The sequence below is a fragment of the Talpa europaea genome (assembly GCF_964194135.1).
Source record: "Talpa europaea genome assembly, chromosome: 2".
NCBI classification, from domain to species: domain Eukaryota; kingdom Metazoa; phylum Chordata; class Mammalia; order Eulipotyphla; family Talpidae; genus Talpa; species Talpa europaea.
Window position 1 is genome coordinate 80,594,284 of NC_140068.1, and position 288,358 is coordinate 80,882,641.

Below are 288,358 nucleotides of genomic sequence, written 5' to 3' on the forward strand. Positions count from 1 at the left end.
TACTGGCACCACTCACTCTCTCTTTCCGTCCCTCAGTATTCTCTGTCTTAGACTGTCTGCTCCTCTCTGTCATTTAAGGATGCGCCTGTAACTTTCTCTACCTGCCAAATTTATTCTTTCTATCTATTTGCCTTTCTCATCTGCCGATGTCTCTTATTTTTCTTTCTTTCTAAAATAGAAAGTTCTCACTGCTCCAGAAAGGGCTAAAATGTTCACAAGTACTGCACATCCATATGTTTCTCGGTAAACAGTTTATTAGGCTAGGAGGAGAAACCTTGAAGGAAGGGAAAATTAGAGAAAAAGGAAGCATTGATGGGACAGCTGGGGTGTAGCCCTGTGGATAAGGGGTCATATAAGTAAAAAAACTACACAGCACATGTGTGCACACACACTTCAAGTCACAAACCACCCTCAAGCAGGCGCTGAGCTTCTTCATCATAGTTACCATTGGATTTGGTTGAAGTTTCATTTTTCCTAGCTTATTTTTCTTAACTGAATTGTTGCTTTCTGGATTGCTAAGCAGTTTGGATATCTGTAATGGATACTTCAGTGCCCCAGCCTACTAACAGGGGCAGTGAATGAACTGCCATAGGATGTCTCATGAGGTCCACTCAGTGGGCAGCTTGGCTCTGTTTGCTTTGCAGTAGTCACCCATATCCTGCTCCTCAATGGTTAAACACACTTCTCTAATGCCCAGCTCAGTAAGGGCTGACTCTTGACCCTTCTTAACATTAACCTGAAATTTCCTGTTCAATAAGAGACATTGCTGACTTTTGGAAAATAGAATGTGGCATTTAGAAGGAAATTTCTATCTAATAGGCATTGCACCCAGATTTTATTGTCATACAGATTTCAAAACTTGCTTCTCATTGCATCCCAAGGCCTGTGATTCTAATCTTCAGCAGAATTAGCCTTCATTAAACTGTGCCTTCACTCTCAATGGTCCATAACTGCAGTTGTTTTTGCAGTCACTAGCATATCCTTTAATTCCTGAATGTATGTGGCAAAAGATTTAAGGCCATAGAACTTTTTTTTTCTTTCCAATTTTAACACTTCACTGCTCTGTGACAGCAAATAACCTCTGTGCCCTGATTTCCATGTTAGTAAAATTAAGGATTCTAGGTACCTAGTGCAGTGCCTGGTACTTGGTAGGTGCTAATGAAATGTGTTTGTTCATGTAAGATGGTGATGCTCAGCTTTGGTTGCCTGTTATAATCTCCTAGGAAACTTTTAAAAAGCACGAATCTTGGCATATAGATTAGACCAATTTTCATAGGAATTTCTGGGTCTGAGACCTAACAGCAGCATTTCTTAAAAATTGTACCACATATCCCACCCCTGGTGACTCTGGTGTGCATCCAAGCCTGATAAATCGGTTTAGGAAGAGATTTATATTAGCTCTGTGTTTGTTTTGCACTTAATAAAGGGTTAAAAGCCCATTTTTAAGAAGTGTACTAGAAGAAACAAAATTCAAACTTGAATTCCAGTACCCACAAATATTCTCCTCGTTTCCAAAGATTGTATATTCCTATAACTCAACTAAATGAAAAATGACCTATAAAATATTCTTTATTTGGCCAAAGGGATGTACATGTTAAACATCCAGTTCAACAATATGTATTGAATATTTTTCTAGGTGCTGAGAACTGTGCTAAGCCAAAATATTTGTCTTCAAAAAATAATCCATAACTTCAAAAGGCACATTATAAGTAAAAAAGCATTGCTTTGTAAAACAAAGCAAAACCAAACAAAATAAAAACTTCCTTCCCTTGGAAGCTGATTCCTTTAAGCACACACCCTGCCAAGTTAATTCTGCTGAATATCAGCTCTCTTGCTGCCTGTAATGAGGGGCTAAGAAGAGGAACAGCAATTGGAAGCAGGAAGTTTGCAATGATGTGGGAGGTTTACTGGAAAATTTCTGCTAAGAAAATAATTTCAGCGGTCAACATTGCTAACAAAATACATTGGGCTGACTAAAAAAAAAAAAATTGAACAAGCTTTGTACTAGGTGGGAACAGTGTTTTTAGCCTCAAAATTCTGTGTACATACAGCAATTTCTTCCTCATTTTGATGATCCTCTTGTTACACTCTGGAAATGATGTGTTTCTGTTTTTTCTTTGTCACACTTCATTGGTTGGTCACAACCTGGAAAAGAGATGTTAATTCACAAAGGAGATGTGTGAAAGGGAGTCCAATTCAAGAGCATCCACCTCAGGCACCTTGCAAGCAATTGCTGTGATGTTCATGTGCTATGTATCCTCTCTGCTTTGTACACCTTCACCTTTCCTCCTAACTCTCTGGATCTCCACTATTTACTACTAACCCCAAGTATAGTAGTATTTTTAAAAGAATTAAAACCAGCATCCAACTTTGATGTCCCATCTACCAGAAGTTTTGGAGTTAGGAGCGCAGGGCTTAAGACCAAATTGTATTCCTACCCGTCTGTCCGATATTAAGTATGCACATAGCCTCTCTGAGATTTCCTTTCCTCATTTATAAAATGAAGGACACTAGGGGCCCCTCTGGTGGTGCGGGGTTAAAGACAGCACTATCAAGTGATCAACAGCCACTGCAGCTAGTTTGAGCCCCTGCCAGGGAGCAACCCACATGGCGCAGCAGACCTCTCCTGCCTCACCCGCTGCTCCCCTCAGCAGTGTGTTTCATTTGATCAGCCTGTTCTGCTCCCCATTCTGTCTCTGGTGAATCCTTTCACCCTCCACACTTCTGGCCTGTGCCCCAGTTCTTGTATGCATAAATAAATAAATCTTAAAAAAAAAGGACACTAGTGTTTTATATATATATCACAGAATCACTGTAAAGATTTAGTCAACTCTACACTTCTATCATGTTGTTCAAATGCCCCAATACTCTGAACCTATTTTATTTTTGCTTTTTTTAAGTTTGAAAATTTGTCACCCTTAATATGATAAACTTGTAAATGTTGGCTTAAAGAAACCAAACTTTTTCTACAGACTTGAGCTTGCAAACCTCCCAGCACATACCTTAGTGCAAACCTGCTCCTTCTGAATAAGTAACCTCCAATACTCCAGGAAGAATGTCAGAAATCCAAACATTTTTCCATGATCTTTTTTCTTTTCCCATCCTTGGCCTCCTAGGTAACTTATTATAAAGATCTGGTTGGGCTTCACCTTGTAGGGGTAATAAAAGCAGAAATGAATCTTGTCTTTAAACAAAGCCTAAGGAAGTACAAAGAGCTGGGCATTTGGCTGCATGAGAGGTCACCATATGCTGGCCCTCTCTGACCACACACTGGGGACCATTGTTCAGTGCTGGAGTCATCATTGCAGCCTGTGTTAACAAGAAGCTCCACCACCAGCTAATGGGAAAGTTGGCCTCCCATTCAGCAGCCAAGTCCCAGATCAGTGCTTCCCAGAGCAGAATAAGAAAACAAACAAACCGCCACAAGAAATGACTTTCTAGTACTCTTTCATAGAGAAGAATAGAATCTGCAAATAATAAGTCATCGTTAGTCATTATAAAATGTGCACGGTGTTCTAGAGAAATAAGAGGAGAGGTTCTTTCAGCCCTCCCACCCATACCCACCTTGATCTGCCATCCCCACTTTACCGGTAAAATAGTTAAAATCAGGCTTATGTAAATTTCCCCCAAAATGCCCATATTTCAGAGTTTAGCTACCTCTGAAATATGGGGACGCAATGTTCTCCTTTCCCACCTTTTCTTAGGGGGTTCAGAGAAGACATTATTTACTGAGCTCTGGCACATGCCAAGGCATTTTTATAGACAATATTTAATCTTCAGTATGATACTTTGAGGTAGGTAGAAATTCTTCTGTTTATTGATATAGAAGGTGAGATTCAAAATGATTACTAAATGTGTTCAAGATCACATAGCAAATAATTGGTTAAAAAAACAGCATTCTAACTCCACTCTAGCCCATTCCTTCCATTTCCTTATTTACAAAAAACAAGAATGGAGAGAGATGTATGGTATTGATCATCACTATAATTCTTCAGTTGGTGAGACAGAAAAAATATTCAGCCTGTTTTAAAATCATCAGTCAATCCTGATTATTTTCTCCTAAAAGCACTAAGAAAAAGAAGTCCTGCTGGTATCTGGAAATGACCACATTTTTTCCATAGGTGTCAATGGGCCAAGTTCTGACATTCCACTGAAATCCTTAGGAAGGCTACAGAATACTACAGTTTCTCAAAGCATGTGACCTGTCAAGGGGGAGAGGAAGTCTTTCATTGGAAAATACACTTCCTGGGCATCAGTTGTGATGTGTGTCTTGCGCAATTTATTGCCAGTAACTGACATTACCAAATGATTGCTCAAATATGATGGTGTGATAGTTATTTTCTCCTTTTTTTAAAAAAGAGATTTATTTAGTCATGGGTACAAGAATCGGGGTACAGGCCAGATGTGCAGAAGGGTGAGACAGATTCACCAGAGACAGAGTGGGGAACAGAACAGCAGACTGACTGAAATACACTGCTGAGGGGAGCAGCAGGCAAGACAAGAGAGGTCTGCCACACCATGTGGGTATCTCCGCCACTGGCCGGGATCGAACCCGCACTACAGAGGCTGCAGACAGCTTCACAGCACTGCACTCAACTGCTTGCACCACCATGGAGGCCCTTATTTTCTACTTTTTGGGGTAAGTTTGAAAATTTACATTCACAAAAAGATTTCTGTTTGTCTTTATTTTTCTTTTTTTTTAATTTAAGTACAATTTATATACAGTGAAATGATGGGTCTTAAATATACAGTTCATGAGTTTCAGCAGTTCCCTATACCTCTAAAAACCATAACCCATTACAATATAGAATTCTGAATTGGTGGTGGAGATTCTATGGGGACTACACCTGAGACAAAAAAGCAAGAATTATTTAAAAATGAACAATGAAGGGCCTCCCCGGTGGCGCAGTGGTTGAGTGCTGGGTTGCGAGGCTGCCCGCAGCCTCTGCAGCGCCAGTTCAATCCCCGGCTGCTCCCGGCCACCGGAGGAGGGTCCCACATGGCAGGCAGACCTCTCCTGCCACCCGCTGCTCCCCTCAGTAGTGTACTTCGGTCCTTCTGCCTGCTCTGCTCCCCACTCTGGCTCTGGTGAATTCTCTCACCCTCCCACACTTCTGACTATACCCAGTGCTTGCATAAATAAATAAATAAATGTTTTAAAAAAATAAAAAAATAAAAATGAACAATGATATAAAACATATACATAAATAAATTATTTTTTTCTTTATTTTATTTTAATACCCCCCCCCCATAATGTGTGTCTGGTTTTTTTCTTTCTTATAGTTTTTTCTTTCTTATGGTTATTCTTTTTCCTGGTCCCTTATTCAGGTTTTCTAGATTCCTGCTATGAGTGAGACCACCTGGTATTTTTCTTTTTCTTTCTGGCTTATTTCACTGAGCATGATCCCTTCCAGCTCCATCCATGTTGCTGCAAATTGCATGTGTTTATCTTTTTTGATTGCAGAGTAATATTCCATGGTGTATATGTACCACATCTTCTTGATCCAGTCATCTATTTTTGGGCATTTGGGTTGTTTCCATAACTTAGCTATTGTAAATAGTGCTGCTGTAAACATAGGGGTGCAGGTGCCCTTTGGAATTAATGTTTCTGTGTCCTTTGGGTAAATACCTAGGAGTGGAATTGCTGGATCATATGGAAGCTCCATCTTTAGTAGGTTGAGGAATCTCCATACAGCTTTCCATAGTGGTTGGGTCAGTTTGCATTCTCACCAGCAGTGCAGGAGAGTTCCTTTTTCTCCACATCCTCGCCAGCATTTGTTGTTGCTAGTTTTTTTAATATGTGCCATTCTCACTGGTGTAAGATGGTATCTCATTGTAATTTTGATGTGCATTTCCCTGATTACAAGTGATGTTGAACATTTTTTCATATGCTTGTTGGCCATTTGCCTTTCCTCTTTGGAGAAGTTTTTTTTTAGCTCTTCTGCCCATTTTTTGACTGGATTATTTTCTTTGTTTTTGTTGAGTCTCGTCAGCTCTTTGTAGATTTTTGTGATCAGTCCTTTATCATTAGTGTTGTATGAAAAATTTTCTCCCACTCAGTGGGGTTTCTCTTTGTTTTGGTTATTGTCTCTTTTGCTGTGCAGATGTGCAGAAGCTCTTTAATTTGATGTAGTCCCAGCTGTTTATCTTTGCCTTCGCTATCACTGCTTTGGGTGATGTGTCTGTAAAGATGTCTTTGAGGTGCATGTTATGTAGTGTTTTGCCTATATTTCCTTCTATATATTTTATGATTTCAGGTCTTATGTCTATTTTTTTTGTTTTTTTGTCTTAAAGATTTATTTATTTATTTGTACAAGCACTGGGTACAGTCAGAAGAGCGGGAGGGTGAGAGAATTCACCAGAGCCAGAGCTGAGAGCAGAACAGGCAGACTGACGAAGTACACTGCTGAGGGGAGCAGCGGGCGGCAGGAGAGGTCTGCTCGCCAAGTGGGACCCTCGCCTAGTGGCCGGGGATCGAACCGGCGCTGCAGAGGCTGTGGGCAGCTTTGCAACCCAGTGCTGAACCGCTGCGCCACCGGGAAGGCCCTTATGTCTAATTCTTTAATCCATTTTGAGTTGTTTTTTGTGCATGTTGTGAGGTAGTAGTCAAGTTTCATTCTTTTGCTTGTAGCAACCCAGTGTTCCCAGCACCATTTAAATAAAGAAATTAAAAAAGAAATTAACATAGTTGAAAAAATGAATTCTGCCATAACCCCCAAAATATCAATCATGCCCCATCCCAGTCAATCCCTGCTCACCCCTGCTTCCACACAAAACCACTGTCTTGATTTCTTTTGCCATAGATTGGTTTTGCCTATTTTAAAACTCCATATAAATGAAATCATACAGTATTTACCTTTTATATCTGACTTCTTTCATTCACTATAATGATTGAGGCACATCCACATATTGTGTGTACCAGATGTTGGGTGATTTGTTTTTTATTATTACTGAGTAGCATTCCTTTGTGTGGCTGTACCCATGTTGTTTATTCGTTCTCCTCCTGATGGACATTTGAGTTGCTTCCAGTTTGCTGCTATTTTAAGTGGTGGAGTTGAGTCTGGGAAAACAAAAAACAAGCTAAAATTTTTTGAAATTTGATTTTCTTCCCAGAATATTCAGTGTTACCACAAAGCTGCTGTGAGCATTCATGCACAGGTCTTTTTTGGTGTCAATGTTTTCCATATCTCATGGGTCAAAACCTAGAAGTGTATTTTCTGGGCCATAGGACAGGGTTCATGTTTAACTTTACAAGACTAATTTGCAAAGTGGTTGTACAGTTTTCATTACCGTCAGAGCCATATGTGAGCTCTCCATCCTTGCCAATATTTGGCATCATCACTAGTGGCATCTCATTGTGCCTTTCATTTTAATTTCTTTGATGACTAATGTTGTTGAGCATTGCAATGTCTTTCTTGGTGAAGTTTTTTACTTTTCCCAGGTTTTTGACCACTTTGCTTTTTAACTTAAAACTTATTTCAATACCCAGAGGTACCCTTCATTAATATTTTGGACTATGTTACTATGCATTTACTTATTTTCACAAATACATTTTTAGAAAAGTGGGGTCATATTATATAAACTATTTTGTAACCTATTTTATGTCATTGACAATGGTCTTGAATTTCTTTTCCTATCAATAAATATACTTCTATGCCCTCATTTTTAAAATATGAATGCTCACTGCAGCTTTCTTCATAATAGCACAATCAGGATACAACCCTAATAACTTTCACTTGGTGAGTAGATAACAAAATATGGTGTAGATTTGTACAATGGAATAGTACTCAGCAATAAAAAGGAACAAATTACAGATAAATGATGTATATGCAAAACTATTATGCTGAAGCACTATTTACAATAGGTAAGCTATGGAAACAACCTAAATGCCCCAAAATAGATGACTGGATCAAGAAGATGTGGTACATATATACAGAGGAATCCAAAAAGATAAACTCATGTAATCTGCAGCAACATGGATGGAGCTGGAAGGGATAATGCTCAGCGAAATAAGCCAGAAAGAAAGAAAAATACTGGATGTCTCACTCATAGCAGGAATTTAGAAAACCTAAATAAGGGAGTAGGAAAAAGATTAATTACAATAAAGTAAAAATCAAAATCAACAAGCAACACTAAACCAGAGACATACTACAGGGGAAGGGGAAGGGAGTAGGATTAAAACAAGGGGGGGGGGTGGGAATTGTATGGGGACTATAAACAAGATGCATTGTGCAAAAATGAAAAATGTTGTAAAAAATATATAAAATAAAATAAAATATTAAAAAAAAACATTATGCTGAGTGAAAGAAGCCAGACACTAAAGCATAAATACAAACTATACTGAAAATGCATATTTAATGTTCAAAAAACCCTTAAACTGATATTGCATCCCTGGAATGAGAAACTCCATTTGGTTGTGATGACTATTCTTTATGTTGTTGGCTCAATTTGCTAAAATTTTTTGAAGGACTTAATATCTATATTTATGACAATATTGGTCAGTAGGTTTCTTTTTTGTAATGTCTGTTTATGGTTTTAGTATCAGAGTAATTCTGGTCTCAGAAAATGGGTTGGTAAGTGCACCCCCCTCCTCAGTGTTCTAAAATGATTTGATTGTTATTATTTCTTCCTTGTTTGAGATCATTCATCAGTAAAGCCTGTGTGTGTGTGTGTGTGTGTGTATGTGTAACTTCCCTTGTTAGACACACTTCTTTCAGAATTAGCCCTCCCTGACTGCTGTTCGGTGGTTGAAAACAGCTATTTTATAAATTATATCTTGTTTTATGGTTGTTTACAGTAGGAGAGTTGTTTGGTACAAGTTATTCCAGCATAGAATAATAGGACAGAAATATCTAATGAAAAATTTAAATTGATGTTAAATTAGGTGTTGACTTTTTTTTAATCATTAATGGAAAAGCATTAATTTTATGTTGTAGTAAACATTGTTGGCATATCTGCTTAATACTCCTTGTTAGCAATTGCCCTTTCCTCTATCCTCCTGGCTGGAGCAGGGCAACATACTTTTACAGTGAATCTTTGACCCCCCCATCTGCATCTCAGTCATAGTGAGTCACCCTGGGGTCGGCATCATCAGTCCAGACTATTCACACATCCAGCTCTTGGTAATCTTGACATCAGATCACCACATTTAAATATAAGCATTATATTTGTCACTTATTCCTCAGTAAAGTTTGGGGGGAAACAAAGGACATAAAAAATTAGCAATAGTCTAAGTGGCCTTTATAAGTAAATAGATTATAATGTATCCACTTGGTGAAATATTTTGAAGTCACTGAAAAGTAGATTCTTGAAAAATTTGTAACATGAAAAAATACTCATAATGGTTAGGGATTAGTTAATAAAGATGAAATAAAATGGAAATTCAGTATCATCCTAAATTTGAAAATGTCTTTTTTGGAAAGAAATACTAGCTTGGTATTATTTATAGTTAATAGGAATGTAGGTAATTTTAATTTCTTCCTTTTGCTTTTTCAAAAAGTCTTTATAATCGCATGTAGTTCTTTGATAGTAGAAAACCTTGTTTTAAAAAAGCAAACAGATAATGTCAATGAGCTGTCACTGGTTCAGTTTCTTTGAGGATAACATGAAAGCTTTCCCATGGTTGACTGCAATTTTCATACAATTTACACTGGAGACTGGCATAATGGAAACAATACAACATATAATAGTTAAAAAATCAGATGGATGATTCTATGAAGAATTTCATAACATACCTTCTATTGCAGACAGTTGATAAAGGCACACCATTTCAATGTTTTGTCAAAAGGAAAAGACCGTGAAAGCTGTGTAAAAGTCTGTGCTAATCCTTCAATGGCACTAAATGGGGAAATGAAAGAAAAAAGACCCTCTCTGCAAGGCCTTATATTCATCTTTTTCCCAGAGTTCACAGGAGATCAAACAATCTGGAAGCTCTGGAGGGACTCCAAGTCCTCCAAACACCCATATAACATAGAGTACATGAACAAGCAAAAACACCTGGTTTCTAGTAGCTCCAGGGTTCTTTATCAAAGAGCAAAATACGAGGTCAGAAACTGTGTTCCCTGATGGCCCCTGCTTTATTTTTGTTGGAAGTTAGAGGGAAAAGTCAACTTGTCAAGGTCTGTGCAGCAAAATCAATGTGGGCAGAGTAAGAAGATATTAGAGCTTAATTTATATTTATGTTACCTCAATAATTTCTATTCTCTCTGCATACTTAATATACATACATGTATAAAATTTTAAAATAAATGTAATACATATATTGGAGTTTGCACTCTCATGCTTTTTTAAATGGTGGTAGAGGTGCATGCAAAAAAAAAAATATTGGAGACCTCAGTCTATACAATATAGACAGAGAAAGTTTTAGCCTCAATTAATTGTGAAGCATATTGGAATGAATGTTTTATAGATTTTAAAAATCAACAAATTCAAGATTGCCACTCTCAGTTCTTTCATTGCTAGTGTGCTTAAAAGTCTTTTTTAATTTTAAAGTATTTTTTTAGGAGCAGGTTTTGGGTCATGGCAAAATTAAGATGAAAGCAGAAAGATTTTTCATCTACCCTCTGCCACCACATATTCACAGTTTCCCTCATTATCAACATCCCTCAGTAATTGGATTGGTACATTTATTACAATGATGAACCTACATCATAGTGACCCCTAGTCCAATCTTTCCACTAGTTTGCTCTTGAAGTTGTACAATCTGTGGGTTTGGACAAATATATACTGACATGTATCGATCATTATGGTATCATACAGAGTATCATATACCTTTTCACTGCCCTGAAAATTCTCTGTGCTCTGTCTTTTCATCCCTCCCACTGCCCTCCAAATCCTGTTGACCACTCCTGTTTTTTGCTGTCTCTATTATTTTGCCTTTTCCAGAATGTCATATAGTTGGACTCACATGGTATGTGGTCTCTTTAGATGTTCTTCTTTCACTTGGAGGAAGCTTAAATGCCTATCACTATATATTTTCATATCTTGATATCTCATTTCTTTTTAATGCTGAATAATATTCAATATCTGAATATACCACTGTTTATTAATCTGTTCACTGACTCAAGGACATCTTTGTTACTTCCAAGTTTGAATAATTATGAATAAAATTGCTATAAACTTCTGTGTGCAGTTTTGTTTGGTATAATTTTTCTACTCCTTTGGGTAAATAAAAAGTAGTATGATCCCTTTCCCTCCTCCTCCCCTGCAAAGGGAGGGAGGGAGGAGCACAGGGGACTGAGGTGATGGTGCACAGGTGCATTGGTGAAGGAAATTCTATGGGGACTACACCTGAGGGGGGGAAGCAAACATTGTTTAAAAATGAACAATAATGTAAAATATATATAAATAAAAAGAAAAAGTAAAATAAAAATATTTGCAACAATTAAAAAAATAGCAAGTAGTATGATTGCCGAATCATATGATAAGCATCTATGTCGTTTCCTAAGAAACTGCCAAACTGTCTTCCAAAGTGGGTATGCATTTTGCATCTCTACTGGCAATGAATAAGAGTTCCTGGTGCTCCACACCTTCACTGGGATTTATTGTAGCCAGTGCTTCTGGTGCTGGACTTTCTGATAAATGTGTAATCGTATTGTGCTGTCTTAATTTGCATTCCCTGATGACATGTGATGTAAAATCTTTTCATCTGCTTATTTTCAATCTGCAGATCTTCTTCATGAGGTATCTGTTAAGACCCTTGGTTCATTTTTTAATCAGGTTTTAAGAGTTCTTTGTGTATTTTGGATAACTTTCCTTTACAAGATGCGTCCTTTGTAAATATCTTATCCCAGTCTATAGTTTGTCTTTCTTGTTCTCTTGACATGGTCTTTTTCATAGCAGAGCTTTTTAATTTTAATGAAGTCCAGCTTATCAATTATTTCTTTCATGGATCATGTATTTGGTGTTGGCGGTGTAGTATTTTTTTCCCAGTGGAAAGACAGTCATACAGCTTGCCTCATTTCTCCACAACTCCAAATTAGGCCTCATTACTGAGGCACTATTAGTGATTAAAAATTTGAAAATTATTATAATGCATTACTTTCTCATAAGAAAATTGCTTATTTTCTTCTAAGTGAGAAAAAAGAGTAGATGTATAGTAGAAAAAGAGAGAATAAGCAAAGTATGCATCAGTAGTTTATGAACAAGAATGGTTCTATGAACATTTCTATTATAATAACATGTATCTATATTGCTGAACCAAAGCAACAAAGTGGATGAAATTCTTCATGAACGTTATTTATGGTAATGCTAATAGAAAAAGTCAACAGATGGCATGTTAAAATAACAAAATAAGTTTTATCTAAGCTTATTCTTAAGTTATAATGCTTTCTTGCCCTGTTAATATACCTGTGGAGAAATGTGCTAAAAATCAACTTGTCTTAGATTTTGAATGAAATTTAGAAATTAGACTAGCCGTGTGTTTTCCAATGCATTATAATATTTGAAATTCCAAATGGTTGACTTACCAGCTGGATAAAATGATTTTATCAATATCAAATCAAGAATAAAATCTCTAGTTCCATTTCTCTATTAGTTCTGTAGAATATTTCCAGAGTTTTCCAATATCTGGATAGATCATCAATGACTACAATGGTTGTGAACATTATCTATCACTTGTGCTATAGTAAGAAAATATGAGAAACTTGAGCCTTCATATCAGTCCCTCCTGAAGAAATCATTTCTCCATTGGTATTTCAGAAATCCAGACCCCTCAATCTCCAGAGTTTGTATGGACTAAAATTTCAGAGGTGCGAATGGTCCTCAGATCTAGAGAAGGGAAGGGGCAAGATGTAGAATTGGGAACAGACTACTGCCACAAGTGGTTTAATGTTTTGACCTTATTCCAAAGTTGCTTCAGAGATAAACTATTTGTCTGGATGACCTATGCAATTCATGGTCTGTCTTACCCACTGATGTGATCACAAAACAGTATTGAAGTGAGAAGTCATTTCATTCCCTTTAGATATCATAGTGATTTTGCCAAACAGACAAGGCAATAATCAAGAGTCAAAAGGAAAACAGAACAAAACAACTAAACCAAACCAACAGTAATAGCAAACACCAAGGGCTCTCCAGTGATTGAAACTGACACTGTGAGTAGCTGTTTCTCCAATACACTGAGGAATGGCTTTAGTTGTGACAGTCAGAATCTAGACATATAATTGTGGTACAGATAGGATGAAGAGTCTAGGGAGCTAAAGATCTAGTCATAATTAGGAAAGGAGAGGGAGTGGTGAGGATATTTCAAAGGAGTTAGTGAATATGGGAATGGGTTGGTTATTGATGACTGGCTCAAAGAACATTCACCCTTAGGATAGAATTTAAAGTAGGATAGAATTTCACTGCTCTAAGCCAGCACAAAGAATCCTCAGGCTTCTCAAGATTTTGTAATTCTTGGATTCTCTGTGGGGTGTAATTAAATTTTGCTACCAAATTTGTCCTATGAGATGGACTTCTGTCTCAGAAGTGAGTCATCCGGGTCAGGGTAAACCCCACTTCCCTTTTGCAGGGCCACGCAGAGACAAATAACCTAAGATTTGTAATTTGGGAACTCAGGGAACGATTTTCAGAACATTAAGCAATCATCCTCAATATTGGCTATGCATTATAATTATGTGAAGAGTTTTATGAAAATATCGATGTTGCAAGCCTTATACAAAGAAAACTGTAAACATCATTGAGAGAAATTAAGGAAGACCCAAATCAATAGAACCATCTCATGTTAATGGGTTTCTAACCCTTCTCGGGCTTAATATTGTTAAAATGGCACACTTTTCAAATTTATACACAAATTCAATATCAAAATTCAAGATGACTTTTTTTAAATCAGTAAACTAATCTGAACATTCATATGGAAATGCAGGGGACCCAGTCAAAACAATCTTTACAAAGAACAACAAAGTGATAGGTTCATGTTCCTCAATTTTAAATTTACTACAAAGCTACACTAAGCAAGACAGTTTGATACTGGCATAAAGGATAGATATATAGATCAATGGAATAGAATTGAGAGCCCAGAAATAAACCCATATCATCTCTGATAAAGGAAAAAAATAATTTTTTCAGCAAATGGTATTAGGAAAATGAATGTCCACTTGAAAAAGAATGAAGTTGTATTCCTTCTTAATTTCGCATATAAAAATTAACCCAAAATACATCAAAGACAAATGTAAGAGGTAACATATAAAGCTATAGGTATAAATCTATAGATGTAACATAGGTCCATATCTTCATATGAGGCAGTAGTTTCTTAGATTATATATTAAGAGCACAAGCAATAAGGAAAAACTACATAAACTGTATTTCATCAAAATTAAAAACTTTAATTATTAAAAATAGGAAGCTACAAAAGCCAATATTATGGAAACCATAAAATGTTTAATTTTCTTCCCATTAAGGTTAAAATGAAATGTTTTAAGAGATGAACATTTCAAAACATACCCACTATATATATTTAAAATTTTCCTGTTTGGTATTTTTATTATTTCTATAAATATATTGGGAATATCTCTTTTGAAATCCCATTGAATAAATATATCAATAGTTTACCAAATTTTAAATAAGCTATAAACTTGTGTGCATCAAGAAGTTATATAAAAAAGTAAAAAAATAACCCATGAATGGGAGAAAATTTTTTATGTCATGTATCAATATATCTATAGCTTAGCATCCAAAATATATAACTACTTATAACTCAACAACAAAAACTCAAATACACTCCTTTAAAAATAGAAAAAGAATATTAATCGACAGTTGTCCAAAAAAGTTATCAATGGACAGTAAACACATAAAAAGATGTTAATATTAGTAGTCATTAGGGGAAGGCAAATCAAACCCATCATGAGATACCACTTTTTCATACCCACCGGAATGGCTATACTCAAAAAGGTAGATAATATTGGGGCGGAAGTAGGGAAATTGGAACCTCATACATTGCTGGTGAAAATGTCAAGTGGTACAGCCACTTTGGCAGTTTGACCGTTCTTAAAAAGTTAAACCTAGAGTCACCATATGGCACAGCAATTCAACTCCTAAACATATCACCATGAGAATTGAAAACACATCTGCACAAAAACTTCTTGTGCATTGCAGCAGCATTTATAATATTCAAAATGGAAATAATCCAAATGTCCGTTTGAATGAACAAAATGTGGTATAACTAATCAATGGATTATTATTTGGTCATGAAAAGAAAGGATGTACCAAAAAATGTACAGTGCCTATGGCCTTGAAAACATTATACTAATTAAAAGAAGTTAGTTACAAAAGGACATGTACTGTATGATTCCATTCCAATCAGGCCATTCCCTCTCCATTATCATGAAATGTCCAGAATAGGCAAATTAGAAAAACAAGGTAAAGTGGTGACTACCGGGAGCTGGAAGGAGGAAGGAATGGGAGTAACTGTTAAAGGGGGTAGTTTCATTTTGGGAAGATGAAAATATTAGGTGGTAGAGGTGGTTGTACCACTTTGTTAATATACTGAACTGTATGACTTTAGAAGTTTAATTTTATGGCATATGAATTACATCTCAATTTTAAAATTCTATGAGAAAGTTCTGATGACTGGCTTTACTCAGATCAATCAAATCCAAGTATCTGGGGATGAGTCCTGGGTATTTGAATTTTTGAAAGCTCCCTGGTGACTTTCAAGCACCATCGGTTTGTAACCTGCTGCATTAAAGTAGACCATCAATCTTTTTTATTGTAAATTCATTGACAAGATTAACAAGATTCTTTGATCTCTGTTGCTCTAATGGTTAATTTTGATGAGGACAGATGGTTGGAAAAGGTCTAGCATATAACTAAAATCCACCAGTGTCAGAATTCACTAGTGTAATAAACAAGTGAATATATTAATTGCTTCATTACATTATAATGTGTTTTTTAAAGAGTTTTTCCCAGTGCTATTCAGTTAGCCTCTCTTACCTGTACTCCACGATCATTTAAAAATTTTCAAAGAATGTAACATAACCATTAACTATGGTGTCAGTCTAACAATCTGTAATGCCAGTTGTTTTTTTAATCTCTTCTTCAAAGGTCACACCAGCATAGGGATGGTAATCCCTAGTCCTAGGAATTTCTCCCTTTGGATCCAGGAGTAAGATGAAGCCTTGAAATTTGGACACAACCAACAGAAGCAGGCCATTCTCTCTCTAAGTTGCTGGACCAGTTATAGTAAAACATGAGTGCTTCTAGGTTCTATTTGCCTACCATGTACTCTGGAAGAAAATGGTAGGGTTCTGGAAAGAGAGAAATATGAAGCAGAGAAAAGAGACAGGAAAAGGAGGAGGGAGAGGACTCTCAAATCCAGATTAAGTTCTAGCCCTGGTTCTGGTAACAGAGGTGCAGTTCCCTCCCCACCCACTGTCAATTTTAACTTAATTTGGTTCATGGGGCCTCCCCGGTGGCGCAGCGGTTGAGCACTGGGTTGCGAACATGCCCGCAGCCTCTGCAGCGCAGCCTCTGCAGCGCCGGTTCGATCCTCAGCTGCTCCCCGGCCACCGGAGGAGGGTCCCACATGGTGCGGAGACCTCTCCTGCCGCCCGCTGCTCCCCTCAGCAGTGTACTTCGGTCCTTCTGCCTGCTCTGCTCCCTGCTCTGGCTCTGGTGAATTCTCTTACCCTCCTGCGCTTCTGACTGTACCCAGTGCTTGTATAAATAAATAAATAAATCTTTTAAAAAAAAAAACAAAAAAAAAAAACAAATGGCTCATTGTTATTTATAATTAGAAAGCACTAATTAATAAGTATATTTACTTATTAAGTATATTTATTTAATCATTTAACAAACAAGCACTGGATACTATATGTGAGTACTACTCCAGATGCTGGAAACACAGGCGAGATCAAAGTAGACACAGCTCGTGACCTCATGCAGCTTTCATTCAAGAGGCAGAAAGACAGAAAACAGAGAAACAAATGAATATATAGAATGCCAGTGGGGATTATACCATGGAGGAAAATCAGGCTAGCCTTCTGGGAGAGGCAGCCCTAACAGAAAGTGGCATGAAGTCTGAAGAAAGTGAGTAAGAGCAAACATTGAGGCACAGAGAAGAGTATGAACAAGGCCTGAGAGGGCCTCCCTCATGGCACAAGCATTAAGATGCAACCTGTGAAGCTATCCACAGCCACTGCAGCACGAGTTCGATTCCCGGCCAGCCAGGGAACAACCTACATGGTGCAGCAGACTTCTCCTGACTCACCTGCTGCTCCCCTCAGCAGTGTACTTTGGTCAGTCAGCCTGTTCTGTTCCCTGCTCTGTCTCTGGTGAATCCTCTCACCCGCTGTGCCTCTGGCCTATACCCCAGCTCTTGTATGCATAAATTAAATCTTAAAAAAAAAAAAAGGGCCTTCTTGGTGGCGCAAGGGGTTAAGCATCATACTATGAAGCAATCTGCAGCCTCTGAGAAACCACATGGCGAGGCAGACCTCTCCTGTCTCGCCCACTGCTCCCCTCAACAGTGTATTTCAGTCAATCTGCCTGTTCTGTTCCCCACTCTGTTTCTGGTGGATCCTCCCAGCACCCCCCCATCTCTGGCCTGTACCCCAGCTCTTGTATGCATAAATAAATAAATCTTTAAAAAAAAAAAAAAAAAGAATAAGGCCTAAGAATGAGAGTAGGCTTGTGGGTTTAAGGTCCAAAATGGCCAGTGTGGCTGGAGTTGAGTGATAGAGGGAATGGGTAAATGGAAATAAGATCAGACTGGTGGCCGTGGGACCCTTATTCTTATATATAAGAATTCATATATGAGATTTTTTAAGATTATTTATATTCTCAAATTAATTTGAGAAGAATTTCTTCATCCTTGATAACAGTTTTTCATCCAGAAATTTTACCTACTTCTCTATTTATTTCAGTCTACTTACATATTTCAATAAAGTTTTAATCATATTGTTCCTATACATCCTAGGATGTTTCATGCTTCTCTACTGCTATTATGGACATATGTTTTCCTTTAGCATCTTTTAGTCAACAGTTGCTCACACATTGGAAAACTAAGCATAACTCTAGTTTTATTCAATTACACTTTATTCATGGGAGTTTCCTTTTTTTCTCCTAAGTTTGTTCATTAAGTAAAATGATAATAATTTTTAGTAAGAAAGCCTAGTGATAATAAATTTTTAGTAAGAAAGCCTTCAGAGTTTCATTTGGTTATCTGTTTCATTGTCTCAAGACAACGACTAGTGGAAAACATACTTTTCGTAGTCCCAATACACTAACACTAATGAAAGTTCTCTCTCAAGAAGTCTAAATTTCTTTAAGAATTTTTTTGTTTTTCTTACAAGAAATTGGCAGATATCTAAGTGAGACCCTCAGTGACCTTAAAGTCTCTTCTTTTTCAAGTTAAATTATAATGATTTAGTTGATAAATTTTACTAATTTATAATTATACAGTTAATGGATAAGTATGTCTGCTTATAAAAATGTAAATATTACAAATAAAACTTAACTCCATCCATCCCATCCTCTTCTCTAGAACTTACCACTCATCAATGTGCTATGTTTATTTCCAGAACTTTCCCCAATGCATTTATTCTTAGAAAAGATATAGTTGTTCAAGTCTAGTTTTACTTTCTATATTTGAATTCATGAGTATTGTCAAACTATATATTTTGTTCTATAATTTACTTTTTCACTCAATTAGATGACAAAGACAGGGAACCTGAGTACTTGCTATGACCCATTGGTATGCCCTTCTTCCTTGTTGCATAATATTCCACAACATGGTTACATGTTTATTAGCAATCTTCTATTAATGGGCATGTATGTTATTTTCTGGGGATTTTTTTTTTTGTAATCACAAGCAATGTTTCAATAAGCATCTGTGTGCTTGCTTCCTAGGGTAGCTAGCAAGTATTGGAATATCAGCTGAAGTATTTTGATTTCTCATTAAGTTTCTAACCTCTTTTCAAGATTTTACATCATTTTCTTGATTTTTTTCCACTATGAAATAGTAAAACAATATTGAGACCCAGAGTTATACTCTCAGACTAGAATTGGTTAACAAGCAAATTTTGGTCGTTGTTTTCTTTGTTGGGCAGGGTGATTCTTGGAAACCTCGTGCGTGCAAGCTGCTGCTGTTTGTTTTTTACCCTGTGCCATTTGACTTGGAACATTTCTGTAGTCGTTCAGTTCCTGTACATCTAAATGAATGACTGTTTCTGGGTACAGGTTGGTTGGTGGTTTTTAAAACCTGGACATGGGCCTGTGTTTTTGGAGGAGTCAATTCTATGTACTTGTGTTCCCTCATACAAGGGAGCCTTATGTAAAGAAACATTTATTACATCTTTCAAATGGACCATAGGAGAGAAGCAATTTCACTCCAACCCACTAGTTATTACTATAAAGTGTGAGGTGAAGTCAGTGAGAAAAACAGTGGTCTTACTCATTTTGCATGCTCTCCCATATTTTATCAGCACAAATAACCCTAAAGCCCCCTCACCCTCTTCTCTCATATATCCCTTCTTTGCTCCTCATTTCTGAATCCAATGCTATATGTGTTTGTTTCATACCTACCACTCTAGGCAAAGGACAGAGTAATCTGTATACCTAGACTTATGACAAAGAAATGTTCTAAGATATCTTTGATTAATACAGAATAAATTTCAACTAAAAACCTTAACATTACCTGTACTTTGGAGTCAGATAGTTCTAGGTTCAGCTTCCAGTTTTATTAGTTCACAATAAGGAAATATTTATAATTAACCTTAAGACAAATTATTTGAGTTTCCGTTTTCTTATCTCTAAAGTGGGTATAATGTGTATCTCACACAAAGGCATGAGTATATGAGCACATAGAGAACACACAATCAGTGGTAAGTAGCTATTATCTTTATGGCAAGTGTTTGATAGGAAATACCATCTGGTGATATACTTGTCTCTGTATTGATTTTGGCAAATATCCTGTATCTTTCTTCTAAGGTCATATAAGAACCTCAATTCTGTAGGAATGATTCACCTGGATTTCTCATACTTTTAGGGCTAATACAGGAAACTGATGAAACATTGTAGCAAGAATAGTAATAATAATCCTGGAAGGAAAGGTAACTGAACTCTCCCAAACACGCCATTCTAATTTATAGGACTAGAATATCGTATTCTCTGGATGTCAACCAAATCTGGACATGACACTCTGCAACTCCAAACCTGTTTAGGCTAAATCTATTAACCTATGTATGAAATCTCAAATCATCTAGACTTGCATGCCTCTTCAACCTCTCTTGCAATTTCCCTGAATTCATCACACACACACACACACACACATACACACACACACACACACTTATATTCCACTTTCATTCTGATTCATGTTTTCTCAGTTTTTCAAACCCCACATGTTCTCATCACCAGCACTATTTGTTCTGTCTGGTAAACACTTCCTCTCTTTAGCTTATTGTCTAACTTCTACTCCATCATTGTGTCTCACTTTATTTTTTTACAGTATTTAATTGATTTCTTATCAAGAGAAATTATTCCTTAGCCCAGATATTCATGTTTCATAGTTAGGAACATAAGTCAGTGAGAAACTTCCGTGGAAGTCAAGCCAAAGAAATCCTCTATGTTTCAAGATCACTTTGCACTCTGAAAGATACCAGCCTTTCTGATCTCCTCAGAATCTTCCATGGAATCATAATCTCTGTAGAAATCTATGTGTGCTTTCTTTCTTAGTTCAGTCACAGCAAATTTATAGAAAACTGCAACCCCCAGGGATGCAATGATGCTCCAACAATAGGAACTCGAAGATGCTTGGGCAGAAGGCCTTGCATCTGAGTTTCAATTAAAGCACTGGCAGTCATGGTAGTTATTCTCCTCAACAGGGACATCTTTCCACACTCTTTTAGTGTCTCACTTTAGATGTCATTTTCTCTGAGTAATGTTCCTTTATTTCTCCAAGGTGGAACTTTGTGTGGTTCTGCGGCTGCCATCGCTTCCAGTGCTCCATTATGTTCGTTGCCACAGTCAATTCATTTGTCTGTGTCCTCGACTAAACAGTAAGCTCTTTGGGGGCAGAAATTGTGCACCATCATAGCATGCCACAGAAAAGACATCCAAAACATTTCTTGAGTAAATGAATAAATGTGTTGGAGTGGTATAAAGATGTGTACTGTCAATATAGTGATTGGAACAATTTGTCAAAGAAGAAAATTTATAATGAGGAGTTGTGGAAAGTATCATCAGATAATATTCTAGATGTTAAATGCTCTTGAACTTGATTTAAATTGAGAGTTGGATCTAAGGAATATAGGGGAACCAAATAAGACATCAGGGGAAAAAATAATAACAGTACAAAACACCACAAAACAAAAACAGACAATTATAAATCAGAGACATACTGCAGGGGAGGAAGAGGGAGAGGGATCAGAGGAGACTGAGGTGATGGTGCACGGGTGCACTGGGAAGGAAATTCTATGGGGACTACACCTGGGGGGTGGAGCAAACATTGTTTAAAAATGAACAATGATGTAAAAATATAAAGAGTTGGATCTATAGCCTGTGAGCATTGAAGAGCCATTGAAAGTTTTAGCCCTCTGGAAATGATGTAATTAAAATGTATATTTAGGAATATTTATTTTGGCAGTGGAAAGCTTGATAGAGAGATTGTAGATAGGAGGTTAGATTTATAACATCAACTTCTCATGTGTGAGGAAAAACCTGAGAAATAATTGATAATTCTGACAGGTAAGAAGCTTTGTAAGCTTCTAAAGGGTGAGGACCATGTCTTATTTCTCACATTCATCCATTTCTTACTCTTTTTATCAGTTGCAACCAACTCAGTGGCTTGTATTTCACTAATGCTCACTAATAGCCAGGAAGTGAATGAATAAGGTATATAAAAAAGGGCACAGGATTTGGAAAGGAAGACTTGTTAGACCTGACTGGTTATCTCTGGAAAAAGTGTTAAATAGAAAATGAATTTACTGATAAACATTGGGGAGACAGGAAGAGAATCCTGTTATGGAAAAGGTGTCTAGGAATCTGTACTTTTTGTATCTTTTTTAAAAAAGATTTATTTATGCATACAAGAGCTGGGGTACAGGCCAGAGGTGTGGGGGGTGAGAAGATTCACCAGAGACAGAGTAGAGAATAGATCAGGCAGATTTACCAAAGTATACTGCTGAGGGGAGCAGCGAATGAGCCAGGAGAGGTCTGCTGCACCATGTGGGTTGCGGCCAGGGGATCGAACTCGTGCTGTAGAGGCTGTGGAAGGCTGCATAGGTTGTGTCTTAACCCCTTGTGCCACCAGGGAGGCCCCTGTATATCTTTTTCCAAGAAGGGATGGACAAAAACCAATTCATTCTTATAATATCCTTAAGCCTGAGAAGCAATTCATAATATCTCTGCTCTCCTTCTCACCTTCAGTGGAATGAAAATTGCCAGATGGTTCAATTAGTCGCCCTCAGTCATAAAGTCAGGAGGGACTGTACTAAGAACCGAAGCGTAACCTCTTCCTGACATGATTTGTTAAAAAGTAAATCCCATCTTTGACACTGGTTGTATTGTCTGCTCTTCAGCTCTTCATCTAGGTTGAAGGAGACTGTTAGTGCATACCAGGGGTAACCAAGGACCCCAACTGTTAAGAGGTGCACACTATAAAAAGGAATTCTGTCATCCACAATCACAAAGGCAAAGGAAGCATATTCTTAGTGTGATGCATTTTTAATAGAATTTGTGTGCAGAAGAGAGAGAGAGAGATACACAAAGACTTTCTAATAGTAGCAAATTCTGAAAATTACCCATCCCATAGTGGGTAAATACCCAGCCAAACATGCTTAGCCTGAAATGGGATCACTGAGACACACAAGATTGCCGCAAGAAAGCACAAGGGGTTAGGCAGGTTCTAGAGAGCTGGGCTAGAAAGAGAGACTCAAAATTCAAAGTATACCACATAATCCAACCTTTATCTTGACATTAAGTCAAGATAACAGCTACCACTGTCTCTGCCAGGAGCTAGGAAAAACCTCCCCACATGTCTGTCATGCGCATGTCTTTTCTAAATATCTCTTGCAAGTATTTCTCTCTGTCTCTCCTCCACATTTCTTCTTCTAGGAGAACCAGGGTACAATTCGAAGCCAGAAAAGCAAGCGAGTCCAAGCATACATGTGTTCAATTATAAAAAAAAGCAAAGTCACTTAATTCCACCCCTAGTTCCCAGCAGCCTCTTTTCCTGATCAGGAAGTCAGGTTCATGGCATGATGGGAAGTTGTAGTTCTGGGTTCCTGAGGTTTCTTCAGCCTGGAGATGAAGGTAGAGTCCGTAAAAATGTCAGGAGTAGATTGTTCCTCTAACAAGATGCCACTAGTCGCCTGTAGTCTGGGTAAAAGCAATAGAGACAGGGAATAAAAACCATGCTGCTCTTAGCAGAATCTTGGCTTGGTTTTTGTTTATGGAATGCTCTCTTGGGTAAAGAAGTGAAATGTGATATAAATGGTTCAAAAAATGGTTTACCTACTAGAAAGGGTACAGTTGAGGCCTAGTGTAACCCAAGTTGAGGTTAAATAAGAAGTAACCATCCTGCTTGCCACACTTTTTATCTTCCATTAAACCTATCATTTGAGATAACTGTAGATTCACATGCAGTTGTAAGAAAAAATAGCTAGCTAGCTATCCAGTTTCCCCTACTGCTAATATCATGCAAAAGTCTAGTATAATCTCACAACCAGGACTGGCATTGATATAATCAAGATACAGAATATTCCACCCTGATAAGATCCCTCCGGATGTCTTTATCACCACACCTCTTCCCTCCTCCCTGGCAATCACTATTCTGTTGCCTATGTTTAAAATTTTGCTATTTCAAGAATGTTACATAAATGGGATCATACAGTTATAACCTTTTGAGATCGGCTTTTTTTCACTCAGCATAATTCCCTGGATCTAGTCAGCCTAGAGCCTGGATTTTTTTTTTTTTTTTAAATAGGACTTCTTTTTTTTTTAAACTTTTTTTTTTTTTTAAATAGAGGCATGTTTTATTTATTTATTTGTTTGTTTGTTTGTTTTGTTTATACATGCACTGGGTACAGTCAGAAGCACTGGAGGGTGAGAGAATTCACCAGAGCCAGAGCGGGGAGCAGAGCAGGCAGAAGGACCAAAGTACCCTGCTGAGGGGAGCAGCGGGCGGCAGGAGAGGTCTGCGCGCCATGTGGGACCCTCCTCCGGTGGCCGGGAGCAGCCGGGGATTGAACCGGCGCCGCAGAGGCTGCGGGCAGCTTCGCAACCCAGCGCTCAACCGCTGCGCCACCGGGGAGGCCCAGGACTTGTTTTTTTTAAGGCATGATGATGTTAACTTTCACAAGTACTTGATCTGGGGGTCTGTGGATGTTGCCTGCCATCTGTGAGCCATATGTAGCCCACTTGCCTGCCTCCGGAACTCCTTTCTCTCCCAGATTCCTGAGATAGGTCAACCTCTTGTCAATGACATTGGCTGCATAATACGAGGGGTGAGCCATGGTTATCCATTCACACAGAAATATTTATTGAATGCCTATACTTTCTATGACACTGTGCTAAGTCTACCGAGCTAAGTCTACCTGAGAGGATCGTAAATACAACAATGGATAAAACATTGCTTGACCTTGAAAGGAGCGTACAGTCTACTCTGGTTCATAAAGTGCATTACCTGAAAAGACAAAAAGTATAGCATTTCAATAAAATGTTATCTTTTTACTACCATTTTACTCCATAATGTGTGGGAATATCAAGAAGTGATCTAAGTGCAGTACTAATGTAGAGCAAACAGTCCTGCAGAACTAGTGCGCTTATGGTGACCAACGCAAGGAATGTTACTTTGGGCTGGTCAACCGCGGGTGTAACTTGGAAACCACGTTGGGTGCCAAACTGTTATAGAGCAACCTCGATACAAAATGGGGTGCCTGACTGTGGGTCCTCACTCGTGTGCTTAAAAGGATTTATCAATGCTCTACTGCAGGCACACGCGAAAGGTTAATGAAAGGTTTATTTACAAAGGAAGGGGAAATGAGGAAATGTACAGCTCAGGGAGAAAAGTGGGAGACAAAGTTTTAAATGAGTCCTACCCGATCTGCCAATTAGGAATCCCAAATGGCACTCTGAGAGCTGGCTGCAAGCCAGGAGCCGTGAAACCAGGAGGCGAGTGACAGCGAGCCCCCCAAGGCCCACATGTTTTGTTTTTATACCCAACCTGGCTGCTTAACTCCACCCTCAGGTCCCAGCCACCTTCCCTTTGGTGGTGATGGGATTTGTCTTTCCCAATGTCTTGATGGCTTTAGTCTGGACTGAGAGTGGAGTCCACAAAGCCTGTATGGGATTAGCTCAGAACATCATTTCTCCCTAACACTAACACCAAGAGAGGGCTCACATTTTGTGGGAGGGGGGAGGATCTTATGGAGGAAGCTATTATTAGCCAAACCTGGCCTGAGGCTAAGCTTAATATTGCAGAATGAGTCATCAAGAGACAAAACAATTAAACTACAGACTGCCAGCCATCCCACATCATCTGAAACCTTTTCCTCTGAATGGCTTGGTGTTTTGATAACTCATAGCCTCATCCTAAACTATTGCATCCTTTACTGCTTGAAGACTTGAAATTTACTTAACTTACTGTTTAGGACTGGTATAGACTTTTAGTTGTCATTATTAAAGATTTATGAAATCCCTGATTAATTAACAAGCAAGTAGAAACCTTCTCACTCTAGAATTCTGAAACATCAAGGCACATCAGGGAGATTCCTGAGACCATCAGAACATCGGTGAGTGATCCCAGTACTAAGACTGAAACTAGAGAGACGCCTGCCTCTTCTGTGGAGAATGTTGGTAGAAGTAAGAGCCTTCTCTGCTCAATCCCTCCTTCTACATGCAGGGAAAGTTTGGGGTATGGAACTGTATAAGGATACTCATCTCTTAGACCACCACAGAAACCATGAGAAATTAAAAATCCAAGACAAGCTTTCTAACACCATGGTTGTTACAGAACCTAGGAGACCAATACAGACCTTTTCTACTTAAAACCTAGGGCAGTTGTTTTTAGTATAAGTGAGAAAGGGTGTCCCATGTAGACAATGAAGTCTGAGTTGGGCAAAGTAAAAGGAATAACTTCACATTTAAGGACAAATCCTCCAAGACAGATACTATCAGTCCTCTTATTTACCTCTAAGCGCCTCTTCACTCAACCTCATCTTCTCTCCAGGGCTTTCCTAACTAGTTCCCCTTTAAACCACCATCATTCCTGCCCAAACCTCCATGATTTTACACCTTATGATAATGCTGTGAGTGAGTCACCATGTGCATGGCAGTGAATTCATCGAGGGTGATCCCATGTGGCCCTTCTCCTGTAACTGTCTTTGATCCAAGTGGTGCTGCTTTTGTCTGTTTTACGTTTAGAGATTCACATCTGGTTTTGTTTGAAAACTGCTAGAAAAATCCTATAGGTGGAAGAAGAGCCTTTGGAACTACACCATACACTATCTGCAGGATATTTTTATAAGATAAAGAGGGGTTGGGCCACTAAGGAGCATGATCACAGCCTCAAGCCTCATTGGAGTCCAGAAAAGACTTGCAGGAGAAAGAGCCAAAGGGATCCTCTGAGTCACTTCTCAAGGGCTTTCCTTTGGTTTTTGACTTGGGACCAAATTCCATAACAGAGTATTCAAGGCCCCTCTTCTTTCCTCTTTCTACTTCTTCACTCTGTGCTCTACCTGCTCATCCCTCCAATATATATGATCGCTTGTGCTTTGGGATCTAAGCATAGGCTTCCCTCTGCCTAGAAAATATCCTTCTTCCTCCTTACATGTCCTGCTTTAAGTCTCCATTAAAATGTCCCTGCTGGACATCCTACCTCCTTCAACTTAGACCAGGTTGGCTCCTTTATTCCTTGTATTTCTAATTTAGTGTGCTTATCACAATTGCAATTATCTGTTTAATGTTGGTTTTGTTCCCCCCAGAAAAGTTCTGAGTTCTGTCAAGAAAATGTTAATCACTATAGTCCCTGTATTTAGTACAGCATCAAACCACCAGGAGGTGTTCAATCAATTCTTTTTTTTTAAAGATTTAATTATTTATGCATACAAGAACTGGGGTACAGGCCAGAGGTGTGTGTGGGGGGGGTGAGAGGATTCGCCAGAGACAGAGTGGGGAACAGAACAGGCAGATCTACTGAAATACACTGCTGAGGGGAGTAGCAGGCCAGTCAGGAGAGGTCTGCTGCACCATATGGGTAGCTCCCTGGCTGGGGATTGAACTTGTGGTGCAGTGGCTGCAGATAGCTTCATAGGTTGCGTCTTAACCCCTTGCACCACCAGGGAGGCCTGTTCAATCAATTCTTAATGAATGTAATTGGCAACCTTTAAAATGGACCCCAGTAATCCCGCCTGCTAGTGTGCACAGTCTGTGTAATCTCCCTACCTTGAGTAATTTGCTTCTAAACCACAGGATATAGCAACTTTGAAGGTGTGCCAGTTCTGTTATTAGATTATAAAAATGTATAATTTCCTTCTTGCTAGTTACCTTTTTCACTCACATGCTTTGATGAAATCAGCTACCATGTTGCAGAAGCTGTTGTAGGAAGGAGCTCAGGAGGAGTTGGGTTGTAGTCTAACAACCTACAAGGAACTGAATCTTTTTTTTGTTTAAGATTTATTTATTTATGCATATAAGAACTGGGGTACAGGCCAGAGGTGCGAGGATTCACCAGAGTGGGGAGCAGAATAGGCAGACTGAAATACACTGCTCAGGGGAGCAGCAGGTGAGACAGGAAAGGTCTCCTGCACCATGTGGGTATCTCCCTGGCTGGCCAGGGATCAAACTTGTGCTGCAGAGGCTGCGGCTAGCTTCACAGTGCTATGCTCAACCCTTTGTGCCACCCGGGAGGCCCAAGGAACTGAGTCTGCATGAGCTTGCAAGTGGTTACCTCCCCAGTTAACCTTCAGATGAGACCCTAGCAAAAGATCAATACCTGGATTACAGCCTTATGAGAAATCCCAAAGCAGGGGACCCAACTAAGCCATGCTCAGACCTCTGACCCACAGAAACTGTGAGATAATAAATGTGTGTAGTTTAACCCAGTTAGTCTTGGGAGCAATTTGTTACACAGCAATAAATATTAAGACAAATAAGTCAAAAGAATGAATGAACAAAAAAGATTTCACCAAAGGAAGGGAAACTTTAGACTTGGGAGAAGTGGATTATAATTCTAAGACAAAGACAATTGTTAATGTTTCCTGTTTGATTATATTTCTCCCAGCTATAGAACCTGAAGGTGGAATTTTGGAAAACTCTGGGTTTTCAGAATCGGAAATTCACCAGGTGAGAGGACAATTTTAGATAGCGTCCTCTGCTCAGGCACAATCTGATATCACTCACGAGAATCTGTGTCTGTAGATAAAAACCACAAATAGATCCTTGGTGATGCTAAGTATTTGGATCTGATTTATATCAACATGTAGAGCCTCACTTGGGAGGTCTATATTTTAAATCTCGACCCAAGTGACTCGTGAAGTGTCTCTGTCTTATGTGTATTTGGTTGTAATAGAATGGAAGAATTACCTTTGAAAATGGACCTTTGAAAATGGAAATAGCATTAATAAATTGAAATGGGTTAGTGGACTTTCATCTGTTCTATAGTGCAGATGTAAATATTATGAAATCCTTGGTACAGCTAGAAATTTCAGATTTATCAATAGCTTTCATAATTTATAATTTCCCAATACATTTCAAAATGCCAACTCTATCACATTTTTCACTAGATTGATCTCCTTGCTTCAGAGTGATAAAAGGGTACAAAAAATAATGATAAACTTCAGAGTACATTCGTATTCCAACATCAGTTTTAATGGAGATCAGCAAAGAAGTTCCTTTTCTACCTTCATGACTCTCATACTTCCCCTGCCCAGTTACACATGGGAAATATAATTGCTTATGGACTTTCATTGCAGTGAGCTTGTTTCAATAGGCATTCCTACTTACTTTATCATGGTGACATTGAAACGTGCCCTAACATTTAAAGTTTACTTGATTTCAAACAAAGTATACTTGTTCTTCCTGGTATATATAATCATTTTCTTAATCTCCTTGCAGCCATTCCAATTGTTCATTATAAAAAGCTCATATATGCTGTATGGAGCAGCATAAATTCCTCTATTGGCATCATGTACCTTTGTGTGTATCCAAAAAGAAAGGGAGAAGGTCCATTTGAAGAAATCTGAAAGGTGAAATGAGGACTTAAAGATGAGTTACGGAGTACCAATTGAGTTAGAAATGTGTAAAATACATTATTTGCAGAGGGATGAGTTGCACTATTCTTTTAAAATGGCTAACTTCAGCAGAACTTGCAAGACCAAGACTTTGAAAGCTGTAGTACTAGGGACCATAGTCAAATTAAAATTAAGTGACTGTGAAATTGTAATGGGAATGCACTGGGGCTGCAGATTTACATACACAATGCTCAGGTGGGCTGAATAAAACAGCTTTTGACTTTCTCAGAAGCCTTTGCCCACTGAGTTTCCTTAGTCTGCTGCAATAATTCAAACAATACCTGTGCAAAAATTTCCAGTCTTTTCTATTGCATTTGCCCTCTCCTCCACAAGATGGGATTGGAGAAGGGATGTATTAAACTGAACCACCATGGGACTAGAGTAGAGGGGTCCCCTAAACCCCTCTAGTATAGGTGCTCCCACCCATGTCACTGCCTACTGCCCTCCCTGCTGACCCAGTCAATTATGTTGACTGTAGGTGTTCTTCAACATTTGGCTTCTTGAACCAGGATTTGGGGCTGCCTAGATTCTCCAGCCTCTTGCCAGTGTTAGACCCTTCTAAGTCACAATCTTTAGCTCCTAGATAGAGGTTGTCTAGGTGATTAGCCCATGCTCTCTGCTGTGGGGCCATCTCTCTTTTCAGAGTAAGCCACTACTAACTCAGCTACTTTCTCTCCTTTCACTCCCTGAGGGAATGTCAGGTGCCCCTCCATACCATATAGGAAACTGAGATAGTCATTGGGTGTCCAGGTTCACTTAGGAGTGGCCATCTCCTAAATCTTGTGCAGAACAGGCTGCAAGGCAACGCAGAGTCCTGGAGACCAAGCCATAAACTGAAAACAAAACAAAACAAACGAACAAAAAGCCAAGTGCCCTTGCCCTTGGCATTCCTCTCCACAGCGCCAAAAACTTCCCCTAAAATGGAGAGATGGTGAATCCTGTAATTCACTTCCCACTTTACGTAACTGTATCTCTCTTCCCATTATCCATACAGATGAGAAGGGGAACTTTTCTTGACCCTTCCTGAATACCTGAGACTTCCCTTATGTTATAACTGTTTTCTTGCCACTTACAGCCTCAAGGTTGAGATGTGATGACACACAGATAGCATATGAGGAAGGTTCACATACCCATAAAGGCAGTAATTCAGGAGACATTTCAAAAATATTATAACTCTTTTATAAGTCAATAGGAAATATATAATTTAATGTGGAATGAAATTGTAATGTGACTCTTTAAATGCACGTAGAAATTTACTGGATTCCAAATTTTAAAATGATGAGTCTTTAAAAATGACGAGCTTTCGTGCTTCTCTTGTAGCATAGGAGTCAAGTATCAATGGTATTACCACTATGGCCTGAGTTCAATCCCCAGCCAGGTAGCTAACCCACATTCTCCTGTCTCACCCGCTGCTCCCCTTAGCAGTGTATTTCAGTAAATCCTCCTTATTCTGCACCCCACTCTGTCTCTGGTGAATCACCCCTTGCACCTCTGGCCTCCACCCCTGTTCTTCTATTCAAAACTAAAATAAGTATTTAAAAAATAAAATAAAAGTGATGTGCTTTCAACTATGAACTGTATATCCAGTCATATGACATTCAGAAAAAGTCAAAACTATAGGGGCAGAAAACAGATTGGTGGGTGTCTGGTGCTAGAAGTAGAGAGTGGGTGTGATAAACAGCAGGTTTCCAACAACCTTTTTGGGATGATGGAGCTGTTTTTCATCTTAATTGTAATGATGGTTACATGACTGTATGTATCTGTTAAAACTCATAGGGATAATCCACCCAAAAGGGAGAATTTTATTGTACAAAAGTTAGAACTCAAAGAAACCTGACTTTAACTAAAAAAACAGTATGAGCTTTCAACATTGCCAAAACTATAAATGACACTTATTTAGCACTTATGTACTGTTCTACTGCTTTGATTGCATTAGCTCATAATTATTCTATTTGGAAGGAACTATTATTATATCATTTCCATTTTATGGATAAGGGAACTGAGACCAAGACTAGCTAAGTGACTTGTCTGAGACCATGCAATGAGTATAGCTGGAATTTGAGCACAGATATGTTTGATGCCAAAATCTGTGCGTTTTGCCACTGCTGTATGGCCTTTTAGGATAAGTAAAACAGTGTAGGCTGATAAATATTTAAGAGGTAAACAGGTAACATTTATGTTTGCATCTAACTTACCCTTCCTAGAGTCTTTTGCTGGTTCAATTACATTTTTGCCAGATCAGAAAGTAAATGGTGTACCCTGCCCCACATACACACCTCACCCCCCCCCAATCCAATTACCTTAATTCAACATCCTCACTTAGATTGAGAGGAACCATTCCTGTAAGTAGCCTTTGGTGAACTAAAAGTAAGTCAGAACTGGATAATTGTTCATTAGGAGGACCCCCTAGTGGGGTATGTGGCCCACTCTAGCTCCAACTCCTTATCAGGCTTCCAACGTAGCCTCTGACCTCAAGATCTTGCAGTTCCAGCCTGGATCCCACCATAGCCTGCCACAACAAAGATGGCCAATTTCCTGCCAGCTTACAGAGACTTCCTTTCTCAAGTTTGTACTGGTTTGACCTGGGTCTGAGAATTCATGCTACATCTGACAGCAAATGAATGAAGCTCTGTTTTCATTTGCTGCTGATGCTGGCACCTCCCAGAAGCCAGGAGGTCCGGGAGTCTCCCCAGCTGCTTTTCTCTATGATGGACTACTTTCAATTATGGAGCTCGGTATAAGACAGTGGTATGATATGGCAAACTTATAGGAGCCCAGGGCCAGTACTTGCCAAGGGAAAGGTCTTCCCAGATCCCCCATCTGCTCTTCTGGTTCTCCCAAGGTGGTTTGTATGCTGCAGAACCCACTTACCATTAGTAAGGCAATCAGGGAGTGTACTTCATTATGACAGAAGTTTTGGGCATGTGCTGAATTCACTACAGGGAAAATTAAATTGGTCAAGTCTCAGTTTGCTCAGCTAGGAACCTTAGATAGAAGTACACCATGCAAACATGCCCAGAGGCCATTGATCCATCCCAGAAAATACCACCTTATGTTTTTATCTTATCTGCTCTATTAATGGAGCAATTTGGTCTTTCAACACTGCTGCGAGTCATACAAGCCCATAGAGCTAGACAAGGGTGCTTTGGGATCTAGTGAAGACCATTTAGGCCACAACCCAACTCATCTGTTAGCCTTTATTTTGGGGCCCTGGACCAAAGGACAGAGTTTGTTACACTGGGTGATGTGAAAATCTATCATGTCAAAAATGCATTGGGGGGGCCTCCTTGGTGGTGCAAGGTGTTAAGCACTGAACTATGAAGCAATCCGCAGCCTCTGCAGCACAAATTCGATCCCCGGCCGGCCAGGGAGCAACCCACATGGCACAGCAGACCTCTCCTGTCTCGCCCGCTGCTCCCTTCAGCAGTGTACTTTGGTCAATCTGCCTGTTCTGTTCCCCACTCTGTCTCTAGTGAATCCTCTCACCCCCTCATCTCTGGCCTGTGCCCCAGCTCCCCGTATGCATAAATAAATAAATCTTTTTTAAAAATGCATTTGCCCCTAATTCTCACTAGTAAGGGGACCTAATGCTACATTTGGTCACTTTATGATAAAGATCCCTTAGACTGGGACAAGGATGGGGAAGTTTTGATGAGATGGTGAGAGGGGAAGAAATATAAGAGTTAGGACAAGATTGCCAAAAGGGAGGAATGAACACTGGAGATAGAAAGAACAAATGTTGCTTATATTTACCTTTGTAGCCCAGAGCATGAAGGATAAAGGTTATTCAGAACTGAGGGGACTAGCAAATAAAGCAGCAGAGAGCTCAGCCAAGATAGTCACTGAAGGTCAGTCTTCATTCCTCAACAGAGGGTAGGGCACCTAAGAAGGGGGGCCCTCTTGTACTTCCATTTCCTCAAACACTGGGAACCACATGCTTGAAACCTATAAAACCATCATATGAATAAATATAAAAGATGTTGCTATCTTTAGTTATTCCTTTACTTGTTTCTTTGTAATTTGTTTGCTGTTTCGGTTCTTCTTAATCTTGTTGCTTCGATATTCTGTTTTATTAACAAATAGGTATTGGGTGACTGCATATGCCAAGCTTATTGCTATCAGTGAGAAAAGATGGCAATTTCCTAAAATTGCTCTGTGCTCGGAATACTGTGACAAAATAGTGCATTAAAAAAAAAAATGAGGACCTTCTGTGTGCAAAGCAGGTGCTAACAGGAGAGGACTGAGATTCTCCAAAGCCATGCTGCACTAGTCCAAAGATAGGGGTTGGTTGAGTTAAAGGTGATGTTGTGGCATGGAAAGCTGAGTTATGAAGCATCCAGTTCCATGATAACTTCAACCCTTTCTAACTTCTTTCCCCTAACTTGCTTTTTCTCATTTATAAAAGGAACAAGGTGATATTTCGTCAGTCAATTTGATCATCTGCTCATTGATTTGTAAACAGCGATCAAGAGGCCAGACCATCATGTATGCAAACTGACCTTGCTCACAGACAAAGAAACCAAAAGAAATCAGACCTTGGGCCAGCAAGGGGTCAGCATGACCTCAAGGGGCAGAGACTGGGGGGATCCTCAGAAAGCTCTGTTTTCTTCAGTGCCAAATAGTGATTCAACTAGACCTACCCCGTTGGCTGGTCTCCTTAATATCAGAAGATTCTGTCCCCAAAGATTCAGTTATCTGTATAGTATCTGTGTATACTCAGTATCAAGTCCTTAGCTGTTAAAAAGTCCTTTCTTATTCCTGGTATCAGGGAAAAGGCATGTGTAATTCTGACAATATGAGATGTTTCAAGGTTAGCTTTAAAAAAAATAGCAACAGGTTCACTTTTAGAAATTTGGGGGGAAAATCAGAGAACAAATAAAAATTGACTTTGACTATGCTTTCTAGTAATTTTTATGTATATATGCCAAAGCCATCTTTAAGAATATGTTAGAGAAAAAAGTTTGTTTTAATACTGTTGTTTCTGCTTGTTCTATAAGATTTCCCAAGGTCCTTTATCCTTTAACCCAAGGAATCTTTATCCTTTATCCTACCCTTTGAGCTGATCAACTATAAGACCATTCTTGGTGGGGGAAGAGAAGCAGATTAAAATTATGAATACAGTATTGCTGTCCCTTCCCAATAATTTGGGGGTATCAAAAACATTTCGAGGAGATGTCATTTCTGTTTCAGCTTTATTTTGTTTCTAACATAGGGGTATTTCTTAGTTCAGAGTTACCAGCCACCCAACAATGGGACATGTTGGAAACCAGATGTTAGGGGCCATCCCCTGACCACTGGTTGAGACTCTGCATTTTCATGGGATTTCCAGGTGTTTCCAAACTGTATGCCTTAAGTTGAAGAAGCACTGGTGGTGGAACCCCTTTCTGGCCTTCCTCAGGTGGTATTGATTGTCAAGGGTTTGTACATAACTTTCACACCGCCTTGATGTTGAAACCAGCAATAAAAATTCCACCTCCATGGGAGTAAACACCTTTTGCTCAAGCCACAACCTGCGTTCTTTTGGGACAACTCTAAACGTGTTACCTTTTGAATGCCCTGAGAGTTGTGAGGAGCTCCAAGTAGAAGTCGAGGGGAGAGGCCGACCCTTTAGTTTGCCTTTCTCTACCCACAAAATTGATTCCATGGTCAGAGCTGTCATGTTGGCAGTCCCTTAAGTCATAAGAAATCATTTACCCATTGGGGATAGGAGAGAGATTTCTAGCAAAGCTCTTTAAATTCTGTTGGGGAAGAAAATAGTCTTCTACCCCACTCCCTCTACCACCAATACTGGCCTTCATTTCCTGCCTCAAATGACTCATTTAACCTTAGCTTGTCCACCAGGGGGCCCCCACTGAGGACACCCCTAATCAGGCAAGCTGGCATCAAGGACTTTGAGTGCAGTGCTGCCGGTAGAGGGAGAAAAAGAAATGACAGCAGCCAAAACAGTCTTGCCTGTCTGGGCTGCCAGCCACAACCTTATGTGCACATTAGAATGTATGTCAGGCCAGCCTGGGCAGAGCCCCCAAAGGGTTGCTTCAATTAAGTCTTTGCTTGAAATCTCAAACCAGAAGGTGTTCCCAGGCAGCCATCTGAAGCCAGCTGGGAAAAGCGGCATCCCCCACTCCAGGACTGGCTGCCCTTGGGTGAAGTGTCACTCTTCCGTCTCTCCCTTTCACTAGTTTGATAGGTGTTGCAAGGCCTCTGTGCCCAGGCACTGTGGCTCCCTCTGGATTCTGGCACTGGGTCCTCTCCCATGTCTTCACATCAGACAATCCTGCTGGCACCCAGCTCCGACTTGGCCACCAAGCCTCCAGCTGGTGCTGCTTTACCCCTGAACATGGAGACTGAGCTGCAAATCCTTATATGGGAGCATATGGGACACCTGCAGGGTGCTCGGTGCAACAGGAGGAGGGTGAAGAATGACTTCTTTCTGACCCTGGGTGGATTTATAAACATCACTCCATTTGTTATTAAACATAAGTGGTAGAAAACTCTGGCTCTGAAGTTGCAGAGACTTGCATTCAAATCCTGGCTCTTTGGTCACTAGCTGGGTGATCCAGCTTTGCCTTCGGAACGGTTAGGCCACAGTTTGTGCTTCTCTAAAATGGGGAAGATAATTCCTTCCTCATAGGTTATTGTGAAGATTAAGTGAGATGCTGTATACAAAGGACTTCGCACAGTACCTGGTGCTTTGTAGCTGCTGCTGTTACATGATTCCATAAGAATGGCCCTCAAATCAAAAGTGAGAGGCAGAAGGCACACTTTCAGTTTTAGATCTGCCTTGAATTAGCCTTTGATAGCTTTGTGAGTCTTTACTTCTCTACCTGTAAAATGAGTCACACAATCTGATGGTTCTCTTTTAGCTCATGTTATCAAATGCTAAGTGTGCCTCACAAGGTTGTAAGCACTTTCTTGTGCTAATTCAATTGCTCATCATCACATCTCTGTTGACAGATGGGGAAGCTGAGGCACAGAGGAAATGTCTGGCCACAGAACCTGCTGACTTACCTTTCTTTTTTCTTTTTTTAAAAGATTTATTTATTTATGCATACAAGAACTGGGGTACAAGAATGGGGTGTGTGTGTGTGTGTGTGCGTGTGTGTGTGTGTGTGTGTGTGTGTGAGAGAGAGAGAGAGAGAGAGAGAGAGAGAGAGAGAGAGAGAGAGAGGATTACCAGAGACAGAACAGGGAACAGAACAGGCGGATCTACTGTAATACACTGCTGAGGGGAGCAGTGGGCGAGATAGGAGAGGTCTGCTGTGCCATGTGGTAGCTCCCTGGCTGCTGGGGATTGAACTTGTGCTGCAGTGGCTGGCGAGAGCTTGATAATGCTGTCTTTAACCCCTGTGCCACCATGGAGGCCCCCTGACTTACCTTTCCTATTGTGCAGAAACAGATGTTATGATGAATAGGAAAGTGCTCTGGAGGTGGAAAGCACTTTATAAGCATAGGCAACCATTGGTATTTATCCAAGTCTCTTGGTGTTTGGTCTTCAACTAGTATTGCTAACCTTTCCTGGCAGGGCATGAAGTGGGAATTCTACTTTAGGCTTCCTGATAACTTTTAATCACTGGCTGTTATGAGTTGAATTGTGTCCCACAAAGGATAGATGTTGAAATCCTAACACCTCCGAATGTGACCTTATTTGGAAATAGGGTGTTACAGAGACCATCCAGTTAAAATGAGGTCATCTATCCAAGCCAATCTAATGTAATTGGTGTCCTTATAAAAAGTGAAAATTTGGACTCAGGCACACACAGAAGGAAAAGCCCAGGAAGTCACAGGGGGTGGTTGTGGGGGACACCCCAGTGAAAACTGAAGATGGAGCTTTGGCGGGGTCATCTCCAAACCAACGAACACCTGAGGCTGCTTTTCTAGAAGAGAAGCATGGAAAAGACCTTCCCCAGCGCCTGCAGAGGCGCATGGCCACACAGATTTTGGACTTGTCACCTTCAGACTTGTGAGACAAAATTTTCTCTTGTCCTGTTATCCAGTTTGTGGTCCTTTGTGTCACAGCCCCAAGGAACCAAATACACCAAGATCAATGAAGTTAGAGATCAGGGTGAAGAAAAAGAACATATGGGAAGGTGAAGGCTGATGATGGGTGACAAGAGGATGCTGATGCTAAGTGTGTCTGAGTGTGTGTGTGTGTGTGCGCGCGCGCAGCTGTGCATTTTGACAGTGTTAAAACTGATCCATGACTCACCAAGCCTGGAACACTTTCCTCTATAGAAGAGTTTTCCTTTATAAGAAAATCACAGGAGAGGCAAAATGAACATTAAATCATACTCTGTTTCCACTGAAACAGGTAGAAAAGAGGACTCTTCTCTCTGACATCACTGAATTGAATCCAACCCCTTTGTTCTGCAGCAGAGGAAGTGAGAAGCAGGGAGCTATGAATTGAAGACCCTTCACCAGTGAGTAACAGAAATGGGATTGGAAACAAGATTTTCTGACTCTGAACTTTGTGGTAGGGCTGTTCTGTCGCACCTACTCCCAGAGGCTTGTTTCCGGCTGGCAGGCAGGGATTTCCTCTATCACCACTTATTTCACAAGATTACATTCTGATTCCTTTTCTTTCTTTCTTTTTAAAGAAAACTTCTGATGGAAATGTAACATATATACTGAAATGTACCCAGGTCATATTAGACAGCTCAGCGTGTCTATACCCATACAAGCAGCACCAGAAAAAGAGCGATAACATCACTGGCACTCCTGAAGCCCTCCTGCTGCCCCCCCGCCCCCCAGGGGCTAGCACCAACAAAGGAACCACTATCCTGACTTCTAACATCACAGATTGGTTTTGCTCGTTTTTGAGCTTGATATAAATGGGATTTCACAGTGCTCTTTTGTATCCGCCTTCTTTCGTTCCACATTATGTCTGTGAGATTGGTCTGTGTTTTGCATATGGAGCAGTTCATTCTCACTGTGATAGAGTAGTGCATGATTCTGACCTTTGGAACCAAATCAAGAGGTATCCAGTGAGAGAAATGTTCTGAAACAATTCAAGTTCCGTCCTTAAAGAAAAAAAAGTTAAAGCAACCAAATTGCTAAAACAGACAAAAAGTTGGTTAATCTTTACAAATTAAATAAATCAGCCATTTATTAAAAGTCTCTTTCCCAGACCACTTTCCAACTCCCCCTTCCTTTCCTGTTTCTCTGGATTCCCACAGCACCAGCTGGATCCTACTGGGCTGACCATGTCTGCTATGGACTCCTAGAATGGGAGCTGGACCTTAACTAGCTGTGCTCCACCTGGGTCATCCCGCAGTAACCTCAGAATATCTCAGAGCTTGGACTACCCCTGGCTTGGCCAGAAGGCCTCCTGCACCTTCAGCAGCGCCAAAGCTACCTTCATCCACATTCAGAGAAGCTTTCTCTCGCTTCTTAAATTTTGGATTTATTCCCTTTGTCTGAATAGATCTCAGGAGAAAGTTCCTGCAGCCCCAGGCCAGCTAGAGACAGAATGAAGTAGGCAGAAGAGGGCTGGTCCTCTGCCCAGTCCCTCCCCTTGAAACCAGTGCTAAGGAAGGGTCACTCCCACAGTTTTCTCAGGCTCTGGCCTTCATTCCTGAGAGCAGCTCGACTAGAAAGGGGCTGCTTTCTCTCCTCTCATCTTTTGTCTTTCCAGACCAAAATTGGTCCCAATTTCTTTATGCTGAACCAACCTTTCTGGGGTCTCCTTTTTTTTGGTAACTATGACCTAACTCCCAAAAGCAATGTTAGGGGAGCCCCAATGCAAATTAGCAGGCTGTCGTGAGCCTGAGTCCATATATGGTACAATCAGGGAGCGCCACAGAGTGTAATGCAACACAGCTGATTCACCAGCTGTCCTTCTCCCGCCCTGAGCTGTGCCTGCCCACTCCAATTTCCAATGACATCAGCACTGCACCCATAACAAAAGGTTAAGATAGCTGAAGTGCAGAGTTCTTTGTGCCTTTGGAACACTTCAGTTCAGTTTTTGCTTCTTTCTGAGCTCCCCAGTTCCTGGGAGACTATCCTTTCTGGAATGTAATAGAATATCATGATTGGTGCTTTTTCTTCTGTACTTCTCTCTTGTGGGTGTAGTTGGGGGAGGGAGGAGAGAAGACAATTATAGCTCAGAGGCTTGCTCAAGTCCAATCGCAAGGACCTTTTTGAACTGGAAGCAGTCATAGGGCCCCACCCTGACACTGAACAGAGTTCAGTGTTCACAGCCCTTAACTGGGACTTTGGTTATTCTTTGGTCTCCACCCTCAATTACTTTTTCAGTCGTTTGGTCTTCTGCTAAGTATGAGGGATGGAACTAAGAAATTTTCAGATGCAGGAAAGAATACTGAGGTCTGGGTTGCCAGACTTAGTCAAAGCTCACTAGGGATAGTCTTGCTCTTTTTATTCCCATCCTCACTCTCACCTCAGGGCCTATTAAGAGCAAAATACTACAGGGCCTCCTTGGTGGCACAAAGGTTAAAGACAGTGCTACCAAGCTCTTGCCAGCCACTGCAGCACAAGTTCGATCCCCGGCGGCCAGGGAGCGGCCCACCTCTCTCAGCAGATCTCTCCTGTCTCGCCTGCTGCTCCCCTCAGCAGTGTATTTCAGTAGATCTCCCTGTTCTGCTCCCTGCTCTGTCTCTGGTGAATCCTCTCACCTGTCCCCCCACCCCTCACCTCTGGCCTGCACCCCAGTTCTGGTATGCATAAATAAATAAATCTTTAAAAAAAAAAAAGAGCAAAATACTACTAGGCCATAGCAGTGGTGTTCTGAAGCCGGTTCACACCAGTCATGAGCCTCATTGTAAACTTTTCATGAGATTTGCAAGTCTGTTAAACGCAACCATTGTTAAAGATTACTTAAAATTGAACACACCAAACTGTAGATAATACTTAAAGTTCCTTCACTTCCATTTCACTATTTCCTTTCTAAAGAAAATTGGTTTACAATGCTATCTAAGTTTTGAAAGTATAGCTCTATTGTTGAATTTGTATAGACACCACACTATACCCTCCACGATTCACCATGATCGCCTAAAGCCAATAAAGCAAAGAAAATTGGGATAATCATTCCTGGCTTAGTCCCCTGGGACTGGGTGACAGGTCCCCTGGGTTTGCTGGCAAGTGTTCATTAAATAAGGAGGGAGGGACCATAGGAAATTTAAAAATTGGCTGAAGAGGTTAAAGCCAATGGGTAGGGGATCCCGGAACCTCCAGGACAGCCATGCTAGTTGTTTTCAGCCATCTTCTGATTGCTCTGGTCATAGAACATATTAAATATCACCCATGGCTACCACTGCAGGGCTGCCCAGCCCCCAGAGATCAGGCCAATTCTAACACCAGGCCTGATTGGGAGGAAAAGACTCAGAGAATGGCCTGCATATGGCCAGCCTCTGACTGTGCTTCTAGAGCTCAAATCTTAGAAATGTAACTTTGTTCCAACCTCCATCATCACCTCCTGAGACACCTTCAGTTGTAAAATATACCACTAGTTCATGAACCACTATGAAAAAATAGTGCTGCCAGATAACCAGTGACATGCCATTGATCTTGAGGTCAGGTTTAAATGAATAAGATGTTAAAATGAAAAAAAGGTTGCAGTTTAGAATCAACCTAATATGATGCCACAAATCTTCCTCAAAAGACATAGTATTCGTTCTTAAGATGCTGTCAGCCCAGTCAAGAGTGGCAGTGGAGCTGCCCGAGGCCGAGGTGGGGGGGTGGCAGTGTGCTCTTTGAAGCCAAGGATACAGACTGACACCTGCAGGCAGTGGGCAGTCCCTGAGAGTTTCCTCACAAGGGAGTGCATCTCTGATCATAGGGCCCCTGGTCTCTAAAACAGGATTTATGGCTCCATCTCATATCAAAGCGTGAATATCACTGCCGCCCGGTCTAAGGGGGTTGGAGTGGACCAAGGGCTGGACTCACCTTTAACTAGCACTGGTCAGTGCTTTTCCCCATTAAAAAGGATGCACTCAAAGGATAGCTTGCTTTTAAGAAGCTGCCCATATTTGCCCATCCTGATGTGCAGGGTCTTTGTGGCCTCTGAGAAATTAGATGATGGACAAACCCTCTTTGTACCTACCCAGGGACTCTGCAACCGGAACTGCACCAAAGACTTCATATGAGTTGACAAGTGGAGGAGAATTTAGGGTTGAAGATCCATTTTGCCACCTGCTTCATCCCTTTACCTGAGGTTGGTGCCAAGTCCAGAAAATTTTGAGATCCTTCTGAGTACTTTTAAAATTTTTTTTTTTTTAAATAGAGGCATGTTTTATTTATTTATTTATTTGTTTGTTTCTAGGGTTTTTTTTTTTGTTTATACAAGCACTGGGTACAGTCAGAAGCGCGGGAGGGTGAGAGAATTCACCAGAGCCAGAGCGGGGAGCAGAGCAGGCAGAAGGACCAAAGTACACTGCTGAGGGGAGCAGCGGGCAGCAGGAGAGGTCTGCGCGCCATGTGGGACCCTCCTCCGGTGGCCGGGGAGCAGCCGGGGATCGAACCGGCGCCGCAGAGGCCGCAGGCAGCTTCGCAACCCAGCGCTCAACCGCTGCACCACCGGGGTCTTCTGAGTACTTTTATAATTGTGGAGGTGGGGGGAAGGCGAGAAGCACATCATGATTGGATGAAAGAAACCACCTCAATCCCATAATTTTTCTGATTAGAAAATGGAGACTCGGGAAATGCACATGGTGAGTCTAAAGGAATCCATCTAAGGAGTGAGAGCTGGGTTGGAATCCAAGTCTCCTGCCATCCCCAAAGCATGCCAGGAGAGGCAGTCTTTTGGGTGCAAGGGTGCCAGTACCCGCCTTGATCTGCCTCTTCCTAGCCTAGGCAGACTTTAAGCAAGTTCCTTAACATCTCTGGGCTTCTGGTTTCTTGTCTGTTTATGTGGCTGATGATAGTACCTACTGCAGAGGGTTGTCGTGAAGATTAAAAGGTGCACAAGTGGCCAAAGATCGTTGCCTGCCAGCTAGTAATTGCTCCATAAAGAGGGACTGTTGTCATTATTCTTTCATGCAATCTCAGGTTGCCTCCATCACCCTATTCCCGCTATCAGGCTGGAGGTCTGGACTTTGAGACTTAGGGACACAGAGACATCTGTAGAATTTGCTGCCCTCGCTAACCTGGCCAAGTCAACACATCATTTCTGTTTGACCCAAGAGGAGCCTCTAGAGATGTTAGGTCATGACATGGAACAGTTTCCAGAGACGGCACCGAAGGCTGGATGGAGGGAGAGTCGGCAGCCTAAGTGGGGAAAGGGGGAGTCTTTACAAGGGCTGGGGAGCCAGCTGCATGTGGAGGGGTGCTAGAGTCATGAGGTGCCTGGGTGGGAGCACTTGGCATGTGAATGGAGGGTAGAAGGCCAGGACGGGGGATGTGATGTGGGCCTTTGCACTAAAAAGGAAGGGACTCAGAGCTGATGAAAAGAAGCATTTTCTGTGGAGCTCAGGAAGGGCCTCTCACAGGGGATTTCCTACCCAGGGCTCCAGGCCTTGGCTGCCTTCCCAGGGAAAGGTGGTGTTTGTCGTGGGGAGCTTGCACACTGCATGGCTTTAGCTCAGTGATGAACGGTGCCCACTCCCATCTCTGGCACTGCCGCCTCCCGAGCCTTGTTCAGCTGGGAACAAAATGCTCTTTGCTTGAACTGCACACTTCAGAAGGCTTAATGCAAGTCAGGGACACTGAGGTCAGGGCAGAAGTAGAAGAGAGGGGAATGGAAGTTATGAAGAGCTGAAGGAAGGGGAGGTGAGAGCCACACAGGACATGCTCTGAAGCTGGACAGAGGGGGTGATTTCAAAGGACTGGGGTTTTAGTCTGCCCCCAAGACAGCTGGCCAGCCCCAGACATTGTCACACTGATGAGCTAATTGATGGAGCTCAATGTGTGTAAGGCACAACCAGCTTAGAGAAAAGAATTTCAAGATTTAAAAAAAAATAATAAGTACAATCAACTTCCTTTTCCACCTTTTTACGGCCCCAATCAAAAAAGTACAGTATACTGTACTTGAAAAATCATGTATCAGAAAGTACGCAGTCTCTGACAGCATCTGCCAAGATTTCTGATGAGGCTGATGGAAATGTGTTCCATTTTCATGTTGTATAGTGAGTAGACAGAGCCCTTATACACCTGTTCAGGCAAGACAATGATGATGTTATTACTAGAGATACTTCCCTGCAAATATAATCTATTTTTGATATCTCCAACTCCCTCCCCTCTTTTTTTTTTCTTCTCTTCTCTCTTTACTACCCTGTCTCTTTTGTCTCATGTTTACATTCTTGCTCTCACATTTCCTCTTCTCTCTTCGTTTCTTTCATCAGCTCAGCATCCTGCCCAGCTTGCAGAAACCTTTGGGACAAAGTGAGAAAGTCCCATCATATCAGGGGGAGGGCTGCTGAGAAGGCACTGTGGTCAGGGGCTGGATGCCTGGTCATGAGAGAGGAGACTGGTTCCCCCTCACAGCCTTGACACAGCCTCTGTAAAGGGTGTAAAGGGTTGTCTTCTACTTGTCAGCAAGCATGATCAGTCAGTCAGAGAAGCCTCTGGACCTGCCCATACCCAACGTCACCAGCAAAGAATCAGGAAAGGCTGCAATGTGACCAGCTAATAGATGCCAAAGACACAACAGATGGAAAGGACTTAATGTATTTAACATCTGTGAATACTTTGCACCATAAGTGGATACTTTCTAGATACATAACTAATTTATAAGTGAAATTTTTTAGGTAATTAATATAATTTTATTATAGAATATTGAAAGTTCCAAAACGTATCATGTTTTCTTTTTTTTTAAATAATAAATTTTATTTTTATATTCCCCATACAATTGCAACCCCCCCATTCTGACCCCAATCCCTCCCCTCCCGCCCCCCACCCCCCAAAAAGTGTCTCTGGTTCATAGTTTTTTGTTGATTTTGATTTTCACTTTCTATAAGTGAATTTTTAATGCTGGAATATAAGCACAAAGAATCAGAATAAATGGGCGAATTTCAGGGTCAGATGTAGCCTTCCTGTGTTCCTAAATCATTGATTCACTCACTCATTCATTTGTTCAACAAATAAACACCCAGCATCTATGTGGCAGGGAGTGAGCAGGGAAAGTTATGATTCCTGCCCTTCAGGGCTTTTATGTCCATCACAAGATAAAGCTCTACCTGACTTCAATATAGTTTTGAGTATATCTTGAACATACCTTCTGTGTGGAAGCAAAATCTCAATGAGAACCCAGGAGGTAAGGTATAATTACCTTGAACACCAATTTAAAAAAGAAAGGGTATAGATTCCTGCATATTGACTATTAATCCATCTACCCTGCTACATATCTAACCTTCCCCCTTTATAATCATCCACTCACCCATTCATCTACATATCCATTGATCTATCCACTCCTCTATCTACATACCCACCCATCCACCCATCCATCCACCCACCCATTCATTCTTTCACCCACCCACCCATCCCTCTATCTAGTCATCCATCCACCCACCTATGACTCCACCTATCCACTGTCTTTCCAACATGCAGTAAGAGGTCAATTATTAACTCAATTAGGAGCACGGCATACTTAACCAATTATTGTGGTAGAGAGCTGTGCAAGACAGAACCCAATAGTTGCATGTAATGATCATACCTGACACTTTACAAGTGAATGATTCCTGAATTTAGAAATGGGCTATCTCAAGAACTGGTAACAAAGGCTCATAAGAAGGTGCTTAAATTTAATGAAGATAGTGTGTTTCTCCCCAGTGTACAGAGAGCTGCTCAGGGAAGGCAGGCATGAAAGTCAAGGACAGCAGTTTGTTAAAACCTTTTCAGAATTCTTCCTATTGAACTTCTGCAATGTGATGGTCATGGCATCAGAGTGCACATCTATTTCTCCTTGAACATAGAAAACCTAAAGATAAGCATATTTGTGGACAGCTTACATTCCCAACATACTTTCCTTTAAAAGTTGCCCCCCATATTAGAGAACCCTGAAATTATTCCCTTGCTCCCCAAATTTTGTCTTCCAGTATTTTACGGTTGTGGGAATACTTACTGAAAAAATTACTCATTTCTAATGTCAATTTGAGTGTGAATCTTTTTTTTTTTAAAAGCACCCCTCTTCCCATCTGAATATCATTATTAGCTGTCTGGAATTAATCTGTCTCCCAGATGAATGAGAGCTGGAAAGAGGAAATAGGGGGCAGTGGTTAGAGCCCTGAGCTGTCAGGAGTCCTGGTTCCCACGCCTCACTCTGCCACTGAGTCACTAGCTGAAACTGACTTGGTTTTTCTGAGTTACTGCCTGTCTGCTAAGGAGAGCGTGCGTGGGATACAGACACAGTGTTGGGCTACCAGGTCAGGAGACAGAGACCCTTGCCCAACTCAACAATCCTTATTTAGTGTAGCAAGATTCTGGGCTTTCCTTTCTTTGTTTCTAAAGTGAGGGAAGTAGATACATGATCTAAGGACATTGCTAATACCTAAAATCTTAATTGCACTCACTCTTATACTTAGTGTATTTACTACCTAGAATCAATTGTTTTTAAAATAGAAAATAGCTTTTAATGTATATTCATTATGGGCCATGTATTAAGCTCTTTACATGCTTGATTTAATTATCTTACTTTCACTTAATCTAATTTTCATTACATTAATCCTCCCCCATCCCTTTTATACCCTTATCCCTTCCCTCCCACTCCCTTAACCCCCACTCCTCTTAACCTCAGAGCCCTTAGGATGGTCATTGACACTCACTGGTTTTTGAAGTGTTTTACTTTATCAAATTGTCTGGTATGGAAATCTCCAGTATTTGTTTTTATCATTCTGGCTACTTTGCTACACATATTTTCTCAAATTCCCTTTATTTCCTTGAAAATGGCTGCATTTCATCCTTCCTTATGTCTATATAATACTCCATTGTGTGGATATACCACATCTTCTTAATCCAGTCATCTGCCAGTGGACATATAGGCTGCTTCCATGTACTACATGTGATTACAGTGGCAAAAAAGAAAAAAAAAAAAGCAAAACAAAACAAATGGGACTATATCAAACTAAAACATTTCTGCACCAAAAAAAACTATAATTAAAATGAAAAGATTTTACTGAATGGGAGAAAATATTTGCACATCATACATCCAAGATCTATAATGAATCCATACAACAACAAAAAAACAAATAGCCCAAACAAAAAATAGGCAGAAGAGCTAGACACTTTTCCAATCAAGATATACAAATGGCAAATAGGCACATGAAAAAATATTCATCATCATTTTTTATCAGAGAAATGCAAATCAAAACCACAATGAGATCCTACCTCATACCGGTGAAAATGGCTCATATCAAAAAGACCAGAAACATATATGAATGGGGGTGTGGGGAAATAGGAACCCTCATACATTAGTCCAGCCTCTATGGGAAACAAAATGGAGGTTTCTCAAGATATTAAAAAAAAAAAATCTACCATATGACCCAGCAACTCCATTTCTAGGTCTCTATCCAGAGAATGCAAAAACACTAATTTGAAGGGATATATTCACTCCTAGATTCATTGTGGTTCTACTTACAATAATCAAGTTATGGGGGAAAAAAATCTAAGTGCCCTATGACAGATGAGTGCCTGAAAGATGTGTAGTGTATATACCAATGGAATACTACTCAGCTATAAAAAAGATGAAATCTTGTCATTTGCAACAACCTTGTTGGAACTGGATGGGATTTATCCAAGCAAACTAAATCACAAGGTGAAACAGAAATACTCAATAATTTCACTCATATGTGGACTATAAAGAAAAATAACCAGGGGATAACAAAACTAAATAAATACAAACCCTGGAAAACTGGGTGTAGAATTGAAGCTACTGGCGGGAATAGGAAAGCTCAATGGACCACAGTAGAACATTACGGATGCTTTGGTGGTAGGTGTTGTGCAGTAACATACATCTGAAGAGATGTGAACCTATATCCTTAAATCTATTATAATGTTATAAACCAATATTATCACAATAAAAAATTAATACAATTTTAAAAAAAAAGATTTGTAGAGGGAGGCAAGTATATTTACCACTGACACTGTTTAGAGTTGCCATGGTGATAATACCATTTTTTTAGTGAGTTTCATCATTTTTATTTCACTTTGAAATAACTTTAGATTTATAGAAGAATTTGCAAAAATACTATAGAGTCCTTATGAACCTCTCCAGCTTATATAATCATAGTACATTTATCAAAACACAGAAATTAACAGTGATACAATACTGTGAATTAAACTAAACTTTATTTTGATTTCAGTAGTGTTTCTACTAATGTCGTTTTTCTATCCTGGGGCTCAGTCCAGGATCCCAGACTGCATTTAGAGGTTTATCACTGTTTTAAAATTCTTTACAGACCACACATCTCCTTTGTGCTGACTGAACCCACCACCCTGCCTGGCACACCAATGATTCCTCTAATCTGCTGTGATATTGCAGTTAAGATTTGGCACTGTAGTGTCTTCCTTTAGTGAATGGTGCTGTTGAGGCTGAGATAAAACACTGGACTGTCAGAGGACAAACAACACGATTTGTCAAGTTGGAAGTCTTTCAACCAGACAGTCTAACAAGGTCCATGTGCCTAGCGTACAGAAGCCAGAAAGTAAGGCTTATTGTGTGCAAAAATATGAATAAAAGAGCCCTGCAAAAACATCACTGTGCAGATACTTCTGGGTGCCTGCTTCACAGCAATTCTCCCCCTTTTTCTTGCTACTGGACCTTTAATTTTGTACAGGTAGGGGAAGACAGCATCTTGAAAGGAAACTAGACATCGCCTGTGTTCTGCTAAGGATGCCTTCCTCATGAAGTTAATCCAGTGATGTCAGTTCCACTCAGCTTGTCAATGGCTGGTTTAGGAATGGGCACGTGAGGCAATTCTGACCAATAAGGCATAGAGGAAGCCTGGGGTTTCTGCAAAAGTTTTCTTTACTCTTCAAAATACCCCTTCCGGGCCTCCCTGGTGGCACAGCGGGTTGAGCACTGCGCTGTGAAGCTGTCCACAGCCTCTGCAGCACAGGTTCGATTCCTGGCTAGTCAGGGAGAAACCCACATGGAGCTACAGACCTCTCCTGCCTCGCCCGCTGCTCCCCTCAGCAGTCTTTGATCCATCTGCCTGTTCTGCTCCCGGCTCTGTCTCTGGTGAATTCTCTCACCCTCCTGCGCCTCTGACCTGTATCCCAGTTCTGTATAAATAAATAAATCTTAAAGAAAAAAAAAATGCCCCTTCCCCTTCTGCCTGAATGTGGAATCTTGTTTTATGGACAGAATGCCTGGAGCTGTTGTAGCTACTTTGTAACCACGGAGGGCAAGTCTGAGACAAAAGCAAACACAGCATAGCAAAATGGGAGGGGAGTGAGACATTAGTCTTCAATAAATCACTTATCCCTTGGAATGAATTAACTCAGGACTTCTTATTATTTATGAAAAGACATTTTTTCACTTGTTGGGGTTAGTGAGCACATTTATACTGGACACAGCAACAGCATCTCTCATTAACCAATACTTGGTAAGCACACTTGTGCCTGGGGCTTGGTGCTATTGGACTATGACAGTGAATGGCAGAATTCCTTTCTTGAAAGTTCATACCATCCAAAATGGGGTAAAACTCATAGAAAAATACGACAATTGCAGGAGACCTGAGCTGCAGCTACCTGAGAATGTACACAAGTGTTTTGTGTATGCCTTCAGCCTAGAGCCCTGTAGACAGCTTTGTGAAGGAAGTTTATGGTCTTTCACTTGGACAGTTACCTTTTTAGGCAAAGGGATGAGGAACACTGAGATTAGAAACTACAAGGTCTGTTTTGGAAAGAATAGTCAACTTTAATTAAGCGTTGGTGTAGCAGAATTATCAGCAGCCACAGCTGGACATGCAGAGAAGGGCAGATGGTGCCCTCCTGGTCAGTCCATGTTTTAGGATGACTGCAAGGCTAAGTGTGGTCCTGTAAGGGACTCTGCTGACCTGCAGGTCTAAGTCCTGGTCCATCTACCCAGTAATTATGTGGCCTTTGGTCATGCTTGTGTCTCAGGACAGCTATAAGAAGGGATTGATAATAACTGTCTTGCTTTCCCCACAGGGTGACTATAAAGTGTAATATAAACGTGAGAGGTTATTTCCTCCGCCTCCAGACATAACTATATACCTGCCCAATTTGAGGTCCTTGCCCCAGCTCAGTTTTCCTTCTTCCTCCTGTTGTTAAGGCTGACCTTTTGTTCTCCCTGGTCTCATCAATGATCTTCCATATTTCTAGTATTTTCAGTAGTTTCCTCTCTCTCGTGTGTTTCTTCCATTGCCAAACACACTCCAATCTTAAAAAAAAAAAATAAAGATCCTTCCTGAGATCCTTTCTATACCCCAAACACCACCCATCTCTCACCAAATTTCTTAAAATAGTCTTTTTTTTTCTCATCTTCTACCCACTGTTAAGCCCACTCCAGTGTGTTCAATGTGGGCTCTCAAAGGCTATCATGTCTGCGTGATTCCCACCCTCCCTGATTCAACTGCACGTGTGAAATGCTTATGCTGTGGCTTCCTCCCGCCCACTCTCTCCCTTTCTCCCCATTTCAGAGTTGGGGTTGCCTAGGATTCTGCCACTCAGACTTTAGATCAATCAGCAATCCCTCTCCAAAGAATACTTAACCTATGATTTCAATGGTCCCATGGCAGATGAACCCCAAACACCTTTAATTCTGGTTTTCCTTTTCCTAAATCCAATCCAACAGCTTCCAACTAACCTGAGTATTGACTTGGATGTCCTTTGCCTCCTCAAGTCCAACTTGTTCAAAGTTGAGGCCATCTTTTCCTCTCTTATGCCTACCCATTCTCTATTGCTCTCTCTATATTTTAATGTTCCCACCATCATTTACATCATTCTACTCTAGAGTTTGACTTTTTCAACTCTTGTACATCTGCAAAGCGGTCAATTATTTACCCTTGAAATGTTTCTGAAATAATTCATCTCTTTTTTATACACATCACACTATATTCTCTGAGAAGTGTTCATTTCCTTAGTGAACTGTTAAAAGTTTCCCAAGTCTTCCTGACCCCACTCTGTTTAAATTAAAATGATCTTTTCTATTCCTGATAGTTCTCTCTCTAAAGATAGATTTGGCCATGCTTAAAAAATTTCCACTACTTCCCATAGTTTGCTTAATAAAGTTACAGTTCCTTACATTTTTCTCCAGCTTTACTGAAGTATAACTGACAAAATGCAAAGATATTTAAAGTATACCTGATTTGATACACATACACATGAAAGTCAGAATTGTCGTATCATTCAAAACCCATCTCTGAACTCTAAAATTCATTTCCCATCCCTCTCCTGCTTTCTGTCAGTACAATTCTACAATACTAAAGTTCCAGTTGAAATGTCTTCTTCCCTATGCCCCAAATAGAGTTAACTTTTCTTTGTACTCATAGCTGTATACTTCAAGTTGTTTCTAGAGTCACATCATCATAATTATAATGATACTGAATTGTAACAATGTCTCTTCTGAAAGACTGTTAGGTTCATCTAGGCTGTTAGTTAACTCTTGTTGAGTAACAAATGACAACACCATTAAGTGGCTTAAAACAGCAAGCTTTATTATCTGTTGATGTCTGGAATTACAGAGTGTACCCCGTAGGTTCTGAGACCACAGGGTCTTTCCTGAGGTTGCAGGCCAAGAGGTCAGCTGGGGCTAGTCACCCGAGGATTTGATAGCAGCTGGAGGATCTGCTTCCAACGTGACTCACAAGTATTTTAAAACTACCACACGCTGGGTGTCTTATCTTTTGTCTCCAATAATTAGTACAGTGTGACACTTAGTATGTGCTCAAGATGTTTCCAATGTGTTGGAGGAGATATGAAGGCAATGAGACCTATGGGTGATTAGTGTGGGCCAGGTGAAGAATGGTGGAGGTGGGCATTGGTGGGAGAGATCCTGAGGTAAGAATTCATGACTGATTGGATCAGAGGGGCTGGAAAGAGATTTATTTGGCCTCCCTCCCTGGTAGCGCAGGCAGTTGAGCGCAGCGCTGTGGGGCTGTCCACAGCCTCTGCAGTGAGGGTTTCGATCCAGGCTGGCTGGGGAGATATTCACATGGCGTGGCAGACCTCTCCTGTCTTGCCCGCTGCTCTCTTCAGCAGTGTATTTCGATCAGTCTGCCTATTCTGCTCCCCACTATGCCTCTGGTGAGTCCTCTCACCCTCCTGCACATCTGGCCCATACCCCAGTTCTTGTATAAATAAATAAATCTTAAAAAAATATTTATTTGGAGGTGAAGATGGTTTAGAAATTAGGACTTATGAGTTGGCTGTCATGGCTGAAGTAAGCATAGAGTACTTCCTCCGTGGTGTTTCAAAGTGGTGAAATATCAAACTATGCATCTAAGAATCCTATGTCTAGTTATTCAATCATATGTGAAAGTTTTAAGGGCTGGCAATCCGCAGTATGAGCACTGTGTGACCCATCCCCTTTATTTTAGATTTCTCATTTATAAATATGGAGGTTATAATACCTGAATCTATCTCCCAGGACTTTCAGCTAAACACTCAATGTTAAGAGTTTAACACCCACTTTTTGCAAGAAATTCCCATAACACCACCCTCTACAAATGGTAATGGGAAAGATGAGGGAACTGGGGGTTATTAAGTTAAACCATCTGAAATGCTGACATTCCAATTTTTGCCAATAAGAAATCCAGTTTTATAGGGTTCAGCCGAACAGGTGTGGCTACAGTTTGAAATTCTGAACACCTTTTCACAAATGGAAAATTGAGATGACCACAGTTCTTGATCTTTCTATTCTCAAGACTAAGATCCAACCTTAAGAGAAGTCAATCTTGAAAGTTCAGTGAAGTTTAGTACAATATAGGGTTGCTTTCCAATTTCCTTGAGTCAGATAAAGGAATTAAAGACCAAGACTGTATTCAAAATACTGAAAAGCCAAGAAATTTAAGATGTAAAATTCATCTAGGAACTTAACTTCAATCACTGTCACACACTCTGCATTTTACATAAATTGTCTGCTTAACAGTGAAATAACTGTGGCCCTAATAAAAAAAGGAACTAGGAATGAAATACTTCTTTGTTCATTTTGTATTTGTGTGCCTCTAGAAAAGTGACTGCCTCCTTTAGACTGGTAAGAATAAATCTAATATTTATTCTTACCAGTATAAAGTATTACTTTTAATCAATCTAATAATTGATCAAAAATAACTTTGTCCTTTCCAGGAGTGCTGTGAAAATGTACTAGTTACTAGCAACTCAAACATCAGAAAGGAAAAGTGTACCCATGCACCACCACTCCCCCTATTGGAACGCAGCTCCCCAGAGGGCTGGGTCTTTTTGCCTTTGCCACTAATTCCCGGCCAGCCGAGCCGTGCCTAGCCCGTTGCAAGCCCTCGACAAATACCTGATTAACCGTCCATTCATTCAGATCCGTGCAGGGCGCCGTGGCCAGCGCGCAGGCCGGCCAGCAGCTTCCCTGCCTCCACCCACCCGGCGCGGCTCTCAGTCCCCGAGGGCCACGGTCCGCAGCCCCGGGAATATCCGGCTGCTCGGCCCATCCCTCCACTGGCCTGCGGCCTCCCCGGCCTTCCCCTTCCCGGGAGGAAGGAGCGGGCGCCGAGTGGTGGGAAACCCGGGCCCACTTCCTGTGCGGGCAGCGCGGGCCCCCGCAGCCCCCGCGGCCTCCTCCCTGTGCGCGCGGGCGCCCGGGGCGCAGCGCCGGGAGCGCAGCGGGGCGCGGGAGCCGGGCGACCCGGACCCGGGCGGGGCGCGCGCCTCCCCGGCCCGCCCCCCCGCATCCCCGGCGGCGAGAGGGTTAAGCGCGCGGGGGGCGGGGCCGGAGCGAGCCGGGCGCGCGGGGTGCGGGCCGCGGTGGGGAGGGGGCTGCGGCCGGGGGCGGTTCCGGGCGGCGGGGGCGGGGGCGGGGGCGGGCGGAGGAAGGGGGCGGGCCCCAGAAGTTGCTCGGCGCTGGGCCGGCGGGCGGGAGCGCTAGCGGGCTGCGGGCCGGCGGGCGGACCGGGCCGGGGCTGGAGAAGTTTGCGCCGCGGCTCGTGAGCGCAGGGTGCGGGCCCCGCCGGCCGCTGTGCGCCCGCTGCCATGGCTTTCCGCAGGAGGACGAAAAGTTACCCGCTCTTCAGCCAGGAGTTCGTCATCCACAACCATGCGGACATCGGCTTCTGCTTGGTGCTCTGCGTCCTCATCGGACTTATGTTCGAGGTGAGCGAGATTGCCCGGGAGGGCAGTGCCCCCTCTTGTGCGCCGCCGTTGGACCCCTGCGGGGCCCCGGGGTCCTCATCTGAACTGGGGCGCCCGACTGCCATGTACGTTATCTGCATCCCCCCACCCCTGGCTTTGTGCACTTTCCCGGCTTTGTGCACTTTACCTCCCTCCCCACCCCCCCTTGGCCTCTTAGTCCAGACACCACCACCCTCTCCAGCTCCGCGCCTTGCCAGCCCTGCCCTGATCTGCCGCCCCCTTGGGCACCCACCGTGTCCTGCAGTTCTCTCTGCAGCCCCGAATCCCCAGCCTGGCCTCGAACCAACTGCCGCGCTGCCACTCTGGCCCGATGAGTGGGGTTTCCTTTTTGGTGTCCGGGAGCCGAGCCCAGAGACTCCCAGCCCCGCAGTCATTGCACAACTCCCCCTCCCAAGCGGTGACTGCCAGCTTTCCGGGCTTTTCCAGTGGGAGGGACCCCAACCCTTGTCCATCTCCCCACTGATTTTCTGGGTCTTTTGCATCCTCAACTCTGGAGCGTGCTTGGGGTGTTCACATGTGGCCCCTGCCCTGTGCCTGCCGTGCCCTTCCGCTGTGTTCCCAACCCCTCCCTCACTTTCCTTTTTCTTTTCTTTTTTCTTTTTCTTCTTCTTTTTCTTCTTCTTCTTCTTCTTCTTTTTTTGCCTTAATTATCCTTTATCATTCTCTGAGCTGTCCCTTTAGATCCATCTGTGGTAGACCCAAAACTTCTTCCCCTCTATCAAGGTAAGGAGAGGGACAGGGATACTCTCTGCTTTGAGGGGAAAGAGGATTCTCATAGCTGTGGGTTTCCAAGCCAGAAGAGGTTCCTTTCCCTGCAGCAGCTGCTGGCACAGGCCTTATAAAACTGGGAGTTTTAGTAAGCCCCCTGGCCACTCCCCCCCCACCCCCCAAGAAACATAGGCGGCTAATGGAAGGACTCCCTATTCTGGAGCGAGGAAAATGTGACTGAGTTTAGGGCTTGCTGTAGTATATCTTGTCTCAAAAGTGAGATTCATGACTGACACCCCCGCTCACCGTGGTCTCCTGTGAGGCAGCACATTGTCCTCCCTTCTGGACAGGGTTCCTTATCTGCCTTCCCTGGGATGCCTTAGGAAGCTGTAACCTTTTATAAACTGCCTGGTAGATGAGGGATTCCTGACCTGGCTAATTTCTCCTCCCCTGTCTCTGGGTTTTCTGTCTCCTCTCTAAGGATGACAAGCGTCTTCCTTGTCCGGGGAAGATGCCCTCATGCTGGGTACATACTTGTGGTGGTGGAGTCAGGATGGGATATGTGAATGTTTCCTTGGCTGGGCTAAGTGACATAAACCTGAGACTAGGATTGGAGTCTGCATTCTAGTTTTTGGTAGTGCTCTTTTATTTAAGTCCTCCTCTGCTTCCTCCCACCCCCTACACTCATGGTATATTGGAAGGGGCTGTGTCAAATCAGGGTTGCCCCTGTGTCCCACACTTCCCTCTGCTCTGCCCCTAGTCTAGTAGAAAACTCACTGCAGCCTCAGTTTCCCCATCCAGAAAGAGGTTAGTAAATCCCTTCTCCCTGAGAGTTACTGTAAGGTTTAATAGAGATCACGTAAGCAAGGAAATTCACAACAGAGTCTATGAATGTGAAACCAAAGTCTCTTTGCTCCTGAAACCCTATTATTATTTACTATAATAATAGCTTAAGGAAATAACACAGAATGGTTTTGTCCAGCCAATACACTCACTATCTATTTGCTGTCCTCCCTTCTAAGAAGCCTCCTGGTGCCGTGTCACCAGTCTTGGAGGGTGTGGTTGGAAAGACACACGTGATAGCTGTAGACCTCATAGCCACACGCTCTGCAGCTGGCAAAGTCTCTTGCCTAGCCTTATGGCTCTCTCTGCTGCTTCTGGCATTTGTTAGGGTTTGTGACTCTACCTGCTTTATTTGTGCTCAAAAAGAGCAGCCTAGTGGGTACACTTGGCACCTCTTTCTCACCATGCTTCTACTGTCGTGGAAAGTCCTGTGCATTAAGCCAATCACTCTGTGGGAGTTGCAAGTGCTGGGAGCCTAACTCCCAATACCTGACAGTAGACCTAGGCTCAAGGTGGGAAAATAAAATAACAAAATAATTGTGCTTTCCCCTCCTGAAATTGGATTGGGGCAGTGTAGAAGGGGCCCTGGCTGAAATGCCTGAAGGCTTCTTTCTGACACTCACTTCTAGAAAATTAGACCTACAGCCATATGGCTGGGCATATAGACAGGTGTCTTCTCTCAAAGGTGTGTTGTGGGATTGTGGGCCTGTGCTGGTGAGCTGTGAAGCTGCATTCCAACTTCTTTTATGAAGCCTGGGTGTTCTGATGTGCCAGGCCCATAGTAGCTCCTCATCCCCCACTGACTGACTCTAAACAGTGATAGGTATATTGGGGGGCCCTGGGAACTCAGCTTTCCTTATAGGAACCAGCTTAATCGCTTTTCGGCTCTTTGGAGAAGCACAGGTGGGCATCTTCACATTTGGAGTAAAATGGGTGAGGAGAGATTAGCACTGGATTTACTAGGTATTACTCAAGTCTTCTGCATTCTCTCCTAGAGGTGTGGTGCATATGTAGGGATGGATGCACATGGCCAGGAGGTCAGTCTAGCACTTAGCATACCTTTTCCTAGAAGCGAGGAAAGAAGGAAGTGGAGAGGGAAAGGAGAGCCAGAGAGAAAGATTTCAGGCTCTTGGGTTCTAACTTGGCAGAACTTAGAAGAACTTAGGCTTCATTTAGAAGCTGAATCAAGAAAACTTAGTCCTGTTCTTCCCACAAAGAGCAACTCTCCTGGCCACTCTTCCCTCTCGGGGTCCCCTGCCTGACCTCTGCCCATGAGGGGGGCCCCTGTTAGCCCAGGCCACGGCCCTTGCATCATCACTGGTCTCCATCCTTCCCTGCCTTGCTCCTTCCTCAATTCACTGGTTAGGTCACAAGTTCTAGAGGTGCTTACATTCCCCCCTGGGAACCCCAAGACTTCAGTTCTGTCCCCTGGGAGATGATGATTCCAGATTCCTCCCCTTGGGATCACTTCCTTCCACATGATAGAGGGTTCCCCTCCCTCCACCTTTTGACTTGGTTCCTGCCTATCCTGAGATTCCTTCTCCCATTTCCCAGGCAGGGGGGCATGTTCTTCCCCCTGAACCCAGGTTTTCTTTCCATCCTACAGGCTGTTTGGAATAGAGCTGTTCTGTGCAGCCACAGCACTTGGCTAAAAAATGTCAGGAATGTGGAGCTTTATTTCCTCCCTCGTTCCCTTCAGCTTTCTTTTTCTTAACTCTGCTTTCTGGAGAGGGGGAGCTGACTACTCCTCAGCGTGGCCCTTCAGCCCTGCCTTAGGTGGATTCTGGTCTGACCATCATTCAGGGTGTGGGCGGCCAGTTGGGGTGAGTGTGTATGTGTAGATTTGAAAGCAGCCTTCCCCTCCCCTTTGCCTTTGCTTTCCAGTGTCCCATTCAGTGCCACGTTTCAAACTGAAACAGGCAGGGGAAAAGGAAAACTCTCTCATGAGCAAGAGGAGAATGAGAAAAAGGGGGTATGAGGAAACAGAGGAAGCAATTTATTCATTACCTCCAAAATGGCATTTTGAGACAGAAACTTTGTTTGTTTGCTTTAAGGATCATTAGTAGTCTATGCAGCAAGGAAATATTTCTAAAATCCTGGGCCTGATGTTTGTAGGTTGGGTTTCTGTTTGGTCTGTGATGACTTAAGGGTCCAGAGAAAGTATTTGGGTAGTGACTGCTTTTTGCTTTTCAGTGGTTTGGCGGGAGGCAGATGTGATTGAACTACCTTTGCTCCAGAAGAGCTCTTCTTCTCTGTTCCTGACACGACGACAGACTGGTCAGGGTGATGTGTGTGTGGCCTGTACAGTGGCAGCCCATTGGGTCCCTGGCACCAGCTCACGTCCTCCCAGACATACCTGCAGGTGTGGTATGAGGCTGCTGGTCCTGTCTCTTAATACGAGCTTTATAAAACAATCCTGCTGAGACTGTGTTAATAAAAGAGCTATATAAATGCCCACAGACTTGCATCTGTGGACATTTGTCAGCTTTCTTTGATTAACTTCTAGCGCACTTTTAATACATCCCTTTGGCAGCGTTTATAATTCCTGACTTTATGCATCTTCCTCTCCAGCCTCTGACGCAGTCGTAGTCCATCAGTGGCATTTTAGAAAAATTAGTCAGGGGAAACCAAGAAGGCTCACTTATTCTCTTGGGTGCCCTTATCTGTCGTTGGATTTCTACATGCATTACTCAGCGATCTCAGCCACAGAGCAGAAATTTGGATTTTCTCCTAGTCAAGCCTCAAGTATAGCCCCTTCCTAGAGGGTATGGCGACCATCCCTGTTTCTTTTCTTAGCAAAAAATGTGATCAGTTAGTGAGTTTTTAACCCTAACTTCAGGATGAAGACTGAAATACCTGTAAAAACGCCCGGCTCTGTGCCTGGCACACGGCACTTACTCCCTGGTCTCAACCACCACGCTGATGGCTTCCTTGTTGGGTCTGTGAGTACCCCTCCGTCATGCCAGCAGCTCCGAGCGCCCTGCTTGTATTTCATCTTAGAAGTGACATGTTTTGCCGAAGACCTTTCCCCAAGTCCTCCAGTGCTAGCCTTCTGCTCTCCAAAGGGGGCGATCGCTCTCTCTACACGGAGCCCTCCTTTCTCCAGGGAGCCTGTGTGAGCGCCGGAACTGGCAGCTCAAGTGAGAACATCTGTTTTCTCTCTGACATCTATCTTATTAGAGCTCGGCCGTGGGTACTGGAGGGTCTTCGTGCTGTCACTGTTGGCTTTGCGGAGGAGCAGGAACCACGAGGACACCGGCCCACAGGGCCCCACAGAGGCCCACAGGAGCCCACAGGCTAAATAGGTGCTTGCTAGCTCTGGCTCTGTTGTCTAAACCCTCAGCGCTGGTTCCTGGGGGCATTGCTGGGACTGGTCACAACAGAGCGCCTTAGTCCTGACTGTTTGTAGAGTAACATGTGTTGCTATGGTGAAAACTTCACTCTGGCAGGCATGAGCTCTTTTTTTGATCTGCTTCTTCGTGGGCAGGGGCCCCAGAAATCACTCCGTGGCATAGCTGATGGCCCTCCTGTTCCCACTCTGATAAATGTCGAAGCCAGAGGGTTGATAAGACAGGATTAGAGTTCCCGGACTCCACGAGTGCTTTCTAATCAGTGAGAGTGCTATTAGCAGGCTTTGGTGGGAAATTTTTCTGATATTATCTTTTCACCTTTTTATCCAGAGCTTGGTATCTGGTATCCATTGGTACCTAATAGTTAAGGAGGGGGAGATGGGGGGGGGGCGGGCAGGGAAAGAAAACAGTGGAACTACTGACTCCTGACAGCCTTTTTTATTTAATGAGGAGACCTTTATTTTGTGCACAGTCTGTCACTTGCCTTTGTTTACCTCCATTGTCTCAAATGCCCCACAGCCGAAGAGACTGAAACCTAACTTAGTCACAGCTGGTTAATGTAGGGAGTTAACAGTAGTTTAAAGAGCTTTGCAAGCTGCTCCCCTGGCCAGGGGAGGTTCTCACAACTTTCCTTGCTTTTCAGCAGAAAGGAGCCGGATTGTATGGGAGGCTCTTAGACCTCAGGAACCCTCCACTGAGTTTGTAGGAGCCCAGGGTTAGGTGAGGAGCTGCTTCTTGGCTCTCTGCCCGAGCCATGTTGCCTCTTGACGGCTTCCCTCATTTGTCTTGAGGGGTTGGCAGCACTTTACATCTGTGAAATGCTTTACTAGCCTCACCCTGTAATCTGCATGGTTTATGGGGGTTGACATACCCATCCAGAGCCTGGCTTCTTGAGGAGAGTCTTGGCCAAGGACCATCCCCTTCACATTAGAGTTGGAGCCAAAATAAGAATTCAGCCACGTCTGGCTTGCATTTAGAGCTCAGGCCCAATGCGTCTGTGAATGGGACGGCTCCGGAATTTTGCCACAGGCTGCTTTATTTTTCTTTGTCTGAGTGGAATCTGTTTATTACCTGGAAGCTATGTCTGTGGGTCATTGTTCCACTTGGAGGCTTTTCAGCCTGCAACAATCATTGAAATTTGCATCTTCCTGAAAGAGACTGACCCAAGTATGTGTATCACATGTGAACATAGGTGAATGGGCAGAGACCTTATTATTAAGCTTACTGCCTTCTGTTAGCCAATGTCTGTAAGATTAGCTGCCCTGGCTGTTATATTTTCATTGCTCTTATCAAGTTAATGTTGTGGCCATAGCTCAAGGGCACATCTTTTCTTCAAATTTTACAAGTTCAAGGGCTAGAAGGAAACCAGATGTCATTTACTGTGTTTATAGATGAGGAAATAAAGCCCCCAGAGTTTGGGACTGTTGCCCAGGACAATAGAATGAATTTTTGAAAATATGGGACTTGAACCCACATCTTCTGACTCAAGTCTGGCGTATTTTCTGTAATTCTACCCCCTGCAATCTAAGACTCTACCTTTCACTGCTAGTGTATCTGACGAAGCCTTGAAACTGATATATCTTCTTAAGTTTGTTATGTCCATTTATTTAGCTGCTGTTTATTGAGTGTCTGAGTGCCTGCTGTGTGTCTGTGTGGAGCTCTGGGAATGCAGATGAACAAGGCAGGTCCCTGTCCTTAAAGAGGTCACAGTGTGGTCACTTTTAGCAGATACACTACTGGATAGAAGTCAGACCTTGAACTTGATGTTATTAGCAGGTGCAGCTACGGACATACAGACTGCTGGGTGTGCAGGCTGGTGGGCCTTGGCCTCAAGCCATTGCTGTTGGGGTGGGGAGGAGGTTATTGAATCGACACGTCATACCCTGAGCGTGGAGTTGTCAGTAGTCAGGACAAGAGTGGTGGTTGCTCTTAGACATCTTGTGAGGCGCAACCGATACTCTTGAATATTACAGCTTTGCAAGTAAGTGAACTGACCATAGGCAGTGAGTGCATAAGCACATGCACGTGCACAGGTGTGATTTCTAGTGTGAAGAGGCCTGTATGATTATGATTGAAGTCTTGGTTGAGGTTAGGAGAACTCTTGTTTGTGATTTCTGAAGATTTTTAACCTCGAATCGCCGCATAATCTGTACTGTTGCTTTTGGGTCAGTGGAGGTGGCCATCAGACCTGGGGAGAGAAGGAAGGATATAATCCTCCCAGCCTCAGCCTTGGGATATGGCTTCTTAATAAAGCTCCTAAATTTTGCCCTATTGGAGTCTTATTATCTTAATAATTCCCTACACTTTTATTATAAGGGTGTAGATACCCTTACTCTTTATAGAGAACTTTAAAGGGACTTTTTAGTGACCATTATAAAAACTTTTGTGATTTGTGGGGAGGGAGAAGGATGTGCCTACATCAGGACAAAGAATGAAGGTGTACTTTCCAGAGAAGGACCCCACTTTTCTCTTCTAACCTCCGTCCCCTGGCTTTGAAGAATGCCCAGGGCAGGGCTAGTTAGTCAACAAATGTTTACTGTCTGGTCTATATGTCTGCTGTGGTGCTGGAATCTAAGACAAGATAGCCTTGAGAGTCAGTGAGGACAGAGAAAAGTGGCATTAGGTTTGGAGGTGCCAGGAATGTGTTATCAGCGCCTTTCCGGAAGGATAAGAGCAGTCTGGGGGCTCCTGACCCAGAGGAGCCAGTCCTCCTCAGATAAACAGTCCTTCCCTCCAGCAATTCCTGGAGTCCTGCAGGAAGTCGCAGGGCCTGCTTCACAATGCCTGGTTTCCTGCTGAGAAGAATTCCTCAGAACTTGGAGCAGAATTGAACTTTTTAGACCCCTTGGTTCTGGAGTTTAGAGTGTGTGTAGTTTGTAGTCTGACTTTGCACTGGGTCAACTTTTGACCTCAGGGGGCAAGGAATACTTGTTTGCATGGATTTCGTGACTGTTGTTTAGAAGAGGGATGTTAAGGTGGAAGGGAATGAGTAACAGTTTGGTCTCTCTCTGGTTTGGCATGAAGTGTGAGCAAGCACACCTCTCCAGAGTCCTTGAGGCAAGGAGGTGTGAGCTCTGGGACCTGCAGGGACCTGGATTCTGCCCCAGACTCTGCCACTAAATAACCAGAGCCCCTTTACCTCTTTGGTCTGCACTTGCTTCATGTGGGTATCAGTGTCGTGTGGCTTCCCAGGCCTTCCTAACATGTTTATGCAGAACAAGACTGACAAATATGTGACCAGCTTAAGTTGCCACCCAGAAATTGGGAGAAGAAGGAAGGAAACACCTGCCTCCCTCACCCCCCTATGGAGATTTAGGGTTAGTCAGAATGAAATTGTTTCTCCTTTGGGTTAGCGGATTCAACTTCTAATGTTTATTCCATTTCTCATTTTTGTTGAAATCAGCTTCTGGCCTACATATGGGTTGACATGCAATACAATTTAGTGGGATCAGTGGTAGGGAAGGAGAAAACACTGTATATTGGGAAGTAATCAGCAGGGGTGATAGGGGGGTAGGCTTGGCTTTGTGACCTTCTTGTCAAGGTCCTGTGGCCTCTCCAAGGTTGACCAGGGGACTCGGAAAGAGGAAAAAAATAGTCATTGTCCTGGCCCATGCCAGGACTGGGTTTATCACACCAGACCTCTGATTATGTCTGGGGCCCTGAACACTCAGTGATGGGCTCAGCACATATGCTGAGCTTGACTTTTTTTTTTTTAAAGATTTATTTATGTATGCATACAATAACAGGTGTAGGCCAGAGGCATGAGGTGGTGGTGGGAGGGGGGTGCAGAAGAGGATTCACCAGAGACACAGTAGGGAGTGGAGTGGAGCAGGCCAATTGACCGAAATACGCTGTTGAGGGGAGCAGCAGGCGAGACAGGAGGGGTCTGCTGCGCCCTGTGGGTCAGCTCCCTGGCCAGGGATCGAAGTTGTGCCAGTGTCTGGCGGTAGCTTGATAGTGCTGAGATGCACTATCAAGGATTGAGGACCCTGGCTTGACTTCTTTGGTTTTGTTTTTCAGATCAGTAGGGGAACTCATTTTCTGAATTCTACCTTATGATCTGCCTCCACAACCCTAGACCCCAAGCACTCTTAAGGCTTTTGCAAGCCCCTACTTATCTCAAAGATCTCCTCAGTTACTCTGACCAAATAGCTTGCCTTCTTCCTCAAAATTACGAGAACAAATTTTAAGTGGCACAGGGGTGGGGCTGTTGAGGAGATCCATTCAGATTTTATTACATTCTTCTAAAGCTAGATTCAAGTAGGAATTACTCATTATAGTTAATGTGTGAAATGCCATAATTATTGACTCGCCTGTGCCATCTGAGATGGTAGCTACTAGCCACATTTGGCTCTTGAAGTGTAAATTCATTCAAATCAAATGAAACTGAACATCAGTTCCTCAGCCACACTTGGCCACATGGCAGATGTTCAACAGGACATTTCCATCACCGCAGAAGGTACTGGTCTCCACACTGCTATCTGAACTTTTGTTTCTTGTTTTTGTCGTAATAAATAGTGAGGGACCCTTGTGGTGTGCTTCTATTAAGGGGACCCTCAGAGGCCCTGAATTGCAGCAGCTGAGGTCATGGCCCTGAAGCCAGACTGCCTGAGTTTGAATTTTGGTTTTCCAAGTTCTTCATTGTCATCTTGGCAATCTTAACAATCTTAACAATCTTAACAACATCTTGACAATCTTCATTATCATCTTAACCTCTCTGTGCCTCTGTTTCTTCACCAGTAATCTGGGGAGACTGTGTCATGAAGTCATCAAGAGGGTTAGAAACATTAATCCATAAGCACTCAGAAGAAGGTCTGGTCCAGGGTCAGAGCCCCATACAGGTTACCATTGCCCTTAGTATATTTCAGACCAGTTGGAATAACTGAGTCCTCGCCTGTGTGCGACTCCCCTTTGTGGCTGACTCATCCATTTGCTGAGAAGCAGGGTGCAGGAAGAGGTGTGGGAGCAGCCTGACAGTGACCTGAAATCTGTGCCCTGACTCTGCTTCAGACCTTGGCTACTCCGGCAGGCCTCTGCTCAAAGCCGTCCACACTTACTTTACTTACAGATATGTAGAGCAGGGTTGTCTCCTTCCTGAGTTATAGAAGAAAAGAGTGATTTAAAATGGAAAGTGGGGGCTCCTTGGTGGCTCAAGGGTTAAGATGCAACCTTAGAAGCAATCCATAGCCCCTGCAGCACGAGTTCGATTCCTGGCCAGCCAGGGAGCAACCCACATGGCGCAGCAGACCTCTCCTGACTTGCCCGCTGCTCCCCTCAGCAGTGTACTTTGGTCATTCTGCCTGTTCTGTTTCCCACTCTGTCTCTGGTGAATCCTCACACCCCCCGCATCTCTGGCCTGTACCCCAGCTCTTGTATACATAAATAAATAAATCTTTAAAAATAAAATGAAATAAAATGGGAAGTGGCTGGGGTAGTTAACTGGTAGTAGCTGATGGCTGTGAGGCCTAGCCATTATTACATACTTGAACATCCTAAGTATAATGAGATAAAAACCAAAGCACAAAGACCTGGTGTCCTTTAGTACCTGAGCAAACACTTTCGGTAGGTTCTGAGGTTACGATGATAGCCTCGTACAATGCTGTACTTGAACGTAATGATTACCAATTGTTTCATGAAAAAAGAAAGGATATGCAGTATCCTCAGAAAGATTTTGGAAAGATTTTTGTCCTCTTTTCCAATTACTGTTAAGATTTCAATACCTAAATCTTTAGCAATATGAAAAACGTGACTGTCCAGAATGATCTGGCCCCTGAGATTTCTGGGGAGCCACAGTTTTATAGCCCTGAAGTTAAAGGCAAAGTCAGTTTGCTCTACTAGGTATTTTATTACCTAAGACATGTGAGAGAAACATTTTTGACAGTCTTATCATGCAGCCTGGGAGATGTCTTCATTCAACACTCTTTGGCCGCTCAGGCATTTAATTTTCTTTTTCTTTCTTAAATCATTCGGTCAGTATGCTTACTCTGTGTAAGACACTGGAATCTGAAATGCAGCCTATTTCATGTGCTTTCCTTTTTTGGCCTTTTTTGGAGGTACAGAAAGACAAGAATGAGATGTTTTTCAGCTATTGTTCCCTGATCCGCATACTCCAGGCATGACAGGTAAGGGCCTGTCAGATTGTCACTGGCCACTCACCACACCTTTAACTGCAGCTGTTGCCAAGAGTAACTGCACCTCTCAGTCTCCTCCCACTGGCTGGGTTCTCACTCACATGGCCCAGGGGACGTGGGTCTGCATTAAACTGGTTCTGAAATCGCCCCCTCGTTCTATAAGCACCGGTTAACTGTGCATTCATACGAGACATTGTTCTAGATGCTGGGAACACAGGGAAAGGACATGTTCCCCAATTACAGGGAGCAACCTCACCATCTAGTAAGGGAAACAGATAAAGGAAGCAAGTGCGTTGCTGGGCAGTGAGTACTCTAGTTAAGCTAACACTATATCCAGCACACGTTGATGTCCACTAACTCATGGTCTGCCAGAGCGGGGGCTTTGGGAGCACAAAAGAGGGCCTCAAGCCTAGAATCAGCGTGAGTGGATGCCAGGTAGGTCTAGGGGCGAGGGGGAGGGGGATTAGGCAGGGAGCAGCCTGCCGTGGTAAATAGGGGCAGGACTGGCATGGAGCATCAGGGTCCTCAGCAGAGTAGTGCCCATAGGGTGCTCCAGGGATGGGCAGGGACAAAGGGGAAGGAAAGGGAAAGAACTGGGGCCACATCACACAGGGCTTGAGGTCATGCTTAGAAGCTGAGATTTTTTTTTTCCTGGATTTAATAAGCCTTTGAAGACTTGGGCAGGACGGTGACGTGATGAGTTTGCTCTGGAGACCGCGTGGAGGATGAGATAGGTGAGGAGTGTGATCTGGAGTCTGTGGCCCTGATGCACGGGAGAGCTCCCCTCACCTGCACCCCCTTCCTACCAAAATTTCGTTCTCCACCCCCAAGCAGGAAGCGTGCTCCGGGACCCACAGGCCTGTTGATTCAGAAACCCACAGAGCCTCCTCTTTCCCCTACGTTTTATGTGACCCAGGGAAGTAGTGAGGCCGTGGTCTGGGGCTTGTAGGGTAGTTAGAGCTGGGAGCAAGAAACAGCTTTTCTGAGACCTTATTATAACCCTGAGGCCACATAGCCCTTGAGCATGAATATCATTCTTCTGTCTTATGTTGCTTTTGTGACTTTATCACTGAAGTGTCCTTCAGACTTGTTAAAAAGGAATTTTCCTCATCCACCGTGATTTCTAATTTTTTTTTAAAGTAGGGCCTTAGGTAGATCGAACATAATTTTCTACCACCTATAAATTTTTTAGCTAAAGAAGCCAAGAAGGGAAAAAAAATAGCCAAGAAGAGGTTTGCATTTAAGTTCTTAACTAAGGAAGCTGTTTCAGGGCTCACAGAGGTGGAGGGAGGGGAACTTCTCTTGAGGGGACTTATCTGGTGGGAGGGAGATGGTGTGGTTGATTACTGTGCTGAGGATGCAGGCATTGTTTCACTAAGTTATTGGGTATTCACTGTATCCTAGGGTCTACCTATGTTTTGTCAGGAGGCACCTGACAGGGGTGTCAGTTAAATAATTCTTACCAGCATACCTGACAAAATGTGGACTCGCTGGCCTGAACATGGTTTCCATCTCCAGACTTTTGCCAGACCTCTAGAAACAGACGCAGTGAGATTTCCCCCTTGTCTGATTTCTCACATCTTAGTGGAACAGCTGGGGGTCTTCTTACCAAGGCAAGGGTGTTGGTGGTCACCCACCATTCTATTTCACACCTCCTGGGACTTGGCCCCCCACAGGTGACTGTAGTTTACATACTCTCCAAAAGCAGAAATAAAAACAAGTGCGTATGTCAGAACATAAACCCATAGTCTTACTTCTCCTTGTCACATCCCCCATGACTCATCATTAACAGTTTTACCTCCTGAATTGCTGCCAACTCCCCTCTCTCCCTTCCTGCTCAGACCCTTGCTTTTGGCCCCATCAGCCCCCAGCCTCTTGTCTGGTCTCCTCTCATCCCTTTTCCAGAGTGCTAAGACTGATTGTCCTCAAACTCTGAGCATGGTAGCCCCTACTTAGGATCCTTCCATGGTGCTCACCTAAAATAGGGTGCTCAGCATAGCATTGGAGATTGCCATAGCCCCTGTCCTCCTCTGCACTCACTCAGTGCCCTGAGCCTGCACCCCAGAACAATCACCTGTGTTCTCAAACACTCCCCTCCCCCCACATCCCTCTCTGCTTTTGTTCTCACACACACCCTGCCCAAACCCTCTCTTTCCCCTTTTTATCCAGCTGACTCTGGTTTACCCTTAATGCCCACCTCAGATATCCCCCAGGCACCACCTATTCAAAGCACTTCCCCTAATAGAGTCCACCCCTCTGTCCCACCCGCCTCTGGTTTTCCTTGTCTATTCATTCAGCTAGACTTAGACCCAGCATTTTTCCTTTGCCAAGCACTGTTTCTAGGGCTAGGATAAAAGATGAAAAGACGAAGATTCTGCTGTCAGGGAGCCAGGAGTCCTCAGGGAGGTGACATTGTCATTGCTGCTCTTGTGTGTGAGGAACAGGGATAGGGAAGGGAGCATGACCCCCGGAAGGGTTAGGGGCAGTTCATTTTAAAAGGAGAAGTTTGGGCTTGGCCTTGAGGCCTGAGGGGTGTTGGCCAGGCAGACATACTGGGGTGTCCCAGGCAGAGAGAGGACATGTATAAAGGAAGAAGCCTGCAGCTGGGCAGGGGTCCTGGCAGGTCTCCATGCTGCCAGAGTAGAGTGGGGGGTAAGGAAGGAAGTGTTGGAAAATGAGTCTGGACTGGTAGGCAGGGTGTGAGCCGTGGAAGCCCTTGTTCAAAGTTTGGATTTGCTCCACAGCTGGGCTAGTAGGAAATCATTGATGATTCTAAGCACAGGAGCAACTCCATCAGATTTGTGCTAGGATATCACAGGCAGTGGGGCTGGAGCTGCCTGTCTGCACTTGCCGTGAGCCTCCCCCGCAACCCCCTGCCCCCCATAATGAAGGGGCCGCTTGACTTCTGTGTGGAACACGTGGTTGGTGCGAATGGATGGAGGCTGGTGGCAGCACCTGCAGGACTGTGTGTGTGTGTGTGTGTGTGTGTGTGAGGACTGTGTGTGTGTGTGTGTGTGTGTGTGTGTGTGTGAAGCTGCCTTTCTGCTGCTGGTGGTCATTTGCTTTTCTGTGTCCTCTGGGCTCTCAGATCACCAGGAAGAGAAGCTTGTGAGCCCCTTGCGAATGCTGGCTCCTTTAGCCCATGCATCTGGCTATCATCTTAACCTTTGAAAGCTTAAAAAGGAGAGTCTTTTGGTGTATGTATTTGGTGATACATTCACTTGGTTCAAAAATCTTTCATAGATTGATGGACATTTGGGTTGTTTCCACCATACTCATGAATAATGCTTCTGTGAACATTCACACAAGTTTTTGTGTGTACATATTATTTTTAATTTTCTTGGTTATATACCTGGGAATGGAATTGCTGGGTCACCTGATAATTTTAATATGGGAAAGCAGCCAGCATTGAAACTATAGTGAACAGTTTGTCTTTTTGATCTGAGAGTTACATCTCAAGGCTAGATTAATGAATATAGTTCATTATTATCCAGGCTTCACACAGCAGTGCTGGCTATTGAGAGTTATAGTTAATAGACTGCAGGCCAACAATCATCTATGATTCAGATGCAAATATTGTCAGAGTTCCCATAACAGAATTTACTGAATTTGTAGCACGTGAACTGTACTCTTTGGAGAATACCTAGGACAGAATATATTTGCCAGAATACTCAGGACGCAACTCTTGGCCTACGGTCATCACTTACTTGAAACAATCTAAAAATCCATCTATATTGAACTGGTTAATTAAGTTATAGTGTATCCATACAATGGAATGCGCTATAGCTGTTTGAAAGACGATAAGGTTAATCTTTGTGTTGGCACAGACTGATGTCTGAGAAAAGAAAATATGTTATAGGTTAGAATGTATAGGATGAGCCATTTTAATAAAAATTTCATGTTTTTATATATACAGGCAAAATCGGAAAAGATCATAGCTGACTGTCAATATTAGTTATATTTTTAGGAGGTACTTTAGTTTTCAACATTATATGTTTCTCATTAAATATTTTTAATGGTAGGTGTGAATAGCTTTTAAATTCATTTAATTACTCTCAATTCTATTTTGGAATACAAGTAATTTGAGATAAGACTTTCATCAGAAACACTAGATATCATAGGGTGTAATACTGCATATTAGCATATGACTAAATGCCAAAGAAAGTTGTGGTTAATGTAGTAGTCTTCTCACAAACTGTGTGAGCTCAGACTCAGAGGCATGGAGTCTGGCAACCAGGAAAGCCTTATAAAAGAAAAGTGAGATTGGCCTTAAAGGATGGTACCATTTATGTGGCACTTTACAGTTACAGATGTGCTCTGACTGCTTCCTTGGTACTGAGCACTGTAATAAACACTTGACTATATAGTCTTTCAGTCTTTACAATCACCCTGCTGGGTGGATGTTATGATTACTCCCATTTTACAGATGAGGAAACTGAGGTTTAGACAAACTAAGAGACCTGACCAGGCTCCCTTTGGTGATAAATGCTGGAGCCAGAATTCAGAGCCTATCTGTCTGACTTCAGAGTCTGAGTCCCATACTCCATTTTAAATGGAAGGAGACTGTGGTCTGGAGAATTTATGAGAGCACACAGCTAGTAAACTGGGGAGCCAGGATCTGAACTCGGGATGGTCCAAATAATACATCGTGTCTATTACACTGAGTTTGCTGATAAGAGTTCCAGGCTGTTGAAATACCCCAGGGTGGTCATGGGAGGCTAGGAGGCTCTGGATCAGGGCAGCCTGTGAAAGTCTTCTTCTGTGCCCCCTTTCTTAGAGATTCACATACTGCATAAACTTATTAAATTAGTCCAACATTTCTTAGACCTTCTTTTTTTTTTTTTTAAAAAGATTTATTTATTTATTTTATACAAGAACTGGGGCACAGGTCAGAAGTGAGGGAGGGTGAGAGAATTCACCAGAGCCAGAGCAGGGAGCAGAGGAGCAGAGTGACCGAAGACACTGCTGAGGGGAGCAGCAGGCAAGGCAGGAGAGGTCTGCTGCACCATGCAGGCTTCTCCCTGGCTGGCGGGGAATCGAATCGGTGCTGCAGAGGCCGCGGACAGCTTCGCAACGTGGCACTGCGCTCAACCGCTGTGCCACTGGGGAGGCCCTTCTTAGACCTTCTGACCATGTCTTTTCAAGTAATATTTAGTAACTTCCCTTGATCTCATTCTGTGAAAAACTGCCCTCCCATCATAGAAGGGAACGCAGGAGAAGGGGTTCATGAACATCTTTCTCTCCCCCTCTTTCAGTGAATAAATAAGAGTATCAGCTCTAAGGTCTGGGGTTAGAAGTGTGAGTTGGCGTGTATTTGTTGGAATTAGTCAAGTGGAATTTACTGGATGGACTTGGGGCCACGTGGCATCTCTCACCACCTGATTTTTCCTGCTTTAGGACACCAGAACAATCTCCAGAGCATCCCAATTGCCATCTCTTTATGACTTCAATTTCAGTAAATCATTATTCACTGTTGATAAGTTACCTATATAAACGCTCCCCTATACTTCTTCAACTCAAATTGTATAAATATCTCTCTTCCAAATTTCATGCAGAGTGAACATCAGCTGTATCTGAGTCCCCCCCACCACTTCCCCTGTAATACGTTCTGTTGCTTTTTATTTTTTAATTTTGGTAAAACATAAAACACCAATTTAACTGCCTTACCCATTTTTTTTTAAAGATTTATTTACTTATGCATACAAGAGCTGGGGCACAGGCCAGAGGTGTGGGTGGTGAGAGGATTCACCAGAGACAGAGCAGGGAACAGAACAGGCAGACTGACTAACACACACTACTGAGGGGAGCAGCAGGCAAGACAGGAAAGGTCTGCTGCGCCATGTGAATAGCAACCTGGCCGGGGACTGAACTTGTGCTGCAGTGGCTGTGGACAGCCTCATAGGTTGCGTCTTAACCTCTTACATCACCAGGGAGGCACTGCCTTACCCATTTGTAAAAAGTGCACAGTTCAGTAGTGTTAAGTACTTTCAATGTTGTTGTGCAACCAATTCTCCAGAACTCTTTTAAAAACTCATTGCATGACCCTGTATTGAATGCTTCCCTTGAAGCTGCCTGGGATATGGACTTGACTAAGAAGCACTGCCTGCTTAGTCTAAGGAAGGTGGTGAGAAAGCTACTGATTCCAGCCAGAATTGTGAGACCCGGTGATCACCAGTGCTTCAGGTCTCCTCTGTCCTGTCCTCCCATTGGCTTTTGGCTGATAGTTTCTCACCCATCACTCCTTGGAGCAGCTGCCCCAGCTCTCCAGAGCCTGGGGAGTAGTGGGTTTGCTTGTGTGAGATCTGTGTCTATACCTGGGTGCACGTGGCCAGGGGATGGGGTGGGACAGGAGAAGGGGTTGCTGCCAATACCACAGCTTCCCCAAGCCCCAAATCAATAGTTTACCCAAATATAGAGTCCTCGACCTTGTACCCTTCTGTTCAAGCCACTCTCAGTGTATCTTCTGTGTTTGTTCTGTTTGTGCCTACGTGCCTTTTCTCCCCTTTACTTCTAGAAAATGACCATGGTGATGTGACCCAAGTCTCAGAGTAGGGGCACGTGTAAAACTGAACAGACTGGAGAGGGTCATGTTTGGTCTGTGCATTTCCATGGAGACCTCTTGAGAGTAAAAGATGGCCGTGGCATTCTTGTACAGTACACAGACCTCCTCACGGAGAAGGTGGTTTGTTATGAAGATAAACTTGCAGTCTCTTCTTCCTGCAGGCTTGCAGCTCAATGCCTGAGTCATCTGGATAGGTGCCCTGTCTCTGAGTTTCATGTTGCTGGGTGGTGTTGGGCTTGTAAATACCAGGAAGTGTGTAGGGATTGGGAATGCAGACTTTGAATTCAAGTCCCCTGATTCTTTATAGTCACCTTCCTTTTACTGGCTGACTTGAGGAAGTTACTTCACTGCATCCCCCTTTTTCTGGTTAGTAAAATGGGAGTGAGAAGAACTGTGCCTACCTCATTGGGTTTGGGGAAGGATCCAGGGAGCTGATCATGCATGACTAGCACCTTTATAGAGCCTGCTGTCCAGTCAGGACTCATCACTGCTAGTTTACCCAGGAATATAAGTAATTATCTCTGTGACTCTTGCAGCTGTCACTAGGCACCTGCTTTTCTGTGCCTTTCATTTTCATATTACAGTTACGAACAGCCTGACCTCCTATGCATCCATTCCACACCAGATACACCTTTTACAATCAAACATTGCTACTTGGGCCACCAAAACCTTTAGCAAATGTGCAGGTTGAGTCAATTTGCTGAGGCTCTGAGCTCATGGTTCTCCCAGTGAATATCCCCCTCTACCGAACCACCACCCTTAGTGCCTCAGGCTCCAGAATCACCCTCAACCTTTCTGTTTTCTCAAAGATCCTATGGCTTTAGTGCTGCTTTCTGCCTTTTCCACTTGGAGAAAACTATGAGGTTGAATTAAATTGTGATCAGCCATGTGGAGTATTTTATACCTTGGTGACCTAGCTGAGCATTTTTTTTTTTTAATTAGCGGGGATATTACATATTGTGAGTGATTTTTTTAAAATAAGATTTATTTATTTATGCATACGAGAACTAGGGTGCAGGCCAGAGGCACAGGAGGTGAGAGGATTTACCAAAGACAATGGGGAGAAGAACAGGCTGATCTGGGCCTCCCCAGTGGTGCAGCGGGTTGAGTGCAGTGCTGTGAAGCTGTCTTGGCCTGTTCGGTTCCCGGCCGGCCAGGGAGAAATCCACATGGTGCGGCAAACATCTCCTGCCTCACCTGCTGCTCCCCTCAGCAGTGTCATCGATCTGTCTACCTATTCTGCTCCCCGCTCTGTCTCTGGTGAATTCTCTCACACTCCCGTGCCTCTGACTGTACCCCAGTTCTTGTATAAATAAATAAATCTAAAAAAAAAAAAAGAAAAGGTAGATCTACTGAAATATACTGCTGAGGGGAGCAGCAGGCAAGACAGGAGAGGTCTGCTGCGTCATGTGGGTTAGCTCCCTGGCTGGGGGCTCAGAGTCATGCTGCGGTGGCTGGGGATGGCTTCATATCAACGTGTCTTTAACCCCTGCACCACCAGAGAGGCCTTTGAGTGATTTTTGTTGAAGGATTTTCTTTGCTTTTTTTTTTTTAAAGATTTATTTTATTTATACAAGAGCCGGGGTACAGGCTAAATGCGCAGGAGGGTGAGAGGATTCACCAGAGACAGAGCAGGGAACAGAACAGGCAGACTGATGAAATACACTGCTGAGGGGAGCAGCAGGCAAGACAGGAGAGGTCTGCTGCGCCATGTGGGTAGCTCTGAGGCTGGCGGGGACCGAACGGGCACTGCAGAGGCTGTGGACAGCTTCACAGCACTGAGCTCAACCGCCCGCGCCACCAGGGAGGCCCTTTGCTGTTTGAATACTACTTTAATAAATAGATTTCCCCAAGTTCCTCCACTTAACACAATTGATTTAATTTCTACTCTATTCTTATGCCCCGGCACTATGGTTTTTCATGACCGTAATAAAAAGACACAGACCAATTTCTACTGAATGTTGAATCCAAATATTTTGAGATGAATCAGTTTTAAAAGATGAGGTCATTACATATCCTAAATGTCTACTGGCAAAGGATTGGATAGATCTGTAAATGGTAATATAAATTGGTATGTAATGTCATAGAATGATGTGCAAAATATTTGGTTTTGTGTGTGTGTATGTGTGTGTTTTAAAGCACATTATAGAAAGTGATGTTGGTGTGGGCCTTTTCCCCTAACGTTTGGATTTGTTTTATTTTTATAAAAAGATATCTACATGGATAATCACCAAAATATAATTAGTGGTTTTCTCTGTGTAATAATAGAATTTCAAGTAATTTTTATTTTTTTGTCCATGCTTGTGTCTGCTCATATAAATGAATGTATAGTTTCAATGAATGTATGTAATTTTGATGATCAGAAAGGCATATTAAATCTGTTTTCATTGAGGAAATGGAAAGTTTGGATTAGTGACAGAGCCTGTTTCTTGAAGAGCAGGAAAAGTGAATAGAGAGAAGTGGGAGAGACTGGGGTGTGGAGTGAAGGTTTGGTGGGGGTGTTAGAGAGAGAGAGAGGGACACATGCAGGCAGGAGGAGAAAGTTTGGCAGGCGGGTTAGGGTTAGGGGATGCTCTAAAGATAAGCCCATAATCTTGTTGTCATTCCCACCCACTGTAAATGAGAGCTTTGATTTTAGGAAGCCTTTTGGAGGGTGAAATAGGGGTACTTAAAATCATTCAGAGAAGCCTATCCAAAAGCCTCAAGAAAAATGCAAGTCAGGATTGACTTGAAGTAGAAATGAAACTTCTCAGTTCCAGATATTAACTGAACAAGTCACATGCATGAAATGGCCTATGGTGAAAATATAAGCTTTAAAAAACAGCAAATGAAAATGTGAAGTTTAAACCTCAACACAGCAGCCCCTTGTTGTTTGTGGAGCTGTGGAAATGGGCCACCCAGTCTGCTTTTGGGTGAGACCTGTTCATCTTGGTTTCTGAAGGTCCCTCCTTCTAGAGGTGTAGTAAGCAGACAGGTGAAGGGGGAAGGGCAGGATGTGTTATTTAGGGACTTCTGTGAAGGTATGGGACCTAACTAGCTGCCTTGAAGAATCTTTGGACTCACAGCCTCTTCTTTGTGCTATTGGATGAGGTGGATCCCTGCTTCCCTGCCCAAGGTATTCATTACCTGCTAGAAGAAGCTGCGGATGGTGGTGTCTTCTCAACAGCGCTTGGCCCTGGGGCTTCCATTGACTTCCCATGTAGAAGATACATAGAAAATGATAAATGGCAAAGCAGTGATAAAACCTAAGGAGGAAAAAGTGTAATTGTTACTTATTGAATACTTCTGATGCCCTAGGACTTATGTTAGACTTGATCTTCTAATCCCAGTAATCCCCTCAACAATCCTCTCTATCTACACTGAGCAAGCTGAACCAACTCCATCTTAGAGTAAATGAGGGATTTTGACACAGGTCTTTTTGAATTTAGAATCCAGGCTCTTAACCATGATACTCTCTGCGTTTCTGCAGGGGATGTGGGTAGCAGTGGCTTTGTGTGTGAGGGAAGGAAGCAGCACGATAGGAAGGGAAAAAAAAGACTTCCAGAGAAAGTGAAGCCAGAAATGGGCCTCAAAGGATAGCCAAAGCAGACACACAAATATAAGGCAGAAAAGAAGACTGGAGTTCAGGTAAAAAAAAAAAAAAAAAAAAAAAAGGCCTTCAGAGAATCTAGAAAGAGCAGTTAGTAAGTGTAATGCTACAGAAAGTTACTGGGCCAGATGGGCTTGGGAAATGCTAGATATACTGCAGGACTTGTCCGAGCCTTTACCAGCATGGTAATGGGTATTGTGTATCTGCAACAAATATCTGTTGGCCCTGGTGAGTATTTCACTGAATAATAATCTAGAATATGCTTCAGGACACCTGGCACTGTACTCATTTTGTTTTGGGGAGTTGTGATAATCAAAGGGAGAGGGGAGGAGGCTCAGAAATGTCAGATTAAAGAACTAAATGTTATCCTGTAAGCAGTGGGGTTCCATAGGAGGGCTGGCTATTGTTCATATTATATGTAGCCTGTCTGTTCTGGCTAGGATGGGGATGGTGGTGGTGGGGGAGGTTGAACCCTGATGCTGACATCCAGTTAGAAACCTCTTCTGCATTTATAATTGTCTGTTTTTGCTTTGTCGTGTTTTGTACTGTTATTATTTTTTTACACTGATGTCTTATTTGGTTCCCCTATACTCCTGCTATAAGTGAAACCATCCAATATTATTTCTTTTTCCTTCTGGCTTATTTCACTGAGCATAATTCCTTCTAGTACCATCCTGTAGGGGAGGAGGAGGGAGAGGGATCAGAGGGAGGAAGGGAGGAGCACAGGGGCCTGTGGTGATGGTGCACGGGTGCATTGGTGAAGGAAACTCTATGGGGACTACACCTGAGAGGGTGGGGGGAAGCAAATATTGTTTAAAAATGAACAATGATGTAAAAATAAAAAATTAATATAAAAATAATAAAGAAAATTAAAAGAAGAAACGAAACCTCTTCTATAGTCTGGTGAGAGATGAGGGTGTGAAGCTCTTTAGTAGCACTGGAGTGGAAGTAATGGATTTAACAACATAATAAGGGAATAAGCCAACAGGTGGTTGTAAGGGAACTTGGGGAGTGCTTGACTGCAGCCCGGGATGTGGGTAATTACAGGATGTCTCCTGGGCACTACCTTTTGGAACAAAGATGAAAAGTTTGAGTTTTGGCATGCTGAATGGGAATTGATGATGCACTGTTTAGGTAAAGATGCAGGACCATCCCTTGGGGGAAAAGATCTGAGTGAGAAAAATAGATTGGAATGTTGCAGGAATAGAAGTGGCCTCTGGGGCAGGGATTCACTACTAAGGCAGCAAGGAGGGGCTGAAATTTGCACCCTACACCTGGAGGTGAATCTCTGACCCAGAAGCATGTGGAAGAATCCTTGGAAGCTAAGAGATTTCAGAGAGTATCCTTTAAAGGATAAGAACCCTGAGACCTAAGAGGCGGAAGGGAGTAGCCTGAGGTTACACATCTGGTTTGGGGCTGAGCTTCACTAGAGCAGGTCTTCTGCCTCTTCCTAAGCAATTTTTTTCCTTCTGCTCTTCAATGCTGCCTGCTTCCTCTTAGTAATATATATATAGCTGTCTGTGGGGTTTCAGTATTTGCAGGTGTTTCAGGTTGGGTTGCAGGTGGCATTCCTAGCAGGTGTGGCCACCCATGCACACTAGGACTTTTAAACTTCAGTCTGTCTTGTCTCCATCCCTGTCATTCCCCACCCACCCCCATTCCCACCCATACCCTCTGCAGGGCTTGTCCTGAGTGGTGGTTTTGTTCGGTGGACTGTTTCCTGAATCCTTGCCCTCTGAGCCTTGACTGGGGGACCCAAAGCCTCTCTTCCAGACTGGAGGCCGGGATGGCTGCCCGGACTGCTGTGCCCTCCCCCATGCCTGGTCTGGGGCCGACCATGGCCCGGGGCCTGCTTGTCAGCACGTGGCTTGGGTTTCCGTGTTAACGTTCCCAAATTGGGATCTCAGAGGATTGAGTGTCTGTGCTGTCTGATCACGCTGAGCCTTCTCGAACAGCCAGCTGTGAACCTTTCAAAGGGCTGTGTGTAATTGGTTTGGGAGATGGGGGGGTGGGGGCTGGAAGGGAAATAGGGACAATGAAGTCAGTTTCTTGAAAGGAAAGAAAGTTTCTTGAGCCATTTGGGTGGGGCTAGGTGCTTGGGCACATTGGAAGCCCTTTCCTCTGGCTTTATCACTTTCAGAGCCCCCTTTGGCAGGGCCTGCAGACACCCTGCGGACACCCCCCTCCCCCAGTGTAAATATAGCCTCTGTCTCCCACCCCCATGCTCATTACGCATTCCTTTAATCTGACCCATCTTCAGGTCGCCAGCTGGCAGAGACTCAGCAGATTCCAAGCCCCAGCTGGTGCCAGAGTGTTTACACGGGAGGGGTGGCTTGGCAGACAACTTGCCCCCAGGCTACTCAGCTGTAAGAAAAGGTAGAAAGACATCCCAGAGATAAGTGGCCCATTTGTTTGCCGACTTTTCCTCCTCCCTCACTAGCTCTCCCTCTCTGGCCCACCCTCACTCCAGTTTCTGCTCCAGTCAGAAAAAATAAAAGGGAGAAGAATCTCTTTGTGTCCCCGGAGGTCCTAGGTGAGAAACTGCCTGGTTCATCCCTTCTGCCTAAGTAACCCTTTATGTAGGGCTTTGAGCACATACCGGCAAAGCCTTTGATGGTCTGATGGGAGCAGATCAGATATTATTTAAAAGATCTGATTTGTCATATAAAATCAGTCCCCATGCCTAGTGGTTGGGCTTATCCAGAATCCATAAATACTCAGAACTCAGTGATTGAATGGTCATGGATCCATCTGGGCCTGAGGTCCATAGTGTCCTCAGGCCCTGGTTCCCTCTTTCATCCTCAGGAAAGGCCCCCTGAGATACTCAGACAGGTGGCTGTGGATTTACAGTGCTGGTTTGTCTTGAGGGATCCTGGGATTGCATGCCCTCCTCATGCCCTCTAATCTCCTGTAGAGTCAACTGAAGCCAGAGTGCCAGGAAGCCCAGAGATGCACTCCACAAGGGTCATCTGCTCTGTGTTCTGGGACACAGGACACATGGAGGGGCAAATAGAGAATGACCCAGCCCAGTGGCACTTAGAGATTCTGTTCTAGATCCTATTTGAATCCTGCCTCGTTTATCCCCACAGGCAGTTAACTGGAAAGGCTGGCCAAGTGAGCCTGATACTCCTGAAAGACTCGAACTCTGCCCATAGGCATTTTGATTAGACATTTCTTCATTGCGATATACCAATTAGTGTAACACATACACTTGATGGTGAGTCCGACCTTACTTCTTAAAAGTGGCAGTGCATTCAGTACCTCCACTTCCATCTCTTGCAACTAGTTCAGATAACTCAAGAGCCACTTAAACGCATTTCCTTCTCTTACCCCAGTGTTTTTGTCACTCTGGGACCAAGAGGAGTTTCCAGAATGACATTTTAAATGGGATTGTAATCACTGTGTCCAGTTACCACTTGTCTTCAAATATCTGTGTCCAGGAGGAAATGATTTCTTTGACAGTTTCACATGGAAAAGCTCAGACTTACTTGTCTATTAGGTAACTGGTAAAATTTAGTTGGTAAGTTATGAAATATGGGTCAATCTTTAGAGTTTTGTGGCTGGAAATAGAATGAAGGTTTTATGTTGCAATGTTGCCTCGCCCACTTTGAGAGAAGTAATTGCTTTTTAATTTTGACTTGAATCATTTTGGGAAATAAGGTTTTGAAATGTACACAGTGCTGGAATAGATGGCATCCTCATTGATGAAATTGGTAAACATAGATGATCGACCTTGGGGCCCAGTAGCTTTTAAAATAATTGAATGAGGGCCTCCCTGGTGGTGCAAGGGGTTAAGACACAACCTATGAAGCTGTCTGCAGCCTCTGCAACACGAGTTTGATCCCGGCCAGGGAGATACCCACATGTTGCAGCAGACCTCTCCTGTCTCGAGCAGCCCCTATATTGAACGGGTTCCTGGCTGTGGGTCCTCACCCGTGTGCTTAAAAGGGACTTATGAATACTCCACTACAGGCACACACAAAAGGTTAATAAAAGGTTTATTTACAAGGGAAAAGGAAATAAGGAAAATGTACAACTCAGGGAGAAAATAGGGAAATAAAGTCTTTAATGCGTCCTACCCGATCTGACGACCTGGAAACCCAAAGTCATTCTCAGAGCTGGCCGGATGCTGCGAGCTGGTGGAGAGCCCAAAATGGGGATCCCCCCCAAAGCCCACCTGTCTGCCTTTTATATCAGGTTGACAGGTGGGCTTTGGGAGGGATCCCCATTTTGGGATGGGATGGGATTTGGAGTTCCCAGTGTCTTTGGCTTTGGCCTGGGGTGGGGGTGGAGTCCACAAAGCCTGTATGGAATTAGCTTTAGGACATCCTTTCCCCCCTAACAATCTCAGCAGTGTATTTCAGTCAGTCTGCCTGTTCTGCTCCCCACTCTGTCTCTGGTGAATCCTCTCACCCCCCCACACCTCTGGCCTGTACCCCAATTCTTATATGCATAGATGAATAAATCTTTAAAAAAAAAAGAATGAATGAATGAATGAGTGTGTGAATGAATGAATGAAGGTAGAAAGGAAAGATGGAAAGAAAGAAGAAAAAGAGGGGAGGAAGGAACAACCAAAGGGAGGGAAGGAAAGCAAACAAGCTTGAGGGGCTCTGAGGGCTGGATTTCCATTCTTCTTCCCATTTCAGATTAGCAGATTTGAAACAAATGGGAATAGCTGAGCTATAAAGTTGGACCATGTAGTGGATGGTCCCCAAAGCCACTATGACCAATTGTTCCTTCTGCTCCTGATTGAGCTGATTGTTCCTTCTCCTCCTCCCGTACTTTGTCAGCACTGTTATTAATAATTCCTTCTAACCCTCGCCTTTCCCCTCTACTTATCCACTCTCTGTACATCTTTCTAGCTTAGCTCCCTCCCTCCCAGAAGTCTTACCAGAGCAGATCTGTAAATCTCCCAACACAGAGCCCTCACCCATATTTATTGAATCCCTCCTGTGTACCAAGGACCCTGGGGGTGCATAGGCATCTGCCTTGACAGAGAAAGAGAGCCTCCACTTGTCCTTTGCCTAATCTTGCCTTGAGTGGTGATGTCTTTTCTTGTCTAAAAATTCTTTCTGCAACAAACAAAGTCTCTCTTTGATCATTGGTTTTTAGGCACATTGCTCAGGTAACAAGGTGGTTAAGAGTTGAGATATCATAGTCAGATCTTGGGTTCCAGTCCCACTTCTGGGGCTTGTAAGCGGTTGCCTTTGGGCAAGTTTCTTAAGCTTTTGGAGTCTCATTTTTTCTGTACAGTAGGACCTCTGGGAAGATTAAGTGAGATAATGTCTGTAAGTGTTTAGAGCAGTTCCTGGCACACGGGAGGAGGTCAGTAAATAGTAACAGCAGCAATAGTACTAGTTCCTTCCAGAGTTGAAGGTTAAATGAGGTAATTGCAGCTTGGTGTTTAGCAGGGAGACTGGCATTAAGATCTCGTATGTTAGTTAAGATCTCCTACTTAGGTTGTCCTTTTCAGGGTTGTTGAGGCTCACACGAGGCAATCATATGAAGGACCTCAACTTTGCCTGGCTTGTCGTAAATGTTCAGTGAAGGGTGGTCAGTTTTATTATTTCTGAAATAAGGGAGGTAGCCCAGCTCTTGATTTTGGTCTTTGAGCCTTTGAGGGAAAGAAGTGGGTCTTGCTTCTTACAGTTTTTTGTATCTCCTGTAGCATTGTGTCTTGCTCAGACTATGCTCTCAATAAATATTCTGTGATTGAAGGATTAATGTTATATTTTTTAACAGTCTGTTCTTCTAGAGACAGTGCTACACAAAGACACGTTGCAGGTGTATGAATGTGTCTTACCTAAGTTTTGAGCACTGGGTGTGCACACACACACACACATGCACACACACATCTGCTTCTTTCCTTGACACATCTGTTTAGAAAACCCAACCTGGGGCCTCCCTGGTGGCGCACGGGGTTCAGACATAACCTATGAAGCAATTCACAGTCACTGCAGCATGAGTTCGATCCCCCAACCAGCCAGGGAGCTAACCACATGGCGCAGCAGACCTCTCCTGTCTCGCTCACTGCTCCCCTCAGCAGTGTACTTCAGTCCATCTGCCTGTTCTGCTCCCCACTCTGTCTCTGGTGAATCCTCTCACCCCCACACACCTCTGGCCTCTAGCCTAGCTCTTGTATGCATAAATAAATAAATCTTAAAAAAAAACAAAAAGAAAAGAAAACCCAACCTGGCCCTTGTAGTAAGGTCCAGGAGAAGGCCCCAGAATGAACCCTGTGGCTGCGGTGGCGGTCACAGCAGGCCATAGAACAGGGACCCTGGCCTAGAGCCAGGCACTTGTCTGCTTGTCTGTGAGTTCCCCCAGGCACAGTAACGCTGATAGACTGATAGGAAGCTGAGGCCTGCTGATGACCCTCCAACTGGCACCATAACAATTGTCTGCCTTCAACCCCTCTTCTGGTCAAACCACCATGTGACCTTCTCCCTTTTGAGAAGTCAGTGGAAGTAAAGTCCTCGTGGCCAAGCCATGTAGCACTCATGTCAAAGAATTGATTCAATTGATAGCAGAAACACTTTGTCATTCTGTTGTGAATATGATGGCAGTGGAGCATGTTAATCTTATCTGTGCCTTTCTCCCCATGGGTCCCCCATATTCCTCTTCAACTTCCTGTTCTCCCCCTCCTCTGAATGACTTAAATTCAGGGTGTATGGGTCGAGCATCTTCTCTAAATCTAGTGTTTGTATCTAGACAAATGTTAGTCCTTGGGGAGCCCGGAGGTGGTAGGGTCTCCCTGTGGCATCCCGCTCTTGCCGTTCCAGATCCTGTTTCCTAAGGAAGCACCCCGTGGATTGATGTGTTCCCCCATCTCTGCATCCCCAACCACTTTTCTTTCCATGGTCTTTCTGCTCCCACCCATCGGTGATTGTTTTCCCCCTGCTCCTCTGACCTCTCACCACAGCAGTCTACTGTCTCCACCCTCCTACTTTGTGTTCACCAGCTTCTGCCTCCTCCTTTCCTCCATTGACTCAGCAAGGTACCTAGTAGCCTTCTGGTCCCCAAATCTGGTTATGGACTTGATGCGTGCACGCATTCATGCATTCATTCATTCATTCTTCCTTTCATTCCACAAGTACTTACTGAAGTCCCACCATGTCCTGAGCACTGTTCCCTTGCGGCCCTCAGGCCAGTCCTGTGTGACTTGACCTCCCTGGAGGTCTGTCACATCCACTCCTGACAACCCTCCGCCTGGGCCTCCTGGATTTCCTGGGGCCCATGCCTTCTACATCTCCTCCCCTTTCTCCCTTTAGTCCTGATTGCTGTTGTTTTCTGTCTCTTGGCTGGTGAGGCCATGACCCACACTACTCTGTGGATAACTGTCGTACACTTAGACCATCCTGTTTGAACTATACTTGCTTCATGAACAAGACTGGAGCTCCACTCTTGATCACCCCCTCACCTTCATTCATTGTGCCATCGAGTCTTCTAAAAATTCCTCAGCGTTGTTCTGTCCCTGTTGCTGTGGCCTTCATCCTGGCCTGCCGTGTCCCTTCTTGCAGCAACCTCCATCCTGTCTGGTCTCCAGGCTGCCTGGCTTCTCTCACCTTCCCCTTTGCATCCTCTACCTGCAAGCAGAGTGGGCTCTCTGCAGTGGAAATCTCGTTTTGGCCCCTGCTTACAGATCATTAAGTGGTATCGCCTGAAAAAATCCCATTTTTGTATCTGTCTTAAAGGGCCCTTTATAGGGCCTGGCTCCTGCCAGCCTCCCTGTTCCTCACTACTTTTCCTCATTATATGCAAACCATTCATTTTCCCAGGAGGTCATTTTTCTCCTCTCCCATAGTTCATGCAGGCCCCTTCTTGCCTCCTGTTGGCCTGTCCATCCCTTAGGGTGCAGGTCATGCAGCACCTCCCTGGTGGAGTTCTCCATGGAAGGTGCCTCTGTCCCTCCCAGTGACAGGTCCCTCTGGTCTCCTGCCCCCCTCCCATGTGCCTCCTAGTAGTGATGATTCTGTCGGTTGTAAACAAGCTTTTATAAATTGATTTATCTGATTGGGCTCCGAATTTGAACGGTGTCTTTCTCCCTGGGATGGTTTGGGGTGGGGGTATGGGAGGACTCCTATGTCCAGGAGTTGATGAGGCAAAGTTGGAAAGGTGAGGGGAGAACGTGTGGCATCCTGGGATGCCAGGATTTGTCTCTGCCCTAGGCTCTGAGGCGTGGAGAACTGTGGACCAGGTCCCGTGACATTTTAGGAAGATGGATCTGCTGTCTTCGCCTTGTCGGGAGATGACACAGCCAACACTTGAGGATCATGTTTTAATCTGCCCTCTGCAGGTCATGGCTACGTTTCCTGCCTCAGTGTTGCCCCCACAGTGTGGGGACAGGACAGTGATTGAAGAACGAAAAGACAGAACCACTTCCCTTCCCTTCTCCTGCCAGACCTTGGCAAGGGAGAGTGTTCCTTCCCACCGTGTGTGTGTGTGTGTGTGTGTTCTGTGTGCTCCCCTGCTTCAACTTTCACTGTGTGATTGTCTCGCATAAAGATTTTCTGTGCTTTTTGGCCAGAGCTTGAGATCACTGGTGTCCTAGGCAGTTCCTGTTCCTTCTTTTATTCTCCTGAAATAGAGTTGTTAAATGGGCCTGGAGTGGGGATAACTGGCACCCTCCTCTTGCTCTGAGGCTTGGATTTATCAGCAAGTGGGGTGTTGCACGTTCACCTTGAAAGAGAGTGCCTGTAACCCCCGTCAACCTCTGAGGACCAGCTGTGAGTTCAGACGTGGGTCCAGCCTTTCTCCCTGACTTTTGCTTTCCTTCCTGGGCTGCTTTTATCCTGTGTGAGGTCACAGTCAGCTTCCTGGGGTGTTGAGAGGCTCTGATGGAGAGTGACTTCCTGGGCTGAGAAATAGTGCAGCCCAATAACAGTAGATGTTATTGAAAGTAACACTTTCAACTAGTAAAGTGAAAATTTGTAGTGATGTGTGTAGCTCTGTGTGTGTGTGTGTGTGTGTGAAAGAGAGAGAGAGAGAGAAAGAGAGAGAGAGAGAGAGAGAGAGAGAGAGAGAGAGAGAGAGAGAAATTAACTAAATATCAGTGTCTGTCCAGACTTTGTTTATTCAGTTTAGGGGTATGGAGTGACTGGTTTGTAGCAATGTATGGGCAGTGTTTACTTCAGGTCATACTTCTGGAGTTGGGTTGTGTTTTCTTGTTCATCTATGGCTCATTTTTCTGGGACATGTGTCTTTCATGTTGTTATTTTCCATCTCTCTCCACTTTGAAGACAATTCAGAATATCCCCTTGTGAATATTATTTGCTAATGAAGAGGGGTATATGAGTTCTGGATGTTTTTCATTAACCTTCTTGGCCTTGATTTAATTTGCTTGAATCAAGTCATCATTGAGTTCTACTTTCAGGTGTCCTCTGCAGATGTTCCTTGGATGGACTTTGTAGACTCATGACAAATGGACCAGATGCCGGCCCAGAGTGGGGTGATGAGGCATGCCCCATAGCACACGCATTGCAATGACAGAGTGGCAGGATATCTAGGTGATTCTGCATCAAGATGCCCAGAACAGAGCTCCCACCCTGACCTCGACTTTTTGCCATGACCATCCCGCTGCATCCATCGCTTCATCTCCTTCATCCCTTAGTGAAGTAGGAGTGTATAGAAGTTGGGACAACAGAGATCACGTATCTAAAATTCCTAAAACCTATTTCTTTGCCTTCCAGTCCTGGTTCACTCAGTTTAAATATGGGCAGAGGTGGAGACCCTGGGTAGGGCCTCTCTTTATATGTCCTGCACAGATACCTAGAAGGTCAGGAAGCTTCCTGGGCCAGTCCATGTATGGCCGCTGGAGAGAACTTCACTTTGCTCCATCCCTGTGAACTTGTAGTTCATTATTCTAGTGGGCTATAGTCATGCTGATGTTTTGAGGGAACTTTCCAGATGGTAGAAAATATTTAAAAATGGCCATTGTAGATCACTGTCTGCTGTCTGTTTCCTTCAGTATGAACAAGCAATACACCTGAGCTTGGCCTGGTCCAGCTACACTGAATAATCCCTTCATTTCCCCAAATGCCAGCAAATGCCAGCAGTATCGTGGGGACAATTCTCCCTGTCATCTACTCTTGATGGTTGCCAATGATTAGTGACTGCCTGTGGCACACACATGTGTGACCATTAGAATTACCCCTCTGTTTGCGCTTCCTGCCTTACGGAGCTAAAGCCTCCTAAACCCTGCAGCTCTTAAGAGTACACTGGATGCTCTGGTGTAGTGGTGATTTTTCTGCTACCAGGACCAAAATGTCACCTGTTCTTATTTCTCCCCATCCTACTCACAACCTAAAATTCTATACTCCAGAACTCTTTCTCTCTTTTTTGTTTTGATTTTTAATTAAATGTTCCAGATAATATTGCATCTGAACAGGTGACTTTTGATCAAAAGTTAGAATTTTTTGTCATGACCAATTTTTTTTTTTTAATTTCTACAACATAGACTGAGCTCTGCCATGTGGTACAGCAGAAAAACTTTTTAGAACTCTGATATTCTTAAAGATTATTTTGTGTAAGCTCTTCTTTATTTGGTTTTTCACTTCCAGGAGGAATGGTTTATGAGTATGCTATCCAAATAGGGGGAAAGCAATTGGGGAGGGGGCGATTGCGAAGGAGAGTGAAGGATAGAATCAAGTAAAAGTGTTAGAGATACTGATTCAGGGCTCTTTTTGAAGGGAGATGATGAGGGTATGTATATAAACACCTTCAAAGAAGAAATGCATTTCATACAATCGTATATATTTTGTCTAAGGCTATCCATAAGGCACATAATAGAGCAATTCAATCTATGAAAGCACAGATTGTATGAACATGCAGTCTCCTTCAAGTTGTAATTAAGTTGTGGGTATAGAGGAAGTGGGAGGGGCTGTGCCTCGGTCACCTCCTATTGATATGCTGATGAATTTCCCAAATTAGGGATGTGCAGCCGGCCTTTTCAATCTTTGGATGTGTCTTTATTTTTTAAAGACCAACTTCAAAGATTTTTAAAACTCTAGAATTTATCCTTTCTGAACCCCTCTTTATCTCAATATAAATTTAGACTTTGGAGTAAGTGAATTAATAAAGCAAGTAATACAATTTTGTTGCCACTACTTCCATTATTTTTTATTTCCATGAATTTCTCATTGTTACTTTTTTATTGTTTTTGTTTTTTTTTTTTTTTTTGAGGTAACATTGGTTTACAACTCTGTATATGATTCAGAGGTACAGGCTCACACCTCTTTAGATGTGTGTTACCACACCTATCATTTTGTTGTGGTTTTTTTAATCTAATGTAAAACTGTGATGATGGCTGTTAATAGTGACTCTATTCAGCATTGTGAACACGGCTTTGTAAGGAATCTGTTGTGTGTGTGTTTGTTTAGCTTTGCTTAATTCTTATATCAAGGCAGTTTTTCAAATAAGAAAACCAGAAGCCCCAGATATTGCTAAAAGCCAGACAGAGAGATACTGTCAGAACTCTGCCCCCAGGTTTTGGGCGCTCAGCCCTCCCAGGCAGCCTCTGGTCATCTAAAACGGAGAAATTCAGAAAGCAAGGGTGAAAAGCATCTTTGTTTCAGCTGTATCTGCCTTTTATTCGGCCACAGCCCCACATCCATGGAGTTCTGCCCTGAGGAATGCGCAGGTGATCCCCGGCTCAGGGCTTCTCAAGAAGCAGGAACCTGGGAGCAAACGTTCCAGGAAAGAAGGGCTGAAAGACTCTTTTATTAGAAAAAGATGCTTCCCCACCAATTGGGCGTGACTTTCAAATGTTTTCCTGTCTGACTGAAATTTTCCTTCCACTGCCTCAGCAGAAAGATGCAAAATCAATTTTGGGAAAGTCTGACTTTCCCAAGTCTAGAGACCGTTTGACTTCCTGAGAGCAGGCTGAAGTGGAGGAGGCTTCATGGGGTTTACCTATGCTTCTAGGAAGAAGGGATGTCAGTCTTGGGAGTTCTGGTTTGGCCACATGCTGCTCTTGTATTCCAGCCCTTGGTGGCCATGGTGGTTTCCTGGGACAGGAGTGGTGTGGGGCAGAGCTGCTTCTGGGAACACAGAGCCTCATCCCCTCTGCTGTCCTCATTGGGGCGTCTGCCAGCCTGACCCCGTCCAAGTGCCAGTGTGTGGATGTGTCTGCCAAGAGTTAAATAGAATAAACTAAACCAGAGGATTGAGTGCTGCCTGAAAGGAATGCAGGACTGCTTTCATCATGGTTCTTGGCTTTTGTATCTGGTGCCCAGATATCAACTTGCGGTAAAAAGAGTACAGAGTGGGGTGTGCTACACTGGTGGCTTAGCCAGTCTAAAAAGCAAGGCCTTGGGCCTCCCTGGTGGCGCAGGTGTTAAAGACACAGCACTATTAAGCTATCGCCAGTCACTTTAGCATGAGTTCGATCCCCGGCCAGGGAGGTGACCCACATGGTGCAGCAGACCTCTCCTGTCTCGCCCGCTGCTCCCCTCAGCAGTGTATTTTGGTAGATCCGCCTGTTCTGTTCCCTGCTCTGTCTCTGGTGAATCCTCTCATTCCCTCACCTCTGGCCTGCACCCCAGTTCTTGTATGCATAAATAAATAAATCCTTAAAAAAAAAAAAAAAAAGCAAGGCCTTGCTTCTGCTCTGTTAGAGACACAGGTGGAACCCTGACCTGGCCAGCTCAAGGTAGAGCCATGGCAACACGAGTTATGAATTGGGGACCCCTCAGAAGTTGTCAGTTGGAAATGATAGCCTTTTGGAACTGAGGGTGGGCAGGACAGCCTCAATTGAACCTTATCCCTTCCATGCTTATCCATAAATGGAGATATTATTAGTAAGTATCTACCTTGTCGGGTAGCTATGAAAATGACATAAGGTAATTTAAGCACGTAGAACCCTGCCTGGCTCTTAATTAACACTTGATAAGATTAACTGCTATTTGTTGTTCATAGATGAGAAAACGGGTTCAGAGAGGTTAAATGTCTTTCCTGAGGTCACCCAGCTCCTGCACAGCAGAACTGGGATTGCAATCCAAGTTCACTAGGCTGTGCTGGAAGCAGCTTTTTCACCAGCATCTTTGGTCTAATTGCAACCAAGAACTCAGGTTCATGGGCCCCTAATAGATCATGGCATGTGGTTTTGTTATGGCTACACAGCACGTTCAATGTCACTGCCTTTGTGCATGATGCCCTGCTTTAGTTAAAAGTTCAGTGAAGCTACATTTCTCTCTCTCTAACTCACACAGAAGAGACGAGACAAGGGGCCCCTGCTACATAATTTAGTGTCCTCCCTTTCCATTAATGTATGAGCACCTTGTCACTTTTAACCTTTCACCCACTGAGCCTGGCATTTAAAATGCTATTAAACTCAATAATGTTTTCTATAAGCAGCTGTAGAGGGATGGGAAATAATTGGAATGACATTTTTAGTAGGGTCCTGTTTCTCAGCCCCTTGTGTTACGCCAGCCAAACCAGCACTTGTAGAGTGGAGCTTGTTAGTTGTTTTGTCTCTGGTCTGAGGCTGGGAGAGGGTATGGACTAAGTTTGGGGTGCCAACGCACTTTTTAAAGTACAGAGGGTGGTTTTTATGCTGGCGAAATAGGGATGCTTCTTTTGAGTGGCCTTTTTGTTTTTTAATTAACAGACATAGTGCTGCTAAGAGCTGATGCTTCTTTCTCCTTCAGGTGGCTTTGAGAAAGCTTAGAGCCAAATTTTGGCCACCATTGGCCAACAAGCAGGACTTCATTGGGATGCATTTTTGTGGGTCAACTTCCTCCCGTGTTTCTTTTTTGTTTTTGTTTTACGTATTTATTTGTTTATTTTTGGTCTCCTCTTGCCTGCATTCTATGTTCCCACCCTATTTTATGTGCCCTACTGTGTGTATCCTAAATTTGCTCCGGGAACAAAATTTTTAAAAATCAAGTTGAATGTTACTTTTTCTGCTTGTCAAACTGTGAGATCTTAGGAGGTCACTTTATTTGTCTGTGCCCCATGTTTAGCTTCTTCATCTGTAAAACAGGGAAACGGACATCTTGCTGAGACATGACAAAGTGGGAGCAAGCATGACTGCCTGCAGAGAAACGTTAATGTTTTTGGAATGAACTGCTGCTTCTACCCAGGGTGTAGAATGGAAAAATACTGGAATTTAGTATTTTTGCCTTATTCAGAGTGCTAGATCCTAGTCTCTTAAAATCATGTTCAGAAAATACTTGTTGAGCACTCATCTGTGCTTGCTAAATATTACAGAAACTTGCAGTATTAGTTCATCAAATAGGTATTTATGAGATGCCTTCCAGGTGCCTATCAATAGGATGGACCCCAGGGAGGGTGGGGCATATGCCCAGGAGTATACATGTGGGCAGATGGCAGGCTGAGGGCTAGTTAACTGAGTAGCACTGGCTCCCTAACCTAATCGCTGTAGTCGTTTTAACAGGTGTTTGCTGAGTGCAGGCTTGCCAGAGTGTTCTGGGTTCTGTTCCAAGTTATGGATTGAGGATGTTCAAGGCAAATAAGACCCCCACTTTCTAAGAATTTATATAGAAAAGAGAGTTTAAAAGCAAGTAAAGATAAACCCCACAAAGTTGTATACCTACAATGGGTGCATTTCATGGTGTGTAAGTAATATCTCAATAAAGGTGTTAACAATGAAAAAATCGTGGCTGTCCTGCAGCTGGCACTCAGGTTTGTCCCAACCCAGTGGCTCCTCATTCCTCAGGGATTGCATATCTGCCAGTATCCTTCCTCGCTTGAACTTAGTTGTAACCCCCAAAATCAGCACGCAGCACTTTTGCAGCCACCTGTGGACATGCATGGAATATTGGAAAATTTGAGTCTTCCGTGATCATGTGCCCAGCTGAGGTCGAACAAGATGATGCTCTGCCTCCTCCTCACCTCAGCTCCTGTTGCAGTCTGCTTAGCACCATGCTTTTTGCATGCTTGTTGATGATTGTTCTGTTTAAAATGTCCCTCCAGCATGGTGTGGAAGTCCTACAAGCAGGAGGCTGTGCTGTGCCCTTCTGAGCACAGACGGTTAGATAAGCTTCCTTCAGGCGGGAGCTCTCAGCCATGTGTTCAGTGGTCCTGCTCACATATAGTAAATGCAGCATCTCCAAAACAAAAACAAGGTTATACATTGATGGGTTGGTGCACAGTTGTACCCAGAGGCGTGTAGGAACTCCCAACCTCCCCTGGGAGCAACGATGCCCTAATTCAGTGTTCACAGGGACTTCACAGAACAGGAATGCTGTGCATAACAAGGACTGACTATGCATGCAGGAGAAGCCAAGTATATATGTACAGCCTATGTACCAAATAGCTATCTTCCTTCAAAAAGACCTCCTTTCAGTAGGTAAGCAGGCAGACTCTGCAGTTACATACATGCTCAGCGAGTGCCTGTTTTACTTGGCTGAGCTTTTAGTGTTTAACATTAGGAGTAACCCTATAGGAAGCAGGCATGAAAAGCTCAAGTATGTATAAGGGCGATTTCATTAGATAAGCACGCATTGATAGGTTGGCATAAGTAAACCTAGGTTGACCTATGCCTTTTACATGTGACTGTACTTTGAATACTTTCATGTGTGTCGAATACAGTTGTGCCTCGGTGTATGTGTTACTGCGACAGCCACTGATGAACAGAGCTTCATAAGCCAGTTAAATAATATTTAATAAGTTGCAGCTCTTTAAAAGAATTTTTTCATTCCTGCTTTCCTTAGTCAAGTTGTATATTATATATGCCATCGAAGTATAATGTTAAAATAAAATAAATCCCACATGGGTAAATGCATAGGAAAACGCTCAGGATTGGCACCAGCCATGCAGAAGGAACCAGAAATGTAGGCTGGGGAAAGGGAGGAAAGCAAAGAAGTGGAGTGACTATTAGGTTCTTACTTTATGTATTTCTCAGTTGTTTCTGTTTCTTAAGCTGTGTCTTTCCTTTTGAAGTTAAAATAAAAAGTTATTTAAAAATGTAAGTTAAATAGATTCTACGAAGGATACACAAGAGGTTATGAGACAGACTGGTCAGAGAAGCTTCCTTAGAGAGGATGATGAGCACAGTCTCTGCAAAAGTGGCTCAGACTCAGCTGTATAACAAAATGCCCTGGGGAGCTTCATGATAGGCTGGTGCCCTGCGGGGTCAGGTTTAATTGGCTGGGGGTGACCTGGGCATAGAGAGTTTAAAAGCTGCCCTAGGGATTCTAATGTGCAGCCAGGGTTGAGCACTAGTGCTATACACACTGAATAATAATGTATCTTAGAAGTGTACTCTGGCCAACTTAAGGATGTTCTCTGGGGGTTCATGTGGTTGATGGGGGCTCCAGAGGTAGGCCGTGGGAACCATGGTAGCGAAAGCTGGGTAGGCACAAGATACTGACCCATGCTTCCTCCATTCTCGCCCAAGATTCAGAGCCCAGGAGAGGGTGTCCAATTTGGCTGGTCTGTCCTGAGGAGAGGGTCTCACCCCTCTGTCTTTCTAGGAGGAAGGGGGTCACCGAAGCATCTCCTCACTCACTGCAGGGGAGAGGTGCTTCTCAGGAAGCCCCGGCACTGTTAGTAAGTGGGGTGAATGCTGGGCAGCCGGACTCTCATGGTGGCTCACTCCACTCCATGGCCTGAAAATCTCAGTTTCCTGAACGAAGCAGAACGAGAGTTTGTACCTAGGGCGTGGTATAGTGTTTCGTAAATGTTTCTTCTCCCCTGCCTTTCCCCACCCTTTCTCCCATGTTTTCTAGTTTTCTCTGATCCTCCCTTGCAGAGTCCTCAGTCTGAGCTGACCGGTTAGGTGGTTGGGTCAAGGATGACCATAGCGAGGGGAGTTCAGGCAGAGAGACCACCAGGGTTGGAGTTCCTGTGGTGGGGCGAACCTCATGATGGAAGTGGGGCTCAGGTGGCTTAGCGGCTGTCTTTGTGGTGACAGAGAGAGGACTGAGGGAGTGGGAACAATTGCAGTTGATGAAGCCTGCAGCACAGGCTCAGCTTTTGATTGTCCTCTTCGCCCGTGAGCAGTTCCTGAGCACTCACTGTAAGCATCTGGGTTAGTGACGTGAGAGAGTATGAAAATACAAGACAGCCCTTCTCCGGAGAGCTTGCCCAGCAGGACAGCAGATGGGCATGTGGACATGATGATGCCGTGGGCATGGTCAGCGCTTCAGCAGGAGAGCCCACAACCTGGGGCCAGTGAGGAAGGGCTTCTCAGCTTGCAGTTGAGCTGGACTATGACGGGAGATTCTGATCAATTGCAAGCGTTTTCTGGGAGGGAATATAGAAGTAGCCTACAGAATGAGAGGGGCCAAAACCCCCCAAAGGAAGGAGTGAGTAGCTTATTTTGGGAGAAACAAAGTCCTTCTAATTTAGAGAAATATAGGCAGTTGAACTGGAAAGAGGTCAGAAACACACTGAAAAAGATCTTGAGGACCAAAGTCTTGGTGATCCGGATTTGGGGTGGCCATAGGGAAGACCAGCCTTTTTGCTTAGGGCTTGATGTTTACCACAGCCCTTTCTCATTCCTAGTCTCATTTGGCTTTTCCCCTGTGGGCTTGAGAGGATGCGGCTAAGGCAACAGCATCACGGATGAGAGGGCTCGTGGGTGCTGTGTACAGAGAGCAAAGGACAGCCCTGCAGAGCCATGGGTCTGTAGATGGGGAGCTGCGCTGTCGATGGCTGGAGTAGCTGAGGACAGTGACCTCTCTGATGCGTCTAGTACCCCAGTGACCTGTCTCCAGGCTGCTTTTGCCACACACAGTATGTGTCCTGCACGCCGATAGTGCAGCCCTCGAACTTGTGTAGAGGAGAAGCAGAAGCTCTGTTGATGACGTTTCTCCAGAGGCCTCTGCTACAGGCCTAAACCTGGGCCTCCCCCTCACCTGGCGTCTGCTCATGTTCTAGAAACTGTGGGTGTGGTTCTCAGATCCAGCTGTGTGTCAGAAACATCTGGGGAGATTTAAAAAAACACTAACAGATGGGCCAGTGCCACCCAAACCAGCTGGGGGCACTATACAAATGCCTGATTTTACTGGCAGAGAAACTGAGGCTCAAGGTGTAAGATTTTCTGCTCATGGTTACACAGCTGACAAATGGCAGAGGTAGCATTTGAACCGGACAGTCGATTCTTGTGTCCCAGCTTCAAGTCTCCTCACATTTTGTAATTGCTCCCCTGCAAGCTGGATGATCAGAGACTGAGTTGGCTGTTAAAAACCAAGTGCCAGCCCTTCCCCACTTTTTTTCTTTTTTTCACAGAGCAGCTACAGTTTTACAGGCAGCTTTCAAAATAAGCAAACCAAATGTGGGTGCCTCCTGCCCTGCAGTAGAGTAGATGTGAAACCAGCAGCTGGAACTCTGTTTCTGAAGCTCAGGTTCAGAATTTCAGGGTTGCTATCCAGTGTGGACGTAACCTGCCTGCTACGGAGACCTCAGCGAGGGCCTCAGCTCCTGCAGGCTTGTGTTCTTGTCTTCTGGTAGCTTCTGCTTTCCACAGTGCTGGGTACCTGGGTCAGACTTAATAAGCACTTGAATAAATGGATGATGCTTGAATGGAGATGTGTCCCCCGACATGTGAGCGCTCAGTCTGTCACACAGGTGGTTTCAATCCATCTGTAGTGGCTGTAAGTCTAGAAACCTTCCAGGACCCAGGATTGTTTTGTTTGTTTTTAATGTAGGTGTTGGGATGGATATCACTACTGAAAAGTGGGACAAAAACTGTTGTTCATGCTGTATTAGGTAGACCTGTCCGGGGCTGGTAGCAGCTCCACTTGTTTCTTTTGATGTGACTGAGAAGCTAAATTGGAACTTTTTTCCTTTATTTTACAGGTCACCGCCAAGACTGCCTTCTTATTTATTTTACCTCAGTATAATGTTAGCGTGCCTACAGCAGGTAAGGAGAACACTTGTCTGTGTCATCCCTGGCTCTATTAACTGGGAAGGATTGGAACACTTCCTCTTCCTGTGTATATGTATGATCTTTCTAGTTACTTAAACTCAGCATCCAGCATCCTACTACTGTTAAGATATACAGTGTTATGCTGTAAACCATGTCCAGCCCTGCTTCAGGGCTCTGCAACTGGGGGCTTCTCAGGTTGCATCACCCAAAAGGCCATTCCTCTGTCTCCATGGCAAAGTGCTGGTGTCTGCTTGTGTTGAGTCTGGGCCTCTGCTCTTCATTTGGCAGAAGAGGGGTGAATTGTCTGGACTTTAGGGTAAGATTCCTTTCTTTGCCTAGCTCCACCAACAGCTAACAGGCTTGAGGCAAATCCTATGGAGGAAATAGTCTCAAATCTTTTCAAGACTCATCTGCTCCTGGCAGTCCCTGTAGCCAGGCTCTGGGGGAAGTCCTACTTTTCGGGCAGCCAACTCAGTTCCCTCAACTGAGACTCAAACTGAGGGACACTGCTGAGAGAGAAGGAAAACTCTGTGAATGGAGGGATGGGCAAGTCAGATGCCTGCTCTTCTCAGCGGCCCTGGTGGACACAGTGGCTTGCCTTACTGAGCGCCATGCATTCGAATTCAAATTCAGCCTTCTCTATTCCTGTCTCTTGAAAATCTTTGTAACTGAGATGCTACTAAACCCAGCTGTATTTCGGATTTACTGATACACTTTTATTTTTAAATTTTAATACAGTGCACGTAACATAAAATTTGCCATCTTGACCTTTTTTTTTTTATTGAATCTTAAACCCAGTTTTCTCACTGTGGAATCATCTTTTTTTTTTTTTAAGATTTATTTGTTTATTTATTTATACAAGCACTGGGTACACTCAGAAGCACGGAAGGGTGAGAGAATTCACCAGAGCCAGAGCGGGGAGCAGAGCAGGCAGAAGGACTGAAGTACACTGCTGAGGGGAGCAGCAGGCGGCAGGAGAGGTCTGCGCACCATGTGGGACCCTCCTCCGGTGGCCAGGGAGCAGCTGGGGATCGAACCAGTGCTGCAGAGGCTGCGGGCAGCTTCACAACCCAGCGCTCAACCGCTGCGCCACCGGGGAGGCCCCATCTTGACCATTTTAAATGTACGGTGTGTGTGTGTTTTGGGGGCAGAGGCAGTAAATGCATTCCCATTGCTGTGCTGCTGTCTCCATCTTTCTTCAGAGTCTTCAGCTTGTAGAACTGAAACCCTTTGCTTCTGAACACTCACTTCCCATCCCCCTCAGCAACCACCATTCCACTCTCTGTCTCTGAGTTTGACGATGCTGGAACCTCATAAGTGGAATCACACAGTATTTGTCTTTTTGCAACTGATTCAAGTTTATTTTTAAGTAAATATTTTTCAAAATGTTTAATTGGCGTATGACAATCAGAGGAAATTTATAAAAATCAGAGGAAATTTATAAAAGACCGGTAAATATAAGGAGATAATAATCGCACATCATCTTACCACCCAGCAAGAGCTACCGCTAACATTTTGGAGTATTCTTAACCCACTGTTTTTGCTTTTAGTGTGTGATGAACCTTTTTTCCATGCCATTAATTACTCCATTCAAAGACATTTTGAAAATCTGCAGGGTATGTTTGAGTAGGGATGGTCACAATTTACTTATTCAATACCTTATTTATCTTCCCAGTTTTTATTGTGCTACAGTAAACATTTTTGTAACTAAATTTTTACATGAATTCATTGTTCTTTTCTTAGAATAAATTCCTATTACTGGAGTTTCTGAGTCAAGTAGTATATACACTTAAAAGACTGTATATGTGTATTGCCTAAATACTCCCTTGTCATCTAATTTCTGTGACCCATAGATCTTAAATTTAAAAAAAAAATATGAAATGCATACACTTCTCTTAAATGTCAGAATGCCAATTATTAATTTATAAAGTGATGTCTAGCTGTCAGTTGTTATGCTGGTATTTCCATTACATTTCTCCCTAAGGCCTATTGATGTAGGATGCCAGATCATTACCCAGCTTTGCTTTATTAATTTCAGTGAGTTGTGGTGTCCTGGATACCACAATAGTTGATGAGCATGAAGCCAGGTGTATCTTCATTGTAGGATGAACTTGTAAAATGAGTCCATCATCAGAAGGTTGATTCAGCCCACAAGTGAGATCTTAAAAGCTTCCATCTCAGGGTCAGTGGGAGAAGCGACTTCATGCAACATGGCTGACTTGGAATCTCTAGTGTCAGAGCTCCCTCCTCACTGTGCTCTGGAGGCTCACACAGTTCATCATATTGTGCCTTTATTTGTTTGTTTTGAATAATTAATTTATCAATCAATTCAGACAAATATTTGTGTGCCCGCTGTGCTGAAGTGTAATTTCTAAAACACATCTGAGCTTACCACATGGCAAGCGAATAGTAACACATGGAGCTTACCATTATGGAGGTGGGATAGAGAATAAGCAAGTACACAATAAATAATTATAGTGGTGGAAAGAGAAGGAAAAGGACAAGACTGTGCTATGAGGAAATTTTTTTTATAGATTTATTTATTCATGCATACAAGAACTGGGGTACAGGCCAGACGTGCTGGAGGGTGAGAGGATTCATCAGAGACAGAGTGGGGAACAGAACAGGCAGGCTGACTGAAATACACTGCTGAGGGGAGCAGTGGGTGAGACAGGAGAGGTCTGCTGTTCCATGTGGGTATCTCCCTGGCTGGCCGGGATCGAACCTGCACTGCAGAGGTGCAGACAGCTTCACAGTGCTGCGCTCAACTTCCTGTGCCACCAGTGAGGCCCCGATAAGGAAATTTAAATGAGGTTGACAGATGTTGGAGAAGCTGATGTTTGAACCCAGCTGGTGTGGGAAGTTGTGTGGGGTGATAGGGAGGGGTTGTGGGCAGAAGAAAGAACAATCTAGGTAGGCACAGGGGAAGATCTCAAGTGAAAACCAAACAATTTGGCATCTTCTAGTAACTGAACGCTGGCCATTGTGAATGGGGCCAGCTAGGATTGGCATTTTTCTAGGGTGGAGCTATTGAGCTCTTCCCCTCCAGGCCAGAATAAGGCCTGTGTAAAGGTGAAGGTACATTATATTCCATACTGAATCAAGAGGTTGGAGTTACTTTAGAAAGAGAGGATAAAGTATTGTTAAGTCGCCTATCTTGTCTTTAAATTTTGCCATTTGGGGCTATTCAAAATATGACTAGCAAATAAGTAATCAAGAGAGACAATGAAATGAGAATAGCCGGCTTAATTTTGTTTTGAGTGCCTTAATCACCAACCTCATAAGGGTAAGGTTTGGTTTGTGAGCACCCAGGAAAGCAAACCTCTCATGGGAAAAAACAGTTCACAATAATGGGTCTGTTGAGGTTGAGATTTTTAAAATAAAACCCTTCCCCAAATTTCTTTTAAGGCTGGAGGTGCTTGAGAATGTGTCCTCTTTGTAAAACCTGATTGCCAAGCTTTCTTCTTTATTCTTTTAATTTTTATTTATTTATTTATTTTTTAAAAAATTTTGCAAATTTATTTATTTATTTATTTACACAAGCACTGGGTACAGTCAGAAGCACGGGAGGGTGAGAGAATTCACCAGAGCCAGAGCAGGGAGCAGAGCAGGCAGAAGGACCGAAGTACACTGCTGAGGGGAGCAGCGGGCGGCAGGAGAGGTCTGCGCACCATGTGGGACCCTCCTCCAGTGGCTGGGGAGCAGCCGGGGATCGAACCGGCGCTGCAGAGGCTTCGGGCAGCTTCACAACCCAGCGCTCAACCGCTGCGCCACCGGGGAGGCCCAAGCCTTCTTCTTTAAATAGCATGTAACTTCCTCAACTCGGTTTCTAAAATTTAAATTTTACTAGAGCAGTTTGCTGTTCATACAAGTGGCCTACCATTTGTAAAACCCCGTGTCTTCCCTCAGCAGAGGTCTTCAAGTCCTGTGGAGTGTAACCAGTGGTAATATTGGTGAGTGCCCTACTTGCTTTGTTTTGCTCCCTCTCCTTCTCTAATCTCTCCTTCCCAGTTCCTAATATTTGTTTATAGGGTTGTGGCAATAAAAGTACCACAATCTGAGTGACTTAAACAACAGAGGTTTATTGTCTCACCGTTCTGGAGGTGAGAAGTCCAGGATGAAGGTGTCTGCGGGCCTGGCCCCTTTTGTCCCCCTCTGCCGGCTGTAGGGAGGGCCCTTGTAAGGCCTCTACACTGCTGCTGCCTTGGCTGGTGGCAGGGGATCACTAGTCTTCACACGGCATTCACTCAGTGTGCCTGTCAATCTCCCGATCTAAACCTCTCCTGTTTATAAGGACATCAATCCTATTGGATTAGCGGCCCATTCTACTCTATTATGGCCTCTTCATCTTGCATCTGCAAAGACCCTGTTTCCAAATAAGGTCACGTTCTGAGGTCTGGGGATTAGAACTTCAACATGTGAATTTTGCGGAGACATAGTTTAACTCATAATGCCCGCTATAAATGTTTGCTTTTGTCACATTATGAAGAGCTAGTTAAGAAAATGAAGCTCCATCAGAGAGATGAACTGGAAGAGGGGTTGTGCATCCTAGTGGAGGCCTGCCACGCTGGCATCCTTGTGGTTTTAAGGTCAGCAGTGATTAAGCAGGAAATGTTCCCTGGTAGCAAATCCCTACTCTCTGTGTTCCTGCTTACTACCCTGTTAGGGTTGTCCAACGTGGCAAATAAAAATCCAGGACCACCAATTAAATTTGAAAGCTTTAGGGCCTCCCTGGTGGCACAAGGGGTTAAAACGCAACCTGTGAAGCCGTCCTCAGCCTCTGCAGTGCAAGTTCGATCCCCAGCCGGCCAGGGAGCTACCCACACGGCGCAGCAGACCTCTCCTGACTCACCCCCTGCTCTCCTCAGAAGTGTATTTCAGTAGATCTGCCTGTTCTGCTCCCCACTCTGTGTCTGGTGAATCCTCTTACCCCCCTCCCACACCTCTGGTCTGTGCCCTGGCTCTCGTATGCATAAATAAATAAATCTTTTTTAAAAAAATTTTGAAAACTTTATAAGGCTAAACAGCTTTATAAAGTACGAGTATATTGCAAAGTATGCTTGAGATATAATTGTACTAGGAGGTTATTTCTTGTGTCTCTGAAATGCAAGTTTAACTGCCTATCCTATATTTTATCTGGCAACCATACACCCTGCCCAGTTCTGGCAATGAGTAAAATGTCAGGTTTCTGGTCTTACCACTAGACACTGTGAGTCTTCTTTCTGTTTAAAATACCATAAAGCATCTGGTATTATGGCCAGAAATATAAAGACACTGAAAGGTCAGAAAAGAATAGAGGTTTGATTCTTTCCACAGACTGAAGGCCTGTGGCTTCCTTTCTGATCTATAACAAGTGACCCCTAAATGGGCTAAGCATTTCAAGGTTGTTTTGAGTGCTGCCACTAATTTGCGGAATTGTCCTGAGCAAACCACTTAACCCTCATCTGCAAAATTGAGAGTGATGGTCCCTCCTGAAGACAGGAACACCTGAGAGTCATCGTAAGTGCTGGCCACTCAAATTGTCCCCATTGGCTCCACTTGGGAACTCATTAGAAGCATGGCTTCTCAGGCCCGCAGCAGACCTACTGCATTAGAACCTGCTTTTTAACAAGATTCTCAGGTGATTCCTAGGTCCATTAAAGACCAGAGGCCCTGCTCTAAGCGCCCTGTGTGAAAAGCCCCAGGTAGGCTTTCAGGTGACCTTGAGTTTCTAATCTCAAAGTAAAGTTGGGGAAACCCACTAAGTCCAGTAACTCTTTTCTGTTCTCTACCCATTTTGTTTTTTTCTGTAACTCTTTGGTCTGAGGGGTGGAAGAAAGTGAGGAATAGCATTATAGCATTGAGTGGATTTGGTTGCCAGCTGGGCTGCAGCTCCCTGGGAAGTCACAAACACACTTGTAAGGCAGAGTGGGAAGGGTGGGAGTTGTAGTAGTGTTGACATTGATACCTCAAGGATCACATATTAAGAAAAAAAAATCTAAGATGAAAGCTTTTTGGAAAAAAATTTGGGTAGAAACAAAAATGTCAACAAGGCCATTGTTGAATTAGAGACAAAAATTATTTCAGGGGCCTCCCCAGTGGTGCAGCGGTTGAACGCTGGGTTGCGAGGCTGCCCGAAGCCTCTGCAGCGCCGGTTCGATCCCCGGCTGCTCCCCGGCCACCAGAGGAGGGTCCCACATGGTGCGCAGACCTCTCCTGCCGCCCGCTGCTCCCCTCAGCAGTGTACTTCATCAGTCTGCCGTTCTGCTCCCTGCTCTGGCTCTGGTGAATTCTCTCACCCTCCTGCGCTTCTGACTGTACCTTGTAGAAATAAATAAATAAATCTTAAAAAAAATTTATTTCAGTAAGAACAATTGCATACAACAAAAAATTATACTCATTAGGAGAAAAGATTTGATCAGGAGAGATGAGAATATGAAGAGGTAAAAATGTGGGGTGGGGGATCCCCACATGTATCCAAGGATCCATGGGGAGAAGGGGAAGAACAGAATAAGGTGCTCCAGGAGAACAGACCAGGAGACAGGGCTGCGGGACTGCAGGGCTCAGATGCCAGACCAGGCTTTGTGGCAGCTTTGATCCCGAGTCCCCTGTCACTGCACCCCTAGAATGAGAAGACCTGCAGATGTGGGACCTCTTCAAGAGAAGGGTTTGTTTTGCAGAAACCAAAGATGAGCAGGCTTCATCCCCTGGCTCTGTTGGCCCCAGTTGGCTTTAGCGCCTCCAGCTGCTGGGTGGCATTTTGCAGCCAGAGATGCGGTGGCTGGAAACCTCCCACACCATAGCCTGGCCATTGTCTCACAGTCCCCTCTAGGATGAGACACAGTGCCTCGTAAAAACAACTGCGGACAGATGGTTTTAAAGCCTCATTCAGCCGAAGGCCTTTGTTCAGAGCTCAGAGTGTGTTTTTGTTTCCAGTCCTGGCTGGCAGGAATTGCTCTTCATCTCCTGCTTCTATCATGTACTTGAAAGACTGGCATCACATATCACACTGAGCCCCCTCTTTGTAAGATGAGCTTGTGGGGGACAAAAAAGGGAAGAGACAGGTGGGCAACAGTGGCTCTGGAGTTGGAAACCTTACTTGATTACTGACAAAGGCTACCCAGCCTGGGCTTATGGCCTTCCCGCTAGAGGACAGTGAGACTCATCTAGCCTGGGCCAATCCTTTAAATGTGAGGCACAGAGCACTGACTGACCTTCTCAAGGATAAACCAGTAAAGGGCAGAAGACGGGCTGGGCCCTTCATATCCCACGAGGCACTAAAGCCCAGGGAACCTGTGCGAAGATTGGGTTTGTCAAATGGGACAGCAGGCAGAAAGGGGACCCCACCACCAGGCAGAGACCTGGCTCTGCCCCGGGCCCTGGGCCAAACAGCCAGTAAGAGCCTCTTTGGCACCAGCCTCCTGTCTGTACAAATAAGAGAAGAAAAATTGGAGTCTGCAGTATCCCTGGTCCCATTTGTTGGCCATCTAGAAAATTGTGGGGAGCATCTAAGCCAGGAAATATAGTCAGCCCTGGACTTCATTTTTTTTTTTTTTCCCAGTAAACTGAAACTTATGATTAAATTCACATCATGGTCCATTTGGTCTACACTCACAAAATACCACATACTGGGAGGCTTATTTATAAGAGAACATATCTCTCATAGTTCTGGAAGCTGGAAGTCCGAGATCAGGGTTAGATGAGGGCCTCTTCCAGGCTGAAGACTTCTTATTATATCCTCACATGTACCAGGGGTGAGGGAGCTCTGTGGGTCTCTATCAGGCTCCCTCCTCGTGGGCTGAGCTTCTCTCCCGAGCACCATTACATTAGGCTCACAGGATTCCAACATGTGAATGGGCAGGATGGAGGGTAGGTACAAAAAATTCAGACCGTGGCACTTATTATTTAAATATAACAATTGGGCCTCCCCTGGTGGCACAGGCGGTTTAGCGCCGCTCTGTGAAGCTGTCTGCAGCCTCTGCAGCGCCGGTTCGATCCTGGCTGGCCAGGAGGGCCCCACATGGTACGCAGACCTCCCGTCTCGCCCGCTGTTCTCCTCAGCAGTGTATTTCATCAGTCTGCCTGTTCTGTTCCCCACTCTGTCTCTGGTGAATCCTCTCACCCTCCCGCACATCTGGCCTGTACCCCAGCTCTTGTATAAAAATAAATAAATAATTCTTAAATAAACAAACAAACAAACAAATAAATAAATAAAACAATCATGCAGAAAAGTGCCCAAACTGTAGCAGTCAGCTCAGTGAATTTTGAGTTCAGGGTAACCAGCACCTGAGAAGTGACTCCTTGCGCCTAGACTCACTTCTACCCAGTTTCCGGTTACAGCCCAGAGATTGCACCCCATTGGATGTGGAGCTTCCAGGGCTTTAAGTAAGTAGAGCCTCTGAGTTGCTGTGGCTGATTGTTAACCAGCCTGGGGCGTGGGAACAGTGGCCTGAAGCCAGGTCTGTCATCTGAGCCCTAGGTCCCTAGGGCCCTGTCTCCTGGTCTTTTCTGGGGATCCTTGTCCATTCTCCCTCTCCCCATGCACCCTTGGACCCAGACCCCACCCCACGTTTTTACTATTTCACATTCTCATCTCTCCTGATCACATCTTTTCTCCTAACCAGCTAGGATAATTTTTTTCATATGCAATCGTTTTTACTGAAATAATTGTTGACTCTAATTCAATAGTGGCCTTGTTGGTATTCTCATATTTATCCCAGTTTTTTTTTTTTAAACAGCTGTGATTTTAGATTTTCATTTATTTGTTTGTGACCTTTGAAGAATTATTCTTCCTTTATGGCTCACAGTGAATTTTGATTTTAAAGTTCATGCTTCCCCCTGCCACAGGCCTTCTTCACGGGCCTCATGGTGTGTGTCCAAGTGGGTTGTGAGTAAGGTCTCAGGTCTGTAAGCTGCAGGGGGACCTGAGTGTGTGTTTGGCACCTAGCAGTTAGTGTGATGTCTTTCTTGTTATATAAGGGGGTTAGTACAGCCAGAAAATTCTTTAGAAGGTAGGCCCCCTTATTTCCAAATTCTCTTTAATGCATCTCTCTTTTTTTTTTTTGCTACATCTTTTTACAGCATGAAATTATCTTTTCCTTATCTTCTTGACTTGCTAGAAACTAGTGAATATATATTCATATATTCCAAATCATGCAATATGAGGATACAATGGTAACTTTGAAGATTCCTCAGCTAGATCTTTAATTTCTGGGCAGGCTGGCAGGGAAGAGAGGGAGGATTGTGTGTTAGTTTTCTTGGGTTGCCATGACAGAGTACCACAGACTGGGTGGCTCAGACAACAGAAATGTGTTGTTTCACGCTCCTGAAGACCAGAAGTCTGAGGTCAAGGTATCTGCAGAGTAGGTTCCTTTGAGGCCTTTGAAGGACAGACCTGGTCCAGGCCTCTGCCCTTGGCTTGTAGGGGGCTGTCTTGTCTTCTCCTTGTGTCCTTACAGCCTCTCCCCTCCAGTCTTGTGTGTAAATTTCCCCTCTTGATAAGGAAATTTGGACACCAGTCACATTGGATTAAGATTCACCCTAATGGCTGTGTTTTTCACTTGATGACCTCTGTAAGCAAAATAAGTCAGGAGAAAGACAAATACTGGATTATCTCACTTGCATGTGGAATGCAGAAACATGACAAAGCAGCTGTTAAAACCAAGCCAATAATGAACTTTTAACATCTGACTGCAAAATTGAGGCCACCTGTTGGGAAGGCTGGTGGGATGGGAGTTAGGAAGGGAGGAGGCCCAGTGGAACATGGTGGAGGCTTCTTGGGGCCCTGGTGGTGGTCAGGGCGTGAAAATATACATTTGTAGAGGTTGGAACCTACAGCCCCTGGAGTGGTTACAAAGATATAAACCTGCGATACATCTAACCCTTGAGCGAAACCTCAATAGACATAATTTGGGAAAAAACAAAAATATCCTATCTTCCAGTAGGCGATGCTCTGAAGTACTGGTGATTTTCATTCCAGCATACCTTTTTTGTTGTTGGAGGAGAGAAGGGGGAGCCACAGTTGAGCCCATAATAGCTTGTGTGCATGAGCATGTGAGACCTGTGATGGTGCTTGCCGTTCACACCCTGGGGTTGCAGCCTGCCGGTTGGGAGGCCTGATGCAGCGTCCTCAGTCCCGCCCTCTCTTTTCCTTGAAACTTCAGAGTCTGGGCAAGCCTTTGGAGTTCATGCGCCTCTGTGTGATTTGATGGACAGTCATGAATCAGTGAGACCTGGTGGGGAGACTGTGGTCTTGACCCCTGATATTTGCAGAATGATTAGGGTGCTGGTTCAACTCTCCCCCGGGGGCTGCAGCTCCTGGGGGCACAGTTACTATTGACCTCTGAGCCTCAGCTGCCATGTCTGTATCTGAGGATACTCAGGATTCTCATGAGGAGTAAATGGGGTCACTTATGAGATGCGCTCACCACTCTGCCTGGCAGGGAGCAAGTCCATGGCGTATAGTCATTGTTAGTATCTGTTTATTCTAAATTAGCACCGTGTGTACTGCACCGTGACTATCTTCTTTTCCCTTAGCTTCTGATTCTTTCTGTTAGAAACAGTTATAATGATCACATATATTTGTGTGGCACTCTACAGTTTATAAATAAGTCAGTTACCTATTTCATCTTTATAGCTTTGTGAGTAAGGGCACTGTAGAGCCCGCCTTGTCCTTAGGGGATGCATTCCATCCCCCCAGTGGATGCCTGAAACCACAAATACCAATGAAAGCTGATATACACTTTGTTTTTTTCTGTACATACATTCCTATGATAAAGTTTGATTTGTAAATTAGGCACAGTAAGAGATTAGCAACAGTAGCCAATAATAAAATAGAACAATTATAATAAACTGTAGCAGAAGTTATGTGAATGTGCCTGTCTGTCTCAAAATATCCTGTTGTGCATAGTATGTTTGCACTGCAGTTAACAGAGGGTAACTGAAACATGAAAGTGAAACTGTGGTTCAGGTAGGGGGGACAATTGTAGATGGTGTCCATCCCTTTGTCGGAGAGGTACCCTGAAACATGGAGAGAGACCTTGGATCACATGATAGATGATGATAGCTCCAGAAATGAATTTTAGATCTTTCCAGGCCTGGTCTAGGACCTTATGAAAAAAAATACGGCGTCGTGGTAGGAAAGACACCCTGAAGAAAAGTAAGAAGAATTCAAAGATTTATGTGCTTAAAGATCCTTTTTTGAGTAGACTATGAACTCCATGGTTCAGACACAAATCTGTACAAAAAGCCACAGACTGAAAGTCATGTTTGCACCAGTCCTCCCTGCAGTTGACACCCTTGGCCCTGTGGACAGTCACTGTTGTTTCCTATGTTCCCTTCCAGAATTTCTCATTTCACCTTTCAGTGCTCTTTACCCAAATGCAAATGCACATTTTTCTTTTCTTCCATCTCACAAAATAGTCAGAGTGCTATATATTCTGCTCTGTACCTTGCTTTTTTCCCCACTAAAAAAATGTATCCTGTATATCATTTCATATCAGCATGTAGAGAGCATCATCTGCTACGTGTGGGAGCATACCTATTCTCAGGATAGCTCTTTACATAGGTGCACGCCAGGGGAGCAACACCTCGATCAGGACTCAGCACCCCCTGCTTCCTCTTGCCCCTTCTAGTCAGAACCCCTCCCCACACCCACTGTCCTCATCAATTTTTCTGGTTTTTGCTCTTCATCTCTCTGATTTTTTGAAAAACAGCTCCATTGTTTACATCAGTACTTCTTAAATTTTAGAGTGCATCAGAACCTTCTGGAGATGTTGTTAACCCCAGATTTCTGGACCATACTCTAAGTTTCTGATCCCATAGACCTGAGGTAGCCAGGTAAGCCAAGTTCATGGCTAAACTCACAGATGAGGCTGATGCTCAGTTCCACAGCCACACTTCCAGCAGCCCCCTAAGTCACAACTAAGGCTTATTTAATCAGTTCCCTATAAGTGAAAACAACTTACATTGTTTCCATCAGTTTATTGAACACAGGGTCCCAGGACTTGCCTGACAAGGCACGCGTGTCATTTTGAATATGGCAGGTATTGGCTGTAAGATAAATGCCCAGAAGTGGAATTGCTTCATATAAGGGTCAGTGCATTTCTAATCTTGATAGAAACTGCCAGATTGCCCTTCCAAAGAGGTGGTACTTTTTACATTCCCACCAGCAGTGTGTGAAAGAGAACCTTTTTCCCTACTGCCTCAGCAAGAGTGTATTGTCAAGCTTTGGAGTCTTGCCAATCTGATAGGTATAAAATGGTGGCTCATTGTAGTTTTAATTTGCATTTCTCTTCTGTGTAAGGTTGAGCATCTCTTTCATGTAGAAGGGCCATTTGTGTTTCTTCTGTCTGTGCATTGTTTGTTCATATCCTTTGCACATTTTTCTGTGGAATTTTCTTTATTTTTTTATCCTTGAGTTCTAGAAGCTTTTTCCATATTAACAAGGTTGGTCCTTTGTTTATGATCTGAATGGTATTTTCCCTTCAGTGATCATTTGCCTTTTGATTTTGCTTATGGTGTTCCTTCTTCTAAATTCTAGATTTATGTATTTTGCAAAAGTTTGGAAATAATGTTAAAGCAGACTTGGCTGTAAGCACAGAAACCAAGTAGAAAGTAGATTTTTTACAAATCCAGGTTTACAGGGCTTAGGGAAGGAACCAGGCAGGAATGAAGCATCCATGTCGGGCAGTATGGCTCTTTAAAACTCCTTTCGGGGCCTCCCCTGGTGGCACAGCCCTTGAGCACTGGGCTGCGAAGCTGCCTGCAGCCTCTGCAGCGCTTCTTCAATCCCCGCCGCCGGCGAGGGTCTCACATGGCGTGACAGATCTCTCCTGCCGTGCCCGCTGCTCCCTTCAGCAGTGTATTTCGTCAGTCTGCCTGTTCTGTTCCCTGCTGTGGCTCTGGTGAATTCTCTCACCCTCCCGCACTTCTGACTGTACCCAGTGCTTGTAGAAATAAATAAATAAATCTTTTTAAAAAAATAAAATAAAACTCCTTTCGGACAAAGGCAGATGCCTGGACTTTAAGGGGATCTGAAAAGTGGATAGGACAGCAATGGCAACTAGCGCAGGTGACAGGAGGAAGTCAGGGACACAGAGTAGCACCAGGACAAGATCAGAACATGTAAAGACGAAGGGAGAAGCTGCTTACAGATGACACCAAAGGAAACAGGAAAACACCTATTACTCATAGGAAGGAAAACAGGATGTCAATAAGAATGTTACTCCCAAAAAGGAACAGCTAATAACAGAGGCTGTCAGAATTGCCAGGAATCTTATTGATTATTTTAGCTGTCTTTCTAAACTATGATGCAAGATAAGAAAAGCAAATGTGACTTTTGATGGGACATAGGTAGCTCATCCGGAGTGGGAGGAGCTTTATCAAAGGTGCTTTCTTCCAAAGCTGGATTAATTTCTACAGAGGGTAAATGGACATACTCCAGGGGTTGCATGGCAGAAGCAGGCTCAGATATTGGTGCTGGCAAGGCGTCAGGGGATGGCTAGGCTGGAGATTGCAAATTGGTGGCTTATGGTTGGAGTTGGCCCACAGACGTGTTTTCTTTGGCCAATTTGGTATTGGCCCAAAAAGTGTTTTTTAAAATTTTGAATTAGTCACCACCATTTTAAAATCAGATGATTTCATGTAAAAATGTCTTGGCTTTTGAAATATTGGCAATCTGGCTACATTCTGCTGCACCCTTCCCTTGGGCACAGTGGCTGAGATGCACCTTCTCCATTTCCTCCTCCACCTCTTGGGCCATGTGCTCCCTAGTGTTCTGCAGTTGGCACTCCTCTCTAATATGTCCCTGACACTGAGGCTACCTGTCAGTTGCCATTTATCCTAGCATAACTGTTGTTTTTCCTTTGCTAAGGTTAAAAGGGAAGTGGATATTTCTTAACTTCCTCCCTGAAAGTAGAAATGTGAAAGATAGACCGAGAGGATAATGTGTTTAAAGAAGAACAGTAAGAAACATGTTGTGGAAGTTAGGAGTGTTATCTGTCTAGCACAGCAGACCTGTGCTTGCTCTTAAGACCCCTGCACCGCTTTGCTTGCTCCTCTTTGTTACCCACCTGGTCCCCGTAGCTGTGTGACCAGTCACTGACCTAATGGCTGAGAGAAGTGCTGAAGCTTCTGCTTCTGAAAAATATTGCCATTCCTTTTGAGAGCTCATGCTGGGTAGGGGCAGTCCTTACAGAGCTCTCACTTGTAGGGAGAGGATTTTTTTTTTTATATAAGAATTAGTGAGCAATTAAATATTTAAAAAGAAAAAAAATTCAAAGACATTACTTTGTTTATAGCCTCCTAGAAGAACATGTAATTTCAGCCTCCATAGCTCCATGGAAAGCAGAAGACAGCACACCAGTTTACTTTCCTAGTGTGATCGAAATTAGGAAGATAGCAGGTAAGGGGAAAGCAGTAGAGATAATTCATGAATCAGAGAACAGCTTCCAAAAAAATATGTATTTTTTTAATTGCGGTAACTTGGGTTTACATCACTGTATATGATTTAGGGGGTGCAGGTTCACATCTCTTTAGATGTATGTTACCACACCACACCTACCACCAAGGCATAATAGTGCTCCACCATAGTCCTTTGAGCCCTCTACTCCCATTTCTCCCCACTCCCCACCCCTCCCCTCTGGTAGCCTCAGTTGTGCAATCAGATTTCTAGAGTTTGTTTTGATTTCATTTTGACTCTTCCCTTGTTTTGTTTCTCTGTAGTTCACATGTGAGTGAAATCATTTGCTATTTATTTTTCTCCTTCTGACTTATTTCACTTAGCATTACCCCCTCCAGTTCCATTTACATTGCCACAAAAGGCAAGATCTCATTTTTTAACAGCCGCATAGTATTCCATCAGGTACATTTACCACATTTTCCTAACCCATTCATCTGTCCTTAGGCACTTAGGTTGTTTCCATAGCTTGGCTATTGTAAATAGGTTGCAGTGAACATAGGAGTGCATTTGTCCCTTCTAAGTAGTGCTTTGCATTCTTCAGGGAGATATCTAGGAGTGGAATTGCTGGGTCATGTGGTAGATCTATTTTTAATATTTTGAGGAACCTCCATACTATTTTCCATAGAAGCTGGACCAGTGTAATCCTCTCCCTCCCAACAGTGTGCAAGCATTCCTTTTTTCAAAGAATAGCTTTCGAATATTGTGTTTGATGCTGCTTGTTATGACTGTAGGAGAAAGAGATCGAAGGAGTGGCTTATTGACAGTAAGGATAAGAGGCAAGGGAAGGGAAAAAGGGAAGAAGTTGTATTGACCTTGAGATGGCTTTGGTAGCTGACTGGGCCAGTGGTTCCTGGGAGCCCCGAGAAAGGGCCCATGGCCCTTAACTCTGAGCCCTCTTTCCTTGTCTGCCCATCTTATGATATGACTGTGGGGAACAAAAGGGATAACATACACTGAATAAAGCTGACACCGTGAAGGAAGGTTAAAGAATACAGATGAGATTCCAGAAGGAACTTTAGAATCATTCCCCACAGCTGGTCTTTCAGCTGGTTCTTTGAATTCTGTCCCCCACGTGTATCCAAATTTGTCTTCTCCCTATGGCTCTGCCAAAGCTAGTTCAGGGACCCACCAACTTCCCCCTTGGCCTGAAATACCCAGAGGCACCTCCAAACTGCCCTCCCGACTTCCACACTTGCTCCTCTAACCCATTCTCCACATGGCAGGATATTTATGAATATGGGACAGAAATCCTCAGCTTTCCATTGCCATTTGGATGCAGATGACCTATAGGGGGTCCTTTGTGACATCCTCTCATCTCTGGAGCCTGCCCACCTCTCTTCTTCAACTTGGTGCCAATGTCCCCCTGGATGTTCCCCAAGGGGTTATGCCCTTACCAATCCCTCCCCCTGCATACCTGGTCTCCTCTGCCCTCTCTGCCAGCCAAACCAGCCTCTGTTGGCACCTGTAAATGAGGCCTCTGTTCCTTATTCCCTTCAGTTTTCCGTCCACTTCAGAACACTTTGCACAGCCCCTGGTGTGTTGTTCTTTTAAATTAAGTACATAGAACATAAAACTCCTCATCTTAACCATATATGAACTTATAATTCAGTCGTGTTAAGTACATTCTCGTTGTGCAACCAGTCTCCAGAAATCGTTTCATCTTGCAAAACTGAAACTTTGTACCCATTCAACAGAAACTCCCCTTCCCCTCTGTGCCAGTTCATTCTATTTTCTGTTTCTAGGAATTTGATTGCTTCAGGCCTCTCACATGAAGCAGTCATGCTTTTTTATGGCTGGTTTGTAGGATCATCTATACCAAGACCTGTGCCAAGATTTCCTTCCTGTTTAAGGCTGAATAATCTCCTCTTGTATGCATGGACCACATTTCGCTTCTCTATCCTTCTATCCATGGATACGTGGGTCGTGTCTACCTTTTGACTATTGTAAAAAATGCTGCTGGGAACATGGTTGTACCCGTATTTCTACAAGATCCCACTTTCAGTTGTTTTGATAATGTACAGAGTGAAATTGCTGCATCACCTGGTAATTTTGGTTTTACTCTCTTGTTTTCTATAGTAGCTGCTTCATTTTACATTTCCACAAACAATGCTCAAAAGTTCCAGTTTACCCACATTCCTCTTGCAAATACTTGTTATTTTTTTGTTTCTAGTTATAGTCATCCTAATGGGTATGAGGTGGCGTCTCATTGTGATTTTGAAATCATCATTTTCCTAATGAGTGTGATGTTGAGCTCCTTTTTGGCCATTTGTATGTCTTGGACAAATGTATATCCTAGTCCTTTGCCCATGTTTTAATCGGGTGTTGTCATTGTCATTATTGAGTTGTAGTTCTTTGGCCTCTGGGTTTCAAATAGATGAGAATTCGGCACCTGCTAAGCTTCATGAAGGCAGGGCCGTGCCCACCTTGTTCACGCCTCTTGCTCTTGGTCTAGTGGTTGATGAATCAAGTGTGTAGCTCTCAACAGTGAAGGAAAGAAAGGATGTATGAAGTCATACATTCCTTTTTGTTTCAAGGAAGATTCAAGGGCCTGGGCATATCTTTTGGAACCATAGTATTTGGAGTGAAGAGTGGTAGGAAACCCAGACTAGTTCATAAAATGGGTAAGCCAATGTCTTGTCAGTATTATTACACTGTCTGCACTGTGTTTGGTTGAGCGTAAGTCCCATTTTATCTAAAAATGCTGGTCTTTATGATAAAACATTACATGTTTAGTATTTTACTGTTTCAGAATATGATGCATGATCTTTCCTTGTAAAGCAAGTAGGAAAAATGTAATTCCATTTTCACAGATGGCAGAGCAGAAACGAGCACCTGAGTCTCTCTTCTCCCCTTCAGTGTCTTCTCCTGACCTTGGTGCCTGGTGCCCCTGCCAGCTCCCAGCCCCTTGCGTGGGTCAGTCACTTCATCATACAGTTGTCTGCCCTGCCAGCCTTCCTCTGCATCTCCTCTAGCCAGGCCCCTCTGTTCCTTGCTGGGTTGTGATGGCAGCGGCCTAACTGGTGTCTGTACCTCCAGGCGTATCACTCTTCATGGCTGCCAGAGTAAACTTTCTAAAACACAGATTTCATCATTTTCTGTTGAATTTGAATTTTCGATGTTTCCTTGTTGCCTGCAGGATAAAGTCCATACTTTATCCTGAAATTCCCACATGGCTCACAGACCTCATTACTCACCACCAGGACTACCCACTGCCCCCAGCCCTCTAGCCTCTGTCCTTAAACCCTCTGAAGATGCTGCTCCTCAGCCAAGGATCTGCACACCTGCCTCCTCTAGTTACTCCTGAGTTTCCATGTCCTCCCTCACCCTCATCTGTCACCTCACCTCCTTTGCTCGGCCCTCACTGCATCTGCTGCTTGTTTGCCTCCGATCTGTGCGGTGGTTGTACATTTTTCTGTCATATCCTCACTAGTCTGTGGACTCTGAAGTCAGAGGCAGTGCCTTTCTCTCCATTTTATCAGTTAGCCAGGCCTCTCACAGAGTGGACACGGGGGTGGGGGGGGTGAGGAAAAAGGAAAGTTTTTTTGATTTCAAAGTTCATGTGCTTGCTGTCTTGCCACCTGTCATCTCCCCATCCCATCACCCCTCACCCCTACTCCCCCATCACACCCTCCCACAGTGTGGTAGAGGTGCTGGGCTGACTCTCAGAGTGACCCAGTCTGTTCTGTGTGGTTCGGCTCTGAGACTCACTGACCCTGGCCAGTGCATCAGCAAAGAGAGATGACTCATGTGTGTGACTCAGGACGATGGCGGTGGGAAGGGCAGTCCTGTGTCTGCATGGGGAGGAGGCTGCAGAACAGCAGGGAGCTGGCTGCGTCAGGAACTCTGGCAGCCCCTCAGCCCACAAATGGAATGAGGGCATCTATCGTCTCCTGTCCTTGAAGAAAGAGGCTGCCATGGCAGAGCATTACAAACCTATAGCAGGGATTCTGCTTAATTTATTACTACTAAATAATATTTCCATAAACAACCACTTACTCCACGCTCACCATGGCTATAGGCACTGTGATAAGCATCTTCTATACAAATTAGCTCTCTTAATCTTCACAATAACCCAATAATAACAAAAATGGTAGCAAATATGTATAGAGCGCTTACTAGTGCCAGATACTGTTCTAGGCACTGCATTTATTAAGTCATCTAATTCTCATAATCATTCGACAGTGCATTTTACGGTTAGGGGAAGAAGACACCAAAAGTTTACACGTAGAGTGTCCCAAAGTCACATGGGAACTAAATGACAGAACTCGATACAAACTCTGGCTTCTGAGTCCACACCATTAACCCCCATGCTATCATCCCATTTTACAGGGAGGAAACTGCAGCTCAGAGAAGTTGATCACTTGCCTGTGCTCACACAGCAAGGGAGTGGTGGAGAGTGGGTGTCTCCAGTGCCTGGCTCCTAACCACTGTGCTCTTCTCCCCAGATTTGGGAGATGGAACCATTGGGATATGTGGTGTGTTTGGTTTTCTTGGCACTTCCTTTGGGCCAGGTCCAGAGGTTGAGGGGATTCTCAGGCAAAATTTCTTTCTTCTGAGTGTAGGGTTGCAGCAGAAAGGAAGCACTTGATGCACATTCTCCTTCAGGTCTCTTCAGTTAGGGTCTCAAAGCATCTCCACGCCGCAGGATGCTGATGTGGCTCTGGTTACCCCCACAGACAGCGAGACCATGCACTACCACTACGGCCCGAAGGACCTGGTCACGATCTTGTTCTACATCTTCATCACTATCATCTTGCACGCTGTGGTTCAGGAGTACATTTTAGATGTAAGTGACGTGTCTGGAGTATGAGGTCCAAGCCTGGGGAGGTGCTGTGCATTGGAGGAGCTCGCTTTGGGGGGGATATGCAACCCTGAACCCAGTTTCCCCTTATTTACATGCCCTGGTGGGTCTTATTGATTGGACTTACCTGTCCCCACTTATAGCCTTTACTCAGCGTTTGGGGCACCAGTATTATGCGGGGAGAGAGCTGCCTGAAATGTGACAGGGCTGCGGCCGTCTGGTCTGTGGGATGTTTTGTTTTCTTTTCACATTACTCTTCCGCCTCTCACAATGCCTGCTGTAAACTAAGCGCTGTACACACACAGTAGGCTTACACTACACCACTTCAAACTTCAGCCCTTTCAAGGGGAGGAAACAGGAAATCGAGACCTGCCTGTTGCCAAGACAAACATTTTAATAAGAGGGATTCTTTCTGTTCTTTAGAAAATCAGCAAACGGCTTCATCTCTCCAAGGTCAAACACAATAAGTTCAACGAGTCTGGACAGCTGGTCGTCTTTCATCTCAGCTCGGTGATATGGTGCTTCTACGTGGTGGTGACGGTGAGTGGGCCTGGGGCTGTGAAGGGCGAGCCTGGACGGCCAGGCAGTGTCACTGTCCTGGGGCTGCTACTGAATTGACTGGGAAGGGCTTAGTGGGGGAGAAAAAGCATAAAGAGCACGAGGGAACCTTGGGGCACTTTCTTAGAGCTGAAACTATTTTTGCATCCCCATGGTATCGCGGTGAGAGAGAGAGGCCAAATGATATGATACGATGCCAGTTTATGGCTAGAGAGAGTCATTTTTGTCCAAATATAAACACTTGGCGTAGTTATTATGCAGTGTGACAGTAATGATACCACATGTTGACATAGCACTGTGTCAGCTTCTAGGCCTTCTACAAATACTAGCCTGTCAGATGAATTTTATGTTTGTTTTGGTACCCGTGTTGTAGATTGAAGAACCCCAACTTCTTCTTTTGCATGTGTCCGAGGTCATGTGGTTTGGAGGTAGCTAGGATGGGGCTTGGGTTTGGGGGCCTGGTTCCAAGTCTAGGGTGCTTTCTTTTTTACTACATTGGCCTCCTGCCAGCAAGGCCAGCATCACCTTGTCCCCACACCAGATCCCGTGAGCCCGGGCCGTTCCCACAAACGTCTAGAGGAGCAGGAATTTATCTAGCTCCCCGTTCTACACAATAGGACTCTTATTTCAAGCAACCTTTGATAGAATAAAATTCCCTGCTACAGAGAAATGTTAGTCCTTTGGGGTTCACCGTAACACAGCCTGGTCTGTCATGCTAGAAAGTGTTTAATTAGCAACCCCTCCCTCCCCCGCCCCGACCCTGTCTATAACCTGGTCTCTTTCTCATGAGCTAGAATTATCTTATGAGAAGCCCAGACCTGGAGCTTGAAAAATCCTGTGGCCTTTAAGAAATCTCTTTCCCTGCCTTCCACTGACCCCTTACCCCCTTCTTCGTTCTTTCTTCAGCAACAGTGATGACATTCACCTCCTAAGGAACTCTGTCTCCAGAGCTGAAGGCGAAATGCATATTCTCAAAACAGGCACCTGCATGTCCTTTTGTACATTGCTTTCATTTCTGTTACGTTTCATCAAGAGCAGCTTTCCTAAACAGAACACGAGGGATTTTAAAAGAAGTCTGAGACTTGTGTCCTCTGACGCTGGGCTGCCATCTTGCTCTGTCTGGGGCGGAGGGATGTGCACTTCCAAGTGTCTGTGTCGTGGCACCCCCCTTTTTGTGCAGTGTGCGTCCTGGCCCAGGGAAGCTGAGATACTGCTGGACTGCAGCCTCCCCCAGCCCTCTTGGGTCATGTTGCCTCGGGACACCATGAACTGCTTTGAGGCAGCAAAGCCTCAGGGCACCCAGACCTTTATCTGAAAACCATTGCCTCATCTCTGAATCACTTTTACCCTTTCTACCCCCAGACATTCCACCCCAGCTGGGACACATTTAGACCAGATTTGGAGGCCAACATCCAGCAGTTCACACCCTTCCAGAGTGTGAAGTGCTGAGCTGCTCTGTCTGTGCTGCTCTCAGTTCTACAAGGGCCTGAGATGATGAAGCACGTTAGTTTGGGAACATGTCACACTCTTTGGGGGAAGCTCATAACAGGCTTTGATTATGGAGAGAGCCATTCCTCACTCAACAGAAATAGGAAATGGAGGCTTAGGGGATCCTGGGAAGCCCCAGTGACCCCAACTCCCGGTCCTCACCTACTGCATGTGGAAAGACAGTATTGAAGGAGAAGACAAACTAATCTGCTGCAGTATAACCATTTTTTTCTGTTATGCACATTTTTAAATTACATTTTTTTTTATTTTTGTGTAGAACTGAGATGTAGTCCAGAGGTGTGGGGGGTGAGAGGATTCACCAAAGCAGAGTGGGGAGCAGAACAGGCAGATCTACTGAAATACACTGTTAAGGGGAGCAGCGGGCGGGATAGGAGAGGTTTGCTCCTGTCTAACCATATTTGGGTTAGCTCCCTGGCCAGGGATCGAACTCAGGCTACAGTGGTGATAGCATTGAAACTTAACCCCTAAGCCACCTGGGAGGCCCTATGAAGCACATTCTTCTTGATTGATTCTTCTGTCTTTTACCCTCCACAGTCAGCTTGCAAGCAGGTCCTGCAAACTCCACCTCCACAGCACACTGGGGTTGTTGGCTGCTTTCTGCTTACACCCCCATGTCCAGTCCAGCGGCTCTTTCCAGGGCAGAATTTCCCCCAGGGGACATGTGATAATGTGCTACTGGCATCTCATGGGTATAGACAAGGGACGCTGCCCACTATTCTGCAATACACAGAACAGTCCCCACAACAAAGAATTACAGGTGCTGCCCACTGTTAGAAGGTAGAGCTTTGGTGTGATTTGATAGGTAATATTCAGGGGGTCTGGGAACACTGTTACCTAGTTCATTTATATGGAATAATTTTTTTTTTTTTTTTTATAGAGGCATGTTATTTATTTATTTATTTGTTTGTTCGTTTGTTTATACATGCACTGGGTACAGTCAGAAGCGCGGGAGGGTGAGAGAATTCACCAGAGCCAGAGCGGGGTGCAGAGCAGGCAGAAGGACCGAAGTACACTGCTGAGGGGAGCAGCGGGCGGCAGGAGAGGTCTGCGCGCCATGTGGGACCCTCCTCCGGTGGCTGGGGAGCAGCCGGGGATCGAACCAGCACCGCAGAGATCGCGGGCAGCTTCGCAACCCAGCGCTCAACCGCTGCGCCACCAGGGAGGCCCTGGAATAATTTTTTTGAATGTTCAAAGACCCACAGGTAGCCAAAGAGGATCACCTTACTTTTGGATAAGGGGGACACCTGTTTTCAACCCCAGATGTCAGTAGTGCCAAGGTTGAGGATCCCTGATCTGCAGTCCTCACCACTGCCTTCTCTTACCTGGATCACTGCATATCTTCTTTCTAGAAGGAGAATGTTTTCACTTTTTTTTTTTTTTAAATATTTATTTACTTATACAAGAATGGGGTACAGGCTGATCTTTTTTGATGTAAACTAAATCATGCATACCCATTTCTCAGCACCATTGCCACTTAGAGTGTAATTTTTTTTTTTTCCTCTCTCACTCCTGGGATCTGGGCCTGGCCCACCTTGTGCCTCTCTCCCTCACCCAGCCCCATGTTCTCCCCTCTGCTACTCTGGCTCCCCTCCCTCCTGGCCTTTGCTCAGGTGCTCCATCCCCTGACAGCCCCTGTCCAACCCTTCTTGCCATCCAAGAAACCACCTAAATGGTTACCCCCTCAGGGAAATTCCACAACCCTCCCCCCAATTTGCATTTTATATCCTGTACCCCTTACCACAGTGTTTTTCTTACATGTTTATATTCTCAACTGTTTGTCTCCCTCAGGAGGCCTTGAGCTGCTTGAGAGCAGGTCTGTGCTCCCTGCAGCCCCTGCAGTTCCCGCCCGGCAACATCGTCAGTGCTTGCTAGATTTGGCTGTGAGAATGAAGACCTGCAAATGTCACTTTTCTCTCCAGCCTTCAACAATTTTTAAAATAATGAATAGTCTCATAAACACCATAGATGCTTTTTTTTTTTAGTGAGCAATACATAAAAGTTGGAAAAGAAAGTCAAAGTGAATCCTTCTCCCCAGAAAGAACCAATCTTGTTTTGGTGTTTGATTCAGGCCATTCTCCCTACCTTTATACAGGAAGAGTGATGGCAGTGTAGCTGAGCCAACCAGTAACTGTAAGAATGTCAGCTGCCTTCTTTTAGTCTCTCTTGAACTGCTAGTCCTTGGTCCAGAACACCCCGCTGAGGAAAGCTGGTAGGTGGGCAGTTGGTCTCCCTTCCTAACTTCCTAGGGTATCCCACTTTGTATTTTACTTTTTATTTTTTTCTAAAGATTTATTTACTTATGCATGCAAGACCTGGGGTACAGACCAGAGGTGGGGGGGGGGCGGTGAGAGGATTCACCAGAGACCGAGTGGAGAACAGAGCAGCCAGATTGACCGAAGTATACTGCTGAGTCAGGAGAGGTCTGCTGCACCGTGTGGGTAGCTCTCTTGGCTGGCCCGGAATCGAACTGGTGCTACACAGGCTGCAGATTGCTTCATAGGTTGCGTCTTAACCCCTTGCGCCAGAAGGGAGGCCCCTCCACTTCATATTTTAAAACCTGATGTCCTGTGCTCAGGGAGAACGTGGTGAGGGAATACTGTTGATACTGGTGCCTGGGTCAGGACTGATTTCTACTAACCCATCACTTAGAGCAGATTTTTCATATCTTTAGTTCCTAAAAGGCAAATGATACAGGTTTCTTTGAAATCTAGGTAGCAACTGTCTGTTCTGACTGGTTTCTGCCGTCTCTGTGGTTCTTTCTGTTCACAAGGAGAGGGAAGACTGCTGAGGGAACAGGAGGGGTGTCCTAGCTTGCTCAGGCCTTGCTTAGCTCAGAAAGAACCAGAAGCGAACAGAGGCTATCAAAAGCTCCCAGACCCTCTGCCAGTGTCTGGGGGCGGGTGGGATTTGGATGGGTGACAGATGCTTGCTCTGCCTCCTCCCCCAGCCTCCTGTCATCTCAGATACTTGGTGTGCCTGGATTCTGAGGGTACCCACAGCCCCAGGCCTCCCTCAGGCAGCTGCTGGCTCAAGGTCTGGAAAAGGCAGTGAGTCATTTTCCTCTGGCTCCCCCGCTCCCGCCCTTCACCTCCCTGCACAGTCCCCGTGGACTGGACCTTCACAAGCAGGCAAGATTTTTCAGGGGAGTGTTCTTTGCTTGTTGGCTTCATAGTTCCGTCCCCTTTGTCTCCTAAGTAAAGAGGCCAGACCGAGGAGGGTTCCTGTGTACAATCACATGCTCATCCGGGCTTTAGATTTCTCTCAGTGCTGCTTCTCTTCACCAGTCCACTTTCTTTTTTTGGGCAGAAATTCCTCTCTCACCTCACTCTCTGAGGTGCATTTTCCTCCTAAGATACATTGCTGCTTCCTCCAGGAAGGAGTTTCCTCACATTTCCGGTTTCTCTGGAATGAGCTGGAGAGTGAAGACCCTCTGTGCTGGCCCCAGGTTCTGATGGAGCAGGATAGTGGATGACAGAGACGGGTGGCAGTGATGTGGGGGAGGAGAGCTCTGCTCCCAGCCCCCAGACACTGCAGAACCTTCTTCACTGCCTCTGTGTCCATGGTCTTGACACAAAACCAGAAATGAGGCCATGGGAGTTTTAGGTGCACCCTTTCCCTCAGACCTGAGTGCTATGTTTACACTATGCTTATGTGTCTGATGGCAGTCAGCTAAGTCATTGTACTAATGAGACCCCAGGATGTGGTTTGGGGGGGTTTGGGACCAGATGGGAAATGTCCAAGGGCATCTAGTGCCTCCAGAATGAGAGGATGAGCCCTCACTTGGTAATACTGGTGGCAGTAACTGAGAGTGCTTCTCCTTCACCCCCGTGGCCTCTTCCTCCTGAGCACTGCTGAGTCCTGCCCTTTGTCCCAGGGTGAACATTGGAGGTTCTCTGTCTTCTGGTTGAACCTGCCAGTTCCATTTATTTTCCTGACTTCCTGAAGCAACCTGGCCTGAGGTTATTGGACTAGGAAGTCAGTCCCCTAGCTGAGGTTTTAGCTGTGCTGCTGAAGAGCCATTTCATTTCGGGAAATCCCTCCTGTTGGTTCGCTCATTTCCCTATTTCTAAAATGATGTTGTACTAATCTAATCATCTCCGTCTTCTCTGAGTGATACCTCAGAGCCCCCTTTTTTTTCCCTTCAGAAGAGAGAATTTACCTATACCACCATTACTCATTAGTTCAGCCAACAAATTTGTATTGGACTCTTGCAGTGTCAGCCAACTGTTGCTTGTGGTGGGTTGTTTCTTGTGTGGTGTGTCATCCTGTGTTGTGAGCTCATCCCAGCAAGCGTTTCCGTGAGAACCCTGTGCATCCTCGTGAGTTCCAATGGTATCAGCAACTACAAAACTAATAATGATTTCTGAGCTTGATAGTGCCTGGACCATACAGGTGGTATAAATGTGAATTCCAAACCCATGTGAAAGCTAACCTGAGGATATGCATTTTCAGGGGGTAATATTTTGGTTTCATCCTGGGTCTAGGTGAGCAGACAGCTTCACTCCCTGCTGGTGGGCAAGCTCTCTCTAGCCTACCCTTCTCTGCCTGGTTTTGTGCAGGGATCTCAGGTTCCACATCTCCAGGCTTGCCCTGGACACGAAAACCCTGGACCACAGCTTCAACTTACTGTGCTGGCTTTCAGTTCCCTATGCCTTTGGTTTTCCCTGTCTTATTGTGAGCTCAGCTTTGCCTTTCAGTGGTATTTGTTAGATATTATACAGCATTTCTAAAAGTTTTGTGATGGGAGGGTTTCCAGGTTGCCTCCCCCATTCTATGGAGGCACTGGGCTAGTTGCTAGAACTGTAAAGAAAGGTACAAAAAGACTCCAGTGAGAAGTAATGGAGGCAGCTGGCAATAATGAAGAGGCATGAGAACTGTCATACTTATGAGGCCTATGGGTGATGCGGTGGGGTCATGCCATTCTTTTTATTCATGGTGTCGTAAAATGCCAAACTAGGGTTTTAGTTTTTCCAGTGGATAGTGAGTCTAGAGCTCATTTGCTTATTCATTCCACAAGCATTTCCTGAGTGCCTACATGCCAGTCAAATACTAGACACTGTCCCATAAATGATCACAGTTACTTCTAACAATAACTCTGGGAGGGTATTTTTGTCCTCCTTTTACAGATAGCCAACTGATGTTTGTGGAGACCGACTTGCTCAGAAGCTGTAGCTAGAAAATGTCAGACCCATATTCAGACATGATCTTCTGAGTCTAGAGCAGAGCTGTTTGGACTGGTGGTCCCTTACACAGAGGCCTTCCATTCCATGTCTGCCATTCCTTCCTCCTGCTGGCAGCTGGGGACTGGGTGTGTTCCTGACCCTGAACCTGCCTGGGGCCTCATGGGTCTCAAATCTCTGCCTCTACAAGCTGTCTCTTCTTGCCCACTACAGGAAGGATATTTAACAAACCCAAGAAGCCTCTGGGAAGATTACCCGCACGTGTACTTCCCGTGAGTATTCCTAGGACTTGCTCCCCAGGGAGGAATAAGCTGGTCTACTCATCCCTTCAGCCCTGAATGACTGGGGACACATCCCGCACCCCTCACCCCCAAGATTACTGTGGAAGACAGACTGCTCTGGGAACTGCTTCTTCCCAGGCTTGACTGAAGGATCCCAAGATGTCATCTCTCTAGCCCTTATCCCAGAAAGAGTGTCTCTGTCCATTCATGCTGATGTAACAGAACTCCACACACTAGGTGACTTAGAAGTAACAGGAAGGTATTGCTCACAGTTCTGGAGGCTGGAAGGCCAAGATCAAGGAGCCAGCAGTCTCAGTGTCCGGTGAGAGCCCCCTTCCTGAGCATAGATGGCCGCCTTCCCGCTGTGCCTCACGTGGCCAAGTGGAGTGGGAGCTCGCTACGGTCTCTTTTCTAAGGCAAGGCCCCACCTTCTGATCCCATCACATGAGGGGTTAGGATTTCAGCATACGAGTTTTGAGGGCACACGAACTTTAGTCTGTAGAAGGTACCTAAGCCACACGAGCCAGCTGCAGAAGGCGGACATCCCCACAAATGGACTTTGTGCCTTCGTGGTGATCCCCTCACATTGTGGCACTCCCTCCCTTCTGACCTTCCATGGCTGATGCTCCGTCCAAGGCTGCATCTCCTCCTCTTGCTCTGGATGAGACACCAGGAGGGCAGCAGCGGGGCCTGTCTCCCGCAGGATACTGCTCTTTGCCTTAACTGAGACCCTAGAACAGCAGCAGCTAAGGCCTGAATTATAGCTGAGTTAGAGCCTGCCTTTGCTGCTCTGCAGATTCAGCACATCACATCCCCATTGTCCCCAGGGACACCGCTCTAGAATTAGCTCCCTCAGCCTTCCCATCTCCAGGCTGAAGAACCCTCCTCCAACATCCTCGTGTCATCACTTTTGTTTCTTCCATGAACTTCCAGTGGTTTTGTCTGTGTAGCAGGGTCCCTAGACTGGGGTGTGGTGCCTGCCGGCCTCTCCCGGCCCCTGGGCCAGCTCCTCAGACAGCCTTGGCCTTTGCCTCTCCCTCCGCTTGGCAAGCACCCACATGAGCTGTCCCCACAGGGACATTTTTCTTCACCCCTCCTGTGTGACTCAATCCCTTGCCTCCAGCTTCCAGGTGAAGTTTTTCTACCTGTGCCAGCTGGCCTATTGGCTGCACGCACTTCCTGAGCTATACTTCCAGAAGGTACGGAAGGTGAGTACTCCCTCCCATGTTGGAGGCTACTGGTCTTCCACTCCTTCCTGCTTTTCCCAGCCTTCCGCTGCCCTTCCGCTGGAAGCACAGAACCATGGGTGGGGGTGGCGTGTGTGGGCGGGTGGAGTACTGTGCTGGGTCAGCCCCTGCAGAAGCCCCCAGCAAGGCCTCCCTGAGAGCTGCCACTGCATCGGCCTTGCTGCCTCTCATGCGGAACGTGTGGCTTTGAGGGAAATCTGACTGTCATATCCTGGATTTCACATGGAGAAGTTTTTGCCTTTTCCACAGTTTTGTGATTTGTTTTTTAATGGTTTGCCTCCAAATTATTTCCAAAAGTCCTGTTCCCCAATACCTGTCTTTCTTTCTCAACCCAAACTTGCCCTCTGACCATGGTCCCAAAGCTGCTGCCTCGCCCACAGGCTTCTCAGCAGCCTCTGGAGTGAGCTGGGACCCTCTGTGTTCAGGTGGTCAGTGCTGCACTGTGCAGGGGATGGTGGCCCAGACCTCCCCTGCCCTACCACTAGCTCTCTTCCTACACCTTTGTTTCCCTAGGGAGTGATCACATTCACTGTCTGCTTCTCTGGTTTGCAGGAGGAAATTCCTCGCCAGCTCCAGTACATCTGCCTGTACCTGGTCCACATAGCTGGAGCATACCTCTTAAAGTGAGTAAGACCCCCAGCCAGCCAGGTTTCCCTACCCCTTTTGCCCAGTAATGTCTGCTCAAATTCTTTCAATTAGTGTGCATTTTTTAGACACCTTCTATGCGCTCAGTCTCGTGCTAAGACCTGGAAATGCAAAGATGGCTAGTGGAAGATTCCTTTACCATTAGTGGTTCATTATGAGCCTTGTAGGAGGGACAGTTGGGCACATAATAGGGGCACAGGTGAGTGTGATAAGCACTACACTACAGTGCGTGTCATCTACCACGGGGGCCTGATGACTATGTCAACCCAAGACAGAGCCAGGAGCCTTCCGAGGGATGTTGGCTTTGCAGATTGAAGGCAGCTGGAAGCTGCCTCCTGCCTCAGGGTGGCCATTGGTGTGACACTGCCAGAGATCATGGCTCTGGGATCCCCTTTGCTTTGATTTGTAATGAAATATAAAGTAGTTTGCTGCGTGGCTGTTCAGAAGTCAAAAGCATTGCTGTTGTGTGGCCTGGAGTGTCTCTTGTATTAAAAGGATCAGACTGATGAATAGGAATGTCTTTGCTAATTTAGATTTCTTGAGCTTTACCTGTGTGCTACAGAATACCCTGTGCGTTCTCTAGAATGGCATTTTGAGAACTTGCAATGTGTAGTTGGCCCTTGAACAACGTGGGCTTACTCTGCATCAGATCACTTTTATGCGGAATTTTTCCTATTTGCAAGTCCTGCATTTCCAGTCAACCAACTGAATGTCAGATGGGTGACACCACTGATGCAGGACAGAGGTCTGACTGTAAGTTATTTGTGAATCTTCCAACCGCCATGTTGTTGACGGGACATAGCCTAACTTTCTGCCAGTGTACCTGGAGGTCCAGAAAACCTCTACCCCCTGGGTCCCCACGGCTGGCATCCTGTGAAAATAAGCGCCTTGGCTTGTGGGTCAGGAGGAAGGTGGCTCTCAGGTCTGCTGTCCTGTGTCTGAAGATCTAAAGCAGGGTCCCCTACTGGGTGGGTCTTAGAGGAGCAGAGACTGAAAGGTGGGGCCAGCGCTGTTTTTGTGTCATGGGTCTGAGGAAGCCAGTCTGTGCTGCCACCCCAGCTGTGTGTGAGGGGTGTGCAGGCCGTGTGGGAGCACTTCCTGCTCTCAGCTCCCTGATGCCACATCGCTTCTTCCTCTTCATACCTGAACGGCTGAGGTACCCCGTGATCCACCTTCTGCACCTCTGACATGTCCCAGGGAAGATGATGGGCAAGTGTCTGACCCTGTTTGGGCTGACTCCTGTGAGTTCTTGTCTTGGAGTGAGAGTAGAGCTGAGAGGACAGGGAATAATGGATCTCCTGCAAATCACATCCTCCTTATTCCCAGCCAGGCTGACACCTTCTCCAGGTACAGCCATCTCTGCTCATTTAGGGGGCACTGCCTCCTTTCCCCCTGTCCTTCTGGCTTTCAGAAGTGAGTAGGGAAAGGAGAGACCCTTGGCTGTAGGGTTTCCTGAAAGAGACAGACTTGAAATGCTGAGTGCTTCAGAGTCTCTTGTGGGGGAGAGCTGAGCTTTCGGAAGCCGTCACTCACTGATAGCACACCCAAGTCCTCCCCTGCGCCGGGCCTGCTCTCCATTCTAGTAAAGAGGCAGCTGGAAACGAGGAAATACATGAATGGTTTCCCACAGTGGTAAGCGCAGTGAAGAAAATAAAGCAGGGCAATGTGACGGAGCCACCTGCCCCCTTAGTACCTTTGACATGGTGAGGGGAAGCTTTTCTGGGGAGGTGATTCACTTTGAGCCATGAATGACGAGAGTCAGGCACGTGGACAGCCATGCAGCAGGGGACCAGGGGGTGCAAAGTTGGTGGCATAAAGCACAGCGTGGCTGGAGCATAGAAAAGGAGATTTGAGATGAGGTCATAGATAGAATCACGTCAGACTTTCTAGACCACGTAAAGACATCGGGTGGTTTTCCTTTAGTCTCTTGGCCATTCTTAGGATTCAGTGACCATCCTGATTGATTGTGCACTTCTTCTGTCTCATTGGGTGGAATCAGCCAGATCGTTATGTATCCTCATAGTCTGTGGGGGTGCTCTCCCATTATCTGATTGACTTTCTGAGGTGCAGTGTGTTTTACTGGCTCTAATTTTCACTCTGCAGTCTTTTCACATTTGTTTGAACCACAGCTGACTATCTGCAGGAAACTGCGTAAGAAAGCCAGTAGCAGCTTCATGATGAATTAACCAGAGACATCTGAGTGGGCGCTCATGTTTTTAAGAAGTTGGCTCATTAGCACATATTTTTTACGTTATGTTGAGTTTTGTTTCCTCGCCTACCTTTTGACTGTGAAGGCTTAAATGATGAACATCAGACAGTGGGGATCCTTTGTATCTCCCCTTGCAAACGGAGCCCCCCTTAGCAACCTGTTCAGAGCACCTTTTATGTGCTTTGTCCAAGACCAGGAGCTGAATGCAAAGTGACAAGTGCTGTGAAGAGCATAAGCCAGCTTCTCTGTGGGAGCCGGCAGCCATATTCTCAATTCTCTGACCCAGACACAAGGCCAGGGGTAGTACTGGGGGAAATTCTTAAAGGTGGGACTGTGGAACTAAAGCTAAAGGGATGAGGCAGGGCCAGCAGTGGTAAGCAGAGCCTGGCTTGCTGCCCCTGTGGCCTCTGTTCTCATCGCATGTTGAGGGGACTGTGAGGCCTATCTGCTTCTCCCCAGCCTCAGCCGCCTGGGCCTGATCTTGCTGCTGCTGCAGTACTCCACCGAATTCCTCTTCCACATGGCGCGGCTCTTCTACTTTGCAGACGAGAACAATGAGAAGCTGTAAGTGGTCCGCTAGGAGGCAGGGGCCTCCCATGAGGCCTGGCTGGTGGGAAGGTCCTGCCCTGGGTGGAACTGTCCCTTCCCTGTATGTGTCACCTCTGGGTTATTTTTTTTCCTGGAGCATCTTATTCTAGCTATCTCGGCCCTCAAGCTGAGGGATCTCAGCCCTCAAGCACATTGCTCAGCTATTCTGGAGTCCTCTTGTCACTTGGGGTCACTTCTGGAGAAGTGAATGAAGCTCCCCTCAAGGATGCTACAGGCTGATGTCCCCTTCTACACCCATGAGCAGGTTTAGTGCCTGGGCTGCTGTGTTTGGGGTCACCCGTCTCTTCATTCTCACCCTCGCTGTGTTGGCCATCGGCTTTGGACTGGCTCGCATGGAAAACCAGGCCTTTGACCCGGAGAAAGGGAATTTCAACACCTTGCTTTGCAGGTGAGTGGGACAGAAGTCAGCCTGGGCTGACAAATCAGGGCTCCCTGAGTGCTGCAAGGCATCCCCTGAGTTTGATATAGTTCATGCAGGAGGTTGGGAGGCAGCAGACCCCAATCTCCCACACTCTGATATTTAGCTGGAAATCTCTGAAAGTCAGACCTGATGGGGAGGAGATAGCAGTCTTCTGTTTCCATTAAAATCATCTTTACTTGCTGGGCCTGGTGGCGCAGACTGCTGTTGGATCTCAGTCTGGATGGGAATCCCATCCCACACTGAGCTTTACTTCTTAGCTTCTAACTGATGTCACAGCCACATTTGGTTTACAGCCGTGTTCTCAACAGCTTGACCAGTGTCCTCCTATCACAGCAAGAGAGCAGCAAGGAAGCCATTATGTTTCCTCAAGACCCCTGGGCCTGGGCGGGTGTGTGATTTGTTCAACTTTTACCACATACTAGGTCAGAAGCCACAATACTAGAATAATTTCCACTACACCCTAATTCAACTCATTTGAATTCTTCCACCATGAATGAGGTTACTTGAGCTGTGTTCTGTGCTGTGGGTATGAGACAGGCCAGGCCTGGGGGCAGCTGGCTGTGGGGCTGGGTGGGCATCCGTCACTTCCCCCCCATCTCTCGGGCACTGTCTCCACCTCTGAAGAATGCCAGAGCAGGGGCTGCACTGAACCGGGAGCTCTTCCTTGCAGTGGTGGCAGGCTGGGGGTGGGCAGTGCAGGGGCTCAGGGGCCGTGGGAGCTGCAGGGTTCCTGAGCTCACCTCCTCCACCACCCCAGGACTGTGGGCCCCAGCCCACCCTTAGCCCTCCGTCTGCCCCTCTACAGGCTCTGTGTATTGCTGCTGGTGTGTGCCGCCCAGGCCTGGCTCATGTGGCGCTTCATCCACTCCCAGCTGCGGCACTGGCGAGAATACTGGAACGAGCAGAGTGCCAAGCGGAGAGTCCAAGTTGCCCCCCGACTACCAGCCAGGCTCATCAAGAGGGAATCCAGTGAGTGCCAGGGCCTGCGGCAGGTAGTGGGTGCAGTGTGGATGGGGGAGGCCCTGGCTTCTTGGGCTCTACCCAGACGAGTCTTACAGCTTACCCTGGGCCTGGGGCTCCTTGAATCCCAACAAAGCCTGACTGGCATGTGACTGGGCGTGGGTGGAACTGGCTCTAACTAGGTGGGGTGCCCTCTTGGCCACAGTGGGGTGGGGCAGCAGCTCTGGCAGGAAGCATGTCCACAGAATGGTTTCTGGACCCCAGCCAGGTTTGCTGCCTGTTCCCTATACGGCACAGTGGCTCTGTCCTTACCTGCCCCCATACTCTGCATCTCAGTTCCTGGTGCCTCCTCTGTCTTCAGGAATGACTCAGGGTGACACAGTGCCAGGTGGGCACCAGGGGTGGGACACCCATTTCTTTGGCCTCTGCCACATATTCTAGTAACCACCCACCCACCGCCAGGTCTTGGGGCACTGCCAGCCTTATGCTTTCTATCCAGCCTGAGGGCCTGTCTACTCCAGGATCTGCTTTCTGACTCACCTGCCTTTCTCCAGGCGTGGCCTGCTTGGCAAGGGCTCCTGCCTATTTGAACCAGACACGTGCGCAGCTGGGTGTGACACACAGTGAGGCCTGGCTGGGGGTGTGGGAGGCAGTAGTTAGACAGGCCTCTGTGATTTTGAGCAAGAACATGGAGATGTTTTTGACAACAGAGGAAAGACAGGACCATCTTTTTACCAGGCATCTGAGTAAGGCCTGTTCCATTGCCTGCCTTCTTCCTCCCGTTCTCTCTTTCCTGAGAATATCTGAAGTGACCGGTGCACCAGGAGGCAGGCCATGAGAGAAACTGAGGACACCACAGGCAGCATCCAAGTGATTATAGCCAGGATCTGGCTCAGCCTCAGCCTGGGCGGGCAGGCTTTTGCCTGTTCCTGGGTTGCCGTGTATCATCCCAGCTCCCTCCTGCCAAAGACAGTCAGAGATCAACTACCTCAAGCTGAGCCCTGGAAGCTGCTGCTGGCGAGAGCAGGGCTCCCCGAGCTGCCTGCTGGCATCCGCATGCTGTGGGAGCCACAATGCGTCCCCTGGGCTTGGCGTGTGTACAGTGGCCACGGCACAGGCTTACCCAGGCCCTACCTTCCCCTCTGCCACTCCAGCTCCAGAAGAAACACCATGTCTGTCTGTCTCCCTTCACTTCCTAGGTTACCATGAAAATGGAGTGGTGAAAGCAGAGAATGGAACCTCCCCACGGACTAAGAAACTCAAGTCTCCTTAAGGCCAAAGTGCTGAGAACAGGAATCCTCTCATGGGCACCCAGCAGGGAGTCTGGGACCCCCGGCTTCCATCACTGCCTCCCCCTTCCTGCTCAAGATGCTCCATCTCAAACAGCAGAAACCTGTCTTTGGATGGGCTTTTCCTCTTTCTAGCTTCCTGACTTTCTTTTCTTATTCTTCCATAAACCATTCTCAATAAAACCAAAAATCTTCCTCTTTCTCTCCCTTCAGCCACCTCATGTCCTCACCTCTGCTGAGTTGGGTTTTCTCGAAGCCCAGGTACTCATGGTTATTCTGCTGGCCTTCTCTTTCTCTTCTTCACAGCTGCTTTTTCCTCTTTTTCACTTCTTAGTTTTACCTTATTGTGCAATTTTTCTGTGTCTGAATTCTACAACGAGAGGGAGCTAAAATCGCAGTCCTGGCCATCTAACACCCGGTGTCAATCCCCAGGACCTGTCAAAGTCTGGAAGCCTGGTGCCAAGGAGCCTCTCTTGGGGCCATAGCAGGCCCCTCGGTGGTCAAGAAGAGGAAAGACTGGTCCCCTTGGATCATAATCTCCTAGGTGCTGATTAACTGACGAGACGTATGAACCGATTCTGCCTGCACCATCTTGAGGCCCAGTGGTGCCGCTGCTAGTGTAAATCCCCACGCAATTGGCTTTGGGACATGACGACTCGGCCCAGAAGGATGGCATTAACTGTGTGGGGGCCCATGACTCGGGAGCTAGCCAGTGGCTGGTCCAGGCTTGGAAATCAGCCCGCTCTCACTCTGTTGGGGATGCGCTGATGGAGAACCAGTCCTCCCATTTTCTGGAGCAGGAGCAAAGTGTACTGAGCAGCGGGCTCTTCTAGAAAGGTAACATGGTGGAAATGATGGAGGAGTTGACCTAGGCCTTTCTTCAGCACCCCCAACTGCAGTTGCTTTTTTGACCATTCACCGGCATTCAAAACCAAATCAAACTGCAGTTAACAAACCAGCCAGGGATGTGCTGGTCCTAGACGCAGACCCTGCCAGCCCTTCCTGGCCCAGCCTCATGACCTGACTTCCTCTCTCGCTGCAGGAATACTAGGCTTCCCCTTCTCAACACCCCCTCCAGGTCCCCTCTCCCCAGGGAGGGTTACCTGGGCCACTTGGTTCTGGCATCACTGCTGAGTGTTCTTTGGAATTGTTGTTGTCATCTGCTAAGATCGCTGAGCACATCTAGAGCCTTTTAGATCGTTCAAAGCTAGGGCTGACTCAGAGTCATGCTGTGGGTTCCCTGAGGAGATAGTTGTGCTGACCGGAGTCTTTTTGCCCGATTCCCTCACCTTCTTTCTCTCTCCCTCCCTCAAAGACAAGTCCCCCTGGTCTTTATGATGCCTGGTGAGGACTTCCAGAAGGGAAGTTAGTTAAGACCCAAACTCTGAAGTGGTAGGGAGCAGTTCTTGGTGGGCACAGGAATATCAGTGTCATTTCCCCTGCTGGTCTTCTGACATTGCGGTAGAAACCAAACCTTGCGTTATTATCGACAAAGGGGGAGATGGGGCTTTTCATCAAGGCAGCTCCCCTTCTCCAGACTCCTTGCTTCAGAGATCAGATTTAATTTACCAGTGACTGGCCATTCTAGACATCATCTCTTTGTCCAGGATAAGGGTGTGGAAATGGGAAGAACCACCCTTGGCTTCCTTTGATCACCCTTAGCAAGTGAGATCTTGATCTCTCCCTCTCCCCCCCTCCTCTCTCTCCCTCCTCCCTCCTTCCCTGACACCTCTCTGAGCTGCCAAGCCAATGTTGGTGAAAGGGAGGCTTATGCCAGTGACTCCTAAGCCTGTGCATCAGCCTAGCTGCCCTTCCTGCTTCTCTCTGGGCCATGTTGGGGGTGTGTTCCTTACCTGCACTCCGTGCGCCTGGCTGGCAGGAACACTGCACGCTCAGTGTGCCGCGGCTGGGGAGTCCTGCCACCAGTCTCTTCCCACGTGTGCAGGTGTTCACTGCTATCGACTGAGACCAAGTGGCTGTTCTCTGTTTCCTGCAAGCCTTCATGCTGCTGTATACTGTGCCTTGGAGGTGGTGCCACCAACGCAGGGCCTGCCTGGCTTCTGTTTCCTAAAGACCCGGGCTGGTTCAGTGAAGAGTTAGTTAAATCTCAGCTATGTAACACCCCCTGAAACCCGGCGTAAGGCTAGCATCTCCCCAGAAATGATTGGAGGGGAGGGCTTGTAGGGTGTTCTGTCGCCCTCCCCAGCATCAATGGCACATTTCAGAGTGGACCCAAGACTCTGGCGGGTTGGCTTGAAGTATATTGCCAAGGGCCGAAAGAACTCGGTTCCACTCATCTCGTGAGCTTGTTGGGCTGGCTTGTCCTGGTGGGGGCACCTTGGCTATTTTCTTCTATCTTCAGCCCTCTCCTATTCCCAAAGTGCCAAGCCATCTGTGAAGGTCAGCTCAGTTCCGTCCACCAGGAGCAGAGCAGATGCTAATCTACCTCAGCGACCGCCACCTCAACTTCTTCACCAACGGCGCACTTGTGCAGGGAGGCCGTGAGAGAGGCAGGACCCTGTGCTCGCGTGTCCCTCCTTGGAGGCTCGGTGATGGGAAAGTTATTTTTACCATCCAGGCTCAGATAGCTGCACTATTAGTAAGTTACATATGTTCCTATTGAAGGTAGGGGAAGGTTCTGGGGGAACGGGGAGCCGACTGAGCCAGGGCTGCTGCTGCTGTCCCATGCTAGTCGATTCTAGCCCTACTACACGTATCTGGGCTGCTGGACTTTTATTGTTGCCCAGAACCTTTTTCGTTTCTGTCCCCAGGCAGCACTCACCAACATTTCAGAAACCAAAATAGACATTGGTGCTCTGGCACCCCATGGGAGGTTCCAAGAGTTCACACTGCTTTTTCTCTTGCGACCTTCATCAGTACCCTTTGATTTTCTTCTAAGTGGTGAATAAGAGGTATGGGCAGAGAGGGTACCCCCTCCCAAGAGTCCACCACAAAAAAATTCTGTTGCTTGAATGCCTCTTTGAATTGCAAGTGTCTTGCATCCCACATGGCAAGTAGACTCCATTCTTGATCTCGAAGGCATCTTCTAAAGGGGAATGTTCAGAGGTCTGCGAGTCAGGATGGCTGAGTGGCCTTCCCAACTCAGCATGACTGGAGACCAGGGTCATTTTCCGAACCTGGGAAAACCTAAATAGAATCCTTTTCTAGCATATGTTTGGCCCAATGAGGAATCCCTTACCAGCTTCTCATTCTTCACCCCTATTCTACCATGAACATTAACGCCACCTCCTAAGAGGCTGAGAAAGATCACCTATCCCCAGCTGTCTGACTTCCCGCCCGCTTGTCCTCAGAAAAGCACTGGGACTTACTGGCTCTCTAGTGCTCAGCAACCCCTACCGAGTTTTTGCCCGCAGCAGATCCTTACTGGTGTTGTGTAAGAAGTGCCTTCCTTGCTGTGGTCTTCTGGCCTCACTTGCTCTGTATGACCAGCCTCCAGCTGCCGGGGCTATTTGTCCTTGCAGCCCCGGGCCCTGGTCCAGTGCCACGTAAAAGGGACATGTATTGTGACAGTTTAGCCTCATCTGTCTCGGCTTCCCCCTTCCTGCATTGTGTTAGGGCCCCATGTGTTTTGGTTTTGGTTTCTCCATTGTCACATTTTTTGGTCCACCTGGTGGCTGCAGACACCTGTGAGGGCCCAACCGCAGGCACCTGCACCTCCTATTAAGGGACAGACAGAGGGTTTCAGGACACTAAGCTCCCCTGTGCCTCTGGCCCACCATGGTAGACCGTGCTCTTCCAGTGCCCCTTCCCCCCAAATTACAAAGAAAAGACACCCTGGTTGTAACCTCTTCTGATGTATTTTGCTTCCCATCGGACCCAAAGTTGATATGATAAAGGTGTTTACTTCCCAGTCACAAGTGCTAACTCATAGACACCTGCTTGGCGGTGGGTTCGAGCTTCTCATTCAGTGTTACCTGGTGTTAGCAGCAGCTCCCCTCGCCCCGCCCCGCCTGCCTGCCTTTGTCTTGCTCTTCCGGGTTGTGCAATAACCCTCCCAGCCAGTGGTCTCTTCCCAGGCCTTTCTGTTCCTTACAGGGCACTGAGGTTAGGGAGGAAGAGACACACGGGAGGGGTAATCGTCATCCCTCAGAAGAAATATTAGCCACTCTCCCTCTGTTGCCGTCAGCTCGTGCCCCTGGGCGGGTTTCCGTGGCACTCTAGTAGAACATGTAGCATCATCTTAGAAGTCCATATGTTTTTTTAAAAAATCTGTTGGAAAGGAAAACAACCATCTTCATGATAGGGCATTAATAAGTCAGCGTCTGGGAATAAGGTCTGTTGTGACACCCGAGGCACTGCCATCGCTCTGCCTGAAAAAGTGTTCTGGAGTTTCTTGTTCATGTGAAGAGGGAGGAGATTTTTCTGAGAATCAGCCACACGTGGACAGCCCTGTTCACTGGATAGCATCTGGCTGTGGTCGTAACTACCACCATGTCCTTGGGTGTAGATTCAAGTGTTTATGTGATGAGACTATAAACCTCATTTTTCAGTTCCTCTTGTTTAATAAACATCCGAAGGGTGAGCTGAGGCTGCTGGTGCCCTGAGCAACTCATAATGCAAATGTGGACAAATTGTCTTTGTGTTTTTCTACTTTAGCCTGTTCATGTTATGGACCAAATTTCAACAAGGAACTCAAGGAACATTTGTACCTGCCGTATTTATGCTTTCATGTTAAAAGTTTTTTTTTTTGGGGGGGAGGGGTCTTTTTACTTTCAGTGAACTTTTTTCAAAATCCTTTTCCACTGTTTCTGTCTGGTTTTAAAACAAATTACAATTTTGTATGGATTTTTTTAATGTACATTTTGAAGCAAATGATCAAATATTTTTGAAATAACAATAAAAGGCATAGAATTATCAGTCTAATTGTCTCTGGTATAATACTTAATATTCCTTTTTAATCTTGATGCTTATGTTTGCTTTTACTTGAAAATGAGTTTGCGTCAATTTTAGGCTCATTTCCAATATTTTTCACTATATCAGTCATTTCTTGTATAGCCTTTTGAGGTACATTTATTCATTGTGGGCATGTGAATTAGAGAATTGGAATTGTGGATGGGGGAGCAGTTACATCGAATGTTGGGTATACTAGGGGCATGATTTTTACTTACGTCTGTAACAGTGAAGCATAAAGGTGAAAAGGAATTGTCTTGTTGTGGATTGGTACTTCCAGAAGGAGCATGTCACACTTGATAAGCTCTGTGCTAGGAAGTCATTTGACTCAGAGCAGATGGGGTTACCTTTGTGTGTAAAGGCCACCAAGTGTCAGTGAAGGTACAAATAGCAGACAGCCGAGTGGTGGGCACTGGGAACTGCTGGAGTCCGTCATCTGCAGCATCTTCCAGAACCACCTTCAGAGAAGGGTCAGGAGATGAGTGCAGCTCCAGGGGGCAGAGAGCCAAGGACACCCATGGGGAATGAGGATTAAGCAGGAACATCTCGAGGTGAGAGAAGTGGTGCTGGTGGAGGGTGAGTGTTGTGCAGACTTGGGTTCCAGCCCTGCTCTGCCAGGAGTGGCCAGGTGACCTGAGCACTTAATCCTGCTGTTTGCTCATGTGTGTTCTGTAGTTGGGAGGGTTTGCTTGCTTGCTTGTTTTTGCAGGAGAGGGGTGGTGAGAATTAAGAACAGTGAATGCTAAGTTAGTGATACAAATAAAGCACTAATTTTTTTTTAAATGAACATACTTATGTGTCAGCAGGAATAGATTCAGGAGACCTTGTAGAATAGAATACATTAGTTTAGAGTCTATAGAATAGATTCAAGTTACCCTTGGTTCTCTGGAAACAGTATTTAAGAGAAGTCTTCACTATCTATTGGTCTCAAATACCCTCAAAATCTGTAGGTTTGTGTTTGATACTCTCTAATTCAAAGGTGTTTTCTAGGCCTCTTGCTGTTATAAACAGAGTACAGGCCCCAGGACCTGATTAGTGGCTAGCTCACAGCCAAACTTCACAAGGCAGATTTTACAGGCCCCGAATTTACACTGAGTTCACTCTAAACTACCCTTTCAGTTAAGTTAGCTACTAGTGTGCCTCCCTTCTCTGCAAATGCTGAGAGTGGACTATTCCATGGTTGTCCATTTCATTCCACAATATTGCTTGCTGCAGGCTGATGCTCAGCTGTCTTCTACCCCCTGAACCAGGACTCCTCCAGATGCAGGCCAAGTGTGACTGTGGCAGGTGGCAGCATAGGTGACATCTAACAGCTCTACTTCCGTTCAGAATTTCAGTAGGAAAAGTAATTTGTTCTGAGTTTTGTGGCTCTCATTCTTGGCTGCCTTATGTACACAAGCAGAGGTCAACAGAGAATGCAGACCTGCTGACTCTGATCTTCTGTGAAGTAACTTATACCTTCTGGTTCTGGCATATCTCAACTTTTCCATCTCAGATTACCTGGAAAGGGGTGTAAGTTGAGGAGTGGACAGCAAGTATAATTTATATATATATATATATATATATATATATATATATATAAAACAAATACAGTGGGGCTGACATAATCCTGGTTCACATTACAGTTGAAAAGGTAATAGAGAATAAAAGGAGAAAAGCTGTCAGAACTGAGGTTAGGAGGGCTATGAGCACTTGGATTTCAAAGGGTGGGTCAGAAGATTTCAAATGAGGCTTTTTCCCTAATGTCTCCATTTTTGTTAAGGATAAAATTTGGTAGGTATCTGTGTTGCTGACCAGTGTGAATCCATGAAAAACTTGCTAACGAGGAGTCTAAAACTTTGGCTAACTTCTCTCTCCCACAGGACTCAGTGATGGAGAAATCACTGGAGATTTTTGGAAAGGGGCTGTCAGAGTCTGTAGGTTTGCACACTTTAACTGACTCAGCTTGACAGGTGCCCCTGGAGTTTGGAGAGCATGAGATTTTGGGTGTCTGTTTCTTACCTGGAACAGTTCTCAATTAGGAAAGGGGCTGGTTGAGCTGCCTAATGGCACAGCCAGGAGAGCTATCTAGATGAAAACATTGGGCAAAAGTGAACACCCCGAGAGGCCGAGTCAGCCTAAAGGGCTCCCACCCAGAGGCCGTCCTGAGAAGACAAGGGAGCCAGTGTCCAGCCAGAAGTGGGGCCATCTGCCCCTGAAGGAATGGAGAGGTCTCCTGTGGGAAAGTATCTTGAGAACTCACTGAAAAAGCTGGTCTGGGAGAAGAACAGGCCAGGCTTGAGAACTCATTTCAGTTGAATCTGAAGGCAGGAAAAAGCTGATGTTGAAGGTGAGCATTTTCTATTACTCAGGGAAGGGTCAGCCTTTCTCTTCTGTTGGGCCTTGAGTGGGTTGGAGCAGGGCCATCCACAATGGGGAGGGCAGTCTGCTTTTCTCAATCTTCTGATTCAAATGTTAATCTCATCCAGAAACACCCTCCCAGACATTCAGGATAATGTTTAACCAAATATCTACGTGCACCATGACCCAGTGAAGTTGACACATAAAATAAACCACCAGAACACCCTTCCCCTACCTCCCTAAATAAGGCACTAACGTAAGCCCCTACAAGTACTGATTTAATTTAGACTTCAGTAGTAGCAAAATGTAAGAAGTAAAGAAAACCTCATGAGCCCTGCAAATGCCTCTACATAGAGTACAAGGTACATTTCAAAGTGTAGGTCCAACCTCAAAAAACTGTATTATTCAGCCAGGTCAGTTTGAGAAAGCACGAACAAAGTTGTAGTAGGCAATCTTGTCATCTCCATGAGAGCACAATCTGATTAACTGCAGAAGGGAGAAAAAGGAGCCAGTGAGACAGACATGCAAGGCTGCTGCTGCTTATCTGCAGAGTGCACATAATAATAATGACCCCTAGACCTAACCAGTTCAGAATTTTATTATCCTCAGTTGATTCTGAAACGATCCTGAGAACCTGGTCAGTAGGTCAGATTTTATCCTCATCTCACACTTCACGAACTCAAAACTCAACAGAGTAAATGGCCTGCCCAAGATTTCAGAATTATCATTTATATTTATAAAGGCATTGTCACTTCCAAAGTACTTTTGTTTATATATTAAAATACAAGAGTTTGGGGCCTCCCCGGTGGCGCAGCGGTTGAGCGCTGGGTTGCGAAACTGCGCGCGGCCTCTGCGGCGCCGGTTCGATCCCCGGCTGCTCCCCGGCCACCAGAGGAGGGTCCCACATGGCGTGCAGACCTCTCCTGCCGCCCGCTGCTCCCCTCAGCAGTGTACCTCGGTCCTTCTGCCTGCTCTGCTCCCTGCTCTGGCTCTGGTGAATTCTCTCACCCTCCCGTGCTTCTGACTGTACCCAGTGCATGTATAAACAAAACAAACAAACAAACCAGCAAACAAATAAATAAAGCATGCCTCTATAAAAAAAAAAAATAAAAAAATAAAATACAAGAGTTTGTCCACTGAGCCTGCACAGGCTCTTAAAATAGTAAGTTGCTGTTATCACAGCCTAATAGAAGAATCTAGTTATGCCACATGTTCAAATCATGTTTGCTGAAATTCAACTGAGCAGAAGCAGAGGTTACCTGTATAAGATGCCCATGCCTTCCCTGTCCCACTTCCCACTGACTGCAAGTCCTCTCACCCATGTCGGGTAACTTGCAGTACAAATGATTTAAAATGTCCAAAGCTGGGTATGCTGTCAGTCTGAGATTTGGGAAGCTAAATGGATGTTTGGTCCATGAGAATACCCTTCTAACTCCCTCCCCCACTCCTTGCTATCTGTCTATGAAAAACGCTTATCTCCAACCTAGTCACTCCAGCCCTAAACAAAAGCCTTCCTGAATGAATCTTTATTTCCGAACATCCCTTTTTGCCACATAGCCTTTAGAAGATCTATAGGTAGTAGCTCAATGTTCTTAATCATTGAGAATGTATTAATGATAAGCTACAATTGCTGGCAATTTGGGGAGAAACTTTGTTCTGACTTCTAGGGAACTCTGCCTAAAGGGGTTTATTAGGGGAAAAGGCCTGAAACATGCGCTTCAACTCACTCATGAAAATTCTACAAGAATGTCCATGTCATTCCTCCACTTACAGTTGGCCATGTAACTCCTACTGAAAGATGTGGCTACCCTTGAACAGAGGTCACGCCCTCTTCATGCTAGCCCAGATAATGGGCTAATGCAGGTTTCAGCTGTGCCAAGGGCTGCCCACCATCCTGCCCAATCCAACTGCCTCTCTGTCTTCCCTTAGTGGCTGCCACTCCAGGATCACCTCCTTCAGCCCTGAGATGGCTTACCAGCCACTGTGTACTGTCCAGCCCCATGCCTGCTGAAGGAGATGCCTTACAACAGATTAGAAAAGAATGCCAATACCAGAAATCAAGAAGGTATAGATCTGATTTGAACATCTTAAGTCTTCCCTAGTTAAAATGAAGTCACACAAAATTGCCTTTAGGAGACAATGAAGGTTCTCAGCATCTGCAGTCAACCCAGCCGAGTACTCATACTGACTGACCTCTTTAATCAGGGAGTCATCAACTGGAATGTTTAGAGAGTCACAGATTTTAAAGAACATCTCTTTGTCCACAAATCCTGAAGCTTCCTTGTCACAATCTTGAAATGCTTCACTGATGTTTTCTTTGCATGGATGATCTTTTAGCTGCTTGTGGATTGCGTCTATCAGAGCTTCCAGTTCTTGCATGCCTGGGTCCTCTTCAGTGTTCTTGCTATAGAGACAGGAAAGAAATGACTGGATGGAGTAGTTGTCCTTGACAAATCTTATCTCAGTGACCACAATTCTCACTTGGTGAAGTCAGGGAAGCTTCTATGACAGTTTTGATGCTGAGGTGGGGCTAGCTGATGGCCACCATCTGCATAGGAAGGTGTTAGTGGGGGAAGTTTTTTGAGCTGAAGCCCAGTTTCCTTTACTGGAATCCGTTAAATCACTGAACTACAACAAGTCAAGTTTAACATCGCTACCATCTCTGGTTTGGTGTTTGTGGGAATAACATCTCTCTCACTGCTGTTGCAGATATAGAGCATCCATGTCACATCATCTAAAAATAAATGCATTCATAAAAACACTGTCTATATGTATATAGACAGTGCAGTCAGGAATTTCTTATACTTTTAATACTTTAGTCTTTCCTCTCTAATTCACCCCAAATTTTTGGAAAGGTTTTTTTTTTTTTTAAGATTTATTTATTTTTATACAAGAGCTGGGGTACAGGCCAGAGGCGCGGGAGGGTGAGAGCATTCACCAAAGACAGAGCAGGGAGCAGAACAGGCAGAGAGACCAAAATACACTGCTGAGGGGAGCAGCGGGGCATGACAGGAGAGGTCTGTTGAACCATGTGGGATTCTCGCCAGCCAGCCAGGATCGAACTTGTGCTGCAGAGGCTGCGGACAGCTTCACAGTGCTGCCCTCAACCCGCTGCGCCACCGGGGAGGCCCTTGGAAAGGTTTTTTATGGAGGTTAAGAGACTGCTCTGTGTGATGGATTGAGAAGTTTAGACTTAACATTTACTGAAACGAAGAGAAGTTAAGAGTCCAAAATATTAGGAAGAGGAAGGTCTACCTCTTAAAATCACAACAAGGATAGCAGAAGTCTTACTTCAATTGCCTCATTTCAATTTCCTCTGGACATGAAAGTACAAATAAAAAATGAAAGAAGTTTAGAACTGGAAAAGACTCTTATGTTTCATCTTTATAAATACACTCTGGAACAAAACAGAGCTTGAATAAACTCTGTTTAGCTTTCCTTCCTTTTTTTTAATAATAAGAAAACAGACTTGAAGACTTAATCCCAGAAAAGGCAATAGCTTATCCCAGATCTCTGTTAGAGGCTAGATGAGAACTAACATCTCATTCAAATTCTAGCATGTTCTTTCAAGTATGGCCAACCACTTTGTATGAACACTTTTCCTTTCATATCTTCATAATACCAATCCACCATTGTTTTATTATTCCTATTTTTCTTATATCTAACAGTAAAAATAATTCACACTCCAAAGAGTCTCTCATTTCCCATTTTGACCTGCTGGAGACCTTTTCTGGGAAGGTATAAAGTGGTATAACCTCTCAGGAATAATTTGGAAACATGAACCAAAAATTCAGCAAAGAATTTCAAATGTTTTATCCTAAGAAAATAAACCTGAGTTTCATACAAAGATACATCTATAAGGCTGTTTTGAGATAACCTAAATATCCAAAAATGGGAAATTGGTTAAATAACATATACCGTCACCAGGCAATACAATAATGATACAACTATTGATGATGCAGAAAAAGTAGAAAGAGATAGTGAGAAAGTCTAGATACAAAATATGCAAAGAATGCTAGTTTGTGTAAAAGTTGTGGGGGGAATAATAATATATATTTTAATTTACTCTTATTATATAAGGAAATCCTGGGAAGATAATAAAAAAAAGGAAGAGTTAGTTACCTATAGAGGATGGAGGGTAAAGAGTAGGTAGATGGAAGATGGGGCGGGAACAAAATTTTCATTGGTCCCCTTGTGTATGTAACTATGGGAATGGGATACTGACTCAAAAAAATTATCAATGGTTTATAAAATATTTCATGACATTAGGAATGTTCATGATTATACTAGCAAGTGAAAAAAAACCTGGAAAAATAGTATGATTGAATTGTTCCATTTTATATGCATATTGCAAAATATTGGAAGTAGTCATATCTGGGTAGTGAGATTTTAAAAAGTATTTTTGCTTATTTTTATTTCTATTTCCTAAAGTTTTACTCCTTGAATATGTATTATGTTCATTATGGGTATGTGTTAATTTGGTAGTAAGACAAAACCAATAAAAATTGTTATAAAAATCTCCGGTATCTAAATGCTATCTGGCATTATTTATCATAGAAGCAAAATGTTTATCTTGACAGGGTTAAGTTCAATCATACATTCTAAAGTATAAATGACTGCCAGGGAGCTATTTTAGTGGCAGAAAGCAGTCAAATCAATTTCTCATATCTTCCCAGGAATTACAACTATCCAGCACGTATACAATATGATTACCCAATCATTTTGCGAAAAGAAAATAACTCCTCCTTTCTGAAGAAGCCAGATACCCATTTCTCTTCATAGGGGAAATACCCATGGCATCTGCTGCCTGTGAGCAAGATAAGTAGATGCACTGAGAGACTGCAATAGGTGGTATTCTTTAAGACAGACCTTGTGAAAATAATAGCCCCTAATTTGTTGCAAGGGCTCAAGCCAGAACCCTTTCTGTAGGAGAGCTGCAAGATCCAGGGTAAGGCTTGTTCGACAGGTTAACAAGGGAACACAGAGGAGGATGGTTATCCTTAACAGTCATTGCCAGCTGCGAGATGGCTGGGTTCCCAACATGCCAGGTGCAGCCTCTGCCAAGTCCTCCATTGCCCTACCTTTACTTTCCATAAAAGCAAATGGGAGTTTTATAGGCTGATTTCTCTCCCACTGGTAAGAGGGATGCCATGGTTTTCTCTCTGCTGTTAGAATACTTTTCCGTAAGTACCCTGAAAGGGCTTTTTCTAATTTATCAAGAATTAAATGGAATTCACCTATTTTCTTACAAAGCAAACAGTCTGTGCTCTTGTTCTTCCTTTCTTACAGTATGTTTTGGGTAGTGAGCAACTCTTTGATACCGACCATGTGTTAGAAATTTTATGTGTGGCCATTTCAACTACAAAGATTCCGTGTTGCCCTCTTAGTCCAATCTTAGCTCTTGATATATCCAGAGCCTCCCCCTTGCCCCAGTGCCAGAGCAGGCAGTCACTTGCCCAGAGAGCTTCAGACAGTCAGACATCTTTTCTGAATAACAACACTCATGATTTCTCAGTGCTTTTATCTCAACTAACATTCAGTGCATTCACTGAACTATTTATTAAACATGTATGGCTCAATGCCAGCATTATAATAAACTGTTGAGTATAACAAGAAACCTGTCTCTACTAAGAATCCTTGCTCTTAAGAGAAGCAATAAGATACTGACTTTAAAACCACCAAAGAAGAGATAAATTGACAGTTCCCATTTAAGAGCAATACAGAGGATGAAAGAAAAGGAGAGCCAAATTGAGGAGGTGAAATTTGATCTAGACCTTGAAGGATGTGAATACTTGGACCTATAGAATAAAATAAAGGAACTCAGATGATGAAAACAGTCCTAGAAAAGGCATGAAGAAGGGAATTCTTGAGGTTTATTATATTAATACACTAAACTCTCTGAGTGCAGAGTAGAAAGGTAAGCTAAAAAACAACTAAGTTAGATAATCATTTGGAGCCACACTGTGGAAGATCATTGATGCCAGACTAAGAACTTTAGAATTTTGTACTTAAATGATAACAGCTTTGAAAAAAAAATAGTATGATGAAGAAATCAAAGAATATCAAAAGGAAAATAAAAAAATCAAAACCAATGATATAGAAATGCAACACACCAAGACTAATGGGAATGAAAATATAAAATACCAAAACTTACGGAATGCAGCAAGAACAATTCTAAGAAGGCAGTTTATAGTGACAAATGCCTACATTAAGAAAAAAAGCTGTGACTATTCTGGAAGTCCAAGATCATGGCCTTTGAAGATTCCAGATGGTAGCTGGCAAGGCTCTCCCTGGTTCACAGAAGTACCTTCTCTTTCTTTTCACATTGTGGAAGGAGGATAGCAAACTCACTGGCATCTCTTGTATAATGTGCCCCATAATCCCTTTCATGGGGGTCTGCCCTCATGATCTAATCACCTGTGAAAGTCTCCACCTCCTAAGTCCATCAACAGAGTATCAGGATTTCAACATAAAAATTTTGGGAGGGACAAAAATATTCCAACCATAACACACACCATATATCTGATAAGGAGTTAATATCTAAAATATATAAGAATCTCAAACAACTCAGTAGCAGGAAAAAAAGCAATCCACATGGGCAAAAGATCCTGAATAAGCGTTTTTCCAAAGAGGACATACAAATGGCCAAAGGTACATGAAGAAAATGTTAGCATCACCATCAGGGAAAAGTAAATTAAGATCACAGTGGGCTATCACCGCACACCTGTTAAGATGATACTTATCAAAAAGGTAAGAGGTAGCAAGTTGGCAAGCATGTGGAGAAAAGGGAGCCCCTGTATATTATCGGTGGGTAAACTGGTATACCACTATGGAAAATAGTATGGAAGTGTCTTAAAAATTAAAAATAGAACTAATATATGATCCAACAATTCTACTGGGTGTTTACCCAAAGGAAAAGAAATTATTATCTCAAATTAATATATGCACCCCCATATTCACTGAAGCACTATTCACAATTGCATATTTGTAATTGTCCACTGACAGATGATTAGATTAAAAAATATGGCATGCATATACACAAATATGTGTGTACACAGCACACAGATATACATATACACACAATGAAATACTATTTGGCCATAAAAAAAGAAAATCCTCCCATTTGCAACAATATGGATGAAGCTGAAGGACATTATACTAAGTGAAATTACCCAAATAGAGAAAGAAACATACTGAATGACTTCACTTATATGTGGAATCTAAAAAATTTCAAATTCCTAAAAACAGAGAGAAGGGTGATTGCCAGGGACTAGGGCATGGGGTTGGAGGAAAGGAGACATTGATCAAATTGTACAAAGTTTAAGTCATAAGATGAATAAATTTGGGGGATCTAATGTACAGCATGGTGATTGTAGTTCTAATATTGTACAATATACTTAGAAGTTGCTGAAAGAATAGATTCGAGCATTCCAACCACACACACATGCAAATGCTAATGGTGTGAGATGATGGATATGTTAATTAACTTGATTGTGATCATCATATCTCAATGTGTACACATACAAATCATCACATTACAAAACTATTAAATAGATAAGATTTGGTCAATTAAATCTCAATAAAATGGGGGGAGCACGAAAATAGTGTAATGAATTCAGAGCCCAGTCCCAGGACAACTGGTCTGGTGATACTGCGGGAAAGGAACTAAGGAAGAGAGTGGAGGGAGTGCTGAGTAAGGGGCATTGTGAGAGCCCAGGTAGGAGTAATGGGAGTATGGCACACACTGGTGGTCACCTGCCTTGTATTCATCCTTTCCTTCTTCCTAACAGAACCCTTATTTCCTTTGGAGCAGAATTAGGATTGGCTGTGTTTACAGACCAGACAATGAGATACAAGCAGAAGTTGCTAGGTGGGGTTCCCATCAGGCCCTTTAAAAACAGGAAAGACAATTGAGGGACTCATTTTTCAGTCTTTAACCCTTTGTCTTTCCCGTCTTCCTGTGTGGAACATAGATGCAATGTTGGAGATGGGACAGTGACTTCATGACCACGGTGTAAAAAGCGCATGGACCAAAGCTACTTGCTAAGAACATCTGAGAAGAGAGAAAAAATCAGGTAAAGGCACCACACCAGCTCTGGACTGCTAACCTCCAGACATTGTGTTCTATGAGAAATATAAAACTCTACTGAGTAAACTAATTTGCTTCTATTGCAAACAAATGCAACTGCTAACTGAGTGCTTTAAATTATGAAATTTAAATTTAAATTAGTGAAAATGAAAAGAAGCTGGAGATGAGATATTGCAGAACAAAATAAAAGAACTTAGTAGTTTATTGAATATTGTGCAAAATAGAAGAGGTCAAAGATATCTCCAAGGTAAATGGTACAGAAATATGACTAAGATAAAGAGGGGAATTACATTAATTGCTTGCTTCCTACATGCCAGATACTATGCTGGTACTTTACATATGTTCTCACAACTCACTGCTATCACAACTTTATGAGAAAGGTTGACAGAAAGAAGGAAACAGGGAAGAAGTAACAGTAAATGTGTCAGAAAGATGAGAATGGTTTTGTTTTTAATTGTACAAAGAGCTGGCGGCTCTGTTGCATGGAAGCACATGACAGGAAGCAGGATCTAGGAGTACAACCAGGTGCATGGGCAGGTGGGAGAACAAGTTATTTAAACACTCTATCAAGAGAGTTGGAGAAAGCAAACAAGAGGACCAAAACACAAGCCTTGAGAAACACCACCACACATACAGACAGTAGTAGGGGAAAGATTTTTAAAAATTAGGCTTCCAGGAAGAAATAGAGGAGAATCAGACTCTTATTAGATCTGAAGAGAGTGAGTTTCAAAAAGGGAGTGGTAAAGAATAATTTGTATTACATATAGACCAGAATGGCTAACCACTAGACCAGGGGGTTGACAAACTTCAGTCCACACAAAGCCAGCTTGCAGACTGTTTTCCTATGCAAAGTTTTATTGGAATTTAGCCATATGCATTCATTTACATATTTCCCATGGTGGTTTTCACCCAACAAGGACAGAGTTGAATAGTTATAGCAGAGTGGTATGGCCCACAAAGCCTAAATTATTACTATTTATCATGTATTATCTATCTATCTTTTTACAAAACAAGTTTCCCAACCCCTGCCCTACACAACGAGTTCACTATTCCCGTAAGCATTTATTAAGGTCTGGCACATGGTATAAGCTGAAACATCTGTTGAATTATTGAATAATGATGACAAGATATCATTAGGTTGGGAAATAATGACCTTTAGGAAAGCAATTTATGAAGAATGTCTGAATTTTGGAGCAGTTGGAAAGGAGGCAATTACAAACATAAAATAGAAGAATTAAATTTGGAGAAGTGGGCACTACTTACTCTGACAAGAAGGTAAAGAGAGGATGAGTGATAGTACAGAAACACTCAAAGGTGAAGAGTGGGAAAACTGTAGAAGCTGACACTGGATCATATTTGAGATCGACTGCAAAGTGAATATGGAAGCGCTTGGGCTGAAAAAAAATGGGAAAAAATTAGAGTATCTGGAAATGTCTACATGGGGAGGGTGGGTGGAAGTGAAGTAGGTCATTGAACAGAGGAGAAGGGTCCTCTTCAAGCTGAAGAGCACAAATGGGCTAACAGAACAAGAATACTGTAAATTAACACATGGTCAGGGGGAGGATTATGCTACTCACACATGGAGATTACATGTTGAGGAGCACATTGATGAGCCCTTGTAATCCATGAGGCTGACTTTGACATACTGTAATGGGTACTCCAGACCCAAAAAGAACTTAGATGGCATTAATACTCAATACCGGTGCACTATTTTAATTTTCTGGTTCAGAGGAAGAAAAAGACTAGCTCTACATTTTACCATCTTGTAACTGATACAAAAAACTGACACTTGATACAAGTTCTCAGTTCTGACAAATAGTCAGGATCCCCTTTCATTACTCTAAGCAATAAGAAGTCATACAAAGGGTTCGTATTTTCTCACAGCAAGATTTTTTTTTTTTTTTTTTTACCAGATAGAGAATGTTAGGTACCACAGACAGAATGGCTGGAAGATGTGGAAGCATTACATGTAGGTTTGTATCATCTTCATTTTCTCTCACTCATCTCTAAAATCGAAACAAGAATAACAGTGGATCTCAACTCAGAACTGGGATTTTTCTTTACTTTTACTGGTATCTTATTGTAAGTGCCATTGAACTATCTTTTCTTCATTACAAAATTGGAAGGAAAAGAAAATTCTACCTGGTAGTATGCTAAAGCAAGATTTCCAGAATTGCTGGTATATGCACAAACATGGGGAAATTATAGAAACACACTTCTGAAAAGTACTTGAATTAATTGTATGGCCATATGACCTTAGTGCTGCCTCGACAACAAACTGTCTAGACCATTTGGCTCCCACTTTCCAAGACAGATGCCATTCTTCATTAGTCCTGAGACAAATTATTTTTCAGATTTTTCACATCTCTGGAATTAGAATGCATTTTTAATTGATGGTGAATATCATTTATAATTGACAGCTTTTTCTTTCTTAATATAAAGTAAGACCATGCATTTATTTTCATTTTATGTTTATAAATTATTTACTTCCTTTATATAATTAAAGGAATGAAGCATTTCTTTCACAGCTTTTCCTCTCATGAAACCTCCAACACCATTCCTCATTCTCCCTACTGCACTACTACACTAAAAATAGAGACATAAGCAGAAGAAGCCCCTCAATAGTATCTACCCAACTACCAGCATCTGTATCCACCCACCCTGTCCTCCTGATGGTTACCATAGATCAAGTTTCAAAGGGTAATCCCAGGACACCTGAAGGTTCTTGAGTCCCTTTTTGGGGTCTGTGAGTTTAAAACTATTATAATAAATCATTATTTGCTTTTTAACTCTTGTTTTCTCACAAATGCATGGTGGGGGGAGTGTTCCAATGGTTACATAACTAATGATATCATTAGTTATAGAAGTCAGAATGCAGAAGCAGGTGAAAATCCAGCTATCTTCTATTAATAAAGTCAGACATTAAAGTGACTTACAAAAATGTAAGAAAAATCGCCACTCTTCTTTTGGAAAATCCAATTGTTTTTCATAAAAAAAAGTCATTTGAATTAACATAAAATGAGTTTATTATTGTTTTTTAAAGCAAATTTAAAAGAATTTAAAAACACATGTACTTTCCAAAATGGTAAATATCAATAGCTATAAAACTCTTTGAGGTTCTCAAGAACCTCAGGAACCCCACAGAGCATAGGTTTGAGGACCACTGCCAGAGAGGAAGGCTTTTAGTGAAAGCCAATTCCTCCACTTGTGTACTAACCCTATTCTTTTCCACATATTCATAAATCCCCCAACAGACACATTTGTCATTATTTCCCTTCTGCAGAATCACTCCCAGTTACATTCAAGAATGCTGTTATTTATTCTTTCAAAAATAAACCAAAAATCCATTTTCTTGACTCCATTTCATCTTCCAGCTACTGCGCCATTTCTCTGTTCCATTTGCAATAAACCTGCTCTAAAGGATTGTCTATATTTCCAGTTTCAAATTCCTCTCCTTATTCTCTTTTAAATCTAATCCCATCAGGTTTTCCTACTTTTCCCATTCCACTGACATACCTCATCAGGCCTCCCGCCCCCCCCCCCACTGCAATCCCCCATTGCTAGATCCAGCTGTCACACAATGAATCATTGTCTTCCTTGATATACAGGTAATTCTTCTTTTACGTGGTTCCCATATGCATGAATTTCAATTACCACCTTTTAGTTTAGTAGCCTAGTCCCCCAATAATAAATTCGAGTTTCAGTTACCACAATCTATTAATAAAGCACAAATTCACTGTCAGATTTTCAGTCCACTAATCAGTCCACAGTTGACACGTGCACATAGTGATTACTGACAATCATACCAAAGTCTACAGGGCACCTGTTTTTCAATCCATACACAGACTGCAAGGTTTATAGCTATGTTGTCTCCTCATCTCTCAGGGATAAACCCCCATGACATTTTACAAAAATGAATACATGAAACAGGGAATTGACCAAGAAAGGTGAAAGTGCAGTAAAGAAACAAAAAACAATAATGCTAGAAGTAAAATTCAAATCAAGCAAAATGGAGGTATGGAAGAAACAACTGGGGAAAGGCAGACACTGCTGCATTTGAGAGACCTCAATAAGCAGCCAGAAACAGTCAACTTTTGACAGAACTGAGGGAAGTGGCTGGAATGAAAAGGATGACGTGATCCCACAAGCTAGCAAAAAATATCACACCAAAAGACCCCTCAGAGATATTTCACCATCACTGAAGAAAGGTTAGGCTTATTATTTTTGCTTTTTGAAATCAAAAATAATAAGATCTTGGAAGTTGATCCAATCTTAAAAAAAGGAAGACAATTTGTCAAGTGTGGAAAAAATGTCTGCTCTGTACCATAAGTTATGATGAAAAGAAGTCAAAGATTGTTCAAATAATACTTGATAGGATTTTTACAAAAAATAAAATAGTTTTCAATGTTGCCAATATTTTAAACTATAGATTAAATATTAAATAAAAATAAAAAAATAAAAATATTAAATAAAAATTAAATTTTATTTAATTTAAATAGTAAATAAAATTTACTATTTTTTTTCATTTTTTATATATTTGTAACCATCAGAGTTTTTGTGTTGTGAAAAAAAAGTTTAAAGATCACAGAATAATAGTAAATTTTCTCTTCAATGATTAGGACGGCTCTACCCGGCCATTTTTGAAGTCCTGCATTGCTGTGTTGGGGGGGTGTGGGGGGGTACTGTCTGCACTTTCTTCATTTGGCTTCCAGGATACCACACCCATGTGTTTTTCTTCTCCCTCACCGGTTGTCCTATCTCAGCTACTAGTATTGGTGGACTCTGTCCTTAGAGCTAGTCTCCTCATGTACACCAACTCCCTTAGATTTTACCTAGTTCTATGACTTAAAATAAAATTTATATACCAACAACTCCCACATTTATATCTCCAGCTCAGACATTTCCCCTGAACTCCAGATCAATATACCTGAGAGATGGTTTGATATCTCTACTGGGATATCTAACGGGTATTTTAACTAGTATATCCAGATATGAAATCTCCACCTCACCACCCAGCAAGAAAAACCCCTCCTCCACCCATAATGTACATCTTCCTCATCTCAGTTAATGGCAACTCCTTTCTGGCAATTGCTGAGACAAAAACCTTGGACAAAAACCTTAACTACTCTTTCTCTTATGTCCCCTGTATAATGTCTTAAATCCTATTGGGTCTGCCTTCAAAATATGGCCCAAATCAGCTTTTTCCCCAGTCTTCACTAATATGACCCTCATCAAGGCACCATCATCTGTTGCCTGATTACTGCAATGCTTTCCTAACTAATCTCCCTCCAAATTTATTCTTAACCTCATAGCTAGGGTAGTTCTTTCAAAACATTTGTCAAACTTTGCCACTCCTCTACTCAGTGTCTTCACAATGGCTCCCTCTCCATTTCACTCAGAGAAAAGTCAACATTTTCCCAAAGACCTAGTACATCCTACACAATCTGGTCCCTTGTTACTTTTTTAATTTTATCTTCTATTCCTTTTCCTGTCACTCATTCCATTCTAGTCAGTTTCAAATGCTTACCTTTTGCCAGTCCCTTAAGTAATCTAGGCATGATAGCACTCACAATTCCTTCTTTCTAGAAAGTTTTTTTTTAAGATTTATTTATTTATGCATACAAGAGCTGGGGTACAGGCCAGATGTGTGGGAGGGTGAGAGGACTCACCAGAGACAGAGTGGGGAACAGAACAGGCAGACTGACTGAAATACACTGCTGAGGGGAGCAGCAGGTGAGACAGGAGAGGTCTGCTTTGCCATGTGGGTAGCTCCCTGGCCGGCTGGGTTCCGAACTCGTGCTGCAGAGGCTTCGGATTGCTTCATAGTGCAGTGCTTAACCCCTTGCGCTACCAGGGAGGCCTGAAAGTTCTTTCTTAAGACATATACACTGCAAACTCCCTTACCTTTAAGTATTTGCTCAATGTCACCTTCTCAAGATATAACCACCTCTCCCAGTAACTGCAATCTACCAACTGCCTCCTGAAATCCTTCCAACCTTTATTTTGCTCCATTTCTGCATAACACTCATCACCTAAGAAACTATATAACTTACTTGTGTTGTTATACAGCCAGCTTAAGTCAGTGTAGAAGGCCAACTCTGTGAGGGCAGCAACTTATATAATAATGTTGAGAAAGTTCCAAGTTACTATATTGGACCCAGAGACATTCTGTGTATGTCTAATAACTTCAAACATCTAAAATGGGATTATCCATTCATTTTAATCAAGAACTATTTCCTGAATAACTCTTATGTGCCAAAGCCTAGGTGGTCAAACATACTTTGCCAGTTCTGTTGCAGGAGCTTGCTGTTTTTGAAAGTGGTTCTGAACTGACAAGAGTGCTTCTGGTGAATACTGGGCAGCGTTGCTCTCCATGTACTTCAAAACATACTCATCTGTATCAAGGATGGTGAACCTGTGGCCAAATACTGGGGAGAGGGTAGAAACATGTTTAGCTTGGTTATGTTTCTATCAGGCAATTAGGAGTAAAATAATACTGATCCTCCAGTGACAGTCACACACACACATTTATGACCTAGACTAATGAACTTTTTCAATCGCTCTCTAAACTAAATAGTCGTTTTCTCAGTGTTTAGGAAACTCAGGGTTAAATCTACAGCTTACAAATATAACCAATTTAGAGTTTAATTGCTAAGAAAGGAAAAAAAGACACCATACAACATATGTTGCCACATATATGAGAATATTACTTTTGTCTCAGTTGGAATACAGCCCAACTGCTTCTTGAGTTAATTGAATTAAATTCCAACTAAGAAGGAGCCCTTCACTTACCTGGCTAGCAGGGAAGCCTAAGCTGAGTCTAGACCTACCCTCAATCACAGCACCAATGAAGAAGTCGCTAGGGCCATAGTAGTCGGGGTATTCCAACGAAGAGAATGGCTTCAGAACTTTTGTTCTGCCAAGGTACTTGCCACCAATTATACCAGAATTGCGAACAGGAGGCTCAAAGATACTGATCATGTCAGTGGCTAGAAAATAAGATAAGACAAATCGGCGGTCTTTGTCTTCTGGGATGGGGGATTCCTAGAAAGGTGAAAAGAGGATATCATGAAGGTTCATGATCTATCTCGATGCTTCCAAACGTAAATGCCTATAGGAACTGGGCATAAACATAAGCCCAACATATAAAGTATAATATAAATGAATTGTTTGAGGGATTCCGTGACTTGGAAAGTATATGCCTCATCTAATGAAGGCTGCCCCAACTCAACTTCAGTTGGTTGTAGCCTTGTGGGAAGGCAGGACTCATGTTGCGAGATCTTCCAATTCTTCATGAGAAGATAGAAATCTGGATTACTATTTAAAACCCCTGATTTTAAAATGTTGACTTCAATTCTTTCAAAGCAACATGTAGCCAAACAAAACACGTATACGGGCTACATTCTGCCCAGAGCCTGCCTGTTTGAGACCTCTTGGCTGACATTTTGTTCAACTTCACGGCAACAAGATGGTTATTCAAACTTTGGTTCTTTAAACAAATCTATTTATACATGTAATTTTCACAGGAATATTTGTGAAGAAAGGACTCAGTAATACAAAATCATAGACAAGACTTTTTCTGTAATAAATCAAATCACCGGATCCCTGAGAAATAAATTCCAAATACAACAAGCCTAATACAGACATGCTTATCCTTAACTAAAACCCTTTCATATTGTAACTTCAGCACATACTTTCATTCAGACCATGAAATTACTTGTGTAGTAATTTCTTGTTTATCATAGAAAGTAACTGAGTTTCCTTTTAGTGAAATAATCACCAAAAAAAGTTTCCAAACTTTATTTTGATAATAAAAAATGTAAACACATACCCCTACTATAGATAATAAAAACCAAATCATATCCCTTCTCTGCTCTCAAACCTCCAGATGACTCTCATTGTACTTAGAATAAAATGCAAAGTCCTGAGCAGGGCAATCATTCACCTGGCAGGAAAGAGTGTTTTAAACTGAAAAAAAAAAAAAAATTGAACTTTCTTTATTTTGCATCTTTGGAAAAATACAACAGAAAAGATCTCACGTTCTTCTCAGTATATATCAAGGGGTTCACAATAAAGTTTAGACTTACAGGAAAGCTGCATAAATAATAGAAAATTCTCATACTTCCACAAGCTTCTTCTAACATTAACATTAACATCATCACAACCATAGTACAACTAATAAACCCAAGAAAATAACAAACCAAATGTTATCAACTATTGAGTAAAACTACTGTCCTTATTCCAATTTCACCTGTTTTACACTTTCGTCCTTTTGTTTCAGGAAGCTATACATTTAGTCCTTATTACTCTTTAATCTACAATCTGTGAGCTTCTCAGTCTGCCTCTAACTTTAATGACTTGGACACTTTTGAAATGTACTGGGCAATTCTTTTGTTGACTATCCTTCATGCAGCTCATTTTAGCATCTTTGGCAAAATACTACAGAAAAGGCATCCTACCTTCTCAGCCAGATAAGGGGTTCACAGTATCAGTGTATGTCATGTGTGATGTTGCACTTGATCACTTGGTTAAGATGTCTGATGGGTTTCTCCCCTGTAAACTACCACCTTCACCTCTGCAGTTAAATATCTTGAGGAAGATAATCTGAAACTATGAAAATTCTGGTTCTCCTCAAAGGTTTTCTCACTATCAGTTTTTAAAACAAGCACTGCTTTTTGTATCACACTAAAAAAAAATTTCCCTGCTACAGCTAACTTAATTTTTACAGATACATTTTATTACCATTAAGAAATTTTATAGTTTGGTCTTTCACATTTAAATCTTCAATCCAGTCAAAACTGACTTCTATTTTTAGTGGGCAACTTTTTTCTTTTTTCCCCATAGGGATGTTTTAATTGTTCCGGTATCATTTATTGAAAAGACTTTCCTTTGTCAGTCCCTCTGCAGTACCATGTTTGTCATATACCTTAAGTGTTGATTTTATTCCATTGGTCAATTTTCTATCTTTGTACCAATATCACCCGTAATTACAATATTTTGAAACCATAGATCAGTTTGGGGTGAATATCTTTATAATGTTGAGTTTTCTAGCCAATGAATACACTGTATTCCTTCATTTATTTTGGTCTTTTTTCATTTCCCTCAATAACATTTTAGTTACAACACACCTTTTGTTTGATTTATTACTAAAAATGTAATATTTTTGATGTTTTGATAAATGGCATTTTTCTGACTTCACTTTTTGTATGTTGCCATTTATACATTAACTTTACCAATATATAATGTAGATTCTATTTGATTTTCTATATATACAATCACTCATTTTAAAAAGTGACAGTTTTATTTCATCCTTTCAATTCCTATTCCTTTGATTTCTCTTATTATTTTATGCTCTAGCTAGGACCTCCAGCACAATGATGACTAGAAGAGGGATAGAGAGCCGTTTTGCCTTGTTCCTAATCTCAGAGAAATCACTTTCAACATTTCACCACTAAGCATGCCACTTGCAGATTTTTGGTAGATATCCTTTATCAGACAAAGGAAATTCTCTTTTATGCTCTATTTATGAAGAGTTTTATTTTAAAACCATAATAGATAAATTTTATCAAATACTTTTCTGCACCTAATTTCTCTTTAATTCCATTACTATGATAATCTTTCAAAGCTGAAATCCTTTTTAGCTTTTAGTTCTCTGCTGAAATTCTCAATTCTGCCTTTATCTCCTTAAACAAATTAAATACACTTTTAAAGTCTGACTTTGATTAAACCAGTATTCGAAACCCTTATGAATCTACTTCTATTGTCTATTGTTTCTATTCCCTTTCCTTCAATGCCCTGTGTCTGGACATTGTATAATAGTTTTTTTTTTTTTTGAACAAGTAACATACATTGTATTTCTTAAATTGTTTACAGAAATAATTTGAAATCTATGGTGATGCTATCTTTAGAGAATTTATATTTGCATCTGCTAGACACATGGGGGTATTTCTCTTCCAGATTATTTTAACCTGATTCTGGAATTGAGATAATTCAGTACTTAGATATTTCAAAGTCAGACAAATAGTCCTTTCAAGGATTAGCCATATGTGTACTAAAGCACAAAGAGTTTACTAAGGTTTGTCCTTGATAGACCCTAGTTTGCAATGTTTCCCTTCATGGGTACTTCTTCTAGAATCAGCAAATAATTCCAAGGGAAAAATAGTTCCATTTGCCAGGCTCATTTCATTGGCCTTCAGTAGTCTCCTGCTTCTTGCTCAGTGATTCTTTACAACTTGTTATTCAGCACCTTCAAGCAGTAGTGTACATGCAGTGTGTGTGCGTGCACACACACACACACACACTCTCTCTCTCTCTCTCCAGTTGTTGTCCTAAGCAAGAGGGTTAATTCAAATTATCTAGTTTATCATTGTCAGAAATAGAAGTCCTCTACCACCAACTCTTCACCCTTTTGTACAGATCACATTTGCCCATGCTATTTGCACACATAGAAGACTGCTGTGAATACAATGTATTCTTTCTCCTTATTTAGCAATATCTAACATAATTAGTAGCAATTTTTACAATTGATTATAGAATAACTTTTCTAGGATTTTTAGGTATGGAAGGTAGTTTACAATCATAATTTATAAACTCATGCCAGTCCTATGCCCTTTTCATAGCCTAAGCATTATATTGGTTCTTGATCAAAGGAATGCTGGGTAAATAGTCAAAAGGCTTAATTTTGGCGCTGCCTCTGCCTTAGCATCATTGAGAACTGGAGCAAGTCAATTAGCCTCTCTGATTCTTATGTTTTGAAACATAAAATGGCATAATATCATATTACCAACTATTAGAGAGTACATTTGTAAATATGTTTAAATAAATTAATTCACTAATTCAAACTTTATTGAACCTATAAAATCTAGAAAGACATGATCTTGCCCTTAAGGAGTTTGTAGTTACTATATCAAAAATTTATTAAGTCTCTTGAATTTTAATGGTAACTCAAAGAACTTAACAGTGATGCAAAATCTTCATTAATCAGAATTCATAGGGTACGGAGTGTTCTAGTTGGCCTAGAGTTTGTTTGAACTCATTTCTTTTTAAGTTTTGTTCAATATTTTTCTAAAATATGTCAGTCAATCATGTTTTTATTTAAAAATTTTCTGATACATTTATAGTTTGAAAAATCACCTACCCATCCCTCTCCACTCACAATTTCTATTCCCAGAAATAACCTACTTCCATATTTCTTATTTTTGTCCATATTTCTAAATAAAATGCTTATATTCCTATTTCTACTTAGTTTTCCCCTATTTTAAAGATATCATACTTTCAATCCTATCAGGTAATCCAGCTAGTGAGTGGCATATTCAGCATTAGAATTTATGTCTATTTCCAACACCATGCTCTTAACCATTAACTATATATGTGCTCTTAAAGGCAACAGCTATTAAATTGGTATGGTTACATGTATTACATTTAATAACTATGAGATGCATCAAGCTAGATATCCTAAGTAATACTAAAAAATTTGTGAGACATAGTTCCTGCCCTCAAGGAAAGCATAGCACATGGGAAAGGCATACAAATATACAAATAATTTAAATATGTAAGATTCACAATTGCTAAATAAAAAAGGCCAAAAAAAAGGTGTGGCCAAATTTGAGGGTAATGGGAGAGATTAACCATCTATGAAAGATTTAGGGGGAGGATAGGACTTGAGATAGGTCTTGGTTCAGGGGCACCATACTTACTACTATCTGACCTGCCAATGCTTCTAAAGTAAACACATAACTCTGACAGCTCTGACTCTACAGCTTACAGACAAAATGAATACCTGTGCATAGTCTTAAGTACAGAATCTTAAAATTAAAATTATCCTCACCAGTGCAGCCAAATAACGAAGAACCTTGTTATCATTCACCAGCAGTTTAATAACATCTTTTTTTGGAGCTTTTGGAATAAGAACAAAGCAATTCTGAGCAGAGTCTTCAACTAATCCATAACCATTATAGGGAGGTAATTCCTGAAGAATGAAGAAAGCAAGAAAACAGGTATTTGTGTTAAAATTACATTAAAGGTAACAAAGTTTCTTTGAAAAAAATCTAGAATACATTTTTTCAAAAGCAATTTCTATATATACAAATGTCAGAAAAAAAAACATGGAATAACCTGTCTGTATTTATGGATTTTACATGGTGATCACTCTAAGTGGTCAAAGAAATGACAAATGATGCTCCAAAGTAACCGTCAGAGCTAGACTGAAACTATTGCTGATGTATATTTACCCTTTACTGCCAAAGCAGGGACTGGCCCTACTCCAGGTCCCCATTCCTGCCCTTGTATTGTTCCTTGCCCAGTGAAGCCCATGGATCTGCCTATAACTTCTGGCTGAGGGTGTGGGCCTCAGCCTGGCAGATCTGGCAACTTTTCTCAGCTCACCCAAAGTGTGTATGTGTATCTGTTAGAATTCTGGAAGAGGTGGTCTGGACTGAGTTCAAGCTACTTTTTTTTTTTTTTCATATTTACCTCTGTATTTCTGTTGACCTCGAAAAATAAGCAACCAATTATTTTACCAGCAAAATGGGTTTATTCATAGACATCACCTAAAAGCAGTTGGAAAGTGCAGTTTCATGGAGAAATATACGCACATTTCCCCAGAAGAAAAAAACGAGAGCTTTATGAAGTTGGGAAGGGTATTCTCATCGGTTGAACTGTTGCTTGGTAAAGAGTTTCTTCCTCCTCCACTAGGGCAGCAAAGCAGCATCACTTCTGTTTGGATTCTATAGAGTGAGCTGATGACAACTCTCTTCTCACCTTCTGACCCCATGCAAATGAGGTTTCTGTATATTAATGTTTACATTTTCTAGCATTTTTATTTCTTGATTTTCTCTCACTAAGCAGAGCTGACAGCCATATCTTACCAGGAATTCACACTGTGTCCTCACAGGACTCTCCCTTCTTTGTGAAAGGCCAAACTCAAGAAACCAAAGCAAATTTCAAATGCAGAAGGTAAATTTGGTGAGTTACATGAAAGTATAAGGTGAACTTAAATTTTTCATTCAGGTTTTATGAGGAGCTAAAAGCATCACTCTAGGATGCTAGCATTTGTTTTCCCTAAAACTTTAGTTTTTCCTCTGTCTCACCAATATTAGGCAGACTACAGCAGAATTCTTTTTCTGTAACTCCTTTTTGTTATGGTTTTACAGAAAACTCAACTTGTATCATACTTTTCACTTGTAGTTACCTTCTCCAAATCTTTTTATGTACTGTATTCAGGCACATCAACAAGTCAGTCTATGTGATCCCTGATAGCTTCTGTTGACCTCAAATAAAAGCAGTCAGTAATTCCAACCACAAAGAGGATTTATTTGAAAACAAAACAACAGAAGAAAGTACAGATTAGAGAGGGTGTTCATGGTGAGATCCATGTGCACTTCTGGAATCCAAGAAAAACAGCCCTCTAAGTTACCCCTGAGGACCTCTCTTTCAGTTCCACTGAAGGTAGAAGCAGTGGGAGATGCAGGACATCTTATATCTGTCATTTGATGTTGGGCTCCATAGTCTGATGATTTATACAAGTATGGGAACCCTTTCTAGCCTCCTGACCTCATTCAAATAGGACTCTAAATATTAATGTCCATACATCTGTCACAAGTTGGGTATTTCCTCAAAAACCAGTGGCTGCCATGGTCATCTAAGGTACAGTGCTTGGAACACTGACCTCTTAACTACTTCCTGGGGCTGTAGTTAATGTAATCATCAAGACATGGATCCAGTAGATGGACAATGACCTAATTTGCTCTAAAAGCAAAACCACTATTCAATGAATATGCAAGTTGCCACAAAGGGACTTTGGGTGAGACATGACCAGCTAACATTGGAGGTAGTCTGGAGGCTAGGCAGAAATACACAGTGGTGGCACCTAAACTTGCTTTATACCAGAACTATCACTCAATGAAAGCAGCCTGTTTGGGGGATGGGGTGGAGGTTGAGGGATTTTTGAAACTGGGAGGTAAGCCTCTGAGTAACATCCTTTCAAATTCCTTTTATGTTTCAACAGGTTTCTACCTGTTTTTCCTGAATGGCACCTCATATTCCCTGCTTAGAATGAAGACCTTCCCAAAATATCAGCCTATATGCCTTGGGGTCCTGGCACCTTGCTGCTCATACTGCTACTTGGGTCGTGTTCTAAGCCAGGTGAGCCACTCCTCTGACTAAATACATTATCAGTTCTAGATACTCCTGCTCAGATGATCCTTCCACTAGAATTTCTGCCCACCTATCTTAACAAAGCAAGGACACATGGAGTCAGAGGTCCATAATCCTTCAGATATTGTTTTCAGAGACCAGCTCCACAGCAGATTAGCTCTCCTAGTCCTGGAGTCTTCCCGTTTTCTACCAGCATGTCTCCAGATGGAGCCAGCCTGAGATAAGATATATCTGGCCATTGGAACTATGCTAACTTATTCCTGATCTAGCAAATTAACCGGGCCTATGGTTGTCATGATTCTGATATTGAATATATTCCCTTCATATCTGCTTCCATCCTTGACCACTGGATTGACTTTAGCTTTATCCCTCTAGACCCCGCCATGGTCGCCTATCCCTGCTTTCCAACTTCATCGCTCAAGGTTTAAATGATTGACATGCAATGACTAAAGAGAGCTAAAAGTTTTTGCTGTTTGGTAAGTAGGGTGCTCCTACTCATTTCCAGTAAGAAGAGTGCACCACCAAGTTGCAATCTCTATCCCACCTCTTGACTAGGTAAGACCCCTTTTTGTAAGAATGTTTTACATTTAATAGACCCATCCTGTACTTTACAAAGTCAAGTGATATGTTAGACAAGTCTTTTAGAACCAACATTTCATAAAAAATGACAGAGAAAGATTTGAATTTTAGTATGCTATGAGTGATATCTAACAAAACTGCCATGAACCAAAGTTGATACTGTGCAGTCCCATCCATGGGACTGCCCAAGTTACACTGTGTGTATATACATACACATACACACACACACACACACACACACATCCCCCCCAGGAACACAGGAAAGATGATCAACCCTGCCTAGAACTTTAGAAGTCTTCTTAGAAAAGAGGAGACTTAGACTAAGTCTCGAAGGATTGAGAAGAGACATATAAAGAAATAATGGAAACGTACTTTAAGCAGGTGAAAGAACATCACGAAAAGCCCAGGAAAGTAGGATACTGTATTAGTATAACTACAAGATAACTTAGGATAACTGAAGCTAAGTGGAGGTAGTACGGGCAGCAGATGGAAGAACGGCATGGGTCTGGGCTGGAGGAATTCAATAATTCCATCCATTATTCATGTCTTTCTTTTGAGAAAAGAGCCCAGTGACATTATTTTATACACACAGTGGCAATATAAAGATGAGCCTCTGGTACTAATACCCTATTTAATCACGGGGAATAGGCAAAAGTATAACAAGCATCTATGCATTCAGTCCATGAAATTATATTTCAGATACTTCTTGAATTTGATGTATAATGTATGCTTTTTAAAACATGCAGTTCTCATTTGAAACACTAAAATATGTGACTTGGCTAAAATTCTCAAGGCTCAAGATTATTGGATTACTATTTCAGTGCATTAAAAGCACCATGTACTTACTCTCAGAGAGCAGGGACTTTTGTGGTGCAAAGAATTGAATTTTGTGGTTCAGTGTGATTTTAAGAAAAGCTATACAATGATAGAAAGCCATTTCCCAACACTGTCAATTAGTTAGTTTTTGTTTTCCTCCCAATCAATTTTTAAGTGAACAGGTTTGATAGGAATAATGAACTGTGCAGGGGTCTGGAATCTTATGAGATTTTTGAAATCAAAAATTTAAAAATACTATAAAAATAAGACAAGGCTTGGTATAAAATGAAATTAAAACTACACCGAATAGTACAAAAAGTTCTCTTGTTCATCTACCACTTCTTTCCCTACCCCCTTCACCCCATTCCCACATGTTGACTATTAACCACTGTTAACAGTATGGGTGGATATTATTTCAGGTCTTTTTCTCAGTAAGAAAAACAGACATTCCATGCAATAATTTACAAAAATAGCATCATGTCATGTATACACATTCACTTAAAAATGTTATGGACAATTTTTCATATTAATATGCACAGATTTATTTTCTCTCTTTTTTCTTCTTAACCAGTCTTGCAGCTGCCTAATGGTATGAAATGGATATTTGATAATTTCTTTTGCCATCCTCCTTACACTTTATTATAAATAATGCTATAATATACATTCACACATACCTTTTTGTAGTCCCTAAACCAGGTTTTCTAGGTAAGTATGAATGTAATATTTTGAAAAAATTAAAAGTGATGACAATCTGCCCTTCAGGAAGGTTTTTCTTATTGACTCTCCTATTGACAACACATGAAAATGCCCTTTTCTTCACACCAGGGCAAACATTGACTATTGAGAGTCATTAAATCAAACAGATCTATAACCTCATTAATTTTACTCCCCTGTCTTTGATTATCAGTTAGATTGAAGGTCATTTTCTATGCTCATAAGTCATTTGTATTTCTTCTTTTGTGAACTGCTCTATTTCAGATACCATTCTATTTCGTTTGCCATTTTTAATTGGGTATTCACATCAGAGTTTTTGCTTTTTTCCCTTAAATTTCTCCATCAAAAGATTAATTCTCTCACTAGACTTAGAACAAGTGTTCCATTACCTGTTTTACAGGAGGTGGTTCCTTCTTGCTCACATCAATACAAGGCAAATCTGAGATACCAAATTTTTCTTTGTAATACTGTCGCGTGAATGGGTCACAGTCATAAATGAAGAATGTTCTCCCAAGGATGGTGAGAGGTTTCCCAACAATGAAGTCTTTGGCAGTATACCATTCCAACACCTCTTTATCAGAGATTTCCAGCACACACTGAGGGAAGTTCTCTAATATAGGACAGAGGAGTAAGAGAAAGGAATGAAGATGGGCAGATAATGACACACAACAGCCAGGCATTCTTGAGAAGCTGAGGGAGTACAGTCTTTTGATCTGGTCAAGGGCCAGGGACTCTTCTACATTTCCAGCAGAACATATGGTACAGCGTTTCCATCTGTTGACAGGACACATAAATAATATCCCATATGGTTTTTATAAAGTCTCTCTTCCATATTCAGCTCAAATGATCACTAAAGGTCACTTAGAAGAATTAGTACTTAGAAGAAATCACTACAGGAGGAACGAATAAATGTCCTTCTACAAAGCAGACAAGAGGGATGGATCCAAGTCACCTAGCTTAATTTCCCATGCATTTATTCACTCATCCAACAAATTATTAGTGAGCACATCTCTCATTACTAGGTGCACTGTTAAACGCTGAGATGACATTAACAATACAGACACAATTCCAGAATTCCAGACTATTTGGAAAAAACACTGTTTAGGGGGATAGGTACTAAACAATTGTGATCACTGCTAATAGAATAGTCTGAGCTAGTCCTGAAGGAAGTGTAAGGGACAAAGACTACAGAAATCTGGAAAATCAATAGATTTTCAAATGTAGAATCAACCTTGCATTTTGGGAGTAAATCCAATTTTGTCCCATATTTTACTAAAACTAAGAGTTGATTTGCTTAAGATGGTTTCTCTGCAGCATAGCTTCCATGGAAACTATATTCTGGTAAAGTGCCACATTGCCTACCTGTAACCACAAAGTTTGGCCCCAGAATCCCAATCACAGGGAGCATGACAGGTACACAGGTATTCTTCTAGTTGATAATTGCCAAGATGGGAAAATAGGAAGGCAGGTTAATCACACAAAAAGAAGAGCTGATATTTTCCCAGTTAAGCATTTTTTAAGCCTCCAAACCTTCTCCCAGTGTCTACCCTACAAGATCCCTTTGAGTTGCCTCAGGAAGTGATGGGCAAAGGGGGACACATCTCTAACTCCATGAATTTTCCTTAGTAAACAATGTGCCAGGAGATCTGGGGAGTGTGTGTGTGTGTGTGTGTGTGTGTGTGTGTGTGTGTGTGTGAGTATCGCATTTGTGCGTGCACATGCACTGTCTAGCCATTCAGCTTTGTTTGTTCAACAATTGTTTTTTGCATACTTTTGAATTTCTTTTACTGACATTTTGTTTAGTTGCATATATGTTCATAAGTGAAATGGATTGAGTTTCTCATGGTGCTTTTGGTTTTACTCGTCTTTTTAAATGAACGAATTATTTCTTTTCTTTTTCACTGAATTTGTGTTCAGCTTAGAACTATCTGTCTTTAAATGTTTACCAAAACTCATCTGGAAAATTTTCTGGACCTGGTGTTTAATTTGTGGAAGACTTTTTAACTGATAACTATTTTAATAATTAAAAACAGCTGGTTTCTATTTCTTCTTAAGTTAATTTTTAAAAATTTACTCATTTCATCTAAATTTTCAAATTTAGTGGCATAAAGTTCTTGGTATTAGTCTCTTATTTTCTGTTTAATACCTATTAATTTAAAAATATAGCTCCTCTTTCTGTATTTAATATTGTACATGTATGCCTTCTTTCTTTTCTCCCTTGATAAATCTTGTCAATGGCTTGTCATTTTATTAGTCCTTACAAAGAAACAACTTTTAACATGAAAATCTACTCTTAACTTTTGTTTTCAATTCCATTATTTTGAGGATTTTATTTTATAATTTACTTCCTTTCAATTTCTCTAGATTTATTTTATCATTCCTTCTTTAACTTTAAAAGAAAAATGCCTTTTTAGACTTTTAGTATTTTTTCTTTTTCTTTTTTAAAAGATTTATTTATTTATGCATACAAGAGCTGGGATACAGGCCAGAGGTGTGTGTGTTGGGGTGGGGGGGGTGAGAGGACTCACCAGAGACAGAGTGGGGAAGAGAAAAGGCCGATTGACTGACATACACTGCTGAGGGGAGCAGTGGGGTGAGTCAGGAGAGGTCTGCTAAACCCTGTGGGTAGCTCCCTGGCAGGCTAGGGGATGGAACTCATGATGCAGAGGCTGCAGATTGCTTCCCAGTGCTGTGCTTAAACACTTCCGCCCCAGGGAGGCCATTTTTTCTTTTTCAAATAAGCCTTTATAGCTATAAATACCCTCCCAAGTGTTACTTTAGATATATCTAAAAGTTCTGAGGGAATTTTGGCTATCATTTAGTTCTCAGAATTTTTTTTAACTCACAGATTATTTAGAAATGTGTTTTTTTCTTTTTGTGCTGCAGTAGCTGGCGATAGCTTGATAGTGCTGTGACTTTAACCTCTGAGCCACTAGGAAGGCCCCTAGAAATGTGTTTTTCAAGTTGTAAATACATGAGATTTTTTTTGAGCTATATTTCCAAAAGTGACTCCTACCTTAATTGTGTTAATATCTGATAATGGTATATGATAACTAGACTTTAAAATTTGTTAAGACAAATGAGTTTTAATAAGTGTTCAATTTGTGCTTGAAAAGACTGGGAATTCTCCAGATATTGCTGCATATACATATTATTAAATCAATATTACACTTACATTGTTCAAATTTTATATATGTTCATTGTCCTTTTGATCTAGCAATTAATGAAAGAAATGATTTTTTTTTTTTTTGGCCTTTACTGAACCAGAAATAGAAAGTAGATGCCACTGTTGGCAACTGTTTTCAGTGGATTTTGTTTTATTTACTTTATGTATTTTTTTCTTGTTCTCTCTAAAGTGCTCTTTTCCTTTGTTCTTTATTATTCTAACTCTGGATTTAATACCAGCTTTTCTATAGAACTTTCTTAAGTCTTTTGAGCTTACATTTCTTCTTCTGAAATTTTGTCTACATGACATAGTCAATTGCATAACCAGATAACCTGGACCCTTTCATTATTGTTTAACAGCTTTGAGTATTTATCTGACTTTCCTCTACTGCTACTAAAAGTGACAGAATGATAGGGATTCCAGGTCTGGGAGATACATTTTCATTTATTCCTCCACAGTAATTCCCTATGAAATAGTTCCCACAGTAGACATTTAGGTCTTATTTAATTGAATTTAATAAAAATCACCCACTGGATAAATGCCACCTCTTTACCACCACAGTTCTTTCTAGTTAAAGGTTTATTTAGCTAGTACAAGTTTAGCCTTTTCTGTCCTGCCACTGCATGACTAACAAAAATTTTCACAAAAGATACATTTCCTACCTCTTACAAGAAGCCTCCATGTGTCACAGACTATCTCTCCCTATACATTTAATGAAATATTTTTAAATTTGGAGAATTATAGAAAAGAATGATGCCACATTGATAAGGCAGAGTCAAACATGGAACCTGAGATTTTAAGAATTTGGTTTTAGTGACAGTTTTCACACCACCTTGAATACATTTCTATTTTTTTCTTTTAACTACTATATATCTAATGTTTGTCAGCTCCAGATGGCAGGAACTTCAGGTTATTTAAGCATCTGGAAAGGCAAAATTAGTACATTAGTTACAGTGTCATAGAACTCTAAGAAGTTTCTATAGGAACTAAGTATAAGAATATGGGCGTCACCAGGCAGACCATGTTGAAGAAGGACGTACATTCGGTTGTTGTTACCTGAAAATACAAGCTCTACTAGCAATTAGTCTCCTTTCTCAAAAAAAGAGACTTTTAAAGTTAACTCTCTTAATTTTAAAATGCCAGTTTTTAACTTCCTTTTATCCTTCTCCTAATCTCATACTTACCTCCCTTCTGTGCAAAGATTCTATTGGGTAATTCATTTATTATACAGGTACCATGTATGCTGTTTGTGTGCATTTTATGTAGATGTTACTTTCATATACATCTCATTTTCCTTTTTCTACATGAGACTATGGTTTAAAGAAGCATCCATTTGCATATATATATATATTTTAGCTACTTCATGTTTATGAAAATGTACCTTTACCACTTTTTTTTTGTAGCTCATGTGCTCTATGATGGAAATCTTCAACTTCTTGTCCCAAAAAATGTTGCATTAAAAAAAAAAAAATACTTGCGGGCCAAGCAATGTATGTGAGCAGGTTGAAGTTAGCCTTTAGACTGCCAATTTATTTATAACTTCTAATCTCAATTTGTTTATAAGCTCTAAGACAAGCCTCTTGCTCAATATTTGGAATTTCTTATCTCCTAGTTCCAAAGGATAAAGTAAAAAGAAAAAAAAATCAATGAACGTAGACTACTGGCAGACACCTAAGCCTGAGAGATGTCAGTACTTGTGACCAAGATAATTTTCGTAAGAGAAAATTCTTAAAACTACTAAATCAATAATTAAATAAGCCTACTTATCTCAGGGAAATATTGATGGATGCCAAGTATCAGCTGCATTTTGTTGAATCTCACTTTCTAATCCACTAGGTTATTTTATTTCTTCCTTTTCACTTCATATGCCTTTTTTTCAAATTAATAAACTTTTATTGATTCTCTGTGCTAGGTTATTTTATACCAGCAAAGAAAGAGCAGGGGTCGACACAATGAAGTTCTATGAATCACAGGCATATCTTTTTCACTATTAAGCAATCCCACATGGAAAATTCCAGTTTGGGGCAATAATTGAGGTGAAAGGCAAAGTCAGGAAAGCATGTAAGTGGTAAGTTACATCTTTGAATGAAAACAAATCTGATATTAAGTTGCTTCAATTCAGAAGTCTTGCTCTTCCATATTTTTAACAAATCTTCCACTGCTGTTTTGATTTTGTTTCCTTGCTTTGGGTATCAATCATCTCCACTAGACCATTTTGGAGGCAAGCCTGAACTAACCAACAAGTAAAGGAGGGAAATTGTGGGGAAAAGCCACTTTTTAAATACCTAGGAGAACACAGCACAAGTCTCCCAAGTATAAAAGGAATGACTACATTGATTAAGTAGCTCTTTTGTGTTCCCAAAAAGGTCCCAATTAACAGAGAATAGACTAAGTCTAACATACTTGCATTTTCCACTAAAACCTTAGGCAAGCGCTGGCGGTTCACCAGGAGTGGGAAGGGATCTCGCCCATCATTTCGTTCATGGACCTCTCTAATTTCCACCGTATTATCCATGAGATAGTAATGAATAATGTAGGTCCGACATTCACCAAACATGCTGTCTGTATCATCCCAGATTGCATAGAATCGAAGAACCTTTGAGAAATCCAAAATAGTGTCTTAAGAATCCTACAAGTAGAGAGTTTAACTAGGCTACTTTGGCATTTATATATCTGACAATAATGAAAAGATTAGTTAGACTATGAAGTAATCTCAGTGGTTAAATAAAAAGGAAGAAATATTCACTGAAGACACAGAAATATCTGAAATTTGTAAGTCAGATGTTAACAGCTGGAAAGTATTAACTAATAGGCTTATACATTTGTGCTGAGAAAAATTCACTTTGATCCAACATATTAGTGAGGGAGAAGCTAAATTAAAGAACATTGGATCCTTTATACAGTGACTTCTATGCATTAATAAAAGTAACATGAGTGGTTCATATATAAAAACAAAAGAATTTTCACTTATTGACTTTTTAAAGATTCATCAACACACATCTTCTAGCAACACTATCAACAACACATTATTTAGATACATAATAATAATTAATACATATATGATTCACATAATGTCCTTAAAAGACTTTGTTAGTGGTAGGTAAATTTTTTCTGAACTAAAAAAGGATCAGATTTTTGAGAGCAAAAGAACAGCAAAGAAGCATTAAGGGTGATCTCCCCTGCTCTCTTTTCCTTTAGTACAGAAAGAAGACTCAAATCTGCTTCTACGTACCAGCCCACAGGGAGAGGATATGAACATTGGAACAGAGTTGGAAAATACCCAGAACATTCTGTACTCATAAATTAATGCAAAATTTAAAAAAGGAAGCATCTGCAATGGGATTTCTGTGAAATTACTATTTTAACAGAAACTTACATATATTCAATAACATTGAAATTTTCCAATAATTCATTTAAGGTTTCCCAAAGGATTCTATGAGATTAACTCATACTTGGAGGAAAAGTATTGGTTGAAAATGTTAAGTGGGAAGCAGATGCAGCTTAGAAATTGTTTTTAGATTTAAATGTTTGGTGGAACCCCCAAGACTTAACCCCACAATACTCTTTAGATCTTCAATAAGAAACTTAAGACACTCTTATGTCTCTAACTCTATATGAAAAGCTAAATTATAGATAAAATGTTTCAAAACACACAACCACCAATAGAGCTTGCTAACAATAAACATGTACCATGTTTGGAAATGAGTAAACTTCTGAGATGTCTACTTCACTTACTTGTTTGTCAAAGGTGAGAAACTGCTTGAGTTGATCGAAGTCCGATGGGGTGACATACTTACGAAGAGGCTGTTTCCGGAGTTCAGTGTAAGGGTCAAGAACCATCTTTTCTGGGGGGTTTAACTCAATTCCTTGACTTTCCAAAAATTCCTAAATAATTTATGATTTAAAATGTTCATCTTTTTTAAAGCTTTTAAAAGTAATTAACTGATGTATAAAAATAAGCATAACAATTATTTCTATTCCATTGTACAAGTTAACCACTAATTTGTATCTTGAACATGTCTTAGCAGTACTAAGACTCCAAAGGACCCAAATCTACAGCACAGCCAATAACTGATAATTACCATAAGTACTCTATATTATAAAATTGTTAGGCAATATGCTAGGCTAGTTGGAAGGTACAATAGTAACGTGACTGGTCCCAAATATCAATTCAGATGCATTAAATTTAGTTAGATGCCCAGGAAGACAGTCTAGGATACCTTACTTCAGCACATCTGGAACCTAACCATAGTTTCAAACAATGTGTGATTCATATCAACTATGGGAACAAGCAGCACAACAGGAGTTAAACTGAAATCAAATCCTCATTTTTCAGCTCACTTAAAACTAGTATATGATTAACTCTTCCCCCTCCAAAAAAAAGAAAAGATAGCACACTGGTTATTTTTGATCAGAAAATACTTTAGCAATACAGGAAAGATAAATCAAATGCTCAGATCTCATCAGAAAAAGTTAAGGAAGGGCCTCCTTGGTGGCACAGGCAATTGAACGCAGCGCTGTGAAGCTGTCTGCAGACTCTGCAGCGTGGGTATAATCCTGGCCGGCCAGGGAGATACTCAAATGGTGCTGCAGACCTCTCCTGTCTTGCCCCGCAGCTCCCCTCAGCAGTGTATGTCAGTCAGTCTGCCTGTTCTGTTCCCCACTCTGTCTCTGGTGAATCCTCTCACCCTCCCGCACATCTGGCCTATACCCCGGTTCTTGTATAAATAAATAAATCTTTAAAAAATAAATAAAAATATTTTTTAAAAAGTTAAGGAAAACAACTGGATGTGACATGATCTTGAAGCTTATTTTGCCAATTATGAGTAAATAAAACACTATTTTCAGAGTTACTATAACTTTGAATACAACTTGACATTTCCTCTAAAAAGCACCACATTAATGTATCTTTTATGATCATCAGAGATGGAAAAAACAATTTCAAGGAATCTGTATACATTCTCAAACTGGAAATTAACCTGAAATTTGGGTTTCTTTTGGAAATTGTGGTTTGCTTCTGGAAAATTCAATAAAAAAATACACAGAACTAATATACAGAAAATACTTGGGTTTTAATATTGAACTTTGTGCCAACTAGCTGTGATCTTAGCATTTAAAGTTTTACTAGGCAGTTGCTGCTATCATTTCAATATTAAAATATTATGATCTTAACATATATTAACAATTGAGTTGTAGATAATGACTAACAATAAAATCTTCCTCTCTCATGAGAGAATGTTTAAACATAGTAGGCTCATTGAATGAGGTATTTAATGAGCGTTTTGTTTCTTTCTGTTGCTTCCAATAAATAACCAGGCCCTTTGTTAACCTTACTTTAGAGATTTTGGCAGGAATGTAGAAGCTTCCTAAAGTGGAGTAGGTTCTGTGTCTTAGTAAAGTTCATTATTTATTTATTTTTTTTGTGTGTGTGGGACCCTCGCTGGCAGCTGGGGAATGAACCAGAGCTGCAGAGGCTGTAGGCAGCCTAGAGCTCAACCGCAGCGCCACCAGGGGAGGCCCAATCTTAGTAAAGTTTAAACTCTTTAAAGAGGTTATTCTAGATTGTACTGGAAGTACAGATGAGAATGGAATATCTCTGAAGGCAAGAAGAGAGAAAGGGGAAATTCCTCCAGTTTGCAAAATAGACATAATTATTGGGCCTCAAAATAGCAGATTCTACATGTGCTCGGCACGGGTGGTCAGACATATGTGCAGCCAGAAAGGCACATTCAATTTCAGGGATTCAGAGTCCCAGAACCTTACCCAGCACCACAGCATCAGGATGTTGCCCTTGGTCACTGGCAACTTATGGACACTGACTGTATGATGGCTTTACATCTGGGAGGGGTGTTTCTTCCTTGTTCTTAGAACTTAGAAACTTTGGAAAAGCTTAGAGTGAACAGAAATACCAGCCCAGTGCAGTATTTATGTTCCTCCTTCTGGCTCACTTTATTCACTTTACTTTCCAGTTTCATCCTGGTTGAAGTCCTGTTCCATATTTTCATTCCATTAAGGGTGCTACCTGTGCTGTTCTTGAACTGGCATGTCAACAAATTTCTTATCAAATGATTCATCTATGATGGGATTTTAATGTTATTTAAATGTATATATATCTGTATGCCACTACATAATATTGGCTCATATCAGCATATACATAAATACCAAACTGACTCTTACATAATAAATATAGGCTAGATTATCTGTGTCCTTCCCTTATCCTAATAAAATGAAATGTATCCTTTCATGAATTAGAATGATGTTTTAGACACCACAGTTTCCAAATGTATACTATACCTGGGTGAATCGGTCACAATCAACAATGCGGAAAGTTTTGCTATAAACTGTAATGTTTATCCCTCGATTTAGGTCTTTCCAATGGTAATGGTCTCCACGGTCATTCTTTGCAAGCCGTTGACGTTTGATTAATTTGCCTTGAGGGATCCCAGAGTTTTCCACAATGGGCTCTATGATAGACATGCTATCATCTTCTAGGTAGTAGTAGATAATCACTTGACGGATCCTATAATGCTCCTCAGTTGACATTGGAACATCTTCTTGGAAATAAGCATCGAATTTCAGCACCTATAACACATAGGAGAGGGAGATGTAGCATTATATGAGTTTCTCCAAAAAATAGCAAAATTAGTCAACCAGAAGGAGGAAGTGACAGAGTGGAGTATAGTGGAGGATTATTGGGGCTTTGGTGGTAGGCATGGTATGAAAACATACCAACATTTGTAGAGATCTGAGCTGATAAACCCTAAGAAAAATACAGTGTTGGAAACCAATATTACCTCAGTAATCATAATTGGGAAGTAATAAAAATTTTATTAACAACAAGAAAATTAATTAAAAATGAAAAAAAAAAAATCAAGTACCCTTCTGTAAAGAGAACCACTCAGGGAGATTTGACTACTCAACATTTCTATCTTCTAAATCAAAAACTGCAAAACTACAGTGCATTGTGTTCTTTACGTGATCTGGCAAATTGGATAACACTGGCTATCTTGGAAAAATTGGCTTTGGGCTCGAGAGTGGAGAGAAGTCAGATGGTGAGTGATCTGAGAGGCAAGTGAGGAATAAAGTGCTATTGTTTAAAGGACCACAAAGTTGGAAGAAGCTTTTTTGTTTTTTTAGGACAGAATAGTATAAGCCTAGGTAAGAAGTAGTCACTAGAGTATTTGAAATGGAAGTGTCATGAAAGTTAAAATTTAAAAGATGAAAGAATAATAACATCAGTGAGACAGAGGAGTGGGTATGTTAGCCTGGGAAATAGGATGTAGTGGGTGATGATAAAGAGAATATGGGAGCAAAGGGTAAAGATGAGGGCACTCAAGGAGAGGTCCTGGTCATTACCACCTAATTAAGAACTTAAATTATATTCTAAGGATGAGGAACAGTGCAAAGAATGTCTAAAACATGGACAAATATATTCACTATTAAGCAGACCTCTGAATATTCCTAAAATATTTAAACTATGGTTTAACTTAGAAAAACTAAAATTCCCTGATTACAAAAAATTAACTACTCTCTCTATGCCTTGTTATCTATGGTAAATATGATTTATCTAGAAAAATGATGCAAGTAAAATTAATATGAAAATAAAAATATAAGTATTGTTCTTCATGTCACCTCTCTTTAAAAAAATAAATTATAATACTTAAAAAGAATAAATTATGCAAAGGCAATTAGCAAAAAATAGTATTACATTTAATATTTAGTATTTACATCTTAATAAATGTTAAATGCCTGTTAAATGCCACTCTTCTCTTGTATTTTCTCCCTTCTCCCGTATCTACTGATTTTTCTTTTTTAAAGATTTATTTATTTATTTATTTACACAAGCACTGGGTACAGTCAGAAGCACGGGAGGGTGAGAGAATTCACCAGAGCCAGAGCGGGGAGCCAGAACAGGCAGAAGGACCGAAGGACACTGCTGAGGGGAGCAGCGGGCGGCAGGAGAGGTCTGCGCGCCATGTGGGACCCTCGCTGGTGGCCGGGGATTGAACCGGCCCTGCAGAGCCTGAGGGCAGCTTCACAGCCCAGCGCTCAACCGCTTCGCCACCGGGGAGGCCCATCTACTGATTTTTCATTGTCTGTTATAAAAGTAAATAAACGAGAAGGAGGTAAAGAAATGCCCACTCCTATAATGGATAGTGTTTAGTGCATGAACGGATATATTACCTTGTTCCTATCAAATGAATAATTGGGACAGGGAAGAGGGAATGATATGATTCTGGCTAATAAATTAATTTTTCTAAATTAAGTAATTATTAATGTAAAGTGATAGCTTAATCACCAGGTTATTTTGTGTCTTCTAGTCTCTGTCTTTAATAGGTACTCAAAAAGGGTTGACTGGCTGGATGAGAATGTTACAGACATATAATAAAAATATAATAAGATGTAAAGAAGGACAAGAGAGAGAGAGAAAAAACATAGGCTAGCAGCAAAGTAAGAAAGCTAACTTAAGAAATGGCCAATAGTGGGCCTCCCCAGTGGCGCAGCGGTTGAGCGCTGGGTTGTGAAGCTGCCCGCAGCCTCTGTAGCGCTGGTTCAATCCCCGGCTGCTCCCCGGCCCACCGGAGGAGGGTCCCCCATGGCGCGCAGACCTCTCCTGCCGCCCGCTGCTCCCCTCAGCAGTGTACTTCGGTCCTTCTGCCTGCTCTGCTCCCTGCTCTGGCTCTGGTGAATTCTCTCACCCTCCTGGTCTTCTGACTGTACCCAGTGCTTGTATCAATCAATCAATCTTGTATAAATAAATAAATCTTAAAAAAAAAAAGAAATGGTCAATAGTTCTCAGTCTAAGTGATACATAAAAGTCATGTGGAAATTATAACTGATGAAGAATGGGGAAACATAATTTTTTAAAAATTCCCACCAATGATTTTCTACATGGCTAGGGTTAGGACTACCTCACTTTAGTGAAAAGAGGAGGCTCATTGACAAGAAAATTAAGGATGATGTAGAAATGTTAATGAGTGGAAATAAAGTAAGACAGATACAAACAAAATGTTATATTACCCTTAAGTTATTTTATGTCAAATCTGAAATGTTTCCTGAAAAAGAAAAACTAATTGAGATAGCCTGGAGAAAACTGGCAATAAATGGAGTTGTCATAATTACATTTTACATTTTGTAGAACTCAAAGATTTGTTATCATTACAGAATAGTGGATTTTTAAACAATAGATAACACAGATCAGGTAAACATAGAACAATATAAACTCAAGAATTCAGAATTCATCCATTTTTTCTTTAATTGTATTTGGAAAATAGTCCAGGGAAATCTATGGGGAATTATTTTCTGTAATAGGCTTGCTGAGTAAAGAATGCCTCTTTGAATCCTGAGTTCAGCTGTCTATGACTAAGGATTGAGGCATCTGAACAATTTTTTTTCCTCAGAACACTCTGGAAAACCTGGGGTTTACTGCTAAATTTCCTGCAAACAGTTGGCTCTCAGAAATTTTAATTCAAGGGGCACCTCATAATCCCAGATGATACCTTTTTGTCAAAAGCCACATGTGCAGGAATAAACTGTGCAGGTGGGGCCTGCTTGGGTTCTCCATAAGTTAGAATTGGAGCTTTACAGGCCAACTCATCCAGCTGAGCCTGGGACAGCTGGTTAAAGCGGAGCCGCTCCCCGCCTATCCCCACAGTTGGACGTCGAGCAATCGCATAGCCATTCCTGTAGCCCAGTGTCTGGCTTCTATGAAAGGCTGTTTTCTAAAGAAGAAAAAGAGTATGTCATTAATAATGCCTTACAAATATTTGTTAGATAAAAGAGCTAACAAAAATACCATAACTTACACCTTTGCTTATAAACATCACAAACCTTACATCAAAAAGTTTACCTGTATTAGAAGTTTCTTATATTTAAGCTAAATACTTGCCAAGGAACAAGGTGGGAAGCAGCAGACTGAGTTTGAAATAAAATTTAAAGCCCTGCTCTGGAATACCCAATTTAACTACTAGTTCACTTTTCACAAGAAATTAAAATACTATCTAATCTATATGCTTTAATTTTTTTTCACCAGTCTTCTTGTACTTTTCATTCTATTTAGTGATCATGAACTGAGGAGCCTAGATGATTTGATTATGAAATGAAATTTTTTATTAAATTAGCTAATTAATTATGTGTAGAAGAACTGGGGTGTAGATCAGAAGTGGGGGTGAGGAGTGAGAGAATTCACCAAAGACAGAATGGGGAGCAGAACAGACATTTGCTGAAATATACTGCTAAGGGAGTAGCGCGTGAGACAGGAGAAGTCTGTTGCACCATATGTGGGTTAGCTTCCTTGCTGGAGATCGAACTAAGGTTGTAGAAGTGATAGCTCTGAGACTTAACCTTTTGGCCACCAAGGAGGGCCATGAAATGAATTTTTGCCAGAAGTGAAGGGACCTTCTTATTACAGCAACACTGATATATTCATATGTCTTTGGAAAGTAAGTGTATATTATATATTTAAAGACTTAAACTCAGTAATTCTACCCTGATCCTTTAAGATATAATCCAATTTTATGGGAAATCAGCAGTGAAAAAGGAGCCATTACAACCAATAGCACAGATATAGAAAGAATCATGAGAAACTACTGCGAACAGGAATATGCCAACAAACTGGCTAACCTAGAGGAAATGGCTAATCTAGAAGAAATTACAAAAAAAAACATACAATTTAACAAGATTTAATCATCAAGTAGAAAATTTGAATAGACCAATAAAGAGTAAAGTGATTAAATCAGTAGTCAAAAACCTCCTAAAAGAGAAAAGTCCTGAACCACATGGTTTCTCTAATGCATTCTACCAAACATTTAAAGAATAGCAATTCTCAAACTCTCAAAAATTTAAGAGGAGGGAGCAGTCCCAAAATCATTTTAAAATATCAAAATTACCCTGACACAAAACCCAGATTAGGATGCTACAAGAAAAGATAATGACATATCAAGTCATAATCCTGATGAATATATTCACAAAAATTCTCACAAAATATCAGCAAGCTGAATGTATTAGTGCTAAGAGGATGATAACATAATCAAATAGCATTCATCCCTGAGATGTAAGAATGGTTTAACGTATGCTTATCAATAAATTTGATCAACCACCTTAATAGAAAGATAAAAAATCATATGATCCTGTCAATAAATGCAGAAAAATGTTTGACAAAATATAATGATCTTATAAATATAAAATCAGGTACAAGACAATGTTGTCACTCTCATCACTTTATTCAACATAATACTCAAAGTCCTAGTCACAACAATTAGGCAAGGAAAGAAATAAAAGGTATTTTAATTGGAAAGGAGGAAGTAAAATTTACTCTGTCAGCAGACAGCATGGCTAGTTAGTATAAAATCAACATACAGAAATCAGTTGCAGTTCTAAACAATAGTGAAATATCTGAAAAGAAATAAAGAAAACAATCCCATTTGCAATAACATAAAAATATGAAATATTGAGGGTGGAACTTAACCAAAGAAGTTAAAGATGCAGTCACTAGAAAGACTGCTGTTTCTGACAACATGGATGAAATGTGAGGATATTGAAAAATATCCTGAGAAATACAAATACAGTATGAGATCACTTATACATGGAATCTTAAAAAGCCAAGTTCACAGAAACAGAAAATAGAGTGGTGGTTACCAGAGAATGGCAAAGTAAAAGGAGAAATTACAAGGGTACAAACTTCCAGTTTCTTCAATTATAGGATGAAATAGTTCTGGGGATCTAACGCACAGCCTGATGATCATAGCTAAAATACTATATTATATACTTGAAAGATGTTAAGAGAATGGTTCTTAATTGTTCTCACCACAAAAAAGAAATAGTGATTATGTGACAGAGTAAAGGTGTTAGCTAATGCTATGGTGGTAATCATTTTGCAAAATATAAATGTATCAAAACAGGTTATATACTTCAAACTTACACAATGTTGTATGTCAATTATCTCTCAGTAAAGCTGGGAAAAAGTGGAAAGGAAAATTAGAGGCTATGTTAATTTGATAGAATATTTTTCCTTTTTCTGCTTTTGGTAATGTTAGGTTACTTTCAAAATCATATATGTGTATATTATGTGTATATATATATATAAAAAATTGGGGGTTAGTCATAAAAAACATTTATGAAAAAATGGCTTACCTACCTTCTAAATTCTTTTCATTTCAAAATATCTGTATGCTTAAACAGATTGCTGGTGGTTATTTGATAGAAACTATTTCTTCAAAAGTATTGCCAATGTAGTAAAAAGAATTGTTCCTTTGAATGTTCCATAATGAGACATCTAAAGGTGATGGCCCATGAAGCTGGCTGACATGCAGAAGTGCCTGTCATTAGTTGTTAGAAGATCTATATGAAGATTAATTAATTAATTAATTAATTAAAATAGAATGTTCACCTGCTTTGGATCACTTTTTTTTTCAAAAAAAGCTTTATTTATTTATACAAGCACTGGGGTACATGCCAGAGAAGCTGGAGGGTGAGATAATTCACCAGACACAGAGCGGGGAGCAGAACAGGCAGAAGGACCAAAGTACACTGCTGAGGGGAGCAGCAGGTGAAACAGGAGAGGTCTGCCTCGCCATGTGGGAATCTCACTGGCCAGCCGGGAATCAAACCACCACTGCAGAGACTGCAGACAGCTTCGCAGAGGCTGCGGACAGCTTCACAGAACTGCGCTCAACCCGCTGCACCACTGGGGAGGTCCTATATGAAGATTATAATGTGATTTTGGGGGTTTGATAACCAAAAGATTCCCCCTTTTTAATTCAGAAAACCCTAGTACTTTGCTAAGTGCTATCTGAATTCTGAACTCTGCACTTATAAATGTAGAGTAAAATTACACATTAGTGTCATTTTAGTTTTTCATTTTAGTTTTAGGTATCTCAAAAGCAGTTTTCACTTAATTTTAATGTGCTACTTGTGCTACAAGTCTTTACAAAGCTTTGAAAAGTAAATGCACCCCTAAATCCATAAAGTCATAAAGGCAAATCCACTTACTTGCTGTGAGTGATTATGTCTTGTTATAAGGTTTGTAGGGTCTGATTAAACTCACTATTCTTCACATATTTTGCAGGAAATAATTTCCTGCCCTGCCTAGAGTTCCGCAGCAGTTTGATATTTAAATTACATTGGTATTCTAAAGACCGTGGTTACTAAAGTTTTCCCTCCTGATTTGTATTTTATTTCAATAGACGTCTCTCAAATATGAGGATGAGGAATCAAGCTGTAAATTTGCCTTTGCTGGTTATTATATATCATGTCATCAGTATGCCTACAGACTTCAAAGATAATTCCGTTTTATTCACAATGTCATGTGCCAGTGATCAATGATGTGAAAAACTTGCTTCAAATACTGCTCTTGATGTTTAGACAAAGACAGGTGCTTATTGCAGTTTTTTAAAAATCTAGTCAAATAGTAAAATAATGAAATCATAAGCTTCATGAGAATAGGGATCAGCTCTTTTTCACACTGGCATACAGCCACTCAATAAATATTTGTGGGAATGAAAAAGTAAAAAGATCTGTAATAATATGAAAGGTACAGTAAACTTCTTTTGCTAACAGAATGATAACTGACCGTGACTTTTACTAAGGGTCAAATGTTCAGGACTGCAAGTCAATTGATAGTTGTCGTCCCAGAGGCCTAACACACAAGACAGAAAAAAATAGTCTGAATTGACTTCTTCACTGGGTAACTTAGATAAACGTCAAGCCCTTCTTTTCCACCTCTAATGACAGAAGCTACTTCATTTCCTTTCCTGTTTTTAGACAGATCTCTATCATTACTCACACTATCATGGCCTTACTAATGGATACTCATGGATATCCCTCAGGTCTCACCACTCCTTTTAGTCATTATGGTTCATCTTTAAAAAAAAAAAAAGATTTATTCATTTATGCATACAAGAGGTATGGGGATGAGAGGATTCACCAGAGACAGAGTGGGGAACAGAACAGGCGGATTGACTGAAATACACTGCTGAGGGGAGCAGCGGGCGAGTGAGGAGAGGTCTGCTGCGCTATGTGGGTCACCTCCCTGTTCAGGGATCGAACTCGTGCTGCAGCAACTGCGGATAGATTCGTAGTGCTCCATCTTAACCCCTTGCGCCACCAGAGAGGCCCCCATTATGGTTCATCTTTTGAGAATTAAACATACCTAGTCCTTCAAGTACTAAAGACAGTGCCCATGCTTTTCAAATTTCAAATAAGGCAAATTAGTTAATACTTGGCCAGTGTACTTAAAATATAAAATATGACCTCAACATAATGTAGACCATATATGACAAACACATGACTAACATCATACTCAGTCTTGAAAACCTGAAAGACTTTTCTCTAAGATTAGGCACAAAGATAGTCACTCTCATCACTACTCCTCCTCACAGAATTGGAAGTCCTAGTTACAGCTATCAGGCAAGAGAAAGAAATAACATCCGTATTGGAAAAAAAGCTGTAAAACCATCACTATTTGCAGACAACATGACGATATACATAGAAAATCCTAAAGCTGCCATTAAAAAAAAAAAAACTCTTAGAACAATAAATCAGTGAAGAGGCAGGCTACAAAATCAACATGGTCTAAAAATTTGGCTGTGACACCTGAAATCAAAAAACACTTAAAAGAAAACGTAGGCAAAACACTCCACAACAATGGCATCAGTAATGTCTTTCAGGACATGACCACAAAGCATGGGAAACAAAAGTAATATGGGACTACATCAAACTAAAAAGCTTCTGCACAGCAAAGATAGCTATCATTAAAATGAAAGGACACCCTACTGAACAGGAGAAAAGATCTACTCATCATATAGCCAACATGGGGCTAATATCCAAGATCTGCAAAGACCTCATACAACTCAACAAGAAGAAATCATCCCAACCAAAAAATGATCAGAAGAGCTAAATAGGCATTTCTCCAAAGAAGTCATACAGATGGTCAACAGGCACATGAAAAAAATGCTCATGATCATTTATCATCAGGGAGATACTAATCAAAACCACATTGAGATACCTCCTCACACTTATGAGAATGACCCACATCAAACAGACCAGAAACAAGTATTGGGAAGGATGGGAAGGAAAGGAACACTACTACACTGTTGGTGGGAATGTAGACTGGTCCTCCCTCTAAGGAAAAGAGTATGGAGATTTCTCAAAATACTAACAACAGTGCAACAATGTGTCCCAGCAATTCTACTCCTAGGTATCTACCTGAAGAATACAAAAACATTAGTTCAGAAGTATATATGGACTCTTATTTATTTATAAAAACCAACTTATAGATACAACCTAAGTATCCAGAGACAGATGGGTGGATAAAGATGTAGTGTATACATACACAATAGAATATTATTCAACTGCTGAAAGAGATGAAATCTTGCTATTTGTGACAAAAAGGATGAAACTGGAAGGGATTGTGCTAAGTGAAATAAATCAGAGGGACAAAGACAAATACTGGGTAATTGTATTCATACGTGGAATATAAAGAAAAAAGGACTAGATAAAACCAACCTTGAAATCTGACTGCAGGACTGAAGTTACCGGAGCCGGGACATGGGAGAGCCCAGTGGGCGATAGTAGAAGATTACTGGTGATGTGCTGGTGGACATGGTGTGATAACATACATTTGAAGAGGTGTAAATGAACCTATTTCCATAAAACATGTATAGTCTTGTACCAGTGTTATCTCAATAAAAATACTTTAATGTAGTTTTTTTTAAAATATATGAAATACATCCAAGGAACAGTTCATCTTACTTGTAGTATAGAAATACACATTCTCGGAGCCTGGCACTCCAATCCACACCTCTGTGATCTTCTAAATCAGCTCAAACCTACCTCCTCAGTATCCACACTCATCATCACCAAATGCTTAGACTGCTCCTGCACAGGGCAGGAACATGCTCAGAACATCTTATAAATTACATAAAATTGAAAAGTCCACTGAAGCAAAATACCTGCGATGCCAGGTCTTAGTGCAGGAATAATTATAAAAATCAGATTCAGAATCCAAATTCCCTCACCAAACTTTCAACTCCAATTTATTCTCCCAAAGAAAACAAATTTACTATTTTTACCTTACTTTTATGACCATGGAGAGGAACTCAGTTTAAATTATTAAACTATATGAAAACAAATTCTCATCTATGATAGTCACTCTATCAAATTTCGGTGTTAATCTTTTAATACATATTTCAATAGCCCTATTAGAATTAAGACATACTAAATAATTTTGCCATGGACTAAACTATGTCAGGAGAGATAGAAGGGGGGAAAAACAAGCTTTCTTTTCTCCTATTCAATTTTGTCTAGAAGATGCAACTAAAAACACTTAACCTAGGGGAGGAGCAAAACAAAATCTAAACAGGAAACTTAAAAAATGTTAGAGAGGAAAGAATAGGTCTAGGGGAAAAAACAACTAATCACTTGAGGCTGAGGGAATGGAATTACCTAGCTCCGACAAAGCAGAGAAGGATAGTTTGGGAGGAAAATGGGCAACAGGACAGTTTAGCTTCCTGAAAAACAGCAATTAAGAAAGAAAAAAAAGAATGCGGAGGTGGGACTAAATTGTAGAAAAGGCAGAAGTGCTGGACAGAAAAGGGATGAAGCTGGATAGAAGCATAACGGAGAAGGGTAGACACTGCAGAAAAGGACATGGCATGGGAATACTAAACAAGACAGGACATGGGTCCGGGATTCAAAAGAGGAAGGAGGCAGGGTGGGGATGAGGGGCTGGGGAGAATGGGTGGGGTAGAGCGGAGGGAATGAATGAGGTGGAAGGTTTAGAGAGGTTGAATGCGGGAAGGATCGGGTTAAGGGGTGCTGAGGGACGGAGCTGGACACGGAAAGGTATGGTGTGGGAGAAGACATCGAACGCATTTGGGAGTGAAGTGGGGGCAACAGTGACGTAGAAGCAGCAGCAGGGATTAGGGAGCAGAGCTCAAGGCCTATGGGGGGGGGGGGGTCGAACGAAAGAGGCCCACAGACTACCAGGGAGCAGAGGCCAAAGGATGAGAGGGAGAGAATGAGGCTGGGTGGTGGAGGGCGACATCACTGCGGCGGGGAAGAGAGTACAGGGTCGGGGCAGAGAGAGGATTTGAAAGGAGAGAGGACAAACGTGGGTGGAGGAGAACGGAGGTGCACTAAGCGGCGCCCCCCGAGGCCGCCCGGAGTTGGGAACAGGTCGGGGTTGGGCGGGTAAGTCCTCACCGTGGAGTCCTTAAAGGACGTGCCTGGGAGAAAGGGCAGGCCATGCACGGGGTTGGACACCATCGCAGCCGCTAAAGCCACCACCGCCCCGGTGGGATTTAGTGCTCCGGGTTACCCGGGCGACCGGCCGCGTTCGCAGGCCTCCTAGAGCTCCATGGCAACGCCAAACAGTCCGTGTGCTCCAGAGTGGAGGGCGGGGCCCGAGGCGCAGGCTGGCCCGTATTGCGCATGCGCCCCCAGGAACGCCGCGTGGTCTCGCGGTATAGTGGCCGCCGGGAAAGGGGCGTGGTTAGTGGGTGCTGCGCCCCTGGCCCCGCCCCTCCGCTCGTCCGGCGCTCCCTACGCCTTGGGAAGTGGTAGGCTGGGTGGGCGGAGGCGTGTATGAAGAGGGTGTAGCACCCTCTGAGGGATCCTGGAGACGGAGCCCAACCTTAGATGTGTTACAAAGGAAGGGAAGTGTTCCTTCCTCTCTTTCACCCCAGTCCTCGTGGGGCTCCAACTACCTTGTGAGCTCAGTTTTTTTTTTAATGATTTATTTATGCATACTAGAGCTGGGGTACAGGCCAGAGATGGGAGGGGTGAAAGACAGAGACAGAGCAGGGAGCACAACAGGCAGACTGACTGAGGTACACTGATGAGGGGAGCAGCAAATGAGACAGGAGAGGTCTGCTGCGCCATGTGGGTTTCTCCCTGGCCGGGTGGAGGATCGAACTCGTGCTGCAGAGGCTGCGGATTGCTTCATAGTGCGGTGCTTACTCCCTTGCACCACCAGGGAGGCCCTAGCTCAGGCAATCTTTTCTGCAGACCCTGGGAAAATGACTCCCGTTGCGTTTCACACTAAAGTGCGAATGGTTGGTTCCTGGTGCAAGTATTACCTTCCCCAGGCCAGTGCTTCTTGGGGGCAGGGATTGCAGAGTATTTGTATTAGTGTTTGTGATGTTCAGTGAACCAGAGCAACCTTCTGGTACCTAATCCTTCTATTGTCTCGATATCTTTCCACTATCACCTTCCTTTTTTCTCCACAGCCAATCCCTGCAGTTCTACACCCTCTCTGTTTTAAAAGACCGGTCTTGGATAGTTACCTCATATGATTATCTCAAAATCTGTCAGCTGAAGATTTAGAGGGAGCTCACCTCAATTCCCCCAATCTAGTTTATACCTACCTGCAACTACAATGTAGAGTTCAAAACAAGGACAAAGGCTGTTCCTTCAAAGAGAGAGCTAAGTCATGAGAAAGAAGCAAATACCTGAACTATTTGTCAGCAGCGTCACAGGTATTCTCACCTTTGGTGCTTTTTATGAAACTTACTTAAATTATAATTCCTTAAAAGAAATCTAATCCTGTCCCTGAAGCATTTTTTTAATAGATTTATTTTTTTAAAGATATATTTCTGCATACAAGAACTGCGGTGCAGGCCAGAGGTGTGGGGCCAGTGAGAGGATTCACCAGAGACAATGGGAAACAGAACAGGCAGACTGACTGAAATCACTGCTGAGGGGAGCAGTGGGTGAGGCAGGAGAGGTCTGCTGGGCCATGTGGGTAGCTCTCTGGCAGGGGATGGAACCCATGCTGCAGTGGCTGTGGATTGCTTCATAATGCAGTACTTAACCCCTTGCACCACCAGGGAGGCCCCCCTGAAGCATTTTTTTGGAAAGAAAAAGAAAAACTATTAATCAGCACTGAGGAACTTTAAAATAAAAAAAAAGCAAACAACACCCAGGTGCCCTGAGACTGAATTCAGTAGATTTGAAATGGGGCTCCGGAATCTGATTTTTATACAGCTATTTCTGACAATGTACCAATTTTAGAGACATAACAGAGCTGCATACCTGACACAGAAGGCATAGCTACAGGATCTGGGCAGTTTACCACCAATAAAGTCAGCAGCTTAAGTTTTATTGCTACCTGTCAGAGCAAATCTCCTTGTTGGGTTTCACTAGTGGGTGTGAAGCTCAAAGGGCCAGGACACAAATCCATTAGTGGCACCTAACGCAGTTATTGGTGGTTGTTTCCCACACTCTGCTCAAAGAGTTTCTTTTCCAGTACTTCCTCTACCATTTTACTTCTTTTTCCCATTGTCTTAATTGTACTTCTTTCTCCCATTGTCTTAAAAAAAAAACTTAAAATGTTTGTTTTTTGTTATATTTAGTGCAGGTGTTCAATGTTTTTTTTTTTTAAATTTTTCCAAGCCAAACTGTATCCAGCTTTGCTTTATTAAAGATACTATTCAAGCTTCTGCACAGCAAAAGAGACATTAATCAAAACAGAGACATCCCACTGATTAGGAAAAAATCTTTGCACTCTGTTCAACTGATAGGGACTGATCACAAAGATATACAAAGAACTCACACAACTCAACAAAATCAAAATAAAATATCCAATTAAGAAATGGGCAGAAGAACTTGAAAGACATTTCTCCAAAGAGGAAATGCAAATGGCCAACAGGCATATGAAAAAATGTTCAACATCCCTTATAATCAGGGAAATGCAAATCAAAACCACACTGAGATACCACCTTACACCACTGAGAATGGCACATATCAAAAAAACAAGCAACAACAAATGTTGGTGAAGATGTGGTGAAAAGGAACTCTCCTACATTGCTGATGGGAGTGCAAACTGATACAACCACTATGGAAAGCTGTCTGGAGGTTCCTCAGTCTACTAAAAATGGAGCTACCATACGACCCGGCAATCCCACTACTAGGGATCTACCCAAAGACAGAAAAATATTTATTCAAAAGAACATCTCTACCCCTATTTTTATTGAAGCACTATTTATAATAGATAAAACCTGGAAACAACCCAAATGCCCAAAAATAGATGACTGGATCAAGAAGACGTGGTATATATACACAATGGAATATTACTCAGCAATCAAAAAAGATAAACTCATGCCACTCACAGCAACGTAGATGGAGCTAGAAGAATTATGCTCAGTGAAATAAGCCAGAAGGAAAAAGAAAAATATCGGATGGTTTCACTTATAGCAGGAATATAGGGGAACCAAATAAGATGTCAGTGTAAAAAAAATAATAACAGTACAAAACACAACAAAGCAAAACAGACAATTATAAATCATACATCCTGCAGGGGAGGAGGAGGGAGAGGGATCAGAAGGAGGGAGGGAGGAGCCCAGGGGACTGAGGTGATGGTGCACGAGTGCATTGGTGAAGGTAACTCTATGGAGACTACACCTGAGGTGGTGGGGGGAAGCAAATATTATTTAAAAATGAACAATGATATAAAAAATTAATACAAAAAATAAAGATTAAAAAAATAAATAAAGATATTTTTCATAAACAATCATGGTATTTCAGGCAGGATATGGACAATCATTAACAGTATACAACAACTTTCAAACTCCCCTCTTCAATGGACTACCAAAATCAGAAAGCCACTATGAAGTCTTCGTTTGATGCTCTGAGCAGGGAAAGTTTGGAGTGAGGGCTGACATTTCACATTTAGCATGTTGTTTAACAACTTTTCACAAGCTAACTCTGACTTTCAGGTAATGAAATGAAAATGGCAGATTTATCAATCTGAAGATCCACAATCTAAAAAAGGAACTGCTGTTCTTTTAAGGGGTGCTGTCTCAGTGGTGTCCAGTGGTAAGTGGAAAGTCCAGATTGCCTGATACCAGTAACCACTTTTTTTTTTTTTTTGTCAGGTCTCAGGGTGTAAGGGAGTCAAGTCTATGCTGAAGGCAGAAAGGGAGGACATAAAAATGAATTTTAGTTTTTCCATACATGGCGTCTGTGCCAAGGTGGCTAATGTGCATTAACATCAAGGAATCCCTCCTCCTGGGAACCAAGAGGAAGTCTCTCAAAACTAGAAGGGAAAAGTTTTCTCTCCCACATCAATCTAGCTTAGGAGACGTTCTATTAGTGACATACGCCCTTCCCCAAAAAAACAACAATGAAGTGTTCTGTGTGCTAACAACATAGCTTAAAAAAAAGTAAAACAAAATTCTGCATTTTTATAAAACTTGATAAAAAAATAGTATTTCAAACTGTGCAGTCACCAGAAGTACACAGTTATCAAAAACGCACACACTTCACTTGGCATCTCCAGCACCTTCAGCTTTTTGTGCCTGGTCTGTTTTGGCATCTCCATTTTCTGCAGGGTTATTCCCATCCTTGCCAGCATCAGCTTTACCCTTTTTTCCTTTGGATACCTTCTCTCCCTTCTTTGCAGGGGACTTTTTAGGCTTGGGCTCTGGCTTTGGAGGAGCAGATTTAGCAGATAACCTTGTGGATCTTCTCTGTGGTTTGTCGTTCACCTTGGCTTTATCTCCTTTAGCATCCCCTTCAGCCTTTCTCTTGGGCCTGGTGGTGATGGCGGGATGTGGGTGCTGGACACGGGGATGCAGGGGTGGGTGGGCTTTGGTCAGACCTGGTGGGGGGGCGGTGGGGGGGTCGTCCTCTTCTCTTCTTCACACTGCTCCCTTTTTTTTTTAAGTAATGAATTCGTTAACTCTTAAGTTACTGAAAACCCTTAAACATATCTGTCCATTGAATTTTATCTTAGCCACTTTTCTAGGGTGGAAGCCAGCCATTGGGAGAGTATCTCAAAATAGTAAGTTCAATCTTCAAAGAGAAGGTTCTTCCACATTATTGAATTACTGCTAACTATAATCCTTGCCAACTTTCGTGATAACCTTAAACTTACCAGTCATGTGATCCCTCCCTCCCCTCTCTTAATTAAAGTAAATCCCGTAGTGTTAGGAGATACTTGGAAGAGCCCTTCTTGACTAACTTCGTGGTTGCACTTCGGGCTATATTCCCTGGGTTGGGTTCCATAGGGAAGGAGTCTTGGGTAAGGAAGACTGGAAAGGATGAGTCATTCCTAAGCCTATTGTCAATTGTGGCATCTGTTTCTATCTGAGGAGTGCCTTCTGCTCAAATGCCTTTCTTTCCATTAAGAGCATGCTAGTTAAATGGTTAACAGAGTGTATTTTAATTACATTCTGTCCCTAGAAATGCATGGTGAAGAAAACATCTCTTCTTAGTCTATAGCCTCATAAAAATGCCATCACCTCTGAGGCAGGGAAGCAATGTAGTGTTGCATTAATCTTGAACAGCACAGCTCTGTGAAGAAGGGGGTAGGGGTGGGGAAAGGAAAAAAAAGGCTGACTTTGAACAACTGCTTACATCCTGATATAATATAATTAAGAGTTTATATCCCACTGCTCTCAAACATGACAACTCAGGCTGGATTGCCCTTCTGTAGAATATATAGGAGAGCACAGGAGCCTGACAATCCTTGACAGGTAAAGTAGAAAGAACCCTGGCTTGAAGTCTGTGCATAAAGCCTGAACTCAAAAGACCACAGAGACATTGCATGACTTTAGCAGGTGTTTCGAAGCTTGAATAATGGAAAAAACAGAGAGATCAGACTGCCAGCCCCAAAGAGGGCCTCATGCTGGATGTTGTCTCTCAAGGGCTCTTAATGGGAGTCGTCAGATTGCCAGAGGCTATAAGCAGTAGCCTAAAAAGCACCTCCTTTTTTTAAAAAAAAACCTTTTGCCAGAGCGCTGGCTTTCCCCAGAATTTGTTCTCAATACTGTGACATTCTTCTGTACTAAAATCACAGAACAAATGCCAGGCAGGCGTGTGTGTGTGTGTGTGTGTGTGTGTGTGTGTGTGTGTGTGTGTGTGTCCCCATCCTGCTTGTAAGGGTATTTCTGCAGTCAAATATCCTTGGTTTGGTATTCTACTTCTCCCTGCTGGATAAAAATGGTACTACATGGTTTCTGAAAGGCCCAGTTACACACCCGTGGGGTTGAAAGTGCTGGTGTGAGGCTGGCATGTGAGTGTTGGTTTCTGACTGTTCCTCAGACCAAGTGCTCTATGGCATTCATTTCCATGATTCCTTGGTTTCTGAAATCTTTCATTTAAAAACGAGTGCCTTGTCAACCACTTTGATCTTTGCAAAGTATGGAAAAAGGAGAAAGAAGCATCCACAGTGATTTCCAAGCAGATTTTGGTACTAATTTAGGACTGACGGGAAATCTTCATTTGACACAAAATCACACAATTTGGGGTTAGAATATTTTATTCTGGCAGTGGGCTCTTATTAGGGAGTTGAAAAAACTCGTGTTTCTGCTACTCTGCCCTCCCTACCTCATAAGTGAAACCCATTTGATTAATTTTACTGATTCAGTTGGAATTTGATTCCTACTGAAAAAAGCCTATCTAACATGACCCCACTGAATTAGAGTTTTCAAAGGATATAAGCTTTGTAACAGCAGGTTCTTTGTTCTGTTCATTGCCCATCACAGTGCCTGGCCTCATACTCAGCAAATGATTATGAAATAATTGACCAAGTCAATGAATAAATAATGAGTAGGATATCACTCAGTAAAGTGTTTTGCTAATTATTGGTGGATCCCATTAGTAGCCCTTAAAATCCATGTAATTGATGATGGCAACAAGAAGAAATTTTTATTTTTTTAAAGATTATTTATGCATACAAGAACTGGGGTACAGGCCAGAGGTGGGGGGGGGAGGTGAGAGGATTCACCAGAGACAGAGTGGGGAACAGAATAGGCAGACTGACGAAATACACTGCTGAGGGGAGTAGCCGGGCAAGACAGAAGAGGTCTGCTGCGCCATGTATGTTGCTCCCTGGTCGGGGATTGAATTTGTGCTGCAGTGGCTGCGGATAGCTTCATAGGTTGTGTCTTAACCCCTTTCGCCACCAGGGAGGCCCCAAGAAGAACTTTTAAAAAAGGAATGGAATATACATCCTATGTTGCTTGAGTAAGAATAATTTTTCTTTAATTTTTCTTTTTTAAAAAAACTTAAATGTAGTAATTTTTTCTTACATTGTTGTTAATTTTTGGACAATATATGATTTCTCCCCTCAGGTATGGTCACTGTATTTCTCCCACCACCAAAGCACCCATGATCCATGTAGAATAAGGTAAAAAATGATATCAGGCTTTTCTGCCCTCCCGCCATCAGGATAGATGACGGATCCCTGCGGTCCTGAATGCATGCCTGATGGCGGGCACCTGGAGTAGGGTGTGGGCATGCGTAAGTGGATTCACCTGGGCTAAGACTGGGCTTATAAGGGCAGTGTCACAGGGACACCAGCAGAAGCAGAACCACGGGAAGCAGAACCACGAGAGCAGAACCATGAGAGAAGCAGAGAGAACCACGAGGAGCAGAGAGGAGAGAAGCAGAGACCACCAAAGAACACCGGAGAGCCCAGAAAGAGTGAAGACTTGCTGGGGGCTGGGAGGCTGACAGGCCTCTCTTGCTAGCCATGTACCTGGTAAATCCCAATAAAAGCCTGAAAAGCCACTGAGGGCTCCAGGACTCACTTCTTTACCCCGTCTGCCCTGGTCATAGGGAACCTGCCCTGTGGCCATCCTGCCACTACAATCCGTCACCACATTCCCTTATGTTCTCCCCTCTTAATTCCCCCCCACCCTAGATGCCTCATTTCTATGGTCTTTGTGGGTAAGAATAATTTAGGGAAAACATTTCCAAGGTGTGTGTGTGTGTACCCATTCGTATGGGTAGGTATTTCTTATTGTGGTCACCATCAAAAACCTTGGAAAGTGATTGACACGCTCTAGCCCCTCGTTCACTAAAAGAGGTTAAGAAAATATGGGTCAAGGAAAGTGAAACTATAAGAAAGTGAAAATCAAAATCAACAAAAAACTATGAACCAGAGACACTCTATGGGAGGTGGGGGGTGGGGAGGGGAGGGATTGGGGTCAAAATAAGGGGATTGCAATTGTATGGGGAATATAAAAATAAAATTTATTTAAAAAGAACATATAGAGGAATACAATATTGAACATTGGTTTACCTGTGAATTTGCTTAAGAAGGATAATAGCACAGATGGAGATTAAGTTCCTGTTGTTATTTTGCTACTGATAGATTATTTTTCACTAGTGGTTCTTTTTTTGACTAGTTAGGTTATGTTATTTTCTGCTATAACATTCCCAGAGTCATATTTTTTTTCTTATTTTTGAATTATCTGTGCTGTCTTCACAGTCAGAATTCCTTTGAATGATCAAATATGCTTTTCTCTTTTACCCTATTTCTTTCCATTTCTGTCTGTTGTTAGAAATCTTTCCTTAGATTTGTACCTGCTCTGTCTACAGATTAGGCCCAGCATTAGTTGATATTATGTTCTAGGCTTAATATTTATCTAAAGCACAGCTGTTTGTCTTCATTCAAAGTAGAGTATATTCCTCAAAATAAAAAAAAAAAGAAAATATGGTCAGTGAGTATTTTTAACAGTCTCTCAATCCTTTCACAGATTGGGGTGATGTCCCTTTTTGTCACAGGAGGGGACATTGAATGAGGCATCTGCCTCTGAGAAATCTCTGGACTAGTAAATCTTTTAGCTGTATGAAGCCTTTCTGTTCCATACAATCAAGAAACAATATTACTGACAGTGTAATGGCATTAATATTGACTGCAGTTTCAGATTCCAATTGTGAACAGGAAGTGAATCCATTTATTCACGTCAATGGAAACCTTGAAATGATGGGGAAATGCCTTTGATACTTCCTCTCCCATCACACATCTCAAACCACTCTTCCTTTTCCCCTTTCACATATGCAGCATGGAAGAGAAAATGAACCACCAAGTTGGGGGCCTTTAGAGATATATTTTTAATGTCTTCAGTGTGTTATGAACATTTGGAAAACTTGGACAGCTTGGGTGACTTATCTCCAAAAGTCTCTCTCTTTTTCTTAATCTTGAAAATGAGAATCCTGGACCAGAATTAATGATCATTAATCATTTGGGTACCATGAAATTGTTTTGAAAGCCTAGTGAATGTTATAGATCCTGTCTCCCCAAAATACACATAATCACATATGCAGATTTTACTTACAATTGCATGAAGTTAATGAGAGGGTCTAAGGTCTCATGGTATTTTTTCTGTTAAATCTTATGGAATGAAAAATGCATATCATAGTACCCCAAAGGCAGAAAGATGTAATAGTTGAAAGTATGATTTATAGGAAGCTTCTTGGGGCAGAGGGCCCTTTTTTCCAACAAATGAATTTCAAGGAAGGAAGAGAATGGCATAGAAAGGGGAACCTAAGTTCAAAAGATGCTTAATCAGCCTATTGCAATGTGTGGGCCCTGCTGTATACTGCTGATATACGCTTAAAAAGTAATGATATTTATGAGATCACCAGAAATTCAAACTCTGGATATTTGATAATGTTAAGGAATTGTTCTTCAAATTTTAGACATGATAACAATAGTGTGGTTTTGAGAAACAAAAGCCTTCGTCTTTTATTTATTTTTTTAAAAAGCACTTTTTTTTTTTTTTTAAAGGAGAGGTCTGTTGTGCCATGTGGATAGCTCCTTGGCCTTGGATTGAACTCATGCTGCAGTGGCTGCAGATAACTTCATAGTAATGTGTCTTAACCCCTTGTGCCACCAAGCAGACCCCAAGCCTTCATCTTTTAAAAAGACATACCCAAGTAAGTACTGTGGTGAAAATGATTAAATGTGTGGGATTTGCTTCAAAGTCATATGGGAGGAAACAAATGAATGAAAGTATAGATGAAATGATTGTCCATTGCTTGATCATTGTTGATGTGGTTCTGTGGGAGTTCACTGTACAACTCTGTCTACTCTTGTATATATTTGAACAATCTAAAAAAAATTATTAAAAGTGTGGACTCTGGAGCTAGACTGCCGAAGTATAAACCCTTATTCTATCACTTATGAACTCTGGGGTCCTGTGGGAGCATCCTAACCCTTTCCTAAGCTATAAACAAAGATACTTATAATTCTCCCCAACTCATAAGGTTATTGTGAGTGTTAAATGAATTGATATATATTAGAGCTTAAGACTAGTGTCTGTCACATTGTAAGTGCTTGGTAGCTATTTTCTACATGATGTCTCGATAATCTGTGACATGTAGACAGAGAGTCAACAAAGGAATGTGGAGGAAAGCAGGAAATTCCCTACCAAAAACAGATGCAGGATTCCCCACCATTTCTCTGGGAAAATAAAATACATCTTAACCTTTTATGGGTGAAGAAAAATTCCTCTCGGGGGCAGAGGGCTTCCACTCTGGTGAGAGGGGCCCACATAGAGGGGAACATGTTTGTGTGGAGCCCAGAGCACCCCACGTGGTATGAAATGATAGAAATAATAGTGCTAAATTGCCATTAGCACTGGCTGAACACAAACATTATGCTGAAGTATTTTTTCCATAGTAAAATGAATCACATTCCAAGATAATTTGTTCTTGTTTAGAGAGAAAAAAACAAAACAAAACATTGAGTGGAAAAGTTTTACTTGCTGACATAATGGTCTTTGAGAAAAAGAAATTGTTTAATCTGGAATAATGCTCAGGTTTATTTTAATGAGGAATAGGGTATATTTAATTGCTCCTGAAGATGAGGAAGAATTCACTAGACAAGTACGGGGAAATAACTTGAGAGTCGGTGGTTCTTAAGGGTGGCCTTGAGTCCCCCAAGTTCTTTTCATTGATAATAGATGGCCTTGGAGACTAATCTTTGTACTATATCTAGGTCCCTGTGGAATTCTGGGACAAAATATACTTAAGCATCTCATTACTGGGGCTGCTTCAACAGCAACAGGACTTTTGCTAGGTCAATATATCTAGAAATGAAATGAGAACCACATCTTTATTTATCAGAGTGAAAAAAAAACCCATTTCTCTCCCTGACCCCCCACATCCCCCATCCCTATGCTCTTTCTGGTTCACACAGTTGGCTATGGGAAAGTTAGATTAAAGGAACTTTTACTTTTACTTCTTCTTGGTGGTTAAGCATATGGACTCTGAATTCAAACGCTTGAGTTTCTGTGAGGTTTCATTATTTAATAGCCAAGGAGTCTTGGACAAATTTACCTAGTCTATCCAGTTTCCTCTCACTTGTAAAATGGGACAATAATAGCATCTACCCCCTAGGGTCGTGAGGGTTAAATGAAAGAATCTGAGAAAAAAACTCAGCTAAAGACTTGGCAAGGATTGAGCACTAGAGAATGTAAATTGTTAATATTATTATTTCTAGTTTATAGACTCTGTTCTGGATGTTTCATTGCATTTCTATCCAGAGGATTACTGAGAGTACAAACCATTGTCAGTAGAACAAGGAAACATTCAAAGCCTGTCTGGGAAGTGGAGGTCACATTCCAGGCCCTGAAACAGGCTATCTGAGGAGATTCTGACAAGAGTCCTGCTAGTAGGAGCCTATGTTCCCAGAAACACACTCCAGGGGACCAGGCCCACAAATAATCACTTCGCCATAATCTCCTTTATCTAGACTGCAGAAAGCAGAATTCACTCTATTTTCTAACGGTAGAGTAATGTGTAAATAGTAGTCAGTTCCTATAGGTAAACAGCTACCCTGAATTACCTTGGGTAGAATTCTTCCCTATCATGCTCCTTCCTGAAATCATAGTAAAAGCCAAAGTCCTTACAAAGTCTCTTATGAACTGGATTCATCTCAGTTCTTGCTGGCCTCCTGCTATTCCTGTCAGTGCTCTAACCCTAGGGCCTTTGCACTTCCTTCCTCTGCCTGAGAAGCAGTTGGCTCCCTCACCTCTTTCTGTGGTCTTCTTCCCTGATCCTGTTCAAAATTGTACTCCACTTACCCCAGGGTTATCCTTCTTCCTTCCTCTCATCTCTCTTTAGCACCATCACCTTCCAACCTGTTGCATGATTTATTTGGTTCAACTTTTGTCTCCTTCTGCTTCACTCTACCCCAATATATAAGCTCCCTACAGGCATGGATTTGTTTCTTCCATTGCTGTGCCCTGGTACCTAGAACAGGACCTGGTACCTAGTAGCATTCAGTGTTTGTGGAATGACTATTGATGAATCCACATACTCACCTGTTCAACAGGCTGGGCCTTGTCTCCAGTGAAGTTCTTTCTAGAAGAGTACTGAGGAGTTGATTCAGAAGCATTTCACAAAATTCTTTCAACATGAGATAATGGATCATTGGCTTGTTCAAGAGCTCATATCTCAACCACAGCATCAAATTACCTACATAATGTAATGTCAGAAATGGAGTCTAATGTTAACCATGTCAGCATTCCTGTAAGTGGAGACAAAGACTATTGGTTTTGTATTTTATAGAATGAAAGTATCAGCTTGCCTAAAATGTTTGGTTCCCAGAGTTTGGTTTTTCAGGAAGTTTTATATGATCCTGCTAATTTACCTAGCACTGATAACATTTTGACATAACTTTTTTCCACTAGAGGGATTAATTTTAGTGTTGGGTTCACAGACAATCCTTTCCCTCTATTTTCATGCATGTCCTTTAATACACATATATAACTTGAAAGTGAATAATAATAACTTTTTATTAACTTTCTCTTTTATTTGTTTTTTTTTTTAAAGATTTATTTATCTAGACAAGAACCAGGGTACAGGCCAGATGTGCAGGAGGGTGAGAGGATTCACCGGAGACAAAGCAGGGAACAGAACAGGCAGACTGACTGAAACACATTGCCAAGGGGAGCAGCGGGAGAGACAAGAGAGGTCTGCTTCGCCACGTGGAATTCTTGCCGGCTGGCCAGGATCGAACCCCCGCTGCAGAGGCTGCGGACGGCTACACATTGCGGCATTCAACCACCTGCGCCACCAGGGGAGGCCCTTATTAACTTTCTACTAAGTCTGCATAGCTCTTCTATAAGACAGAAAAACGTTTTAAAAAAAAAATCGCGTTGTTAAAATCTGTGGGAGAGCCAACTGTTTGAAGAACTGACAATCCCAGACACAAGGGAGCTTGCATCATCCTCAAAATAACCAATAATAGATGAGGTTCTCATTCAAGGATTCAAAGGTATTTTCAAGCAGCAGCAACTAGACAGTGAGATTTGAATTTATAATCTAAGCCACTAAAGGACCCAGCCAGTGGACCTTTTAGGCTTTTGAGAAGATCTTGAGGCACCAAGAATGCTTTGGCACCCAGGGAAATGGTGTACAGTCATTTTGACCCAAAAGGAAATGCTACAACCCTGACTGCTCACGAGGTAGTTGGGATCAAAAGTTAAAATGGGGTTAGGCCGAAGTTTACACACTGTAAAATGCTTTACAGTGCACAGGACTCTGCAAATATTTGGTGTTGATGTTTCTGATTAGGTGGATCCTGAATTTACCTGAAGGAACAGGAGTTTGAGTGCAAACATTACAACTAGTTATGTGACTGCACCACACTCCACTTTCTTAGTGTGATTTCTAGTTTAATGGATATCTTTTTGGCTTTTACCCCATGTGATTACTTAGAAGCTGAAATGGATACTGAAGGTTTTATTTATTTTTATTTTTTTTCAAAGATTTATTTATTTATGCATACAAGAGCTGGGGTGCAGGCCAGGAGTGTGGGGTGGGGGTGAGAGGATTCACCAGAGACAGAGTGGGGAGCAGAACCGGCAGATTGACCAAAATACACTGCTGAGGGGAGCAGTAGGCGAGCCAGGAGAGGTCTGCTGCGCCATATGGGTGGCTCCCTGGCTGGGGATGGAACTGGGGCTGCAGCAGCTGTGGAGAGCTTTATAAGTTGCGTCTTAACCCCTTCGCTATCAAGGAGGCCTGATACTGAAGGTTTTAGAAAGCATAAAACAGGATGAAATCCGAGGTGCTCTTCTGTAGCCTTTGAGTTGGTTAAGGCTCCTAGAGTCTAACTAACAATGAATATCTCTTTCCACAAAAATCATGATGGGTAAGAAAAGCCCTAAACTTAGACGTGGCTCTCAAGTTTTCACTATTGTTTAAATGAATTCTTTTAGATACAATACTTTTCCTTCCATATTACTTTCATGAGAATCCCCTAAGGGAAAGGTGGTTGTTTTTTCTATAGGAGGTAGCCAGAGGGCAGCAAGCAGATCCTGAACAAATCAGAACAAATCAGATCCAACTGAACAAATCAGAAGACTGTACTCTCTTGGAACCCAGCATCTCTTCCGGCTTCTCTCAGTGTCAAAGAAACCCAAGTTGGAATGGAAACAACCAGAGGGCAGTGAGTAGGCTGGAGACACAGCAGGAGTAACGAGGAAGGCTGAGGAGGTCATTGGGGCAATCTTGCTATTGGAAGAAATGTCTCTAGTCTCTTGGGGAGAAGAGAGACAGCTCAGTCCTTTAGAAAACATGCTGGCCCAAGGCAGGTCCCAGCTCCTGTGGGTCTGGTCATCCGGCCATCGGGCTGTGATTGGGAACAAGACCATGGTCAGGGTGGAAAAATGCTGGTCCCCATTTAGTCGCCTCTGGCTGTCCCCATCAGGGCTCCTGAGCTTTCCTCACTATGGTGTCTCTAGCACCAGTGTGGATCCTGCTACAAACAGGAGCTTGTAAAAACAGCTGAAGCAATCACTGAAGAGGTTAAACTATTAACAGTGACAAAACAAACATTTGCAAACTGCCTAGGGACTGTGCTGGCACTCCAGTTCCTTTGGGTAAGAGGATATCTATAATTCTACCTCTGGAGGCTCCAGTCAGAGAAATGCTGTTTTCTTGGTTACTGTGAAGTACAATCGCCTGAAGGGGGAGTTGCCTCTACTTAGCTTTCCCCCCCCCAGGTATTTTAACCAAATATGCTACAAAATCCTTTGACAGGTTCCACATTTCACAGCATGTGCACTACAGTACATGTTAGGTTGCAATTAAAGTGTAATTAATAATTTTTGATTTCAGTAAAGGTAGCCCAAGGTTTCAAAAGTTTGAACTCTCTAACACTACTGCCCATAAAATTAGAAATATTTATTCAGTTAGATTGAAGTCCTCAGAGAAATCAACTCCATAGCTTTCTTTTGGACAATGTAATCTGCATAAAAGTAGGGATTTGGGGTATGTGTTTGTGTGTGTATGTATATATTTCAGGGACTTGGGTATGGAGATTGGGGGTGGGTGGGTTTTATTTCTTCAAGATTTTATATGTTCTTACTCCTAGGTGGATGTGAAGTGTCCTGACACCTTCCTCCTGGCCAGGTTTGTCTGCATTAAAACTTTTCTTTAAGATGGGTCTTTCAAAGTTTGTCCTTGTTGAGGGACTTGTCAAAGATAACTGTAGACAGTACAACAATTCATATACAAAATCTGTTTAATGATCATTCATATAAGTAGATTTATATAAACAGAAAATAGTTCCATTTGTCAAGCAATCAAGCAAAACACTAGGATCAACACAATTAGTAGACTGAGGCCATGCCTTGTTCTGAGTAAAACTTGAGTGCCATCTGGAGGACTTACTTGAAACTACAGTGCAGCAACAGAAGAACCGAACCCTAAGCTTTAAGGTACAGTTTGTGAACAGGTGGGCAACAGAGGCAGGAACAATCTTTATTTCATGGCCTGGGTTCCTACTGTTTTCAGTAGAGGATTGAGAATAGTTATTGAGTAAGGTTCTTTCAGCTGAGTCGAGACTGAAACCCTAACATCTGAAAAGCATTAACATTAGCTGTTAAGTAAATACAAGTCAGGAAGTACTAGGAATGAGGAAAAGAGGGCAGATATGCCCCCAATTTGTTGTGTCCTGCTGTCTCCCCTCCGCTCCCCTGAGTAGGGCCACACACAACTCCATCAGAATTTTCATTCACAAAATGTAAATGATTGATACTTTAGTTTTTTGTAGAGCCATTTACATTTTAGTAGGTTGAAAGATGTCAAATGTGGGCTGTGATGGAGTAAGACAACCATCTTCTTTATGAAATACTTTTTAATTTATTCCTCTTAAATAACCTAGATCTGACATTACCAAGACCCCATTAATTTACATATCTTAAAAGGAGTATTTAACCCCTCAAGAATCTCAGTAGTTAAAAGACATCTGGGTTTTGTTTATATATATTTCTAATGAGATACTGGTATTTTTAATGAGAAAGTCTCCAATCTTAATGCTTCTCAAATATCTCTGGTGAAGAACCTTTTTTTTTTTTTTTTAAATTCCAATCACTTCTGGGACCAATATCTAAAAGTTTAGTCTCTCTGCACTATTGCACCACAGATTGCGGGCACTGTGCAACCAGCCCTGGTCCCTGCATTGCATCTAAGCATCACTGCTCTACTTTCTCTTTGCCTCTCAAAACAACAACAACCTGCTTTTGGCTTTAAGATCTCTGTCCATCAGACCACTAGTTATATTCAAGATCTTGACTTACATTATCCTTCCCACTTTTAAAAGAATATATCCTGAATCCACCATTACAAACATTTCAAACACTTTCTAGTCTGCCTTTGAAACTTGCAATGTACATGCACAGCTCTTTCATTCTCTTGTTTATTTCGATGCAGTTCAGTTTTGCTTACTTTATGTGCCATGAATTTGGCCTGGAGACCAGAAGCTTGTGTAAGACACTTGAGTAATACAGACGTTCAGGGATTTTAGGAGTCACATTAGAAATCCATCCAGGAAAACTGACAAGACATGCTTTCTCGATATAAAGATTATAGGAAAACTTTTGTTAAATAGCATTTTCTAGGATTGGGGGAATATAATTTGAAAAAGTCGTGTGACAGATAAGCAATGGTACTCTAGTTTTCTGAAGTTTCTTTATCTACTGGTTGGAAAACGAATTCTTTTTTCCTATCCCCTAATCCAAAACTGAAATTTTCACATGGCCACATAGTAAGTGTTCAGACATTACCATTTATAAGGCACAAAATCTACACATCTCTCAAAGAAAGAAAAAAAAAGATTTGAAGACAAGACGGTAATCTAGTAATAGTGTTCATCAAATCAGAGTGAAAGCAAACTACTTCCCTTTTTAGTAATTAGGGATTTTATACTGATAGGAAATGTAGCCTCTGCGGAGAAGGCTTCCATGACCCTACTGTCAACACAGCCTCCTTCACTGGATTAGTGCAGAAGCCGGTCCTCAGACGAGCTGTGTGGGCAGAACACATCAGTCACAAACTCCCTCCTCTATAGAAGCTGCTGGCCGGCGGGCGATGTTCCAAATGGAGCTTTTTGGCTCCAGTTCACCTTCTGACCCAAAGACGACTTCAGGGATGTCCTGCAGTGAGCACACAGGCACGCTTGTTATGGGACTTGACTATTTTGAGGTTTCTGCTCTAAGTTGAGACCCAGCTGTCTATCTGAGGGCCCTGAACCAGGTACCTTTGTGGGTCCTGCATGGGGCAGCATGGACCTTGGGTTCCTCTGAAAGAATCATGTTCCCAGAAGGACTCGTTGAACTAATTCACTTTACCAGTAGCTCTTGAACACGCTGGTCCAAATTTGGAAAACATTTCCCGGAGCAAGCTCCATGTCTCCCGGCCTGTAAGGCAGCTCTAACAGACCTCTAGTCAGCCTGCATCCTGTGCATTTTATATCCACTGGTCTGAAAAAGAAGGGTGGCTTGACACCAACAGCATCTGTGTTTGGCTGGGCCTCCTGCCGGCTCTTGGCACTGAATTTTCTGATATAAATTTCTATTGGTTTAGGAGAGAACTTTCCTGAATGTTCACATGAATCCAAGCATTTTCTGGAAGTGTAGCTGCTTCATAGTCCGCTAGAGTACCATGCAAGGTACAGGTAGGAGAAAAGAGCATTTCAAACAGGCAGATGTCATTCTGAGAATAGGTCAGTGTTAAGAGTGCGTTAAGAGGAGGGACCAGAAATCAAATGAACTGAGTTGTCCATCTAAGGGCTTCACAGAATCATTTTGAAGATTCTGACTTCTCCACCCTGGCAACCTGAAGTCCAAATGAAATCAGGTCATTGGGTCAAATAGTCAATTACCAAATACCAGCAGATTAAGAAGATGGTTATTCCAATACAGTGTGGACCAGCCACCTACTTATTTTCCAGTCCAATTTCATTGTCCCTCAGCTCTAGGACTTGTCCCAGAGACCACGGTCAGAATTCTATGAAATTTTCAGGTGTGAAGATGGTTGTCTTTTACTCAGTGTTCTGTGAAAGGCTCCTTCCTTTCCTGTGCCTTGTAAGGCTAGGATGACAGAGAAAAGGAATACTCCTTTTATCAATGACAATTATAAAAACTCACGAATCCTTTAGGATTTCCAGTGCTGCAGGCATAGCAGATCCTTGGAAATATGTAGTAATTTAAGCCAACTCTTGAAAACAAAAAGTCAATTCCTATTCTTATATTGAGTTTTCCCCTCGACGCCTCACCTCACCTGCCAGCCTCAAGAATCCTTCTTGGTCAGTCTGACTTTGACTTTGTGCCTCAGGAGGGCGGCAGTGGCTGCACTGCAGGCGGCCAGGAAGAAGAAGGAGAGACAAGCTGCATAGACAGACAGGGGACCGTGACGCTGCAGGAAGATCTCCTGGCGCCCCTGATAGTCCAGGAGAATGGCCTCCAGCTGGGAGAGCGTGCACACTGACAGGAAGGCATGGAAGATCTGATGCCCGTGGCCCACAATGTCGCAGGAACCTGGAAAGTACTTCTCAGGAACCGGACAGGAGAAGAAGTAGGCGCTGACCAGGAAGAAGAGGATCTGGAGGGTGTGGTACCAGGCTGCCTGCTCCTGGCAGCCAGCCAGGTGGCACAGGGCCACACGGTGAGCCACGGGGCTGATATCTAGGACAAAGGCCAGCCCTGCTGGCACCACCTGACAGATCTTTCTCATGACTGGGTAAGGCCTCCGGTAACGGTACTTGGCATAGCAACAGCCAGCACAAGATAACCAGCCACAGAAGGCAGCAGCTGGCAAGAAGAAAAGCCAAAACCGCTCATACCAGGCCTGGTCAGAGCTGTAGAAGTAGTGGGCCAAGGCACTGCCATACTGGTAAATACTCACACCAACATAGTCCACAAAGTAGAAAGTGTAGTGGGAGAGCTCTGACTTGGACTGCAGCAAGTGGGCCAGAAGGCTACAGGTGAGGTAAGTGATGGAGGACAAGATAAAGAGGAGCAAGGGCAGGGAGTGGGTAGAGGCCCAAGGTAAGGCCTGGGCCTCAGCAAAAGCCCAGAATCGCAGGAGGACGGCCAGAGCAGCCAGCAAGTGGGTCCAGACGTTGACCACCTCATTGTGTTTCTGAAAAAGACTGAAGAAGTAGTAGCGCCACTCGTGTCCCGTGGGGCGGTAGCCAGTGTGGATATAAGGCTCCCGGAAGAGCTGGGGCACGTCTGTCTCGGGGACGGTGCATGGCATTTTGGGGAGCCCATCCTCCAGGATCTTGGGCAGGCGCCGCAGCTGCTGCCCACTGACAGATAGGGTGCTCAGGCGTTCCAAGATGGCGGTCGTCATGGCTGTGCAGCACAAGGGGATGCAACCTAAGGGTAAGAGAGTAAAATCAGCAAAAATCCATTGAGAGGGGCACTGAACTAAGGTAGTGAAGGTACTATGGACTTCCCTAATGGATGTGGCTTTTTAGTGCAGTGGAGCAGGCAGGAAACTGCAGAGAGCTTCTTGGAGCCTCAGGCTCACCTGTAGTAGCAGACTGAGATGCCTTACTGCCCTGACGTTCTGAATTTGTCTCTGCTCCCTGCCACATTGTGAGGCAAAGTCACATCCTGTAAAATGGGGGTGTTACCCACCCTGTTTCAGTGATACTTCGAAGGCTACTTTGAAGGGCTTTGGGGTTTTCTAGACATTATTAAAATACATTACTAGACACTAATATTATGAAGTATTATACTGAAATATGAAAATTATAAATATTAATACAAGTGATTAACCTATTTTTTCTTTTTTAGCACGTAATCTTGCATTGTCCACTAATTTCACTGGTAACTTGACCATCTGAAATAAGGAATAGTAACTTGAACCACAAAGTAAAGATAGACAAATTAGGTCGGTAAAGATCAGTGCATATTTTAATAGTTAAACAAAATTAAAATGTGGCCTAAATTTATCATAAAATCTAATTGCAAAGGTGTGCTTTGTTTATAAATTATGCTCTGGAAAGCAAGTAATTGTGGACTTGTCTGTCTTGGATAGCTAAATTTGTGCTTAATTAATTTCAGGCCTCAAAACCACTTAACTTACACTGGCAATTTCTAGTTGGCACATGAGCCAGATGAAGACAGTAATTATTTCAAAAAATATTTTGTAAAAAATCTGCAAATTTTTATGTGGGTGAAGAAATGGACATTCTGCCTAACTACTGTTACCTCCCCCTGCCCCACCAAATTCCTCTCCTGAGAAAAGTTTAAAACCTGGTTTATCTAAATGGCCTCCTTCCCTCAAAGCCCTTCAGCTAGGAGAGATATAGCAAGTTCTTCTCCAGGCACTGCTAGTTTTAATGAAGGAAATGTAATTGGTAATCGTCCTATTCATACTGTAGCAGGATCTTTCTTACCACCAACCCGTAGATTAGACTTTTTGTTAGAAAAGTAGAAATAAGCAGAATTAAATTCTAACCAACCTTTTTCCCCCTTCCTTCTCCCAAGTTCTCTCCCTGATATTAACTAAAGCATTTTTCTTCAAGGGCAAGCATCAGCTTGTTCTTAAGTGCTGTTAACCCCAAAGGAACAACCCCCACCCCGCCCGCCCCGGAAGATAAACACTTATAGATAACCCTGGCGCCTCCTCATATGTCTCCGCTGCCCCATAGAATCACAGCACTCCCACAATTCAGGGAACCAGCTTTTAGAGTGTTAGCCCTTCAAATCCTTGCTGGCCACCTCGAATAAACTCCTCTGTGAAAAGACATTCTAGTGGTTCAGAGTTTGACTTTCTGGGCAGCTAGCAAAAGAAGTGGTTTGGTCATTTACAGTACTTCTTAATCAATATGGCAAGAGAAAATATGTCTAATCAGGTCTAAAATGTAGGCTATGTAAATTAATAAGATGTGAAAAAAGCTTAGAGAGACCTGGAATCAAGCTCACTTTTGGCCACTTACTGGGCAACCCTGGGCAAGAAACCTTTCTTTATCTACAAAATGGGAGTAATAACATTACATATCTGAAGGGCTGCTGTGATGGTTAAATGAGACTGTAACAAATAAAGTGCTTAACACTCTGCCTGTCCAAGATAGATGTCCAGTAAATGCTAAGTACTTCTGCTCCGTTTATCACTACCAGTTAGACTCTGTGCCAGGGCTCCAGAGCCCCAGAAGCTATGCTCTCTGCCTTCAAGGAGGTCAGAGGCCACTGTGGACTCAGACAAGTAGGAAATCATGACCAACATGGTGTGACTGCTCCACTGGAGGTGAACACTGGCTTAGGGGTCTCTGCAAATACAACCAAGTAGAAGGCAGGAGCGGGTTGGGTGTGCAGTCTTCTCTGAGTAACCCATGAACTGAGTCTTCAAAAAAATAAAAGGTCAGAACTCTCAAGAGAAGATGAGGAGAGCAAGGCCAAAGAAATTATGCCCAGATAGGACTGGGAAAGCCTGGAACGCCTGAGGAGAAGCCCTGCATGGTTCATAGTATGGTGCTGATGCCAGAGATGGGAACCCTGGCCCGGAGGCCACCAACAACCTGGTCTTTGTCACCTGAGAGACAGGGCTAGCAATAAAGAGAAGCTGCCTCGCGGCCTGATGAAGGACTATATGACATAATGCCTGCAATGTGTTTATTTTTAATTTTTATTATTTTTTTTAATAGAGGCATGCTTTATTTATTTATTTATTTGTTCGTTCGTTTTTGTTTATACATGCACTGGGTACAGTCAGAAGCGCGAGAGGGTGAGAGAATTCACCAGAGCCAGAGCGGGGAGCAGAGCAGGAAGAAGGACCGAAGTACACTGCTGAGGGGAGCAGCGGGCGGCAGGAGAGGTCTGCGCGCCATGTGGGACCCTCCTCTGGTGGCCGGGGAGCAGCCGGGGATCGAACCGGCGCTGCAGAGGCCGCGGGCAGCTTCGCAACCCAGCACTCAACCGCTGCGCCACCGGGGAAGCCCCGCCTGCAATGTGTTTATAAATAAGTGCTTTGTTCCAAGCCACAACATTTGTCTTTCTGAGACAACTGCTGGTGGGAGAGGCCAGGAAGGTTTAGGTGTGGAGATGTGTGCCCCGCCGTGCCTGTACCCACATCTTCAGGGGCCCCTGTAACCCTACATCATGCCACTTGTTTAACCAGCACTGACCTGGTCCCCTAGCAGAAATAGACCTCAATAGGAATAACAGACACCAGAAGAAACTTAGCAAGGATTATGGAGGCAGTCAGAAAGGCGGAGAGTGGGAGAGTGGGAGGGAGAAAGAAAATGGTCAACAAAATACCTTAATTAATTAAAAAAAAAAAAAAAGCAAAAGCAAAGCAGTGATTCTGAGTTCAGCCAGCAGAGGGGACTTAGCACCTAGGAGTCAAGTTCTGGATGGAGACTCCTCCAACTGATGTGGGTGACACTTGGTGATGGAGCACGCATAGCATGGTAAGGAAGAGGGACTGGGGATTTGGGAACAGGTTGGGGTACACTGGCTCTAGGATCAGGTGGACCGACTGGGTGGCAGGGCCCAGCATCTAGGATGACTTTTCAGGTTGTTTTGTTCTTGTTGACTGCAAAGCACATAATCTGGGGAAGCTGGGCTTGCTGGAGCTCTGGGAAATTAAAGGGCTCTGTTCTTTGGACATAGACAACTACTGTCTCTTGTGACAAGGGAACCAGAGGAAAGTATCCTTCTGATTTGTGGCTGGGAGAAAGAGAAGTCAGTCACTGTGAACATAAAGTGTGAAAGAAGATCAGTCCCCAGTAGCACCCCCCCGTTCCCCCCTGTACTGTTGTCTAAGATTATGGGTGCCATCGCTTCAGAGTACCCACAACTGTCAGAGACCTTTTGTACCCAGAATTAAATAACATATAACTGCACAATTTCTGCTCATCTTTGTAGCCTCTAAAATATGGTGCCTATGTTGCTAGTAAATAGGATTAAAATGACTTGGAAGTCCTGATTCCAAAGCCCTTTGTATTTCCAGTACAAGGTAAGGGTCAATTAGGCTCTCCACACCTCTCTCAATAAATGTCTTGGGACAGCTGCGGGTGAGGTGTGGAAGACCTCCTAGAGACAGAATGGAGGCCAGTCGTGTCTGCAGACAGACTGGGCTGTGAATGACCTGGAGTGTGCCACCCTCCCAGAGGAGCAAGGCTAATCAAAGCTGTGATGCCCCCCACAGCCATGTGGAGAGTAGAGTCTCCATTCTAATTGGAAGCAGTGGGGTAAACTGCTCCCAAGGGAAGGGCCTTCTGATTTTGAGAATGGATGAATATGAGGGTTAGCATGAACTTTTAGGTGAGGGGTGATGGAATAGCTAAAGATTCCTCTTCAGTCTTCTATCATGAAGCACTGGAGCCCTGGTCTCTATTTGCTTCAACCTCAGCCCTGCATGCTCACTGCCAACGGTGTACCCCAGCCTCTGAGTCCTGCTTCCTCAGATCCCAAAGGAACACCAGATTTTCTGGAAGTATGTGCTGTGGTTTTAGCCACTAGGAGCTGCTCAACCAACACTGACAGGCCCTCCTCAGGGGGACTGCCAACTCAGGCCTCATCCAGAGCTCAAGCCTTCTGCTTCTTACCCTGATCCCAACTGCTCAACTTCAAATAAAGTGAAAAGTCTGACAAATAAATAAAATAAAATAAAATATAAAATAAAGGTACCTAGTACAATAGCAGCTTCTTATAAATAGACAGCACAACTGTATTTTCTAAAGCCTAAAGCCTTGGGTTTTGCTTGTCAAATTGTTGGAATCAAGTAGAGCAGAGACCTGGGAGGCATCTGTTGGTTCTCAGGTAGAAAAGGCATATCATGATGCCACTTACTGTCAGTCTCCAGAAGACGCCCCATCTACAGAGGTCTGACCCAACCACTTCCTCTGGCCTTGCAGCACCTACCCATCCTCATGGTTTCATGCTGATAAGTCCTTTTCAGAAAATTATTTCTACTCTCCTACTCATCAAAAAATAAATGAGGGAGAGGTTTATAAAACTAAGCAGAGATGTACAATACAAAAGATTTTATTTATTTATTTTTTTGGTGGGACCCTTGCCGGCGGCTGGGGGAAGGAACCAGCGCTGCAGAGGCTTTGGGCAGCCTCTCAGCCCAGCGCTCAACCTCTGCGCCACCAGGGCAGGCCCACAATACAAAAGATTTTAACTTCAAAGGAAAAGGTATATAGGAGAAAAAAAGCCTAGCACAATCATTGTTCTCCTTGAAAAAGTGAAGTCTCCTTTCCCCCAAGATTTTTAAAAGGCAGCATAGCAGACTCAGAGTCTCCTTAATAGCCCCACCCTTCCAAGTGTGTATCCTGACACCCATAGAGGGGCCTGTAGTTCCAGGGACTCAGCCACCAGGGCCTCCAACACAGGATATGACCTTTAGCGATATGTTGCAAAGATGTAGGTTCTCTATCTGTCAATTAAAAAGAGACTTAAATTTCCTTTTGGAAGTTCAGAGTCATGAAAAACCTAAACTAGTAGTCAGAAAGAGGGCTTATTTCTTTGCCCTTTTCTTAGCTCCTTCTGCTTCCCCCGCCATAAAATTCTCCCTTAGTCCAAAGACAGGCACCATGGCCACAGCAGTGGTGAGGAGTTGTCATTCTTTTACAATTAACTTCAGAGGCACTGTCTGGTGGGAGTTTGACCACCCCCCAGATAGGCCTTACATTTGCCAAACCAGTGCATCCAGAAATAGACTTCAAAGGGCCAGCTGTAAAGTTTAAAAATATGTTTTTGACAAAAGCACATATTGGCATCATGATGGTGGTGCAGGCACACACCTCCCAACATTCCAGGTGGCTGCTCTGGGTTAGGGTTAGGCCCCTCCCTCTTGCCTGGCCCCTGTCACCACGCACTCCTCTATCCTCTGACCAAGAGGTGCAGGGGTGCATTGGTGAAGGACATTCTATGGGGTCTACACCTGGGGTGGGGTGGGGGAAGCAAATATTGTTTAAAAATGAACAATGATGTAAACAATAAATAATTTAAAAAAATAGAATGGGTTCCCTTGTGCAGGGTCTATGCCAGCCCTGTGATAGCTGAAATGTAGATCTTCCTTCAGAGTCTCAGGAACTGGATAAGCTCAAGACTTAATAGTTTTGATCAACCAGAAAACTTTCAGAGCGAGGATTGTCTGTCAACAATATGCCAGGCCGCGAAGTAAACAACTCACAAGTAAAGTTGAACTTTATGAATCAACAGCCAACACCCTAAGACTGTACCTAATCAAGTGTTAAATAGAGTGGAATCCAAATGGGTGTTTTCAGAGCAGGGCAGGCCTGGGGAAAACAGGGCTTGTTGGACTAGAAGGCTGGACAGTACTTAGACAAGTGAGGGGGTCAGTTGCAGGACATTCCAGGAAAGGAGCAAGATGTGAGTTTAGGAATGGTATGGCTTTTCAAGGGGTTGTTAGGAAGGAACGAGAAAGCAAGGGGGGTAGGTACCTTAGAGAAAGGAGTTTAGAACTGATGTTGCAGAAGGAAACAGGAGTTCATTTTTATCCTTGAAGCTTTTAGCTTGTTCAATCCTTATCTCACCTAATCACTGACTGGTGCCTCCTCTCTCAGCTCACATGGCACTTCCCTTCCTGGCCTTGCCTGTCTTCTTTTCCTTGACCACCATATCAACTGAGGTGTTGGGGTCCTATTGTCTGCCTCCTCCTCCGCATCCATAGTACTTCTCACATGGGTACTTCTCTCATTCCCTCGATTTCAGCAAGGACCTGTATCAGATGATTCCCAAACATTCGTCTTTGGCCAGATCTTTCCTGAGGTTTGATTCAGATATTGCAACTGCTCTAGTGCCTATGGGATGTCCAAATGATCATCTCATGGGCACTTCAAACACATCTCCAAACTTGGCCCAGGCTTGACCCTTCCTCTACATCCAATCAGTCCTCAAGACCTATTGATTTTATCTCGACATTTCTGGAATCCATTCATCCTTTCCATGTCTACAGCTCTTTCTTCATTCAGGCCTTCCAATTAAACTTACGTTGATGATGAAATAGCAATTTCACAACTGACCTTTCTTTTTCAAGGGATGGTTCCCTTGCCTCACCCCCCAAACCCTCATTTTCTGCTCCAAACCACTTTGATAATTTAAAAATGGGAATTTGATAACTACTGTCCTCCTCAAAATCTCTTAACAAGCACACCATTGTTTATTTACAGCACTGACCCTGTGCCCTCAACATGCAAACAGGTCCTTCGTCGACCTTCCAATCCCAGCCCCCTCTCCCAGGGCCCACATCCCCTGTGACTCCTGTGTGATTCTGCACATGGTGACAACCTCAGTACCCTCTGGCACAGCAACTCCAGCTCATCAACACCCTGCCCAGCAGCCGGCTCTGCCAAGAAGCCTTTCCTAACCCCCAGGCTGGGATTAGGGTTCTCCCCAGCTCCCTTTCCTCTGGCCTCACCTCCCCAGTGTGCCTCTCTCCTGGCACCACAATCACTGGTTCACTTGCTCACTTTCCCATCCTAGTCCAGTTCCTTTGGGGGCAGACACTGTGTCATGCCATGTCGATATGGTATGTAGTATATAGAACAATTTTACATCTAATAATTATTTAGTGAATAAATAGTTCTTTAGGCCCAGAAGAATGGCACCAGCTTTTTTCTGTTCTGCAAAGTTGAGGGTATAAAGAATGGTTTGGGAGGTCTGGTTGTTAATATTTGCTCTCTAGCCAATCAGCTGTGGGCCCATGCCCAAGAAAGTCAACTATTCAGTGTCACTTTCCCCCATAATTAAGGATAGGTGGGAGAAGGTGATTTTCTGTCTCTCTACCTCTCAGAAAAAAAGAGAATAAATAACAATAAAATGTGCAAGAGTTGAATAGTACTTTAAAGAAGCAAAACATGCATATTAAAGTACTAATAATATTGGAACTAAGAACTCACAAAAGAGTTATATTTTAGTTATGTGTGTGTATACATATTCTACCTTGTAATTGCTTTAATCAATCCTTGAAAACCAAAAAGAAATTTTGGTTACATTTTTAGGAATCTCATATCGCTCCAGCTGCTTTATAAAGAGATTTAATTAAATAATTATAATGGAATTGAAAGTTCTATTTATTGCATATGATAGTTTCACCAAGAATTCTATTCATATTTATAAGTGTCACAAAATGTTACACTATGTCTTGGATTATTAGGGGTCCAGTCTTAAAGTTTTACCACAGACGTTTCTTTAAAACTAGTTTTATATCTGAAGTTTGCTATTTAAATAAAAATTAAAATCTCCATATTTGGGAAATTGAAATAATGTCATTTTATCTGGAGGCTAAACAAAAGCCCTCCAAAGCAAGAGTGTTCCCTGATTTATAACAAGGACCCCATATGAACTGACCACATACTTGGAATAGCCTGGAAAAGCACTCCATGAAGAATTAGTTTTACTACTAACTATGGGGTTTTAGACAATCACTCAACCTCTATGCCTCTGTCCTTGTCCATAAAATGGGAGTATAACCTCTTCAAGTTATAACACTGTAACATTCCACAGTTCATCTGGACTGTGTTTTGCTTTGTGTTGAAGATCAAGCAGTGTGCTGCAATCACCCACAGAGCCTGTGACATCTCCTCACATCACACCTCATCTCACACAGATGGCAGGAAGCTGATTCCATCAAAGAGGGCAGGAGAAATGCTTCCAGAATCCACAGACCCCCTGCCTTACAAATTACTACAGAACCATAAACAGCTGAGAAGAAACAGCTGCCAAATGCCAGCTTGGTGCCATATATAAGGCCTGAAATGGCATTCAGCAGCGGTGGTCTGGCCAGAGACAGAGATGGGGTTGCAAGCAGCCCCAGACGTCGCAGAGCTGCAGAGTCCTCCAAGAGCGACTGCTGGGCCCACATGGATCTTCGTGGCCACATCTGCCAAGTACCACATCACTGTTTATAAAGTCATATTTTAAAGAGTGGTGCTGCTAGCAGAATCCTAGAATTAGCAGAGATAATTTTAATGTGGATTCATATTTATCAACAGTCAATGCATAATATCCTTTTCCATATTTAAGAAAATGGAACAAACATAAATAGCATCCAACTACCCAAAAATGGGAGATCTGATTTAATAAATTGATAAATCTATACAATAGAATACTATACACCTATTAAAATACTTACATAGATATATTTGCATTTATTGTTATAGAAAGATGCATATTATATATATGGGTGTTCCACTCTTTTCACCACCATAGTCTCCCTTGCACTTAAAATAGTGATTGTCTAGCACACAGCAGGTGCTTACAAAAATTAGCTAAAAAAGTGAATGAAAGACATTGTCACAAGGAGGAAGCAAATGAAAAGTACATGCCTCATACTTGTTATACAGTAGGATTTATGCGGTAATTTTATTTTTCCTCAGGAGCAGATACTATTGTTAAAATACTTTTTAAACAGTGAGCATGTACTACCTTATAATTGGAAAATAAAGTTATTGCTTTTCTACTAATGGGAATATTTGACATAAATATGAAAAATGGGTAAAGCATGATTAATTTGGACAGTGGATATGAACATATCTTCCTTCGCCCCCCCCAAAAAAAATTCCAGCATATGAAGGAATACATACTATTTACATTATTCTGTGGATCTTGTATTCAACTGGTTAGGATATCATATTAATAAAATCATTATTAAGAATAACCTAGCTATACTTTCCATTATGTAAGCTGGTGCTTATAGGGAAGATGAAGGGGAAAAAATTATGTCACAGCTACTACTAAGGGAGCAATCATGTTCTCTTAGATTGGGAAAGGCAGTATACACGATATCGTCAAAAGATTTTTCCCACAGCACATAAGCCCAAATGACCTTACCTATGTGGGTAACCCGTGTAGCTGAGCCCTGCCTACCCTATAACATATGCCATAAATGTGCCACCATATATGCAACCCTGGCTCAGGGACCTCTCCACCTGACCCTCCCTTGGCAGCTCCCCATCATACTGATAGGGGGAGAAAAAACAGGCTTAATTTGCTGCCCTGTCCTGGGGAACATGGACGGAGCATCACTCTTCCGTCTGTCTTTTCCTCTTTCTCCAGCTGGAATGCCTTAACTGGGATTCCTGAATTTTCTTTCTTGTCCCTTCCTATACCCTCTACACCTCAGCTAATCTCCTTGCTATTTCATGTGCAGATACTATTTTACAGACACAGACTTCCTCTTCTACTGCAGTAAGTAGAATCTTGTTTAATCAGAGTGGGAGCATTTGGAGGGGCTGGGAACAGTTTAGAAGACACATTGAGTAGTCTAAGGTCAATCAACAGGCAGCTGGGTGTGCCGATTATTTTTCTTCAGAGATTTCTTGTTTGGGTAAAGGTAAGCGCTGCTGTCTGCAATGCTTGTTAATTAAAGCCTAGGGACAGGCGTCTCCCTGGACTTTCCATAAGCATGTTAACTATCATCTTTGTTAGATGTGGTTTGCCTGCAGTCACGCAGACTCTCAGCCTAATCTAACCTCTCGCTTGCAGGAAGCTTCATCTATGAGCAAACCTGCTGGGACCTGGGCCAGCCCAGGTGAAGCCTGAAGAGGGCTGCAGATTTCTACTGGCAGGAAGTCAACCTTGGAAATGTACTTTCCATAGCAGAAGAATCTGATGACAAATTAAACCCGGGCTGGAGCACTCGGGAGGCATGCAGTGCTTTCTAGCCAGGAAATGTTAACCTTTTGCAGCTGATACTGTGCACTCCTCTGGTAGTGTGGAGATCTGGCCCTTCCTTTGTGCCCAAGAATGCAGCAAGTCACTTCATCCTCAGTTTCTCTTTAGATACCCTCCAGGCCTCATTTCAAGGCCATGAAGGCTACTCCAGGTCATCCTGCTTGCTTTTCTCCATGAACACTTACTCACTTATTCCACACGTTTGGGTAAGCAGAATATCTGGATTTGCACACTATTTCACTGCTGTGTGTCTGGAGATTTCCATCTCCCCTGTCTGCTGGGCCGCAAGCTACCTGGGACAGGAACACTGACTTACCTCCTTTGTTTCTCCTATCAGCGACTATCAGAGTAAATGTGCCCCAGAATGCATCAATGGATAATTGTTCAAAGGCTAAGGGAAAGAAGACTCTCCTCTACCCCACTTTGCTTCTAAGAGTGAATGAAGCCAGCAAGATCTGATAATGACAATGTGAGGTATTTTTCAAAAGAAAACGTTTAGTTGGTTGTTGTTTGTGTTGTTCACCTACTTGGTAGGTATCCATAACAATACTTGAGTGCTAACTGGATTTCCAACCACCAGCTCCCTTTGGGTCTATCTCCTCCTACAATTGGTACTTTTGTGCCCAATAATGCCTAAGGAAAGATACAGGAAATAGAGGCCAGGCAGAAAAAACTAAAGTAAAATAACACCAGAGCAGGAGTTAGGAGACCTAGTTTTTTTTTTTCTTGTTGCACAGAAAGAGGCAGAACAGACTGTCCTGGTTCCCGGATCAAGCTACACGCTTTGTCTCGCCAGTGTTCATGGCACCCCTCTATGTCTGGCAAAGCTACTTCTCTCCAATCCCTGCTCAGCTATAACCTCCTCTGTGAGGTCTGGCAACAGTTCCAAGCAGAATTAATCATATTCTGTCATATTCTCTTAGCATTATGTTGTAAATGGTTGTACATTAAATTGTGAAATTCATTGAGTTGCATAAAGTTACTCGAGACATTAAATAAATTCATTTTTTGTTTATTTTACTTGATTGTGAGAATAAATGAGGCACAGAGTAACCTAGCTGAAGCCCTACAACAAGCATCTCAAAAGTCTAAGCAGACCCCATTGCTTCTGACTTCTGTGACCCAAGAGCCCAGTCACCTACGGCTCAGAAAAAGAAAGCCCATCAAGGGGCCTCCCTGATGGTGCAAGGGATTAAGCACAGGACTGTGAAGATATCTGCAGCCTCTGCAGCACAAGTTCGATCCCTGGCTGGCCAGGGAGTTACCCACATGGCGCAGCAGACCTCTCCTACCTCGCCCGCTGTTCCCCTCAGCAGTATATGTCAGTCAGTCTGCCTGTTCTGTTCCCTACTCTGGTGAATCCTCTCACCCCCATACCTCTGGCCTGTACCCCAGTTCTTGTATGCATAAGTAAAAAGATCTTAAAAAAAAAAGAAAGTCCATCAAACATGAATGGAAAAGGAGCAGCTAGATGAGAAGTGGGTGCCTGTCTGCCTCTGAGCCGATGATGGATTAGGAATCCTGGCCCATCCTGAGCATGTTATCCAGCCTCTTCTCCCAGGACAGTCTACTAAGGGGAACCCTGAAGAGTCCTCTTCACTTCCCAGTGTGGTGTTTTTTTTTTCCCCTACAATTGAAGTAGTATTTTAGTCAGTAGCTTATCTGGTTAAAAATCATTAGTTATTCCATAGAGGAGCTTCATTTGAAAAGTTAATTATTCAATTGAGATGAATAACTTTAAAGTATAACTGGCTTTTATCTCCATTACATTAGAACTTGTCTTGCCTGCAAATTCTACAAAGGTAGCGACTATCTATCGCTCAGACTTCCTTGAGCTCTAAGATCTCGGATTTGAAAGTCTTCCCTTCTGGTCACACCACCCCTGACTTCTGTGTCCTTTACTCCCACCTGTGAGCACACTTGGAGCGCCTCAGAAACTCCAGCTCCAGCTTTTTTTCTCTTAGTCCACCTGAATCATTTGGCCCCGCTGCCATCCCAACAGAAACTGGGCCCAGTACCAGCCATTTCATTTCTACCCCCACTAGGACTCCCCTCCCTCCATTCCTTTCCTGGGTCAACCTGTTAGGGTCACCCCGTCTACACCTGTCTGCTCTCTCTTCCTCCCCAGGTGCTGTGTACTGTGACAGTGAGTCACAATGCAAGTAAGATCACTAGGAATTTAGACCTTTGAACCTCAACCTCAGACACTGTATGCATCCTGCTTTAAGCAGTGTTTAAACCAAACTTCTGATGTACCTAGGTCTGTGACCAATCTCCCAGTCAATATACCTTGAAATCAAACTGAAATTTCTTTTTTCTCTTCCTTCCCTCAAATCTCAGCCATCTAATCCTTTTATTTATTTTTTCAGTTGTGGCCTAGCTAGACCTTAGTCCTTCTTTTCACTTCCCCTGCAGGCCTTTAAACTGCCCCAGCTACACTATGGTGATACCCTCTTAACTAACTTTGCATCCTCCAACCTCTGGCCTCAGTTCCCTCTTATTTCATTTGGCTAAAATTCAGCTCTGACGCTGATATACTGCAAAGTCGCTGGCAGCCAGCTCTCCTCACTGCCAGCTAAGACTCACAAGCCTGGGCCCTCATGCGCATCTTCAACATCACCCAGTGCGGGTTTTCATGCAGAACAAATAGAACATGTCAGGGCACACCCCGTATTAAGGATAAGTAGAGTCATGAAATTCCTGGTTCCTAAAATAAAATCTATTGCTTACCACGGGTCATGATAAAGTTTGAAAACCACTGATCTACACCATTTGCTATTATTAACCATGTCCTGTGACTTTCATTTTGAAATTATAATACCTCAAGAGTACAGAAAAGTATGAAGGATAATATAATAAATAATTGTCAGCTCTTAACATGTCATATTTCTGATTTTAAAATATATGCATGCATGTATGTCCATGTGACGTGTATATGAATGCATGTCGTGTGTGTATGCATGCATATCTCCAGGGCTATAAAACAGAAACAGCAGCCCGCTAAGTCTACCCATTCCTCTCCCTCCCTCTCCAGCACCATTCACATTACACTGAATTTGGCAATTTTTGTATCCATTAATCTTTTCACATGAAAACATTATGACACTGTAAAATTAGATAACTACATGTAATGATATAATAAAGACATCAAGAAATCAAATATCCATTAACAACATGTATGTTTTGGATATTTTTAACCTTTATATAAATTTTGCACTTAACATTCTGTAGCCTTCTCTCTTTCATTTAATATGTTTTATGTTTTTTCCACATTCGGATGTGATTCCCTACTTGCTTCTCCACTGAAGATTTTTCAAATACCATGACTTATTTGTTCATCCTTCTGAGCTTTATAAGCAGCGCACCATCCCAACCCAGACACATAGGTTGTTTCCAGTTATTTGCTATGACAAACAAAGGCAGCTGTGCAGTTCCTACACGTCTTCTTGGGCACATGCCCAGATGGGGATTCCTCTCCAGGTTTTTGTCAAAGTTATTCCTTTACCTGGAATGGCCTCTTTTCTAGGTCAACCTCCTGAAAACCTTGTCCATACCTGAAGGGACCTCTCGGATGTTAAATCTATGCTTTCCACTGCACCCAGTCAAAGCTGTATGTCTGTCTGTCCTCCTGCAACCTGCAGTTGTACCATTGAAAGGATACCATCACCTCTAGCTCCAACCTGAAGTTTTTTGGGTACTTTTCTTATATCTCTAGCAGATCCAAAGCTTATTAAGGGCAATTACTGTGTCACATGACATAAACCAATTCTTGTTGCCATCAGTACAGACAGGATTTATAGAAGGAATCTGTTCCTCCTCCCATTACCTAGTCCCCACGATTTTAGCAATTATTGAACAACTTTACAGTTGGGGAGAAAGTCACAAGCGGTATGTGCATTTTGAATGGTTGCTGGTGTGACTTCAGGATCCCTGGCCAGGGGACAGGATTATGGAGGTACAGAGGTGCCTGTCTACCCATCTATATTCATCTCCCCTTCAAGTTCAGTGGGGTGGGGCTGGGGGCTTGGTGAGAGACTTCTTCCTAATTCCAATGTAGAGATTCATGTTCATTATGTGATATGTATTTTTCATTAGACAAGGGAAAAGTTAAAACATGAGATGTTGAAAAATCAGTTTTTGAAAAGCCTCCAAAGCTGTAAACCTCTTTCAATTTTTTTTTTGTGAGGACAAAGAATTGGCTTAAATGATGGCAAGTTGATACCTGTTTATGCCAGCCTATAAATTAGTAATAAAACATGCCCGGGTCACAGGATTTTTATAAGCAGCTCACCATTCCATGCCATATGATCTACCAGATAGAGAATAACTGAATAAGTACTCCCGAGCAGCCCTCCCTCGTTATGGGTTGACAGAAAGTTCAGCCTGAGTCCTGAGAAACCTAGTCATATGATGGAGTTTGAAATTCACATTGGAAATGGACTAAACAACAAGAAGAAAGCTTAGGAATAACTACAAAATCAAAGTGCTGTTGCCTCTAACTTACCAAGTTTGATTTTAGAAAGGACCAAGGATAAGAACCATTTCTCTGTACTGTAACAGAATCAAGTCTCACATGACATCTGATTATACTCTGTGCCAGTGTTATCTAAGTGCCTGGATCGGTTTTCCAATTGAGTTGAAATGCTCAGTATCCTCAGTTTCTGCCTCAGCTGCCCAGGGATGTCAACTTCACAGATATATATCACTTGATCACTGCCTGGGCACTGCCATACACCACCTTTGGGTCCGGAAAGATTTAGATCTCGGTAATAGTTGCCAAGAGACAGCTCCTTCCAGTCTGCTCAAACCTCATCTTCTCCAGGTGGTTTCCCCACCACCCTGTTGACTCAATCCCACCTTTGCACTTCCCAGCACCCTAGAGCTCCTTTATTCTGCTCCACTTTTTGTTTCTGGTAGACTTTTCACCTTGTGGCTTATATTATTTTCTTTCTCAAAATTTTTTCAATTGTACAAAATCCACCCAATATAAAGTTTACTATCATAACCATTATTAAAGGTACAGTTTAGGGTCTCCCTGGTGGCACAGGGGTTAAAGTCTTAGCTCTATCAAGTTATTGCCAGCCACTGCAGCATGAGTTCAATCCCCAGCGAGGGAGATAACCCACACTGTGCAGCAGACCTCTCCTGTCTCACCCACTGCACCCCTCAGCAGTGTATTTCAGTAGATCTGCCTGTTCTGCTCCCCACTCTGTCTCTGGTGACCCTTTTACCTCCCACACTCTGGCCTGCACCCCAGTTCTTGTATTCATAAATAAATAAATAATAATCTAAAAAACGTACAGTTTAGTCGCATTAAGGACATTTCCATTGCTGTGCAACCAATCTCCATCTTGCAAAACTGGAGCTCAAAACCTATTAAACAATTCCTATTTCCCTCTGTTCCAGTCTCTGGGAAACACCCTTCTACTTTCTGTCTCTATGAATTTGACCTACTTTCAATTCTTATGTGTATATACGCAGAAATGGAATTACTAGGTCATAGGTAATTCTAGTTTGTAATTTTTTGAGGAACTGCCACACTGCTTTCCATAATGGCTGCACCATTTGTATACCCACCAATAATGCACAGGAGTTACAATTGCTCCTTGTTAGCACGTTTATAATTTTTAATTGTAGCCATCTTGGGTGTGAGGTTAATATATTATTCTTTTTTATTTGTTTATTGTCTTACATACCTACTCACACTGCTGGCCCAGAATGTAAGTCCCATTAGCAGAGGGATCTTTGTCTAGTTTGTTCACTAATGCACCTACAACAGTATTTGGCATACAGTAAATGCTCAGCAAAATCCATTATAAGAATGAATAAATGGATAGATGAAAGAAAGACATACTGAAAGCACACTGGCATTTAATTTCCTTTTTTCCTATGTTAAAATCTCTAGCTGGCTTTGATCATTACATACACATACACACACACATTACCTTTATCCAAGCTACTCAGGACCCTTTGAAAGCAATTATCCCTTTGACAAATATTTACTGAATGTTTACTGTGTGCCATAATTATGTTTTATATTGTTCAGATAGAAATTCTGAAGCACATAGAATTTAGGTGGGGTTTTGGTTTTTTTTTTTTTTTTTGAGTTCACAAGAACTCTTTAAGAAAGTCAAGGAGATAATCTGTAGTACACAGAAAACTTAGTTATTATCTGGAACAGGATATATCCAATGCCTATTTGATATCTCTCCTTGGCTGTAACAAAGACACTTGAAAAAGAGCCAAAAGAGAATTGAGCTTCTTTTGCTCTGTCCCATCTGCCTTGCTTCTATCTCAGCAAATGGCAGCACCAAGGTGTTAACATCAGAGATATAGTTTTCCTTCACCTTAATCTGGTATTTTTCATTATCTTGTTGCCAATAATAGTTATTATAAGCAACAATACTTAACAAATACTGAATGCTTGTTCTATGATGTGAAGAGAAGTTTCAAGTTCTTTGCACATTACTCCTCATAACTCTATGAAATGAAGTACAGATAAGGAAATAGACCAATGCCTTTGTCCAAAGTCACCTAGCTAGGAAGTGGTAGAGAGTATGTACCAAAGAACTTTATTTCAGTGGCCACGCCCTGAACATCTACGCTTTTCACAAAATGCTTTGTTTCAACATCACTTATTGAAAATCATTCTAACATGCATTTTCCTAAGTGTATAATTGCATATAATTTTGATAATTCAGTGCTGTCAAGTCCTTCATTGCCCCCTGGATATTAGTGATCTCTGTGCAGCTTGGAAGATGGAAGCACCAATGGTCAAAAGATTGAATGGTTTCTATAAGAGGTCTAGGGACTTACTTGGAAGTAAAATTAAAATTGCAATAGGACTTTACTTTGCTGCATTTTTTTCCAAAGTAGAGTATGTCAGTTACAATTGGTTTAATTGAAGACTTTGATTTTTTGAAGCTATGCTGTACTAAATACTCTGTCATTAATATCAACAATGCACATCCATTATAAACACCATTGTAAGACAGACAACTTTCTCTTTTTTGAGGTTGTATTGATCTTGGAGACAAAGTGATTTGGAAGGCAGAAGATTCAAATCCTACTCTCATCAAATTAAATGAATCCCATACTTAAACCACAATCCTTCTGGCACCAGCAGTACCATCTGTAAACTGAGAATAATAAAGGCAGGCAACTCGAGATATCTGAATATAGTTCAATATGTATACATATATATAGGTATAAGTCTAGGACAAGATGACCGTAAGTCCAGAAAGTGTCATCTCCAATTTTAAAGCTCATTCAGTGTCTAATAACCAATATTATATGTTTGCCATCAAGTTAACATTCAAATAAGATGTTTCAAAATAAGATGACTTTGTAGCCAAAGGGGTATTTTTTAAAGTCCCCAGGGTGCCTTTAGAAAACAAAAGATGCAGCACCAGCCAGCAGCAATTCCAGCAAGTTTCACAGATCATATGGTCCTCGGAAGAGACAAGCACTTATTGTTACCAGAAAAGTCAAGGTCAGTACTTGTAGTTTCATTTTCATTGTGCCTGTGCCCCCTTCCACAAAGAACAGTAGTATGTACTGAAAAGTTGCCATTATTCCCCATCTTGCTATTTCAGCCTTATCAGCCTCTCATCCCCAGAGAATTCAATTACTTTGGGCATTCCCAAATAACAGCTAATTAGGTTTTTGATCTCTTTTTACAGGACATCGAAATAGAGTAAGTAAAGAAATATAGCAAGTCAGAAGCAATTTCAGCCTAAGTATGAATTTTATATAAGTATTGATAAGTAAATGTGCACGCTTAAGGAAGAGGGCTCTAAATTTAACCCGATTTTTAAAAAAAATCTTCAAAGTACTTGGCCAATCTAATACTGTTTTTGACCTATAAGATATCTCTCTCCTGACCCCTACCACCACTCTTTCCACTTGAAACTTCTAAAAAGGTACCTCTGTTGGTCCTTGCTATGAAAGGGTCACAAAGTGAGTCTTGGTTTGACTTTCTTGCAAAAGAATGTACTGTTTATTCAAATGACAAGAGAAAACCACACTGATGGCATGCACAGCCTGATGTTAACCCCTCAGACAGCAGCTTGGTAGCCTCTGACAATCTTCCTGAAGACAGCTAGGCCTGAGGGAGGTTGTAATGATTTTCTGGCCACTATAACTGACCCAAGCCATTCTTACAACTCAGAACATTATCTATAACAGGGTCCTGAATACTTAGAACATCTTCTGTCAAGAAAGTCCTGCAGTTTCATAGACATTGTCTTAAAATCCTCCAAATTCCTTCAACAGTAAAGCAATGGTTAGTCAACTGAGAGTGAGTTAATTACAACTTAGCACTAGGTTTCTCTTGCTTTCACATCTCATTAAACTACGCTGAATCTAAATTCAGCTTAATACAACTGCTAGACCAGATTAGGAACTCCTTAAGGACAGGCTCTGGGCTTCCATTTCCTTTATAGTACCCATGAGCATTAAACATTTTGTTTCTCCTATGAAAAGAATGACTTTAATTAGTCTTACTGAGTAACCAACCAATCAACAACCCAATCTGCAAACCTACTATGGTTAAAAGGGAGAGTCACAACCTCCAGTCCTTCTGTAAACTAACAGTTAAAGTGTTCTTTCTTGTCATCTGCTTTTCAGAAAGGCATTGTTGGGTGATAACATTCCCCTCCCTAATGCTTTTTGGTGAAAGAGGAGAGCTGGTCCCTAGCTTTTAGCAACCTAAAGTGGCCACAGACTTTAGAAAGGCTTAATGGGGTCTTAGGGATTTTAGTTCTGGAAGGGCTTTAAAGATCACTTACTTAGGAAATGGCAAATAGATTTCAACCCTTGAGCCAACTTGCTGGCAAGGCTTGCTGGAGTTCAGGATAGAGAGATGTCTAGGCCTGGAATGAGCTTGGAGGGAAGGCGCTAGGCTCGATTTATGATATCTGCCACAAGCTCCACCAGGAACCCAGGCGCAGCAGGGAGCCTTGGCACAGAGCCAAGTACTTACCATCCCCAAGGGGACTCGGCTATGGACAGACAAGTGAGTTACAATCCCCTGTGTTCCTACATGACTTTTTGAAAAAGTAGACGCCATCAGCCATTGAAAAAAAACCCCAAACCAAAAACTATCTCAAAGTATTTGCAACAACAAATGATTAATGACAATACATATTCCCTGAAAAGGGAACTGGCTGATATCTTTGCTGGCATGTCCTGGAAGAGCCACTGGTGGAATTTCTAGGCTCTGCCTCAACAGTAACCTGACAAGCACCACGCTACATTTTGGTAACTCCACAGGTGAAAGGGTTAAAAAGGGTTGGGTACTTCGCCAGGACTTACATGGCTTCTGAGGCAGGACTGTACGGGTAAGGGGGAAGGAAAGGAAACTGAGGTTTGAGAGTCATACAAATGTCCATGGTCCCAAAGATAAAGGAAAGTATTAAGCAGAAAAGTCAGTGTGATGTTTCATTTTGATAGGAACAATGGAGAGTCGATTTCTTGAACTTGAACTGGCAAAGCTCTCTTGATCAATCAACCACAATATTCACTTGCTTTCTGCTCTGTTCTTAGTCCTGATGGACACCAAGTGAGTGCCTACTTGGTTCCTTTCATAGCCAGTTTATATAGCTTCGCTCCCTCTCCCCTGAGGTAGACTTGGGCACCAGAGGCCAGGTCAGCTCTCTGGAGAGCTCGAGTTGGCCTCCCAGCATCTACTCTGTGTTGTCAGCCAACTGGCTCCCAGGTGAGGAGAACACTTTTGGCAGCACAGTCGTACACAGCAGGCGAGAGACCGCAAGAAAAGGCAAGGGAGAGGAGGCAGGCATGTGATTCTGAAGACAAATAAACACAATTAGCTATGCTAGAAACAAACTGAAAAGACTCAGTTTGAAGACTCTGCTGCTTTCAGCTAAAAGAAAAAAACAAAGGAAAATTCATTTTAAAAGAAACCTTTTACTTTCCCTGGCAGCCACCATCCAATGCTTGGCATGTGTTCTGCCCGGGTCCTTTTCATTTGCATTGATTCAACATTTCAAACACTATCACAATAGTGATTTGACTGCTTTATCAGTTGTGTTGCCCAAATACAATCCACTAATATTTCAGGTGAGTGCTTTTGTTCCTGGAGATGACAATACCAAGCCTTTCACAGTCATTGCGGCCCGAAGTAGACCCAATTTGCAGCAAGGGTTACATGGCTGAAGTCACAGAAACCAAAAGTCATGTCCCTGGGAGTTTCTTCTACTCCCAGGACCCAATTCCACAGTGTAGGATTAACTACGGCAGAGAGGTCGAGTAGAAACCATATAATAACTGGATGGGCTCCTTAGTTAAGGTAACCTGGGTTTGAATCCTGACTCTGACACTTACGGATTGGGTGACCTCAGGCAAGTAATTTAACTTCCTGTGCTTTTCTGTCTTTATTCTGTAGAATAAGGGTACAGTGTTACCTGGCTAATACTGTCGTGAAGTTTAAAGAATTAGAAGAGTCTTTATCTTTGAAAAAACATTCTGAAATGCTCATTAATAATGATATGATGTCTGAGGTTTGTTTCAAAATCACCTGGATAAGGTATTATCAAAGGAAGTTGGCCATAAGTGATCATTGTTGAAGCTGGTTGATAAGCACTTAATAAAAACAAAGGTTTTATTATACCTTTCCTTCCACCACAGTCTTTTTAAAATTTTCTATAACAGAAAGTTTGAGAGAGAAGGTAATACACGTCAAGCTGCTAGTACATGGTACGTGCTCAATAAATATGATGGGTTCTATCTACATCAGAAAGGATCTTGGGGGCAAACGCTGAGATCACAGTCTGCTTTTCAGGAGCACTGTGGGTGCATTGTGGGGCCAGTAGTGTTTGGTGGGGGGAGCAGGAAAGGCCGACACACTAACTTCACCGTAACCCTAAATGATCCGCTACTGCCCAAACTTTCACCATCAAAACTGCTTCAAACTGATTATTATTAGTTTTCTATGCGTTGGAAGTTTTCTAAAACAGTCACATCCATTCAAAATTAATTACTCCATACTAGTCAGATACACATAATCACAAGTCAAATTTCAAATCAGATAAGCTGGTGGATGTCTCCAAATGCAGCAGCTCTCAACTGAGCTGAAAGCAAAGCACTTCTTAGTTTTGACGGCCTGTGCAGCTGTCTGACAATTTTGTAGTCACATGAAATAATGAAAAATGCTCAATGCACACCCCCACCCTCACCCTTGGTCCCCATCTTCAGCCCTCTGCCTCCAGTAGGTTCAGGCAACTACATGCATAATTTCAGTCAGTCCTAGAAACTCCTAGCTTAAGGAATTCCTTATATTGGGTGATACCAGGAGGGACAGGATACCCCACCCTGGACAATTTAGGCTAGATCTCCATTCTATGGGAGCCCTTAATTAAATCCAAGCTCATCTGTCCTGTGCCTTCTCACAAACAAGGCCTCTGCCATCCCAGCTCAGATATTACAAATTGTAATAGCCTTGGGCCATTACATCTCTTTTCTCAGTTGGAAACTAGGATACCTTCTTCCTAAAGTTGTTTCAGGGGTTAGAGACAATGTAAACAAGGAGCATTGCATAATGCCTGGCACATAGTAATTGCTTAATATATAACAGCTATTCTATCTTTGTAGGTCTCTATGTAGGATGAATATATTATAATTATCTCCTGTGGAACCTGGTTAATATTTAGACTCTGTGGCTCTCCAAATCATGAGAAGTAGCACAGCCACATAATTATAAACAGCTGAATATTTTCTTTCTCATTCATGTGACAGTTTCAATGCAGCTGCATTCAATCTTCTCCTCCATATTGCTGATGGATAGAAAACTGTTATTGACATCAGTACCTACACAGTACCTGTGATTCCTTCTTCTCCTTCCATAAATGTCTGATGACATTATCTTTTAAATTTAAAACAAAATTATAAAAAGAAGTCCAATTCAAATTTAACCAGGCCATTCAGCCATCCAGTCTTATTACCATTATGAAACATTTACTGAATAATTGTGTGTGTGTGTGTAGTTGAGAGGGTCAACAGATGAGTGTAAACAATGAAGTTGGAATTCTATTAGCAAAAACTTCAGTTGAAATCCAGGCTTCTTGGGGGAAGTTTAGGGATACACTAAAATCTTTTATTTTATTTTTTCAGTAAATTTTTTATGGAAGTAGTTTACATTGTAGTTACTATTTTGGAAGTATAAGATCTCTCCCTTCTACTCTGAAATCTTTATCCTTAACCTTATCTAAACTCAGCACACACTCTTTATCCTGATTTATTTTTCTTCATAGCATTGTTCACTACCTGATATTATTTCCTGATTGACTTTTTTATGGTCTGTCTCCCCCAAGAGAAAATCTGCTACATTAAAGCAGGGATCCTAACCATCTCTGTGTCTCTAATACCTACAACAGTTGTGTCAAGGTTATAGTAGGCCCTTGAAAAATATTTTTAATGAATGATTTAGTTTCTCTTTCCTTTCTTCAAACATCCAACTGCAAAAAAGGAATGTAGAGTTGCAACCCTGCCCTGGGTAATTCTCATGTAGCTGTCCACTATGATGCAGGACAGAAGACAGTATAAACACATAACATATGAAGTGAGGTCATGTGATATGAAGAACAATGGAGCAATTTCCTTGGAGCCTTTACATACACATTCTGATTTTGACCTCTGTATTGCAGTTTAAGCCATTTTTCTCATCGAAAATGCCAGCTTCTCTATCTAAATGTTACCCCTGTTTCAAGATCTCACTCAAATTGTTTCTTCTGAATCCCACTCTGACTTTTAGAGCTCACGTTGATGTTACCCTTTTTTTAAAAAAAAGATTTATTTATTTATGCATACAAGAATTAGGGTACAGGCCAGAAGTGTGGGAGTGAGAGGAGTCACCAGAGACAGAGTGCGGAGCAGAACAGGAGGATTGACAGAAATACACTGCTGAGGGAAGCAGGAGATGTCTGCTGTGCCTTGTGGGTCACCTCCGAGGATCGAACTTATGCTGTACTGCAGACTGCTTCGTAGTGCTGATGCTTAACCCTTTGCACCACCAGGGAGGCTCCAACGTTACCCTTTCTAAACCGAGTGGCCCTATACCTACCACCAGTGCTTCACAACCCAGCACACACTATAAATGGTTTGAAGTTTTCTTTCCCCTTCACGTAAGAAAAAATTTGATGTTGCAAATGTATTTGATGCTCCTTAAACACAAAAACCATATACTTCTCTTGTATCTCTCAAAGTGACTAACAGGGTTTTAAGCACTTATTAAGTGGTCAGAAAATTCCTATCAATAATGAACTGACAGATTTCCTGTTTGAATCCTACTTCTGCTGTTCTGACATGCTTCCATTTACTCCTCCCAAACATCTATTTCCTTTTTTTCCTGCTTCTCCTGAAGTATTCCTGTCAAAATGACTCTCCAGTGCCAAGATCTAGAATGTGAACATCCCGGATGTGGTAGAAAGTTGTCATAATCCTGGGAATTGACACCAGAAACACAGAATGTGACATTATTTCTGGGAATGTGAACCATAGGCAATAAGTCAAAATTCGGGATGTTTTATTTATTCACGCATACAAGAACTGGGGTACAGGCCAGATGTGCAGTAGGGTGAGCGGATCCACCAGAGACAGAGCGGGGAACAAAACAGGCAGAAGGACCGAAATACACTGCTAAAGGGAGGGCGGGCGAGACAGGAGAGGTCTGCCGCGCCATGGGGGTATCTCCCCAGCTGGCCAGAATCGAACCTGCACTGCGGAAGCTGTGGACAGCTTCACAACGCTGCGCTCAATTGCCTGAGACACTAGGGAGGCCCTCAGGATGTTTTAAAGAGGGAGGAGAAAGAAAGAAAGACCATGCAATCCAAGAAATACCTATTGTATTTTTAATTAACCTGAATCTCTTCACTAACCCAAGATTTAATAAATCAGTTTCGACCTTCTTGAAATGCCACCCAGTTTCAGTGACATTCTTGGGGCCTTACCTGAACCTGTCTGCTGGGTGACATTCTGGTCCTGCAGCCAGTTCCAATCCTGGCATCAGCCCAGGTATGAGACTGGCGAAATCCACTTTCTAAATTACTTAGGATTCCTGGCAATTCAAGAAAAAAAAAATACCGATGCTTTTATCTTGCTTAATTACAGGAATAAAAAACTTAAGATGGGACTCCTGGACTGAATTATTTGGACAGAGTTATATAGATACACCATAAAAAATATAAATTCTTAGTTCAAGAGCCACTCTAACTCCTACATTGATTTTATATTATCCTTTGTTTTCCCCTACTCTTTTTTTTTTTTAAAGATTTAGTTTTATTTATACAAGAACTGGAGTACAGACCAGATGTGCAGGAGGGTGAGAGGATTCACCGGAGACAGAGTGGGGAGCAGAACAGGCAGATGGACCAAAGTACACTGCTGAGAGGAGCAGTGGGTGAGGCAGGAGAGGTCTGCTGCACCATGTGGGTATCTCCCTGGCCGGCCAGGATCGAACCCGTGCTGCAGAGGCTGCGATCAGCTTCACAGTGCTGCGCTCAATCCCCTGCACCACTGGGAAGGCCCTGTTTTCCCCTACATTCTATACAACATTAGCAATTCTCTTTAGAATAAGTCTAAAAAGAAAATGATAAGAAGATTGTTTTCACCAACAAGTTTCATTTTTCACAAAAGTATAATCTACAGGCAATGTTCGGTAAAGTATGTGTGTTTTGATTCCCTCTTTAACTGGTTTGGGGATGTGTAGTCCTACAGTTTCCTGAATGTAGATTTATCCCAAATCTCTTGGGTATTCTCTTAGACTCAAATATCTGGTGTTAAGAACTGAGCAAATACACAGCTTCAAGCTGCTGAGGAAAAGCAATACATTCTCCATTCTACGAGAATAGAGAAATTTTCTTCATTGCTTTTCTTAATCTTGGACTATATCACACTAGAAGGATAAATGTCACTGCCTAATGCTAGCTGTATTTCCAGATCAACAAAACCTCTTAAGTCAATAACCCCACCTCTGACCTCCTTCAAATTCTTACAGTCCTAAGAACTGGGGGTGTTGGTTAAAGCCAGGACTGAGCTCAGTCTAGAAAAGGAAGCAAACCAGAATTGGTCCTTCTCAAGATGTGGTCTTCTTGAAATCTTGAAGTCTCCTTTATTTAATTATTATAGATTCACATTCATCATAGTTATTAATTCATTCATTCAACAAATACTGCATTGAATCTTCCTCACACAAGAAGAAAGGGACAGTTTATTAGTTCTGTAGATGGCTCAGAAGTCTTCCTTAATTCCTAGGCTACATTAACCTGACCCTCTAATCCAGCTGACTTATAACAGATTGCCCACTTTTGGGGAAATACGGTTTCTCAATGTCAAGTGGGATAATGCGAAATCTTGTTCTTCCACTCTAAGCTTCTGAGTTAAATAACCAACTAGCATTCATACACAGCCTGAGTTTGTTCAGATGATTTTAACCCTGTGCACAGGCTACAAAACCATAACACTTTCCTTGCTTACCATTGAAGCAGAGTCATCTCCAAAACTTACCTTCAAATTATGTATCTAAGGATAGGGATTGCGTTTTTGCTCATCATTCTAACCCTGGTATTTAACACAGATTTCGCCGTTAAAATTTGATGAATGAACGTGAGACAGCCTTTGGTTCCCCAACTACCAAGAAGTCCGTCAAGCTCTCATTCCACAAGGATTAGTGCTCAGGTTCCTTCTCATCCAGGACTTCTCAAGCCATGCCACAAATTTCAGCAATTCATGGCACTAAGTATCACAAACAGCTAGGACAATGTTCCATAAAGTAAATCTGGGCAGCAGAGAGGGATTTCCTCCCTCTCTGGGAGGTGGAGGCTTCCAGCCACACCACAAGGAAAACTGACTGAAAGCTACAAGTACTAAGATGATAGAAACTAAATGCTTGTGTCCCTCCTAAATTCTTACATTTAAGCCCTAACCACTAGTATGATGGTATTTGAAAGGGAACTTTGGGGAAATAGTTAGGTTTAGATGAGGTCATTAGGGTGGGGTCCCCTTGAGGGGATCAGTGTTCTTTTAAGTAGAGGAAGAGAGTTCTCTTGCTCTCAGGACCTGCCCTTCCTCCCTCCCTGTACCGTGTGAGGACACAGCAAGAAGGCAACCATGAACTGAATCTCTGACACCTTGATCTTGGGTATTCTCTTAGACTCAAAGACTCCTTGTTTCCAGAAATGTGAGAAATAAATTTCAGTTTTTTTTAAAACACACAGTCTATGGCTGTATGTGTATGTGTGTGTGTGTGGGGGGGGGCACCACAAGCTGACTAAGATATACAACCATAAAAAAAAAAAAAAAAAAGACATGCAACCATTTCCCTATTTAAATTGCCCGAGAAAGTCTAGAAGCTAGGGAAATGCCAACAATTCAGTATCAAGGCAATAACAAACACAATGACGAGGCAATAAGCAAAGAATTTGGACTTGCTGTCAGAAGCCAGTTCTGCTCGGGGCTAATAAAAATACCCATCTCATAGGGTTATTCTGAGAACTAAATGAGATGATGTGAATCTATTTCTTAACACTAGTAACTGCTCAGGCGGTCATTATAGTAATAAAAATGATAATTATGATGAAAAAAATAATTATGATATAATAAATATGATAAAAAATAGTTATGATGCTGAACTTGCTTTATGCTCATGCTGTACATTTTCACTGGACCTGCTACTCAGAAGGGACAGAAAAATGTGGTGGCCAGAAACCCATAGCAGTAATCAGAAACCCCAGATCTGAGTCCTTTTTGAGTCCATGTTCTCATTGTGACTTTCACAATTTTTTACCCTCTTCCCTTCCAAGTTTCCTTCATCTGTCAAAAGAATCTACATGATAATATCTGCCCTCTAGATCTCCCTGTATTACAAAAGTCTTATTTGACAAGGCATGTAAAAACTTGTAGAAAACTATTCTGCAGATGCATGCAAAGAAATACAGAAAGAGGTAAAAAGTTATCAGTAGATATTAAATACCCAAAAGGTTCTAGAACAATGTTTTTCAAACATTTGGGACTGCAGTCCATTAGAAGAAACATTTTACACTGCAAGCAGACAGACAGTCATCACTAAAAGAAAAAACCAAAACAATACCTAGGTTATTTTGATATTTCAGATTTGATCTGCTTCTTTTTTCCCCCTTTTTCTTTCTTCTGTTAAAAATGTAGGTCACTGATTTCACAATGCACGGTCCTGACCCTCAACTCTCACTGGGTATCAGAAACATCTGAGGGCCATTTAAAAAAATCCATTGCCCAAGGCCTGCTTACCAAGATTCTTAATCAATGGTTTGGGGTGAAGTGGGGGCATCATTATTCTTAGTCCATGTGAGCCTATAGTACAGTGAGCACCAAAAATGACAAAACTAATGGTTTCTGGCTCACAGCCGAAACACCACTGCATTATTTACATCAGTCTGCTACACACTCTACCCCAGGAATGCTGCCCCTGCCACCCCACTGCAGCTCTGCTGGTTACTGGAGTGTATTACTCACTCCTGTGGCTCCAGCGAGCATGAGAAAAACACAGAAAGGAATGAAGATCAAAGGGGACCCTGGGCTTAACTGGAGGCCTCCTTTCTCCTTCCAGATGGCCAGGAAACCCCATGCAGGGTAAAAACTGCAGTGAATTTGGAGTATTTTGTTAAGAGTGAAGGGACCCTTAAAGGAACGTTGTGCTAGAGTCAGCGGGGTGAAGGAAAAGTAAAGAGAAACTGCCTTAGCTCACTGCCTGCTCAGGCAGCAGAGGAAGCCCTGACCACGCTGGGCCTGGAGATAGACTCAAGTCAGAGGAGGAGCCCATGTCTGGGCTTCTCCATTCTGAGCATCTGGTTCCTCTACACAAGAGCAGTCTGGGGACTGTCCTGTTCTGGCTGGAGTGATGTGCAGCCTACAGAGAGCAGCCAAGCAGAACCAGGGCAGAATGCAGGAGAGCACAGCATGTGAAGCTCTGGAGACAAAGTCTGCCTCTTCTTCCTCTCTCGGTCTTCTGCCCTTACCTGCCTGAAGCAGAGGATTCTCACTAAATATTGCACATTTCATGAAAAACCTATTTCAAAGTGACCCCAACCATTTGATTAAAATGAAGATAAAATTATTTCCCCACATTTTTGTATCTTCCCAGTTTGCAATTAATAAAATTTCTAAATCTAAAAATAATTATGTTGATATTTATAAAAGAGCTGAGTATCAAGTTACTTTTCACCATCACTTGAAAAACAAAGCAGAGCAAAATTCAAGTCTAATGGAAACAAATTTTTCTCCTTTTCAACACAAGCCAAGAGAACTATAGTTATTCCATTAAAGTAATATTTTCTTGGGTAAAGGAAAAATTATAGGAGAAACTTAAACTTTTTTCCTGCAGATTTTCAATAAGCTTTTACCTAACACACAATCAAAACAGGAATGTTAATTTTTTAAAAATCTGAATTCAAATAATGTAGCTAGCTATGGTGGCTTTTAAGGTCACTCTTTGACACTCCTAAGAACCATTGAAAACAAAATGTTCTCTCTCACATATTCATTTGCAAAGCCCAGCTGAAGGGAATATCACTATCTGAGAAAAGTTTAAATATGCACATGGCTTCAAAGGAATTTTAACATAAAACTATCATAAGCTATTGAGAACGAAAATAGCTGAAATATTGAACGCTTTTGTGAGGCACTGAACTCGGTGTTCTATGGGCCTAAATTTTATTTACACTTCATCACACACATGTGAAGTACATACTCAATAGCATCTACATTTTAAGGTAAGAAAACTGAGCTCCAAAAATATAGAATAACTTGCCTGACATCACAGCTAGATCAAGCAAGCTTCAAGTCATGTTTGCTTGAAGCTTTATGTTATATAATCTGAAAAAAAAATTGAGAATTTAGGAAAACAATGAAATAAGAGGGATATGTTAATGTTAATTTTTAACAATGTGTACCATGGAATCCCAAAATCACAATGGATTTTCATAAATCATTCTCTTCTCCATGTTTCTGTATAGGTCTTTTCCCATAAAAACTCAAAAACCAAGTATTAATTACATACGGGGTAAGTTACCGTCTGGGTAATCTTTTGTGCAAAAACAAGTCTTTTGTTTATTTGTTTTGTTTTCTGTAAAAATGCACACTGATGGAAACTGCTTGGTCAAGAGTACCTGGAAGGGGAAGGAAAGAGCGACTTTCTCCAGCCCCAAAAACCAGTAAGGTAATAGGACCAATTTTTTTTACACACATGCCAGTGCGTGAACACCCAAATGAAGACTGCACTTCAAAGCAATTACTTTCCATCCTGTACATACACCATACCTTTTACTGGATTCCCCTTTAAGCACTGCCAGCACTTCAAGAGGACTTTCATTACTTTAATGGGCATGACCCATTATAACCTCAATTCCCCACCGCAGAAGCCAAAGTTGGCCACACATGGTGTTTGGCTTTTTTCCAACTGAAGAAGGCTTGCCATCATGGAGGCAATTCAGTAAATGTGTCGCAAAGTCTGAAAGCAACTCCAAAGCAGGAGCTCCAAAATTATTCTCAGCAATGACAGCATCACTAGAATTAGTGCACAGCTTGCCAAGATGAGGTTTCTGAGAGGAAGAAATACTCATTTGAATGTATAAATACTGGCATATTTATTTTAACATTTGGATAAAGAATTGGAAGAATCAGCTAGCTTTATATCCCAGTGAATAATTATGCTGCAGCAATAAAGATAATGCAGATTTTGGTACAAGATTCTCAGTAAGATTATCAACCCCTCCTTATAGTACCATTCAATTAGGTTATGGATATCCCCTTTAATGAAAAAAAGTTTTTCCTGAAATGATACTTGTAAAATTAACAAATCATCTTTCTGTTAACTTGCATAACTAATGAGAGAAGAAAAGAAAGGGTCCAACGAATTATAATGGGCCACCATTATAGTACTTGTTCCTCCCAGGAAGCTCAAATCTCAATGTTTGTCAGAAGAGGAACCTATATCTAGAACACAAGGGAAAGGAGGGGGGTGCACCTCCTCCCCTCCTGCACCCCAAAGCCAGGAACCTTCCAATGGAGAAATTCACTTAATAGGATTCCTGGGCCCTGGATCTTCCTGATGTAACTTTTTTTTTTTTTAAGATTTATATATTTATGCATACAAGAACTGGAGTACAGGCCAGAGGTGTGAGGGTGAGAGGATTCATCAGAGACAGAGTGGGGAACAGAACAGGCAGACTGACCGAAGTACACTGCTGAGGGGAGCAGCGGGCAAGTCAGGAGAGGTCTGCTGCGCCATATGAATAGCTCCCTGGCTGGAGTGGATGGAACTCATGCTTAAGAGGCTTCGGTTAGCTTCATAGTGCTGTGCTTAACCCCTTGCACCACCAGGGAAGCCCTGATAAAACTTTTAAGACAAATAAACTTATTTTACATAATTAATCATATTGGATCAGTTAATAAAAAATACTCAACACTTCAACTTATCAAAGGGAGCAGTGTCACAAGACAAACAGAAAAGTCAGACAATGCACTGGTCATTTGTTTATCTTTAGACACACTTGGATCCATCTACTGAAGTCTTGGCAGCCTAGTTTCCTGCTGTGTGACCTGGGCAAGGGTGCAGCAGCTCACGGGTAGGGCTGTGGACATGTTAAGAGGGCAGTCAAGGGCAGGCCATTTTCTATTCAGGTAACTTCCATAACTTCAGTCAAGGGTGGCCTCACTAACGCAATTCAAAACTGTACATTATTCTACGTGGGTATGCGGTGCATCTGTGGGCAGTCTGTGTGCATTGCTAAATTTCCTTCTGTTTTCACTTAGAAAAACCTCTTAGAGTAAAGGCGAGTAGGGAGCAGGCAACACATATGGAAATAGAAATAACACACGCCTTTATTATAAGGTATTCCTGCCACACACATAGATCTCACCTGTACATTTGAAATCACCCTCCACAACTATTCCTTTAAGCCCAGATTCTCCTCATCAGGTCCCTGGACAAAATCACTTCTATCCCAGCTCAGCAATATACGCGATGCAGGGAAACTTGTCCGGGTCTCCGAGCTCCCCCTTTTGGGTCAGGGCCTGAGGGTCCAGGGCTGCACAAGATGCTGCTCTCCCCGCTACCTGCAGGTCCCCGTTTCGTGTTCCAGAGGCGCTTCCCTCTCCAGTCCCTCCCACCCCCTAGTTCTCATTACTCCCGGACTCACTGGGCGCCGGGTCTCTGCTCTGGGATTGCCAGGTCTTGGTCTCTCGAGTGGATGCCCTCGCGAGGTGTCCATGACCCCGTTCTACCCAGGACGCTGCGATCCCTGGCCCAGACCTCCCCGGTGCCTGACCCAACACCCACCCAACCTCTCCCGCCCCCCACCGCGCCCCGCAACCTCTCCCATCCCTCCAACCCCCTATCTCCCATAACCCGCTCCAGTTACCCCCCCCACCCCCCGCAGCGCCCCGCTGGCCCAGCGCCCCGCAAAACTCTGCTTCCCGAGCCCACCCCTGGGGTGGGAGAAGCCTCCTTCCTACTACTGCCCCCCCCCGAACTCCCCCCAGCCCACCTCGGGCTTCCCCTCCTCCGCACTGCCCTACCGGTTCTGTACCCTCCGCCCTGCGGAGGGCGCCCCAAGAATGCCAATAGGGCACCCCTTCCTTCCACCTTCCGAGACTCCTACACCGGAGCTTCCCAAAGTCGCAGCGCTGCCTCCCAGCCCTCCAGCTCCGGCTCCCCAGCGCCGCGGCTCCGACACCGCCCCCTCCCCACCCCGCACCCCCCCGCCCCGCAACCTCCAGGCTCGGGCTCGCTGAGTCTCCAGCGGCGCGATCCCGACCCGTCACTTCACCCCCGGGGGCCGGCACTACGAGTCCCCAACACCGGAGCACTGACTCCTGCCCCCCTGGCTCGGGTTCCTCAACATTGCGATTCTGGACACTCCTCTGGTCTTGGGCTCTGGGGTCCCCCCAACCTCACGATCCTGACATTCCCGCCAGCCCTCCCCGCCCCCCCGCCCCTGTGCGCGCCCTCCCGGGCTCCCCAACATCGCGGTCCGGATCTCCAACCCGGCCGGCTCCGCGCCTCCCGCGGCGGAACTCACCGATGCGCGGCAGCTAAGCCTCTGCGGGCAGCGCAGCCCGGCCCAGCCCGCGGCGACCAGCCTCCAGCAGGCGACTGTGGCCGCGGCGGGAGCAGCCAGGGGGAGAGGCGGGTGGGAGGGGACCGCCGGGGGCGGGCACCGCCCGGCTCCGCCCCTTCCCGGCCCGGGAACGAGATGCGCCGACCCGCTCACCCACCGCTGCAGTCCCGCCGCTGCGGCCGAGGAAGTTGACTGACGCCTCTTCCTTCCACCCAGGCGCAGACCCAGACAGCTCCCTTTCAGGAGCTAAAAGGTCGAGGGGTTGGGACTGAAAGAGACCGTAAGCCTTGGTCCTTTCCTTTCTAAGAACGCACCCCAGGGGGGCCTGCCCCTAGACTTTCTGGAAGAAAAGAAAAAACAAAACCAAACTTCATCTGTTCCAAGACTGATTCAAATCTGGCCTTCTTTCCCCACCACCCACATCTGCACATTCCGGGTCATTCTGCTCCTGAAGGCATGTTCTAGCTCACCAACGAGGGTGCTTGCTGACTCACACATGTTCACATTCCTGAGATGCATCGCGAAGGACTCGTCCATGACTTAGGTACCCTACAACACCCCTCTTGCGCTGGCAGGCCAGGAACCAATTCTGTACCCCTAAGTCCCCAAGCCGCAGCAGCACTGCATCCGGTGGTAATAACAATAAAAGCAGTAAGGGGAAAGAGGAAATTCCAAGTTTGGTCCCAGACTTGCTCCTCGCCCACAATGCTGTCTATATTTTACCACAAGAAAAATACACGGAAGATGGCGTTTAACAAATTAGGTTGGCTTTGCTGTTGAAAATGGTCTTCATTATCTGGAGAAAGAGCAACCGATCAGATCCTGGGAAGATAGCCTGCAGCAATGCCATTGTAAGGGGCCCATGCAATTCGTCTCATTGCTTTTTCTAAGACAATCAGGCCTAATTCTGATAAGTTGCTACCCAGCATTTTGTCATTATCCATTCTGTTTTAGTGACATGTCTAACCACACCTCACATTTGTCTTTCACTATTCAAAACGTAATAAAGTCATTTATTTCGTGTATTCTCAGCAAAACATCAAAAAGCAAAGACAGTAACCAGTGTTGTTATTTGAATTCCATATATGAAGACATTTAGACTCTGGCCTATAAAGTTGCGGCTTTGAAACAGTCAGGTAGGAAAGAGTCAGGGATCTGATCTTCAGGGTTACTGCCACCAGGTACACATACATACTGGTGGAAATGTCCTAACAGATCTGTGGCAGATTTGCCATCTCTAGCTCTACTTCACCCCTAGATGTCAGGGAATTCTACTGTATTCACAAAAATTTGAGCCATTGATATTAACAGACATTTATTTTACAGCCAGAGATCATATTGTACAATAGAACTTAATGGGAAGAAGTGAAAATTGCTTTCCTTTCTTTCTCTGCCATTCTAGAAACAAAATTACAGATCATCAAATATGAAGACCCAACAACAGGCTCCATCCAACTCAAGCAAGTTCTTGGATGAGAGCTGGTGAGTCTGTGAAATGCATGCTAATCATTCTTAAAGCTTGTTTTTCCCTGAGAGTTCATCTGCCAGGAGTGTGGAGAAGAGTTCTCTTGTCTTAAGGAAGATCAGCAAGTCCTTAAATGCTTTCTCATTATCAGAAAATGGTAAATATTCCTTCCTAAATCCTTTATCTAAGGGTAAGGTGGGTCATAAAGTATCATAAAGTGGGGGCCAAGGTGTGCTTTACACATGGTGCTGTCCAGAGACAAGGTGTGTGATGGTTTCTTGTCTTTTGTGCTTCTCTGTGTGTGTGTGTGCACATGCCTGATAAAGTACACATAATGTTTCCCACTTTAACCTTCTAAAAAGGTTTAATTGTGGTAAAATATGTATAATATAAAATTTACCATTTTTTAGATGAACAGTTCATTATGTTAACAACACTCACATCCTTCATGCCTTTTAAAACTACTTGGCTCTTACACTAGCTTCTTCCACTGTCTACTCTGAAATGATGGCCCACTTCAGTTTGGCCAGTATAAGTGATATTTTAGTAACTTTGGAAAAAAAGAGCCCTAACATGACATTACTATTTTTAAATCGTAAGACTCTTAGATCTCTCATAAAGGATAGTCAGGATGACCTTTTGTGTATGAAAATTCATAGCTAATACCTCTCCATGTAACACTCATCTGGCAACAAAATTTTGACTTGTGATTTTTCCAAAAGCTGGAGACAGGCAAAATCTTGGATATGGCAGTGTTTCCTTTAAAAGAATACTAAACTGCAAATCCAATCAATACTCTATCAGGCACAGTTCCCTTACAGATTGCCCTTGCAAGTCACAGACACTGACAATAAGCAATGTGATTAAAAAATAGATATGATGCAAGATTAAGGAGCTATTTTTGTCCCACTCTCTAAGAAAATTACTTGGTCCCTATCACATTGTATACATACCACACTGACACTGTTTTTCTATCACTTCTACTGTGTGTTCACACTGCATTGCTTTTCCAGGAAACCCAAAGCCCATGTGATGACATCATATTACAAAGCTTCATATATTTTGTGTGAAGTTAGAAAGTAGCAGAAACTGTTGTAACATGGAGAAGCATAAGTGTGATGTAGTAAAACCCTTTGCCTAGAACATCTTGGCATATTGGTTTATAATGATATGTTTTAAAGAAAACATATGAAAGACCTATGTGAAAACTCATACAAGAAACAAAGTTGTTTAAAAAAGCTCTAGTTACTACTGGGATTTGGGGGATTTTTTTGTACTTTGGTTTTTCATATTTTACGGAAAAACTGAGGCCATTAATTTCTTCATTATCTTGAAAGAGAAAAGCAGAGGCACTTTGCATTTGTGGTTAAAAGTGAGGGCTTGGAAGTCAGACCATCCTGAGTCTAAGATCCACTACCACCACTTAGAGCTTTGGGTAAGTTACTTAACCTTTCTGTGCTTCGGGGTCTTTATTGTAAAGTGGAAATAACAATTGTACCCACTTTATATAGTTATTGCTAGGATTCAATGAAATAGCATAAATTAAACACTCAGCATTGTGCCTATCACATAATGAGGGGCTGACGAATATAGGTAAAAAGGCAATAACTTCACATAAATGGTTGTTTGTAACATCATTATTCCAGCCCTTTCTACTTGAAGAAAAGATGTGTTATCCCAGGGGACTGTATGTGAGAAATAAAAAGAACCTTGAATATCTCTATTTTTTCTTCTTTTTTTTTTTTCCGTGCATGTGTAAACTGGGGTGTAGGCCAGAGGTGGAGGGGGAGGTGAAAGGATTCACCAGAAACAGAGTGGGGACCAGAACAGGCAGATTTACTGAAATACACTGCTGAGGGGAGCAGCGGGCGAGACAGGAGAGGTCTGCTGCTCCATGTGGGTCACCTCCCTGGCCAGGGGTGAATTCAGGCCATTGTCACAGTGATAGTTCTGAGCCTGAACCCCTGCACCACCAGGGAGGTCCAGAATGTCTCTATTTTCTAAACTTAAAGTCAAATCCACCCATTCCTTGACATTCACCATCAAATAGTCATCCACCATAACTTTTCTACTTGACCCCCTGGCAACTGACAGACTGGGAAAACAACCATGACACCAGTTTCATCAATTTCACACACAGGACTAACGAGTTGAGGTTGATTCAGATGAAAAGTAAACCCAAGAATAATGGGTTTCTTGTACTGTGTGTCTATGTTATCTGATTTAAGGATGGAATGGTAAGGGTCATGGTAATTTAATTTCACCTGAAGTGGTTCATGCCTTTTCATTTTATGTCTTAATAATAACAATTAACAATTTAGGAAGCAAATAAATGAACACATGTAGAAAAGAGAGATAAGCTGTGGGAATTGCTCCTGGACCCTCAATAAATTTGGGCAAATTTGAGGTTCTGTGGCCTTGCATCTGATTCCCCATTCTCTGGGGTAACTAGTTGTTGGTTGGAGTTTCAGATGGTAATTTCCTGGGTGAATGAAAAAATGACCTTCCAGAAACCCTTGATATTATTAATAAAATAATATGAATTCCTAAATTACAACATTTTAATTAATCACTCTTTTCTAAACAATACCTTTTTTTAATAATAAATTTTATTTTTATATTCCCCCATACAATTGCAAACGCCCCATTTTGACCCCAATCCCTCCCCTCCCTCCACCCACCCCCCCCAAAAGTGTCTCTGGTTCATAGATTTTTGTTGATTTTGATTTTCACTTTCTTATAGTTATTCATTTTCCTGGTCCCTTATTTAAGTTTTCTAGATTCCTGCTATGAGTGAGACCATCCGGTATTTTTATTTTTCTTTCTGCCTTATTTCCCTGAGCATGATCCCTTCCAGCTCCATCCATGTTGCTGCAAATTGCATGTGTTTATCTTTTTTGAATGCTGAGTAATATTCCATGGTATATATGTACCACATCTTCTTGATCCAGTCATCTATTTTTGGGCATTTGGGCTGTTTCCAAAGCTTAGCTATTGTAAACAGTGCTGCTATAAACATAGGGGTGCAGGTGCTCTTTGGAATTGATGTTTCTGTGTCCTTTGGGTAAATACCTAGGAGTGGAATTGCTGGATCATATGGAAGCTCTATGTTTAGTAGGTCCAGAAATCGCCACACAGCTCTCCATAGTGGTTGGACCAGTTTGCACTCCCACCAACAGTGCAGAAGAGTTCCTTTTTCTCCACACCCTAGCCAACATTTGTTGTTGCTAGTTTTTTTAATATGTGCCATTCTCACTGGTGTAAGATGGTATCTCATGGTAGTTTTGATTTGCATTTCCCTGATTACAAGTGATGTTGAACATTTTTTCATATGCCTGTTGGCCATTTGCATTTCCTCTTCAGAGAAGTTTCTTTTTAGCTCTTCTGCCCATTTTTTGACTGGGTTATTTTCTTTGTTGTTGTTGAGTCTCATCAGCTCTTTGCAGATTTTTGTGATCAATCCTTTATCATTAGTGTTGTGTGCAAAAATGTTCTCCCAGTTAGTGGGCTTTCTCTTTATTCTAAACAATACCTTTTTAAGAAAATATAGTATATAGTTGTGTTGGGGTACAGAGCAAAATTCCCTCACCCCTCTGTTCTTTTGAAGCTGGACTAATTAGCATCAGACTGATTAATAGGAGAAAAAGACCCATTTTAATAACATACATAAAATGGGGTGAACCCAGGGTTTATATCCTATGCTAATGTGGCCAGATCTCCTGCAGTTAGCAACAAAGACACTCCCCTAGACTGAAAATTAGGAAACACCCTTTATCATTGCTTTCCCCTACCTCTTCATTTTGATTAACCATTAACTGGCTCCAACTCCATTCCTGGGTACTTTGAAAATGGATTGTGTTACAGCTCTAATAAAAATTCACTGCGCTCCTCTGAGTGGCATAAGAAACAAAAATCTGCTGATTGCTGTGAAACACCCTGCTGGGAAAGTCAAACACCTTGACTCATGTTGCCTAGATTGAGAAGCCCCACACTTCCCCCACATTCCTCCCCCTCTTATTGTAGCACACCCACCATCCGGGGAGCTGGCTTCATTAGGGTGCTTTTCCACTTGCTGACTCCCTTGGTAGCCATCTCATACAATAAACTCCTCTGTGCAAAGACAGTCTCATAATTCACAGTTTGGCCTTCTGGGCAAGAGTGAAAGACCCAGTTTGGTTGTTTATACTAAGGGACCTGGGTCATTGAGAAAAAAAAGGAGGAGGTTTCACATATGATGAGGGGATGACTTTGTCTTTACTGTAAAGGTAAAAAGATGAGTTTTTCAGATAGAGAGGAAAAATGGCTGCTAAACCTACCCCTGTATGAAAGCCCCCCCCACCCCCGCCCCAATCTACATTCTTCTAGATCATTAGAGGAAGCAGTAATCACATCTTTGATTAGGTGTGGTATAAAGTTTTAAGGGAAAGACAAGAACTTCTCCTAAGTCTTCAGGGCCCTTAGTCCTAACTGCCAAGGTGACAAGCATTGGGGAAAAGGCCTATTCTGGACATCCGACTCCTTTTGAGGATCTATCCCACAGTTTCACTGTAGCAATTTAATGGCAAATAAATGTGTGGGTACTAAAATATCAGGCCTCCTTAAAAACTAAAATATCAGCTTCTCCTGTTGCCAAAATTTGCAGCTAAAAACCTCATTGTAAATGGCCCTTTTTAAAGGTCCTGACAATTTTGTTTCTTCATTCACTTTGCTCCTGATCCTTCGTTTTTGTATCCTGCGGGAGGGAAGAAAGGTGGGTAATACCTGAACATATGGAAAATCAGAATTAAATTTCCAAGACTGATGTCAAAAATTTAAGATGTAAACATTTTTCAGTCTGCAACTCAATCTGGGCTTATTTTTGAAAAAACTGAAAAATAAAAATCAAGGAAGATGTTGGAGGGAAATTTCTCAGACTGAGAACTAGAAAAGGAGAACCACATGGATTTACCCAGAATGAAAAGCTGAGACTTGTGCCTCTGGACACACCCTCTGCTGGTATGTTGCAAAGGAAAGTACACAACCTCTTATATCCCATTTCAGTCTATCATCTAATTTAGGTTAATGGGCAAAGAGATACACCACCCTCTGCTGAACAGCTGGGGCTCAGAATGCCCTGCAGAACAGAGTGTTCTGACCATAGCTTTTTATTTGAAGTCTGTCAGGAGGAGACTTGCCTTGTCTCTTGGTTCCATTAGATAGGATAGGAAGATGAAAATGGCAATCTTGGACAAGATGAGTAGCATTTGCATTATTTATGCCTGACTCTGGCTTGTTTTCAGGGTTTTAATGATTTAAAAAGGAGCAAAATCAATACTACAATTGACCAGTTTAATTCAGCCCATGTTTACTAGTCTGTTTTCACTGCACAGAGATTAGCTAGGGGGCCAGAACTGTCCATGTGGCCATCTGGAAGGCTTCTGAGAATGGATAAGACTGTCTATTCCCCAGCCCAGACCTCACGCCCGAAGCAGATAAACTGGAGTCTTTTTCAATTCATATTTATACCTCTCTGAATGGACTCAGGACTGTAAGTTTGGTCGAATAAGACATAGCATCCTAAGTCAACCTGTTACATCACTGCATCATTTTATAGTTCCTTATTCACTTCTTTGGCTTCTCCACTAAGCTGTAATGTCCTAGAAAGAAAAGTTTTGTGTAGATGCTTCATTGCCATGACCTAGCATAGGGTATGTACTTGAAACGTATTGTTGAATGAATGAACCAAATAATGCGAAAGCACAGAATACTCAGAATGCAGTTAGTCCAGGAGTCCATGGTCATTTACTCTGGAGCCTTTAGAGAAAGCTAGAATTATCTACAAATGGATTACAAAAGAATATAACCCAGAGGTGGAAATAATGAGGACAGGAAATGGAGGTAAAGCAATGGAGGTAAAGCATATTTTCCCATCTGGGAGAGGGGGATGGAGGGAAGGAAAAAGAATGAGCAAGGGTAATTCTGGGTCCCCAACAGGAGGCACTACAGAAATAGACCACTCAGTTTTTTTTAAGTGTAAAATTGAATTAAACTGATGTAAACTGAGTTGCAGGAATTTGACCTACTAAGGAGACGTCCTAAAAGGTACAAACTAAAGTAAAATTCTCCTCTTTCATTTCCCTCACAATTATGTTACATTTTTTTTTTTCAAAAAACAGAAATTTATTCCTTCCCAGTTCTGCAGAACTTAAGTCCAAAATCTGTACTAATTGGAGCAGAATCAAGGTGTCAAAATGCCCCCACTGGAAGCTCCAGAAGAGAACCGCTCCTGCCTCACTCCAGTCTCTGCCTTGGTGTCAATTATATTACATTTCTTTGATTATTCTTCTGACCAGCTTGGGATCCTCCAGCCCTGAGAAGAGACACTCTGGAAAATAGAGACCCAGCTTACTGGGTCTTATTCCCCAAAGTGTGCCTGAGAACTTCTAAGAATTATCCAACAACTGGGTATTTGGGTTTGAGCCCTAGAATCTTGGAAGGGCTAACTGGAAGCTCCAGCAGGAAGCTTGCAAGGCAAGTGGTCCCTGGAATAAGATGATGATTGAGATCTGAGAAAACGAACTAAGGTCTATATGTAGGATAAAATATTGTACTGGCTTTAAAAATCATACAGAACACATGGCATAGAGAAACATTCCACAGTTCTGTAGTTTAGTAAAACAGACAAGGATAGAGTGCAGTGTGATCCAGTTTTTAAATATATATTTGTGTGTTTGTATACAGTGTGTGTATGTGTGTGTGTGTGTGTGTGTGTGTGAGAGAGAGAGAGAGAGAGAGAGAGAGAGAGAGAGAGAGAGAGAGAGAGAGAGAGAATTGTATAACCATAGTGGTTATTTCGACAGGGTGATATTCCAGAACTAAATTTTCTTTTATAATCTTTAATATTTTCCAAAATGTCCTTCATGCAATAAATACATAAACAAACTGACTGTTATTTACTGTTCTGTACCTAAGTATAATTCTAATGGACTCTAATTATACATCATCGCAGGACAAAAATATAATGAGGTTAATTATAGCAATTGTGATGTGTGGGATGTTTTGTGATTGCCTTGTGCTTCTAAGCTCATCACAACAAGAAAAAAGAATCTTTCTTCTCTTTTTAAAGTCGGTGTTGAAGGAGGTCACCTGCTGAAGGCAACTGTGAACCGCCAGAGGCGCCCCATCATCAGCAGGACGGCAGAGCCTGGGTGCAGGGAGTTCAGACCCCATGTGCTTAGATTCCAGGAAGCCTGGGTTCTTGGAGGACTCTGAGTGTGATGGGCAATGTGCCCCTTCTCCAAGCAGCCATTAATGGGCATGGCTGTCTCCTCAACCAGCTCTTTCAAATCTGAGCTGTCTCCCTCCCTCCCACACTCCTCTTAAATGGCACATTCAACATCTCTTGTCCCTTCTATTCAATCAGGGCTGGAAGAGGACTCTGCCAGCTGATCCAATTTTATTGAGATTGAATACAGTAACCTTTGCAACAAGATGAGGCCTGGCTGCTCTATGTCTCTCTCTCTTCCTCTTTAGACAAATCCAATTAGCCCTGATCCTTCTACATTTCTGACAAGGGCAGGGGGAGGAGGGACAACCAATTGTTTAGGTCAGGAGGGAAGCACCTTATTAGGCTGCTGTGAGGACACTAAAGACGATTTTGTCTAGGGATAGAGGAACATATCGACTATTACACAATATGCAGTATTCTATTATTAATTCTTTCATCTATTCAGAAAATACTTATTAAAAATGACCTGAGACAGGTCATTTATTGAAAAGAGTACTTTGCTAAATGCTGAGGATGAAGAGAGAGAGCTTGATGCAATCCTTACCCTCCTATCCAGAGGAAGAGACCTAACTGTGAGGCAGTGTTGCAGGGCTGTGAGAGAGGTGCCTGGCTCCCTGGCCACCTCCTTTCTTTCTTTCTTTTTTTTTAAGATTTATTTATTTATGCATACAAGAACTGGGGTGTAAGCCAGAGGTGCAGGGAGTGAGAGGATTCGCGAGAAAGAGTGGGGAGCAGAACAGACAGATATACTGAAATATACTGAGTGGAGCAGCAGGTGAGACAGGAGAGGTCTGCTGTGCCACATGGATAGCTCCCTGGTCGGCTGGGGATCGAACTTGTGCCGCAGTGGCTGGAGATAGCTTGATAGCGCTGTCTTTAACCCCTGTGCCACCAGAACATTGGGTAGGTCAGCACCAGCTCCCATGTGAATGGTAAAGGATGAGCTCTAACAGCAGACAAGCTGAAGGGGGGGAGGGGCAGGGAGGTGCTGGCGGGGAAGCAGCCCAGGCTGAGGGCTGTAACCAAATATTTTACTGTTAGTCACCACTAACATACATGGAATATGAAAGAAAATGAAGGCGGTCATTTATTTTGGCTGTGTGCCAACTCATAAAAACAGCTCACCGAGGCCCTTTGGTCTGCACCCTCAATAAGCAAGGGCTTGTTCAGGACTCATCTCTCCTCCTGGGACTCCCTCTCTGCCTCCTCTTCTCCTGCCCCATTTCTTTAGGCCATTTAAACCCCTTCTTTCCCCCCATTCCTTGTGCAGCCTAGTGTTCCACCTCTTCTTGTGCTCAGTTTTAGGAGTCACTCTGTTCTTCCCGCTTCTGCTACTGGACTAGGTCAGAGCTTCAGATGTGTTTGGTGGGGCACAGAGCCCATGCACTGGCCTCAGGGTCTGCAAACAAAACTTTGGTGACTTGTTAGGTTAAGTCTGTGAATTTCTCTGCCCTGTGGAATTTTTACTTATGGTCAAATAGAATCCAAAAAAGCATCTTAATAATTTCTATAATGGTGAAAATGTTTCCAGGAACTCTATTACTTTGTTTTTAAAATGGGTTTGACTTTTTTTCTTTCGCTTAATAGGCTACTCTCAGATGAGCTGCATCATTCATAATTATTTTCAATTTCCTGGGAACTTGATAATCCAAAGTAAGAATAATCCAAAGAATTCTATTTCAGAGTTTTTTCATATAGACACTATTTTAAAAAAAGAGTTAAAAGAAACATTAGAAATCATTCCACCATTTGAAAGATGAGGAAACTGAGATCCAGACTTGTCTGCTATCACACAGACATGTCAGAGTGAAGATGATAGGCCTTGTATTCACTCTAGATGACTTTCCCTTCAACATTCTTTGTCCTTCTCAGTCACACACTTCTGGCATTATGCATATATTTATTGGATTATTTAATGGAAGGAGAAATATTGATTAGTGCTTGTACTACTTATCCTGATAGTTGTCACTGATTAAGAAGAGTATAACTGTAATTTAGAGAGAATGTGTGGCCATTTTGAATCCAACCTTGTTGATTTCTGAGGAGAGTTTGACCATGAATGACAAACAAGAATTGATGCATGCTGGGGAATGGTGGTTTAATTCAGTAATTATCAAATAAACACAACACTGAACTGGCTAGGACACATCAAGAGGGTTTTCTGCTCTTTGCTAGGCAACTGACAACAACTCAAATCATGTTCATCATGATAGCTCCATCATATTAGAACCCAGCAACCATCTTCTCTTTTCATTATCTACTTTCTGCATTCTCTGTCTGGTCCAAACTTGGCTAAGGAAAGTGAAGAAGCCTAGATTGTCTTAAGTCATCGAGGTCCTGTATTGCTGGTTGTCAAGCACTTCTTTGATTGGCTGAATCCCAGCCAGGCTGCGGGTAGCCTGTGTCCTGTCAAGCACATAAAATGCCTCACATCTAGATCCAGACTCAGCTTTGAGTCTGCTGAGGTGCAACATGATCAAAGTCGGGAGACACTCCCCCTGTCTGCGGACAGTCCCCATGTCTGCCAGGATGGAGCACCTCTCATTTAAGGACATGGTCAAAACACCAAGCTACATGAACTCAGGAGGTTTAAATGACCCTTCCAAGGTAATATTTTCCTCCACTTTGGTCATTATTTTCTGTGCAGCTGTAGGGACATCACTTAAATGTCTCTCTGTCTGTTTATATAAGAGTACGGTATTGACTTACTTCTGAGTCTGTGCTGTTCAGAATTCTTAGGGCTTTGTCTGTTATGTATTTTGTTAAATATTTTTTCATTGTCACCAAAGAACTATATTTATCCAAATGACTATTATCTATGCAAGGTAGTAAACTTCCTGAAGGCAAACACTGTCAATATTATCAATTATTTTATATACTGCCCAGAATGTTGCCAGAATAGCAGCATTTAAAAAGCAATTAAAGGTGGCCTCCCTGGTGGTGCAGGGGGTTAAGTCTCAGCCCTATCACACTATCACCTTTCCTCCCTGAGTTCAATCCCCAACCTGGGAGCTGACCCACATATGGCGCAACAGACCTCTCTTGTCTCATCCTCCTTTCCCCTTAGCAGTGTATTTCAGTAGATCAGACTGTTCTGGTCCCCACTCTGTCTCTGGTGAATCTTCTCACCCCCCACACTGCTGGCCTACACTCCAGTTTTTTTATGCTAAAATAAAAATTATAAAATAAAATAAAGAACACAGTAATGAAAGAGAATTTAAAAAAATAAAAAACTATTAAAACCTTGAATATTGCTACTTCATAAAGCTATTTCAATCCAGCAGCAATGTACTATGCCTTTCTGTAGTAGATATGTTTCTGCTGCACCTTTTCCTTTAAGACCTCACCCTTGCTCACATGGCGTTGCTAACAATTACATTACCCCACTGCCTGTGGGTGAGGAATGAACCCAGGCCGGTCATTCAGAGTTCCATAGCCCATTGACAACAGGGATGAGTATGTAAGTGGACCTTTTGGTGTTTTCTCTGGGGCTGGCAGGAATCATTAGTAAAGAGATATACTTTTCTCTGTATCATCTTTTTAATGAAAACCATATAAATCTAGTGCTGCACTTTGGATACGGACCACCAATTTGAGAGTATCTCCTGAGAATGAAACCATGAACTCAGTTCTTAAGACAACTTAAAGATAATCTGCTGGAAATGGCTCTGAGAAGACTTCTTTTAGTAAGGGAGACAGTTACAGTCCCTTCTATTTTTCTTCCCTCCACACTTGAATGAATATGATGATTGCAAGCAGTGATCTTGAGACCATGAAGGAAAAACAAAGAGAATCACAAAAAGTCAGTACTGACATCTTCAAGCCATCCAGACAACTAGCAATTATCTTTCTCTAGTGAAAAGCTGGCAAACTACGATTCCCAGGTCAGATTTGTGTTTGTATGTGTCAGCGGGCACTGCTTGAGCAGGCTAGCACTATAAGTAGTAGACAGTCAAGTCAGGCTTCCTCCTTTGCTCCTTCTTCTCCCTCTGATCCCAGTACCTGATTCTCAGGCCAGTGGACAGTTATGTATTGTTGGTGCCCAGAGCCCAACTCTTTGCCACTAAAGCACTGGGGACTCCATTGTTGGCAACTGATGGACACTCAGTGTGGGGGTTGATGACTATACCAGATGCCCTACTTCTAATCAGCTGCACAAGTTGATACATTGGGTTTCCCGGGATTAAATAATGCACAGGACTTTCTCTGGATGCCACTGGGGCACTGGATGACATTGGCCATGGAGGCTGCCATCTTCACTACCCACCGAGACTGGCTCTCTCCCTCGGGCCCTGCAAGCCCTTCATCTCAAGAATTTTTGCAGCAAACAGCAATGAAGCAAACCATGCCACCATCCAGATTTCCCACCCTAAACCAATGGGGCAGTTCAGAAGTTTTCTCTCCTGTTACTTATATTCTCCAGACTACCAAGCCTCTGGTCTAAAAGTCAATGTTAACTATCTAGTCTTTTATAGAAAGCATTTGACAGTCCTTGTTCTAAGCAATACCTGTTACAACATGGGGAAAAACAAACCCCTTTCCACTTTTAGTGAAGATGCTGTTATCAAGTTTCCTGTTATTTATAACTAACACATTCCCAAACACTAGTAAGTAGAACTTTACTAGTTGAAGATGTTTCAAGGAGAACATTTTTGGCACAAGGATGATAGACTCAAGAGTAGAGAAACAGCAGCTAATGAGCCATATGTGAAGAAAATAAGACCCCTGTTGTGGTTTGAGAACAAGGTTAGTAGGGCCAAGCAATTGAAGACATCCTTTACAATTGTATGTCATAATCCAGTAGTGGGATCCTGAAATCAACTGGCTGCTCCAGTTTTTTGTAATTGGTTTTGTTTTCCTACAAATGTTTGTAACACCTTTATTCATAGTGGCCCAAAATGAAAACAACCCAAATGTCCTTCAACCAGGGGAGGTTAAACAAACTATCATATGTTTCTATGACAGAGCACCAATCAGCAGGACAAAGGAATGAACCATCAATATAGGCAACAGCTTAAGTGGAGCCCAAGGCCATTTGGCTGAGTGAAAAAAAGGACAATCTCAAAAGGTTACACACTGAAGGGTTCCATCTATATAATGTTTTTGAATTCACAAATTATTGAGATGGAGACAGATTAGTAGGTGACAAGGGTTAGGGTGGGGAAGGGCACAAGGTGGCTGTGGCTGGAAAGGGGCAGCATGAGGAATCCCCATAGTGGAACTGTTGTGTGTCTTGACTGTGGGGGGTGGCCACCTGACCTGACCTACATGATAAACTGTATAGAACAAAGTGCACACACACAAATGAGTCCGTACAAAAACTGGCAAAATTTGCAGTTAGCAGATAGACTGTTTCATGATCATTTCCTGATTGTGATAGGGCACTGTGGTTATGCAAGATGTTAGCATTGAGAGAAACTGGGTAAAGGATAAAAAAGATTTCTCTGCATTACTTCTTACATGTGGGTTTTTGCATATGTACCTACCAGTATCTCAAAATAAAAATTTAAAAATATTTTAAGCAGACCATAGTAGCTTGACAGAGTCTTTGGGAAAAGGATACCAGATGTTAAAGAAAGAGCAATTTATTCATAATAAAGGTGAGGAGTGCCTTGAATTTGCAATCCAAATCACTTCAACTGGAATCAACAGGACTGCAAACTTCCTGCATGTTCAATTAATTCTGTTTCAAGTATTTGAGGACCTCTTTTATTTCAAACGACTTGACAGAGCATCTTCTACAGGTTTCCCTTGAATTACATTATAAGATAAACTCTTCAAAGGAAAACTGTGTATCTACCAATGCGCTAATTTATATTGGGTATGTTAACTTATTTCCCGTTCATGAATGTAAAAGACAAAAAAGAGACTCTTGTAAAAATATTCCATATAAGTCACCAAAAGGCTGACTTTGGGAATTAAAAATAAAGGGGAAATATCATGGAGTTTCTCAAGGTAAGGTAGCAAGGCAGTTTCTCTTGATGTTCTTGTGATGATTGAATATAAAATTTTAAATGCTGGCACTAATGCATCATCTTGAAGGACCTTCTTAGGTGAAGAAGCTGAAGTTGTGTGTTTTTTCAACTTTAGTAATCAAAATTACTGACGGCATAGGGAATTAAAAAAATTATGATGTTTCTTATTTGTTATTCTATGACTTTCCTATGAAATTCCAAAATTTCTCATTATTCTAGACCATCATTAATTTAAAGCAATGATTTTAGATGATGTTAAATATCAGCTCAAATTGCCCCCATTAAGAAAATGGGGAAAATGTTTATGTCTAAGGAGGTATTTTCATAATCTATCTTAAATACAGAAGAATTCAAGAATGACATACCAGTACACAAAATGATCTTTGCTAGCCAAAGATACTATGTTTTATTTGGTGTGCTTTGCAAAGTTCTTCATTTTCATTTGATAATTCTAATAATTCCCCAAGTCACTTGTTTGCTTTCACTTGGGATTATTGTATTGTAAGGTCGAGGCCGGGGCAGCAATGAGGCAGAGGGAGGAACTTGAAACTGCTGCCACCTGCATCCCGGCCACTTGCATCCCAGGAGCTGGCTTTACCAGGTTTGCAAGGCGCCTGATAAGCAGCCATGAAAGAACAATAAGCTCCAAGAGAGAACAACTTCTTTGAAAAGCAACTTCACTCCACCCCCCATGAAGGCCAGACCCTGTCCTACAAAAGTTTACCTTCATCCCCTGAGGATCTTGACTTCTCCGACCCCCACTGGGGTCGGTGAACTTCACTGGGGCGCAAGAAACTTTTTTGCCTGTGAGAAATTTAGCCTGGCTTTCCTTTTCTTTACCTCACCAAACCTTTCAGTATATATGTCTACTTTTCTTAAAGATTTATTTATTTGTGCATACAAGAACTGGGGTACAGGCCAGAGGTGGGGGGGTGGTGGTGATGAGAGGATTCACCAGAGACAGAGTGGAAAACAGAACAGGAAGAATGACTGAAGGACACTGCTGAAAGGAGCAGCGGGCGAGTCAGGAGTGGTCTCCTGCGCCATGTGTGTCACCTCCCTGGTAGGGGATTGAACTTGTGGTGCAGTGACTGTGGATAGCTTCATAGATTTTGTCTTAATCCCTTGTGCCACCAGGGAGGCACCTACATGTCTACTTTTCTGCCTTCAAAAATTGCTTTTTGTTTCAAATGAATTTCTCCATTCAAGTCAAAAGTACATTTGCGAACTCCTTTAAAAGCCTTTGGAGAGTGGCAGATCGAAGTTGGGTAGACGCCTGTGAGATGAGGGCAAATGCTATCTTGCTTTGAGACTAGTCCTTTAGGGAGAGATTCCTAGAGATGGCCTCCTCTGCATTCCTTTTATCCAGAATTGTTTGGAGGGTCCTAAGGAGCAGATGTCAGCACTTGAGTATCTTGGGTAGGCTTTGGGGGGGGGGGGCGGGAGGGGGGCTAAGAGAAGTTGATTAGAACCCTCCCTAGCTCATTGTCATCTATTTCTGAGCCCTCAGGGCTCACAAAGCCCTGCAAAGTCTTAACAAACTTCCTGTAATGGGGGTGGCAGGACACCTAGGCTCTAGATACAGTCCCTATAAGAAAAATCCTGCTCTTGGGGTCCCTCCTTATGGTGCAAAACATCTTGAACCCCCTATAGCCACAGCAAATGCAACTCAAAGCAACAAAGCAATTATGCTTCTCACTCTTGTGAGGAGAGAAAGATTTGGGCTGCAACCAGCATTTTAAAAAAGAATGGTAAAAAAGATCTCATATGTACATAGTAGGGCTAAGTATTGTTTTGAAAACACTTGCTTTAGTTTTATGTGTTGGGTCTTAAGGTAATACATGTATAGCATGTAAGTATATATTATATGGTATATGAAATAGATATTATAAAGTAAGTCATATTTCTTTCTTTTCTTTTTTATATATTATATAGAATATTTATAATTACATATTTTATTTATATAATTTTTAAATCTTGGGTGATGATAGAAAGTGAAAAGTTTAAGGAACACTGAAATAGAAGATAGTGAAAAGAAGGGCGAGGGTCAGATTGTGAATGTCAAGCCAAAGAATTCTGGCTTAAAGCTGTCTTCCCTGAGGTGCTTTGGGGAGTTTTCAGAGGAGAAACAGATTGAAGAGCAAGAAGACCAACTGGCAGGCAGTACATTAGGCAGGTACTAGTATATGGGCAGAAGAGAGTGCATTAGTTGGGATTCGTTCAGTACAAGTGGAGATAGTCAATTCAAATCTAGGTCATCAAGAGTTTCTTTGGCAACACAGATAGGAAGAATATGAGATTAGAGAACTAAAGGGTATGAGCTTTGGTGACAGTGTGGGGACTCGTGAATGTTATGTCTTGCCCCCATTCCTTCTTGCACTGAGGTTGTCAGCTTCTAGCAATCTGCTCCCTAAGTTTGGCCAGCCTTCTGGACTTTGCTGGGAGTCAGAAAATCATACCAGGAGCCTGCACCGGTCACATGCCCAATTGTTCTGAACCTTTTATAAGGTTTCAGGTAGAATGTTTTTCACTGAAAACCCTAAAAATTCCACTTACAAGTGATTTAAATCATGGGGATAATATGATATCTTACTTATAAGAAATTCTGAAGCAGGTTACTGATGGTTAAGATAGTGATTAAGTGATATCAGGATCACAGTGGATTTCTCACCTATTCTCTTGACTTTTCTTTCAAGGGCAAGATGGCTGCTGCATTACCAAGAATCATCTCCTCACATAACAAGATCCAGAGGAGGAAGAAGTGAAGTCTTCAGTGTATATCCATGTTTAGGATGAGAGGGTCACCCTATCATCTGTCTGCCATAGACACGCTGAGTAGCCAGGGTTGGTTACCAGAAAAAGGGGGGTGGGGAAGCTTTCTGGGAAGTTAAAAAAAATACTTCCTTCAGTTCTCATAAAAATGAAAGAGACATTTTGAAAATGGAGTTTCTGAGATTTGGCAATCATTGAGGATGGTATAGGAAATGGGAGAAAGATGACTCAGAGTTTTAGAACCAGTGACTGGAAAGAGGACAATGTTATTTCAGAATCTGGGGACTTAAGTAGGATGACAGAGATGACGAAGATGAAGAGATTCACGTAAAGCTCGCATTGAGTGTCCACAAGGAGTTATGTGCCTGGAGCTCAGAACATTCTTCAGACATAGATTTGTACATCATCAATATGAAAGTAGACGACATTTATAGATAGCTGTGGGAATGGATGAGGCATTTGGGTACATGGAATAGGTGACTAAGTCCATATATTTCCCTGCTAAAAGCCTTTCACATTTCCACTCAAAATCCTTATACTTGCAAGCTGCTTCAAGGCTTAATTCTTGCTTATCTTTCTAGGTCCTTAACAGGCCTTCTTCCCAGAACTTTTACACTCCTCACATACTTCCAAAATGTCCTTTGCCCTCTATTTCCTGAATCTTTGCTTTCTATTTTCCCACTTCATGAAACACTTTTCCTTTCTCTCTCCATCATTCCCTGGCTTTACTTCCTTTGAATATTTGAGTAAATTGTATCCCCTGGAAAGACGTCCATTGTTCCCTGAGACAATTTAGATATTCCTCTTTGTACTTCTAGAGCATGCTGTACAAAACTTTTCTGTAGTTCAAATGCCATGACCTTGTTTTCATTTTCATCTACTTGTCTCTTTCTAGTTAACACACTTCTTAAAGGCAGAGATGGGGTCTAGCCCACACTGTGATCTCTACTTGCTAGCACACAGAAGTATTTGTTGAATGAATAAGGAGACATGTTAACACATTTCCTTGCTAAAATTCATTTGTTTAAAGTATCAGAATACTTAATTCAAAAAGGGATTTATGCTTGAGCAAAAAGGGAATTGAATGGCTCATGTAAGAAAATTTCTTTTTTTTCTTTTTTTAATTAATTTTATATATTTTTTACATCATTGTTCATTTTTAAACAATGTTTGCTTCCCCACCTCCCTCATGTCAGAAAATATCTGCTAAGCAATGCCTACAATTCAAGGGGCTAGGATAAATAGCCAGCAAACAAAAAACAAAAAACTCTAAATATAAAAGGGACAAATAACTAAAAAGCATGTATAGTGTCATGAAAGAGACGGATATTTATGTAGCATCTACCATGTGATAGGAACTTTTTAAACAATATTTCAGTTAATCCTTATGATAACCCTAATATACACTTATTAAATTCCCAGTTGACAGTCTCTGGGTAAACTGGTGTAGCTGGAGCAGCTCTTTGTCTCCAGAGGATCATGTCATGAAGCATTCAGCAAGATGTCAAACCCAGCAAGAGGGCTGGGATGAGTGGCCACTAAGATGAAGACTAGACCTTTGGAAATTAAAGTCCCTTTGGAAATTGAAGCTGATCTTTATGTCTATTTCAGAAAAGCTGTGGGGATCATGGGATTGGGTAATTCATGGATGACTGGTCTTCAGGAAATCTGTCAACCAAAAGGAGAAATGTGGAACCATATATTTAATGTTTATATGTGCCTCCCCAACTATAAAATTGGCTGCCTAAAGGCAAGTACCTTTTTGTTTCATTCTCCAGGCTAGGAGAAGACCTTACCCATGGTGTCCATCACTCAGCTTTAGTTAAAGTAATAAGTATGTGATTGATGGCATGAAAAGAAAAAGAAAAAAACTGTATCCCAGGAGGAAAGGAAAACAAAGTAAGAAATGTCAAGATAGGTTAGCTTTAAAATGTTTCTAGGGCAAGTGAAAAAAGGATGACAAAGATAGAAAAAGTTAATGAATGAAATAAAATCCCTGGGGAGGTTCAAATTCCATGGAGGAATAAGACTTAGATAAAGGTTTCAAATTTTCATCACCCAAAGCAAGAGAAAAGGTGGACAGTATATCTTTGCAAAGACTGCAGTGGAGTGGAGGAAAACTGAAAGCACTTTTATCTACTCCTTTCAGTCCTAACTGAAATTTTACTATCTGTATACAGTTTTAATCTGAAACTGTGAAGGCGCTTTTTTCTCTAACTCGCTTGAGTGTACCTTAGGACAGCTCCAGTATTTTAATTCATGTTTCATACCCAAGAATAGAATGAAAGTTAAATAAATGCATCATGTAAAATAAATGAATAGTTTATTCTCAGTAGCTTGAATTGAACAAATTAAAATATCTTTTATCAAACTTGAGTTAATCCTGCAGACAGCTACAATATAATCCTAATTTGGTGGCTTGGGGGGATTTTAGTAGGTTGCTGTGAGAAGCCAGATGAAGAATATAAGTATCCTGCTCTAAACAATGTCTTTGCCAGGAAAATAACTCCTTGTCATTTCCTTTTTACATATCAGCTCACACCTCACATCTTCAGAGTACCTGGTCTTGGACAGTGATTATTAGGTAGAGTGTTGTAGTGACAGGTCTGTCTGAGGAAATTATAGGCTGTGAGGTCTTAGAGGCTAGCACTCAGAAGGGATTTATTAAACCTCCCCTGGGCCAGCACCAGGGCTTACCCTCTTAGCTGACTGACTGCCAGCAGTGATACCTATGTGGCAGAACTCGTTAAACTGCATCTACCCACTTGCCCATTCTGCCCACCCCCTCAGATTCCCCAGTACTAGTCATATGAGTAAAGCATAGGGCTGCCTCAGTTGCCTCCAGCTGCAGAGAGCACCCTAACCTTGTTCTTTCACTAGGTTTTAAATTCTTCACATCACAGAATGAGATAACAGGGAAAATGGACGATTGCTGATTAGAACAACAGTGAACTAAAAAATTAAAATAATCCACAGTGAAAAGCTCACTCCCCCACTGTGTTTAGTTTCCAGCAGGAATAATTATAAAGTAAATTAATAAAGTAGGGGATTGCATAGGGGTGGGGTGGTGGCATCAGTAGGTCCTTTGGCCACTGGCAGCTGCCTTTATGGATGTGTTCCTCTAAGGAGGAACAAGGGAAGGGAGCTAAAGAGAATGGAGTTTAATTCCACCTCTTTGTAGCACAAGAGGGCCAAGAGCAGCCTGGGTAATCACTGGTAACTAACAGAATTGGAATGAACTATTATCTTTTTTTTTTTTTTTTTTTACTACCCTGACATTAGTTAGATTTCAACCTTTTTTCCTGTTGCAATATACCCTAACAAGTGACATTCACACACATCATTAAATCAGCTTAAATTCTGATGAAAATTGAGCTGGAAAGTAAAGCAAATAGACCATAGACTACATGGGGAAGGGGTATTTTTTTTAAAAAGATTTATTTATTTATGCATACAAGCACTAGGGTGTAGGCCAGAGGTGTGGGGGTGAGAGGATTCCCCAGAGACAGAGTGGGAAGCAGAACAGGCAGATCTACTGAACTACACATCTGAGGGGAGCAGCAGGTGAGATAGGAGAGGTCTGCTGTGCCATGTGCGTCAGTTCCCTGGCTGGGGATCAGACTCATGCTGCAGTGGCTGCGGACAGCTTCATAGTGCTGAGACTTAACCCCTTGCACCACCAGGGAGGTCCAAGGGGCATTATATTAATTAAAAAAAAGTTATAAATAGGGCCTCCCTGGTGGCGCAGTGGTTAAGCGCTGGGTTGCGAAGCTGCCCGCAGCCGCTGCAGGGCCGGTTTGATCCCCGCCTGCTCCCCGGCCATTGGACCTTGGCCATTGGAGGAAGGTCCCACATGGTGCGCAGACCTCTCCTGCCGCCCGCTGCTCCCCTCAGCAGTGTACCTCGGTCCTTCTGCCTGCTCTGCTCCCAGCTCTGGCTCTGGTGAGTTCTCTCACCCTCCCGCGCTTTTGACTGTACCCAGAGCTTGTATGTATAAACAAACAAACAAATAAATAAATAAATGTTATAAATATATGAGTATGTAAAGTATCCACTTAATAATATTGATGCTCGTGCAGGCTTTCATTATATTTATTTCTTCTTTTTAAAGTGAAAATATCATCATGAGAAAAGATTAAAAAAGATAAAATAAATAGAAAATTATATACGTATGCATTATTTTAATCTCTACTGGTATTAGAGGTTGTATCAGGTACCTCTCTGAAGTCTGGAACAGATAAGCTGGGATGTGAGTTATGCATGCTACTCCCACAGCTCTGGTGATGACTCCAAGTCAAACCATTTATTTATTTATTATATAATTTATTTATATATTACATCGTTGTTCATCTTTGTACAATGTATGCTTTTTCCTCTCAGGTATAGTTCTTAAAGAGTTCCCACCACCAATTCACCCCTGCACCATCACCATAGTCCCTTGTGCTCTTCCTTACCCTGTTTTGACCCTTCTCCCTCCCCCCTCTCCTGTAGAATGTCTCTGATTTATAGTTGCCTGCTAATTTTGTTTTGTTATTTATTATCATTATTTTTTTTTCCCCAATCCCTTCTTCGGTTCCCCTAGATTCCACCTATGTGAAACCATCCAATATTTTTCTTTTTCCTTCTGGTTTATTTCACTGAGCATAATCCCTTCCAACTCCAGCCATGTTGCTATGAATGGCAAGAGTTTATCCTTTTTGATGGCCAAATACTATTCCATTGTGTATATTTATCACATCTTCTTGAACCAGTCATCTATTTTTGTGAATTTGGGTTCAAAACAACATTTAAAAGCAAATGGTTCAGCATGCTATTATATAAAGGTATAACAAAGCACCTATTTTAATGTATTAAAAGCAAATCACTTACAATTTCTATTCTTTATTTTTATTTTCAAATTTTAAAAGCAACTGATGTAGAAGCAATTGCCATCTATGGGTGTGAGTACTGTACCTGACCATGCTACCTGCAACCTGATGATGTCCTGCCTCCTAAATAGCTTTTGGAGGCTCCACATCCCACTGAGGATAAGGGAAAATTCATCAGACCACATTCCAGGCCCTCTGTGGACTGGGTCTTGCTTCACTTCCTGTGACAGTCTCTCTGTCCACCCTCCAGCCTTAGTGAGCTAAGATAGGTGAATTAAATTGTGAAGCAGCAGGAGGCAGCTGCCTGACATCCTGCCTGTACAGATGGGCTAAATCACAGCTGGCAGGAGCTGCTTAACATCTTTTTTTAACCACCTGCTTAATACATCCCTCCAGACTAACAAATGGCCACATCTGACAGATGGTACACCATACTAACTATATCATTACAGGAGGTAATGTATAATATGCTGATTTATATATGCTGATAAAAGGCTGATAAAAGGTAATTTATATATGCTGATAAAAGGCTGTTGTTTTAACAACTAATAGTTGTACTGTATTCCAGAAGGCCAAATAGATGAGGGTCCCCGCATGTGCAGAAAAAATCCTGACCTAGAGGAATCAAGGTCACATTAGCATGCTAAAATGCTCACCCCTAGGTAAAGGTTTTAGATGCTATGAGACTGTGTCATATGAAGATGCATGTGAGCCATGTGTACATGCCCATGTAGTCTAGCCCCAAACACACTATGACTCTGTTCTCCTCTGCCCCACTCTGGTAGACAAGCCCAATAAGACCCTTTCCTACCTTCAGGGGCCCAGTCTGGAAACTTCTTTTTCTGTGCTGCCTCCCTTGTGCTTGATCATAAGCCTTATTGTCTTGCCTTCTTGTTAAGTTCTTTTGGAGAAGACATACTCTTCCCACTCTTGTCTTCTGAAAACTCTAAGAATTTTGCCACTTTTCCAAAAGCTCTCCCTAAAACTACTTTTGGTCATACCCAACTCCCAAGCTGAAATAGCTGCCCTCCCCACTGCCACCCTCCCTTCACCTCTTCCCTGAAGCTTGTAGCATCCTCGGTCATAGCACACTCATGGAATTTTCCATTTGTATATCACTTCTCCACAGTAATGGTTTGGTTCCGAAAGTCAGAAATTGATTTTACATAAACGTATTACTCCAAAATAGTAAGCACTTAGTACACAAGTGTTTGTCACATGAATGAGTGACTAACAAACAGAAGGAAGGAATGTATAAAAATTTGGCTCTGCTAGTATACAATTTATGTCTATTTTATGTGATTCATAAAGATACTTCATTTGCCAATATTAGAAAAAAGAATGGATTCTGCACCTTGTCCTGGACATGTAAGTGTATTTTTAGTTTAGCTCAAATTTGGGGGCAAGAAGTTTAAGAACCAAGAGTGAGGCAAGTCATTTTTTTAATGACTTGATTTCTTTTATTAATAAAATAAGTAGTCATTTACTGGTACTTTTTCAGGAGTCTATGAATTCACAGAAGTAGTGTGCAAAATTGTGTTTGTGTAAATGTGCAAATCTGTATGTCCCATGTGTGTGTTCTCCCTTACGAGGCAGGTCAACAAGGGTTTTTGAAAGGAGAAGTGGAATTGTTACAGAGAAACCCCACTATAAAATGGGTTAATACTCAACTGCAGGCACACACAAAAGGTGAATAAAAGGTTATTTCCCAATGGCAAGCTGAGAGCTGGTGAAGAGCCAAGAGCCGTGAGGCCAAGAAAGAGACCCAAGGCCCACGTGTCTGGTTTTATACCAAACCTGGCAGCTTAACCCCACCCTCAGGTCCCTGCAACCCTCCCTTTGGTGATGATGGGATTTGTCATTCTCAGTGTCTTGATGGCTTTGGTCTGGAGTGGGGGTGGAGTCCACAAAGCCTGTATGGAATTTGCTCAGGACAGCCTTTCCCCCTAACAGAATGAGGTCAGGGATCATGTCCACACTTTGATGGACGCTGAGAACACTGAGGAGGGGATAGGTGGTCAGAATAATAAGATGGCAGCTGGAAAGAAGGGCTGGTTGACACATTTTAATTTATTATTGGGTTGTTCTCATCTGGTGAAGTATGTCACCATCAAATACAGCATTAAAAACATAACGTATTTACCAATTCAAGTGTGACAGGGCTAAGCTTTACATTTTCCCCACCCCCTCTGTTAATGGGTCTTTGCCCTTTACATGCTGTTGAGGGTAATAAGGACTGGAGAATAGAAAAGAGCAGAGAAAGGCTAAATTGTTTCACATACATAAATGATTTTGCATATATACTTGTGAACAAAGGACTAAATCCAGAGGTGGAGGAAAGCAAGGGTGCTTTGAAGTCTTGCCAACAGTAGAAAAGAGAGCTCTGGAAAGCAGCAGCTTGGATGAATGAAACCTAGGCATGTGTTGTCCAAACAGGATTTTGAGGAAATATACTTTTTAAAGGAAGTATGACTAAACACTTGCTACATTTTCACCAGGCTTCAGTAAAGACGTAAATGATTTTTCAAGGTCCTAGGCATCAGATTTATGTTTGTTTAGTGTGGGTGTGATGTGGCAACAGGCCTCCAAGCAGAAGCACGTAGGCCTAGATGTGTTTGTTCAGGCTGCGCAGGTCTGCCACTTGCCCTACTCTGGATCAGCAGGCGTCTCCACCCAACACACCTGTTTTCAACCTGGGTTTGGTAGGTTGGGGGCTGATGTGTCATAAGAGGCACGCTGACCCCCCCATCAGTAGTTTCACTGACCAGGCTGCTTCCAAGTTTCTATTTGTTTTCTGGGAGGTCTGGGCCATTGTTCAGGTGGGGAAACTTCCTCAGGACAAACCAATAGGTCTCTGTAAAAAAGAATACAAAGGATATCACCATTTTTGCTTGAGGCTTTTTAATGACTTGATTTCCTTTATTGTTAAACTACAACAATAACAGCTTAAAAATGAGTGTAGTAGATACTGTCTTGTTCGGCCCACATCTGGCTCCTCTCAGGCCTATAGTCCTTTAGCTGTGGAGAGAATGATGATTGATAGATCCCAGCTAAGTTCCTGGCCCTGAAATTTTCCTCCCATGAATGTGCAGCTTCATCCAAGTTTGAAATCCTTAGCACTCCACATCCAATGATTGTTCAATGTCCCCAACTTGAGAACAACTCCTCAGGGACATTCTAGTTCCAGAAGTCCTGAATCTGCTGAGCCCAATAGTGGGACACCCTCCACAGTAAGCTCTCAATCTTGCTTTTTCATGCCACTACAGATGTTGGTCCAAGAGTACCCTTCAATAATCCTGCGTGTTCATCTCCACTGCAGAGTCTGCCTTCAGGAAACCCAGTTCATGCTTCCCGTGAGTGCAGGAGTGGTGCATATGCAGAATCTGACTCTCCCACCACATGGATGGAAATAAGAACCCCATCGCAGCTGGTTGATAAAGCATGGATAAAGTCCAGCAACACAGCAGCAGTGTGATTGTTAGCACTCTCTGGGATGGCTTAATTTTGGAAGGGAATGAAGCAAGAGGGAATTAGTAAGTATAAGCATAGTGGTAGCAGGTGGCTGTTGCTGGGGGCAAAAGATGTTCTGGAGAAAGACAAGGAAAGGTTGAGAGTGATTAATCAGTAATTAAAGGCTAAATGTATAAGCCAGATAGGCTTCTTGGCATAGTACAATGAGACGATCATCTCCTATAGCTGGAGGGCAGATGAAGCTGTATCTCAGATTCAGGATTTAAGTACAGAGGAAGCAACATTCAGAAGATTGACTTTTGGGCGGAGGGGTGGGGGTGAAGGGAGGTTGGGAGAGTGGAGGGGATAGGCACAAGTCTGCTTTACCTAGGTCCAAGCTCCAACTGGAAAAAAGCGGGGCTCTGAAAATGGAATGTGGATGTTTGGATTGGTGCACTGAAACTTGTAAACCTGCATATTTCTCTGAAACCTTTAGACCTACAGAAAGGACCCTCTCTTTCCTGTTAAAGGTTAGTGCTCTCATCACTGACTTGAGAATGGTGCCCTATGCCCCTGCCTTACAAGATCACCTGTGTCTCCATCAGGATTTGCCACCATTTCCTTTCCTGCCACTAGACTCATATAGCCCATCACCGTCAAAAAGATTACATATCAAGTCACACACAAACCCAGTCAGGGATGTGTTGTATTTACTAAAGGAGAAAGAGGGGGCTTCCTTGGTGGTGCAGGGGTTAAAGACACAGCACCATCAAGCTATCGCCAGCCACTGCAGCACGAGTTCGATCCTGGCCAGGGAGCTGACCCACATAGCATAGCACACCTCTCCTGTCTCACCCGCTGCTCCCCTCAGCAGTGTATTCCGTCTCTCCACCTGTTCTGCTCCCCACTCTGTCTCTTGTGAATCCTCTCACTACCCCACCCCCGCACCTCTGGCCTACACCCCAGTTCTTGTATGCATAAAATAAATAAATCTTTTTAAAAAAAATAAAGGAAGAAAGGGATTATATCCTGAAGGAACTGCAGGAACCTGGCCAGTATGTACCAGCCGAACAAAGAGAACATATTTGGGATCAGAATCTGAAGATCTCGAACCCAGGGAAGTTGAATATAAAGTTGACTAAGGGAGTGTTGATTGATATGGTGACATTCTCCTGGTACATAGGATTATTAGGTCCTGGCAAGGACTCCAGCACACATAGCTGGGATGGCTTTTCCGTACTTGGAGAAAGTGATTCCCACACTCAGTGAGGAGTAAATGCCCAAACTTCTTTTGCAGATTGTGAAAAAAGTAACAAAATATCTCATAGAAGGGTCATGCTTAAGTCAACATATTATATGAGGAAGAAAATGCCACCAGATGACTATTTTCCATGTAAGGACCCAGGGGACACTCCATTTCCCAAAGCAATCAGAAGGGACTTGGGAAAAAAAAGACTTGGTGAAAGGGATATCAGCATCACTGAGAAGTGTATTATTAGTAGATTTCCTTTATAGTCAAGAATGCATGGAACTAGGTTCTTTGATTATAATGAGGATAAAAGCCTGAGATATTAGAGGTCAAACGGCAGTGCTTACCCATAGAAATAAACTTGAGAACAACTCCTCAGGGACATTCTAGTTCCAGAGGTCCTGAATCTGCTGAGCCCAATACTGGGACACTCTCCACATTAAGCTCTCAATCTTGCTTTTTCATGCCCCTACAAATATTGGTCCAAGAGTACCCTTCAATAAAACTGCATGTTCATCTCCACTGCAGAGTGGAGGTGAGGTTGGAGAGGCAGCAGGAGGGGATTGACCAATAGAAAGCTATGAAGATGGTTAATAGAATCAGGCATCCTATGGGCAAGATAGGTGGGCTAAGTGGATAGTCAACAAGAATGTTAATCTATCTAATCAAAATAATCAAAGGCGAAGGATCAAGAGACTGAAGGAAGATTCTCCAGTAAAAACTCACAATCTCTTCCTGAATTTCCAGATCTAAGCTGGTTTTCACAAAACTCTCCACTAAACCACAGAAGGTACTTATCACTAAGTAGACAGAATGACTCAGCCCTTTGACATCAGTCAACCCCTGTGTTAGCAAAACAAAGTAGCATGGTGGCAGGGATGGAAGATATGCAAAGTTTCAACAATATGAAATCCCACACACCAAGAATGCTCTACCTACTACTGCTAATGAATTTTTGAACTGCCAGGCAATCTAGACTGACTCTGCTGTATTACCATCTTTTGGTGGAGACCAACCAGCCATTTAATGGCAAGCTGACTTCACTGGATTTTTACCCTGGAAGGGGCAACAATTATTGGAGTAAAATCAATAAGTACTCCAACTTTTGCATGCTTTTCCTATTCACATGATCCCAGATAGCACCATTATTCAAGGACTCACAGAGTGTTTGATCTACTAATGGGGAATCTTCCAAAAGATGACATAGAAATAAGGGATCTTTACAGCAAATAGGCGTGGTAGTGGGTACATGACCACGGGATACCCTGGTCCTATCCCATACTGTAATACAAATAGAGTCAGATTGGAAGTAACACCTTATAGTGTGTACCCTAAATCAACAACCATTATTTTAGGAACATGCAGTGTCCCTAAAAGTTAAAATACATGGGAATTAGAGCCAAGTGGTAGAAGCAGGAGTGGCCCCACTTTCCCACACCTCATAGGCCCATCAAGACATCTTCTACTTCTGTTCCTGCAACTCTGGGCTCTACCATTTAGAGATCTTCGCTCCCGTAAAGAGGATGTTCCACCAGAGTATACAGCAACAATGCTATTCAAGTTCAAGTTTCATCTGCTGCCCAGTCACTTCAGGTTCCTGATGGGAAGAAATTAGTAGGCATGGAAAAAGGTTACTTGTGTGATGGGAAAACTGGTGTAATCATCTGGAAGAGGTAACACTGTTATTATTTAATCAGAACATGGAAAGATCTATTTGGTGATCTACCTAGTACTCTCTTAACAACAGCCTGAGACTGAGAGGGGCACAGTAACCAGGAAATCATGCCCCTAAGCGTGAGTTCCAGTCATACCATAGAAAAACTATGTAGACCAGCAAAAGTGCCACCTAAGAGTAAGGAACCTCTGTCAGGGATAGTAGAAGATGGAGATAATGAAAATTAGGTAGGGTCTGGAGACCAGTTGTAACAGTGGACACTCTAGTCTTTTCCATTAACCTTCTCCTTAGATGTTTCCCCAAGGAAAGATGGCTGCCTGTCTGGAGAAACTGCCTCACCCAGTCACTCGTGTTCCTTAGGACCAGTCCAGCTTCAGAGCTTCTTCTGGGATAGCATTGCAGTATAGCTTCCCTCAGTCCACTCTTGTTGCCCTCATTCCCCTACAGGTGCTTATTCTGAAGTCCCCCCTAAAAAACTTGTTACATTCAAATCATCTCAGAGACTGCTTACTGGGGAATCTAGCTTGTGACAGTTTTTAATTGCACCAATCTCACCTTTCTAACACATTAACTTTATGTTTTTTCTGTGTTCTCCCTAATCAAAATATAGATAGACAGATAGGTAAACAAATATTTGGCCTGATTATTATCTTTGTGTACATACATTTTGTTTGTTTTTCGACTTGACACTGTCATAAAGTACTCTTCACACATCATTACAGTCTTCACAATCACAATTCTAATGTCACTATATTGTTCCCTTTAGTTGATATAGCATAATTTTAAAGCTTCCTTCTATTAAAGACATTTGGGTTTACATCTTACATAAAATTAGTATCTTCCTTCAGATGGCTATCTTCTTCAATTGAATTAACTTCTTACCTAAATACTGAGTAAAAGGGTATTTGAGTAAAAGATGTGAGTATCTATCTTTATGTCTCTTGGTATCTGTTACCAAATTGTTTTCATAGCAATTGATACTTTTGCATCAAGGAGGATTTCAATTCAAAACTCCATATTAGAAATAATCACCATAGAATTTATTGGTAGTTTAATGAATATAAAATAGGATCTTGCTGTTATATTATTTTGTATCTTTTCTGAAAATTCTGGCTGGAATTTTAATGTTTATTATTATTTTTTGTTTGTTTTTTTTAAAGATTTGTTTATTTATTTATACAAGCACTGGGTACAGTCAGAAGCGCGGGAGGGTGAGAGAATTCACCAGAGCCAGAGCGGGGAGCAGAGCAGGCAGAAGGACCAAAGTACACTGCTGAGGGGAGCAGCGGGCGGCAGGAGAGGTCTGCGCGCCATGTGGGACCCTCCTCTGGTGGCCGGGGAGCAGCCGGGGATTGAACCGGTGCTGCAGAAGCTGTGGGCAGCTTCACAACCCAGCACTGAACCGCTGCGCCACCGGGGAGGCCCGTTAATGTTTATTATTACTTGAATTTCCTCTTGTGTGTTAATTTTGCTGGGAATCTTGATAATATTTTTACAAATTGGAAAGCTTTCTTTTGCAGCCATCCCAAAATTAGAAAAGAATCAAATTTCTAATTTTTGATCATCTATTGGAAAGAGCACCAGACCTAGAGTTAGTGATAGAGCCTCAACTTCTGACTGAGTCTGTCACCACTTGTGTTATTTTGAAAATTTTTTTTAATATTTATTTATTTATGCACACAAGAACCAGGTACAGGCCAGAGGTGTGGGGTGAGAGGATTCACCAGAGACAGAGTGGGGAACAGAACAAGTAAATAGACTGAAATACACCGTTGAGAGGAACAGCGGGCAAGTCAGGAGAGGTCCGCTGTGCCATGTGGGTAGCTCCCCAGCTGGGGATGGAACTTGGGCTGCAGTGGCTGCAGATTGCTTCATAGGCTGCATTATAACCCCTTGCACCACCAGGGAGGCCCTATTTTGAAAATGTTTTTGACTCCTCTCCCCCTACACACAAAAATTGAGAGAACTCATAGTAGATTAGATCCTATTTTGATTCCTGTTTTGTTTTTTGTTTTTTTTCCCCAAGGAAATTTTTTTTTTTCAATTTTACAAGGAAGTTTGGAAATGATAAGAAGCAAAGACAGACCTCATCAGAAGGATTTCAGTCTCCCTTTATTAACAACAAAATTCTGTATCAAGTAATATCCAGAAGCACCCACATCACTTTACCCTCTCTGGTGGCTGTCCCGGACACTGGAGCTGACCAGCATGGCCCATGTTATTTTGGTGATAGACAGTTGGAAGCAGATTTGGAAGGTAGAACAGAGGACTAGGTGAAGATGAGAGGCTCTGAAGTAGAGAAAACATTATTTTATGTTCCATGGTCTCAAAAATTATAGGAGAAATAGGGCTAGTTGACACTAATGCCTGTTGACATTAACAGACTTTACAAATGATAGTCATTTTAACTTATTTAGATTGGAGGTTTGTTTAATTTTTCAACAAACATTCATTGAGAAACTAAGCTAAGTGGAGAGGATGTAAAAGTGAGTTGTTTTAAAACAGCTAATGCCCTCAAGAAAGATCATAATTTAACAGTGGAGAGTGCTTAAAAAATTATAACTACAACATGTAATTATAACTGTAAGACTGTGTGGTTACCACAGTTGTAAAACTATGCACAATAGAATTCTGGTGAATTATGTATTTTAGAGTTTTAAAATATCTGATCTTTTGCTTATTAAGTCAGATAAAGAAATCAGAGGCTGAAAAATTAGAAAGGAGGTAAAATATCATGTGAAGATGATAAAACTGTTAAACTAAAAATCCCAAGAGAATTAACTAAAATACAACCATAAATAATAAAAGACTATTGTAAGGATGATGCATTCAAAATTAATAACAGAAATAAATAATTTTCATATATATAAACAAATACATAGAAAAGACTACACTTAACAACAACAAAAAGTTAAAGTAGGTAGGTATGTATTTAACAATAGATGCATAACATATTATAAAGAACATTTTAGAACATCAGTAAGGAGCACTAAAGAAAATTTCACCAAATGGAAAGTCAAGGTATATTCTCTGAAGATAATGACTCAATGTGATAAAGATGTGTGATCCTAAATTAAATTATGAATTTAATCCAATCAATTCCCTTAATTTAACCAGCAAGCTGATATAAGGTTTATAAAGAAAGATAAGCAAGCAAGAACAACCAGAGAAAATTTGAAGTTAATGATAAGGACTAGCCCTAGCATGTATTGTAAAAAATAGATCAACGGAGTAGAATAGAGAAGTGTAGGAATGGACTCAAATACATATGGGATTTTGTATGATTAAACTGGCAAGAGATTCGTTAACTAATAGGGTGTCAGGAAGCCAGAGTAGTAGGTGCTATGCTGTGCCATCCATACTCCTCCCACCCCCCCTCACCTCCATCCCCAAGAAAAAGGCTCTGATTCCTGCAGCTGCTGCAAGTGGTGTTTGCTGAGAGCTCCTGGTTGAGTTCCTCCCCAGGAATTGCTCGCAGCTAAAATGAGGGGCTTGAGAAGAAAGACCCCTCTGCTGGGACAGTGGATGTAGGGACTCGGGATACCCAGAGTGACATAGAAACCCAAGTTGGAACCTAAGGGGAACTAAGGAAATGGAATCCAAGTACACTGTGTGTTTGGAGAAGTTTCCAGGCTGCATCCCTCTTCCTGGTGGCCAGATGTGGTAGGCAGCAGCTCAGGTCCCTGCCTGTGGGAAAGAATGCTGCGCCAGATAGGGCTGATATTCATCACTTGAGGGACATAAACCCAGAGGGGATGGAACAGAAGACAAGGAGGCCTCTAAGATATTGCTTAGTTCGATGACTTCATTATTCTGTGGCTTATTCTGCAAGGTTCCAGTAAGAACATAGCAGCCTACTAGGTTCATAGCAGTGTTATTCATAATGGCCCCAATGAGCCATACTGATAATTACACTCCCAGTGCATTGCCATGGGACTAATAAGGAGACAGAGAGATGAGAAGGGGAGCAGAGAGTATTGAGAGACTGCAGTCCTCGTTAGGAAAAATGTTCAAAAGAAAAAAAAGGCCAGCACCCCCAGGGAAGGTGGATGGTATGGCGGGGGTCTCGGGTTTTGCCATCACGCAGACTAGATTCTAGTTCCAGGCTATCTCTCACCATTCATGTGTTTGTCCTTGAAGAAGTCACCCAACCTTTCATATCTTCAGTTTCCTCATTTGTAAACCAGAGACACAGCAATGCCCTCCACACAGATCCTCAGGGGGATGGAAGGATAGAGAGCACTAAGTGTTTGGCACCTTCCCAGGCACATGGAGACTGCTCCATAAGTGCCAGAAATCTCTATTACTTCTATTCTCTTGTTAGTTGCCATAAAAATAATGAGATTGTGCAATGAGGACACAGAAGAGGGCCCTTCTTCTCTCATAAACAGCAAATAACAGTCAAATGGCACTTCCAGCTCCTGGCGACATTCCTCGTGGATATCCTGAGAAACTGGCCAATGAGACCCCGAAGCATGACCAAAACCAAGATATGGGTGTCCAAAGACCTTCTATTTCTCACCAGGTCTCTCTAACCCTGAGAACAGTCAAAGTGAAGCCACCTTGGTGACTTACAACAACCATCTGCAGAGGGGACAAAGGTGCTTTCTGCTCTGGCCCTGGGAAGAATTAATGAGCTGTTTTGTATTGCGAACTTCTCAGTCAGAACTCCAAGACTGGCTCCTTTCCTGGTGCCTGAACAGTCGCCAATAATCCATTTTAAGCCCTCTTAAATTCTTAATAGTGACTTCAATAACTGTGAGAGTTTGGGGGGCAACTTTTGAGCTGTAAATAGACACAAGTAAATTAGGTGGCTATGTATTAGTGTGCATGTTAATATGTATTTGTAATACAACGGATAGGACAGCTGCATTATTTAAAATGTCATGTAGATTCAATTTTGTAAGATTTATGAGATGATGGATGTGTTTGTACTTGAATTAAATTAGAGATCATGGTTATCATCTGTCATGTAAACCTAATTTAAGTCTTAAAGTCATAATTCCCCATTTTTATAGCAAAACATGCTTTTATCCCTTAAGATCATGCCAAGGTAACCAAGTTGTGCCCAGTCATGGCATTTTGTTTCACTAGGTGGTTCTAGAAGGGAGATTCCCAAATTTGAACTCCATCGGAGATGTTAGTTCTACACTATGGGCTCTTAAGCCCGACCTTCCCAATATTTTAAATGTAAATCCCTTTTGTGGTTAAATTAATCAGTGTTGGCTTCTGTTGCTTACTATAGGGAACCTAATTAATAAATATTTCTCATATATCAGTTTTCTTACGTGAAACCAGAACAGTGTTAATTATACATTATGAACCCTAAATTGGGTATTAACTAGGTAATGTAAGTATCTTTCTTGCAAATAATTGCCAAGAAAATTATTTCACATTTAAAAATAAAATTGAACCACTTGCAATATACCCCAGAGATAGCTACTTCTTACTTGACTCACCATCAGTCATAACTGCTCAAAATTGTGTGAGACTGCCTACTAAATCTACAGATACTATAAGTGCTCAGCACCATTTGGGGAACATGGGTCAGCTTTATACGGAACTACAACTCCTAAGATCCCAAGTAAGCTCCTATTTTTCTTCACAATATGCCTCACTTTATTAACAATATGAACCCATAGTTGACATCAACCATTATTTCTGTGTTACCATATTTCTGTCTTACCAATAATTGCTTTTCATAAGGCTAAGTTTGTGGACATTAAAGATACATACATTAATTACAGAAGTTTTTTTCAAGTCAATCTTTTTGGTAGGTCCCAAACATTTCTTTTTGATCCTAGACATACCAGTAGATCCTGAGCTCTTTACCTACTAGGTAAAAGATTCTGTAATCAGGGCCTCCCTGGTGGCACAGGGGTAAAGTACCACATTATGAAGCAATTCGCAGCCTCTGCAGCATGAGTTTGATCCCTGGCTGGCCAGGGAGCTACCCACATGGCGCAGCAGACCTCTCCTGACTCACCTGCTGCTACCCTCGGCAGTGTACTTTGGTCTGTCTGCCTGTTCTGTTCCCCACTCTGTCTCTGGTGAATTCTCTCACCCCCACACCTCTGGCTTACACCCCAGTTCTTGGATGAATAAATATTTCTATATGGTGACAAAACCAGATAAAATATCATGTAAATACTTTAAGCTATCATCATAAATATCAGAATCTGACCTTATCAGAATGACACATTTGCCGATTACAAAACCATGCAAATGATTTATTAAACAGGAAACTCCCTTTTAATGATTTTGATAATTTCAACATGAATTATCAAATGACCAATAAACCTAAAATATACATTCAGGGCCTCCGTGGTGGCACAAGGGGTCAAGTATATCACTGTGAAGCTATCCACAGCCTCTGTAGCAAGAGTTCAATCCCCATCCAGGGAGCGACCCACGGCATGGCGGACCTCTCCTGACTCGCCTGCTGCTCCCCTTAGCAGTGTATTTCAGTCAGTCTGCTTATTCTGTTCCCCACTCTGTCTGTGGTGAATCCTCTCACCACCTGCACTTCTGGCTTGTACCCCAGTTCTTGTATGCATAAATAAATAAATCTTTAAAAAAAAATCCTGTAATCAAGGGCTAACATGGATAGAAGAAACAACAGATGCCACGAGGACTCAGGAAAGGAAATGTCAGTGGGAACAGGATGGCTCATAAGCTGCTCCAACACACAGTTAATTTGCCTGGCCAACAACTGCAGCTCCCAGGAAACAGAGGGAGAAGAGGGCACTGCTAGTCTGGGCATAACTTGGACCCCAAAGTGGAGATCAGTAAATCAGTTTGAAGCATTAGGTGTCTTGGTAAGAAATACCCATTTTTTTTTTTAAAGTTTGGATACCCATGAATAGACAGTCAGGTTTTAGGAAAGCAAATGTCAAACCATTCAGGAAAAAATCGTTGGTCTGATCACCTGGTCTGAGACACTAAACAGGAAAATGTCTCCAGAGGGTAAGAGAACTGTCAGAAACTGAACACTGAGAATACAATGAACAATGGGGAAGGCAGGAAGCTGGAAGCGGGAGCGACTGAGTAGGCTGAAATGCAAGCTCATTAATAAGGTCAGATTTGAAAAAGGCCACACTGGGAAAAAGAGAGTTAGATACAATGGATGTGCTTTGGTCTGTTCGGACTGCCAGAACAAAATACCACAGACTTGGCCAGCTTAAATAGCAGAAATGCATTTCTTTTACCAGGGAAATAAATTTTGTTTTGGAGGCTGGGAACTCCAAAATGAAGGTGCCAGCAAGGTAGGTTTTGTTGTGAGAGAGGGAGAGCATAGCTCCCTGGTGCCTCTTCTTATAAAGTGCTAATTCAATCATGAGGGTATCATCCTCCAACCTCATCTAACCCTAAGTTCCTCCCCAAAACCCCCATCCCCCAATACTGTCATGACATTGGGGTCAGGGTTTCAAAATATGAATGGGGAGGGGCATAACTCAGTCCACAGCAGAAGGTAACACTTAAAAGAAGGACAAGGGATTGAGCTGAATCTTGAGAAAAAAAGCACAATTCTTTTTTTTTTTTTTTTTTTAAAGCAGTGTAATAGTGCAGAAAAGAGCAGGGGCTTGCTATTCAGATAGACCTGGCTGAACCCCACTTACTGTGAGGTATCAGGCAAGTTACTTAACATCTCTGAGCCTCATTTTCCACTATAAAATGGAAACAAAAATGCTTACATTACAAGGTTATTTTAGGAAGTGACCAGATAGAGGGTTTAAAGTATCTGGGACAGAGAAAAGACCTTTTCAAGGTTTTGATTGAATGTGGAAGTTACAGTCCTATTGCTCAGGAGCAGAAGTCATAATGGTAACATGTGACAGTGAGAAGCTGTCTCATGCTAAAATGTGCTGTTTCCTGAGTCCCGGCCTCACTGAGTAGGAGGTAGGATTGGGCAACTCCTCCAATATCTTCCAATCCTGAAGTCCCATCAATCCACAGATCTATGAGGAAGCAAATCTATTCATCATCTGCTTTGTGGTTTCTATCAATTAGTGCTCAGCACTCTTACAAATATTATCTCTTCCAATTTCTACTACAATCTGATAGCCTAACAAAAATAATTATATTATTTCCATTTTACAGATATGTAAATAGAAGCTCAAAGAACTGGATAATTTAATCCAACGTCATAATGCTAGAGAATGACAGAACCTGGATTTGCATCCAGAACTTCCTGATTTCTATCTTGCACCAACTTTTCAGAAGTTGAATTCTCATCCTGCAAATGTCAGTAGGAAGACACTGAAGTGTAAAATGAGTGTGGGTATTATAAGAGAACGGCTAGCTTTGAAAGAGCTTGTGTCTCCAAGCATGGACAAATTCTGGCTGGGGTACCAATAGAAGTTATATATGAGAAAACATTTGGCAGTTTTTCAGGGACTGTGGAGCCAGGGAGAGATGCCAGAAGACTGTAGATGGGTACACACTGTTCCAATTTGTGAAAAGGAAAAGAAAGTTGATTCGGTAAACTATACATGCCAGTCCCGGGCAAAGTTCTTGAAGGGAAATTTGTGAACATAAAAGAGGGGAGGGAAGTAATTATGGGTACCAGCAAGTTTTCACTGAGAAGAAATTATTCCAGATGAAACTCACTTCCTTTTTTTGCGAAGGTAAAAGACTGGTATATTTCATTTAGACAATGCATTTTACTCTTTATAACAAGCAAGTTAAAAATGTGTAGAATGGAGTTTAGATAGTAGACTTATAACAATTTGAAAATCTGTTTTTTTTTTCAGATTAATGAAGACATTTATATTTCATTGTTTCCATAATATATATTTGCTTATTCGCTTTCAAATATTGAGACAACTATAGATTTATATGTAATTATAGGAAAGAAAACAGAGATTCTCTGTACACTCTGCCCAATTTCTCTCACTAGTAATATGTTGCAGAAGTATAGTATTACAATTCAATCAGGATATTGATATTGATAAGATCTACTGACCTTATTCAGACTTGAATGTTGCTTGTATTCCCTGGAATGTATATATATGTATAGAATTCCATACAATTTTATCATCTAGGTAGTATAATTGCCTACCTCCATTCCGTGTACTAAATAGCTCCAACTGAAAAATTTTTTCTAAAGAATTATTTTTAATAGAGGAGATGCAATTTTATTTTAGTTGGCAATGCAATTTTACTTAAGCTTTGAAGGGCAAAGGAGGGGGAAAGTATTTTAGATGAAAGAAGAGCTAAAAAGAAAATCAGAGGCACACATGAATATTGGATGTGGGGGAGGCCATCAGCTCTATTAAAAGAATTGCTAAATTATAGAAGAGATAATTAGCTTAGCTAGATAAGATGCAGAGCTACATTATAAATGGCCTTGACCATCGGGGACCATATCACATATATTAAAAATAGTGTACCACCTAACTCTTTGAAGACATTAAGATATTCATCCCTAAGGGGCCTCCCTGGTGGCACAAGAGGTTAAGACACAACCTATGAAGCTATCCACAGCCACTGCAGCACGAGTTTGATCCCTGTCCAGGGAGCTACCCACATGGCACAGCAGACCCCTCCTGTCTTGCCTGCTGCTCCCCTCAGTAGTGTGTTTCAGTCGGTCTGCCTGTTCTGTTCCCCACTGTCTCTGCTGAGTCCTCTCACCCCCTGCACCTCTGGCCTGAACCCCAGTTCTTGTATGCATAAATAAATAAACCTTAAAAAAAAGATTCATCCCTGAGACCAATGGTACATCATTGTTTCTTCATTTGTTTTTCCCTCTGCACAGAACACTTTTCTCCAGATACTCAGATCTGGCTCCATCTCTTATTCAGGTCTCTGCTTAAAGAACACCTCTGCAGGGACATCTTCCCTGATCACTTATCCTAGAGTGCCCACCCTACCCACACTTTACCCCAGTTCCCAGCTTTATTTCTCTCATAGTACTTAGGATTTTAAAACATCTTATATGTAGGTCTTTGTTTAATTGTTTATTATTTCTTCCCAGTATTAAGTTTTGCAAGAAAAGAAATCTTGACAGTTTTGCTTACTGCTATACCCCAGTGCCAAGCACCAGCAGAAGTAGGTTCTTAATAGTTGTTCAAGGAATAAACAGGCTACCTGTGAAAATTGTGGCATATTCTGCTTTAAAGCTTACTTGCTCTTGCATCCATCTTTCCTATTTTTCGTTCCTAGTCTCTATGACTTTATGGGGTTAGAGCAAACAAATATAAAATGGGAGGAGATCCGTCACAACTCCTACATATGCTTCCCAAATTTCACTTCAAACCATGCAAAATGTATGTGCTGAGTAGTGGTGGAGGTGTTATTTGTTAAAACAAGAGGAAAAAGGCCATTCACTCGATATACTTTATGCCTACCAGCACTAGGAAAGAACCAAGGGGTCCTGTCTTCTAAGAGTCTACTGTGGGGGACAGGCATGTACATCACAACACACTCGGAAAGCACAAGAATGGAGGCATGTGCCAGGTGCAATGCAGACAGCCACTTAACATCCCAGTCAGATTCATAGAGAAGCTACCACTGAGATTGGAACTGGAAACAAGTGTATGTATTTACCAGCTAATCGATTGGAACTATAAAAATAATGACACTTGGGCAGCTTGACATATCCTGAGAGAACTCTAGCTCCCCATCAGCATTCATTATTTATTTCTCCCTCCCTCTCTCCATACCTTCCTGTGAGTCCTAGTTTTTTTTTTTTTTTTAAGATTTATTTATTTATGCATACAAGAACGGGAGTACAGGCCAGCGGTGCGGGCAGTGAGAGGATTCACCAGACACAGAGCAGGGAACAGAGCAGACTGACTAACTGAAATACACTGCTGAGGGGAGCAGCGGGCGAGACAGGTGAGGTCTGCCACGCCATGTGGGTAGCTCCCTGGCAGGGAAGCGAACTCATGCTGCAGTGGCTGTGGATAGCCTCATAGGCTGCGTCCCAACCCCTTGCGCCACCTGGGAGGCCCAGTGAGTCCTAGTTTTTGAGCATCTGTATCTGTCTGGAGAGATACAAAAGGGCAGATTCAGTTCCCTGAGCTCAAAAGCTTTCCAAGTTACGGACGCCAGAGTTCCCACTCTGGAATCAGAAAGTCTGGGTTCAAACCCCAGCATCGTCCACCAGCTCCCTAGCTTTGTGGTCTTTGGAAGGGATGATTTTTCTAAACCTCAGCTTTCTCATTCATAAAATGGGCTAGTAGCAATACTAACCTCAAAGGATTGTCTAGTACACAGAAGTGTTCTATAAATTATAGTTACTATTTTGTTCAATGTAAAACTACGAGTTATGGGACTAAAGAAGGAAAAAAAGAAGCCCAGGTTCCCACTGTTCACCACAACCACATCCTTTCAGAGATCTTTTGTTTTTCTTTTACCAGTTCCGTTTTAGTTGTTTTAATGTTAAATTTCCAAATTAAAATTTGTGACCAAATCAAATTTTTGGTCAGTCAATTTCCACAGGTTTTATATCAATTGGGGGTTTCCTAAAATATTTTCTCATGCTTGGGGAGGCAGATCAAGGCTCCAGAGAGGATGTATGAGGTATGAGACCAGACTAAGTGGAGAAGACAAGGGCCAGCCTGTTGAGAAGGAGCCAATCAGAGTTAGACCTGAGGCAGAGCATTGGCTACATCTTGATTCCTCTCCCCTCCCATCCCCATAGCCACCTGTCCTGCTGTGTGAATCTGGTTTGGTAAGAAATGGCCTCAAACCTATCTAAGAACTGTCTTTTGCTGATAATTGGAAAATATAGGCCCAATACTGATAGAAATTATGAATCTTCCCCCCACCCCAAAGCTAAGTATTTATATTTCTATTAGAGATCTTCTAATTTTTAATGTTAGCAGATGTAGGGTAAGGTAAAAGTATCTGGCTTTTCTGCCCTCTCGCCATCAGGATAGATGAGGGAACCCTGTGGTCCTGAATGCATGCCTGATGGCGGGCACCTAAAGTGGGTACACCTGGGCTGAGAGACTGCGTTTATAAGGGCAGCATCAAGGGGATGCCAGCAGAAGCGAAGAACGAACGGAAGCCGAGAGAAGGAGAAGCAGAGAGAACACCAGAGAACCCAGAGAGAGTGAGGATTTGCTGGGGGTTGGGAGGACTGCCAGCCTCCAGGCCCCCCAACACCCCTGCCTGCCATATGCCTGGTAAATCTAAATAAAAGACCTGCAAAAGCCACTGAGGCCTCTGACTCCCCCTTTACCCGGTCTGCTGGATCAGAAAACCTGCACTGTGCCCCTTCCTTCCTGCCCCGACAGCAGCTAAAAACAAAACAGGTCTGCAGGCAGGATTGAGGCCATGAGCTTGGTCTCTGAGAGGGCTCAGAGTTCCAGATATACCCCCACCTCCCAGACCACACCCACCCCTTACAGAGGAGGAAGGAACTATCCGGAGTCACAGAGTTCCTTACAGAAGCAACAGTATAACTGTGACTTCTATAAAGTATCTTACTGTTAGAGGTTGTGTTTAAGCTTTTATTTCCCTATCAGTTCAAAGTCTGCTAGTGGCTGGCACCTGGAAGCAATGGCTATCACTTCTGTGACTTTTGTTTATAATCACTCATGGAAGTGGGGAGCCAGCACTTGTAAATGTTGGTTTTGTTTTTCAGTTTAAGTGCTTTTTAATTTCTTTCTCTCTTCTCTTATTGTTCTTTATTATTATTATTATTATTTTTCATTCTAGATTTCCCTTAGTGAAAAACAAGTTCCTAAACTGCAGAATTCAACTCAGGTCGTCGTTGGCAGGTGAGACCCCTGGCTTTTTACCTGGCCCTATAGACAACTCTCCTCTATCTCAATCTGTTTTCAACTAAGAGTCTCCTTGGACTACCTCAAGCATTAACAGCAGCAAGGTCGGGTATTTAAGGTTTAAGAATAATTCCGCACAGTCATGTTTTATCTCCTCTGGGCAGCAATTGCAGCTTAATAGTCTTTAACTTCAGAGTCAACGCTCCTTCTGTGAAAGTGCAGGTTTCTCAATCCAGACCCTTGGGTGGCCTGGGGATCGAGAAGGGAGAAAGGAAACAGACAGTGAATTTGGGTTAGCCACTGATGGGTGCCTTCAACTCTTTTTGAAGCTGGACTTTTTTTAAAGTTACTTTTTTAAAAAGCTACTCAAGGGGCCTTCCTGCTGGTGCAAGGGGTTAAGTGTCAGCGCTGTGAAGCAATCCACAGCCTCTGCAGCATGAGTTCGATCCCTGGCCGGCCTCTCCTGACCACCCGCTGCTCCCCTCAGCAGTGTACTTCAGTCAATCTGCTTGTTCTGTTCCCCACTCTGTCTCTGGGGAATCCTCTCACCACCCCCCAACCCCCGCACCTCTGGCCTGCACACCAGCTCTTGTATGCATAAACAAATGAATCTTAAAAAAAAAAAAAATTCTACTCAATGAGGCTTAGAGGAAGCAAGGAGGAGGGTGAGGAAGAAAGATCAGGGAGGGCAGGAAGGTCCACGCCCCATGACTGCCTAAGGTGGAACCCTTCAGGTTCCTGGCTCTGCCTCCTGCCTCCAACTTTGAGTCTGTCTGCCAGGCTGTCCCGCGGTGGGGGCTGCTGGCTAGGGTAGTCACCTCACTGACCACTGGCTTCGATGCCTACAGAACCTGGAGGCGGGGATGTGGGGAGCTGGGATGGGGCCCTTTTTTTGCTTGCCTGGGCACTGTGCTGAGAGATAACTCCCAGGAAGATAGTAACTGGGGGTCCATTAAAGTAACTTTTGGGTGAACCCTGATCTTGAACAAGTTCTGGATTGAGGGGTCCATCTCTATCTGTAGCATCAGAGAGCTGAGCTAGTCACACCTGCTTCTAGCTCCAGGTAGTATGAAAATATTGTCATTGTTTGCTCAGTCATGGCCCAGCTACATTCTCTGAGGCCTCAGATAAGTGTGAATGTTGATCAAAGTCTTCAGGTTCCTGGGTGGAGATAAATCAGTTGTATGGCAGGAGGAAGGGACCATGCTTCTCCTGTTCTTGCCATTCTTTTTTAAAAAAGATTTATTTATTTATGCATACAAGATCTGGGGTGTAGGCCAGAGGTGTGGGGATGAGAGGATTCACCAGAGACAGAGCAGGGAGCAGAACAGGCAGATTGACTGAAATACACTGCTGAGGGGAGCAGCGGGCAAGACAGGAGAGCTCTGCTGTGCCATGTGGGTTAGCTCCTTGTCCAGGGATTGAACTCGTACTGTAGTGGCTGGTGATAGCCTCATATGCTAAGACTTAACCCCTTGCACCACCAGGGAGGACCTGTTCTTGCCATTCTTAACCATCCTCATCCTTGGAAGGCAGGTGCCTACCCAGAGTTTGAGTTATGGCTGTGGCAAGGTCCTGGACTGAAGGGGAATTAAGCAATTGAGCAGAGGTTGAGGTAGTCAAAGGCTCAGGAGGGAAGCCTCATTCGTGACTTCACCATCATTTGGCGAGAGAGCATAAGGTGTTAAATATAGAATAGCAAGCTGAAAATTAAGTCACTTGTACTGAGGCCCATGTCACCACACTGAGATTTAATGCCTAACCTAATGGCAGTTTTAGCTTCTCCCAGAAATATAGCCTTTAGTCAGTAAATCTGGAATTTCCTGGCCACCATTAATGATATTATCTGCTGTAGACTCCTTGTCCCCCAAAGGGGACATCATAATCCACGTTCTTCCTATCTTACCCTCGTATGTCTATAAATGGCTTGTATTTTGCACAGCTCTTTGGAATTCTTTTCTCTATCTGTTAGAAGGGATTTGGCCTGATTCATGAATCATTTAATGAAACCAATTAGTTCTTCAAATTTATTCTGTTGAATTTTTTTTTTACAAGTTAACAACAAAGTTTTTTAACAAAGTTATCCCTTTTCCCTCTGAGAAGAACACATCCTTTCAGAAAATTTGAAAAAAATACACTAAAACACCTGCTCTCAAGATGTCGAAGCAAAGCCTTTATGAGATAAGAATATGTGTGGCTCCTATTCCCTTTATATGATCCTAAATGAGACACCAAGGATGCTTTGAGACCTGAGGCCTCAAACAGGAGTATCCATGCTTACAAGCACTAAAAAAAAAATTATAGACAAAAGGTTTATGACAATACTACACACAAAAATAATGTTTTAGTTGCTCAGGCAATGGTCACCCTCAGTCCACATTGTGCTCCAGGGAGACCAGGAGGAAGAGGAATTGGGGGCAACCACTGCCATTATTACTGCAGAGCTGGTGGGGGTGTGTGTGTAAAATTGAACTTCTAGGGATTCTTGTCCAGGATCACTCAGCATTTCATTGCGCATTGGAGAGCATGACTTTCTCTGAAGAGCATGTTGATAACTAATTTGGGTCATAACCAAAGAGTCTTCACGGATCCATTGAGTAGGTATGAGCCCTACTCTTACCTCTTTATTCTTCCTGTTCATTTTCTTTCTATTGCTAGTCATTCATTTGCAGGTTTATTTAATGACTATCTTCTTCTTTAAATTATAGGGCTCATGAGGTATGTATTTTGTTTTATTGTGGTAAAAAAATAAAATTTCCCCATCACAACCATTTAAAAATGTATGGTTCAGTATTAAGTATATTTACATTGTTGTCAAAGAGATCTCCAGAATGTTCTCATTTTGCAGAAATGAAACTCTATACCCATTAAACAAAAACTTCCCTTTGTTCCTGCCCACAAGCCCTGGTAATCACCATTCTACTTTCTATATCTGTTTATTTGACTACTTTAGATATCCCATGTAAGTGGAAGCCTATTTGTCCTTTTGTAGTTGGCTTATTTCACTTAGCACAATGTTCCTCAAGGTGCATTCATACTCTAGCATGTTGTAGAATTTCCTTCCTTTCAAGACTGAATAATTTTCCATTGTATGTATATATATGCCACATTTTATTTATCCATTTATCTGTCCATGGACATTTATGTTTCATCTACCTCTTGCTTATTGTGAATAATCCTACATCTTTTTGATATTATGCTTTCAATTCTTCTGGATGTATACCCAGAAATGAGATTGCTGAATCATATGGGAGTTCTATTTATAATGATTTTAAGCACCATACTGTTTTCCAAAGGTGATGCACATTTTTATCAATAAAAATACTCTATACTTAACCTAATGCCTGGAGGAAAGAGTAGACCTTCACATGTCTTTTGAATGTGAATGAAAACAAAAGGGACTTGGGGGAAACAGAAAGATTAGATCTCTCCACCATGATGTTTCCTGGCTAAGGCCTGGTTGTAATCAGAAGTCTAATCCAGAAGCTTGTCCATCCTTTGCTTTGGGACGGAGACAAATGAAACACCAAAACACTATTTGATTCATATCAAGATGTTTTTATTAAAATCTTAAGTTTCTTTGCCTTTTGTTCACCTTGTTGTCTATGGTCTCCTCCATTTAATTTTTGAATTTCTCCTAAAATGGGAGAATAGAGAAGCAAGAATCTAAATCTCAATGGAGATATATCCCCAAAACCCTGGAGTAGTTGGCATTGACAGAGGCTGTGGTATATAGGCCTCATTCCTGCTTCAAGTAGCTGGAGATGAGTAGGAGGGCTACCACTCTTGGACATCAATAACATCCTGAAGAAAGGCTGCCACCTCCTGGCATTGGGTGTAATTGTCTCGCGCCACCTGGACCAGAGATGTCACATGGGCATCAAGTGAGGCTAGGTGGCACTGCAGCAGGGCAGCTGATTCCTGGTCCAGTTCACCAACTAGTTGTATGTTCTCAACCATTTCAGAGACCATCTCAGCAGCAAGTCTGGTGGTGCTTGAGGGTCTGATTCTCGGCTGCAGCATGTGCACTTAGCTCACCCATGCACCAGGGGGCACTGTAGACACTACTGGAACCTTCCTCCTGACAATGGAGTTGCTCTCTGAGGTTGGTTTCTGTGTGGAGACTCTGGTCACCTCTGTACTTTGTGGGACATAGAGAGAGAAATTCTAGCCGTTCTCCTGTTCTCTTGGGACCTCAGGGTTAAGATTAGAAATGAGTATGATGATGTCTGGTTATAAACTGCACTTAAAGCAAGAACCAGTTATATGCCAGTGGAAGGATCACTGGCTTGAGTTCCAGTGTCAGCCTGATCATGAACTGGTGGCATCACCTTTTGCAAATTACTTTCTTCTGCCTCAGTTTCTTCATATGTAAAAATACAAAGGTTGAAGGCAGTCTCCAGCTGTTTATTCCAGCCTTAATATGCTGACCTGAACACCTGTGGCAAATCCATATTTTCTTAAATTTTTATGAGCTCCAGCTTCTTTCAGGGGATTTTGACCTTGATTTTATCATTTATGACTTCCTTGTCCACCCAGATCCATGGCATTGGGACTTTGGTGAAATGCATTTGGCTGCATATTCGTCTAATTCTCTGGGCTTTGGGTATCCTGGCTAATCTCTGCTGCTAATCTCTGCAGGTCTGGGTACCAACTGGGCTTCCAGGACTGAAGTGAGTGGGTGACTATCATTTCCACTTCCAGTTTAAACCAATACTTTGTTTCTCTCTCCATCTGTGGTTCTGGAGATGTGCTCTTTCACTGTGGCTGCTGGAGAGTGCTCTTTTGGCCCCTCTTTCTGCTCATTACTTTTTTTAAAAAAAATATTTTTCTTTGTTTATGCATACAAGAACTGGGGTGTAGGCCAGTGCAGTGGGTGAGAGGATTCGCCAGAGACAGAGTGGGGAGCAGAACAGGCGGATCAACTGAAATACACTGCTGAGGGGAGCAGTGGGTGAGACAGGAGAGATCTGCTGTGCCATATGAGTCACCTCCCTGGTCAGGATTGAACTCATGCCCTTTGCTGATAGTTTGATAGCGCTGAGACTTTAACCCTTGTGCAACGAGGAAGGCCCCTTCATTACCTTTTTTCTTTCACCAACCCAGGCTGACCCAGACTTGCTGAGGACTCAACAAGATTGGCTGTCAGGAGAGGAGTTTCCTTGGCCAGTCACCCTAAATCCACTGACAAGGAGAGGTAAGTATGCACCTGTTGCCTGTCATCTCCTAAAATAAACAGCAGCCTTCTTCTAAGCCACAGGTGGCTTGGCCCAAATGTATCTGCCTCACTGCAGTGCAAATACCTGAGCTTCATTCAACCTTACTTGCCTCCCTTCAACATAGCTCCTGCTCAGCTCATTCCGGAGCTGAAAGGCCAGCAGGTCTGGCACAGTGCCTGGTCAGTGAGGAAGAAGGTTCAAGGTGGGGCTAGTTACCCTACAGGCTGTTTGCACAAGCATTTTTGTTGGAAAATCCCTTCAGTGTCAACTGAACAACACAGGTGATAGAAATATCTTGCTAGACCAGACTACTGTATCTTTTAACATGGTGCCATCCATAACTGTAAGCAGTAGAACTGAATTCATTTGAAAAGAGAGGACTGCTATCCTGAAGATCAGAGGTCGTTTTTGAAAGCTGGGAGTGGTTGAAAAGCATGCAGTGGGGCTCCATACTACAGCCTGGGACACAGGAGAGGAAGGACATGGCACTATGTGTCAGGAATGGCCACATCCTCCCTCTATCTTCTTGCCCATGCTCCTTACCCCAGCTTCGAAAAAGTGAAAAGAGCCAGGGTTAGGAGTCTGTGGCACTCTTGAGGTTCCTCAGGAAGTTCCCAGTTCCAGAAACTGCCCCAGTCTCTCTCTTTTGTCTTGGACAAAGCAACTCTGGGCCACCTACAAGTTGATTTAAGTGTCACAGCTTAGATTAAAAAAAAATTTAAAGGTTTCAAAATTTGAGGGCCTGAAGAAGGACCTAAGGAAGCAGTAAAGCAAGAGAGAAAGACTTGGGCCTTCTTGGTGGCACAAGGGTTAAGTCGCAGCACTATCAAGCTATCCCTAGCCACTGCAGCATGAGTTTGATCCTGGCAGGGGGCTAACCCACATATGGCTCAGCAGACCTCTCCTGTCTCACCCACTGTTCCCCTCAGCAGTGTATTTCAGTAGATCCACCTGTTCTGCTCCCCACTCTGTCTCTGGTGAATCCTCTCACCCCCCTATACCGTTGGCCTGCACCCCAGTTCTTGTATGCATAAATAATAAATCTTTTGAAAAAAAGAAAGAGGAAGAGAAACACTTGGAGGACTTAAACAAGAAGCCGGGACATGATTTAAGATCTGAAGTTGTATATTCAATCTTTATTCAACAGACATTCATTAAGGCCTACTCTATGTCAGCACGGTGCTATGTACTCAGAATAAGAAGCGGAATAAGATATGGTCCAGTGGGGTAGACTGATATGTAAACAGTAACTGGAAGGCAACAAGAGGAGTACCAATAGAAAAAAATGTTCACAAAATGTCTAAAAGATCACTCCATCTTGCTTCCTCTTTATGAATATGTTGGGCATAATTCCTGTGGGAAGCGAGGTCATTGGTAGCCGTATAGCCTTTTTTATTCTCTCTCCTTCTTTCTCTCCTTATTCTTTTCTCTTTTCTTTCTTCCTCCCCACAACTATCCAGTGGCACTCAAGAGCACTCGCTAGTCTCACTAACAGAGCCCAGGTTAAATGAGCTGTTGACCCCTGTCCTCAAGAAAGAGAACTTCCCTGTGGAACTGGACTTACTTCCCTACAGCAGGACTTATTATGCTACATCATTGCTTTTGTGGACACAAGTTTCCTAAACAACAAGAAATCAAGTTCAAGTTCTAAGATCTAAAGTAGTCAGATAGAAATAATACAACATGGAGAAAAGAGGATGATTTGGACTTATCTATTTTTTTCCACTTCTTTTCCAATCCTAGGTGTTAATAGTGCTTTCTTAGTATCCCTTTTTCTTCGACTTTGTAAATGATTCTATTTGAAATGGATACTATTTTGCTTTTTCTAATCTTTATCCTTAAATTTTTTTTAAAAGATTTTTTTATTTATTTATACAAGAACCAGGGTATAGGCTAGATGCGCGGGAGGGTGAGAGGATTCACCAGAGACAGAGCAGGGAACAGAACAGGCAGACTGATGAAATACACTGCTGACAGGAGCAGCGGGCGTGACAGGAGAGGTCTGCTGCGCCATGTGGGACCCTTGCCGGCCAGCAGGGTCTGAACCGCGCTGCGGAGGCTGCGGACAGCTTCACAGCGCTGCGCTCAACTGCCTGCACCACCAGGGAGGCCCTGTCCTTAAATTTTTAAATGCATAGCAACTTCAAAATTCCCTTTTGTCTAAATAATACAAAAAACCTTAGCATATTTAACTTGGACTATGTCTAGTCATTTGCCATGTCGTTATCATCTATAGCAGTGCTATCCACTAGACATCTAAATTTATTTTTTTATAATAAATTTTATTTTTATATTCCCCATACAATTGCAACCCCCTTATTTTGACCCCAATCCCTTCCCTCCCGCCCCCGAGCCCCCATAGTGTGTCTCTGGTTCATAGTTTTTTGTTGATTTTGATTTTCACTTTCTTATAGTTATTCATTTTCCTGGTCCCTTATTTAAGTTTTCTAGATTCCTGCTATGAGTGAGACCATCCGGTATTTTTCTTTTTCTTTCTGGCTTATTTCGCTGAGCATGATCCCTTCCAGCGCCATCCATGTTGCTGCAAATTGCATGTGTTTATCTTTTTTGAATGCTGAGTAATATTCCATGGTGTATATGTACCACATCTTCTTGATCCAGTCATCTATTTTTGGGCTTTGGGCTGTTTCCAAAGCTTAGCTATTGTAAACAGTGCTGCTATAAACATAGGGGTGCAGGTGCTCTTTGGAATTGATGTTTCTGTGTCCTTTGGGTAAATACCTAGGAGTGGAATTGCTGGATCCTATGGAAGCTCTATGTTTAGTAGGTCCAGAAATCGCCACACAGCTCTCCATAGTGGTTGGACCAGTTTGCACTCCCACCAACAGTGCAGAAGAGTTCCTTTTTCTCCACATCCTCGCCAACATTTGTTGTTGCTAGTTTTTTTAATATGTGCCATTCTCATGTGTAAGATGGTATCTCATGGTAGTTTTGATTTGCATTTCCCTGATTACAAGTGATGTTGAACATTTTTTCATATGCCTGTTGGCCATTTGCATTTCCTCTTCAGAGAAGTTTCCTTTTAGCTCTTCTGCCCATTTTTTGACTGGATTATTTTCTTTGTTGTTGTTGAGTCTCATCAGCTCTTTGCAGATTTTTGTGATCAGTCCTTTATCATTAGTGTCTAGACATCTAAATTTAAATTCACTAATGTTAAGTAAAATTAAAATTCACTTTCTTGGTTGCATAGTCACATTTTAAGTGCTCAGTACCCACATGTGGCTAATGGCTAGCATATTGAACAGAGCTGATATAGAACATTTCTATCCTTATAGAAAGTACTGTTGAATAATGCTAGTTATTTCCATCTCATTTTTACCCTCCTTCATATTACTCATTATTAGTAGTATTTTAGAACCAACACATATGGTAGGTCTATTTTTGATCTTGTGAGGAACCTCTGTACTGTTTTCCATGGGAACTGGGCCAGTCCACATTCCTACCAACAGTGTGCAAGGGTTCCTTTTTCTCCATTCCTCACCAATGGAGTATTTCCTTGCCTTAAAAATATACCTCCTCGTTTATTTTAAATATATTGATCTGGCTTCTAACCAAATTTCTCTGTCCTTCAGTTGTCTAGATTTAGTAATGGGGCTTTACACTAAATGGCCTCTAAGGTGACTTCTCGATCTGAAAATCTAATATGGACTGTGTTATTATTTCTTATAAATAGTTGGCATGTTTTGTATTTCCAGTTAATGAAGGTGGCAATGGAGCATGTCAGTGAGTAAAAAGTGATTCTTTTAAAAGCTACCTTCCCCAGACCTCTAGGGCTCTGAGCCAACATCTTCCGTTTTCTCATATCCCCTTCCTGTATTAGCATAGAGAGAAACAGGTGGCTAACTAGATGAACACAGGCCAGGAAAAATATCCCTCTGGGTTTGATTTCAGATCAGAGATATTTTTTGGAAGCTCATCAAAGAATACAGTGAAAGGCTGGGGATAAGAGGTAAGCACTAAACCCCTCAACTTTTCGGAGATTTTTCTTTTGGTCATTGTAGCACTTAACATATGAAATCAGAATTTTAACATTTTTCCTATATTCTCTAAAACCAATAGGATATTGGGAGGCCTGATGAAGGGTAATAGAGGTTGGTTTTTTTTTTTTATTACAACTGAGCTAGAAGAATGTAGAAAGGTGCTGAGAGTAAATTAAAAGAGGTGGGAACTGGAAGAGACACTCTTAGTGAATTTCTATAAAGGGTAGCAAATGATCAATACAACCATTTCTGAAACTTGTACACCAAGGTGCCTCACAAGAATCTCTCAAATTCTGTTCCTACATCATCAAATGTTCAGTGAGTAGAGGATGCCATGAGTTTCAGTCTTCCCAAAGCCTGGCTTCTAGTCTATCAAATTGATTGTAAATGCTGTGTACAGGAACTGTAGCTTCTGAGGCAAATGGCATGGAGTCAATTAAAATGAATACTCAGCTTACTTCAAAGAGCAGTGGCTTCTCCTTCTTATCCCTGCTTTCCCCAGCTGACTAGATGCAGACACAGTGCTTTTATAACCTGTTTTCCTTGGTTAGATTTTTAGAATAAATGGAATTGAGGCATAATTTATATAACTTTGCTTAACTGAGGTATAGTTTATATACACTTTGCTTTAAAATTCAAACATCAATTTCCTTCTTTTTTCCATACTGTCCCACACAAAATTTTAGAACTAAATGTCAAAGGTATATTCCTTTTCTGATGATTGGTATTCTGGGATACTTGGTTAATTTTTAAATTTCTTTTCCTATGTGTCACAACTGCAACACAGCTGCTCATTCTAAATAAAGATTATTAACATCCACGTGGATACGGTAAGTCCTGGGAGGCACATGTATTTATTCTACCTATATGTAATTTTTTTCTTTCTCTTTCCCTCATCCCTATATCCATCCAAATAGCTTTTAGATTTGTGTTTTGCTTTGAAATGTCTCATTCTCCTCCTTTTCTTACTGTACCTTTTATTTATTTATTTATTTATTTATTTTTAAATAATAAATTTTATTTTTATATTCCCCATACAATTGCAACCCCCCCCATTCTGATCCCAATCCCTCCCCTTCCGCCCCCCACTCCCCAAAAAATGTCTCTGGTTCATAGTTTTTGTTGATTTTGATTTTCACTTTCTTATAGTTATTCATTTTCCTGGTCCCTTATTTAAGTTTTCTAGATTCCTGCTATGAGTGAGACCATCCGGTATACTGTACCTTTTAAAAACACCCTTCAGGCTTCATTTCTTTTCATCTGATTTAAATAATCCATTCCACACATCCTCTGGCCACATTAATCTTCCTAAAGCGCAACTCTGATGCTGCTCTTCTTTGTGCAAAAGGCATCAACGGCCTCTAGCTGCCTACTAGATCAAGCAATAGTTTTACTCTGCAGGTCAGTGTGTTCCGTCATCAGGGCTGATGGATCCGAGGGCTGCCAGTCCTGTGCCCTCACCCATCCTGCTGACCCTGCATTCCAGCTATGCTGGTCTCTCCAAGTATGTGCCTTTCAAATTTGTTTACATGTCACTGCTGCCACATCTCCTCAGAGGAAATATTGTGCATCTTTTGATCTTCAATTAAATGCTACCTCCCCTCTTAAATTTTTCCCTCATCATTTCTGTGCAAGTTTATACCTGGCATTTTTAATGTCCGGACCGCTTTGTACAATGCCTAGAACACATACTACCTGTTTTCGTGGTTATTTGTGTTTGTGCCTTATTTTCCACACTAGATTGTAAACTTTTCATCTTTTCTCACTTTTGTATTCCCCTACATCATCTGCAGATCATATAATCACATACAGTGTCATCTGTAGTGTGACTAAATAGCATATCAAAACCTTGCTGCATTTTCAGTATTTTGAAACTTCCAAATAATGATGTATAGTTTACTTGAAGGATGTACAAACTGATTGTAAGTAATATCTAATTTACTGTTTCCTATATACCACACACTTATTGATTAAATGAATGAATAAACAAATGTTACAGGACACATAGAGATGTTAGTCCATCTGTAAATTACCTGAAGGCATTCACCATGTCCAGAGGAAAACTTAACTCTCTATACATTAAGCAGTAAAGTAAATTAAGAAAAACTAAAGTGCACTGAGGTAAAAATAGGATATACTGTCTTTTAAAATGAATTAAGATATTTTAAAATATAAAATACCTCTTCACTGAATATTTAAGTAAATCCTACTAAGTCTTATGTGTCCAACTCTGCATTTGGATGTTAACATATCATATGTTCTTAAATGCTATTTGATATAACCATATAGACCTGGGTTCAAATGTTACCTCTGTCCATACCTTATTGGTATGGAATTTTAAACTTTTAGAATCCTCACCTATAAAATGAGGATTAAAAATAACCATGTCCGTACCTCAACATCATAAAGGCCATCTACGACAAGCCAACAGCCAGTATCATTCTCAATGGTGAAAAGCTGAAAGCAATTCCATTAAGATCTGGAACAAGACAAGGATGTCCACTCTCACCACTGCTTTTCAATATAATACTGGAAGTCCTAGCCAGGGCAATAAGACAAGAGAAAGACATCCAAGGAATCCAAATAGGAAAAGAAGAAGTCAAACTATCACTATTTGCAGATGATATGATAATATACATAGAGAACCCCAAAATCTCCACAGAAAAACTAATTCAACTCATCAATCAATTCAGTAAAGTGGCAGGATACAAAATCAACACGCAAAAGTCAGTAGCCTTCCTATACACAAACAATAAATCTGAAGAAGAAGAAATCAAAAAAACCATCCCTTTTATTATCGAAACAAAAAAAAAAATCAAATATTTGGGAATAAATCTAACAAAAGAGGTAAAGGACCTATACAAAGAAAACTATAAAACACTGTTAAAAGAAATAGAAGAAGACACAAAGAAATGGAAAGACATCCCCTGCTCATGGATTGGAAGAATAAACATTATTAAAATGGCCATCCTACCAAAAGCCATATACAGATTCAATGCTATTCCAATCAAAATCTCAATGGCATTCTTCAAAGAAATAGAACAATTATTGATGAAATTCATATGGAATCACCAAAAACCCCGAATAGCCAAAGCTCTACTGAAAAAAAAAGAAGGAAATGGAGGCATCACACTCCCAGACTTCAAACTATACTACAAAGCCATAATCATCAAAACTGCATGGTATTGGAACAAGAACAGACATACAGACCAATGGAATCGAATAGAAAATCCAGAAATAAACCCACAGATTTATGGTCAACTAATCTTTGACAAAGGAGCAAAGACTATGCATTGGAGCAAAGAAAGTTTGTTCAATAAATGGTGCTGGGAAAACTGGGTCGCTACATGCAAAAGAATGAAGCTTGACCACTACCTCACACCATACACAAAAATCAACTCAAAATGGATTAAAGAACTAGACATAAGACCTGAAACCATAAAATACATAGAAGGAAATATAGGCAAAACACTACGGGATTTGCACATCAAAGACATCTTTACAGACACATCACCCAAAGCAGTGATAGTGAAAGCAAAGATCAACAGCTGGGACTACATCAAATTAAAGAGCTTCTGCACAGCAAAAGAGACAATAACAAAAACAAAGAGAAACCCCACCAACTGGGAGAACATTTTTGCACCCAACACTAATGATAAAGGACTGATCACAAAAATCTGCAAAGAGCTGATGAGACTCAGCAACAACAAAGAAAATAATCCAGTCAAAAAATGGGCAGAAGAGCTAAAAAGAAACTTCTCTGAAGAGGAAATGCAAATGGCCAACAGACATATGAAAAAATGTTCAACATCACTTGTAATCAGGGAAATGCAAATCAAAACTACCATGAGATACCATCTCACACCAGTGAGAATGGCACATATTAAAAAAACTAACAACAACAAATGTTGGCGAGGGTGTGGAGAAAAAGGAACTCTTCTGCACTGTTGGTGGGAGTGCAAACTGGTCCAACCACTGTGGAAAGCTGTGTGGAGATTTCTGGACCTACTAAACATAGAGCTTCCATATGATCCAGCAATTCCACTCCTAGGTATTTACCCAAAGGACACAGAAACATCAATTCCAAAGAACACCTGCACCCCTATGTTTATAGCAGCACTATTTACAATACCTAAGCTTTGGAAACAACCCAAATGCCCAAAAATAGATGACTGGATCAAGAAGATGTGGTACATATACACCATGGAATATTACTCAGCATTCAAAAAAGATAAACACATGCAATTTGCAGCAACATGGATGGCACTGGAAGGGATCATGCTCAGCGAAATAAGCCAAAAAGAAAAAGAAAAATACCGGATGGTCTCACTCATAGCAGGAATCTAGAAAACTTAAATAAGGGACCAGGAAAATAATATAAGAAAGTGAAAATCAAAATCAACAAAAAACTATGAACCAGAGACACTTTTTGGGGGGTGGGGGGCGGGAGGGGAAGGATTGGGGTCAGAATGGGGCGTTTGCAATTGTATGGGGGAATATAAAAATAAAATTTATTATTTAAAAAAAATAACCATGTCTTAATGAATTGTAAAGATAAGTTATGTTTACACAGTAAAATGCTTACCATAGTGTCAGGCATACAGTACATATAAAATAAATGATTGCTACTATCTTAAACTAAATCATAAGCTATTTCAAGAGACAGATTTTTATATTCTCCAGCTGTGTTACTAGCCACATAGGTGACTGAGCACTTGAATTATGGCTAATCTGAACTGGGAGTGGCTAAATGTGACAATCGCAATGGGATTTTAAGTCTTAGTTTAGAAAAAAAGTAATGTAGCTCATTAATAATTTTTTTATGTAAATTATATATTGATACTTTAGGTATCCTGGGTTAAATCAGGTGTACCTTAAATTAATTTCACCTATTTCTTTTTACTTTTTGAAATGTAGGTACTACAGCATGTTAAATCTTATGTATATTGCATGATATTTTCATTGGGCAACACTGATGTAAAGTCGCTGATGAAGGTCAGAATTAGGTATACAGATGCTCAACCAATATTTGATTGGTTGATTTATATGGTTAAATCTCTTTAGCACCTCATTACATCGGTGCAATTTAAAACATAAGGGACAATATTTTTAAAAGTGCATTTAAATCTAGACAGGTTTACAGAGTAGAGTTATTATGAGAGAATCTCATATACCGTATTCATATTCACTGTTAAGTTTGGGTAATTTTTTCCTGCAAAGCTGTGACTTAAAGCACTGAAGCAAATCTCTTCAACACAGTCTCAGCGAAATTTGTGCAGCTAAGAATGTGAATGACTTTTCAAGGACAAGAAACCCAAGTGCAGAAATTAACCTTGGCAATTGACAATGAATAATAAATTGTCAGCAGGCCCAACTCTGTTTCAAACTTAATGAGCAAATCAGGATCACTGATTATCTCTGGCTTCTGGATTTTGCTGCTCTTCCTAACATATCTAACCCAAAGGATTCCAGGAAGCAAAAATTGGAAGCAGGGGCTATGGGACATTCCTAGCTTTACAAGACACACTGGCTCATTCCAAAGACCATTTGCTCTTCCATAATGTCCCTTAAGCATAGAGCAAATAAATGTCTCTGATGACTTCCAATACTGGCTTTATGGCACTTTCTAGAGTAGTTAAAGCTAGTTATCAACAATAGGGTATTGTTGAAAAGTTCTTCAACACATAACACTGTTCATTGGTTTTAACATATTCACCATTTAATAAATATAAATAATATTATGGGTTTGTATTATGTTCTGGGGTGCTTTTTGGTCCCTAAGCACATGGAAGAATACAAATAATATAGATATATTGTAATCTGTTTTCTACTGCCTTCCCATATACTTCTGCTCTCTTGGGAGCCCCCTAGTGTTCAATTAGCCTTGGAGATTGGCTTTAAGTCAGTCAAGGTCTAGGGTGGAGAGAAAACGGATAAAAAGGGGAATGTGTGCAAAAAGATTACTTCATCAGGAGACATGTGTTTCTTCATTTTGAGTGAGTAGTAGATGGGAGCCACTGCCCAAGGTGAGCTGCATTCTCTTTGAGATATTTTCAAATGTCCCCTCTCCCCCCAATTTTATATAGCGACAATCTGATTGTTCTCTCTGGCAGTTTAGAAGCACAGGGGCTAACAAAGGGGACACAGTTCTGCCACTCGAAGATCTCACCCCCTAATGAAAGAAGGGAGACATACCAATTAAATATCTGAGTGTCCTTCATGGCTGAAAATGATGACATGAAAGCAAATCAAGTCTTTGTTAAGGACTATGGCACGCTTAATTCAAAATGGAATTATCTTTACACAGTTTCCAAATTCCTCCCATACTAGAAAAATGTTAAAGTGGAAGAATTATAGAGTTTCTGATTCCCTCATCTTTTATAATGAGGAAACTGAAGCCCACAGAAAAGTGTGTGAGAGTCCAAAACCCGGTTTTCATACTCCCACTCCTTTGGGTGTGCCATTGTAAATGACTTGATTTTTCTATTTGTTTTGTTACAGGG

The 288,358-nt window shown here is 42.3% G+C and overlaps 4 protein-coding genes across 4 annotated transcripts; 1 reads left to right on the forward strand and 3 right to left on the reverse strand.

Annotated features, from left to right (window-relative positions):
• Positions 1-53,297: 53,297 nt before the first annotated feature.
• On the forward strand, positions 53,298-127,607 carry TRAM2 (translocation associated membrane protein 2; the record flags this gene model as incomplete). The annotated part of the gene is made up of 11 exons (XM_084259593.1): positions 53,298-53,417; positions 93,405-93,468; positions 112,591-112,700; positions 113,139-113,255; positions 120,176-120,234; positions 121,367-121,451; positions 122,043-122,113; positions 124,804-124,908; positions 125,198-125,341; positions 126,180-126,343; positions 127,534-127,607. The coding sequence occupies 11 exons, from the start codon at positions 53,298-53,300 to the stop codon at positions 127,605-127,607; spliced, it is 1,113 nt and encodes a 370-aa protein (XP_084115719.1).
• Positions 127,608-135,288: 7,681 nt separating this feature from the next.
• Positions 135,289-179,672, reverse strand: EFHC1 (EF-hand domain containing 1; the record flags this gene model as incomplete). The annotated part of the gene is made up of 11 exons (XM_084228218.1): positions 179,595-179,672; positions 171,893-172,114; positions 168,687-168,974; positions 166,128-166,277; positions 164,796-164,988; positions 159,616-159,836; positions 154,791-154,931; positions 149,794-150,007; positions 149,244-149,391; positions 137,068-137,278; positions 135,289-135,360 (listed from the first exon to the last, which is right to left on the reverse strand). Exons 1-11 carry the CDS (start codon positions 179,655-179,657, stop codon positions 135,289-135,291), a joined length of 1,923 nt encoding a protein of 640 aa, XP_084084344.1. The 5' UTR covers positions 179,658-179,672.
• Positions 179,673-183,652: 3,980 nt separating this feature from the next.
• Positions 183,653-186,973, reverse strand: LOC311187446 (non-histone chromosomal protein HMG-17-like; the record flags this gene model as incomplete). The annotated part of the gene is made up of 2 exons (XM_084258851.1): positions 183,653-183,949; positions 186,926-186,973. 2 exons carry the CDS (start codon positions 186,971-186,973, stop codon positions 183,653-183,655), a joined length of 345 nt encoding a protein of 114 aa, XP_084114977.1.
• A 10,732-nt stretch (positions 186,974-197,705) lies between these two features.
• Positions 197,706-198,776, reverse strand: PAQR8 (progestin and adipoQ receptor family member 8; the record flags this gene model as incomplete). The annotated part of the gene is made up of 1 exon (XM_084227832.1): positions 197,706-198,776. Exon 1 carries the CDS (start codon positions 198,768-198,770, stop codon positions 197,706-197,708), a length of 1,065 nt encoding a protein of 354 aa, XP_084083958.1. The 5' UTR covers positions 198,771-198,776.
• Positions 198,777-288,358: the final 89,582 nt, after the last annotated feature.